The sequence below is a fragment of the Pipra filicauda genome, unplaced genomic scaffold (assembly GCF_003945595.2).
Source record: "Pipra filicauda isolate LSUMZ 115617 unplaced genomic scaffold, ASM394559v2 scaffold121_size3267253_pilon, whole genome shotgun sequence".
Taxonomy (NCBI): Eukaryota; Metazoa; Chordata; class Aves; order Passeriformes; family Pipridae; genus Pipra; species Pipra filicauda.
This window is the reverse complement of record NW_024103674.1, coordinates 1934511-2181096: the sequence shown is the minus strand read 5'-3', so window position 1 is coordinate 2181096 and position 246586 is coordinate 1934511. Positions and strand designations below refer to the sequence as shown.

At 48.9% G+C, this 246586-nt stretch overlaps 5 protein-coding genes across 21 annotated transcripts; 1 reads left to right on the top strand and 4 right to left on the bottom strand.

Moving 5' to 3' along the window:
• Window positions 1–12201: 12201 nt before the first annotated feature.
• ASS1 (argininosuccinate synthase 1) lies at window positions 12202–38639 on the bottom strand. Of its 3 annotated transcripts, XM_027739365.2 has the most exons (16): window positions 36816–37617; window positions 36453–36506; window positions 36083–36194; window positions 35579–35647; window positions 35125–35313; window positions 32674–32730; window positions 32171–32245; window positions 29195–29265; window positions 28797–28827; window positions 25050–25140; window positions 23146–23230; window positions 22047–22111; window positions 17940–18071; window positions 14615–14771; window positions 13023–13088; window positions 12202–12515 (listed from the first exon to the last, which is right to left on the bottom strand). In XM_027739365.2, exons 1-16 carry the CDS (start codon window positions 37034–37036, stop codon window positions 12461–12463), a joined length of 1530 nt encoding a protein of 509 aa, XP_027595166.2. In that variant the 5' UTR covers window positions 37037–37617; the 3' UTR covers window positions 12202–12460. The 3 variants fall into 3 exon arrangements, with proteins under 3 accessions (XP_027595166.2, XP_027595171.1, XP_039244044.1); XM_027739370.2 differs by lacking the exons at window positions 36453–36506; window positions 36816–37617 and adding an exon at window positions 38601–38639; XM_039388110.1 differs by lacking the exon at window positions 36816–37617 and having other exon boundaries at window positions 36453–36545.
• Window positions 38640–40019: 1380 nt separating this feature from the next.
• On the bottom strand, window positions 40020–74198 carry HMCN2 (hemicentin 2). The gene is made up of 79 exons (XM_027739328.2): window positions 73964–74198; window positions 72955–73025; window positions 71885–72043; window positions 71544–71666; window positions 70871–71042; window positions 70435–70541; window positions 70105–70225; window positions 69746–70009; window positions 69436–69580; window positions 69056–69177; window positions 68694–68966; window positions 68449–68590; window positions 67712–67839; window positions 67396–67509; window positions 67118–67267; window positions 66287–66481; window positions 65983–66078; window positions 65511–65635; window positions 65094–65238; window positions 64890–65002; window positions 64482–64638; window positions 64139–64301; window positions 63413–63540; window positions 63163–63271; window positions 62721–62890; window positions 62156–62251; window positions 61870–62046; window positions 58983–59102; window positions 58656–58817; window positions 58154–58435; window positions 57431–57598; window positions 57153–57266; window positions 56872–56958; window positions 56178–56369; window positions 55595–55768; window positions 55112–55225; window positions 54716–54858; window positions 54399–54549; window positions 53963–54181; window positions 53631–53744; window positions 53352–53539; window positions 53082–53178; window positions 52652–52813; window positions 52145–52258; window positions 51896–52027; window positions 51276–51419; window positions 51016–51175; window positions 50570–50694; window positions 50303–50486; window positions 50021–50118; window positions 49434–49706; window positions 49145–49335; window positions 48989–49070; window positions 48601–48737; window positions 48337–48478; window positions 47993–48140; window positions 47602–47729; window positions 47318–47474; window positions 47088–47209; window positions 46685–46849; window positions 46490–46597; window positions 46264–46398; window positions 45875–46009; window positions 45562–45752; window positions 45025–45238; window positions 44725–44859; window positions 44462–44652; window positions 44303–44384; window positions 43887–44156; window positions 42972–43121; window positions 42630–42767; window positions 42346–42467; window positions 42011–42248; window positions 41827–41889; window positions 41604–41732; window positions 41164–41484; window positions 40841–40948; window positions 40457–40583; window positions 40020–40362 (listed from the first exon to the last, which is right to left on the bottom strand). The coding sequence occupies exons 1-79, from the start codon at window positions 74196–74198 to the stop codon at window positions 40020–40022; spliced, it is 12189 nt and encodes a 4062-aa protein (XP_027595129.2).
• Window positions 74199–76556: 2358 nt separating this feature from the next.
• On the bottom strand, window positions 76557–97896 carry NCS1 (neuronal calcium sensor 1). The gene is made up of 8 exons (XM_027739329.2): window positions 97571–97896; window positions 84835–84859; window positions 83194–83332; window positions 82631–82709; window positions 82429–82517; window positions 82037–82114; window positions 81520–81636; window positions 76557–80838 (listed from the first exon to the last, which is right to left on the bottom strand). The coding sequence occupies exons 1-7, from the start codon at window positions 97632–97634 to the stop codon at window positions 81538–81540; spliced, it is 573 nt and encodes a 190-aa protein (XP_027595130.1). The 5' UTR covers window positions 97635–97896; the 3' UTR covers window positions 76557–80838; window positions 81520–81537.
• A 9011-nt stretch (window positions 97897–106907) lies between these two features.
• Window positions 106908–150055, bottom strand: GPR107 (G protein-coupled receptor 107). Of its 2 annotated transcripts, none has more exons than XM_039388103.1 (18): window positions 148972–150055; window positions 139977–140099; window positions 139132–139182; window positions 138794–138882; window positions 137966–138132; window positions 136218–136252; window positions 135943–135999; window positions 135024–135134; window positions 133554–133687; window positions 132586–132661; window positions 131537–131610; window positions 130843–130960; window positions 129744–129874; window positions 127839–127882; window positions 120450–120499; window positions 119627–119710; window positions 118694–118818; window positions 106908–112446 (listed from the first exon to the last, which is right to left on the bottom strand). In XM_039388103.1, the coding sequence occupies exons 2-18, from the start codon at window positions 140040–140042 to the stop codon at window positions 112350–112352; spliced, it is 1509 nt and encodes a 502-aa protein (XP_039244037.1). In that variant the 5' UTR covers window positions 140043–140099; window positions 148972–150055; the 3' UTR covers window positions 106908–112349. The 2 variants fall into 2 exon arrangements, with proteins under 2 accessions (XP_039244037.1, XP_027585691.1); XM_027729890.2 differs by lacking the exon at window positions 148972–150055 and adding an exon at window positions 144468–144594.
• Window positions 150056–151650: 1595 nt separating this feature from the next.
• FNBP1 (formin binding protein 1) lies at window positions 151651–245713 on the top strand. 14 transcript variants are annotated; one of them, XM_039388045.1, is made up of 21 exons: window positions 151652–151808; window positions 182483–182598; window positions 186982–187038; window positions 189103–189147; window positions 189516–189663; window positions 202025–202087; window positions 202917–203021; window positions 215951–216079; window positions 217841–217987; window positions 222829–223026; window positions 224007–224033; window positions 224436–224618; window positions 230226–230312; window positions 233502–233516; window positions 233666–233701; window positions 237474–237583; window positions 239939–240071; window positions 241030–241151; window positions 241568–241704; window positions 242072–242230; window positions 244345–245713. In XM_039388045.1, exons 1-21 carry the CDS (start codon window positions 151785–151787, stop codon window positions 244377–244379), a joined length of 2076 nt encoding a protein of 691 aa, XP_039243979.1. In that variant the 5' UTR covers window positions 151652–151784; the 3' UTR covers window positions 244380–245713. The 14 variants fall into 14 exon arrangements, with proteins under 14 accessions (XP_039243983.1, XP_039243979.1, XP_039243984.1 ...); XM_039388049.1 differs by lacking the exon at window positions 189103–189147 and having other exon boundaries at window positions 151651–151808; window positions 241565–241704; XM_039388050.1 differs by lacking the exons at window positions 189103–189147; window positions 224007–224033 and having other exon boundaries at window positions 241565–241704.
• Window positions 245714–246586: the final 873 nt, after the last annotated feature.

Here is a 246586-nt window from a genome sequence, read left to right as displayed (position 1 = left end):
ATCGCTGCCCGTTCCATCCCATCCCTATTACTGCCGTCCCATTCCTGCCCGTTCCATCCTGTACCTGTCCCTTCCATCCCATCCCTGCCCCTTCCACCCCATCCCTGCCTGTAACATCCCATCCCTGCCTGTTCCAACCCATTCCTGCCTGTTCTATCCCATTCCTCCACCTGCTCTTACAACCCTGTCCTGCCTGTGCCATCCTGTCCCTCCGTGCCTGTGCCATCCCATGCCAGGCTGTACCACCCCTTCCATCCCGGCTGTGGTGTTGCAGAGGTGCCCCACCAGAGCCACCTTTTAACCCCTCCATGGAAACACATCACCCACAGCGTCTGTTCCCTGCCTGGCTTGGCCCATATGTTTGAGGACTGTGTTCCTGACCCACAGGGCTGTGGTTGGGCACTGCCGTGGTATTGGTGACACTTTTCACAAAGCTCCTGGACATGGAGTGTCCGTGTGCTCCGGGGAGCTCTGCCAAGCACTGGAGCTCCCAGAGGTGCCCACGCATCCCCATGGAGCCCCCAGGTCTGGTTCAGCACCCAGTCATATCCCTCCCACTGCAGCAGAGCAGCAGGAGACTCCAGGATGATGCAAGGACCAGTTAGTCCAGGATTAATGCAAAAAACATGCAAAACTTGTTCCTTGAGCAGGACCCTGTGCAGCCCTTCCTGCTGCTTTTTGGAGATGTCCTCCTTGAATGATACCTCCCCGATTCCAGTCTGCAACCAGCTCCTGGTCTGGTTTACACACTGAACCTGGAATAGTCCAAGGTTCCCTGATCCCAGACCCCATTTCCCAAAGCCCTCAATATGAAATTCAAAACCCAAGTGATGTCCCACATAGCGCTGCTTCCTCCTCAGCTGGTTCTTGTTCTTTCCAGTTTCATGCATCTCATTTGTGCCTACACAAGTAGGCAGGAATTGCTGAGGCTGATGGAATTATCTGGTGGCTTTCCAAGAGCAGGGAACGTGCTTCTTCACTGGGATGCACAGTCTGCTGCCAGTCACCTCCGTTGCACTGGCTGATCTCCAGCCTTTCCTCCTTTCTGATGTTGGGATCATTTTCTTAAGCAAAAAGTCCATTTACTTTAGGAGAAAGGGACAGAGACCATGGGGGAAGGATTTTAACCATAGAATCATAGAATCACAGACTGGTTTGGGTTGGGAGGGACCTCAAAGATCTTATTCCAACCCTGATTCAACCTCTCTGCCTCGGGCAGGGACACCTTTCACTGGACCAGGTTGCTCAGAGCTCCATCCAGTCCGGCCTAAAAGGACCTGTATCACCTCAGCCATTCCAGCATCTTCCAGCCATGGCAGAGGCACCTTCTCCAGCCATGCCTCCAGCTTTGCTTCTTCCTCTCTTGCAAAAAGAAAGCACAAAGACTTTGCTGGATTCAGGGACTTTTTCCCTTCCTAACCCCGGCTGGGAAGACCCAACATGTTCAGCACCAGCCTCTCCCCAGCTACCCCTTTCACCCAAGCAGGTCCTGGGTGGAGGGATCACCCTGACAGCCCCACTCAGCTCTCAGGGGTGCCCCGTTCTCAGCAGGATTCACCCCATGACTCTCTGGCTAATGCCAACCTCAAAGTGGCTGCAGAGGTGACCAAGCCTGAATCCTAAAGCCCCCAGTGCTTCTCCTGGCAGGGAGGAGCTGGAACATTCCCTGCCAGACCCAGAGCTGAATTTTGGCAGCCTCAAGCCCTAGAAAGAGATGGGGGAAACTCAATGCCAGGCAGGACTAGGATAGAGGCTGCTGGGAGGGTGACAACCAGCCCCGGTGCTGGACGGGCAGGGATGGCTGGGAGGGAGCCTGCGAGGAGAAGACATCAGGCAGCAGTCGAAAAGAAGGAAATTACAGGCCTTAAACACTTCTAGAAACAAATTTCTGATGTAAATCTTCCTTTTGAGGAATAAAAAAACAGGGGGAGGGGGGGAAAGCAAGCAAGGAGCGATTCTACGCCTCCATCACCCGCCTCCCCCCCCGGCCCAAGACACGCACACACCTTCACACACACACGCGCTGAAATTAGTTGTGACAGCTGAAATTCTCCACTCCTCGGACGCCGTTTGACAGGGTACTTAAAAAAGGAGGGAGAAAAAAAAACCAAGGGGAAGAAGAAGAAAAGGGAAAGTGGTTTGGTGTCGCACGGGGGAGGCGGAGGGGGGTGATGTGGTGGGGGGTTTCAAGTGATACAAGACGCATAATTCAGGCTTCTTGGATTGCAAAAGCTCCTCTTACCTAAAGGGCCTGCTGCCTTTATTTTTATCCAAATGGCTCAATTACTGCAAAGCCCCACAGAGAAAATTATGGATGTTTGCCTCTATTTTTCTCCTCTTGTCTCGACAACTGTAGATATTTTGTTTTCCTTCTTTCCATCTTTTTTTTTTCTTTTTTTCTTTTTTCTCCCTCTTGGTGGTGGTGGTTGCAGGGGGTAGAAGGTGGCTGGGAGTGAGATGAGGTATGGATAGGGAGATGTAGGGGACCTGGGGCGAGGGATGGGGCACTGGCATGTGATGGCTTTGCCACCATCACACAACTTAGTCCTCTCTCCGTCTCCCTCGTGTCACCTCCCACCTTTGGCTGCTCACATCTCTTTCATCCCCACATCCCCCACTCTTCTCCCTTCCTCCAGCCCTCTCTCCCTCTCTTCTCCCCCACCTTCCTCCTCTCCTTCCCCCTGCTCTCCTCCCCATCACCCCCTCCCTGTGCCTCTCAAAGCCACCATAATAGCAGCTTGTTTGGCACTTCAGTTGGTCTCAATGAGAAAATTCCCCTCTCTCCCTCTTTTTGCCTTCGTTATTTCCAAACCCTGCAATAGCTCCTTTGCTCAGGGCTGCGGGAAGTGCCCATTTTTCAACATTTTTCTTTGGCTTATGTTTGTCATCCTCTGAATTACCGCACCGGGGAGTCCAGTCAGCCCGACACCGGGCCCTGCTATTCACGCCTCTCCTGCTCCTTGAGATCATGTAGGCAGAAATTAGTTATTTATTTCGAGCACCACTGCAATGCACTTCCCCACACAAGTGTTTGTTTTGATCTCCTGCTGGAAAAGGAGGCTCCACAGGGAGTGCTGGTGCGGCGGCAGCGCTGAGTCCGGTGGGAGGCTCGGTGAGGGTAGGGCAGGGTGGGGGAAGACCCAGGGGTTCCTGGGAAAGCTGTGAGCATGGATACTCCCACCATGCTGAGCTGCTTCCCTGAGGCTGCTCCTCGAGCTGATGCTCTCTGCAGGTCCTGAGAGTTTCCAGGTGATCTTGTCCCATCAGGAAACCTGGTTGTCCGTAGTTTTACCTCTAGGTCAGATCTGAGACTATGTGGAGCCAGGGGAGCATCCCACCCCAAGGTGGCCATGACAGTACCAGGAAGTGCTACCCAGGAGCCTCTGCCAAATGCTGCAAGGTTGGGCAGATTTGGTGGCTGGAGGAAGAAACCCTGCTCCAGCACAGCCCACAGCCACTGGACACAGTCCCCAGCCCCATTAACCAACTGCTGTCCTGCCCACCCCACTTCACAGAGCAAGGCCAGCCCTGCACAGGCAGCCTGGCTTTAGGGCAGACCAGGAAACATTCACCAGCTCAGAGATAGTCCCAGTCGATGGGACATGAGAAGGACACTGCCTGTCCTTGGAGGTTGGGATCCACCTCCCCCTTCCCTGTGCCAAGGTCAGGAGCCAGCGAGTCCCATGACAGAGCCCAGTGGTGCCATTGCAGACCAGGTTGGCATCACTGTGGCTCCATGACCAAGGTGTTGCCAACACTCCAGAGCCCTTCTCCCTGTGGAGATGCCACAGGCAGGCACAGGCAGCACTGGCACTGGCAGGCTTCAGGGAAGGGGCCCAGCGAGCTGCAGCTTTAAAGAAAGAAGAGGAGCAGCAGGAGGAAGAAAATGCAAAATTGGCCCAGTGGGTAGACCTGCTATTTAAGTGCAGTTGAGAAAGGAACGGGAGGAATTACAGGAGAAATGATAGTGCCCTGACAGCTGCCATTTCCCACCGCCAGTCTCCCCTAATGGAGTCCTAATGTAGTGGTGGGCTCTTCGCTGACAGCCCACCCTGAGACAGGGCTTGTCTTTGTGCTGGTGACAGATGGGACAGTCCAGCAACAAACCTGTAATCCTCTGATTTCTGCCTGCACTGGCTCAGCTTAACCCCTTCTTCCCCCAACACCCGCTCGCTGCCCAGGTGTGTGGCTGGTGCGGGGTCTGACCTGCCCCCATCATCCCATAGCAGTGTCCAGGTCTGGCAGCTACACAAGGCAGTGGGAATGGCAGGCAGCTGCCTGCAGCTCCCTCCAATTCACTTGGCTGCTGCTGTCTGGGGCAGCGGGGCAGGGGTCCAGCCTGGTCACTGAGCCTGAGCAGGCGGCAGCACGGCTCCTGTGGGTCTCTGGGACCCTGCTCTGCCCCTGTGACAATGAACTGGGCAGGTGAGTGTGGGCAGGTGAGTGCAGGCAGGTGTGCTTGGCAGCACGGTGCCTGCCAGGAGGGCTCTGGGCTGCCTGCCCAGCACAGCGCCCACCGAGAGCCTCCCGCTACCACTGGCTGCCAGTTCTGGCACTGAACCTCCTTGCCTGCCTCAAATTAGCCCCAAACAAGGGTGTGATTAGGCAGTTTTAAGATAAAAGGTGTGACAGCTCCCCCCGCCTCCGGACCAAGCTGCAGAGACTACACACAGCTCCAGTCCTGTTCCCCAGCAAGCTGGGGGTGGCAGCAGGAAAAGCTGACGGAGTTTTTCTGCAGAAAAATAAACACTGCTACTCCATGCACCAGTCTGTGTCCTGGGGGGGAAGGCTGGGTGTGCTGCGGGACCCTCTGAGCAGAAGGGTGAGCAGAGGGATGCTCTTGCCCCTGGGACGCAGAGGGGGAGATTACCCACCTTCTGATCTCTTCTCCCACATCCCAAAGGGCCCAAAGCCCTCCTTGTGAGGGCTTTTTGGATGCTTCTCCATTAGGCAAAGGTCCAAGCCCCTCTGCCCCCTTCACAGCATGAAGCATCTCTCACTTGCACGCTATCTGCCCTCCATGGGCAACTGAGTCTCCATTCCCTCTGGTGAAACCCATTGGCACCCTTCTAAGCTGCAAGGGAACTCTCTCCCATTAGCACGGGGCAGCCAGCCCTTCCCAGCCTTCAGGCACAGAGCCATCACCCCAGGATCACAGCCACCAAGCCTGGTGGGGTCCCAGCACACATCTCCTTCCCACCCTCAGCTCCCATCCCAAGGCAGCTGCCTGCCTGCTTTCCTTCCTCAGAAGGAATTAGCAGGTAGGACAGAGAGCTCCAGGCAGCTCTGCTGGGTCCATCTGCTCATCCATCCTGCTGCAAAGTGGGGCCTGAGCAGATCCCCACTCCTGGCTCTGTGAGCATCCTCTCCATCTGATCCAGACCTACCCAAGGCCGTGGTGAATAGAAACATCCTCATCCCGCATCCCTGCCCCACCACACCCTGGAGAGCAGTTGAGACCCCCTGGGGCTGATCCTGGTGGATGGTGAGGGTTCCCATCACCCTCTGGTCGCTGGGGAGCCGTGGCAGCGTTAGACCCTCCTCGGCAGGAAAGCGCAATGCGGCGCGCGCGGGTCCTCGGCACAATTAGCCAACAAGTGGCTGTTTTGTGAGGGATTGTTGCTGATGTGTTTTAAGTGGCTTTCTGAGTGGAAAATGTGAGGCGCTGGAGAGGCCAGCAGACAAAGAGGGGGATGCATTAGGTTTTATTGGTCTGCTTCACACACATCTGACATCACTCCACGGAGCAAGTTCTGCCTGGCTTTAGGGAAAATGAAAAATAAAGCAAGAAAAAGGGGCCGAGGGTACAGGGGCGGGGGGAGCGGCAGCGATTCAAGCAGGCAAGTGGGGGCTTAATAGCTGGAGACACTGGAGCAAACTGTGTCAACCAGATGGGACCCGGGTGCCGCGGGAGGAGAGGGGAATTAGCCAACCCACGCTTTGTTCCCGCAGAAAGCGCGGCCCTCTCCCCCCAGGAGCTGCCTACATGTGATATAATACAGCCCCTTTCAGCCGCTAAGCTGGCCAAGGACAAAAGTCACCGATAAATAGCGAGAGGGCGAGGCTGAAAGCAAAGGCAGAGTTGCCAAGAGCCTCAGCTTTCTCCTCAGGCTGCCCATGCTGACGGGCATCTGCCCTGGCCACCGGTGCAGGGACCTGTGGGTATGGTGTTGGAGGGGCTGGGGGTGATGCTGTGGGACAGGAGGGGTTTTTTTTGGAGGCATGGTGCCTTCAGCAGGGGTGATGCAGCCTGTGTGGTGGCATTGGAGGTTTGTCCACGTGTTCCTTTCCTTGATTCCCTTAGCCAAGCCATGAAAGCGAGAGCCTTCGTGCCTTGGGCATCCCTCAGCATGTGTCAAGAAGGGCTGGAGACTGTTGTACTAGAGAGGTCTCTCACTGCTTGGGCTTATTAAGTCCATGTTCATTCTTTGTTGTTTTTTCCAGGCTCCTATGAAAACACACCCCACACACCAAATAAAAGAGTTCAGAATCCCTCACCCAGGCCCAAATGCTGGGAGTCAGAAGCAAACCCCACCAAAGTAGCCCCATGCCTGTTGCTTGAAGGCTGAAGCCATCCCAGCTCCTCAGGTGTTGGACTCAAAGATATCCTGGTCATTGCGCCCCAGTGCAGAGCCTGAGACTCACACACTGCAAGGAGGAGACCCCAGACACCCCCATTCCGAGCTGGCACCATTGATTTGGGGTCTCCCTCCCCTCCCAAATCCTGGCAAGGACACAGCCCAGCCAAGCACTAAACCAGCCACGGGGCTGTGCAAACAGGCAGGACCCGCCCATCCTTTAATTCCCTGGAGGGATCTTCATTGCTTCTGCAGAAATATTGATCCAGATAAACCAGGGAGGCACATTAGGTGCCCCGGGGAGGGTCAGGGGATCAGCGGCTCAGCTGGCTGCCCACTGCCCTGCGCCCGCAGGGTCTGGCTCTGCAGGATCAGGACGGGCAAGGGGAGCACCGAGGGCCTTGGGAAGCCCCTTACGCCACTGAGGGGGCCAGGGCCAAAGTGCTTTAGCCAAGGGGAGGTAAAACAAATCGATGAGGGGCCGCCGTGACACGCTGACCCGGCGCTGAGCCACGGCTTTAACGCGTGACAGTAAATCTGGGCGGGGGGCTCAGAGGCAGATGGCTGGAGGGGGGAGGCGAGACAGGGTTCTTACTGGTGGCACAAGGGAAGGGCAAGAGCTCCCAGACTGAGCAGAGGCCAGCAGAGCCACTGGGGAAGGACAAGGAGTTGGCAGAGGGGAGCTTGGACACTGACATGGGGATGGGTGATGCCTCTGCATGACCAGGATACCCCTCATAGCCGAGGATCACTCCCAAGTGGTCCCTTCCTACTGCTGCACGTGCCTTGGTTCGGCCCAGAGAGCTGTTGGGTGCCAGAGCAGAGACACCCCAAGGCTTTCTCCAAATCCATTTCCATCCAGCTGAGGGAAAGCACCCCCTCTGAATGGAGGTCTCAGTTTCCAGCCCTCAACTCCTCACTCCCACCTCCCATCTCACCCCCTGCCGAAGGAGAGGGCAGGAAGGCACCAACGGCTGTGGATCCGGTTACCTGCGGCCAACAAAACCTACCTGTCCCTTCCCAGCCACTTCCCCCGCCCCCTCTCCAGGGGAGACAGACCAGAAGGACCCCCTGGCCCTCCCTGAGCATCGCTGGGTCGCTGCCCGCCGTGATCGAGTGACCAGATGGACGGTGGGCTCACACCGCAGCCTCCTCTGTGGGTCCCTTGTCCCCCCCTGAGCCGGCTGAGCTTTGACGCTCTGTCCCCCCGGGGCAGCCTTTGTCAGGGGTGTGCAGAAGGGCCCCTGTGTCCCTCTGATCCCTGCCGGCCCCACGGCAGCGCGTCCCCGGCCGGAGCATAAAGCTGGCTTTCAGGGACCCGGCGTTGGGAAACTCCCGGGGAAGAAGCAAGGGAGCTTCTTGTTAAAAGAGGAGACAAAGCCACCTTGTTAAGGGGTTTACAAAGGCGACCATCTCCCCCCTTGCCTGGGAAGCTCACGACCGGCGACTCCCAACCTCACCGGGGGGATGGCTTTCCCTTTGGAAAGATTGGGAACATTTAATAACCGTGCTGTGCCGCAGCCCTCTGACCCATGTGCAGGGCCCAGGGCACCTTCCCCACTCCCAGGAACTGCTTGGAGCCACATCTCCAGAGGAAAATGGGAACCAAATGCTCACTATGGGGAATCCCGAGGTTTTCCTGTGGGTGCACCATTGCTACCAGTGTCCCTGCTGAGGGGACAACGTCCTTGGTGCCTTGGCCCAGGGACAACCACCTGCACGAAATGACATGATACTGGGTAGCAAAAGAGGAGTTTCTGCCCCACCTGTGGGAGAGGTGGGCTGGGGTCTCCTCCCACACACCACACAGGTGGGAATTGGGACCCCAGGAAGGGATGTGAGGGGGACACAGTCCCATAGGGTATAACCACACAAGACCTCCCTGCTTTCTTCCTGCAAAACATCATTCCTTCTCCTTGCATGGACCCAGTGATCCACTTCTTTGCCCAACAAAATAAAGTTTAAGCAAAAACCCAGCAGCCCCACAGCTGCTTTGTCCCTCTGGGAATTTTCTTTGAAGACCCATCTATTCTTACCATCTTTTGCAGGAAAAATCCCTGCCCCAAACAAGGTTAGCACAATCTTTGGCTCGGCTCTTGTGCATCTGAGTCTCTGATGGTGACTCAGCCTCTGATGGGCCCCTCCAGGTCCCTGGGCTCCTCATTTTACAGCCCACATCTGGGGGCTGCACACACCCTGGCCACGTCTGAGCCCCTGGGTTGCCCAAACCTGTGCACTGTTCTGAGTTGTTCTTGGCAATCCACACTAAAATCCATGTGCATATTAAACCTTAAACCAGGCAATTACATCTACCTCCACCTCCAGATATATGGGAACATTGATTTTGCCATAGGGATGCAGCAGCCAGAGCTGGCTGGGCAGCTTCAAAAACCAGGACCACCTGGGCCCAGAGCCCATCTGAATGTGACAGACAGCTGGGCAGGGGAATGGGAGACCTGGCTCTGCTAGCAATCCCTAGGGATGGGCAAAACAGGACAAGTTCCAGGTGGGGAACCCCACCAGGCAGCAAAAGCATTGCCAGAGGAGCCAAATTAACAACAAGGAGCTGTCACCCCTGCTTTTCCCTGGGGCATGTGCCTGCTTCCCACCCGCGCTTGCAGGTGGCACTTTGGGAGTCCACATCCCTCCTGGCATCATCCCCACATCCTCCTCCTCCTCTCTCTGGGGAAATGCCACCTGTGGAGGACACACCACCTTCTCTGAGCCAGCAAACATGAGCTGTGTGGTGCCACCTGGGGTGCCAGTCCTTCACTGGGAAGCCCTGGACATGGCTCTATACCCCGCAGGGCCAGGCTGGAGGCAACTCTCCCTCCCTGGGACAGCAGTAAATTGGACTGCTGCAGCTTTAAAGAAGAGTGTGTGCTCCTGGGCTGGCTGCAGGGCTGGTGGCAGCGGGGAGAGCTGGAGGACACCTGCGGAGATCCTGTACAGCTGGGGAAGATTAGCCTTTTCCACTAGACAAGACCCATTACCATGTTCCAATATACCATCACTTCCGCTAGGAGAGCCTGCAGATGAGATATCGATTGCGGTGACCCCGGACAAGCCCTTCCCCAGAGCCTGGGAGAGTGGCAGAGCGGCCCCAAGGCATGGCCTGCTGTGCAAAGAGGGGGTGCAGCCTCCCAGGGGCATCCTCAGGAACCCCCAGACCCAGGGCACCAAGGGGCTGCCTGGAGCTTGGATGATGTGTGGGGGAACGTGCAGAAGAGCTTCGAAGTACAGCAGCGACCCAAGTCTCTTCCCAGGGTCCCTCTGGGCTCTTCCCAGGGCAGCTCTGCCCCAGGAATGGGGAGCCCCCAGCCCATGTTCGCTGCCCTTACACAGCCAGGTGGGCATTGCAGAAACAAGCCTGTCACTGTGAAAGCCCAAAATGCCTCTGCTGGGGCGTTCCAGGTGGTTCAGGAGCTGCTCACACTGTGCCAGCTCCAGCCCCCGGAATACCTTCCTGAGACACACAAGGGGTGGGTGGAAGGACTGTGGGAAACTGCAAAGGGGACAGTGAGAAACCACCAAATCATGGGAACTGGAAAGGTTGATAGCAATTAAAGTAGTAAACTAATTAAACGTGTGGTACGTGGCTCACAGCGCCCTATCACTGCAGTCCCTGGTGCTGCACCAAGGGAAAGGGCAGGCACGTGGTGGGTCTCATCTGTCCTGTGACTCCATGATTTTGGGGAGGATTTTTCCTTCTGCAAGACTCACGCTGGGTTGGACTTGGCTTTTTGAATACACTGAGCTCTGCCTGACCTGCACGATCCGCTTGCAGCCCAGCTGGAAGCAGCAGCTGGAAGCCAACACATGCTGCTCCTCCAAGGCTGACCACAGTCACATCCACCACTGCCTCAGAGAGCAGCCCTGTGCTTCCTGAGGAGCTGGAGCTGCCGTGGCACACAACATCCTCTACCCGCAGCCAAAAACTTCACTGGACACCCCAGCAGGTGCAGCAAGAACACCCTCGGATCTGCGCTCCAAAGGACTGTGGCGCTGGAATACTGGAGGATATTCAAGTTAAATGGCTTTTTCCAGGTGATAATTTAAGCACCCAGGGGAGAGGTGGCCCAACTGAGCCCTCCCAGAGAACATCCAGCATTTCTCAAGGTTTGGGACACAAGAAACTTCTGCTGAAACACTTTTTTTTGTTGTTGCTGTTTTGTTTGGGGTTTTTTTCCCTCCCAAAAAAATATCAGCTCCTCATTGCACTGAATCCTTTCAAACTCCAGTTTTTCAGTGGAGAACTCTGCCATGGACAAGAATGGGCACAGGAGGGAATGCTCACAGCTCACAGGGCTACACGTTGTCCCACAGGCCAGCACAGCATCTGTCCCTGGCACGAAGTACAGAAGCTGCTCTGCTCCCATTGTTTTGTGGATGATGCCACCAGGAGATGGTTCCTGATGAGGTTCCAAGCCCTTTTCCCCATTTGGGAGAGGGCTGGTGTGGGAGGAATAAAGCTGGTTCAACACTGAGCACCACACTGGGGTGGCTGTTCAGCACAACCCACAGGATCCCCACGTGCATCTGCACCTTCAGCATAGACTTGCTGCTGAAAGCAATGAGATGGAGGGAATGGGGCACCCCTGCACAGCCTCCCCCCTTCCCTGCAGCACACGGGGGTCAGACAGGCTCCACCAGCCCAGAAAACCATTTCTCTCCCCTCTCCTGACAGCCCTCCACTGCTTTCTCCTCCAAAGATGGTCGCTGCCAGTAATAGCAGGGAAAGTCACATCCAAGCTGGGAAAATAACATGTTATTTTCCCAGCTGTGATGTCAGAGCTTGTCACACTTGCTGGCTCTGCAGCAGGGAGGGCAGGGCACGCCTGGACGTCCCCAAATGGCCACTGGGCCTGGTTGTCCCCTGGGGGCTGCGAAAAATGTGCCCCTTTTTGGTGGCAGCTCTGCTTTTGCTTCCCTAATGCGTCGGAAAGCAGCACATCCCTGCTGCTGGAATGTGGCTGCCCAGAGCCCCACAGTCCTGTCAGGCACTGCAGGACACAGCACGGTGGGTGCATTGCTCCCAGTCCCAGAGGGCATCTCTGCTCCTGTCCCGGGGGCACCCACTGTGGGGACACCCCAAACCGGCTCCTTCCCCACCCTCAGCAGTGTGGACCAGCAACACATCCTGGGTGTTTGCATGAGCTAGAAAATCCAGTCCTTTCCTTTCCCCTTTCTTTTCACCACAGTTTTGGGTTTCCCTCACTGAGCCATCCCTGCATCTCAGCCAAGTGCTGCATCCTGAGCATCGGGAACAGAAGGACCCACAACCCCTCAGGCACCATGGGAGATGAACCCAGCCCGGAGCGAGCATTCCTTTCCTCCTCACCTCTTGCCAACACCATCAAAGGATATTTCCCCATTTTTGCCTTTCCTAGATCTGCTCTTAGAACTCACAGCCAAAAGGGTCAAATCCCCTTAATCCATCCCTGTCCTCCAGCTCACCCCTCCATCCCAGCATCGCGCGGGGCAACGTCCCCCTCTCCCCACCTTCACCACAAGGTACCACCAACCCCCCCACGTCCTTCGCAGGCACTTAATTCATTACCAACTTCACAAAGCCGGGCCGGGGGAAGCGCCGGGCCAGAGGAGCAAACAAACGAGGCAGGAATAAAGCCCGGCTCTCAGTGCCGGACCCGCGCGTGGCTGGCTGGGGGTTTATTTCTTTCCCCACTTCTCCTCCGATGGACCAAACCCTTTTTCCCCCCCCCTCCCGACTGCATTTCACTTGCCGCCCCATAACAAAGCCGTCACCTCCGCCGCGGCTCCGCTCCGGAGAGACGAGTTACAATTACAAATTGCCACCACAATTAGTGCTACTTCTTAGAGAAATTAGAAAGGGGAGAGGAAGGCTCGCGTGCGATTGATTGCTATTCATCCTGCTTTACGGTGACCTTGCTCTGGAGACGATGATATTCCTTCAGCCTGGAAACCGGGATTTAAAAAAAAAAAAAAATTAATTGTAAATTAACAGTAATAACACACATTTCCTTTCAATTAATTTAAGCAGAATGAGGGGGCGTGAAGAGCAGGCGTTTGTTAAGGCCTGTACAGTTTAATTATTTTTTTCCCCCCACGAGATAATGTAATTAATTTATCTTAGAGGAGTAGGGGGACATCGAGGATGGGGGAGAACAAAGCAGTTAACAGGGAATGGAAAAATTAAGAGCCCATTATGTAAATGCAGCGTGTTTTACAGCCCTAGAGTTGGGGGGGGTGTCTGAGAAATAAGTAAAATAGCGAGGCTGGCTGTGCTGGGGAAGGCTGTAATTAAGCAGGGCTGGTGCTGGGGGAGGCTGGTGGCACCCCACTGCTCAGGGGGAGCTCGGGAGGGGGCTTGGTGCACCCCCAGAGCCTGAATGGGGAAGGGGAAAGATGCTGGGGGCTTCCCCAACACACACATTGAGGAGGGTCCCTCTCTGCCCCACAGACCTCAGTGAGTTGATGTTGATGAAGCCGGTGGCGTCGGCGGGCTCGTAGTCCCCTTGCACGTTCATGCTGTGGAGAGAAAGGCACAGTGGGATGGGATTCCTGAGGGGAAGCAGGGCTGCCCTTTGGGAAGGGAGAATTATGGGTGACCCCTGAGCTGGCTGCTCCCACAGGCTGATGCTGCTGCTGCCCCTCATCCACTGCAGGTGGGTGTGGGGGGCTTGGGGCAGGGTCCCAGCCAGCCCTGGGGAAGGGGCACATGGCTCAGGAGCAGCAGAGCCATAGGGCCACCCTGGTGGCCATTCCCAGGTTCCCCAGGCCCTACTAGAGACACAGCCCCAAATTCTGTATGCAGTCCTTCATGTACCTCGTCACCCTTCCTCCTTGTGCTCTGGCACCAAGCAGGGATGCTCGCCCTGTCCCAGAGCAGTGCCCCAGGTATGCCTGTCCCGTGGCAGGCAGGGCATTGCCCTGGAAAGGGAATGGAATCCTGGGCAGGAGGCACTGCCCTGGGCATGGAACAGGGTCCCGGGCAGGGACATCCCCAGCACCAAAGTGAGGTTTATGGCTGTGGCAGCCGGTGCCTTGGTGCAACACCAAGCACATCTCCCTCCCCAGAGCAGCAGCCGCCCACTGAATCCCAACTCCAGTGGTCTCCTACATCCCCAAAACACACGGCTCATTTCCCAGAAACTGCAAACCTGAAAGAAGGAAGTGGAGGGAAATAAAGAAGAAAAAAAAAAAAAAGAGTTTACAACGATTTTACCTCCCCTGACGGGCTACAGAAAAACCTCTGTGCTTTTATTTTTGCTCATTCGAGTGGTTCTGACCTGCTCTATAATTACGTTACTTTCTACCTACTGTGCAGAGGCATTTCCACACAGCTCTGCCTCTCACAGCTTTCTCTCGGGTTCCTGTGACGCCGTCACTCAAAGGCTTTCAAACCAGCGATGTAGAAATCAAAAAGAAAAGGAAAATGGTTGGAGACACAGGGAGAATAAGTGCCCCTGCTTTTCTCTCCCTCTCTCTTTTTCCTCTGTCCCACCCCCCTCCATCCTCCCTTTTTTTTTCCCTCTTTTTTTTTTTTTATATTTTTTTTTAATACTTTATTCATTTAATCTCTCCAAGTGAGAGTGCGAAGCATAATGAAGGGTTGGGATGGATTATTAGGAGCTGTTGATTTTGAGGGGGAGGGAAAGGGGGGAAAAAAAGCCGGAGAAGAGAAAGAGAGAAGATAATTTGACATTTACTCCGACTGATCTAAACTCATTCGGGTGTATTTATGGCTTATAAAGTGTTTAGAGAGATTGAAAGGGGTTGAGGGAGGGCTGAGGGGGGAGCGAGCGAGCGAGAGAGAAAACAACACGGAGAAAAGGGAAAAGCCAGAGGGGGAAAAAATTAATATTGACTTAAAAACATGGCTCGTGCTTCGGTTGGATGCTGGGCCCAGAGGATGGTGCCACTGGGAATGGGATGGGATGTGACGGGATGGGATGCGACAGGATGGGATGCAACAAGGCAGGATGCGACAGGATGGGACGGGATTCTCGCTGCCACCACCCCTGCCCACCCTGGGCCCCCCAAGCCCCACTCACCTCACCAGCTCCTCGTTGTACAGCGACCGTGGGGACTCCCTGCCCAAGATGTAGACCTGGCCCTTGAAGACAGACAGACGGACGGTGCCCACCACGGGCTCCTGCGAGCGCCTGATGCAGTGCCGGAGGAACTCGCACTCGGGGCTGTGCCAGAACCCTGCGGGCAGGAGGCAGGGTCAGAGTGGGAATGGGGCAGGCTGGAGTGCCCTGCGGTGCCCACGGTGGTCCCCAGGCTAAGTCCTGCGAGGCAGACCCTGGGTAATTTCCACAGGAAGGGATGAGAGAGGGCAATGCTGAGCTGGGACATCCACGTTCAGCTCTGAGAGAGAGAACCTCATGTGTGTCCCTTCCCTTTGGCAGCCCTTGGGATCCCACTGGGAGAGGAGGCTGGTGGAGAAGAGGCCACGGGACCATTCTCCTTCCATCAGGGGTTGATCACGGAAATTAAGAGATTTGTTAAGTAGGTATGAAACCATCACTCGAAATCTACCATCTTGGGAGGGTCAGGTGGAGACAGCAGCCCTCTGACACTCCCCCAAGCCCTCTGAGTCCAGACAGCGAGTGCACCACGGCCCCCCAAAACACATCCTGTGGGCGCAGCCATTGGCATGGCCAGCCAGTGCATGGAGGGGCTGTGGTCCTGCCTGCCAACCCCCATGCCCCTTCTGTCTCTAAGCGGGGTAATTAGCCGGGAAGCCCTTGGAGACCTGGAACAAAGCCTGGGAGATGTAGAAGGAGATAGAGGTGGAGAGAGAAAGAGCCCATTCACAGCCCTCCGGTCACCCCCAGGTTTTATCTCTCCCATCTCACTCCCTGCTCGAACACCGGTGCCCTCTCACCTTTCCCTTCCCAGCTGGGCTCCGGGGCCGAAGCCATTAAAGAAACAAACAATTTCTTTTGTTGTTTGGCCTCGCCAGCCCCCAAGTGGGGCCATATCCTGCAGCCTCCTCCCTGGGGTCTGTGTGGCCCCGCTCCAAGACACAGCACCCCTGCAGCCCCTCACCCCTGAAACCACCTCCCTGAACAGATTGCCCTCAGCTGCCCCACCACAGCACGGCCAAGGGGCTTGGGGACCCCCTTCCCTGCAACCGGCACTGCCACATCGGCAGGAACTCCAGCTCCAGGCAAATAAACCCCTGTTTTTGGTAACCCCCCCTCCAGGTACAACTCTTCTAATATCGGGATTGATGCAGGGCTGCTGCATCCCTGTAAAAATAAACCCCAGACACATTAAAATAATAACCAGCTGCTTAAATCCTGACTCTGACAGCTCCAGGTGGGAGGAAGCATCCCCCCTGTCCTTACCCCCCCCACCGCAGACACTGGAAGCGATCCCCCCTTAATGACCTTCCCACCATCCTGCCCTAATCACCACGTGGGCAGGGGGACAATGGCATTTCCGCACCTGGATGTACCTGCCGGGATGGAACCATCTTCAAAGCCACCCCTCCACAATGGGATCAATGGGAACAGGCGGAAGATAAACACTAATTCCCCTAAAAACATGGACTGGCTGCAATAATGAAGCGTTAAAGGAAGGTGAGCTCGAAAGCCTGGCCTCCGGCATGGGGATCCAGGGGTGCTGTTGGGGTTGTTCCTTGGATTTGGGATTGGCTGCCAGGGAAGTCTAGGACCGTGCTGGAAATCCCTAAGGATTCAGCATTTGGAGCAAGGGAAACAGCAGCCTTTGCCTGGCAGAGGTAGGGAGGGAGAAGCAAAACCACGATCCCCTGAGTGGCTCTTTAACCTGGTGGCTGCACAACTGAGTGGTTAGAAATAAACAAACAGGTTTATGCCTGAACTTAAAAAAAAATAGTCAAAATAAAGGCAGCCCAGGTCAAAGTCTAACAAAAATGGCCAGAGACAGGAGTGGCATCAGAGTGTAAATGAGGCTGTGATCTAAGGGAAAGGTAACCAAGACTTCTGCAGCCCCTGCGGGGCCCTAAAATATAATTTAAGGAGCAAAGGGGCTCAGATATTAAATGCCAGTTGCTGAGGAAGATGCAGGAAGGAATGTCCTTAGAGGGGAAGGTGACAAGCACGGGCACCAGAAAGTGCAGGGGAAACAGCCTGACCCAGTCCTGGCTGCATCTGCTGCTGCCCAAAGCCCAAGCTCCCAGTCAGGTTATTTACAGGGGATCTTCCCATGAAAGATCCCATGGGAATCATCCCAGCCCCTTGCAGTTAGAAACACCTGAGAAGCGATGGGAGGAGGAACTGAGAGCCTAAGAAATCAGGACCTATGAAAGTGTTGTTTGGATGGGGGCAGGAATCTCTCCATTGTGGGGTCTCCAGGGATGTCAGTTCTGAGCTGAGCACCCAGGTGTGGGCAGTAGGGGTTTGAGTCCACTTATGGCATTTTGGGCTAATCCCACTTCCTTCAGTTTAGCACCAGTGTCTGGGTTGGGGTGAATCCAGAGATCAATCCCCAGGGCAGTGATGATTCCCTTCCCAGGGTGCCATTCCCAGCCCTGGCAGCCTCCCGGCCCAGCGAGCTGTTCTCTGCAGCACAAGGGGGGCTGAGCTGAGGCCCCTCAAACTCAACCCACGAGCTGGAGCTGCAGCTGCTCCACAGGAGGGAGGACATGGGGCTTCATTTCTGTCCCTCACTGCTGGGGTGAGCCAGTGTCCCCTCATCCCTTCAGGCTCCCAGCCCTCTCCAGGCAGTGCCGTCCTGGTCCAGACTGGGAGCCCCTCCTGCAGCCCCAACCCGCAGTGCCCCTGTGTGGGCTGTGCATCACACAGCACAGCCCGGACCCTCCATCCTGCAGCCCCCAGCACCTCGAGGGGCCCCTGTGCCACACCCTCCTGCCAGGGCACGGGAAGAAGTCTCTGGCTTCAAATCCCATGGCAGGGATGGCCATGCTGGGAGCTTGGGTGCCCCATACCCCAGAGTGTTTGAGTCCTTTTGGGGTGAGAGCAGGCAGAGATGGAACGGGTTGGAGGTGAGAGCTGGGGAAAGGGGGGGAAAGGGGGACAAAGGGATGGTGAACTTCATCCCATGAGACATTCAAATGTGTTTGTTGGGACGAAGTGGTGGCACTGGGCTGGGAGAGATGTCGGGAGCATCACCTCATGGAAGACAGCATTGCCTCCCAAAGGCAGGCACGGAGCTCCCTCGGCAGGAAAGCAGGCAGAGTGTGAGACTGAGCTCAGCCCAAACCCATCTCTTCCCCCAGTGAGTAGCCTCAAAATCCACACCCGAATTTTACAACCCTGAGCGCACGCACTGGTGGGACCTGCAACCTCCGGCAGCACCAAAGGAGGAGGAGGAAGGCTGGGAGGAGGCTGCAGTGGCAGGTCCAGGCTGAAGGACCATACATACCGTTGTACACCAGCTCGGAGAATTTCAAGGCGAGCCCCTGCTTGATTTTCCGCACTTCCCGGTCCATGGTGAAGGCCTCGATATCTAAATGCGCGTGGTATAGGATCGTTCCCGCTGGGGTCTCATAGATACCTACCCATTTTTCCAGGCAGGGGGAAAAGCAGAAAAAGAGAGAGAAACGAATGAGACCCAAACTGTCAGCAAATGACAAAAAATAATGACTTGGCTGACAGAAGGAGCCGTGGTCGAGCGCATTCAGCCTCAGCTCGCTGTAAAATGCATCTGTCATTATATTCATGCTGGGGCCGAGACAGTCCACTCCGCACCTTGCGGAGAAAATTTCTAGATTCCCCTCTTTGAAGAGGCACTCTGACGAGGCTAAATGACAGGGTTTGGGAACCGATCCCCCCCACCCATCCGTGCCCAACGGTCTGCGGCTGAAAACCTGTAATTAGCGGAACGACGCGGGGCACAGGCACGGGGAGCGCGGGGCCTGAAGTACCCTCCTCTCCCCTCGGCTGGTGAGAAAGAGCCCCACACGTCCGCTGGGAAGCAATGAGGCTACCTGGGGGCTGGGAGGGAAACCTCCGCTGGGACTGGCAGGGCCCCCCCAGTCCCTTCCTGCTCCCCCCCCCCCCCTTTCCCCTCAATGCACAAGGCCTGGGGATGGAGGATGCTTAATTGTTTCAGAAAGCTGCTCCTTTGTTCCAGCTGTTCAGGGCTTGTTTTCTGCATAATGTGGTTACTTGGAGTTTAAATAGGGGTGCGGCCATACAGTGCTCCCGTCCTGGTCAGATGTGGGTGGAAAGGTGGTGGGGGAAACACTGAGTTGGTCCAGCAGGGAACACGTGTTGGGAAAGGCTGCAACCTGTCCATGGCCAGGGCTGTTCCATAAGTGTGTCCTTGCCTCCTGTCTGCCTGTGGGGATGGTCCCTTCCCAACACCAGGCAGCTGCTATGGCATGGGAATGGGAATGGCAGAGGGTTTTGCTGACACACAAAGAAACTCTGTAAGAAAGCATCCCCAGTGAAGGGGATGTGTCCTCAACCAGCTCCAGCCCTGAGAGAGGGTGAGGGGAACCCCCATGGCAAAAAACCTCACCAGGCTCTGCTCTTTCAGTGCCCTGGAGAGTGGCACAGGCACATGACCCATCTCAGAGTGGCCACAGTCCCACAGACACAATAGGAGCCCTCTCTGCATGGCAACCCAAGCCATTTCCATCAAACCCCATCCCAAACAGTGTCCATGACTCCAGCATCCTACAGGCACAGAACGTGATCCCACTGTCCCAAAGGAGAGCCAATCCCTCCTCTCCAGCCACTCCAGTGATGTTGCAGCCTAGTCCTGACAGGGCTGTGGGAGCAGACAGCCAAGTTAACACCAAACCCCAGCTGTCCTATGGTGGTGGCACAGGAGCACAGAGCTCTATGTCCCCTCCAGCCCCTGACCATGGAGTGGAGCCCACCACTAACACAATTAATACTCCCTCTTTTCCCCTTAGGAGGTGTTAAAGCCAATTTGAGCTGATGATTTGTGTATGTGCCTTGACCTCCACATTCTGCCCATCTGTGGGTCCTAGAGGATGGGGGACCAGAGCGTGTCAGCCAGGGCAGAGGGGAGGGCAAGCTGACAGCCACGCTCCAGCCTCGCCGCTGCCGAGGAGATAAGAGACACCTTCAAAGTGACACTCGCAGCATCTCCAAGTGTCTGTTTTCATCTCCCCGTGTTTACAGGAAAAAGACAGAGGTGTCAGCACTGCAGCCCAGTGATGCTTCAATCACCCCATAATTACTGCTGGGGAAGGGGGGACTGGAGCTGTGGAAGGGGGGGGGACATGGAGGGGGGCAGCCAAGGAGACAGCTGCTGCTGCTTAAAATTTTCTAATTTGTAACCTTGGCTGTCACTTCACCTCCATCCAAGCAATTTTGCTGTGCTGAGTGCAGGCTGTCACTCCCGACGTCATTCATGGGACAGGAGGGGATGCAGTGACTTCCCCAGGGAGAATGCTGCCCTTGGGAAAATGCTGCCCAAATTTCTACCCCTGGTCCAGGGCCGAGGCCAAGCTTGGCCTGATAAGTGTTCATTGCAGGGAAGGGGTTTTCCACTTTCCTGCTCCATCTGCTCAGTGCATCAACTGGAGGAAAGGGAAAAGGAAGGAGAGAGCCAAGGGGAGGAAAAGCCCCAGCCGAAGGCAGCACTCAGCTTTTGGCAGCGACCATCCCCTCCTTCCCACTTCCTCCCCACTGATTTCATTTACTTCACTTAATTAGCCCCCCTTCGGAGTTAAAAAGATAATTTGATAATGAGGATGTGAAAAGGCGGGAGAGGCAGGGCCGTGCTCCCACAGCAGCCCAGAGCCCCCGGCAGAGCTGTGCCCCCCCCCAGCCGGCTGCAGCTCCACACCCTGGCACCCCATAATTAGCCACCTCCTCCCACTAAAACAAATATGGCAAAACCGAGTTAATAGGGCTTAAAAGGCTGGTGCGGGTGCGTGCCACGTGCCCCTCGCCCATTAGGCCTTAACGAAGTTCAATTAGGAGCTTAGTAAAAAAAATCAATGCAAATGAATTTTTCTCCTCTCCGACTCCTCGGGTCTGGGAGATGAGGGAGAGGAGGCACCTTCACTGCCACCTGCACAGCATGGAGGGATCAGTTCCTGCTGTTGACTGTGCCTCAGTTTCCTCATCAGAGCCGGGGTCCCCGTGCTGCCCCAGGGAACCTGCAGAACCCTGAGTAAGCGGGGTCACCTCACACCACTGGGATTTGAGGGATCATCTCCTCCAAACCCAGCTGCCATCTCCTGCACCACTGACCCTAAGCCCATTTGGGGTCCAAAATACTCCTGGCAGTGAGGAGGTGGGGTCACCTCGAGCTGCCCTGCACCCCAAAACCCCCCAGGGTGGGACAGGTACCCACAGCACCCTCCTGTTCCAGCCCCTTCACGTCCCAGCTCTCCATCTCTCCCACAGGGCATCTGTTGGTTCAGATTTCTCAGGGGTATTTCTTAATCCCAAGAAGCAAAACCAGGGGCAGGATCCTGCTCAAAGCAAGTGGGGGACCCCCTCAAGGTCTTGTCCCCACAGGAAGCCCACCCCAAGGTCTCATCCCCACGGTGCACACCCTGCTGTCCCCACAACGCCCGGTCCTGCCGCGTCCGCCGGCGCACAAACACCACAGCGATCGCTCAGCAATGTCATGCAGCAGACAGACGTGACAGTTAAATGGGGTTTAGAGAAATTATTAAATGCTGGAAGGGTCACTAGAGCGTGTCAGTGGCTCTTAAAAAAAAAATAAAATAGATTTTGACAAATTACTCAGCATCCTGAATGCAAATGCGCCGGCTGGCGTGCGCGGGCCAGGGCTTTTCCTTCCTTCTTTCGGTTTTAATTTGATTATTCAAACCCAGATCAAATGATTTGGGGTTTTGTTTCTTGCCTTTTGCGGTGGATGCTCTTGTGAAGGGCCCTGTGGCGGGGAGGGAGAACTTGGGCTGAGTCTAACCAAAATATTTGCTCTTGCCCTGCACAGAGGGCAAGTTTAAAGAAAGGGAGCATCTAATTAGGTATTAACAAGATTTAAAATAAAGACTGGGGACAAGGAGATGGGAAATGAAGCTGAGCCACCTCGTTACTTAGTTCTGCACAGGGCAGCTTGCTGCCTCCAGAGGTTTCCAATGGAATTGATCCCAATGGATGATCAATACTAAGAGTCACGGCCTCCAAAATGTGTAGATAAATCAAAGAACTGGATTTAAAAAAACCCTCAGTGACTTACATCAGCCTCCTGTGTTTTGTACCGGTATTACAGAGCCTGGCACCCTTCAGGAGCATCCTCCCACCAAACCCACAGCCTGGTGTTTTTCCCCCTGGAGATGGGTCTCTCCTGGTGGCACTGGGACCGCAGGGCTGGCACAAACAGCGGCACCGGCAGCGAGCGGGCAGCTGCCATCATTAGAGTGCAACGAAAAGTCTCTGTCACAGGGAAATCTCCATCAAAAGCTGATGGGGAGGGAAAGGTCAAGGGCTGCTGGGGTGACCTGAGCCATGCCCCCCCAGGGTTTTCCTTTTTTTTGCTGTTTTTAGGGCAGGGATGGCCCCGCAGGCTCACCTCTGGACTTCATCCCAACGAAGCGGTTCTCCACGATGTCGATGCGCCCGACCCCGTGCTTGCCCCTGCGAGGAGAAGGGAAGTTGCAGCAGCCCCATCCCCACAGTGGGACACAGGCAGCTGTGAGAGGTGGATCAGAGGGGGACAAACCCCAAATGGCAGCATGATCAGCTCCTGAGCAGCACTGGTGACCATCGGTAGTGACCTGGGGCCAGCAGCACCACAGGCAGCCGTGGCACTTGGGCCACTGGAAAATAAACCAGGCAAGGAGACAGGACATGCCACAGCTCTATTCTCAACAGCCAAAGTAATTTTAAAACCACTTAATTACATTTAAAAAATTAACTACATGGAAAAGTTCATTCCCATTCACCACCAGGGGGATAAAGGCAGGGGCATGGAGGAGGATTGAGGTGGCCAGATGGCACTTAGGAAGAGCAGGTGCCCTCATGGGTGCTGCTGTATTTTTGGGCAAACCCCCAGGGATGGTTCTGTGCCAGTGGCATCGGAAACAGGGCAGGGGGTGGCACAGGGCAGGAAACCCCAAAGGAGCTGCTGCTGTGGAGGCAGGGAGAGGACAGCGCTGTGGACCCAAACAGCACATCTCCATGCCCTCAAAAAGCCAACTCTCCACCCAAAAGGCACACTGAGCCCCCTTGGGCAGGCAGGGAGAAGGTGAGATGTGGGAGCTGGGGGTCTGGGACTGAGCTGGGACCATTGGCAAAGGGGTGCCCTGCAGGCAGGGGGTGCCCCGGGGGCTCAGCCTCTATAGTGGGCAGGGCAGCCCTCACCCAGTGTGCAGCTGGGGCACATGGAAAACACAGAGGGGGTTCAGAGGACTTTTTAATCCTCCTCATGCACCGAAAGCAACACCCTGGGGCATTTATTCCCCTGTGTTCCTGGCCCTGGTGCCCAGCTCTGCTTGCTGGCATTTAGGGACAACTAGGACCCAGCTGGTACCATCCCATGCTCACACTGCTGACCACTGTCCCTGGGCTCATCAGGACGTGCCTGCTGTGAGCATCCTGTTTCCACCCCACCCTGGGTACCCTGGGGGTCTGCCCTTGTCCCTGCTGCCAAGGGACAGGGTGGCACTCACGCGATGTCGTTCAGGTACACGAAGAGCTCCAGGGCCGAGGAACGAGTGGCTCCATCCCCAATGTTGGTGACCTTCACTGGGACACCTGCGGAGGCGGGGAGCGAGGACAGGCAGGATCAGCTGGTGTCAGGATCCCCCCGGAACATCATCCCACGGGCGTTAAATAGATGTGACAGATATGAACTCTAAATAACTTCTTAAAAAGGCATATCCAAGCTGGTGCGAGGGGGAGGCGAGGGGAGGGGGGACCCACCTCGGGAGAGAGGCGAAATAAATAAATAAAAAAAGGCCATAAAAACGTCACCCCTCCCTTTTCCCCTCTCTTTTCCCTCTCTCTTTTTTAGGGCCTGTGAAATTGCAACCAGGCCCTTAACTAATTGAATTTCACGCTCCGCAATTGTCTTACAGCGCAGCACCTTCTGTCCCACCAGCCCCTGCCGGGGAGGGGGGACACGGTGACAAATGCGTGCCCCCCCCCTCCCTCGCCAGCACGGGGGGCGTCTGGGGGGGGAGCCCCACACCGGGGCACGGCTGCTCGCACACGCACGCACACGCACCCCGCGGCGGGGTGCTCCCCGCCATGAATTAATTATTGCACCTTTTCTTCCCCCCCCTCTTTTTTTTTTTCCCCCCTTAATTTTTTTTTTAAGGGCGCCGGGCAGGGGCAAAGCCAGGAGAGAGGGGAGGGGGGGAAATGCTGAATAGAAAGAGGCATTTTTCTTTAGCGGTGTGAAATGAGCAATAAATGTATTAGGAAGCTGACAAGGGGGCTGCGGGGCCCACAAAGAAAAGCGGTGCGGAGTTGGAGGCTAATCCCCCCTCCATCTGCCCTCCTCATTACCATTTAACGCACTATCAGTTGCCAATCAGCCTCAATGCCTCCCTTTCTAGTCTTTATTATATAGGCGCCCGCAAGAGCCCGGTCTAGTGACGGGGGCTGTCAGCTCCCCACCACTGCCCCCCTCCCTCTAAACCCCCTATTTTCCAGGGGTTTATAAACTCAGTTGTAAATTGCTATTAAATGTAACTCGCGGCAATAATGAACCTTAAGCTGCTTCTCGGCGCGGGCCCCCCCACCCCGCGCCCTCCCCTCGCCCCGGCTCTTTCTCTTCGCATCCTCCGCCGGGGTATTGGCCCGGGTCCGCCCGGCGAAGAGCCGACGTTGTCGGGGCCGTTGTTGGTGAAAGCTGCTTAGCCTTTGAAATAGTTAATAATTAGATTAAAACTTCAAATAAATTAACTAGGGGCTGAATGGGCTGCTGGAAGGAGGAGGGGGGGCTGCTCCTTGCAGGGGGATCGTTATAATGGAGCAGGGATGCTGGCGGCGGGGAGGGGGTGCCCCCTCCCAGCGGGGCTTCCCCCCCAGCCTGGGCTGGGCTCGCTGCTGCTGCCAGAATGGATGGTGGCACGGGGATGGCCGTGGCTGCTGTAAGTGGGAGATGCTGCCCAGTGTCCCCTCTCTGGTGAAGGCTCCGGGGCTGGGCCCTGCCATTCATCCCAGGAATGTGATGGGGTGTCCCTGTCTCCTTCGTTTAACATTGATAGTACCAAAGGCCAATCCTGTTGGAGCATCTCCTCGACTGTGACACTGAACAGGGTCACCTGTGTGTTCCCAGGACCACCTGTGGGCCAACCTGCAGGAGAGAGACCCTGTGCCCACTACACCTCGATGGCTGTAGAGGGGACTCAGAGGGGTGCCAGCAACCCTGGGATCTAACCAGATCCTCTGCACAGAGCCCCAGTGTGCTGCAAGCACCATCCTCATCCCTGATGCCATGAGTTCAGCCATGTGCCCCCACTCTGGAGATGCTTCTAGCTGCCAGGGAACCCTGGTCCTGGCTGGGAAGTTGGGTTTGTCTTTGGGGGACCAAGGCACAAGGCTCTGGCAGCAAGGAGGCTCTTACCCCGCTCAAACTTGATCTCCAGCACATCTGGGTTGTCAGGAGAGGTGGCCGGATCACGGGTCTTCGTGTAGAGCCCGGGGGGAGCCTGATTCTGTGAGGAGAGGGAGAGAAGTGGGAGAGTCAGTGGCATTGCCATGGCCTACACTGCTGGCATTCCCAGCCCCAGACTGCATCCCACCATCCCCCCGGTGCATCCCACGTCCCACAGTGAATCCCCCCTCCCCGGGGTGCATCCCCCATCCCAAAAGCGTACCCCACCATCCCAAAGCGCAGGACCAGGGCGGCACATCACCGGCGCTTACCGGGGCCCCGGGGAACAAAGGGGTTGGAAGAATCAGCCAATTTTTCCCCTCAACTTGATCTCATCTTTTCCTCCAACGCCCCCACAGCTGGAGGCGGGATGGCTGCGGAGAAGCAAGTCAGGCAGGGAAAAGCGGGACGCTGGCAGCGAGCGGCGGGGCGGGCGGGTGCCCGCGTGTCCCCGCACCTCGGCCGGGGACCGAAAAAACTAATGAGGAGCCCTGACCCCAGCAGGTGCTCCAGGCGCCACCGGCTCTTTCATGCTGCTCCCGGGGTTAATACACACGGGGGAAAATAGAGCGGCGAAGCAAAAACCCATTTCAGAGCACATCAACCTTTATGTATATTGTTTTTTGTGAGATTTATAGGAAAGAGGCATCTTATCTCCATCAGAGCCAGGCCAGCGGAGGCTCGGGCGCCGACGGTGAATTGCCGCAATTGAAGTGCGTGCCAGAAGAAAGGGGGGGGAGAAATACAATAAAAAAGAGCTCTCCGTCCCAGAGAGCAAATGCTTTGCAATTTCACGTGCCCCCCCTCGGCACTCGCCCATGATGTGACTGCACTTGCTGACCCCAAAATACTTTCAGATCGGCGTTTGCAAACTCCTGTCTTCAAAGGGACTCCCCACCCAGCCACAGCTCGGGGAGGTGGAGGGGAAACTGAGGCAAAGAGCACCCAGGGCATGTGCAGCGTGCTGGAAAGGCAGGAAGCATTTTAAAAGGTGGCAAACTGGTATTTGCCCACTAGACCCAGCTGGCGAGAGCTGGAGCTCTGGGAATCCCTGGGCAATGGGGCCCTGTCTGCATCCACCCACCCACTGCTTGGCTCACATGCCCTCTCTTCCTCCTCTCGTTTTTAAAGTACGGCTCTTCTCCTGCTTCACTTCATAGAATACTTTGGGATAGAAAGGACCTTTCAAGATCCCTTTTTCTCCCTTCTCTTCCTTTCCAGCAAGGTAAAAAAAGACAAGGTATAAAGCAAGTCAGGGAAAAGAACCCCCCAAAATCCAACCAAGTGGTTGCTTTAAAAAAAAAAAAAAAACAAAAAAAAAAGCTTTTTAGAAGGAAAATTAATTTCTCTACAGAAGTTTTCATCTAAAACTTTCAAAGACGGGCAGTAAGAATTTTAGTGAAAACTTCCATTTATTTTTCTCCAAACATATTTATATTTGCTGGAGCACTGCCAGCACCTGAGGGAAGCCTACCCGAACTGCAAACATCCCCTTTTCACCAGGGGTACTCCCCTTGCCTCACCCCAAGCCCTGGGGTGCACATCCCAACAGCATCCACAGCCGAATCCCAGGAATACAGACATAACTACCCAAGCATACGCTGCAGCAAAACTCCCCTCAGTTCCCATTTTATGCCATTTTTGCCCCTTTCCCTTGTTTTAAGGGAGAGGCGCTGGCAGGCAGGCGCATCTCCCTGTGCCCCTGCACACAGATTACACGGGCTGTGGATTTCAATTTTACATCGTCTGGCCTTTCCTAGCCCTGATCACACTTATTAACTAGATGAACCTGCGAGAGATGATGAAAAACTTTGAGTTCAAAAGGAAAAGATGGAGGAAGGGGGAGAAGAAATACCGGAAAGTATTAAAAACTCTTTACTAAACATTGGAAGTCAAAGTCAGGTAGTTTCCAATTTTCCGAGCCAACTATGAAAACCCCTATTAAATAAAATAACTAAATAGAAATAAAAGTGACATTTGGCTTGCATTCCATCATTACGGTGTGAGTCTGTCCTCTTTTTATTCTCTCTCCTAAAAGCACAGTTCAAATGACAAATAGTTTGTTGCAGTGTATCAATGCCTTCTATTTATCCCTCCCCGCAGGGGGGCTAGTCCTGCAATGTCATCTTTAAAGGGGAGAGAAAAAAAATAAAAAGGGGGGGAAAAAAGGAAAAAAAAAAAAGGAAGAGTGTGTGGAAAGGGAGAGAGGGAGGGGGGAAGAAAGAAGCAAGAAAAACGGGGCAAGAAGAGAAGAAATTGGAAGCAAATGGTCCATGAAGTAAACCATGATGCAGAGCTATCGATGCCGCAAATGGTTTATTCATCCGGCTGATATTGTTGTGCCCGGGACTGAATGAACTCTTTCAGAGTGCCATATGAAGTTAAAGCAAGTAAATTTCTATCTTTCTCCGCATTAGCTGCCTCATTGCCCTTCAATCGGGCCTCACAGAGGCAGAAAATAGCTCAACCATCTGCTTTCAAATCCCTGCGTTTGGCAGGTCCCGGGGGTTTGGGGAGGGGAGCCCGCCGTGCCTGGCACCTCGGATCCTGCCACAGCCACCAGGTGCCCGGCACTGCTTCCCGGGCCGGGGAGGGGACACTGGTGACACCGCGCTCAGGGAAGTCACCTCCCAGCGCTGTCGGAGGGTGAGACGCCCAAGTGGAGGATGCTCGGGGACGGGGTCAGGGCACTGGTCAGCCCCGTTTTTCCAAGCTGGCTGTGGGAAGGAAGCGGGCTTGGCAGAGCCTGGGGACTGAGGGTCTTCCGCTAGAGAAGAGGAGAGGTGCTGGGTGCGGAGGGATGGGTCAGGAGGGGCGCGGGTCAGTGCCTTGCCAGCTCCAGCTAGAGGCACGAACACCCATCCCGGTGCCAAGCGCTCCCCTGGAGGAGAGGAGGCTCCACGGGAACCCGGTTTTGCAAAGCCTGACTCACAGACACCCCTCTGGAAGGCACCAAAGGGGGAGCGGGACCCCCTCTCCACCTTCCCCTTCCTTCCCCCGCCGGAGGCACGCGTCAGCCCAGCTGCGGGGAGCCGGCTGCGGGCGCCGAGCTCCGGCGGCTCCTCTCCCTCTCCTCCTGCCTCCCCCTCCTTCTCCCCGGGTTGTCTAATTAGCGCTGATGGATAGTTTAAGTAGCCGCCGAGCGCGGTGACCCGCTGGAGCATGAACAGCGCCGGCAGGGCCAGCGGGCGGCCGGACCACGAGCACTGCTCGGAGCGGCCGGAGGTGTTGCTGCGCTCCCAGCAGCACCTGGCAGCAGTTCCCAGCACCACCGCCGGGCTCGTGGCCACGTTGGGAGTCAGAACTGGTGGCCCCATGGATGCCCTCACTGTTTCCAACACCTCACCCATCCAAGGGCAGGTTTTACCCCACAGAGAGAGGGGATGGGAAAGCGAGGAGGGCTGGGCGAGCTGCAGGGGCCAGCCCGAACCTCCGTCACCAGCTCCGACTCTCCCACCAGCACCTCATCTGTCTAATTGCTCCTTTATTGCCGCCCCGCGACATTGTCCCCTCCAGTGTCACCCTGAAACGGTCCCTTCCCCTATTCATGCCGGCGGCAATTAACGTGCCGGGGGAGGCGGAGGGGCCGGGGCGGGCGGCGGAGCCTCCCCGCACACACGGACGGCCCCGCCGTGAAATTTCCAATTAGGCTGCAAACACACGAGACGCCCCCGGCCCCGTGGCTGCCACGCTGGCCGGGTGGCCGTGATCGATTACCTTGGGGTTCTCCAGGATCCCGGCTTCGTAGCTGCAGCAGGCAGGGAAGGAGGGAGAAGTCACTGTAGCACCTGCAAACTGCAACCCCAAACCCCACCGGGACGACAGCCCCACTCCCACCACCCCATGGATGGAAGTAAATACATGTTATGGATCTCCAGGGCATTTTAGCAGTAACCCTGCAAGGAGAACCAGGCTTGGGAGAGCCCAGGAGATGGATGCTGCCACATGGGACATGGACAACTGGGCAGAAAGCGAGGCTGGAGGTTTGGGGGTCACCCATGGTGAACAGGTCTGGGATGATGGAGGTGTGAAGGGCCACGAAGGATGGAGGGGATAGGGGCCCCAGACCCTGTGTCATCACCCCACAGAAGCTCCCCACCTTCCCGGCCTCTCACCTGATGTGCATGAGGTTCTCATCCATGCTCCAGGGTGTCTGGGGTGTCACAGGCACCGGGATCCCGTGTTTCTGCCAAGAGAATGAGAGTGGGGGTAAGACAGCCTGTAGGGAATGCCAGCCCCCACTGGCACCATTTCCCACCAGGATCAGCCCCAAAAGCTCAAAGGCACAACCCATCATCACCAACAAGGCAGCACAGAGCAAGCTGCACACCCGTGTCCTAACCCCAGGCAGCATCGGCTCCCACCACAAGGGCCACCTCGATGAGGACATCAGGGACACAGTGTGGATGGGAGGACAAGGGCTGCCCCAGACCTGCCACAGGCTGAGAAGGGACCCCAGAGCACCCCATGAACCCCAGCAATGGGGACACCAGCATGGACATTGTGTTTTTCCTAGGTCCAGGTCCAAGATGGTGCAACATTCTCAGGCACATGGTGGGACAACGGGTTGTCCTGTGAAGGCCATGAGTTGGATTCCATGATCCCTGTGGGTCCCTTTCAACTCAGGATGTTCCATGATTCTCCCAGCTGGGCTGCTTAGCAAGGGGAGGCGACGAGGACACAAATCCCCAAATCCACAGGATGCTCTGGAGGACTGATGCTCTGCCATGAGGGGACAGCAACACAAACACGTGGCAAAGCAGGTGTGGAGGTGTCCCCCCCGAGCCTGGGCACCTCGAGCCCACCATGCCAGGGGACAGGCGGCCCCACACCGGCTGCCTCCCCGGCACAACGCGCTGCTCCGAGCCCGGCTCCCTAACAAGGTCACTGGTGTGCTCAATTATCCACTGACATTTCAATGGGGGAAATTGCCTGTGAAGACGAGGTGAATACGCAGGGGAATTAGCAGGAGAGGTGACGGCAGCAGGCTGACAACTGGAGCCAGCGGGGACGTGTCCCACCCTGCTGGCATGAGGAGATGGGATGTGCCGGCTGTGGGATGGCCACAGGGAGACAGGGGTGGAGATGGCAGCTCTGGGCTCCCACTGTGCCCTGATGTGTCTGTGTTCTGGCACGTCAGTGTCATCACAGCAGGGACATCAGCCAAGGGCTTGGCCAGGGACGGAGGAGCAGGGGCTGAGCAGAGGCTCCTTGTTTGCCGGGAAGAGGGGAAGGAAATGCTTGTGGTTGTTTCATCATAGTCCTCAATCCATCACCCGAGATGGGAACAAGGTTCTGAAATACCTCCTAAGGCTGCAGAGGGGCCAACTTGGCTCTGGTCCTGGGGGGACGTTGCCTCACGTCTTGATTTGGTGGTCCCACACCACAATTCCAGTGTGGGACCCCCCGGGACTCCCTAATGTCCAGATCCGATCTAAACCCTCCCTGGCACAACATGAGGCCATTTCTTCTTGTCCTATCACTTGTTATTTGGAAGAGGAGACAGACCATTGGCACACTTATCTCACTTGAGATATACAAATGTATCTTTCCGACCTGAATAATGAGCCACCAGCCCCAGCTGATTTATTTTCTCAGCCAGCCCTCTCTGCCCTCTGCCTCCTCCTGGCAGCCCATGCTCCCCAGCCCATCCTCACTCCATTTCAAAGAGGATCCTCCAAGTCCAGACCCACGTACCAACATTTACTGAGCCCAGGCAGCCTTGGCTGAAGCCAAAGGTGCCACAACCAAAGAATCTTGTTCTCAGGCTCTGTCCCACCTGGCTCTGCCTGTGACCATGGCTCATCCTGGAGCAGCACCCACGAGAGCTTCCCCCTTCTCATTAAGTTATTTCAGCCTCAGCTGGTTGTGGGGATGAAGCAGCTGCTGGCACAGGTTGCTGCCAGAGCAAAGCTGGCTCTAGCCCCTGGGCAGCAAATCCATGGCAAGAGCTGTGCTGCAGTGACACAGATCCTCCCTTTCCCCGGTACTAATGGAGCCCCAAATATCATTCCTCAAGCACCAAGGTAAGCACATCCAGGTGCTCAAAGGACCTGGCCACACGTCTCCCTCTCCTGAGCATGAAAAAGAAGAGAAATCCCCCTTTTTTTGTTTAAACTAAACATAACCAGAGACTGAGAAGTACTAGGAACCCTCACCCCATGACCTTTCCTCTTGGAACTGGGCCCCAATCCATTTCGTTTCCCTTTCACCCTCCCCCTTCCAAACAAACAAAAAAAACCCCCCCACAACCAAAACAAAACCCCCCAAACCCAAAACACGTGTTCCATTTTCCATATAATAAAACCGCGGCGCTCTTAATAACTCCCCTACTTGACAATTTGTTTGGCAACATATGGAAAGCTCTCGTAAACTCGCCCCTTCATAATACAGCGGCAGATGGCAAACACAATCCTCAACACGCCACCCTCTCCTGGCGGCCCTAATGGGCTCAGAGGGCTCCTCACCCCACGGCCACATCCCTCCAGCTCCACACCTCGCCTTCCCAGAGATTACCCAGGCAGCTTCCACGGCAGCTATTTAAAAACTGAAGCAATTTTCTGGTTTATGCACAGAGCTGCCTTTTCCCTTTTGATTGATTGAGCCGAGTTGTCAAGCATTTCCGTGAAGTCGCTTAAAAAAGAAAGGTACCCTGGTGGGCACATAAAAACCTGATGCAAAACTTCTAATATGTTTTATTGTAACTTGTACTTCAAAAAGGAAGGGACAACAAAGGTGAATGTGTTTGCTTTGTCTGCCGCTCAAGTCAGGGAACTGGGACCCGTTTCCTTGGAAAGCAGGTTACCATTAATAGCCAGGTAATTATGGGGCTTTTAAAAAGGGAGGATGAAAAAAAAAATAGAGGCTGGGGGGGGAAAAACCCCACCCAGAAGGCTCCAGTGTGGTGCTGGAGGGATGTTGTGCAGGGCTTGCTGCTGTCACCTGCCAAGCCATGATGAGCATCCCGTGGCCATCCCAAGCTTCCTGGGGCCACACTGAGCATCCCACAGCTACCCTGAGCTTTCCACAGCCACCCTGAGCATCTTGTGGCCTCCCCAAGCACCCCATGGCCACACCACACCAGCTCCTACCTTGGCATAATCCATCAGCTCCCGGCGCCCAGGGAAGCGCTGGTAGAACTCGGGCAGCCTCCACGGTGCAACAACCTGGTGGGAGGGCAGGAGCATGAGGTGAGAAGCCCCCAGCCCTCTTGTAGCCCCTGGGCCCCCTTTGCCCCTCGGAGACAGGACCCACAGGGTGTTGGTCCCCCAGATGAAATTTAATCTCCCAGCACAAGGGTGGAGTAACCCAGACCCCTGGCCCTAACCAGGCACTGGATGCAGGGGGGAAACAGGCAGCATCGATTATCCAGCAGCTGCCTTGATACTGTTTCCTCTGTGGCCTCATGGTGTTTGGGGTAAAAATAGGTCAATTAAGGATCATTACAGCCCCCTCAAATACCAAAATGTAGCTTTGTGCAGCTGGTAGCTTGTTAAAGTGAGGCATGGCCCCTTGCCTCGGTGTTAAAACAGAATTCCCCACCAGCTGGGGAGAGGCCAGGAGCCCGGTGGTAGGATGATTTTCGGTGCCTTACCTTGATTTTGGGACACAGAGCATAGCAGGTGAGCTCAAACCGAACCTGGTCATTGCCCTGAAAAGTGAATGGGAGATGCTGAGGAGTCACCCCTCACTAGGGCGGGCTGGGAAGTGGGTGCCCCCCACCCTGATCCCAGTGAGGGGGGACAAGATCTCATTCCTGGACCAGCTCACACAGGGCCATACAGCATTCTCGGGAGAGGAATGTTGCCTGACAGGGACACAGGTTTGGATTTGGTGAAAGAAACAGCAAAATTAGCAGGAAATCTTAAAAAAAAAAAAAATAGGCAGGAACATTAAAAGTGCAGATGACAAGTCGGCTCTGCTACAGCCCCAGGGCTTCATCCAGGGAACTGAGAGGCTCAGGAGCTGCTGGGCAAGCACATGTGTGGCAGTGCACACGTGTGGTGGTGCACATGTGTGTAACAACACACACATGCAGCCTCTGAGGTGCTGCTTGGCTTCAGTCACAGCTCCCCTTGCGACACTGAAGACCCCAGGCACAGTGGGCAAGGATCCTCTGTCCCATGGGGTCTCTCCTGGTCCCTCTCCATGGCTTGTTTTAACCCCAAACCACCTTTCCTGGAGCTCCTGCTAGCTGGGCATTCAAAATCCCTGTGCAGCTCATTCACCAGGCTCCAAGGGAGACAGGCTGACCACAGACTCACCCAAGCCGTGCTCTGCCCTGGGCTGACACTCCTGAAAGCTGAACCAACAGAAAGCCAGATTCAGGTATTTTTCCCCCAAAGGCATCAAAGGAGGACACATGGAGAGAGAGGGCAAGGTGGGAGGAAAGACGGTGGTGAGCAGGAGGATTCAGTAGCTCATAATTAATTAGCTCTGAACCTCCCTTTACCATAATTGGCCCTTGCTGATGAGGTACCACTAACGAGCCCAGGTAACCGGGAAGGGGTGAGGAGAGAGGCTGGGAGTTATTAGCACCTCCAAGGGCATAGCACTCGCCAAAGCCTATTTTCCACCTGCACCAAGGAGCAAACAGAACCCCCCTTCCCTCCTATCGGCCCTGGCCTGAAGGATACATTTACAACCGGCCTGGGAATTCCCTAAGGACTATTACACTCAGGCGAGTACGTCCACCAAAGTACTCATTTCCCTTACAGGCCCAAAACACGTCCATCTGCTCCGGCAGCGGGGACACCCCAGATGGTCCCATTTAAGACGCCGCAGCCGGGTCGAGTTACCCACGGTCGGTCCCTGCCCGTGCCCGCAGCTTAATGGCTTGGGAAGCAGGAGCCACCGAAGGTGTCCCAGCCAGCGGGGACGGCTGGTGGCACCCGGGAGCAGAGGGGACGTCATCTCGTTGTGGGTGTGCGACTCCACGGCACCGTTTAGTGGGGGCTTCCGAGAGGGGGCTGCTGGGGATGGGTGAGATGGACGGGAAAGGGGTGCAGGGACCCCACCGCAGGAGGAGAGAGAATTATTTCGGTCATAAAGCCCCCCGAGCTGCCCCTCTGCCCCATCTCCTGGGTGCTGGCACGAACCTCGACAGCCTCCCGGCTGCACCTAACATCCCCCTCCTAAGCAAGGTCCTCTGCCATAGCTGGGGACCCCCAAACCCAGCCGCCCCAAACTCACTGTGACCCCTCGAGGGGGTCACGTCGCCTTGCCCCTAGGCCACGATGGGCACGGGCTGCGCTTTGGGTCCCCGTGGGAAGGGAGGAGGAGGTACTGGGCAGGACCTGGGTTCACCCACTGAGCCCTCACCTGCGCCTGGTGTCCCCGCCCGGGCTGGGCAGCGTGTGGGCAGCGGCTGGAGGTGCCCACGTGGGATGGCCCACGGTCACGGCTCGCAGGTTCCACGCCCCCGCCACGCTCCCCGCGGGGGATTCCCCCTCTCCGGGGCAGGGACTGGCCCCGAGCATCTCCTTTCTACGGTCTCTGGCTGCCTCTAGCGGCAAAGTGTCGTCCCTGCGTCGGCGGAGACAGCGGGGATGGGGACAGGGACCGAGACAACCGGGATAAAGACAGGAATAGGGACAGGGACCGGGAGAGCCAAGGATGGGGACAAGGATGGGGACAGAGACCAGGACAAATTGGGATGGAGACAGGGACCGGGACAGCCAGAGCTGAGGACAGGAATGTGAACAGGGACCGGGACAGGGACTGGGACAGTCACATGTATCCCAGGATGCCCCTAAACACCATGGAGGGTGCTGGCTCAGTCCCAGCTGGCTCCTGGCCTGGACAGCCCCAGTCTGTAGCAGCATTTTCAAGCTGCTGCCGAAAACAGGGCGTTCGGCTCTGACCCCAGCCTTCCTGATAGGGAGAGGGAACTGAAATCGGGCACAGAAATCCCAGAAGCGAGAAGGAAGTGTTGAAACACGGCTGAGTTTTGCACGGCCCTGCAGAGCACCTACAAAACACGCCGTGCACCCAGAGAGCTTGGCCAAGGGACCAATCCCTGCCCTGTGCCCCTGTCCTCCCTCACCTTGCCCGTGGCCCCGTGGGCGACGTGCTGGGCTCCCTCTCTCTGGGCGATCTCCACCTGCCTGCGGGCGATGCAGGGCCGGGCCAGCGCCGTGCCCAGCAGGTACCGGTCCTCGTAGAGCGCGTTGGCCTGCACTGCCGGCCAGATGAACTCCTCCACAAACTCCCTGCTGATATCCTCGATGTACACCTGCAGGCACAGAGGGAGCGTCCTGGTGGGAGGGCGGCTAAGGGGAGAACCCGCTCCTCTTAGGGATTTGGGGACAGTGCAATGAAAGGTCCCTTTGTGTACCCTTTCCTAGATGCTGCTAAAGGGCTTTGGTGCAAAAGCTCTGGAAAAGGGATTTCTCACTGGTGCTGTCCCTCCTCCCAGCAATGGGATATGTGAGACCCCAACAGCCCCACACCAGGGAGCAGGGGGAGCTCAGAGCCCCCAGAGGGAGGGACACCGTTACCTTCTTGGCCCCCAGTGCCAGCGCTTTCTTTCGTGCTGCTTCAAAATCTTCCTTCTGCCCAATGTTGGCCTGGAAAGGAGGAAAAAGTACCAAGATTGAATGTGAAAGGAGACCACAAAACCCGAGTGCAAGCCCAGTCTGGCACAGGGCATCACGCATGGCATAACAGAGCCCGTGCTGGCTGGGCTTGAGGCCACCCAGGGTGGGCAGGAGGGGGGTTCCCCCCTGAGATGTCCATGCACCCCTCTGCCAAGCCCTAATCTACTGCCCTCATTAGCAGAGGGTCATTATCTGGCAGAAACAGGCTGTGCCACACAATCAACTCAACAGATTAACATCCAGGCTGGACAATGGTTAACCAGTGAGACCAGGACCACCACTATGGCCACACATACACCAAGAGCCCTGTCACCCACCCGGGTCCCCAGATTGCAGCTCAGCACTCCCTCCACCCCCAGCCCCCAGGGACAGGGTTCCTGTGATGGGGTTTGGAACAGAGCTCACCAGGTAGGCGATAACATCGTAACCTTGCTCCTTCAGCCACACCAGGATGCAGGAGGTGTCGAGGCCCCCGCTGTAGGCGAGGACCACCGTGCCCTTGGACTGAGCCATAGTGCTGACAAAGCAAAGGAAAAGGGGTTCAGGATGCCCTCAGCCCCTGTTGCAGCCATCAGGAAGGATCAGTTGAACCAAGAGCCCTCCTGAGGCTGCAGGGAGCAAAGGGAGGGCTGGGAGCAGGAGGAAAAGTCACAGCAGCATGGCCACATCCAGGCTGCAGCTCCCAGCCAGGGAGGACACCCTGCCTGAGCACCAGCCAGTGCACCCGATGGTGGCTGGGCAATGGGAGGATGCCATGACACCCATGAGAGCTTACCTTTTCTCCATGCTGACAACCCTGCAGCAGCCTGCCCCACGCTCTGCAAGCACCCTGGAATGCCAGGGGGCTGGAACTCAGGCGCAGGCGCCCAGCTGTGGTGAAGGCACAGCTCAATGCCTTGCTCGGGCACGACCCAGCACATCTCAGGCCTCTGCAGAGAGCCACCCACCACCTCAGCCTCAAGTGCCCTGTGGCACTGCTGGGCGTGACATGGTTGCAGGGCTGGGGGGTTTGGAACTGTCCCCCAGAGCCCAGCCCAGCCCCAAGTCTAATTAATGCTTATGGTGCATTTGTCCCGATTACGCTGCCCGTGTTTTCTGCCAGCACGAAACACCTACGTGGGGATTTGTTGCCCCTCACCCTCCAGACAAGGGTATCAAGGATCTGAGACAACAGCAGGAGATGGTGGAAGAGGCCTGTAGCTCAGGTGGAGGGATGGAGATTCCAAGCAGGAAGGGGCTCCGTGGCCCCAGGGCCAGGCTGTGAATCCCAGGGCCCCAGGAGGAGGCGATGCCAGCTGACCCTTGGCCGGGGGAGGCAGACGGCGGAGCCAACCAATTCCTGTCCTGAGCAACTTTCATGCTGCTGCCGCTGCCAAGTCAGCACAATCCTGCTCCTGCAGGCAGGGAAGGCGCCCTGCTGGGCTGCTCCTGGCTGTCGCACCGGGAACCTCTTCCAGAGTGATGTGGTTATGCCGGGGTGTGCCCCAGCACCCGCATCCTGCCAGCATCCCACGGGCATGGCTTGGAGCTACTCAAGAGCAGGATCTGCCCGGCCACCACCAGGTTCGTGCTGAGGAGCAGAGGGGGTCTGGCAGCCCCACAACCTGCATCCAGCTCCCTGAGCCTGCCCGTGCCCGTCGGGCTGCCACACAGGCAGCACCCAATGCCCAGGCTTGAGCAACCGGCATTTCCCTGCTCGTGGGGCCCCGTGGCTGTGCCGAGCTGGGTCCCTGCCCAGGGAAGTTCAGCCGTCCCTTCCTCGCTGGGGCATTTACAGGAAGGCAGTCGCAGTTCCCAGAAGGGCCCAGCCCAAGCGGCTCCTTTCGAAACTAATTCCTCCCTTTACCCCCGAACTCATCCCTGCTGTGGCCACCAGCATCGCTGTGGTGGTTGCCAGCCTGACTAAGCACCTCTGAGACCGGGCACGGGCACGCTCGCTCCACAAGTGGCCCAGCAGGGTTTAGGGAAACACCTCCAACTTTTGCCTGCTCAGACACGTCCCCACTGCCTACAAAATGCCCGGGGGCACTTTGCCCTGGAGACGCATACTGCATCCCAGAAAGGGTGTGGGGCCACCAGCATTCCCTGCTCTGGAAACGGGGCTCGTGCCAAGCCCGCCTGCCCAGGAAGGGAGAGCCCCGAAGCTTCAGTGTTAGGTGGCAATAAATCAGAGCAAACAAAGCTCAGTGAAGGGGAACGCGGCGGGACTTTCTCAGCCCTTATTATTATTCCGTAGCAATTTCCGTGTGAGTTGGGGCAGGGTTTGGCTTTTACCAGAGAGAACTCTGGCTGCCCTGCTCCAAAGGAACACTGGGCTTTCGGTTTTAAAAACAAGGAAAAATAAATATATAAAAAACGGAGGAGAACAAAAAGCTTGAAACTTTGGTAAAGAAAGGAACTGTCTTTGCCAGCTGGGCTGGAAGAACTGCCGGGATGCTGCCTGCGGGCTGGGATGGGGCAGGGAGAAGGGCAGGGGCAGGCAGGAGGGGCAGGAACAGGCTTCCCAGGGTTTCGTGAAGCAGAGGCATGCAGGGATGTGCTCAAGGGTGCGGGGGTTTGTCTCAGCATCGCTCCTCCACCTTGTGCAGGTCCCATCCTGCCTCCCAAAATCCCCAGCACAGAGTGGGGAGGGCACGAGGTGGTGCCAGCTGAGGTCCCAGCTGCCCTCCCTTGGGGTGGGTGAGGGGACTCTCAGAGAAATGGGATTCACTTGGAAACCCCACACCCCAAACTGAGCTAGGAGGGGCTTGACTGCAGCCTGCACAGTGCTGGGAAGGGGCTGGCACCCCACTGCCCTGCTCCAGCACCCAGGGGTGAGGGACACCCGTGGGTGGGTGGAAATGGGACAGACGGGGTGAGGGAACACATTTCCCGAGGCAAAGGCCCCCTTTTCCTCTCCCTCCCATCCCATGCCTGCACTCACCCACTCCCGGTGTCCGGCTGCCCTCTGCACTCTGGTCCGGTGCCTGGAGCATCCTCCTCCTCCTCCTCCTCCTCCTCCTCCTTTATAACCGGGCCTGGGCAGGCGGAGCCGCCGCAGGACAGTCCCCCCGTGGGCACCGGTCCCCGAGAGAGGCCCTGTGCTCCGCCTGCCCGCGGGATACCCGGCAGAACAGGAGGAGGCAGCTGCCCCCCGGCCGCGATGGAGTGGGTGCCCAGTCCCAGCCCTTGTATGGCTGCTCTGGGTGCTGCCTTCCATGTCCCCCCAATCTTGACCTTGTCAGCAGCCTTCCCTGGAGGGCCCCAGGAGTTGGAAAATAGGGGGCAGAGGGGAGCCAATGCTCTGCAACCATCTGGCTTCCCTCCCTGGACTAGCAAGACTTATTTGAACTACTATTGGATTTACCTGAAGCTTTATCAGGAGATGCAGGAGCCTGAGTGGGCAGGAGGAGATGGGGCAGGAGGAACAGAACAAAACCACTTTTCCCCCTTGCACATACCCAGGACACCCCAGACCAACAACAGACCTGGTCTTGAGGGACAGGAAAGCCCCATCCCAAAGGACAGAGACTTTTGGGGGAAATGTCAGTGGCCACACACAGGTGCAGCAAGAGTGGGCTCCAGTGATGGGACCACAGCACCCTCACCTGGGTGCACTGCCACCATCCCACACCACGGATTAGGGCTGAAACAGTGTTTTGGGAACAGTCTCTACCTTCACTACATGCAAAGAGGCCACATCCTGCTCCTGCTGACCAAGGGACCAGATGCTGGGGCAGGATTGGACCTTCAGGGACTGGACAATGTCTGGATGTGGCAATCTCCCTTCTATGGTCCAAGGCCAGGCAGAGAGGTGTCCAAAGCCCCAGGAATTCTGGGCGGCTGCTGGGGCAGCCCCATCCCACATGCTGAAGGAAGCTGCTTTCTTAAGGCATGGGTTGATGTTTAACCACAAAACACCATTATAAATCAGTAAGTGTGCACAGAAACCAAGTGGATTTAAAAAAATTCCAAACCCAACTATTTCAATTTAATACATGGTTAATGCCAGGGTGCCCTGTGCCCTCCCCAGGCCGGGGGATCCCTCCCTGCACCCCTGGCCAGTTCATCCTCCCACCCCCACATCTGGGAGCTGATCACAGCCAAGGCCATCCAGAGCTGTGTTTGCTCTGGGATTTGGGACCTGATTGCAAGAGGCTGGTGGGATATCTTGTCCCTCCAGGGACCCTGCTGAGTCAGAGATCGCCAGCAGGTGGAGGGAACACGACTGAAGGGTGAGGGGGTGTCTGGGAGAGAGGGGAGAGGTGCAAGCTCAGCGCTCCCTGAGCCACGTGCCCCACCCGTGCGGTGGGGAGGGACAGGAGGAGATATGACCTGCGCCCCCTCCTGTCCCTTGGCTGTGTCAGTAGGGGTAGGGAGAGACAGAGATGATGAGGAGGAAGATGCTGGGTGCCCTCTGCCCACCCGGGGCCAGCGCCTGCACCTTGAGGCGGTGGGTGCCGGGGTCCCGCAGAGGGCGCAGGGTGGAGATGATGCCGCGGCCCCGCTCGGTGCGGAGGGCGAAGGGGCTGCCGGGGTCCTGCTCCAGCAGCGTGAAAACGGGGCGGTGGCGGAGGGCGGAGCCTGGGGTGAGGTGCACCACGTCCCGGCGGGCAGCGATGCCCAGGGGCAGGGTGAGCAGCTCGTACCGCAGCGTGGGGGGGCCGGCCGGGCCGCAGGACGGGGCACAGCGACCCACGCACAGCCTGCAGGGGAGATGGGGGAACGCATGGGTCACCTGGGTCCACGGTGACACGAGGAGCATGGAATGGACACCCCGAGCCCCACAGCACGACTCACCCTGGGCTGGAGCCTCTCCGGTACCCGGCTGGGCACGGCACATCAACGCACTGGGCACCTCCACGGGTGTTGAAGCACATCTGGCTCGAGTCACACTGGATTGTGCCCTCTGCACACTCATCCGTGTCTGCAGGGAGAGAGGGAACAAGTCTGAGGGTACTGGGTACCCACAGCTGAGGTGGAGGTTCAAACCCCGACCCCCACACCTTCCCACCCCTTCCCCGGGCTCTCAGACACTGGGGGAGCAGGACAAAAACTCAGGCTCTGCGGGGTGCTGAGCCTGGAAACAACCCTCCCATAGAAGGAGAAAGACTTGCAGCCCCAGAAAGATGACACCCAGGGCACTATGGGGACTGGACATCCCCCTGGCACCCCCACACTGACCATGGCAGGTCTTCCCATTGGACAGCAGCTGGTAGCCAGGGGGGCACAGGCAGTGGTAGCTGCCCGGGCTGTTCCTGCACTCGTGCTTTGACTGGCACTCGTCGAGGTCTGTGGGGTGAGAGAGATGAAGGAGAAGCATCAGCCCCCTCTGTTGCCCACTGCCCTGGGACAGTCTGACTCTCACCTCCCTTTCCCAGCACAGCCAAGACCACAGGGTGCAAACGAAGTGTGGGGGACAGGGCAGCAGTGGGCACAGGAGTTACTTTTTGGGGACAAAGCGGCCTCTGAACAATCTGCAACAGCCTTCCCTGACACACACTCACCAGTGCAGGTGCCATTCCTCTTGACATAGCCTGTAGGGCAGGGGGGGCCACGGGCACCCGTCCCTGCGTCCTTGGCCACGCGACGCAGGGCGAGCTGCGTGTAGAAGGATCGTCCCCACGGGTGGCTCCTCGGCCCCAGCCAGCGCAGGGGGGTGTCCCGGGACGTGCTGCCCACTGTGTCCCCTCCATCCGTCCCTGCTGTGCCACACTGTCCACCCGGCAGCAGGATCCTGCCAGGGGGGCACAGGCACTCGTAGGAGCCCCGAAGGTTCCGACACTCAAAGGCACACGGTGGGGGAAACTGCAGGCACTCATTGATGTCTGGAAGAGGAAAGAGATGATGAGCTGCAGCTGGATGGGGAAATTGAGGCTGTAGCAGGGCAGGGGTGCGACCATGGCACTGTGGCCAAGTATGTGTCCCCTGAGAGCCCAGCCCATACCCAGGCACGGCCAGCCAACGCCCAGCGCGCGGTAGCCGGGAGGGCAGGGGCAGCGGTAGCTCCCTGCAGTGTTCTGGCAGAGCTGGTTGTAGCGGCAGGCGTGGGACCCCTCGGTGCATTCATCGACATCTGGGCAGCAGAGAGAGGACAGGGTTGGGGGGATGGGGAAGTGGAACCAGGTGCCCTTCGCCATCCTCATGCCCCCCTCGGGAAGGGTCCGTACCAACGCAGTACAGCTGCCCAGGGTCCAGGATGAATCCCAGTGGGCACTGGTCTCCATCAGCCCCTGGGATTGAGCAAAGAGAATGAGAAGGGACATGTCACTGCAGGGACATGGTGTTTGCACCCTCACAGACACTGAGGGATCCCGGTGTCTCCATCCTCATCCTTGGGACTCCCCTCATTACCTGCATCAAGCGAGGCACGGAGCTGGAAGTGGAGCTGCTCTGTGGTTGGGTCATAGGAGGCAGTGATGGCTCTGGCCCGGAGGTGCTGCACCCAGGGGAGCTGTGGGCCCACAGCGGGGTCGTACACGATGGTGTGATTGCAGCGGGCATGGAGGATGTGCCCATCCCGCAGGAAGCTCTGCACTGAACCCCCAGAGAGCTGCCCTGTGCCCGTCTGCACATAGCGCTCGCTGAAGTCCTGGGGAGAGGCAGGGAGAGGGGTCAGGCCATGGACCATCCCCATGCTCCCAGCACAAGAGTCGTGGCCCCACAGGGAGAACGGGCAGCGCCGGCACCTGCAGCAGCACCGCGGCCTCGCCGATGGTGTCCGGCACGGAGCCGCTGACCACACTGTCCAGCCGCAGAGCACCAGTGGCATCCACGCCCCGGGCGAGGTGGGTGACCCGCAGGAGCTCCCCTGCCAGGGGGGAGCGGTGAGCAGCAGCCCATGGCACCCCCAAACACAGCTCCACCTCTGGCTGAGGGGCTCAGCCTGGAGATGGTGCTTGGGGAAATGGAGTCCGAGTTCCCCCAGGAGCTGACCAGGCTCCCCCTGCCTGGGGCTGCTGGAATCTCTAACCTGTGGCAAACTCCAGCTGTGACTCATGCTGGAAGGTTCCCTGGGTGAGCAGGAACCCACTTCGGGTCGCCCCATCAGTGTGTGCCAAGGACCAGTAAATGGGGGCAATGATGGTGACCAGCGTCCGCATCAGTGGTCCTGGAGATGGGAGAGAAAACACGTCACCAGGGAGCCAGCACCCTCCTGAGGGGGCACCCAGCCTGCCCCACTCCTCCATGCCCACATGGCACAGATTTGGGTGCTGCTTTTGGGGGAAGAAGGAAATAAAAATCCTTCCCCCAGTTTTGACACCTGACACAGGTCAAAACCCTCCCAAGGGTGAGGGCAGAGGTGACCACTCACCTGCAGTGGGTGGGATGCTCCCGATGCTGCTCCGGATGGTGGTGGTGCCGGACTGTGGGTCATCCACCATGCTGGCATCGAGGGGGGAGACACCAAACTTGTGGGCATTGATGACACCAACCAGGCGGCCCCGTACTTGGTGCAGCTCCCCTGGGGCAAAAGAGATGGGGTCAGGCAGCAGCACTGGGGCTGCGCTCCCACGGGAGAGCGGGGTGCTTCACTGATTCTCCTCTCACTAATTTCCTTGTCAAGAAAATCTTGTTTTCTGGAGGTGAAAGCTGGAGCAAGGCAGGCAGTGTCCCTGCATGACTGCAAGAACAGTCCCCAGAGACCCCCTGGCTCCGGGCAGCAGTGCCACATTGACAAGGGATGCTGTGAGTGTGCCTGTGTCTTATCACACCAACATGCACTGACATCCCCAAACCCTGCTCTGTATCAACATCATGGTCCTGGCAGTGGCCCCAAGCTTTTATTTGCTTCTCCAGCATGCCTGGCAGCAAAATGCCAGCAGCCACGCAGGGGCACACAGGGCAGCTGGAGTTTCCTCTATCCATCCAGGCTCTCTGCTCCTAAGGGGTAGCAGGAGAGGATGTGCCTGTGCATTTAGAGAGCCCCTGGGAGATGGGAATTTAATCACGGGCAGCAAATGCAGGAAAGCTGAGGAGAGGCGAGTGTGGGTTGGCACATGGTTGCTGCTTGGGTGAGGGTCTGTTTGGGCTCAGACCTTCAGCTGAGCAGTGGAAGAGAGGAGAGGGCAAACCAGAGCATGAATCACAGGGTTTAGAGCAAGCCAGAAAAGGCAATATCCCTCCAAAGCACCATGCTGGAGGTCTTACCCCAGGGTGTAACAGTACTGTGGGCAGCCCCAGCCCCCCGAGCCAGCCAGAAGCCCCCGAGCCCAGGGCAGACACTCACCTTGGACATCCAGGGAGCTGTGGGCAATGGCAGAACCCAGGGCATTGCGAGCGAGGCAGGAGTATCTGCCGGCATCACGGTGGGCAACAGCAGGCAGGAGCAGGGTGGCATTGGGCAGGACACGGGCATAAGGACCCTCGGAAAGCGGCTCCCCATCCCGCTGCCACTCCACAGAGGGTGTGGGTTCCCCTGACATGATGCAGTGCAGCAGCACACGCTGCCCAGCACGTGCTGTCACCACTCCTGGTGTCACTGTCACCATGGGGGCACCTGGGCAGGGAAAGGGATGCAGGCAGTGCTGCAGCATTCCAGCGGTTCTGGGACTGCTCCCCAGGGGTCAGGGATGGTTGGGGGGCTGAGGGGTGGCATGGTTTGCAGTCCCTTAAAAAGAGGGTGCAGAGGTGGGTAGCACTCACTCTGCAGGACCAGGGTGATGACCTTTGCTGCTGTGCCCGCACCATTCTCCGCCACACACCGGTAGTGCCCCGCATCAGTGCTCTAGCAGGACCAACAGCGTTAGCACAATGCCATGAAAGCTCCCCAAAATGCACCAGCACCCTGAAGGCCCCACTCACCCCCACGGCCTGGATGGCCAGGGAGCCGTTCTGCAGCTGGCGCAGGCGCCCACTGGCCACCACCGGCACCCCATCCTTGCTCCAGCGGATGAGGGGCTCAGGGTGACCCTGAGCATCGCAGTCGAGGAGGGCATCACCTCCTGGGTGCTCCACCTGGTACGTGCTGGGGTCCCCCTGTATGATGGGTGCCTCTGGGAAAGGGAGAGAGAGGTGGCAGAGGAGGGGGGCTGACTGGGCACCCCAGTTTCCCTGCCGGCACCTACCTCTGACAGAGACAAAGGCGGTGGCCCTGATGGCACCGGCGCTGTTCTCGGCGTGGCACACGTAGGTCCCGCTGTCAGCACGGGTGGCTGCCTCCCGCCGCAGGGTGCTCCTGCCACTCTGCCCCGACACACCATCTGCGGGGTGCAAACCCCCAAAAAATTGTAGTTGGGGACCAGCTGGTTACAACCCCGCACAGCCAGACACGCCGGCACCCCAGGGGCCCTGAAAGGTGGAACGAGGACTAGGATGGCACCAGGATCATGTCCTCCCCCCAAGCACAGCACCCTCTGCCCAGGTACCAGTGATGAGCTGCCCGTTGGCCGTCCAGGAGAGGCGGGGCTGGGGGCTGCCCACGGCAGCACACACCAGGTCCAGCCTCTCGCCCCAGTTCAGGGTGATGTCTGTGGGCAGGAGGGTGAAGGTGGGCAGGGTGTGGATGAAGAGGGAGAGCTGTCGGACTGCCCTCCCAGCCGAGTTCACTGCAATGCAGGAGTAGCTCCCAGCATCCCCTTCCTGCACCGGGAAAGAGGAGGATGAGAGGGGTCAGCTTGAGTCTGGAGTCCAGGTGCAGCCCTGGCTCACTGTGTTACGGCTTTGCTGGTTGTTGTGCACCTAAAAAGCCACTGCTTGGCCACAACCATTTTTTCCAGCCCACATTAGCAAACCCACACTACCCTGACCCTCCAGCCTCTGTGTCAAAGGACTGCACAGGGCTCTCTCTACCAAATATATTTTGGTAGATGTATCCAGGGCTTGTTTTTCAGCAGCAAAAGACACTTGTTCCTCGGCTCTCTGACTTGACAGCTGGCTCAGTGACAGGAGGGGACGGTGCTCACCTGGACATCCCGGAGCAGCAGCTCCCCGGAGGGCAGGACAGTGGCCTTCCCCCCGCCACCCCGCACCAGGGCTCCCTCCCGGCTCCAGGACACACGAGGCTCGGGGACACCACGGGCAGCACAGGGCAGCAGCACCTCCAGCCCCTCCAGGACAACCAGCTCCAGCGGGCCGGCCGCGATGACGGGGGGCACTGGATGGGGCAGGAGGGAAGGGACTTGCTCGCACCTCAACAGCCACGTTTTGGTGTGAGGTGCTGGGGCAGGGGCTGAGCAGAGGAGGGGACAAGCACTGGGGCCCCGATTGCTGCTGTACCTTGCACGATCAGCCTGGTCCTCCCCGCAGCGGTGCCCGAGGGGTTGCGAGCCACGCACAGGTAGGTGCCTGCATCCTCTGGGGCTGCTCGGAGGAGACGCAGCCGCCCATTGGGGAGCACCTTCAGGCCAGGCCCTGTGGGGAAGGGCAGGAATGAAGGGCAGGATAGGGACTGCTTCCCCCACAGAAGTGCCTCTTCCCAGGGAGTCTCCATGGAACAGCTCCAGCAGCCAACACACCCACCTGGGGCAGCAGCTGGGAGCCAGGAGAACCCACACACAGTGACACCTCCCCACCCTGCTAGAATGCCTACAACTCCCCAGCACCCAAATATTCCCCCAGGAAAAGGCTGTGTGGGCTCTGCTATCCTCCAGCAGGCTCCTGCTCACCTCCGGCAACGCCAACACCATCCTTCTGCCAGGTGACCTCCGGCCGGGGGACACCTCTGGCCTCACAGGACAGCACCACGCTGGTGTTGACCATCACCATCACCATGCCGGGCAGGGGCTTCAAAGTAGGGGGCTCTGCAAGCAGCAGGGAAATGCTGCCCACTGGGGCTACCCTGGGCAGAGAGTGCAGGGCCCCCAGAAGTGGGACCCCGGGAGCTGTGCGTACCATGCACCGTGAGCCACAGGTGCTTTCGGGCTGTGCCGGCAGCGCTCCGAGCCGTGCAGGTGTAGTGGCCAGTGTGTGCAGGCAGCGCCTGCCTGATCTCCAGGGCTCCTGGAAGACAGTGGGCAGAGGGGAGGCAGCAGGAGGGCTGGCAGGGACCCACTGTCCCACTGGGGCTGTGCTGCCCCGTGCCCGTACCTCTGGGTAGGACGCGGTAGCCCCCTCCTCTGCTGCCCAGCTGAGCCCCGTCCTTGCTCCATGACACCGTGGGCGGGGGCACACCAAAGGTGTAGCAGGTGAGGACCACAGGGGACAGCCGGGTGACAACCACATCCGTGAGGTCATCAGCGATGGTGGGGGGCACTGGAGAGGGGAAGGAGGGAAGGGAGGGAGGTGAGCAGGGATGCATGGTAAATGCTGAAGGGGATTCTGTCCCTGTGCACATGGACACAGCTATTTCCTCTCTTGCCTGCCCTCATGCCCAGTCCTCAAGAGGGAATCCAACCCCGGGGGGGCTGCAGCACACTCACATCATGCCCGAGGTGGTGACAAATCCTGGGAAAGCCACTCTCAGCAAGACCCCCAGCCCCCAGAACCTCACCGTGGACAGACACGAGGAAGACCTTGCGTGCCTCTCCAGCCGTGTTGGTGGCGATGCACTCGAACCTCCCCTCATCCCGGGGACCAGGGCTGGTGATGAGCAGAGATCCCAAGGACTGCAAACTGTGCAGGCAGAGCACACAGAGTCACTTCTGTCCCACGGGGAGCAGTGAGAGGGGGTAAACCCCACCTTACAGAGGGACCCTTCAGTGGGCGAGGTGCCCAGTGTACCTGTAGGTGCCAGGTGGGCGGTGTAGGTTCAGGGGGCGACCGTCCTTCTCCCACCTGATGTGGGGCTCAGGGGACCCCCAGGAGTCACAGCCCAGCGTGGCTGGCTGCTGAGCCAGCAGGGTGAGGTTGGAGGGCCCAGGGGCGATGGTGGGAGGGACTGCAGGAGGGCATGGTGGTGATAAGCAGAGGACAGCAGCACATCATTGCACTGATGAGAGCAGCCCAGCAGTGGTGGGTTGCAAGGGGGTGAGCCTAGGAGGGATCCATCTGGCTCTCCAGCTTACCCAGGACATGGAGGTTCAGGCCTTGGCGGTCAGAGCCAGCAGGGCTGGATGCCATGCAGAGGTAATGGCCTGAATCCTGGACCTGGACGGGGTTGATTTGCAGGGAACTTCCTGGCAGGAGCTGCAGCCTGAGGAGGGAGAGCAAGGAAGCCCTGTGGGGGCTCTGCATGGCTGGGCTGCACCACACAGTGACCAGTCGATGGGAAGGTGACAAGTGCCACTGCAGTCATATGCAGCTCGTGCCCAGTGAGCTGGTGTGGGGACAGAGCACAACTCTTCACAGCGTGACAGTGCTGCCTCTGCTCCAGGCACACCAAATGACATATTGATGTGGAGGGTGGCACTATCTGAGTACCAGTTCTTGGTGTCACCAACCTGCAGAGCCTCATACCTGTCACTCCCAGGAAGGGGCAGGAGCTGGCCGTCCTTCCGCCACGTCACCCGGGGCATGGGCCACCCCTCTGCCTGGCACAGCAGCACAGCTGAGCTGTTCAGCAGGGCTCTCACCTCCTCAGGGCCTGGCTGGATCTCAGGGGCCACTGTGGCAGCATCACAGAAAGTGGGGGACAGGGCTCAGGGATGGAGGATGCCAGCCCAGAGCAGCACTGGAGGCTGGGCATAGTCCAGCCCCATCGTCCAACTGCAAGACACTCCATAATATTCCACATCCCTGATTCAACAGGGAAGGAGCTGGCACTCAGGGTCAGCCAAGGCCAGTGGAAGGGCAGCACTCACCATGGACCTGCACCCGAAGGCGCAGGCTGGTGTCCCCCATGGTGTTGGTGGCCCTGCAGCTGTACTCCCCACCGTCCACTGCCCGCACAGCCCGGATCTGCAGGAAGCGTCCCTCGGCCAGGACCTGCCTGTGGGAATCCTCCTAAACCCCCAGGAGCTCCTATCAGCAGCTTTCCCTGCACCAGCCCCTGCCAGCGCCTCAGAGCTGGTGCAGGTTCATCCCAGTCCCTGCCCGTGCACCATCCCTGGTCCCGTCACAGGTACCTGCACTGGGGAGCCCTCCCGGTGCCACTCAATGTGGGGGGGTGGCTCAGCATCCTCTGGGCACTCCAGGATGAGCTGCCCCCCTGCTGCAGCCGTGATGATGGGGATCTCCCCAGCACTCTCAGTGCTGGGTGGTGCTGTGGGACACACGTCAGGGAGTCAGAGGATGTGCAATGTGTGTTGGACACCTCCATACTTGTCCCTGTAAGTCATGCACAGGCCGCTACTCTGCAGGACCATCATCCTGTGCTCCAGATCCTTCTTTAGAGGTTTTTTACAGCCCCCACCAATCCCAAAGAGGAATGCAGGGATGCTACAGCTCTCTGGTCCCCCAGAGCTTGGACCATCCTGCAGCACCCTCCTCACTGCACTGCTGGGGCCACACTACCTTGGATGCTGAGGTGGAAGCTCCTGCTGTCCTCCCCAGCAGGGCTAGTGGCCAGGCAGGTGTACAAGCCAGAGTCAGCCACCTACACAGCCAGGAGAGGGAAAAATTGAGGCACAAAAGAAAATGCAGGTGGGGAGAAGAAAGAGGAGCTCCCACCTCAGCGCTCTCCACACGGAGGGTGCTCTCATTCCCCGACATGAGCCAGGGCCCTGCCAGCAGCCGTCCGTCCTTCTCCCAGGTGACAGTGGGCATGGGGACACCCGTGACCACACATGTCAGCTCCAGTGGGGTGCCCACAGTGAGGGACATCTCAGTGGGGTGGGATGCAGCCTCGACACGGGGTGGCTCTGCAAGGCACGTGGCAAGGCAGGAGGACTCATCCCCTCATTGCTCCCAAAAAATTGGCTAAGCTGCCCTTCCCAAGTCCCGGGGGGATGACACGCACCCATCACCAGGAGGTGAAAGGTTTTGCTGGCCTCTCCCACCTCGTTCACCACCAGGCAGGAGTACACCCCTGTGTCAGATGGCCCCACGGCTGCCAGGCTCAGCTGTGGGCCACCAGGCACCTGGTCTCTGTGCTGCCCCAGGGGCTCTCCATCCTTCAGCCAGGTCACTGCTGGTGCTGGGGACCCGGTGGCTTTGCAGGAGAAAGTGACATCAGAGCCCTCAGCCACCATCTGCTCCTCTCTGCTCTCAGGGCTCTCCAGGACAGGGGGCACTGGGGAGGGAAGGATTTCCTTTAGGGGGGGTTGTGGGAGTAAAGTTGGATCCCCAGGCACTGGAGATGGGTTTGGCAGTTCCCTGGTGTCCTGTGAGCACCCAAAGGTTGCTCACCCTCCCTGCAGGGTGTTCTGGGACTGCTTTCAGGCTGGTCCTGCCTTGCTCCATCCCCTCCAAACCCAGGCCAGCAGCTAAGGGATGGCTCAGGACCCTGTTTGGGAGTGGACTACAATGCACAACATGTGCTCTGCCAGCAAAATCAGTGCCTGGGTGCCCCCCACTCTGCTCTCCCCAAGCCCATCTGTCCCATACCTCGTATCTCCAGGACGAAGCTGCGATCGGCCACCCCTGCCCGGCTGGAGACAACGCAGGTGTAGAGCCCGGCGTCGGAGACCTGTGCCTGGAAGATCCTAGACCATGGAGTGGGGCAGAGGAGTGGGGAGGAGACATCAGCTCTGGGTGACCCCCTGCTCCCCAAGGTCTCCGCGCTGACACTCAGTCACCTCGGGGTGCAGCCACGGCCATCCCCGCACGCAAACTTGAGTACCAGCCCCAAAGCCTGCGGCTGAGCATCACTCCAGGGTCACTTCTCACCTGAGGACGTGCCCGGCCGACAGCAGAGTGACGCGAGGGGACAGGCGGAGGGGCAGCCCGTCCTTCAGCCAGCTCACGTGCAGCGGAGGGGACCCCCGTGCCCGGCACTCCAGTGTTACCACTGCGGACAGGGCTCCGCGGACCACCTCCGGGTCATCGGCACCTCTCTCGATGGTGGGAGGGACTGGGCGGGGGGACAGAGGGGATGCTGGGGCTGTCGGGGGCGGGTTGCCCTGGCACTGCCCCGCGGGTCCCAGCCCTGCTCACCCAGCACGCTCAGCGTGTGCAGCCGCGTGTCTTCGCCCGCGCTGTTTCGGGCCAGGCACGTGTACGCCCCCGAGTCGGCAGCTTGGAGCCCCTCAAGGAGCAGGGAGCTGCCATCCGGGGACATCCTGTGTGGGAAGGACAGGGCAGTGACCTGTGTGCCCATCCCTAACGTGCCCGCGGGGCAGAGGTGCTCTGTGCTTGGTCGCAGCCCAGGCATCAACTGGGACCATGCCAGGGTGACAGTGACCATCCTGGACACCCACGATGGTGTTGTCTCAGCAGCTCTCAGCAAAGAGCTGGCATGAGCATGTCGCAGATCAAGCAATGGGAAAAAGCAGCAGAGCTCAGCCTGCCTTGCATGGCAATTTTGCACGTGGGGAAACTGAGGCACAGACAGGGTTGTGCCGTGGTCAGCTCCTGGGGTGGTCCTCCCCTCCCAAACTCACCGGACATGTGAGGGGGGCTGCAGCTCCAGGGGTTGCCCATCCTTCAACCAGGAGATCTGGGGGGTGGGCTGTCCCTGGGCCCGGCACTCCAGCCTGACCCCGCTGCCCTCCGGCACGCTGTGCTCACTGGGGAGCCCTGCACTGATGATCTGAGGGGCCACTGCACCGAGAAGAGGGGGATGCTGAGGGAGAGGAGGGGGAGGAAGGCTCCACTCCAAAGGAGAGCCCACGGACACCTGGCTGCCTTGGGGAAGCCCTACCTCGCACCAGCACCACGAAGTCCTTGCGTGTCTCAGCCCCTGGACCCCGGGCCAGGCAGGTGTATCTGCCCTGGTGGAAGGGCTGGAGGGGGCTGAGCTGGAGCTGGGCCCCCCCAGACACCAAGCCCTGCTCTGGGCTACTCTCTGCAAGGAGACAGGTGAAGAGGGCTGAGCACTGCTCCTCCACTGAACCATCCTCAGGCTCATTGTTGCGCTACCCCCTTCCCACCCCCGGGATCCAGGTCTGGGGACACTGTTAAAGCACAGCAGAGATTTTGCAGTTTGCACTGCTGGAGCTTTACAGGAGAAAAGAGCCACTGGTTTCAGGGCAAACCCCTGTCCCAGCAGGTACCCCAAGGGCTGGTACCCAGAGAACTCACACCCACATCCCCCTCCATCAAGGTTCATACCCACACCCCATTGCTTCAAGCCTCAGGAATGAATCTGAGGTCTCCTAAAAGCCCTCAGGGAAAACACCAACTCTTTCATACTCTGCCCCCTCCCTATGAGCTCCTGAGGGTCTCTTGCAGCAGGGTTGGAAGTGGGGAAACTGAGGCAGGACTGATTCAGGGGAACAGGCTGGGGATGGCAGCCCAGCACGGTGTGCCCCGCACACATACCCAGGGGGCTCCCATCCTTCAGCCAGGTGACAGTGGGCACAGCCACCCCAGTGACTTGGCAGGTCAGGACGAGGGGGGTCCCCACGTCAGCTTCAAGTGTCTCCTTCTGCAGGTCCTGGATGCCTGGGGGCTCTGAGACAGAGGAGCAGGGATGGGAATGTGACCAGGAGTACAAAGACCAGGGTTCACTCCTGGTTCCTCGGTGTGTGCTCTGAGAGGCAGAGCTCCTGGCTGAGCCCTCACACTCACCATGGACGTTGAGGATGAAGCGCTTCTCATCCTGGCCAGCCACGTTCAGTGCCACACACGTGTATGTGCCTGAGCTGGAAAGCTTCAGGGGATGGATCTGCAGCACCCGTGAGTCTGGAAGAAGTCGAAAGCAGGGAGTCAGGTCAGGCTGGAGCAGGACCAGGTCTGGGCCACCCCACCAGCAAACTGACTGGGCCCCCAGCAGTTGGCCAAGCTCCGTGTAAGAGGAGTCTGGCCATCAAAGTCTTTCTTTCAAGTCTGAGGCTTCACTGTGCACAGAAAGGAAGGGAGCTGAGCTCCTGGGGGGTGGCAACACAGAGTTTTCAGGATGCAGCCTTTAGAGCCCAGAGGAGACAATTTGGCAGCATGTGGTTACTGTGTGGTATGGCCAAAATCTGAGCTCAAGTCCCACAGGCAGCACCCAGAAAGGGGGTTTAGGGAAGTTAGAGCCCAAGGCTGTGCCAAGCCCCAGGGCACAGGCTATCAACCTTGCTCATCCCACCATACCTGGGCTGACAGTCACCCCCTCACTGAGCCACAGGACGTGGCCATCCTTGTACCAGGCGATCTCTGCAGCCGGGTAGGATCGGACATCGCACACCAGTGAGACGCTGCCATTGACGATGCCATCAACGCTTTTGGGGTTTGTGTCCACAATCCAGGGAGCTTCTGCTCCAGCGCATCCCAAAAGACAGTGCCATAGGGGAACCATCACCACGGAGGCTGAGTTCTCCCCAGGAGAACACATGCACAGAGCGTCTCTCGCCTGCCCAGAGCATGTGGCACCTCGACCTCTGTGCACAGGGTGAGCGTGACAAGCACGAGGGGACAGAGGCAGCCATGCAGTTCCAGAGCCACGGGAGATTCCAGCTGGTGGAGGAGGAGGAGGAGCCAGAGGGGGGTAAATCAGTGACCCAGAGAAGGGGAGATGCCTTACCCTGCACAGTGAGGGCGAAGTGCTTCTCAACTGACCCAGCCGGATTCTCAGCCACACACGTGTATCTGCCAGTGTCACCCACCTCCACTGCAGCCACCTGCAAAGGGGGAGCCCCCACACTGAGGGCTGCCCTGAGCCAGGGAGCTGTTGGGGCTCCCATGGGGACCAAGCTCCTGGTGAGACCAGGGCAGCCTCCGTTGGAAGGAAAAAGTGCCCCATCCCCTCACGTGTCCCTCCCTGGCACAGCCACCTACCCAAGGGGACACCGACCTGAAGGACCGTGCCACCCTCGAGGATCTGGTGCCGTGGGCCAGTCACAATGGGGACATCATTCCAGAGCCAGGACACTGCAGGCTCCGGGTGCCCGGTAGCTTCACACTTGAAGTGGACAGTGCCATTGACGGTGGCCATCACCTCCTCAGGCAGATCCTCTGTGCCACCCCGGATGGCTGGGGCAGCTGGAAGCAGGCGGTTATGGGGCTGTCGTGTGCCTCCATCCGATATCCCCCCGGCCCTGTACTCACTCAGCACCTCCAGCCCTGTACTCACTCAGCACCTCCAGCTCGTAGTGCAGGCGGTCCCGTCCCGCGGCGTTGGCCGCCTCGCAGGTGTACGTGCCCGCGTCCTCCTCCCTCACCGCCGGCAGCTGCAGCACCCGGCCCCCTGCAGCACAGGGACAGGGGCACGTCCGTGGGCTGTCCCCTCCAACCACTCCATGCACAGACCCCTAATGCAGCCTCAGCAGGTCCCACAGGTGCTGTGCACGCTGGCGGGAGCAAGGGGACAAGATCCAACCTCTGCCATGCTATGGATGCTCTCAACCCGCACAGCTGCTGCAGGACTGCCCCCCAAACCCCATAGTGGGGGTCTGTGCCCATTACCTAACAGCATCAGCACCCCCGGGCCAGGGGAGAGGGGCTCCCCATCCTTGTACCAGGTGAGCTGGGGGGATGGGATGGCGCTGGTGTCGCAGTAGAGCGCGGTGGGCTGGTCAAGGACAGCCTGCCGGTGCTCTGTCACCTCCCCATCCTCGTCTTCCTCCCGGTAGAAGATCTCAAGAGCTTCTCTGGGGCTTGTTTGCTGCTGGAAGAGCGGAGGCACTGCAGGGACAGGCTGTGGTCAGCTGTGGGGAACAGGGACTCACACCCCCAGGTGCAACCAGAGCACCTACCCGGGCCTGACTAGGACCAAGGAGATGTTTTCCATCAGGCATAAACTGCTCATCCTGCTGTGCTCCCACATGGAACCCCACCAAGGACCCCTTCTCTTGCTGAGACACCCACTGCTCTGGGTGCAGGCTCTCCACCCAGGGCTCACCTTGGACATGCACAATGAAGTCCCTGTCGTCTTCGCCCACAGCGTTGGTGGCCACACAGGTGTAATGCCCCGAATCTGAGGCACTGGCTGGTTTGATCTGAAGGACCTGCCCCTCACTGAGGATCTGGAGGTGTCCAGTGCTTTCCAGGAGCTACACGGAGACCCCAGACCCAGGGCAGGGGAGAAACAGAAGGGCAGGAGGAGAATTAGACCCCCAGGAGCAGAACAGAGCCTAGACAGCCATATCTTCCCACTCCATCCACCTGGGACAGTCCCCAAATCCAGAAGTTCCTCCCTGGTCACAGTTAGGACCTCACCTGCTTGTTCTTGTACCACCGGATGGTTGGCTCAGGCACAGCCCAGGTCTCACACTCCAGCATCACTGTGCTGTTGACCTTGGTTTTCACCTCTTTCACAGCAAATTCCCCCGAAGGGTCATCTCTGGAGATCCAAGGAGGAACTAGTGGGGAAATACAACAGAGCTGGGATGAGAGAAGAGCCCCCAGCACCCTTGCTCTGCCCTAATCAGTGATAGGCAGCACCTCAGGGCAGTGCTGACACCCAAAGATGGACCCTTGGTAAGTGATGTCCCTCAGGTGTCTGTACTGGGACCAGGGGAAGGAAGGGAAAGGAAGAGAAAGGAATAAGCACTGGCTTGGTTGCAGTACTGGGGTCACTGCAAGAATTAGGAAGAACATGGAGAGCTCCCTCACCCAGGACCTTCACGTTGTAGTTCTTCACAGCCTCCCCGTCTTCGCTGGCCACGATGCAGCTGTACGTGCCTGCATCCTCCTCCTGGGCATTCAGGATCTGCAGCCCATGGCCACCTGGGAAAGGGGGTCTCCTGAGAGGGTCGCTGCTCACAGCCCCAGCTGTCTATCCCCGATGCAGCACCTGAAGGCATCTCAAGGGACCTGCTGATCACCCGCAAGCCTGGCTCGAGGGGGTCTAATGCCAGGTGCCAGGTTTATAAAAACCAGCACTAAGGAGGCTCTAGCTATTACCAGAGGATGCAGCACAGGGAAGAGCAGCCTCTACCTGATGGTCTGAGCCCCTTGGGTCCTGCAGGATGATGACTCACCATCCCACTGCCCTGGAGCAAAGCCAGACCAAGAAAAGGCCTCGCTCCCACTCCCCCAGACATGCAGTAAGGGGTTACTGCACTCGTGCAAAGCCAGTGGACACCAGCACAGTACCAGGGAGCAGGAGGACATTTCTAGATGCTTTGAGAGGAACCTCGTCCTTGAGCCAGGTGATGTTGGGAGATGGGTATGGCAGAGCCTCGCAGACCAGGGAGATGGGGTTGTTGATGATCACTGTGACTTCTTCTGCAGCAGCATCGTGGGCATCTTGAGCAAAGGTAGGAGTGGCTGCAGAGACAGGTTTGTGTGACAGATCAGCATTAGCACCCACATAGGCTTCCCAGTGCTTCATCCTCCCTGACCAGAGAGCATGATCCAAGGTCAGGGAGTTGGATTTGGTCACAGCATGTGCCACCTTTAGACTCTGCCTTGTCCTGCTGCCCTCCAAAAACATGAGGGACACAGAAGACACATTCCCCCTTCCAAAAGTCACCATCAGAGATGGATCCTACACTAGGTGGACACTTTAGTTCCTCCAAGAGATCTCACAAGGGCTTTGGGACAGGTCCAGGACCTCATGCCAAGCTGCTGGCTGCAGGACTAAGGGATCCTCACCACCTACCTGGGACAGGCCATTAAAAACCCTTTAAGTCTGCTCACACCTGAGGCTCTGCCTCCATCCAAAGGGATCTCATACCCAAAACATCCAGCAGGTAGTGCTTGGTCTGGTTTGCCACAGAGTTGGAGGCCACGCAGGAGTAGCGGCCGGCGTGAGCCAGGGAGGCTCTGGGGATGTGGAGCACGGAGCCGTCGGGGGACATGGAGAAGGTGTCCCCACTGGGAAGAGGGTGGTTGTCTTTCAGCCAGGTGATCTTAGGTTGCGGGTTTCCTGTGTGGGGTGGAAAGCAGGTTTTGGCCTTTGTGTAAAGCTTTTCCATGTGTGAGCACACCCTGACCAGGGTCACTGCACCAGAGCTTTTCTGGAAAGCAGGGACATCAGCCCAAATCAAAATTATCATGATCTGGATCAGGTTTTTAGAGGCAGCTGGATGAGCCAGCAAGAAGAAAGAGAACTGTCCTGAGTGGGAGGTGATTAATTATTCCCGTTACTAAAGGGAGAATCAGATGAGAGGAATTTTAGTACCATTTGGGAAAGATTGGAGCTTACACTGTGGAACAAGCTCCTCACGTGGGCGTCCCCACCCTCTAGTGCTTCCCAGAAAGCCCAACTGCAGAGCCAGGAACTGTCCCAAAAAAGCTCTTCAGACAATTTCTTAAGTCTTCGACTGGAGTCATCTGTTTGTTCCACATCCCAAAGGGAAACTCAGGTCTGTTCCTGAGCCCCATCTCTCACCTGCTCATGCCACCTCCCCTCCCCACTTGATGCTCACCTGCAGCCAGGCAGGACCAGGTGACAGGCTGACCCTCTGGCACTTTGATTGTCTCTTCTTCACCTGCATTCTCGATGTGGGGAGGAACTAGGAACACAAGCCACCAGGGACCTCAGCAGCTGGCCAGCATCGCTGAGCCTCTGAGCTCACATCCTAAGACACAAAGGGCTCAAGCACTGTAGCTCCCAGCATGTCCAGTCGTAACTCATGCCTGTTCCTGCAAGGGTGGAGCTCTGAAATCCCACCAGGAATCCTGCAGCAGACAGAAGACCCCTCCTTACCCAGGACCTCCACGTAGAAATGCCTCCTGGCCTCCCCAGCTATGTTACTGGCCAGGCAGGAATAGTGGCCACCATCCTGTGCTCCGGCATGGGTGAGCCTCAGCAGCCAGCCCCCTGGAAACACAGAGCACAGAGGTCTAAGGGCCCTGATCCAGGCACCAACACATCCCAGCAGAGCTCCTGTAGGACTGGAGCTCCACCATGAGTTTAAACTCATCAGTGTTGGGGTAAAAGCACTTCCAAAAGCACTCATCTCTCACAGCATCCAGATCCCTGACCTGAAAGCACATGCATGTTCTCGCTGGGGGTGACAGGAGAGCCATCCCAGAACCAGGTGACTGTGGGCTGGGGAACACCAGTGGCCTCACAAGTCAGTGTCAGGGATTCTTGCAGTGAGACGGTGACATTGGTTGTCAATCCTGATCCTTGAAGGAACTCAGGAGGAACTGGGGATGCAGAAAGGAGGGACATCCATTGTCAAAGCACACAAGACATCAGAGGAAAGCAAAGTGAGTGAACTTGGCTTTTCCCCACCTTCCTGGTTTGTAGAGTTTGAGGACACAAACCCAGAAGGACCATTAGCATCAACTGGAGGTGCCGACTTCAAAGGTGTTATGGGACAGTTGACCCACAGCAAGAATGTGCCACTTAGCTGCACACCTGAGCCCAGGCTTACAGTGTGACACCAAGCTGGCCACACGCCCTGAGCCACCTCAGGCCTTATATAGCTCAAGTTCAGCTCATGGGGTTTCCCAAGTCTTAGGTAGGACTTTATAAAGAGTGGGATGATCTGCTGTGTTGACTATGGAAAGAAATGCCTGCCTAAAGGACACAGTTCTACAGCTATTCCTGGAGCATAACCCTGCCAAGACCTTCTGTGTGCTTGGTTGTCCAGGATCTGCTCCACTCCACATCAGGTTGCTCCATGTGGGACATCACCACCCTCCTGATCTCGCCTGCACACACCCCCCCCAGCCAGCAGCCCCATCCCACATCCTTACCGTGCACCACAACATCAAACTCCCTCTGCTCCTGCCCCTCTTCGTTGGCCACCAGACAAGTGTAGCGTCCCGTGTGGGTCACCTCTGCCCTGGGGATGTGCAGCCGCCTCCCTTGCTCCGTGAGCAGGAGCCCGTCCCCACCAGCCACGGGCTGCCCGTCCTTCACCCACATCACGGAGGGCGGTGGCATCCCCATGGCCTCGCACTCCAGAACTGTCTGACCACCCTCGATGACAGAAACCTTCCTTGGGACGTTGCTCCTGCCCTGGACCCTCGGCAGTGCTGTGGGTAGAGGGACACAGGGGGGAGGTGACGCTGTAGCAACTCCCGTGGCCGTGCACAAGCGGAGGGGCAAAGCCAGCCCAGGTAACAGCATCCCTTCCAAAATACCCAAGGCACCAGGCAATAGATTTTAGGTCCATCTGGACCTTGCACTGAGAGAGGTGACAACACCTTCAGCCACCCCCACGAGTCCTCCATGTCTCTGGGCCCCCCAGCTCACCGTGCACCTCCAGGCGATGCTCCTTGCTGCTGCTGCCGGCGGCGTTACGGCACTCACAGGTGTAAGTCCCCTCGTCCACCAGCTGTACCTTCTCCATGTACAACACACTCCCTCCCATGGACACCAGCTTTGGGCTCCCAGGCTGGGTGGAGAGGGGCTCACCTGCCCGGGAAAGGGGAGAGCAGCCTCCTGTCAGGCTCCCAGCAGGGCCAGTTCCCACCCAGAAGCTGGATGCTGCTCAGCATAAAGCACTCCGTGCTCCAAGGAGACCAACATCTGGGTCAACACATGCGTGGGGAGGGATGAGACTGAGAAGCAGTGCCCTACCATCCTTCTGCCAGCTCAGGCTGGGGAAGGGGATCCCATGGCACTCGCAGGCCAGCCTGACAGACTGCCCCTCCAGCACGGACACAGGCTCAGGCTCTGCTGAGGAGAAGGACGGAGGCGCTGCAGGGATGAGAGGAGCAGCTCATTGATGGCACCAGACAAGAAGAGAAGGGCAGCTCCTCACTGGAGCTCCATCCTGCTGGATACACACCACCTGCAGCTCTGCTGGTGCCACTCAAAAACCAGGGGGACTCCCCTGCCCTGGCTCCACGTGGAAACAATAATCTTGTCTCTCCAGCCAAGTGAGCAATGCTTTTGACTGCACGTGGCCCACAGCAGAGGATGACCAAGCATCCCACGCCAGGCACACAAGAGGCCAAGGTCAGGTTGGCCAGACACAGCCTTATTAAGTAGCCCTGCTCGCTGGGAGGGTTACCCAACTCTTTCCATTATTCGGATGCTGTTCTCAGTTGCTTATAAATACAGCTGGCTGGAAAACAGTAACTCCTTCCCATGAGGGATATCAGTTTGTAGAACAAAAACCCCAACACCCAGAAACCCCTGAAAAACAAAAACAGCAGAACCCAAACAATCCACCCGAGCCAGGACGGCAGACGTGCAAACATTTCCCTGGGAAGGGATCGCAGGAACAAGCCCAGACCAGGAGAACTGGATTTTCTCCACTCCCTGGCTACCTGCCCTCAGGACTTCCACCAACTGGCCTAGAGTATCCCTGAGAAAAGCCAGACCCTGGCTCAGGCCCTGGCATTGTGGACATGCTGAGTGGTCTGGTAGGCTGCAAAGATGCTCAGATCAAGTGAGAAAAAGTGGCCAGTGGCCGTCTTGGCAGCAGCCCTGGAGCCAGCACTGGCATCCCCCCTGACTTGGCCAGGGGGACAGAAGGGGAATGGTACCTACAGTGACCACCGTACTGATGTAGTGCAAAGAAAGGACAGGAAAGTCCTGGCAACAGCAAGGAAATCCTTTAGTCTGCTGCCCAAATTTCTAAAAGACACCACTTCTGCTTCATCACTGAAATCTCCCCCCAAGGCTCAGGCAAACATTATCTTTTTTCCCCCCTCTCACCCCAGCTTGGTGGGGGTTCCCTGACACCTCCAGGTGTGTCATTTTGCTGAGTGTTAATATTTTGGTCAGGTGTTTTCCAAACAAGGATCAATATGTCCTCAGGGACATATTTTAAATATGAAAATGGAATAGCATACAGTCTACCCTTTATATACACACACTATATATATATATTTACATCCCTGATGGGGTGTTTCAGTCACAGTGGCCCTTACCCCACACGTGGAGGTTGTAGTGTCTCTCAGGGTGGCCGGACACCTGGCACGTGTACCTGCCCACATCCTGCACGGTGGCTTGCCCAATCTGCCCAGACAAGGAGAGACACTAAGCAGACACACAAGCAGAGCTGGACCCACACAGCCTCTCCACAGCAGGATTTTGTGCCAGCAGAAGGCGTGGGGATGGAACCAGCATGAAGGGTGGGAATGGTGCTGAGCCATGGGCTGGAACATCCCTTCACTCTGCACTCACTCTCTTGCGAGGGTGAGGAAGAGGAGACAGGTGCTTTCACAGCCCCATTTCCCCTGCCATCCCCTGCAGTATCCCCAGACATCACCTGGAGCACAGTCCCCTCTGCAGACAGCTGCACACCCGGCTTTGGTGTGAGCAAACTCCCGTCCTTCAGCCAGCGGGACCCCTGAGCAGGGACCCCGGGGGTCACACACTGCAGGGTCACAGGCTGGCTGACGATGACAGTGACGTTCTCCTCCTCACCCGGGGTGGTGGGGGGCACTGGAAACCAGATCAACAGGGCAACACCTTTCCCAAGCCATCCACTTTGAGATCCTCCCCAGCCCTGTGAGCTTGCCAGGGGACAGCAGAGCAGCCCCACAGTCCTAAGAATCACCTCCAACCCACATCGGTGGGAAGGGGCTGGGATGCACAGGGGTACTTACACTGCACCTCAAGGGTGATCTCATGTCTGTCCTCCCCCACAGCACTGCTGGCTACACACGTGTACGTTCCTGAGTCCTGGAGACGGGCAGTGGGCAGGGACAGCACGTGCCCACCAGAGAGGATCTGTGCTTCCCCAAGACACAGACAGCCCAGATGAGCACAGAACCAGAGAAACTCATAGGCAGCTGGGCTGCATGCTGCCTTACAGGGATGTGGGAATGGGCATAAGCCTGCCTTGAACCCATTCTCAAAACATTCTGGGGCCCCTCTGCCCGATCCTGCCCTGCATGGTAGGAAAGCTCAGTGCAGGGCTGAGCAGGTCTATGCCCCTATGGACCAAACATGGGGCAGGTCTGGGTGACATTGCACCTGCTCAGCTCCAGCAGTTGTTTTTCTAAAAGCCAGACAAGAAAAAAGAGCACCTTCCTGGAGGGACATCTCCAATGAGTCCCTCTCCATCAGGATTTGTCTCACCTTTGGGCCACCCATTGCCTCGCTGGGCACTGGGTTGCCATCCTTCAGCCACAGCAGCATCGGAGCTGGGGTCCCTATGGCATCACATTCCAGTGTCACCGGCTCGTTCAGCAGCACCGTGAGGGGGCTGGGGCCAGCTGTGATCTGCGGGGGCACTGGGGGACAGAGAAATGTCACCAGGCACAGCAGGACACAAAAGGGACAGGGTGGGCAGGAGACACCGTGAGGGAGATCAGGCAACACCCATCCAGAGGGTCATGGTTTCCTACGGCATTGCTTGGGATGAACGCAGGGGATTGCGTGGTTGGAATTGCGAATGCTAAACCCACCTTCCAGGGATATGTCCCAAGGGCTGGGACAGCCCCACTGGTTTCGTGCCCACGTGAGGGATTCCATGGGGGGAAGCACCCCTCTCTCAGTGTGCACTCACCAGTGACCTGCAGGCTGTACCAGAGCTCAGCCACTCCGGCCACGTTGGAGGCCACGCAGCGGTACCTGCCGGCATCGGAGAGCCGGGCACGCTGGAACTCCAGGCGCTTCCCATCCCTGGACAGGGTCTGTCCCGGTCCAGCCAAGAGCTCCTCATGCCCCTTGTACCACGTGATATCTGGAGGGAGCCAAGCTGTGAGGTGCAATACTGCTGTCCCTCTCACCCAGGGGACCCAGGGAAAGCCCCAGGGATGCAGGAGCAAGAGCAAGGAAGATGATTGACTCACGAGGAGCAGGCAGCCCCGAGGCCAGGCACTCCAGGGATGCTGTGCCGTTCTCTGGGACAGCCAGGTCCACCGGGCTGGGCTCAATGTTTGGAGGCACTGCAACCCAGCACACACCATCATCAGCTCTGCATGGCCCAGGCTGTCTGCAGCCACCACAGGGCAGGGCTGGGCAGCGCAGCTGGGCTCACTGCTGCTCCCCAAGCCAGCCAGCAGGTTAGTTCCCCACCCCAATGAGACATTCATCCTCCCCCTCTCTGCTCCCTGCCTGGTTTCTCACCCAGCACCGTCACCGTGACATCCTCCTGATGGAGGTGGGAAGGAAAAATGGGGCTGGGGAAGACCCTCCCCCTGGAAGCACCCACCAAGGATGGATGCTATGCTTTACTGGGGTGTCAGTGGCCATCAGCTCTCAGCCTCATCGACAAAGGACAAGAACCCAATACATCAGGATAATGACTCTACAACTACCAAAAAGCATGGCCAAGAACACCCAGCCCTTTGGCCAGCCATGTTCTCCCAGACACATGGGATGGATATTGGGTCTTGCCCCAGGTGCTGTGCTTACCATGTACCAAAACCTGCACCTCCGCCTGGGCCACCCCTGCCCAGTTGCTGCCCTGGCAGACGTAGAGCCCTTCGTGACCCAGCCCCACACGGGCGATCAGCAGAGTCCCACCGTCCTCAGACACCACCACATTGTCCTGCTCGCCCAGAGGGTGCCCATCCTTCAGCCACCTGTGGGGAAGGGGACAGGCAGCAAGTCCTTGGTCTGTCCTGCCACCACCCACCCCCCATCCCTGCACACCAACGGGGTGAACTGTGGGTTGCTGGCAGCAAGGACTGTCTCCTGGTCACCTGGATTTGGGTTGGCAGTGCCCAGATCGTTAGGCAGAGAATACCAGAGGCAAGGAGAAGGAATGGATGCCTCCTAAGGGACACCCCAAGCCAGAGGTCACTATCACACATCCTGGGATGACAGGCAGGACGCACCCCTCTGCAGTACTCACTGGATCTGGGGTGGAGGGGTGCCCATGGCGTGACAGCGAATCCCCAGGGAGGTGTTGGCAACTGCTGTCAGGTGACTTTCCCCATCGCCGATCCACAGCTGGGGCGGAGCTGGGGGGAAAGGGGACCTCAGGCTGGGACCACCCTCAGGCACTGGCATGGGGATGTGGGAGCAGCCAAGGGCTTGGAGGGTGCAGGACCCCAGTGGTACATTAAGCCCTTGGGAGGAGTATTTTAAGCAGGGATGTGAACCTTGGACGTGCAGGCTGTAGATGAGCGAGGTGTTCCCCGCGGTGTTGGTGGCTGTGCAGGTGTAGAGCCCGGTGTCTGTCACCTGGGGCTCAGCCAGACGAAGGGACCCCGAAGGGAGGACACTGTATCTTGGGGGAGAGGGAAAAGAAATGCTGGATAGGAGGAACAGCCACATCATCCATCACCTACCCCCAGGCAAGAGCTAAGGGCTGAGAGCTCACTGTTGCCTCGAGACAGCCAAGAGAAGATCCCCAGGGCTACCTCCCATTCAAGAAGGGTGGCAGTGCTGCCCATGGGGGCAAATCCCCTTTGCTTAGCCCCTGCATGAGATCAGCACGAGGCAGCACATGAGCCCAGGGGGATGAAGGGGAATGGGGGTCCCCAGGGAGCACAGCCCCTGCAGCTGGAGCTGGCCACGCTCTTGCTCCCAGCCCTGCCTGTGCTCCACAGACATAACATCATCTCAGCCCACGGCTGCAGATTCCTCCTCGTGTGCACCCATCAATCACCCACCACGTGAGCACAACCCAGCTGAGATGTGGGGAGCAGCACAGGCCAACCACAGGAAACCAGACATGAACAACAAGGCACCACAGTCCCTCAAGAAGAGCAAACCCAAGATGCCTTCCCTGCTTCCCCATCCCACAGGTACAGGGAAAGACGTGCTTAACCCCAAGAGCCAGGCCCATGAGTTTAGGGGCCCCCAGCACCCACAACCCTCCTTACCTCGTGGTGGCAAGAGGCAGCGGCTGGGACTGTCGGCTCCACACCACCAAGGGAGGGGGGTATCCTTGAACCTCGCAGGGCAGGGTGGTCTCCTGCCCCAGGACAGCCAGGACGGTGACAGGGTCTGGCCCCTGTGATCCATTCACACTGATCCTGGGCTTGGCTGGATGGAGAGGGAGCACAGCTGGTGCAGGGACACCTCAGGTGCCCCACAGCCCTCATCGCTTCTCTTCCCATCCTGCAAACCCATCTGGAACCTGGATAGGTGCTCCAAGGAAGCCATGAGTGTTCCCAGGTCATGCTCTCCCAGCCAGTCCCCTCTGGAGCAGTCCTGGGCACTCACTGCTGATGGAGAGCTGCATCTCCTGGCTGGAGAACCCTGCGGCGTTGGTAGCTGTGCAGAAGTAGGTCCCAGCGTCCCCAGGGGAGGGTGAAGGGATCAGGAGGGTCCCATCAGGGTCAAGGTGGTATTGTGGACTCAGCGAAATGGGCTCTGTGCCCTGCAGAGGGAAGGGAAGGGAGGAAGACAGCAAAGACTGTCCCATGAGCTGAGCACCCAAAGGGCAAGAAGAGGGCTCTGGACCTATCAGAGCAAGCCATGTCCTGGTCCCAGTTTCCCAGGATGCCTGGTGCCAACTCTCCAGGCACCCACAGCCACACTAGAGAGCTACACTACCCTCAAACACAGCACCCAGGGTGACCCAAAGCTGGCTGGCAGAGGGACAGCAGCCTGCCTGTCCCTGTCACCTACCTTGGCCCAGGTGACTGTAGGGGGGGGCACACCAGTGGCATTGCACCGCAGGGTGACAGCCTCTCCCTCAGTGGCAGTGACAAGGACAGGGCCAAGCTCAATGCTGGGAGGAACTGGGAAGGAAGAGAAGCACCTCACCCTGCATGGCCAGGGCCAGATCTCCCCAGAGAGCGGTGCTCAGACACCCAGCACCCTGTCACTCACCGTGGATGACGAGGGACACGTCCTGCCTGTGTGAGCCGAGGGCGTTGGTCACCTCACAGGTGTACCTCCCTGCATCCCCCTGGGATGCCTGGTCCATGTGCAGGCTCCCATCAGCCTGGATGGAGTAGTGGTCACTTGGGGCTACCTGGGCACATGCAGAGAGCAGGATAGTCAAGGAGTCAAACACCACCTTATCGCTGTGCCTTTAGGACACATCTAGAAACTGATCCTTGAGCAACAGAACATCCTGGTGTGGTGATAAAGCCATGTTACCCTCCCAACACAAACGCTCCCCTGGCATCTTTCACCAGCAGCTTCAGCCTGGCAGGTTGTGACACCCATCCTGCAGCAAAGCCCCTGTTGCAGGGCAGCTGCCCACTCACCCACCCACCACCCCAGCAGGCATGGAAACCTCACCGTTTGTCCATCCTTCAGCCAGCGGCGGGCTGGGAATGGCCTCCCAGCCAGGATCACACAGGGCAGTGACACAGGCTGGCCTGGGAGCGCGTGGACCACAGGGGATGCAAGAGCTATTTCTGGGGCTGCTTGAAAGAGGGGAAAGGGAAACAATATTAATTGGTGATAAACTGGCCAGGAACACCCAGGAGAGCGGATCTGGATCACCTTTTTTCCAGGGTCCAGATCCTGGCTCTGCACAAGGCAGACGTTTATTTCCCCCAAGAATTTGGGGATATTCGCTGCAGTTTGGGTTCAAGCACATGTCAGTGCATTAAGTCAAAGAGATACAAGGGCATTACCCAAACCCTGCCCTGGGGTTTGTTGAGCATTCCCAACGGCCAGCTCAGGAGCAGACATGGCTGCTTCAGTCTGCCACTCACTGCCAGCACAGCCAGGATTGATACACCAACCAAAGCATGGAAAAGCAAACCGTGTCCGGTGACTGTGAGCTTGACCTCCGCTTGGATTTGCCCAAACTCGTTCTGGGCTTCACAGATGTAGATGGCTTGGTCATCCAGCGAGGCACCTGGGGCACAGTGGGGACAAGCCTGAGCCTGGTGGGGCTGGAGAGCCCTGAGCGAGCTCCGGGATGGGCGACACCACCCTCCCCTTCCCTCCCACCACCTCCAAAGGAGGACAGACTCGGTGGCACTGGAGGCTTGCAGGCTGTTGCAGCACAGCTAAAGTTGCACAAATTAAAAATACAAATAAACATGTGCATGCTCAGCTCTTACTGTTGATGAGGAGCTTGGCAGCCTCCAGCTGGCTGGAATCACCTCGTGGTCCCTGCCAGCCCTCCACAGGCTTCCCGTCCTGCCGGGACCAGGTGACGCGTGGCGGGGGAGATCCCTCGGCGTGGCACAGCAGGGTCACACTTTCCCCAGCTGTGACCTCCATGTCACCCAGGGGCTCGGGAAAGTGAGGGGCAGCTGGAGGAGAGAGCAGTGGAAAATGGGCTCAGGTAGGTCCAGCATCCCAGCTTCCCACTCTGAGCACAGCCAAGCCTGGAGAAGGGGTGGGACTGCAAAACCCATGAGCCAAGTGCCCTCACAAGTTACGAGACAGACTTAAAGCATTTGGGGCTTTTCCAAAGCTGTCAGAGCCACTGCAGTTTCTCTCCCTTCCAGTTACACTCAGCAAAACCTCTTGCACTTTTCCATCTTTGACTGCTTTTATCCCTACTGCCCGCAGCTCAGAGCCTTCCCTCCTCCTCCCCATGCTCTTCCATCTCTTCTCCCTGTGGTGGAAAGCCCTGAGCAACAGTCAGGGTACCTTGATTTTCAGACACAGAGAAGTCAGGCCCTACCTGACTAATGCCACCGATTGCACTTTGCATCCCCAGCTGGGTCCCAAGCCATCACGTCCCCATACAGTAACAACTGCACTGGCTTCTGTCACTTGCTGAAACTCTTCCATCCTCCCAACTCTTAGAAATCCTGCCAGACTTCTGCCTGCTTGTACCGAGCACTAACACCCCCCTGCTGGGAAATCCAGGACGCGGCAGCAAGAAGAGACTTGGGAAGCAGCAAGTGGGAGCTGAACTCAACAGGAGGGCAGAGGCTTACAGCCCACGTCCAGCTGGGTGCTGTCGAAGGTGACGCCGGCCTCGCTGAGAGCCTCGCAGATGAACTGCCCCGCGTCCTCCTCCCGCACCTCCTGCAGCCTCAGGATGGCACGCTGGGTGCCGGCTGGGAACGTCGCCATCGCCTGCTCACCTGCCCAGAGACCCCCACATCAGCACCCACATCAGCACCCCGAGTGCCCCTGTGGGTCCCTCCCAGTGCCGGGCCAGGGGACCCCAGTGCGTGGAGGGGATCTGCTCCCCAGCTCCTCCCAGTCTCACCTTTGTACCACACTATGTGGGGTGGGGGTGCCCCCGAAACCCAGCACTCCAGGGTCACGTCTTCTCCCACTAGCACCTTCAGGCTGGGTGTCACTGCCAGGATGGCGGGAGGCTCTGTGCCACGGGGAGAGATGGCTTCGGTCTCCAGCCATGGAGCCCTGGGACATCCTCCATCACACACAGCCCCATTCCAGCTGTGCTGCTCCCCAACACCCTCCATCACACACAGCCCCATTCCAGCTGTGCTGCTCCCCAACACCCTCCATCACACACAGCCCCATCCCCAGTGTGCTGCTGGCCAGCAGGGAGCAGGTACCAGTGAACTCCAGGGTGATGACTTGCTCATCCCAGCCCAGTGTGCTGCCAGCATAGCAGCTGTAATTCCCTGCATCCTCTGGGACAGCAGCCTTGATGTGCAGGGTACCCTCAGCATCCCTAAAAACCCTGTGGCAAACAGGGAGAGAGAGGGAGAAATGAACCCTGTGAAAGCAGAGATGATGGAAGATGTGTTGATATAAATGAGTGGGCTTCAGGCCATCCTGCACACATGGCGAGCGCTGGGCATGTGATGGATGTGGGTCAGCACTTAGAACAAGATCTATCAGCTGCTGCAGGGAAAGACTTTGCTTTGAACCAGGAAAAAGCACTGAGAACTGGGCTTTTTCATCTCCTGAATCAAAAAGCCTTCCCGAAAGTCCACTCCAGAACTCACAGCCTGACACAGGCAGGAGGTGGAAGGCAAAAGCAGAAGAAATTAAGAGGAACTACAAGGAATGTTTTGAGACTTGAGCACACACCGGGTGTGCAAAGGACTGCGAGTCCCCTTGGTGGGGACAGTGACCTGGATAAGGCAGGACAGCTTAAAAATAAATATATGAAGTTAAGGCCAGCAGCATGCCAAGCATCTCAGGTGCATGGGATACTGCAATACCTCCCTCTTTGTGGAGCTATGGTAGCCCCAAGCCACTGTCCCTCAGCCCATACATCCCTGGAAGGGAAGCATCATCCCCACGGGACAGGGAGGATGGAGGCACCCAGGTCCCCACAGGTTACCTCTCGTCCTGCTCCAGTGCCCAGCCCCAGCGCTTCCAGGTGGTGTGGGGCGGGGGGTGGCCCCCGGCCGTGCAGTTCAGATGCAGCTCCTGGCCCCTCCTGAAACGCTGGGGGCTGGGGCCCACCTTCACCCACGGCGCCTCTGCACGGGGTGGGAGCAGGGCTCAGCCCCTGGGTGCCATTCACTACCCACCCATGGGGCAAAATATCACCTGGGCCAGCGTCCCACAGGGGGCAAAGCCTACCCTGGATGAAGAGCCAGAGGGAGGCGGTGGCAGTGCCGTGGGCGTTCCGTGCCATGCACTCGTACAGGCCCCCGTCCCCCGGCCGCACGCGGCTGATCTCCAGAGAGCGGTTCTGCAGCAGCCGGGTCCGGCCATCCCCTGGCTGAGCTGACTTCCCATCCCAGCTCCACGTCAGGTTGTAGGGCACATCCCCCAGAACCAGGCAGGACATGACCACGTCTTGGCCCGGCGAAGCCGTGATGTTGTCTGGGGCGATGAGACGCGGTGGCGGCTCTGCAAACACGGGACACCAGGGTGAAAGGAGCCTGTGCCCAGCCACAGACACAGAGAGGGCACCAAGGCTTGGCACAAGCAGCCCCCACCTGACACAGAGACGTAGGCACGAGCCCGTGTCACCCCGACCTTGCTCGTGGCCGTGCACTCGTAAAACCCTTCATCACTCTTGGACACTGCAGGGATCAGCCAGCTGATGTTCCCTGAACGCCTACAAAAAGGGAGAGATGAAAAGGTGGGGCAACCCCATACTTTGGGACTGCCATGCCACCATCCCAATCCTAATCCATCCGAGTCAGGCAAAGGGGCACACCCACACTGCCTGCAGACATGTCCCTCAGAATTTTCCTTTTGAGATGCTCAGACCTTGCAGGCAACATAGAGCATCCCCCTGGCCCACACAGCTCAGGGGCTGTTCCTGCCCATGTGGGTCCCTCATGGAGCTCATGGGGCCATACCAAATGCTCACCTGAAGAGCTGCTCTTCCCTGAGCTGCACCCTGCCTCGGCTGAGCTTCAGGCGGAAAGGGATCTCACTCCGTGCAGAGCAGGAGATCAGCTGTGGCTCACGGTTGTAAGCTTGGATCTTACTGGAGATGTCCACTTTGGGCAGACCTGGAAGCGTTTGGGGATATGCAGACATGTAACACCCCTCAGGAGCTCACTGGGAGCTGCCCTGTGAAGCAGAATAAAAAATACCCAGGGAGAAATCAAAGCAGAGGCAGTGTTGGAACCTCTGGTCCCCGCTCAGCACCTGTGGGGAGCGTGTGTTCCACTCACCAGGGACCACACTGGTGTAGGTGACCCCAGAGAGGCGGTGCAGGGGGTGGCCCTGGGCATCTTCACCCTTCACCTTCAGCAGAAAGTCACCTGGGGGGACACGGAGAGGTGAACCCACCCAGAGCTGCCCCGAGGAGGAGTTGGAGAGGGGCCACATGGGCAGTGAGAGCAGGGCATGGCCAGAGGTGTTGAAGAGCTCGATCTCCTGCAAGCGCCCAGGCGGCCTCAGACCGGTGCAGTTCACCACCACGGAGATGGGCAGACCTGGAAAGCAGGGAGGGGAAAAAGCAACCAACCACACTCCTGGCTGCAAGATGCCCAGGTGCAGCACCCAGCCCCCTGGGCAGCACCAGCCTCACCCTGCACCGGCTGCTCTCCAGGCTGGCTGGCGTCAAATTCCGGCTGGGAGGAGAAGCTGGCTTGGAAATTAATGTTGCTGATGCCCGTGATCCTCAGTGAGTGGCGGCCACTGCTCCGGGTCTGGAAGCAGATTGAGAGGCACGTGCTGAGGGCAGGGAAAGGGAGAGGTGATGGGAAGGGAGGAGGTGGCAGCTGGCCCCTTCCAGCCTGCTCGCATGTCCTCTGCCTGTCTGGAGATGGACGGGGAAAGCTGACACCTGGAAAAGTCTGGCCAGCTAAATATCCATCAGGGAAAGGCAGAGGATGTGCAGGGTCTGCCACCAGCCTACCGTGACCAACCACGTCCCTGGCTCATAGGGCTCCACAGCCACCACCATGGCTGAGTTGGGGATGCTGAGAAGTTCCTTCAGACCTTGGCCTGTCTCCAGGACCTTTCCTGCAACAGTAAGGGAACCTCTGGGTTGGGCAACTCAAATCCATCCCCTGGTCCCTGCAGCAGCCAGAAGCCCGCTCCCTAGGGGCTCAGGGTAGTGCAGAGCCCACCACAGCTCACAGCCAGGACAGCAGGGAAAACCCTCTTAAAGCCAAAGGCAAAGCCATCCCTGGAGCAGATGTTGTAAACAGCAATCCCTTGTTGTTTACTGAGGGTTTTTATTTGAGTTTTCAGGGCAGGGTTTGATGAACCCCTTTCTGCTTGTCCTGACCTGAGGTCTCTCTGGAAGGCAAAGCATCACCCCCTGTCATCACTTTCCCCTGTGCTCCTACCTGCTGGATCCCAGACCTTGATCCCTGGGGCAGGGCCGCTCAGGGAGATGGTGACCTCCCTCAGGCTGGGGTCAAAGGGGACAGGCCACGTGTGCTCCCCGCCGTCCTCATGGTCCGTGGACAACAGGTGGACCTTGGAAGCCTGGATGGCCTCCTCCACCCACTTCAACACCTGGAGGCACGTGGGGGAGAATTAACCTGGATCCCCCCTCACTGACAGGCACAACCATTTTGGGGTCATGTCGGGAGCAGGGCTGTGTTGCACCCATCTCAGGCACAGCTGCAAAACAGCACCCAGGCAAGGGAGCAGCCCCTGTGGGGTCCATCTGGTGCCAGCACAAGGGGACTCAGGGACAGGTGGGCTGGAGGTACTGGCCCTGGTTGAGTCCCCCTTGTAATTTAGTGTAGTTGTTATTGCCAGGAGTGCCTCAGCCTCAGCCCCAGGCAGACACTTTCCTTCCTCAGGGGCTGGAAGATCAGTTCATCCCAAGGATTCCACAGGCAGCCTTCTCCAGCCCCCACCCCAGCTTCAGACTGAAGTGGGGCTCCCAGAGCAATCTGGAGGTGCCTTGGGCACAAGGATTCACCACAGGCAGAACACAAGAGCTCAGCTAGCTGGGCTGGACCACACGCCCTTCAGCCACTCCGTGTGGGAGCAGGGATCCCCACTCACCTCTGTCACCTGCTGCTTGTCCAGGTGGAAGATCTGCCCGGAGCTGGTGGCAGCGATGCGCTCGTACACGCGGTACCCGGGGTGGCTCCTGTCCCCGCAGTCCCCCGTCAGCACGAACACCACCTGCCACAGCAACAACGGTCCCTGTGGCATCCCTCACAACCACCAGCCCAGGGAGGGGACACAGCCAGCATCCACCAGCATCCCAGTACATTGAGTCACCCAGGGAATGGAAAATCCCCCTCACTACCAGGCGGCACAGCAGGGGTTGTCACTGTGTTTCACTGATGTGCTGCTGCAGTGTCCCCCCAAGCAGGAGCCTGGTGGACAGCACCTCTCACCTGGGTCTGCTTGTGCTGCAGCAGCCTCAGCAGCTCCTCCTGCTGCTCGTAGTCCTTAGCCCGAGCGTCGGAGAAGACGTAGACAAAGGAGCCAGGATGTGAGATCTCCACAGCCAGCCTGATGGCTCCCACGCTCATCTCCGGGCAATCCCCTCCACCCTGTGGCACACAAGGGACGTGGCACAGCCACCCAGTGCTTAGTCCTCCCCTGCTGGGCTCCTGGCAGGATCCCACCCAACGTCTGCTCACGGGAGGAACTACACCAGTTCCCTGGAGTCAGCCCAAAGCAGCGTGATGGAACTGCAGGGACACGCAGGATTACATGGACCCATCCCTCTCTCAGCTTCACTGGTGTTTAAAACACCAGCTGGGGGACCCAGGCTCACAGAAGCCACTGGTTTCCCACAAAGACCTTTATCAGGAACATTTGTGCCCACCCAGCCCCTCACCTGCCCTGGCAGCAGAACCAGCCACCCCAGGGAAGTGCAGGGGCACAGTAAGGACCAGCTCCCACTTCCCCAGGGCTTGGCACCCCAAAGGGCTGGGAAACCACTTGCAGCCACAGTGTTACACCTCCTGCCAAACCAGCTGCATCTGAAGGGAAAAGCCACAGGGATTTAGCAATGCACAGGAGGCAGAGCAGGAATGGGGATGGATAAAGCAGGATTAAACTCCTGGGGAGAATTTCATCTGGCAGAAAACAGATGAAATCACTTTAAAAAAATATTTAAAAATTCATTTTTCAAGCAGTGCTTCTAAGAGAATAGATTTTTTGCTTCCACAGAGAGTCTGTGCAAACTCTCCTGGGGAGACCATCTCCCTTCGGGACAAGAGCTGTGAACTGGGAATGCAAGACCCTGGGGAACAGCACTGGTGTTACCCACACTCTCTGCTTCCACCCCAGTGTGAGCAGCCCCCTGGCAGCCTGGCTCAGCCCTGAGACCCCACCACTCTCCCCAGGGGATGCAGAGATTGCTCCTGGAACCCACCACCACGAAAAGCCAGGCTCCCCGCCAAGTGCCACGGGCCAGAGCCAGGCCTGGCACAGCCGTGGGGCTGAGGATGCCTACCTGGACGTGAAGCTCCCGCAGGCGCTGCTGGAAGAGCTGGGGGTCCGTGGTGAGGGTGGCAGGTCCCACCTCTGCAAACACACCAACACCACCCTCAGCACCAGCCTCCTCCTGTGCCACCTGCACTGCCAGTGCTCCCGAGCACCCACCCCGGCTCAAACACTTGTGAGACTCAGGGTTCAGCATCTACCCTGGCTTGGCACCAGGTGAGAAATGGATTTGGGCAGACCAGCCATGTGCCCGTACTGTGACCATTTGGGTGGACCATTCCCGTGCCTGGGAATTTCTCCCAGCACAACAGGTGATCCCAGCAAGGGTGAGCTGCAAACCCAGCACCCTTTTCTGCTGAGGGAGGCTCCCAAAAAAACAGTGCAGAAACCCATTCACGGCCTCTGCCTCCTTCCTTGTCTGGCTCCAGTGGTTTTCATTCAGTCCAGTGTTTCTGCTGAAAATAAAGCCTGGGTTCTGCTCTCCTTGTAGGAGGTTGGGGCTCTTTTGATGAACAGTTGTTCTTTTATGGGTGTGCACAAAAAAGCCCAAGGCAAAGACAGGGACAGAAAGAAATTATTCTGGTGGGGCAGTGAATTGCCAAAACCTCTCAGGGAGTGGTGCTTTTATTGACATGCCCTGGAAGCACATCATGGACTTGTACAGAAATACCCCCACCACAATTAGACCAGGGAGATTGGAATAGGATGGAAGTGGAAGAGCAACCCACCAGTGGGTGCCAGCATCCCTGGGAATAATGCAGTGGAAACAGCTCACCCTGTGCCCATAGAGTGGCATGGGAACAGAAGCCCTAGCCCAGCTCCATGCCCTCGACCTGCAGCTCATCTTGTACTGCCATCCCCACCACAGCAACCACCAAGGCATTAAAAACACAGAGAAGGGATCGTACAAGCACTTGGGAAGTGCACACTTCAGCCCCAAACCCAGCCAGAGCCACACCCCAGCTCCCCACAGCCCCATCCCCGGCAGGACACGTGTCCTCACCCTGTCCCAGACGTACCTGGGTCGTGGAAGGGGACCAGAGCGTAGTTGCTGATGGGCTTCGTGCTCCTGCTGAGCGTCCGCTCCAGGATGCGGGAGGCTCCGTCCATCACCTGCACCAGGTCGTCGTACATGGAGCCAGTGACATCAAAGACGAAGGCAAGAGTGGCCCACCCTGTGCTGGGGGGGCTCTCAGCAAGACTGGGGGTCAGCAGCAGCCAGAGACCCACGAACACCCCTCCGTGGGGTGGCATTGTGGGGGAGACCCTCAGGTGCCAGGGACACCCCTTCAGTCCTTGTCCTGGTCCTTCCCACAGACCCCCCCGGGCACTGTCCCCGCACTGGGGAGGGACACGGCGTGGAAGGGGCCACACGCGGCGGGGACGGAGCCGGGACCCCGGTCAGGGAACGCCCAGCCGCCCGCAGCTGCGGACCTGCTCCTCCAGCGTTCAACTTCTGGGAGGGAGGAAAAACCGGACTTTTGGAGCCAGCGACGCGGCAGGGAGGTGGGTGGGAGCTGGAGGATGTCAGGATGGGGATGCAGGGATTGGGAAGCGGATCCTACAGCCCATAGGATTGTCAGAAACACTGGCCAGGCCCCCTGACCCCCCCCCCCCCCCGGCTCAGAGAGACCCCGCTCTGCCGGGGGAGGCGAGGGTTAGGGCAGGACATGGGGGCTGGCAGCTGAGCACCTGTGGGGAAACCCTGCCAAACCCCCAGCAGGGGGGAAGAGACAGCTGCGAAAGGGACGCCAAGGAAGCAAATTCCCCCTGTGCGAGGCAAAGGGCCCCCCTGGAATGGGGGTCCGCAACGCGGCTGGGGGGTCAAGGGACTCTGGAGGGGCTCACCAGCGCAGCTGCCCCAGGAACAGGGAGCAAACAGCCACTCAAAGTACAGACAAAGCCGGAGCCAGGACATGGGCTGGGACAGGCAGCCTTGGCCGGGACAGGCAGCCCTTGGCCGGGAGCGCTGGCTGAGCGTGCAGAGAGTTTCCTGGCTCCCCTCGAAGTGGAGTGCTGAGCTCATGGCTGCTCTGCTCTTGCTCAACTCCCCCGCAGCGGGACCCAGGGAGCAGCCACAGCCAAGAGCCGGCTCCAGGTGTGCACCAAGGGCTGAGCACCTCCTGCACCCCCAGCACCTCACCAGCACCAGCCCTGCTCCCCCCAGACACAGGGGTTGGGGGACGTCGGGGGTTACCCATCTCATGACCCCCACACAGGACAGTGGGACTATCCAGTGCATCCCTCTGCCCCATGAGTCCCTGCAGACTCGGGCTCAGCCCAGCCTCATGGTGGGCAAGGATGCCCTTTTGCAGCAGGGTAGATGGCACCTCTGCCCCGTGGGGCTGTCTGGTGGCCTGTCCCCCTCCTGTCCCACAACCAGGGCTGTAGCCTGGCTTGCAGAAAGCCCCTTGTCTCCCTCAGGCTTCACACACCCAGCCCCAAACATTCACTGCAAGTTGGGGGGAGTCCCCCACCCCACAGTGCCACCAAACCTACCTTAGAGCATCCCCAGTCACCAACCTGCAGCCCAGTTCCTTCATGCACCCTGGCAGGGAGCACCTCTCACCAACACTGCTAGCACAAAGGAACCCCAACAGCTTCTCCCCATCAACAAATTAATCCCAGCCAGCCCTTCCCACACTCACCAGTGCTCCCACTCCCAGGAGCACCTGTGCTAGCTGGGCTTTAACCCTTTCCTTGCTGGGGGTTAAGGCACAGCCTCTGAGCAAGCACCGTGGTTTGGAGCCTGTGCCCACCCTCGCCCACTCCCTGGCACAGGGGAGAAATCCCTGGCTGCCTCCACCATGGGCTGGCACAAGGCACCTCTGGACAAAATCCCCTGTGCAAACACAGCCCCCTTGTTCAGACCATTAGGGCATCCCCTCTGGCCTCCTGAAAACAATTAGTCAGCCTCGTTAGGAGAGCAAACACAACAGAGATGGGCTGGCAGGGAGGCCTTGCAGTGCTGGTTTCCAGAAGACTTGGCAGCTCAGAATGGCACACGGGATCCCACCGCACGTGAAAAGCCCAGTCCAGGCTGGGAGCCCCCCTGGGAGCCCCGCCAGTGGCAGGGGGGGCTGCCGAGGGGCACCTCCGGTCTGGGACAAGGGGCACAGCGATGGGATATTCACATCCAGCTTCCTCTGCAGCCACTGTGTGCCAAAAGCGACCCGACAGCTCCCAGCCTGCTGCCTCGATGAGGAAGAGACAGGGGTGGCACCAGTGGGCACCCGGCTGCAAGTGTGGGAAAGAAAACAGGAAGAAGGGATGCAGACACTGTGGCAGGATGGGACCTGGCAGAGGGAAACCTGTGTCTGGGTAAAAGGAGGTGGAAAGAGAAGTGATACCCAGATGAAGGGCCACTGACATGCCTGAAGCTGAGACCTCCCAGCTCATCACAGGTGTGGGCACAGTGCCTGGTCACAGGGCTCAGAGCATCCCTATTTACAGCTGTGCTGGTTTACCCCCTGGCCCTGCTCACTGCTGGTGTCACCACAGCCCCGTGCTCCAGGTACTGAATGGTTGTACCCCCCAGCCCAGCTCCCAGCCCTTCTGGGTGCCCAGGGGCTGCCATGACCCTCCACCCCAGCACATCACAAACCACAGCCATTTTGTTACTGTCATTAAGCTTTTATTTCCACTGTCACAAAGTTCCTGGGTTTCGTTTTGTTTTCTTTTTGTTTTTAAACTGTTTCTTTTGCTTGGTTTGCTCTTGAATTCATCTCAAGACAAGGCAGCGGGGCATGCAAGCCGAGACACCGGCACGGACGCACACACAGGCTTCATCTTCACAAACAAGGCTCTTTGCTGGAGCTGCTGCTTCTCAGCCCAGGGCTCAGCCACCCCCCAGGCAGGGGTCCCACTGGTGGGGCTGGGGTCCCACCCACAGGACACGGCACCCAGCCCAGAGGTGGCCACAGGAGCAGAGAGAGAAGGGAAGGATGGCTTTCCTGCAGGGCCGGCAACTGAGACCCCAAAACTGTTGTACCCCAAACTGTGCACTGAGACCAGGGCCATCAGCTCCCTCCTTTGTCCCTAGCTCTCACTCCTGCCCCAGGAGGGGCCAGATCCCTCCCCTCCAATGCCCTCGGGAAGGAGGGGTGGCTGATGCCCTCACTAAATGCCCCAAATCTCCTCCTTGGAGATGATAGGGGACAGCGAGCTGGCTGTGGGTCACCCCCCCATCCCATCCAAATCCCCCCTGACCCTAAGTACATGGGAAGAGGGCAGCTCTGCCAGTGATTTCAGCTGCCCCCATGCCATGCCTGGCCCTGCTTTGAAGCCAGTCCCAGACCCCAAGAAGCTTCCACCCCCTGGGTCACCTGCATCCCTGCCCGCTGAGGAGCAGTGGCTCTGAGATGGGGGTCCCACGACCTCAGCCCCCCCATCCCACGAGGATGCAGTGTCCTGATGGCACAGGGAGCACCAACAGGCACCTGCTTCTGCGCACGCGGGTGAGATGCAACTGGTACCTGGCATAAACAGGGTCTGGGGTTCCCCATAATCAAACACCCCATTTCACCAACCCAGAGGAGAGCGCTCCTGGGGGCTGCAAGATCTCGTTATAAATAACATTAATTAACAGGCTGCTCCAGAGGAAAAACCCTTTGCTTCTCTCTCTCTTGGGTCCTGGTTTGTGAGGAGAGGGAGGGGGGAATCTGCCCCCAGAGCCTTCTCCCACATCCTTGCTCCTGGGGGAAACAGCTCAGCCCAGCCCAGCCCCAGAGCTCAAGGAAAGACGGGTACAAAGCAGCAACAGTCAGCACATGGACAGAAAAATGAAAAGAAAGTACAGACATGGCATTTCATGGGGCAACACCGACAGGGACAAATGAGAAGGGAGGACACGCTGCAGTCACCGGGGCGGGACCTGAGCCTCTGCCTGGCTGTGCTTCGGGTCCCCTTCCCATCGCCAGGGCTCTGTTTTGGACAGACACCAGGAACACGAGCAGGAACAGAAACAAACCAGGGCTTGTCGGCCGTTTGCTTTTTGTCATGGGCAGGTGCAAAAGAGAGACTGGACTTAATTATTCGTTGATGTGAACTCCACCCCAGCGGTTCGTGCACCGCTCCCGGTGTTCCACACGTGCCTGATGTTTGGTGGGTCCTGCCAAGCCCTCATGGCCGCAGCCATGAGCTATATCCAGCACTCATGCTTGCCAGGGCACAGGCGTTGAACCACTTTCCAGAGGGGGATGGCTCACCCCGGCCATTTCACTGATGGGGAAACTGAGGCACGAGAAGCTTAAGGCCAACATTCCCAAGCACAAGATGCTCCAAGCCTTATTTTCAGCAGTACTGGGATGCTGCAGATTCTGGTGGTGTTCAGGAGGAGTTGGGGGCCCTCGGTGCTCACCAAAGGGAGACTGGAAGCAACCTAGCCAGGGTCCCAAATCCACAGCAGCAGGGGCGGATTCTGGAGCCAAAAGACTGCTCGGGGACACTCAGCATGACGAGCACCCTGGCAGGGTTGACTCCCCGGGGAGCACTGATGGAGCTCAACTCATGACAGGTCCTCTGAAAATTGAAAGCTTTTCAGGGTAAAGTGTCAAAGCAAATGAGGTTTGGCTTTGCCCGGGAGCTGTGTCAAACGTCACGGGGTCCTTCATTTGTCAGTGGAGGCGATTACAGCAGTGTCACATTCATTGGGAACATCCACTGGCACCGGGAAGGGACCCGTCAGGCAGATGAGCATTCAACAAGTTGGAGGCACTGCAAAGGTCTACCCCAGAGAGTTGCATTTTGGCCACAAAGCATCAAGGAAAAGGAGTTTCCATGGGAGGCAGCGAAGTGACACCCTCCATGACTCCCACACAATAAAACATGGGCACCCTCGGGGGCAGGAACTGCAGAAGAGGCAGAAATATTGCACGTGGATTTGAGGTTGGTCTCCTTGGGGACGGGGAAAGGTGTTTTTTTTATGGGCATCAGAAAGTACCATAAGCACATGGCCCTGAAACTCGGGAGCAGGGCTGCACAGCAAAGGACCAGCATCCCTTGGCTGGGGCGTCTGTCCCTGCCATGCCAGGAGGATTCAGGGAACACCGAGGCACTGCCTTTTCTGCTGCATCATGAGACACCTGTGAGGCTGCCCTCCACATCCAGCTGTCACCTCCCACTGCCATGGGGACAGTCCCCCAGCTAGGCTTGGCCACAGGAGCTGCAGACATTCTGGGATACGGCTGGGCAGAAAGATGCTGCCACCATCAGCTGGACCGGGGGTGGAAGGGTGAGCCCCCCAGGGTTGGCTTTAGGGGTCCCACAGGCAGCTTGCACTTTGCTCCCAAGGGGATGCACATCTCTCCTTCCCTGGGGCAGGGGCCAAGGCAGGTGGAAACTGAGCTGTGGCAGCACCCACCCAATGCTCATTCTCCAGCAGAGATGCCAACTGTGTCCCACAGTGTGTGTGCCAGTGGGGCTGAGCTGAGGGCACATCCTGGAGTGGTGGTGGGTGACAGAGAGGCCATACAAGCACGTCTCATGGCCGGGGCGCTGCAGCCCCACATTTGTGTGTCCCATATCCGGGTGCATATTCCTACCCCTCTGTGACATGGCCCCAGCTGGGAGGGAGGGAAGGAGCAAGTCGGAGCAATGCACCCCCTCTGCTCCACCAGCCCCACTGGCACATGGGCTGATTCACAGCCATCACCAAACAGACCTTCCCACCATTTGCAAAGCAGAAAATAGCAAAGGAACCTGTTTAAATGCAAAACCCAGCTCTGGGCTCCATTAATACTTTTTCATGCAGTGAGAAAATGGAAATAAAGGAAGGAAATAGGGACGCTCTGGTGCCCAGTGGTTTCCTCGCCCTTCCTGACTGAGAGATGGAGCAGCTCAGTCTGCTGGGCTGAGCAAGTCCTCACTGAGCTCCCAAAGGGAAGGGTTAACAGAAAAATGCAGGCAACAGGGAACAGGAAGAGGAAAAGAAGCTACAGCATCCCCTCCAAAGAGCAGCCAGCCCACGGAGCTTGGGATATTGGGGGGTGGTGGGAGGAGAAGGGGGAAGGCAGATTTTTGGCTTCATTGTTATTGCAGGCTCCCGGGTCCCCGCAATAGTGTACGAGCACGTAAACCTTACAAATCCTCACCTGGGTGGGTGGACACACACACACACACACATACACACACACACACACACATACACACACACACACACACACACGAGAGACGAAACACAGCAGCAACATTTACAACAAATAAATAAGGATATCGATCGCCGAGACAGGCATATAAAAAAAAAAAGCCTCACTTTTTTTTTCCACCAAAGGGGGGAAAAAAAAAAAAAAAAGAACCAAACCAGAAAAGCACAATACTGTCTCACCAAAAAAAAAATTAAAAAAAATAATAATAATATAATATATACTCCTAGTGAGCCGGGCCGGGCTGCCAGCGGCATCGTGGGTGACGCCAGGACTCTGTTCCCCATCGCTGTCGGTGCCTCGGCTCCCCGGCTGCCCCGCACAGGCAGCACCCCGGGGTGTGCAGCCCCCCGGTACCTTTGGGCTCCGTCTCCAGCCGGCTGGTTCCCAGGAGAGGACCGCGCCGGCACATCCGCAGTCCCGTCCAAAAACGTAGGAAAAGGGGAGCAAAAGGGGAGCGAGGAGGCCGGGGGGGGGAGCTCTGCCTTCGGCGACGCTCGACCCGTTCCCCCGGCCCTGAAGTCTTGGGCGTTCGCTGCCGCTCAGACCAGGGTCTGGCGCGGGGTTTTTTTTTTTTTGGAAAAAGCAGAAGTTGGCGAATGGCAGCGGCTGGTTCAGAGTGCAGAGAGGGGGAGTGAGCTCGCGCTGCGAGGGCATCCTTTGCTCGCGGAACAGAAAGGAAGGCCGAGAGGGACAGGCAAGCTTCGCGCGGCGGTGGTCGGATGGCACGGAGAGCGTCTTCCCCCAGGCATCTGCAGGAGAGGGCGGAGAGAAGGGAAACGGGGTGAGAAGGATGGGCAGAAATCCCCGTGGCCACCTCTCGAGACAGCAGCGCAGCTGGAAAGGCAAAGCGGGAAACACAAGGGAGATTTTGAAGAGCTCAGAACTCCAGTGAGGTTAAAAAACACCTCACCCCCCATGGCTGGACGCTGACTGGACTGGGATGAACAAAATCACCCCATGAGACACCTCTATGTGGCCCCATGGGGTACATAAAGGTCCATGGTGTGCTCTGCCCAGCATTTGTGGGATGCTGTGAACCACAGAGTCTCCAACGCCGCCAGCTCCAGAGCATAATATGATAAGATATAATATAAATAAAACATTTAATTTAATATCTTTCTGGAGCATCCCCGTGCCCCCAGCATGCCAGCTGCCTCCCTGCCTCCTCTGCAGCCAAATCTGTTGGTGAGAGCATGAGCTGTGCCACGGGCAAACGCTGCCATCCCCATGGGATGTGGTCTGGGGGTGCTCTGTGGGATGGGAGGGACTGGGAGAAACCCATCAGAATGGGGCAAACATCCCCCCCTTCTGGATCTGAGGGGGATGCCCATGTTTTGATGCTTCAGCAGAGGAGAATCAGCCAGGGAAGATGAGAAGGGCACCAGGGAGGTGGGACATGGGGCACCCCCGGCCCCCCGCCCCGCACTCACCGCCGCTTGGCCCCGGGACTATACGAGCCCGTCATAGAGGGAGAGCGCCTGCACGATGGAGGGGTCGGCCTTGGAGCCCTCCTGAAATTCCTGCAGCGTCAGCTTCCCATCTGCATTCTGGAAAAACAATCCTGTTAGAGCACCACTTTGGCCCAGCTGAGTGACCTCGGCACCGAGCACCCCGGCAGCACCCACACCATCCCACACAGCCACCCCGGTCCTCCCCACTGCCGCAGCCTCGGCTTCCCCATCGAGCCACCCACACCTGCAGCCAGGGAGGAGTGCCATGGATGGGGTAGTGCCACGGATGGGGCAGTGCCACCTTGGGGACCCTGAAATGGATACAGGGATCTCTGGAGGATGTGGGGGGGGGGGGTCTGACAGTGATCCTGGTGGCAGCTGAGACCTTGTATTGATGAGGGAAGGAGGCACCTGCAAGAGCCGAGATGCAGGAAAGGGGCCCAAAGCACCTCCTCAATCCCTTGGCCCCAGGGAAAAAGCCCTCAATCATCCTCACCTTGTCCATCATGGCAAAAATCCGATCCACCCTCTTCTCCGGTGTGTTCTCCTCCTCAGGAAGCTCCACTGTGTTTCCCTGCAGCAGCAGGACAGGGCCCGGTCACGCACCCACCTGTGCCCTGCCTGGAAGGGGTCCCCAGGCAAGGACACGAGTTTTGTCCCCCCAACACCCCTGACATCAGGACAGAGTGCAAGGGGAGGGTGTTGGCACCAGAACCACACACAGCAGTCAGACCCAGACCCTGTCCTGGCCACGATGGCCAAAATCCCCCATCGAAAAAAGCCAAGGAAGGAACTGGAGGTGTTTCCGCATTCCCAGAGAGCCAAGCTCCAGCCCAGCAGGGACCCCCAGAGGCTGCTCAACCCACTCACCCCCCACACCCCACTTACCACCATCTGATAAATCGCATCCACAATGTCCAGCATCTCGTTCCTCGTGATGTACCCGTCGTTGTCCAAGTCGTACAGCTTGAACGCCCCTGCAAGCCAGAGCAACACCGAGGTGCTGGGACCGCAGCCTGTCACCCCCACGTGACATCCCCCAGCGCCCTCGTGGGGCTGAGCCCACCGGCATCCCATGGGGAGCACTTACACCTCAGTTTCTCGTCCAGCGTCCCCCGGGAGGTGACTGACAGCGCCTGGATGAACTCCGAAAACTCGATTCTCCCGTCCTGGGGAAAGGAAGGAGGGGGTGAGGGTGCTGCTGCCACCCCTGTCCAGCAAAGCCCTCCCTGCCCACATGTGCCCTCCGAGGGGGCACATCCAAGGAGGCAACGGGGAGGGAGGAGCGATGTACATCTGTCTCCAGCAGCGTGATCCGGCCGCTGGTGCCCGGCCCGCCAGCGAGCATCCCTGCAGGAGCAGCTCTGGAATGTGGGGGCACTGCAAGGCTGGGCTTTTGTCAGCAGCACCAAAACATCGCGTTTCTCCTCTCTTGCTTTGCCACTTCATCGCCTTTCCCCACGTGACTCCCCTCGACTAAAATAAGCGCGGGGGCTCACTCGCTCCAGCTGCGCCGCTTCGATTTCACGCCCCAGGAAGCACTGGAATATTTTGCTCCTCCGGTGCTGCACAGCCGTGCTCCAAACCCATCCCACCACCACCACAGACACAGCCCTGACTCCCCTGGACTGCGCCCCCGGATCCCACACTTACTTTGTTCTCATCAAAGACATTGAAAACAAAGGTGGCGAATTTGGTCGGGTCGCCAAAGGGGAAGAACTGCTTGTAGATCTTCTGGAAGCCAGCGGCATCGAGCTGCCCACTGGGACAGTCCTTGATAAAGCCCTTATACCTGTGGAGGGAGGACAGAGCATGGGCACCAGGAGGATCTCCCCGCTGAGCCCTGGGAAGCTGGGATGAGGCTCTTCCCAGTGCTGCAGTGGGCTGGAGCTGGGAAGGTCCCCAGGTGCTCCCTGTGTCACTCCCATCACCCACTCGCAGCCTCCCAGCCCTGTGGGATGAGATCCCTGCGGGCACCACAGCAAGGACGGCAGTGGGGACAAGCAGAGAGTGGCACCGGTGACACCGAGCAGTGCCCACTGCTCCAACCTGCTGCCAGCCCACAAGTGGCAACAGAGCCACAACCAGGCTTGTGTTGAACGGTGCCCAGGAGCTGGGAGGGGACAGGGACCCCCTGCCCAGAGAGGATTGACAGCAACCCCGTGTTGCAGCCATGCTCTGGTGAAAAACAATGGCACAATGGCAGCTGAGGTTCTGTGAGAGTGTTTGGGCACCAGACCAGGCTCCCCAAGGAAGTGGTCATGGCACTGAGCCTGCCAGAAGTCAAGAAGCATTTGGACAATGCTCTCAGGCACATGGTGGGATTCTTGGGATATGCAGGAGCTGGACTTTGATGATCCTTGTGTGTCCCTTCCAACTCAGGATATGATTTTTGCACAACTCCAACTGAAGGCTGCTCAGGGGAACTGGGGGGGCACGGCGGGGTTACTGTGTCCTCAGGTGGCATCTCCAAAACCCATCAATGCTTAAACACCTCAAAAAGCCCTTGGTCCCAGCTCTGGGGACCTGGGTGCTGTGAAGTGCCACCCTGGAGGGTGTGGCACCTGTGGGTGCAGGGAGCATGCAGGGAGCACATGGGGACCACGTGGGGTACGTGAATATTATGCAACACATCGCCCAGATCTGTCAGGCTCCCGTGGCAGCGGGACGAGGGCTGGAGGAGGAGGGGAAGGGGGTGGCGAGGTGGGAAACCGAAGTGCCAGTGACATCTTTTCCACGCTGCTGCAGCTATGACTCATCGGGTGGGGGGAAGGATGAGAGAAAGAGATAAAGAAAGCAAACCTCGACTGGTGGGATAGGGAGATGAAAGGGAAGCGGTGGCTTTTCTAGGGCGCTGTGTTCGGTGGGGCGCAGGGGATGGGGTGAGAGCATGCTGCCGGCAGGAAACCATGGATCTTACCCCTGCCAGCCTCTGTGGGCCCTGCTGCAAATGGGGACCTGCTGGGACAGCACCAGCCTCCTGCAGCCAAGGCCTTGGCCACCAGCTGGACAGTCCCCATGTCCCCATGCCACCCATATGGGGAGGGAAGGGCCAAGAGCTGCAGCAGTCAAGCCTCACCAGGCATGAGGTGTGCAAGGAAAAAAACTCTATTTTCTTTTCTCTGTACCTTTTTTGAACCCTCTTTTTCCTATGAGGCAACACCTGCACCCTGCCCATGCCTCCTGCACCCCCCACCTCTGCCCAGCCAGCAGGGTGGCTGAGTGCCATCAGCTCCCCTCCCCTCGCCCACATCCCCAAACCCCTGCCAGCTCACCACCACAGAGGACACTCACCACTGCTGCACCTCCTTCTCTGTGACTGTAAGAGAAAATAGGAGAAAAGAGGAAAAAAAGAGACAGGAATTTAGTGCTTTTGCTGTGACAGCTGTTCCTCTGCTCTTCTGCCAGTGACTTCCCAGGGGGATGCCTTGGGGCTCCCATCGGTGACTTCCCTGGGAGGATGTTCTGAGGCTCCCATCAGTGAATTCCCAGGGAGGATGTCCCAGGGCTCCCATCAGTGAATTCCCAGGGAGGATGCCCCAGGGCTCCCATCAGTCAATTCCCTAAGGAATACCCCGGGGTTCACTTTTTCCACATGCTGCCATGTGTTCCCCACATGCCAGTGGCTGCTTTTGAGGCACAGCCTGGGCCACCCCAGGTGGTCAGCGGGGCCAAGGCTGCAGGTGCTGGGGACACTCCAGCCCTGAAACTAGGGAGCTCCTCAAAATATTTTGGTCCCTGCCAGGAGAGTGCAGCACCATCACTGCAAGATACTGTGGACCATGCAGGGACAGTACTGGCCCTGCCCTCCCACCTCCCCAGAGCTAAAACATCCCTGGAAACATCTGCCAAAACATCTGCTTGGAGTTAGCTCAGGGAAGGAACATGCCTGGCCCTGACATACTGAACATGGGCATGGGCAAAGCCCCAGAGCTGGCATCCCCCCAGGTACCAGCTGCCTCTGACCCACTTGGAGAAACATCATCAGACCCATCCCAGGGCCCTGGGAAGCTTCACCAGGCTCTGGAGAAACCCAAACAATGTACAAGTTAGAAAACAGCAAACACTGGCAATCCTGAGTGCCCCCAGCCCAGGGACAGCTGCTGGGATGGCAAATGTCCTCAGCAGAGGAAAGGCTCTGATGGGATGCGGGATGCCAGGGCAGGGGCCTGGCACCCGTCCCTGCTTGTCCCACTGCAGGAGCAGTGCCTGGCCGGAATGCCAGCAGGGAGCCCCGTGCCAGGGGGTGGGCACAGGGGGGAACAACCTCATTAGTCATTTCTTTTGCATCGTGCATCTAACTAATGATAGAAAAGCCACAGGTCTGAAAGGCGCGGGGATAATGAGGCGAGCGGAGATGTCAATGTGCAAACGGCTGATAAAAATAGAGACCCAGGACACATCAACAGATGCCAATTACCTTGGATGGCAAAAAAAAAAAAAAAAATAAAAAAAAGAAAGCAATTTTCCATCAGGAAGATTTGTAACGTGCCTGGCAGAAGGTGCAGAGCGCAGATGGGAGGGCCCCCCTCGCCACGTGCCGGGTGCTGGCTCCAGCATCCCTGTGGGCAGGAATTTCTGTGCCCAAGGCTGTCCCCATGCATTGGGGGTCCCTCCATCCCAGCTCAGGGGTTGCTGGAGGGACAGAGCCTGCAGTTCTCCCAGGAAGGGCTACCCCAGCCTCCCCAGGGAGTTGGCACAGGGCAGCAGCACCCGCAGTACCACCATGGGGTGTCTGGGCAGCCACACCCCACAAGAGGTGGGGCAGGCACAGGGATGCTTGGCACCTGGGATGAAGGACACCAAGGGCTTTGGTTGCACCGCAGGAGGGATTTGGAGAGTTGTTTGTTTTGGCAGAAGAGCAGACAGGGGAAAGGACAGAGGTCTCCTATCAGAAGGGAGCCAGAAAGGATATGCTGCATCCAGCAGCTGAGCTGGGATGGGTTAAAACAACAGTCATGCCAGTCCCAAGGGATTTCCCCATCCCCAAAAAAGGGTTGCATGGAAGCATCCTTCCAAAAGAGAGATGCTGAGTGACATCTCTTACAGAAATGGGCTTCTCTGCACACATTCCCTACAGGCATCGACACACTGGCCACGACCCCCACCTCGAGAATCCCCAGGCATCAGCTCCGCAGCCCCAGTCAAGCCCAAGCGGGCACCACGAAGGGCAGGTGGAAGGAGGAGGAGGAGGGTGAGCAGCAGGACTTCGGGCAGCCCTTGGGGCAGGTGAAAGGAGCCAAAGCAGCAGCCTGAGGCTGCAGTCAGGGCTCGGCTCAGCTCCTCCAGGCAGATCGCCTTCTGCTCTCTCTTGTTCAACTGCGTTTCCCCCAACGTGCTATTTTGGGCCCGGGAGCTGCCTTTCAACTCCAGCAGGAAACAATTAAGAAATTTGTGCTTTTTTTAGTGCAGGAGAAATGCTGGTAATGATACGCTCGGGTTGAGGCGGGAGGGAGGGATGGAGCCAGCTCCCCTCGTGCCGCAGGAGGGATGTGTGATGCTCCCAGGAGAGGCTTTTCCGACGGAGGAAACCACTCAGGTGCCAGCCTGAAAATCAGCACGGGGCTCCCGAGGAGGGATTTGTTAATGTGCATCCTGGAATGGAGCCACGCAGAGCCCCATCCCTCCTCCAGCACACAGGCACCAGTGCCTGTCCTCCAGGTGCGGAGGAAGCTGTGGGGTTTGCCCTGGGGTGGGAGCACAGCCTCATCTCCCAGCCCTTGGAAAACCACCCACCTCTGGGAGCACCCCTCCAAATCTGCCACCAAAGCTCCCCTCTCCACAGGGGTAGAGTGTTCCCAGTGCAGGGAAACACCCCAGCCCTGATCCAGCGTGGCTGTGGCCAGGTGAGCGGGGCCTGAGCTGTACCTGCCTCCCTGTGTCTGCTGCTACGGATCTGGGACAGATGATGACTTCATGATTGTCCCTTCCCAGCCACTCCGACCTCGCCGGGTGTGACAGCCAGCGGCACCGATTAGGGATGCTAATGCCCAGCCCGGCAGCTGGACCTGCAGACAGGGAAGCCCTGGGGGACACACCAGTGAGTGTGTGACTGAGTCACCTGTCCTGAGGCTGCGAACAGGGGACACATAGAGAGGCAGGGCTGTCCCTCCACTCACCCGGATCCACGCTCTGCAGCTCCCCGGCACGCAGAGCCCAGCCAAGCTCACAGAAAGTACCCGTGTGGCAGCGGCGGCTGCTGCATTTCCCTCCCCCGGCATCGATTACGGCGCGATGCTGAGCCGATACACATCAATCTGCAGCGATATAAACCTCAGCCAGGCGTGCCCCCGGCGCACAAGGACAAGGGGGTGACCCCCAGCAGCCCCACTGCAGCATCAGAGCGGAGCAGAGCCGAGCTCCGGCTAAGCCGGGACTGAGCTGGGCTCAGCTGCCGTGCCGTGCTCCAGGGACCGCCGCTCCCGCAGCCGCTGTGGGGAGGGCTATAAATAGCACACGTAGCAGCTTGTTAGTAGCAGCGTGCCCCGGGATCCTTGGGGATGAAAGGCGCTAAATAAAGGCAGAGTATTAGCATTCGTTATGAACCGCAACGCTGGAAGAGGCATCGCCGAGCCGGGAGCCCCGGGCTGCGCGCCGCAGACGCCGGCCCCGTAGGAACATCACGGCACGGCAGCAGCGACAGCACATCAGTGACAGCACATCGCTGTTCTGCTGCTCCTAGCAAAGAACAGGGAATCGCCGAGCGAGGGGTTCACACCGCAGGCAGGACAGGCAGTGGGGACAGGGACAGGCAGTGGGGACAGGCACCCAGAGCAGCTCAGGAGCTGCCCCGCACGGCCAAACTGCGGCCACGGGCCCTCGCTGCCCTTGGCAGCACTGGTCGGTCCGCTCCTGCTCCCGCCTCAGCTGGCAGGAGGGTTTTGGCCGCACATCTCACAGAGCACAGAGGGGCAGAGCCTCCAAGCAGCCCCTGGCACCCTCCTCCCAGCTACCGGTACCCAAACCCCCCCAACCCTCTCCCCCCACCTCTCCATCAATCCCAGCGGCACAGGCAAGGACTGACAGCTCCGTCACCACCCGCCCTTCTCGTGCCCCCTCTCCTCCCACCACCCAGCTGCCACTGCAGCAAGAATCAGCTCTGGTTAATCAGTGCTGAAGCCTGTTAATTTGTGTTTTCCAGGCAGCGAGGAGAGGAGGGACCTGGGACTGCAAATCCCCATCCGTGTCCCTGCTGCAGGGGAGCTCACTGCTCGCTGGACCGTGGCAGGACCGGGGCAGCAGGAAGGACAGGAGGTGGCCAAATTCAAAATGCTTCAGGGACCCCTGGCCACGGTGGGATTCATGAGGTGACATGATGTTCCAGCCCCGCGGGGGCAATGGCCACCACCACCTTATCAGGAAACCAGTTAATTATTTCCAGCCATAAAGTGGCTTCCCTCACTGCCACAGGGCACTCCAGCTCTGCCGGGTCATGAGCTCTGCTGCCAACCCACAGCCGACTGGTCCAGCACCACCCACTGAGTCATGGCAGGGTCTGCTTCTCTTTCACAGGGTCCTCACAGGTTCCTGGGCATCCCAGTCTGGGGGAGCCAGCTCATCACCCTAAGCTGGGCTCCCACTGGGTTTGAGGCTGCCGAAACCTGCCGTGGATGCTCAACACAGCCCCAAGATAATGGGAAATTGGGCACCCACATGTGTGCAGTGGGTGCTCCTGCATGAGCAAAGTGTGTGCTCAGGCATGAAGGACTGGGGCAGTTAGGCCTGCACTAACTGGGCACCCACAGCTGAGCCAGATGGTCACTCATGCAAAAATACACCGGGAGATCATGCATGGACTAATTGGACACTCATGCATAAATTATGTGGGTGCTTCTAGGTGAACTAATTGGGTGCTCATGCATGAACTGCCGGGGTGCTGAGGCGTGAGTGAAAGGGGCTCTCATGCACGAGCCAGCTGGGGGCTCATGCATCAATTTTTTGTGGTATTCATGAATTTCTGGGGCGCTCATGCACGGATTAATTGAGCAGTCACGCGTCAACTCGCTGGGCACTCCTGCGTGAACTAATTGGGCACTCATGTGTAAATTAGTGTAATTAGTAGATAACACACTTGTGCACGTACTAATTGGGCACTCAGGTGTGAGTGGATCAGGTGCTCATGCATAAATTAATTGGACACTCAGGCATGAACTGGTTGGAGGCACATGCACCAATTAACTGGGCACTCATGCATCAGCCACCAGGGCGCTCATGCACGGAGAAGCGTGCGATCCAGCATGAATTAACTGGGCAGCCATGCATAAATCAACCGGGTGCTCACATGTAAATTAATTGTGCGCTCATCTGTGTATTAATTGGGTGCTCATGCGTGAACTTATTGGGCACGGATGAGGAAATGACTGGGGTGCTCATGCGTGCGCTAATCGGTCCCTCATGCGTAAAATACCAGGGTGCTCCAGGGTGAGCCCCGCACACCCTGCAATTTATGCCCAACACACTCCGCCCCTTGCCTCTGGGAAACACATATTTAAGAATTTTCTGAATATAACTCTGATACAAACCCCACTTTCAACATCATCACAATGTTAATATTGACCAATTACGAGCTACGAGCTCCCTCCCGCCCGGCTCGGCAGCGTGTGCGTGCGCTCGCTCCGATTTCACTCCAGCCCCTGGGAGACAGATTCGGGCTCAGCATCACAGTCTGAACAAACACCACTGTAGAAGTCCCCTCAGAGTGACCACTGGGCTTGGTACAGCAGGTACTCTGGGCAGACTTCACACCTGCAAACACTGACCCAGGCTGAACTCCATAACAATGTCCTGGTTAACCATTACAGAGCAGACAGTCCCGTGCCCTGTGTCAGGGCTCAGCTCCAGCTCTAGGGCCATCACATTGCCCAGGCTGGGCTTTGCTCCTGCTTCTGGGTGGCACAGGGACAGCTCTGGGAAAGAGGCATTAAACCCTGGCACCAGAAAACAATCACGGCAGGAACCTGCCCGATGACATTTTCTTTTGCTCCCAGAGATGACCAGCTGCACCTTGCCCAAACCACCCCATCTCAGCCCCGTGCTCATCCCTGTTCCCAGACACATCACCCACGGGCTGGAGTGTCCTCATGCAGGTATCCATCTCTCCAACATCCCAAAGGGAGGTGGGAGCAGCCCCACTGCGTTGTCACCCACGCAGCTGGAGCTGCCTACCTGTTGGAGCAGGACATCCCCATCCCAGCTCGCCAAATTTGACTTCTCTCCCCATCAGACACACACATTGCCAGCACCGTGGCGGGTTCAGGAGCCCAACAGTGTTATTGGTGTCATTTGTCACAGAGACACGGAGCGAAACGCGGGAGCGCTGCCTGTGCGTTTGGCACTTCCTCACCATTAGTGCTCTGTCTTGCTCCCAGACTGGATAAACAGGTCCATGAACAGTTCTGTTCTCATCTCCCCCGGGGCCGGTACCAACAGGAAAGCCAATATGCAGTTGAAATCCTTTTTAGACTTTATTAAATATTTAAGGGCCCGACATTAGGCTTTGGAAATTGGGTTCAGGGAAAAAGCAGCAGTTGCTCTTTGCAGCAAAGGCAGCAGAGGAAGGGCAAAGGATGGTGCCTTCATTTGGAAATTAATGAATCAGATTGGAGCACCCCCACAGCAGGAACTGGTGCCTGTGATAGGTCCATCCCAGGCTGGATTTAATCCCGGCTTCCTCATGAGCCAGTGCAGCAATGCCCTGGTGGAGCTGAGCATCCCCAGTACTGCTGGGAACAGGCATGGAACAGGCATGGAACTGCCCAGCTGCTTCCTGCCCCCTGCTCAATCCATCCCTTGGCCACAGGGATTTCAGCATGGCCTTGCACTCCAGTGTGCTGTCCCAAACCCACAGAGTGATTCCTGCCCCAGGCAGAGGAGAAAACTCCCCTCTGGAGGGGAAGGGAAGCCTCTTCAGCCCAGTCATTGCTCCCTGCTTTCAGGAAAGTCAGAAGGATTCTCATGGCAAAGCCTCACTGACAGCAGGGCCATCTCTGCCACCCTTCTGGTCTCTATTGCAGGAACCAGAGCTCACCGAGGGGTAACACCAACATCCAGAGCAGCTCCATGTGGTCCGGCCATCGATCAGAAGATGCTGGAGAAATACAGGTGGCTGAAGCAGTGTACAAAGCACAGGCTTTCAGTTGGAAAGCAAAAACATGCCTTGAAGAGAGAACGTGCCGGAGCTGTGAGGAGAGAGCCCTGTGCTGGCACCACCAGGCTGAGGAACCCACAGCAATGGAGATGAGAGCGACACACCCTGTCCTGGGCTGAGCACCCCATGGCCACCCCTGCCCAGGGCACGAACCCTGGCTCCCCTTGCCATCCAGCTCCCAGGAGAACAAGGAGGGGAGAGAGAATCAAAGCAACCCCACAGATGTCACCCCGATAACAGAGCGAGCGCATCCGCAGGCTCCTCCCTGAAGCAGCCGCTTCCTTTGATGCCTTCAGAGCTTCTTGTTTCACAACCTTAATTATAGCGGCAGCAGCAAAGGTCAGGAGAGTGGTTAAGCAGATCCATTAACATGTCAGGGGATAAATGAAATGTGATTCTTCTGATGCCGGAGCAGCAGCGGCGCGAGCGCGGCCGGCGGGGACGGCTGCTCCGCTCTGCCGCAGAGGGAACCCTCGGGGCCCTCGGTCACGTCCCCACCTTCCCACCCCAGCACTGCAAGCAACTCCCAGGGACCGCAGGGACTCCTCAAAATTTGCTTTTGACACCCCAAAACTACTTTGCTTTTATCGACCTACGGGATCCCAGGTCCACGCGCACATGGGGTGCCCAGTCGTGAGATTCACTGGGATCAGGTCGGGGTCTCCTTGGGGAAGGGGCTGGAGATGGCTCCAGACTGTCACAGCCCTCTGAAGGCAGCACAGCAGGTCCCCAGCAAACTTGCAGTGAACATGAACCACAACAACCACCTTCACAGCTCTGGGTTACATGTGGCTGCAGTAAAAACAGAGCAAAACCAAATGCCAGCCCCTGGGCATCCCTCTGGCATATCCTGCCCATCGTCCTGCCTTGGGACCCCAAGCCCTGTCCAACCTGGCCTTGAACACTTCCAGGGATGGGGCAGCCACAGCTCTTCTGGGCAACCTGTGCCAGGGCCTCACCATCCTCACCATCAGGAATTTCTTCCCAATATCCAACCTAACCCTGCCCTCTCTCAGTCTGAAGCCATTCCCCTTTGCCCTGTCACTCCATCCCCTGTTAAAAGTCACCCATCACTGTGAATATTCCCCCCAGCATTGCCACTGAGGGATAACGGGTCCATAGCCACGTGGCCAGCTCACCCCACTTTCTGCTGGATGAGCAACAGGCGGGATTTCAACACAAACCAACCTGGCAGAGAAACCCAGTGCCTGGGGCCAAACACTTTGGAGGCTAAAAATAAACCAGCAGCAGTGGGGAGCTACTGAGGTCCCTCCCCTGCTCCTGCCCACCACCCCAGCAGCACATTTCCCTGGCACAGGGGCGGCACGACGGAGTAAAGCCCCAGCCTGGTTCCCCCAGCAAGGAACCGAGTGATTTTCCTGGCTGAAAACTGCTGCTATCGTAGAATTTCCTTTCCCACAGAATTTCACCCACCACCACGTACCCCCGTAACTACAAATCAATATGTTTATCATTTGCTCTTAAACTAATGCCCATTAATTCCCTGCATTACTGTCGAGCAACAGAGCCAATTTTGTGGCTTATTGTAAAAGAGCAGAAAATGATGATGCCGGAGTGAGTTTAAAAATCCACAAAATAGATCACAGTGGGTGGGACATGGTTCCTGGGAAAAGAGCATCTTCCTCTCCCCGCACCCACTCTGCAGCCTGGGTGCCGTTTTGGCACCCTTGCCGTGGCTCCCACGCCTTCACTGGAGTCCCACCGTGGCCTTCAGAGCACCAGGACCATCCCCCTGATCCCAACCCAGCCCCAGCAGTGATGCTGCTGCACCGACAGGGCTCCGAGCGTGACAGATTGCTCAGCTATTGCAGCTGGCATCAAAAATAATACAGTGTTAGTTCTGCACATGGGCAGTGCAAAGGGAACTCTGAAAGCCAATCTTCCCCAAAAATATTAAAAAAAAAAAAAAGGGCTAACATGCTTTTCTGAAACAGCCTCACATTGTTAAGTCTGCTTCATGATTTCAAGGGTTGCCAGTGCTGTGGCTGGGCTGGCCTGGGAGCGCTGCTGCAAGAAGGGACACTCGGCTCTGTATTTCTCTCCCAATTTCTCTCCCAGGAGTCCATGTCAAGCCATTTCCACCCAGGACACATGCTGTGCACCCACATGTGCACTTTACACACTTTATGCAGGCTGCAGCCATACCCCAGGACCTTCATAAATCTCCAGCTTAGCAGAACCCTCTGAATGGCCCCACAAGGCTCTTAAGCACAATCCCAAGTCCCACCGTGGCCCTCAGCTCTGAGCACTTGGCCCAAGCTAAGCTCAGGTTTAAATCCCTGTAGAAGAGGGGTTGTCAGATGTGATCCAGGGAGGATGGTGGTTCCTTCAAGTCTCAGGAGTTACCACCTCGAGGGACACAACACAAAACTGCATCTCTGAGCTACCCCGACGAGGCATGAGGAAGATTAATAAATTAATTATTATAAAGCACTTTGAGGGCTTTTGGATGAAAGGATGCATAGAAGTACAAAGAATTGCATAATTTATTATTCAGTATTATTCTCACTAGGCATTGGCTTCTCCTGCATGCTCCTGTGTGGCACCAACCTGGCCTCTGAGGAGGGTTAAATCCTCACCCCTCAGCCTGGCTCTCCCCACCAGCGCTGCTCCAGCACCTGGCAGATGGGTGAGCTTGGCACTGCCAGGTATTCCTGAGCACTCAGGTGCCTGGGGATGCAGAAGTGCACATGGTGATGGGTCCAAACCAACAGAACCTGGGCAGCCAGCACTTCAAAGAAGCCCTCAGATGTCCTTCTCTGCCTTTAGGTGTCCAAGTGCCATTAAAATCTGGCCCCCAGCACTGTAAGTCAGGAGCAGAGTGGGGAGAGGAGCCAAGAGACAAGGTTTCCAGGCTCCTGCCTTTCCATGTCCGGTTCCCAGCAGGGCCTGGGACAACCTGCTCTGCATACACGCAGTAAAACATTTCTCACCGCTCACAGAGGCCGCTGACGGCAGCTCTGCAGCATCCTCGGCTCAGCCACCTTGCCTACAATTGTCCTGGCACATGAAACATCCCAGACTTCTCTCCTGGCTGTTCCCACCACCTGCTTGTCCCAGGATTGCTATGACCAGTGAAACACCATAAATAGGAGATGGAAGTCCCAGAGGGGAGAGGGGACACAGGAAGCCACCAGGCACTGGAATACCACTGAGGAGACACCGGCACGGACCGCAGTGTCCCGTGGATGAGATAAATGTGCAGAAAAGCTGCATGGGGTGGGGAGAGAGGGGGTGACATCTCCCCATCCCTCTGATCCTGCAGAACCGAGAAGGGGCTTTTTGTTACTTGCTTCATTTTGTGTGGAAATCACACAAACAGAAAATGATGCAATGGGAGGAAATCCCAGCGTGGGAGAAGCCCTTCACATACCACAGCCACGGCTCACGCTGCCACGGGAACCTCCCTGGGATAAAAGCGGGTCCCCATCATTACCTGCCAGTTTCAGGCTCCCAGAGACATCTGCCCAGATGTGCTGTAGCAGCAGCAGAAACAGCACCATGCACGAGGGAGGGATGGCACCTGCTCAGTAACATGGCAGCCAGAACACGGGATGGGCACCACAGGCCAGGGTTGCTCTTAGGATGGTCACCAGCGTCTGACAGAAAGGTGCCGAAATAACACCGTGCTGTGGAGCAAAACCTTTCCCAAGCAGGCCCCCAGAAATTCTTGAATATTCCATGGATTTGTGGGTATGATTATCCCCTGCTCCAGCTGTTCCAACAGCCACAGCACGGGGGTCTGATCGGTCCCTCCCGCCGTACTCAGCACAGCCCTGCCCTCCTACCTGCCTCTCCTCTGCCTGGATTCCCCAAAACACAGAAGGAAATTAATATCTTTCCAATCTCCCAAGGTCTGAAGATAAATCAGAGGCTCTCAGCCGTGCCTGGGAGGGCCCTGTGAAGTGCTTTGCCAGACAAGGGAATGCACGCTCGCCTTGACAGCTGTTGAAAAGGGGCAGAAACACTCAGCAAAAGTAATTAATCCCAGAGACGAGAGGTGGAATGAGCAGAGATCAACAAACAGAGCCTGGAATTAGCGACGGCTCTCCCTGACAGGCACCACACCACCAGCCACACGCTGCTGGAGCACGTTGGGATGCTGCACCAGGCTCTGGCCATGCCAAGAGCCATGTGCTGCCTCGTGGTATGGCTGCCAGGTGCTGCTGCCTCACCTGCACAGGTACATGGGTCTGTTGCACCTTGGCAAAGAGGCAGTGAGAGGTCCAGAGCAGGCAGGCAAACCCACAGGCAGGCTGGGAACTCACCAAGGGAGAGATGGGAGAACCATAATCTTTCTTGGAAAGGGTGCAGTGGAAAGAGGAGGGCACCCGAAAGAGAGGAGCAGAAAGTTGGGAATGAAGTGATGCAAAAGGCAGTGACTCTCTGCTGGCCTCATCCAGAGAAGAAACATCCCTGTGCCTACAGATGATGGTTTCACCAGCACCGTGTTTGGGTGCAGGTAAGACAAGGGACATCACTGCCCATGTGCCCCACATCGACTGCACCTTCCTGGCCCAGAGAGGAGCCACCCCAAGGGTGCAGAAAGCCCAGCACGCAGGAGACCACCAGCAGACGAGGCTGTGCTGGGGTTGGCTGTCCCCAGATCCCTCTCCACCAGAGATCAGATCATCACAGTGGCTGCAATTGCAGCACAGCAATAACTGTACCTGGCCCGGTGTGGCTGCACTTGCTGTGGGTGACAGCTGCAGTGAGGACACCAAAACCCAGGGCTCAGCTCCAGCTCCAGCTCCAGACAGGGGCTGTGCCCAGCCAGCACTGCCTCTTTCTCACTATTTCTTCTCCCTGAGCACTTTGAGGAAGCCCAGCTGGGGTACCCCAACCATCACACCCTCTCTGGCTATGAGGACATGCCCCCACCGCAATCTGCCCTCCTCCTGCCTGCTCTGCCACGGCAGAGAGCAACCCCGCGTGTAGGGTTGTGCAATGCACCAGTATTGCCTCTTCTCCATATGGGAGAACTTGCTGCATCCTAATCTATTGCCTTTTTGGGTAAGCGCTGCCGTGGGACTGCAGCAATGACAGCGGGGAGAGCTCGCAGGTCTGCTGCACGTTAAGGGAATATCTGCGACCTGCAAGCGGGGAGGCAAACTTGAGCCACCAAAGCCTTTGTTTCCTTTGTGCATCCTTCAGGAAAAAAAACCTCCCGATTTTGCTAAAACTGGACGGCTCAGGCACCAGCCACGTTAATAAGATTAACGTGGAGGTCCAGACGGGAAAGCCACTCGCTTAGAAAATCAGGTTATTAAACCGACACTGAGCTACTCAGAAAAATACCGAACTCACCGGTGTAGGTCTCTTCAGAGCGCAATAACAAAGGGAGCCCCTCCAACTAACGCACCCAAACTTTGGAAGCCACCCAGACGCTCAGCTCCCCGCTCCGGGAGCTGCTGCCTGGCTCCGAGGAGGACAATCCCCGCGGCGGGCCCTGGGTACCGGGGGCCGGGCAGCCCGGGGGAAGGATGTCGGGGAATGGGCGGGGGGCCGGCGAGCGAGAGCGCGATGCTCCGGTGGGCGCCGCGGGCGGGCAGGATGCGGCCCTGGCCCCGCCGTTCCCGGAGGCTCAGAAATAGGCCACGGAGGATGGTTTTTTGTAAGAAAACGGCGCGTTCCCCTGGCTCGCTGCCCCTCTCCGTGTCTCCGCTGCCTTATGGGTTTTTTCCTCCTCCCAAGCCAATCCCTGAATTCTTCCAACAAAGCCCGGCCGAGCCTGCGCCCTCCCCGGGAGCGGCCCCGCAGGAGCCGCCGCTTCGCCGCGGCACCGACCCGGGGGGAGCGGCGGCACCGCGGACCTCCCCGCACCCCCGGCATCCCCCCGGCGAGCCCCCCGGGGGCACTCACAGTACGTTTTCCTGGTCAGCTCCTCCACAACTTCAGGCTTCAACTTGCTGTTGGATTTGCCCATGGTGGCGGCAGCGCCTCTGAGCCCGCCGCCTCCCGGCCTCGCTGCGGGGCTCGGAGCGGCGGAGCCGCTGCCTCGGCGGGGCTCCCGGCCCGGCTACATCCCGCGGGGGGCGGCGGCGCGGCCGGCGGAGAGGGCGGCGGAGAGGGGTCTTTGTTGGCGGGGCTCGGCCGCAGAGCCGCCCTGCGTGTGCGTGTCCGTGTGCGTGTCCGTGTGCGTGTCCCCGGCTACAACGCGCCCTCCCCGCCCTCCGCCGCCGGGCGCGGAGCGGCCGCGGGGGCGCGGAGGGGCGGGTGGGGGGCGGCGCGCCCCGCCCCGCGCTGCGGGAGCGGGATGGGGAGCGCGATGGGGCGGGGGGGAGAGGAAGGAATTCCGGCGCGGCCCCGCCGCTCCCCATGGAGGGAGGGGGATTCCAGAGCGGCCCCCGCCGCCGCGATCCCCCCCCCCCCGCCCCGAGCCGCTCCGCAGGGATCAGCGGGAACAGCCGGAGAGAAGGACTGGGGGGGCGCTGGGGGTCGGGGCGCTGCCCCGGGGGGGGGGGGGGGATGGGCAGCTGAGGGGTGAGGAGAGAGGGGATCCGGGAGCTGGCGGTGGGAACGCGGAGGATGGAGCGAGGCTGAGCTCGGAGCGCGGGGGTGACCTTGGTGGGACAGCAATACCTCCAGCTGTAGAAGCACCTTCCAACCCCTTCGTGCCCCAGCTGAAGAGGGGTCTGCTCATGACTTGGAGGAATTGGATCCTTGTGGGTCCCTTCCAGCTCAGGATATTCAGGCTGAGAGAACTGTGGGTGTTCAGACTGTGGAAGAGGAGGCTCTGGGAAGACCTTAGAACCCCTTTCAGTGAATAAAGGGGCTACAAGAGAGTTGGAGAGGGACTTTGGACAAAGGCGTGGAATGACAGGACAAGGAGGAATGGCTTCAAACTGAAAGAAGGCAGGTCTAGATTAGATATTAGGAAGAAATTCTTCCCTGTGAGGCACTGGCACAGGTTGCCCAGAGAAACTGTGGTTGCCCCAGCCCTGGAAGTGTTCAAGGCCAGGTTAGATGGGGCTCTGAACAACCTGGTGTAGTGGAAGGTGTCCCTGCCCATGACAGGGGTGTTGGAAGGAGGTTAAGATCCTTTCCAAGCCAAACCATTCTGTGACTCTACAGTCTGTGACTCTCAGCCCAGGGCTCCTGTGAGCCTTCACTCACTCTCTGCAACGTGCATATAGAGAGACCAAATTCAATGGCTTCAAAAAGCCCACAGATTCAACCTACAGCAGGTTTGTGGTGCAACCAGGAAACCATACAAGTGCTAAAAGCCGTGGCACCCAGCTTTTCCACCACCTCAAACCCATGCAGGGCTTTATGCCTCCACAAAAGCTCTCTGTGTCTGTGCAGTCATTAGCTGTACCGATGCACACGATAAATACAGTTTTCTTCCCGCCTGTGTTGCAATGAGGGCCCTGCTGGAGCTGCCCAGGCATGCCTGGACTGCTGTGGTAGCAGCCAAGGAGGGGGAAAATCTGTGCCTGGATACAGTAAAACCTGTCTGCAAGGCTGCAGAGAGCCCAACACAACACTTACTGAGGGCATTTGCAGAGGGGACAGGGAAGTGCAGCTGACACAGCGCTGCTCTCCCCACCTTTATTGTTTTTAACCAGCCAAATGTTGCCTGACACTCACTTCTCCAGGGATACGTTCCCCAAGTGGATGTTTCTGAAACACCTCCTCTGCTGTTCCCCAGCCTCACACAAACGAGCTCGTTATGGCAGAAGGGTATAAAAACACCATCACCGTGTCCCAGCAGTGGCACACCCTGGGGGCGAGCTGGAGGGACAGCACTGAGCAATGGGGGACTGGCAACACGTGGCAGCGGGAGCTCTGTGAGGCTCCTGCCTCCCCTCCAACCCCCTCCCAGCCACTTCTAACATTTGCAGAGCTTTTAGGGACAAAGGCCTGCCCGTGACTCTGGCACAGGCCTCAGCAGATTCCAGTTTGTGCTGCAAAACGCCCTGTGCAGCCCCTTCTTTGCTGCCCATCAGCAAAACACCGCATTTTGCAGTGTTTCCCTTCCTCTGTGGTCCCCGGGCTGTAACTGTGTCGCAGCAGGCGTGTCCTGATGTGTGCAGAGCACAACCTGTCCTGCTCCCAACTCGGGGGACCAGCGAGGTCCCAAACCTTCCCTGCACAGCACAGGCATTTTAGCACAAGCTCTGCTGCTGCAAAACTGATGTTAAAGGGATTTAATTCTATTTAAAACTCTACCCTGCCTCCACCACGGGGACTGCTGAGGAGAGAGCTCAGATCACACAGAGGAGAGAGAAAAGTAATCGGAAACTGTGCAAGCCAGTCACTTTCGCTTCCTAATTATTAGCTTTAACCCTATTATTGTTTAAATAACAACACCAGTGGCATTTTCTGGGATAAAGTGACATTTCTACAGCCAGAGAAACACAGCCCTAGCCCGGAAAGACTCCTGGGGCTGATGGGATTGAAATCTAAACAGTGACGGGGCACAAGACAATCACGTCCAGCTGAGTGTGGTCAGTGTGCCGGGGAAGGAGTCGGGTTGTTTGCTCAGAGAGAAAAAATACAGGGCCAGTTCTTGAGGGAACTTTTGCTTTATAAATCCCCCTGGCTCTCTCTTCCAAGGCAGACCTCGGGCAGTGCTCGCATCCCCTCACCACCAGTGGCTGCAGGACGAGCTCAGAGCCTGCCCAGCCCTGCCCCGGGCTGGCTTTTTGATTAGGCAACAGCGTGTGCCGCTCGCGGTGCACCCGCTGTCTGCTCACCGGATTGCAACGCGCTGCCATGGAAATGATCATCCCCTGGGCGATATTTGCTGTCGCTGCTGCGGTCAGAGCGGGGTCCTGCTAAAAGGGAAGCTTTTACCTCTTCTGCCACGCCAGCGCTGGAGGTTGGGATGGGATCTGAGGATGCTCCACGCACTGACTGTAAAAGCTGGGAGCTGCGTGGGCTGCGCAGCCGAGTGTGTGTCTGCAGGAAGCTTTTCCTTCCTTGGGTATTTACTTGAAAATGTTTAATAAAACCCCCGAGTTCTTTTCCCCCCAGGACACAGCAAAGTCTGTCAGGCTCAGCCACGCAGCCTTTTGTTCCACGTGGGCTCAACCACACCACACACATTTAATCAGCATCCTCAGACGCCATCACGGGGGTTTTCCCCAACGCATCCTTCCTGATTTAATTGTCAGGATTGCAGTTGCCTCGTGGGAATAGCACTGCATCCAAGCAGCGAGGTGCATTTCCCCGACTGAGTGTTCTTACTCTCTGTGCTTCATCGCAAAAGGTTGTTTTTTTCCTCCTTCATCCCCCTCACTGCTGTGCTGTGACCTGAAAAATCAGTGGTGTAACACAGCCCAAGCACAGGGCTGTCTGAACCCCACCCTGGGCATGGCTGGAGCCGGTTGTGGGGCAGCAAATTGGGGATGGAGTAAGTAGTATCCAGGCTCAGCCCCTCCCCTGCCTTTCTCCTCCACTTCCCAGGGCTGGATGAGGCTCCACACAGGGTCTACTCAGGCTTCAGACTTCACCAACCCCCTTTTTCCTGCTGCATCACTAAACCCCACACATCCATCCACCCATCACTGTCATCTCTGTGGCCATCTCTGTCACCCCCAGACCTGTCAGCTTGTGAACATCCCCCTTCCACATCCACCCACCCAAAATCAGATGAAGAAGATGCTCCAAAACCAACAGACCACAGGAGTGAGGAATCTGTGACTGCAGACACCAACAGCAAAGGCAAACAGCTTTTGCCTGGCAGTGAACTCACAAATCAGAGCACACACAGCCTGTACTTTGTGCTTTCTTTTTGTGGAAAAGCCAAGTTTTGCTAAGAGCTTTCTTGTGCCAAAGCAGGGAGTGGGTCAGCAGGGGAGTGGTGAAGCCTCAGAGCCTGGGATGGGGAAAGAACATACACACACAGAAGATTAATTATAACAACTGCAAAAATAGTTGCTATTTTAAGGTTAATGCTTGAGTGATCTGACTCAGTCAGAAAAAGAGCCAAAGGAATTATTGGCATCAGTGCTGGCTGCTCCACCAGACAAGCCGTGGTCACCGCTGGCACTGAGAGCCACCAAAATAGCTGCTTTTTGAGAGGATTTGAAAAAAAAAATGCCAGCAGAGTGAGTTCAACATCCTGGTGCAACAACCACAAACACAGGAACACATCAGCTAGTTCTGGGGACATCCTCAGCTTCCCAGGCATCACCCTCATCTCAGATTACAGCAGTTTTACATATGGGTATGATCTAAAGACTCGGAGCAGCTTTAAATGGTGCTCCTCAGCTTCCAGCTCACCAGCCAGGGTGTTCCTGAAGCTCCTTTAAGCTTGACAAGATGGGAGTGAGCTGCTCTTGCTTTGCCCTTGGTATCACTGCGGGTCACAGCAAGTGCCCAGCGCTGGCATTTACCACTGCAACTGCTTTGATAGCTGAGCCATATATAGGACTAAATAAGAAAGCCCTCAAAAATCAAGATTTGTAGCCCAAAACGCTCTGAGACTTGAACTGTACCAGCCCTACTGGCTATGACCACTATAAATTAGCTTCATATTGCACAGCATTTTAGTGTCAATACATTGCATGGCTCCAGAGAAACGCAACAGACACAAAACATACCATGTTTTTGGGTAAATGGCAGCAGGAATGGTGCCCTGCAGGCTCTTTCCCCAGGAAACTGGAATTGTAGATGTTGAAACGATGGCCAAATGCAGAGGAAAGTCTGGAAATCACAACTGTGCCAAGGCTGCACATACAGCTGTCGCTCAAGACAGGCAGCCGAGGCACTGAGCGTTACAATTTGCTACACTATTAATTTCTCCGTTAAATTGTAGTATATTTTTTAAAGCCTGTATTCTCATTACAGCCTCTGGGGCTGTAATTGTTATGCTAATGTAGGAACCTGGGAAGGGTGGCTGTGGTGAACTCATCGGCTGCTCTCCCCTTGCCTGCAGTGTGCAGGCAGCTCTTGGCTGAGATAAAGCCGAGCAGGAGGAGGTTTTGTGCTCTCCCTTCCATCTTCCTTCGTGGCACATCACAAATCACAGCTGGCAACTGGGGGAACCACCTTCTGGTTCTGCTCCTGCCACGCTCGTCCTGCAGTGCAGGGACGGGAGAGCTCAGCCCGGGCACCTTGAGCCTCCAGCCAAGGTTTGAGACCAGACACGGGCAGCGCATTTGTTCAGGGACTGAAAATAAAAGGCTCCTCGTAGCGACAACCAAGCGAGCGCTGCGCGGTTGTGTCTGTGTGAGATAAGATCACAGTCGCAGAGGCAGCAGCAGCGTTTTTGCAGCAAAGGCGCCCCGCAGCATCCACCAGCACCTTCGGGGCTGGCAGAGAGGTAGGAGAGGCTGTGAGCACACACTGTGCAGGTGACCTGAGCACTGCTCACCAGTTCTGCCCAGCTTCAGCTGGGGTTTTTAATAAAAAACACACATTTCTGAGGGAAGCGCCCCTAAAACTGAAAGACTGATGTTTAGAGCAGAACAAAGCTTTTTTTAAAAAAAAAATATATAGATCTATACATATATATACAAATAAGAATTTTCAAAATGAAGGGAAGGCATGTGGCTTCCAGGTCTCTGATCCTTGTCTGGATCTTTGCTCCGAAGGCAGCTCAGTGTCCACTCGGTGCTGAGCTGTGAACCACACAAGGGAATGGTTGTGGTGGTGGGTTTCACACCACGAGCCAGACAGAAATCAGCCTCTGATTACTCATGAGTCATATACTGGCTCATCAGCCTCTCGGTGAGTGGGGTTTGTCTGCTGTGGACATGGCTGGGGAGGCCAGGGCAGCAGCTGGGGCTGGTGCTGCTGACCTGCTCTGCTTTTAAGACAGGACACAACCTTCTTAAGCAAGCTTTGTAAGCCAACTGTCAGCAATGATGTCTGCCCACCCAAATCCTACCCTGCAATCGGTAAATCTTAAAAAAAAAAAAACAAAACCAAAACCAAACACAAACCCAACAAAAACACACCAATCCCCCCCCCAAAATATTCAAACATCCGAAAAATCGACCTGATCGACCTGTACCTATTTTTCAAATTCTGTTGCTGTTAAAAAGGTTGAATTGTTGCCTCCCACAAGGCTGCTCTGATTCATGGCAACACACGGGCATTGTGTGCTTGGTAAATCCCAGCAGATATTTCCGCTCAGTTTTTGCAGCAACAGTTAAAAAACCCCTGACTGCCTCGGAATACAGATTAGGGCACGCACGAACCAGCTTCAATTTAACATAGTACTTTTAAACGTTCCTCCTGTGGAGCAGCCGGGCTCACTCAAGGCATCTACAAGGTTTAATGGTAAAGCAGATGAACCCCCAAACCGGGAATTATGCATGCAATGTACTTCACACAGAGATAAGCAAATGGAAAACGGCTGAGCCAGGCATTTCATCCAGCTCACAGCTGATGAGGGGTCGTTCCCTGCAGTGTATTTAGCAATGATTTGTCCGGTCTAGTGTTGATTATCTAAACCAACACAGAACTGCCTCCATTTCTCCAGGGAGATTGTTTGCAGCCAAACTCACTGGCGAAAGGTTTTCCTCTGCCTTCGTTCCATCTCACCTCTCCCCAGCTCAGCTCTCAGCCACGCTAATTAATTCCCCGTTTCCATGGGTTCCCCCCTTGCAGCCATTTTGTACCGTGCTACTTCTTCTTGGCTGTCTTTAATCATCACTTAGTCAGGCTTACAGCTTTAATTCTTGTAATCTTCTGCCATTGCCCAATTCTCTCCTCTCAGTCACTGCAGCTGCTCTTTGTAGCCCCTCCAATTTGGCTACCACCTCCTGGTATGAGAGCCATCTCAAAATGAACAAGTCTGGCTTTCCCCAGAGATTCAGATCAATACCTTCACAGCTGTGCTGGGTGGAAGATTCCTTCTGACTTCACAGAGCTCCCACAGAACAAAGATCCCGAGCAGCTCAGGGAAGAGGCACCTGGACCACTGACAATGACCAACAGTAAGTGGTGGGAGACAATATGCCAATGGGATATCCGTGGGATATTGTGCCACCCTACCAAAATGACACAGGACTTGAGACATACAGAAGATCTGCACCCCCTCAGGGACAAAAAGAACCCACAAACTCAACTTATTAATATACTTACCCAGGCCACAGGAGACCTGTGTTGATAACTGCTCCTCTCATCGAGGATGTTCCTGCCAAGCTTGGCACAACCATCCCAAGAGGGAGCAGTTAATGGAATTTTAAGCCATCCCTTCCATTTTGATCCTCACTTATTCCACCTGCCACCCCTGTAACAGCCTCACCTCACACGCCTGTTTATTTTTTTTCAGGAATACAAGAGCCATCTCATGTATTGTGTCTCAGCCACCCCAGTGAAAATATTCCACGGGAGACAAGAGTCACGACAAAGCAGTGTCACCCCCAGTTACACCACTTATCCATGGATGAGAGGGGAGAAAAGAGAGGGATGACATGCATTTGTTACTACTTAAGACACACAAAAGCCCTTGCCTCCTAACTGAGGACCCCAATATCAGGATCAGCTGTGCCAATACAAGCTGTGTTATTACCTCTGCTGTACAAAGCAATTTGGTTTTTATTGACCACTCGCTATACAGGGCACTACAACACACTCCTCTCATTAGAGCCTGTCAGTCAGAAGGCAAAGGAAAGCAAAAGCAGGATTGAAAGAGAAGGCAGCCCTTTGCAGTCATGAAGATAACCTTGCTCGAGCAAAAGCACTGACAGCAGGCAGCCAGGACTGCAACAAGGAGCTGTAAATGATCAAGACAGCTGGGAATTCAGACACTGGAAGAAAAACCTTAAAGCAGGTAGAACAATTTACCTCCCCCGGGCAGGAAAACACCTACAAAACTGCATCCAAACGCAGCACATCGAGGGAAGCTTTGTTAGGGCTTTGGTTCTGTTTATTCTCCCCCCTGTGTAAGTCTGCCAGACAACCTCTGCTTGCAATAGACCTCAAATACCAGGAGCTCTTCTTTTTGTCTCCTTGGAGAAGACGGTCAGAAATCAAATTTTCCCCAGATAACTTAATTTGGTCTCCTCCTCAAGTGAGAGTTCCCACAATTTAGTCCCACTTTATGCACCCCACCCCAAACATTTCACCTTTCCTCACAGCTGAGAGATGTTCTGGCCTGGTGCAGCCAATTCCGCCGGAGCAGTTTGTTCTCAGAGCAGGGATGAGTTTGGCTGCTGTCAGGGAATGTTTTAAGGCCAAACACACAACAGACAGAACATGCAGAGGATGTTCAGTTTGGAGAAACCTGCATGACATAGATACAGGTCACCCCAGTGCAACAACCAGCCACCAGCTCCATCACAAAGTTTGTTTTAACCCACAGCAGGGTATTAGTGAATCCAAAGCCTAAGTACTTATTATAGTTTAGTTCCCTGGTAAAACACCACCCACCCAGAGGCTCGAGGCAAGGCAGAACTGGCTGCCTGGGAGGTGCAGGGTAGAGAACACAGAGTCTACACACAGGCTATTTCTGGCATTACCCCTCGATGGCAGGATGACAACTATAGGCTGAACTGTAGGAAACATCTTGAGGACTTGGATTTCGTGATGAAGGACATATGCTTTTGAGGGATGGGGGATTATCAGGAAGAACACTTCACAGGAATACTTTGCCCTCCTCATCCCTGCCAACCCAACCACTTTGCAGAACCAAAATGCACGGTTAGATCCCTACACCTCAAGAAGAGCACAACTATGTAAGTCCCGAATAACTGCCAGTCCAGCCTAAAGCAAAAAGGCCAAGGACTTGCCCCTTTGAGATAATGTGGTCAGATCCACAAAAGATATTACTTTAAAAATAGGTTTTTACCCTTAATTTGTACCTGGTCACCAAGGCTCAAAGCACCAGCTCCTTGTCTGCCCTTGCACAGCGAGGTGACATCAAGCCCTGTGGAATAAGGAGCTCCTGCTTTCCTGCCTGCCGGAGACTGCAGGAGACACAGGGATGTGAGGAATGCTTCTGTTTGAGACTCAGTCCACAAACTACTACTCAAGTTCAGCTTCCAAACCTAAATGAGCAGGTACAAGCAGAGCTTAGTACGCAGAGGTCTTCCAGCTCAAGAAAAGGCACCTCAGTGGGTCACTGACAGGAAAGCTTTTCCCATAGAAAAAATTTTCCTCCCAAGATTTTTGCCCTGTATCCACGATGCAGATGTTAAGGGCTGGAAATGAAGCTGGGCAAGGGGAAAAGCAGACTTTGGAATCAGTGGGTCAGCGTGGCTACTGGCAGTTCAGAAGCAGAAAATGAGATGCATTAAACTTCTTTCTGGTCAATCTTTATTTTACACATTTGCATCACAGCAGGGAAACCAAGTTACACAGACTGCCCTGACTTGTCTCTACTTTGCTTCTCTTCCAATACTGTTTGCTGTTCTTTTAATAAAGTTTAAAAAAATACTGAAAAAAAAATCCATTTTTACATCTGAACAGGAACTGAGGAATAGGATATTTACAGGTCACCAAAACCCCTGGAATTGGACCTTGCTGTACACAGGAAAGTATTTTTCAGTTCTTCTGGAGGTCATTTACTAAATGAATTCAAAGCTACATTGTACAAGGTGCCCTAAAGCTGCTTAATGACACAAGAGGATCTAGAATTAATTATTAATAGTTACTAAAGGCAAGGGAAGCTATTTAGACCCATACTCTGTTTTGACAGAGCTGGTACCAGCCCCACGCTCCAGTATCCTGGCTACAGGACGAAGTGCTTCTGATGACATGGAGGTCAAGCTCTACTTTATTACACAGAGAGCAGAACATCAAATGAAATCCCACAGGGAGATATTTATTCAGAATTGTCCTTTCTCCAGGATTGCTGCAGTCAAAACATAAATGGGTTCTTGAGCCAGTCAACCTACAAGGAGTGACTCTTTTCTCAGCCACTTTCTTCCAGGACCATCACTCTACACCTATACAGAGTATCAGTATTGTCCTAAATCCTGTTCCAGCCACTCGTGAGTACGTGTCATGTGCAGTTCTTACAGGATCATTGCTTGATCCAAGCAAGAAACTACACAGAGGAAATACACAGCTTCCCAATATTGCTAGTGATTAGTAAGCCCAAGACAGCACTGCACCCAGCAGCTACAAAAAAAAAAAAAAAGCCACATTAATCCAATTTAGAACAACATTTTCCAGCAAATTGACCCCAGGGAACACAAAGTAAGATTGGTTAAGTGCCTCTGGGAGCACCACCTCAGCTTTCATGAAACATGGAGGTTACTGGCATTACACACAAGGTCACAGGTTTCAGACAGTGAGTCCCATCAAATTCAAACATCACTGTAACTCCCACTCCTGCAGACCACAGCTCCACACTCTTTGTACACAGCTGAAAAACGGGGACATGCTGAATGAGTGGAGGTCATAACACAGAATCCATAAAACACATCTGCTTTAAAGTGACAGCAGTCTGTCAGCTGGCATGGCAGCTCAAATTGAAGGAGACAAACCTAGCAAAGGCAGACTGAAGCAAGGAGGATTTCCTTCCCTTTCCTTAATAGCTAAGCAACTCCAGTTCTCAGAGCTCAACAGAGCATACAAATACCCAGTATTTGCTTCAAAGTGGGCAGTTTTCAACTAGACAACAAAAAAACCCCCCTCCTTTCTTGTCAATCTCATTGTCAATGGCCAGATTGCATTTCTCTTCTCTAAAAGGAGCATGCTGTAAGGAAAAAAGACTTAACGTACTAAAAATCTTCCACTGGACTTCCACCAGATGTGCAAGCTGGAGTACTTAGGACACACCCTTCCACGACCAGGAGTGTTAGAGTGCTCAAGGATACACAGTGGATGCACACTCATGCCACAGAGAGTCCACTCAGCTTAGAAAAATACATCTTCCACACTACTTGCTCCAAGACAAAATACTGCAATGCAGCAAATTTTTTACAACATGCTCCCAGGGTATGGCAGCATGGAAATCCAGGGACAGGGCACTCAGCTGGAGAGAAACACTGAACAATGCACTGCACAGATCATGACACGCCGAGTTAGATGACAACATGAAAGAGCATCTTAATAGGACAGCATGTGGCTTCTTCAGCTCAAACTGCTCCACTCCGAGCAAGCAGCAGCAGTGTTCCAGATGACCCCATTATGTCTTGTTTTCCTTTAGTAAGTCTCTTGATGAACCATCAAGGAAAACATTTTTCCAGCCTGAGGAATGCAAGAGTCTGGCAGTTGCACTGCAAGGCTCCCTCTGGAAGACACCCTGAACAGTGACAGCAGGAGGGAGGAGTGCAGCAGTGGCATGTGCATGTCATCATCAACAGGGATTTATTGGGGCATAACCTGCATTACAACTGAAGACTGAACCAATCTCATTTCTGTCTGCAGAGGGTGCTGAGTGCTCCACTGCAGCAACATATGGGAAAGCATTCCAACCATTTATTCCGAATTGCACCAGACCTGCTGTCCCTGTACTGCTGCGTCCTGTCAGCGTGATTGCTTCAGTTCCCCACTTCAGCAAAAGGCAGAGACAGGAAAGTAAGGCTGTATCCCAAAGCAATCTGCAATCCACAGCAGTTCCTCCAGCTTCCCTGTGAAAGACAGAGCTTCCTACACCAGATCAGCAGCTGTCAGCACGTGAAAGGCAGGCACTGATTATCCTGCCTGGGGAGCTCCGAGCTGCCGCTCTCCACTCACCCTGGAGTCGTGCAGTGCCAGTCATGCAGCTGGGGGTTTGCCTGGGAGGAAGGGGAGGGAGCAGCCCTCTCTTTGATGCTTTGCACTGCAGCACAGTAAGTGAGAGAAGCACAGCTGCATCCTCTTCCATATTCCACCATCCCACCGTCCAATCTATCACATACCCCTGCAAGACACTTCCTGACCTGCTCCAAGGAATTCCACCAGAGAAAGTGGAAATTCACTGCAGCCATTTCCAAAGAGAGGGTTTTTTGGTTTTTTGACTTGTACATGACATTGATTTTTCTTCCTAATGCCCAGGTTTGACCAGTTCCTGCTGCTTGGCATCCTGCACTAAGCACCAGCTGAAGCTGGTTGTAGAGCTGACTGCTGAAACTCCGGGCTGAACTTGGAAAAAGCTCTTCCAAAAAAAAATACTTCCGGAATACTGCTGTGACTTTTCATGCCAAGACAAAAAGAAATGACCCATTTTTTAGCCTTTGACTAGCAAGCCAGGGACTTGGCAGATAAACCTACACCAGATGCAACTTCAGCAAAAAAAGTGCATATAAAAAAAGAGAAACCTGAGACTAAGGTAACAGCACTTGCCAAATTGTCAGCTCCACTGATGCTGAGGTATGGAATAGGCAGCTGTTTGGAACCAGCTCTGCACTCACTGGGATCTCAGCACAGCCCTCATGTTTTTGGGTGAAATGTCACAGCCATCAGAATTTCACATCTCATTCACAAAAGGAATTAACATGTTCTAGAGCAGCATCATGTCCAGATAACACTGTTACTGCACTTTATCCTTATCCCTTACATACCTCTCAGTCCCAACAGACTAAGCCTCCAGTGGGCTTCTCTGAACAAAGTGTACAGGCTGTCTGAGCAGCCCTTTGGATGCAGTGAGTGACAATTCCACAGGGACAGAGTAACTCTGCAGAGAGAGAGAGAGAGGATGAGTTTTCCAGGTATTGTATTTAAGTGTATGATGAGCTGGGTCTGCCTGTGTTTATGGTCCAATTTCTCACACCTCACTACTTAATATGCAGATTTATTCTTACCGAAGGTCTAAAAGGCCCATAGATCACCAAACAGCCTCTCTAGTGGTGTAGGATCTGTTCCCACTAAAACTGTCTCACTGCAAGGCAATGACAGCAAAAGTCAAACTATCACTGCTGTGATTACTGTAAAGTTATGGCTGAGGAGAAAAACAGAAGAAGACTGCACCCAGAGAACAGGGCTATTGTCATGCTTTATCTGAAGAGAAAGCAGTTCCAGGTATGGAGCAGGCAGATTTGTTCCTACCATCTCCATGGTGCATAGAACCAACATCTGGGAAAAGTGGCAACTGGAGAAAGTGAAGCTGCTCCTCAAACAGCGAGTCTTGGTACAGATTGCTCACCAAGAGCAATGCAACCCCTGCTCAAAAGTGAGGAAGTGGTTCAAGATTCTAAAAGAAATCCTCCTTCTAAGCTTGAAGAATAAAATTACCCAGTGGCTGGCAGTCCTCTAATCAGCTGTGCCCCAGAGATGTAGTCCCTTCAAAAAAGCAATTCCTAAATGAGTCCATAAGCAATGCTGGCACTTCAAAGCTGTGATGATGCCAATCCCTGTCAGTCTGGCAGAAGGACTTGGCTCAACAGCACCACATTTCAACACCTCTACATCAATATTAAGGCTTCAGTGGGTCACTGAGCTATACTTGATTTATTTTTCTGAAAGCTTATCCTCATTACATCAATGAACCACTTCCATCCTCCCCCGAATTAACAACCATTCTCACTCCTGCACCTATGACAGCAGCTGCCTCACTGACCATAGCAGGGACTACAGAGAAAATCCATGTGGCATTTGCAACATGTCTGTAAAGACTCCACTGACAGTCAAGACTTCCATATTCCCCTGCATCAAGGTTCTGGTCATCTTCTTTCCCGACAAAAACCATCTAGGGCTGGGAGCTGCAGTTGCCTGGTTTTGGTGGCAATACCATTTTGACCAGTTCAGCTTGTCTCAAACAGCAGTGCCATTAATTCCTACATGGCCAGACAGGTACAAGTAGCCACCCAGAGAGGTCAGGTAACTCAGGATAATGGTGAACCAGAGATTTATACTGCAGTAAATTGGCTAGACAGATTTCCACTGGAGAGTCTGGTAGTGTTTATACTAAGTCAGAAAGGAGAGACTTCTGAAATACCTTGAAAATATTTTATCAAGCAGACCAAGGTGCTCTGGGTCACAGCTTGAAAGTAAATGTTTAGGATAGCATGGCAGACCCCTAAAAAGCAAGCATCATTCTTACACCTCTTATGTACTTCTTGTCAGGTGGGGGTGAGTCAAGAGCAACTCCATGAACATTAATTCTTATTGCACTATGGGCTCAGTGCTTTAATGGAGAACAGTCACTTGTTTCCTGTACAGTAACACATCTAAAAACCTGGCACGTTCAGGTGGATACCTGCATGGATAAAATAAGATACTTATCAACTTTCCCACTGGTGTGAGCAGTGCCAGAAGTCACCTCATCCAATACCCAATCAGTCTCTCAAATAACTGCAGTTGCTCCTACTCATGTTTTGCAACGTTTTGTCTAAGTCAAAAGGAGTGTTTATAAAAAGAAAAAAAAAATACTTACATCTCTTATCTTCTTTTCCCACGCTTTGTAACTCCTGGCATACATGTTACATAGTGTGTGTATATATATATATATGCACATTATATAAAATATATACTTTACATACACACTGAAGGTCTCTCTTCACATTAGCATTAGACATTCTGAAGAATGCAACTGCAAACAATTCAGGATGCAGAACCGATCCAGAAAGGGGGGGAAAGAAAAGAATAAGCTACCCAAAATCCCTAGGAAAGCTTCACACTCCTTGCAGGTACCAGGAGATCCCATTTTCTTATGATCAAAGGAATAGTTATGTTTCTGCACTGCTTTCCTCCCCCCAGACACACCCCACTCTGCCATTTCAGTGGTGGGAAGTGCAAGTTGCTCCCTTTCCACTGAGAGTAATATTAATAAATTAAAACAGTTCCTCTGAAAGTGCTGCCTTAGTCCAGTCCATCATGCCGTGCTTTCCCACTCGCCCTGGGGCTCTGCTGAACCATTCACCACTTTCTTGACCTTCTTCATGCCCTCCATTACTCCTGAAGTTGTCACCCTGGAAGGGAAGGGAGAGACATCAGCAATCAGACCTTGAACTGTAACATCCATTTCACCAACAGCCCATACTCATCCTCCTGTGCCTGTCAAATCACACTTCTCACATGTCTCTTTACCCAGACCGAGCAGTTTCCATGTTTGGAACTCTCCTGTTGCTCCCATTTTGCAGCCAGGTATCACCTTGGCCACAACACTGATGGGTGTTGGGAGCAAGGCCACTGTCCTTGAGCACCTCAAGGCCCTCCCCATCTATCATTAAACTGAGCCAGCAAAGAGTATTTACTCATACTTGAAAGAAGATAGCAGGGGTGGTTAAAGAGTTAAAACCAGGTCTTTATTTGCTAAATTTGAGCAGTTTGCTTAAAAAACCATTTTGCTATACAGCTGAACACCCTTAGTTCTGTCCATTAAAGACTTTCTTCTGCATTTGCAACGCTCCTAATAGGTACAACATAATACACAAATGCACATGCAGTGGACAGTGCCCCAAATGAACCTTATTAGCTTAATGCACACCAAAATTACTCAATGAGCAGCAACAAAACAGAGGCGAGAGGTCATCCTTTTTATACCACCCAAGTCTGGATTTGTCATGACAATCTGACCATTGAGCTACAAAGCCTCATAATACCATTCAAACATTAGGCAGACTGAACTGTTTATCCAGGCAGAACAGCACCACTCCTCTCAGAACTGCCTTGGCTCTCCAGCAGCTCTTCAGCCCAGCAGCTCCTCTGCTGCTACACAAAACAGGCCATTAGGATGCACAACACATTTCCTTTATTCTTTTCCACAATGTGATTCTCATTCCATGCAGGCATTTTTTCCTCTCCTCCACCCCCCCTCCCCCAGATGTGCTACAAAGGTTATTTTGGATGCTGAAAGTAAGAGTGCCAACAGCTCAATGCATTCCCAAGGGATGCCTGGAAGCATACACAGAACTGTCCTGTTCAAAGCTGCTGCTGTCTGTCTGTGTGTGCTTTCACCTGCTGTTTACCGTGTGAGAATGCTTTATTTGATCAGAGCTGCTAACAACATCTTCACAGCATCACCCCAAGAGCAGTCATCCTCAGATACTCTTCTGATAATGCCCTTAGTTCCACATTAGATACCAGCTTCTGTTCATGTACTGTAAAAATAATTCACTCAGACTGCTGCCACTCTCTAGCAGTGGCAGTACTGGGTTCACTTTAGAGTGGGCCTAGATGAGCTTGTGCATAACAGGAAAGAGTCACAAGAGTACAGATAAAATAAGTTTAGTCCCTATTAAAATGAAAAATAAAAGTATAGAGAAACATAAGCAGATTGCTTAAAGGAGAAAGATGGAATTTAATAACAAACATTTCCTAGAAGAGATCAAACTTATCAGCACAGAAATGTGTAGATCTCTGAAGTTATCCCTGCAGACAGAGGTTTCCCCACAGTCATAAAGCAAAAAATCTGGAGAAATATAAGCTAGACAAAAGCAAAGTAGATGGATAACTAATTGGAAAAGCATGTATTGAGACGTACTTAATGGTTTCCTGTCAAAAATGTAAGAACATTGAGTGTGGTTCCAGAGAGGCCTGTCCTGGGTTCACTTCTATTCAGTATTTTCAGTAATTGCCTGGGTAATGGAATAGAGAACTTGCTTATTAAATCTGCACAAGACACTAAGAGCTGCATATTGGAGAACAGGACTAGAATGCAGAAAATCAAAGTGATAGTCTGAAAAACATGGAAGGATGCAGCAAGACAGCTAGGAAGTTTACTCTTCAGAAACAATCAACTTTGTAATTACAGAGTTAGGAGTAAGTATCCATTCAAGGAAGAGCCAAAGATTACCACGGACTACAAACACAAATGAACATCTAATATGCTGCAGCAATGCAGCAGCAGACATACTGGGATATATATAAAGAGGTGTTTTACACATACATGACATTGAAGGAGTCCTTACACTTGACTCACAGCTAGGAAGATCCCCCCTGGCACACAGCCTAGATTTCAGCACTGCACTCCACCACCATCCCAACCCCACTGCACACCAAGGTGATGACAGAAGCAAGGAGATGTTACAGCTATGAGGGAATGATCCACTTCCCACATTCATGAGACAAACAGCTACATATTGAAACTGCAGCCAGCTTCAGGACAAGCCACGTCCTTTGTTACCAGAGAGGCCATTTGCTGTGTCCTGCACAATAACAGCAAAGAGCTGGGAGAGATTTCAGTGTGGACTCTCCAACAGCAAAGGCTAAAGCCAATCTCAAGAGCACCGTTCTTGCCTCGTGACAAGTGCATGAAGTAGCTGTGAGTCCTCCTTTTTTCTCACATTGCCAATTCCTCTCCCTCTCAAAATCAGTCCAGCCAACATGTTTTAGTGCCCAATAAAATAAGGGTAGCAGCACTAAGACCAAGCACACTGCAATCCCCATTATTGTCCTCAGAGCAGTCTCAGCACTTCAGTTCTGACCTGCAATATGGCAGGGAAATATCTCTTACCTGCTCCCTCCTGAACTGCACTTCTAGCCCACAAATTAGCAGCAGTTAAAATGCAACAAATCCTTCTCACTAAACCATCTCTCTCCAGAGAGCGTTTTTGTGCCTGTCAGGCATTTACAAATGAGTCACAAAGGTTGTTCCCCAAACACTCCATTGTACAGTGCTGAAGAAATGTCATGTGTTTTATTTTTCTCCTGCATTGCATCCAAGGTATCAAGGAATGACTAAACATCCAGAAGTGTCTCCAGCCCTCCACACTGGTGGATCTCAGCTGTCTTGTCTCCTGTTTGTTTTGTTTTATAGCCCAACAAGAAGCACTGCAATACTGGCAGCAGCCAGCCCTTACAAGCTATTGCAAACTGGGGTGAAAACTGATCAGCCATGGAACAAAAAAGCTGATCTCTGCAAGGGAAAGATGTGCTAGGTGAAGAAAATCACTGCTAATGGAGAGCATCATGAATCAGTCTGCCATGAAGCACAACCTGAGAGAAAGCAGAGAAAGGCAACCAACCAGGACGTCGAGTCTCAGCACAGAATTGGCTGCCTCACGATGCTGTGAGAAACTCCAGATCCCAAGGCAGATCAGTGTTACCACAACAGTTCACTGTGTTGAGGCTGTTTTGGGTGTTAAGGAAAAGCAAAGTCTCCTCACACTGAGTAAGATGGATTTACAGACTTGAGAACAAAACCATTAATGGTTTCTTCTCCTGCAATTCCTCCTCCAGTGGAAATATCTTGATGCCATGTTTTTGTATGAACATTCTCAACCAAGATCTGTAGAAGAGCATTTTGGTACCCAAATCTAAAGCAAACTTAATGAGCCAATGAAATAAAAAAATAATAAAAAAAACCCTAACACCAAAACTCCTTTCCCCCCCCCCCTTCTTCACCCCCATCTAATCTACTGTACTGTTTATATTTTTGTGTTCATGCCCCAGAAATGGCATTAGGACTGGAAGCCTGACAGCCCTTTCTGCCAAGTGTGGCTGCACCTTTTCAAGCAGGGAACTTTAATCTAACAAACTGTCAGTGACGAGCCCATGTCCTGACAGAACAGGCTCGAGAGGCTGCCCAGCACAGAATACACAGAAAGGCTCTTTGCTCCTGATGAATAGCTACTGACCCTGCTTGAAAAAGAACAGACTGGTTCTAAGCTCAGGTCTAGCCACACTCTCCTCCCCACCAGGACAACTTCTATTGAGCCTGGAATAACTGAAGAGAAGGTCCTGTAATGTCTGTGGATTCTTTCTCCAATACAGAGGTGTGTTAGTTGAAAAGACTTATTACAAGTCACCTTTGCTATTCTTGATTTATATTTTAATCTTGAGAGTTACAAGAACTTACAGAGACAAGAGTTGTGCCTTATGTTGCTTCTGTCACAGACACCTAATCTGTGGATTTTTCTTGATAGATTGCAGATTTCCAGTGTCCTTAACAGTATTTACATTTATTGCAAGATCAAGCTTTGTATAGTTTGCACTGCATGAAAACAGACACAAGCTAGAGAGCTGCTCTTAAAATGTCCTTTTTTTCTGCTGGAAGAAAAGCAGGCCTGGAAAACAGGCTTGACCTCACAGCTTTCCTCTCTGCTGGCTCATAGAAATGTTGAGTCTAAAGAAACGGAATGCTTCTGTTTTAGAGTAGTTGATTTTAACAAAAAACCTCTGGGAGAAGAAAATAACCATAAAACCTGGCAGTAAGACATAGCAGAACACCATGAAGTCTGCAGGCTTTTACCTTCTGCCATAGCCTCTGAAGACAAGTGGGTATTTATCACATAAAAGGCAAAACACTCGTGCAATGGTTAGTCAGGACACTGTCAGGCACTTAGTCACCTGCTCAAATAATCTGTGATTTTCCCCTGCTCCCCCCAGAAGCAACACTTAAAATTTATAAATGCAAAAATAGGACTAGCAAGACCCAAGTCAACAAGAAATTTAATACACTTTCAATGCAGTTCTTCACCTGTCACAGAATGTGTATAAACTCTGCTTCTCAAATAAGTGCAAACTTAACCTCCCTGATGGAGGTGGGGAAGGCAGAACCAGACACAGATTATACCCTGCCAAGTGCCCAAATGGAGTAAAACTTCTGGTGAATCAGATGAGAAAAATTCGAGCAAGGCTAAAGGGAACAACCCACAAGGCACAACAATGGAAACTCTCAAGGCAAAGAGCAAAACCCCTTACTAGGAAAAGGCTCACAAGGAATTCTGATCCTCGGGTTTCTAGTAACTCTATTTCACTGAATTAGTTCATTAAAATTTCTCCAGCTTATTTCTGTCAGATTCTCCTAAATTTAGCAACTTCTCCAATTGATTGAAATCACTGTATTTGAAAGGTGTCCTATTATTAGCCCTAAAAAAAAAAACCAAACAAAACAACAAACCCACAAGAAAAAAATCATTAAGCACATAATGCAAAGTTGAAATTCACTCCAACAGGCAACAAAGAAAAAAGCCCGTTTCGGTACAATCACAAATTCTGCCACATCTTCCAGTTCAGACAGTGCCTTCCTGATGTCAATGTTTATTTACCAGCTGCCAAGCTGAAATCAGTTTCTTAGATAACCATTTTAACACCTATAAGTGACAGTGATTTTAAGGTCACTACCCACTAGTTGGATTCCACTTGAAAAAATGACAGATTTTCTAGACCCAAAGCAAAAATAGCTAAGCATTAAAAAAAGATCTTTGTTACTAGCGATATTTCTGAGAAGTTCAACTCCTTAAGATTACATTTGAGGTTGGATTCTATGATTCAAACCTCCTTGTAGCAATTTCCCAGTAAGATCCATTTCTTTCTGAGCTAACTAGGAGAGTAAACACATTCTGACTTTTTTTTGTTTCTGTATTAAAAATTGGAGAGTTCATTTATTTCACCCAAGATCAGGTAAAGGAGATTTACCAAATTGGAAAAACTCTTAGGAATAGGCTTGTGAGCCTGCACATGAATAGCAATTATGCATGAAATGTATAACTACTAAAGGATTAGGTTGGCTCTGCTCCTATTAAGGCAGCAGAGTCTGTGGCAGTTATAGCTGTACCCAACACTCCTGGCAGGCTGAATTTCTTAGGGCAGTTTCTGTCATAAATTCAGAAATGCCACTCATTTTCTAAGTCCTCAGAAAATCACTGCAAAGCAAATGACAGGGACTTAGGCTGAGCCCTACTTTATCATTTCTCCAGACTTGCTCAGGAGCAATTCCTGAAGCATTTGTGGTGCCTCATGGTTTAGCAGCAAGGAAGAGAACAGGGAAAAGTATCAGCAAAAATCCATCTCCTTGGCTCAGTGTTGCTTTAGATAAATTTTTGCAAAGCTACAGGCTGAATGCCAAGGCACCATGGTCATTTATGTTCTGCAGACTGGCAGGTCATTTTTGTTGTTGGTTTGGTTGTGGGTTTTTTTTGCTTAAATATGAAGCATTGATGACAACCTGCAAGGCTTGTTCATGTTCAGTGACATAAATTCAACTCAGAAGCTTTATTACTTGATATATTTTCATGGGCATCTTTTTGCCCCATGAAAAGCTTTACCAGCTTATTCCCCACTACTGCAATAGCCAGGTCAGAGGCTCCTATGCATAAATACAAATCTCTTCACACACACCAAACAGACACCTCATCTTTAAGCATGTGGGCAGACACTAATCTTTTTCAGAGAAGGATTTAGAGAGATTAAAGTAAACTGGCTTTAAACGTTACTTTTCTCAAATCAAGTGAAGAGGTAAAAAAAAAAAAAGGAAGGGAAGGGGGTTCTTACACAGCTTCCATCTCCAGGTCATCCTCATCATCTTGAGAAAGCTGTAGATAAGGGTTGTCTGACGCTGGACGGAACTTGTACCCAGTGAGGACAAAGAACACGAGTGTGGCCATTTCATCCAGCAGCTGCAAGGGAAAACACAAGGCTGAAGTTCAGTCCTGTGATGCTCTGTGGTCACACAACATTTCTCCTCATTCATAAGGTTCAAGGTTTAATGGCCAAGGAGCCTGTGCCATAGCAGAAATAAAGCAATCCCTGCCCTGGTATCATTAATCCCAGGCTAAAGGCTGTCAAGCCCTTTGTTCTTTCAGCTTTCCCCGTCACTTTAAATACAGTTACAGTTCTATCCATCAATCCAGAGCTTTCAAAGAACTATGGCAAGACTTGGCTTTTAAATGAGGGGGGGAAAATCATCCCTAAGTTATTTGGTATTTTCAACAGTTAATGTATTCCAAGGACTCCCTGCACAGTTACTTGGATTATATGTTAAGAAACCAAGTATTTAAAAGCCACTAGGCAATAAAGCCTGTAGATGGAAGAGCAAAAGCCTAATTCTCTGGCTCCCTGGGGCCTCAATTACACAGGGCAAACCTGACAAATTTTTTTTTTCCTCCTTTGTATGTTCTTGATTAATTTCCTTCAGAGATCTTTAAATTGAAAGACTAAAAAAAAAAATCAATAATGCAATTACTTTCAGACATCTCATGTATAATCCAGCAGGCTCACTGGACAAACATAAGACTAAAAATATATTCCTTCACCTTAAGCATAACATTGATAAAAATCAGAAGACAGGGTGCAGCACTGTGCTTTGAGATGTTCTACTATAACATGAGGACCAATTTATGGATTTTTTTGGTGCAGTTATATTTAAAGAATAATAGAGGAAAAAAAAGCCAAGGAATGGATGTATTTTCCCTTGCTGGCAAATACCTGGTACAGCCATTTCCACTGGAATGGAACAGCAATCTTTATGAGAATGGCAATGATCCGTGTGAAGTAAATGTAACACACAATCTGGGAAGGAAAAGAAGAAAGCGTGATGAGAACAATAGCACCGTCCTTACAGAACCTTTTTGTCCCAGAGAAAGAGCTCAAGCAATTCCCAAACAACTCCTTATGTCAGACTGGTCTTATTATGCTCCTTGATAAACATGGAAGATATAGGCTGAGGGCTCTACTGCTTGTTCAACATCCAAGTAACTCCAGCTGTTGGTAACACGCTCACGTTACAGCAGGAAATGCTTTAAGTATTACGATTTCATACAACTTGAAGAATCACGACTGTAATTTATCACTCTTACCACTTATAAGAGCCTGAAATGAGGCTGTTGGAAATCATTAAGAAGCCTGTGTTCTCCTGGGAGATATACCCATGGCTCCCACTGACTTCATCACAAAATGCACACATGCATCTCAAGGCACCATTTGGTCCCAAGTTTAATTTTTAGCAAGTTTACAGTATGTTATTCAAGCCCATCAATTCAACTGGCAGCTCAAGCTGTCTCCAGAGGAAATCAGGAAGCATTACAAATAGCTGGAATCAATTTAAAGATAGACAGAAGGATGCAACCATTAGGAAAAAAAGGGAAGTTGCTTTTAGGATTGTAAGCCAGTTGACCAAGATGCCAAAGCACAGAGCTAGGAGCACCTCTACCACGTCCACCAGGTGTGGTAGCTTCCAACAAGTATTCCATTTAAGGGTTTGAACAGCTTCCAAGTGCTCTGCATGCCTGTGTACAGGTGTTTTACTCACCATAACATAGTAATGTCTGAAGAGCTTCAGCTTTGCTAGGTTAATGGCAGCTATCAAGAGAACACAGAAGTCCATCAGAAAATTGTTAAAATGAGACAGTTAATTTTTATGCTTGTCTGCAGGGTAGACAAGTGGTCAAAACCAGGACTCAATTAATCCCAGGCTAGAAGGGTTTGTCTCACACCCCACTGGGTGCTCCAAGGAGTGCCAGACTGGAGTGTCCACACACTGGACAACTGTCAGGCTGGGGTGAGTTCTCTCTTAAAAAGGGAACTCAGATTGCTTTTACACTAATTTTTATGTGCACACACTCTGCAATATAGAGCCTTCCTCTACCTGTGTACAGCCAAGTAGATACAGTCACCTCACTCCTGCCAGAAGGGCCACCACACCACCTGACACCACCTCCTAGAAAATTCCTGTCTTTTCTAGAGTCCTTGCTGACCTGAGCAACTTTGGGGTAATCACAGCTCTGGGAACCACTGCATCTTGTTGAACTGCAGCACAGGCATTTTAACATCTAAGCAGGATGTTCGTGGCTCTGTCACAGCTTACAAGTGAGACGGGAAATCATCCTAAACAGTTATTAAACGCATGTGTTTCAGTCACAAGCCGTGCAAGCCAAGGCCCCGGGCGAACCTCCGTGGGTTGGACAGATCCCATCAGCTGCAGGAGCACAGCAGACGCTCATGTGAACGAGCTGAGGTCAACAACAGATGGAACAGCTGTCAACTCTGGTTTGAGAGTCAGGTCTTATACGTGCAGCAGGATTATGAACACAGACTCCTGATGCTTTTGTGACAACATGAGAGGCAAAGAGCCCAAGATATGTTGACAGCATACAGAGGTGCAGCTTAGAGCCGATGATACAAGCTGCCAGTTAAAAAATGTTGCCACATATTTACTGATAGTCCCTCCAAGCCCTCATAATGTATTTATCAGATGTGGAAGTGCAATACATTGTGCTTAAGTTCACCTGCACCTCCTCACAGAATTCACCCCCAGCACAGAGTTACAAAAGGCTGCATATATTTGCACATAAGGTCTTCCAGGTTCACAAGAGAGCAAAATATAGTATTACACATGAGGAGGAGAAGGGCTAATAGCTCCCAAAGAAATGCTTCACTTCCTGTGACAAAAACAAAGCAGCTTTTCTTAAAGAAAGGCAACATCAAATGCACTGCTTCAAATAAACTCCTGTTCAAATAAACTACAGCAACTACAATGAAGTCAGGCAACATTCTGTTATAAAGTTAATTTGTATAATCTAGAGATCAAGAGTCCCTTTCCAGCTTATATTTAGTGTTCCATGAGAACCACTGAAAGCTACAGACACCCTGAGACAAACACAAACCCTCCTCCAGCAGAAACACTCCAAGAGCAGCACTTGACTAACACAAGGCATGATGACCTGATGTTAAAAGCTTTTCCCAACAGAGTTGGTGAAAGATTAAAATGTGTAAATATGCATTAAATCACGAAGCAGGGAAGCAATATTGTCCTATTTAAAGGAGAGCTGCATTAAGTGTGACCATGAAGATCTTGTGATTTCCCACACACCGGTTTGCACACAGAAGGATCTATTTTGAACTCAACGCATCCAACTTCAGGAACTGCCACCAACTGGTGCACTGACAGACCATGAGAATTACCAGGCTTTGTAGCTCAAGGAACACCAACTCAACAGCTGTGATTCAAACTGCCAGTCCATCAGTGCTTTACAGTCAACAACAGCGAGCTGGGGAGTCATTTCTGTTGGATTCATGCAGTGCAGAGGATGAAAGGACAGCAAAGACAAAGATCTGGCTGCCAACTGAGGTGTCACAGTGCCACCTCTCCCAGTTGATAAAGCACAGCTCAAGATCTCACCTACTCATCATGCTAATCAATACCAAGGAGTCATAAGCTGGTATATCCACCCATCCAGAATGACTGAGTATAGGAAAGAAGGGTGAAGGAAGGAAAAAAGGCAACCACCACCAAGCAGAAAGGCAAAAAAGTCACCTGTGGAAGTTGGCTTGCTGATTTATTAGAACCAGGTGCTCTCTTCTAGCTGCCTCAACAGCAGAAATACTTCTCTCCACTATCAGATACTCAAGTCAGTATTAATGCATGTCTACAAAATTCTTCCAGTTTTTTTTAAACAACTCAAAAGTTACAGGACACACTGTTCTGGAGAAAATCTCAAATCATCATTGCTTGGCATCAGCAGCCTATGAATTGCTTCTTCACAGGCTGAACGTGCTCCAAGCAGTCATATTTGAGTCTTGCTGTCCTGGACACTTAAAGACTTCTGTTCACCTCAGCCTGGCAGCCCGGGCACTGACAGCAGCACTTGCAGGGAGTGAGGCTTGGCCAGCAGCTGTCACTTACAACTTGAATCACTTGCAGCCCCAGCCTGTAAAGCTGTGATAACACAGCAACAGACACAGCAGGCAGCAAAGGTTGGGGAAATTTATGTTTCGAGTATGATAACCATTGTGCAAAGAACAGTACTTAACTGCAGAGAAAGGAAAAAAATAAAATTAAAAAGACTTTCTACCCATGGTTTTACAAATTAATTCATACCTGTGTTCCATCTCTTTCATAGAGTAATTAAAAAGATGAAAGCCATCCTTCCAAGAAAGACTTATAACATCTATACCTTGCTTCCCTCAGTTTTCCCTCTCTATCACCATTTACTTTAACAGCTTGTGTCTGCAATAGCCTGATCTGCATCAACCAAAACACAGCACACGCCAGTATTTTGATAAGCAGTCTCTTTTTCAGATTGCCCCTGTGCTAATTTCCAATGCTGACACTGCCTGTAAGATGGAAAAAGGAAAGTTGGACCATCCACTGCAGCCCTGCACACCACACCACAGTTTTTTGATGAACACATCTGACCTTTTCAGAATACATATGTACTAACAATCCCAGGACTGCAGCTGAGGGCACAAGGAGCTCGAGCCCAGACAATACAGTACAAAAGGCAAACTATAATGCAGCAAGAGAACACACTCAAGTACAGCTGAGAATATCTCTACAATGCTTTACTTGCTCTTGCTCACTCTGGTGCATTTGAGATGTGATCTGTGCCATTATCGAATTGCAAATGGAAGTTTTCTATTCTCCCCAGTGGTGCAGCCCACATGTAGATCCAGACCTCAAAAAAGCAAGCCTGAGAAGTGTGGTTCTACAGTCTCCAGAGCACTCTGCTTAAAAGCACTCCTGAAAGAGGAGGTCAGATAGACACAGCAACACCCAGTGTCACGCACGAGAAGGTGGCACAGACTGGTTCATCTTGAATATCCCAGAATACATCAGCCATTTGGCACAAAAGGTCTCCACCAGGGTCAGATGAAAGTCCAAAGTACAGGATAAGCAATGTATCTCCAACATGCAGCTACTACATCAACCCTGGACAGCACCTGGAAGTGGTGCTGAGCTGAGCCAAGCAGAGGCTGCTCTGCACCACACAGGACCAGGCTCTTTGTTCACAGCATTTTCATGGCACAGCAGCAGGAAGACACTGAATACTGCAAGTGGTTTTTCCTGCCATGGGGGCAACCATGAGAGCACCAATCATTATTTGCCCACTGCACAGAACACAGGGAATGTTGCCTGGGAGCTACACACTGCAATCTATTTCCCCTAATTCTGCTGCCAACCATGACATGCTGCAGTGCCCCAGGAAAACAGCAAACCATGATTTGACTGTGCCGTGTCACATTCTCCTCACAGTCACACACAGAGGTACCAGCAGAACGAACTGCAGCAATGTTTTCAACCCCCATTCCTCCCTCAAACAACAGATGACATGATGACTAGAGTGGGTTATGAGACTTAAGAGGTCCAGTGACCAAGAACTTGGCATTTCAAACAAAATAATATATAAATAATATATATACTCCCTCTCTTTTCTCATGATGCCTGTAAACAAGGTGGTGGCAGTGGAGCAGCTTTGCAGCCTGAAGGATTCTAGGTCAGTTTGCAAGGCTGATTTCCTTAAATCTACATGTCTGCAAAGACATTTGCAATGCAGATCTAGAAATGGACAGAGAGCACAGGCTCCCATCTGAAGGAAGATATAGTGACAGATCAAAGAGGTGGAGCTGAGCACTTGCTTAAGTCTGAAGGTGGCGATTTTTAAAGGGGAGGAAAAAAAGCTTCTAAAAATGGGATGTTTACACCCACTGCTGTGCAAGATAAGAAGCCTGTGTAGGTCAGACTTACTGCTTTAAAGATCACCTTCAAGGGAAAAAAGCAAAAAACCAAGCAGCTCAAACTGAGCTGTATCACTCTGCCATGTCTACTCTTCACTATCAATCCACAGCATCTGTATATGTCAGGTCTTCCTGGATAATGATGGCTTTAGACCCATTCCTCTAGCTTTTGTACTTCAGAATAACTTAAAATAAAAATAATCTGGTTTAAGTGACTATCAGCTAGTAACTCCAAATCACTGCCGCTTATAACAAGCCTTTTTATTAATTGTACATTGCTAAAACAAAGGCCTATGGCAAGCACAGCCCTGAGACTAAAGGGCTGGTAAATCCAACCAGCCTTCTGCTTCATTCCGAGTCCAGTCACATCGCAGTCACGGCTGCACTTGACCCATGGCAGTGCTCCCTAATAAACAGGGGGAAAAGCAGCTGGAAGAGAACAAGACAAACAGTCAGGAAACACCACCAAGATACCAAGCCATGAAGTCCTGGATTTGTTAGTTCTAACAGATGCAAAGAAGCAAAAATAATTTCCCTTAGGCCTCTCTCACTGGTAAGAAGGTCACCAGAAGACTCAATGCCAGGAAAAACAACTAGTGAATGTATAGTATGTAATTCCCCAATACACCTAATAAGTTAAGGAAGCTACAGGGAAAACAGCCTTTGACTAGACAATAAATCCCAGCAGGAAACAGCCAGTCCAACAAGGACTGTCTGCACAAGATCTTGTTCTAACCACAGGACAGGCAGTGCAGCACTTAAACTGCATGAGAGGATCCAGTAATTTTTACTACTTCAGGAGAAAACTACCTTCAACGGCAAGAAAAAAATGCTGGTGATTTGAGAGTTTGTGCTGGTTCTATTCTTCATATGAGAAGCTGAGATACCAAGGAGCACCTCTGCAGAACAGGGCCTCCAAGGGAAGCCTCCAGAGTAAAGAGCATTTGGTTCTAGTAAAGACTATTCATTGATAAGCCTAGCATGAATGATTTTACATTTTACAGTGCAACCAAATCACTTTTGGTTTTCTCAACAAGACACACTAACAGCATGACATCATTAGGTCACATTCTGCTTCTGGCATCACATTGCCATCCACTTGCTCCCCGTGGGCTCCTATCAACAGCCTCTAAATAGTCAAAACAGATTGTGTTTCACAAGTGATTCCCAGCACTGTGGCTCTCCTGGCCACAATCTGCTGTCAGCCTATGCAATGTTTCCCCTGAAAATATTTTCCTTAGATATTGTTTTATTATTAGTGTAGCATAACACAGTTGCTAAGTCCCTCTCAGCACACAGTTCACAGTTACTGAACTCGCAGGATCTGCACAACCAGATGGCAACACCAGCAGATAAAGCTGGTAACAGCAGTAGGTGATCCACAAGCAACATCCATGATTTAAAGAGCATCATTACCCATGGAGAACAACACAATACAGAGGACTAAAACAGCCCTTAAGGGCTACTCTGCATAGCACTGACTGACTGTAAAGAGACAGCCATTTCCTCTCAAATTAACATTTTCTTTTACACACCACAGTGCATCCTTCAGAACTGCTTGGGTTTACTCAGATCTGGGTTCCACCGGTTACGAAGGACAGTGGACAGGTCCAGCCTTGACGCTGAACATCTTTGCTGTTGGCCACCTCTCCTTCACTCAGGATACTTGAAGCTAAGTAAACTCCATAGCACCATCTTGTGATAAGAACCAAGGTAGGCACGGGGAGATCACCTGGGGCCACACAGATCTGGAATCGGTGTCTCGGTTACACGCACTAACTGCTGTGTGCTCAGTGCCAGGACAGTCAGATCCACTGCCACCCAGGGAAGAACCAGGCCTGACATATGTGAAGTCCTCCATTCAGAAGAGACTGCTTCAAGGAGTATTTAAATTTTAGCACTTTTTAACAGTAAGAGCATAAATACACCAGAACATATGCTCGGTGGACAACATATAACAAATTCATCAGTGAATGTCACTGGACCCAAGTGAACACATTGATAATAAATCTACCAAAAGCATTCACGTTACATTATTAAAACTGACCTTTTTTTACATTTGTTTCTATTAGAAATTAATAATTTTCCACCTTTAAGTTTGGAGGGGGTTTTTTTGTGTGTTTATATGGTTGTTATTTGGTTGGTTTTTTTAAACAGCTCGGAACATAAAAAAACCCCAAATTCATTGTAAGTATGGCTTCAATTTAACAGATGGCAAAAAAAAAACCCCAAAACCCTAATCTGTGGTCTGAACAGGGCTGAGTTCAGTACCCAGCCTTATACTTCACCTACAGAGATAATCAGCAGTGAAATGCAAGAGTGGCAGTGAAAACCAAGGAAATGGCTGGAAGAAGTATCCAGACCTGGGAATACATGTCCAGAAAGGAAAGACAAGAGTTAAAGGATAAGACTGGGTTAAAAAGCTGTTGCCAACAAATGACCTTCTACAAATGAAGCTTCCAAGAAGAATAAGTCGTCAAATGACAGAAGATTGAAATGGCTGCCTGCTTCCAAGGAGATCAGAGTATGCTCCATAGCTTGTATCTGAGGAACTAATTCAGAAGTGAGCAGATAAGGCAGGAAAAGCACACACTACAGCAGCTGTACTTGGGTTGGCCTTCCATCCATCACCTCATTTTCACTGCTACAATAAACATCACTCCACTTCCCACTAGCAGCCCTTGGAGCTGCTGTACAAACATGGACAAGTCAAGAACTGTGCTACACTGAATGCCAAGTTAGGTTTTGTTTCATAATGAGGTTTGTTTCCCTCTCTTCTGCCAGGAACAGAGTTCTGCAGAGATTGAAATAAGGGGGTCTAGTTAGACTAATAGTCAGCAATTCTGGAATTCGTTTCTAGTTCTGCTTCTGAACATTCAAGTGAGAAAAAAAATGGCAAATCTGTCAAGATGATTTGCTCTAGATGTCATGTTTAGCTCAAGCACAGAGAGCTGTGCAGGCAGCAGAGAAGGAGTTACACATAGCAGTTCTGATAGTCAAAGCAATACATGAAAAAGGTCATTTTCCAAAAGCTATTCCCACGAGCCCACTGAGGAAAAGCAGAGTGACACTAAAATAATTTAGATTTATAGTTTTAGTTTACATATTTTAAATTAGCATCACATGTTTGAAATTCTGGCATTATGACATGAGGCATAAAGCAGAAAAAAAAAAGATTACTTGCCTTTCCCATCTGTTGCTGAAGCCTCTTGTAAATGTCTTATTGACCTGAAAAATAAAAATAAAGAATAGATTAGTTATAAGTTTTACACTCTCTTTCTACTGTAGTCCTCTAGATCACTGACAAGTTTTGTTAGCTCTTTATGGCTGGGGTGTGATCAGAATTAACTGTGCTTGGCACTGCACGCACTTCACCCTCATGCCCCCAGCTCAGGCAGTTAGCTCAAGTATCTCTGTTTCCTTGGGATTAAGAAAGCAGATTGCTAAAGCCCACTTCAGCCTACAGAAAGGTTTGTGGGAGGGAGGGAGGGAGCAGAGTGAGAAACTGGGGCATTTTCCAGCATAATGCTTTCCACTTGTAAAATTAAGCTGAGCCACTCTTCAGAGAGCTGCCAAGCATTTGGCATCTTACTGCTCTTTTAAGCTCTTTTCATTTAAATAGTTGATTGCAGCTTACACATCTACATAGGCAACTTATGTAACAGAAACTACCCTGCAGGAATGTAAATCCAGGGGCCAAGTCTTAGTCACCTTGCTCACATGAATCATCTCACCAGCTGCAGTGACACTACGCAGACGAAAAAGGGGCAGGATTTTATGTCAGGGGCTTCACTGCCAGTTTATGTTGGCACCCTGGCAATGCAGGAACACTGGCTGCACATTTTAAACAGTCATAGGACAGGTCACCTGAATGCATTTCTTCTTCAAATACAGTTCCTTTATGGAAAGTGAATTTTGCACCAGCCTATCACTAGGTTGGACATGTGGATTTCAGCACTAGGCAGCAAGAACTGCAACTGTAGAAGTCACTTCTATCATAGGAAATCAGTCTGACTACAAGTAAAGTTATTATCCCTGCAATTTTATTTGCCATACCCAAATATCTCAATCTCAGAGCTGCAGCATTTTGACTGGAGAGGAGGAAAGGACAAGTGAGTAGGGCAAATTTCTTGGAATACATTTCCCATTCTTGGCAGAAGGCCACCAGGACTGTGTAGGGCTCTGCCTTTCCACACAATACAATCAGAAAGGGAAGGACAGCTGAAACCCACCATCACAAGTCAAGTTGAAGCTTATTTCCACCTACTGAGCAACAGAGTTATCTAAAAAATTAGAGTAACACCATCAGGAGAGATGACCTGTTACCAGACATTTGTATACATTCTACATACATTTTGCATTTCAGAAAAAAATAGAGATACTGAAGAAAAAAGAAGAATATTCTGTGTTTACTAACCAAGGAGACAGAAGCTTCTCCATATCTTCCTTTAAACCCAGCTGTTTATCCAATTAAGACAAAATGCATTTAGAAGATAAATGTTCTAGCTAACTGGCAAGAAGCAACAATAGTGTTTATCTGAATTATCTGTGTTTTGGTCGGGTTTTATATAACCAACATTATTCCTTGCCAAGTAGAGTGGAAGGAAGGGCGGGGAAATGCTCCCTGTGGGATTATTTCTTCTCAACAGTCAAATAAACATGCAGCTACTCTGCTTGAAGGCAGCCCTGATCTTAGACAACAGTATTGTCTTAAAATTTAGCAGTCTAGTTTCTAATCTCAGTCAGTGAAGCAAAATCCCATTTTTCAATTTAGAGAATCAACACTTGTGCAAAATTCCAAGTTTCAAAAGCACTTACAGCCTGCACTGTGCTGGTCACATTTACATCACTACCCACCTTACCTTACCCCCACTAACATCCCCAAAAACAGTGTCTTCCACAACACCAGACTGAAGTGTCAAAGCTTATAAAGTTTAAAGAAAGACAACAGAATGCTTGACTCCACAGGACCACTGACTCCTTTTGCTTTGCAGTACCTGGAGCTCTAACGAGCTGTCAGTGCCCATTAATTCAGAAACAGCTCAAGCCACCAGGGCTCTGCAACCACACAACACATACAGCAACTCACCATACCACTGGAAACAGGATGGCTCCACAGCACAGCAAGTCTACCAGGAAAAGGATTTCTTTCCACAGGCCATATTCAGTCGTGCCCTCCTCTGTGGACTCTATGATGATGTACGCCACGTTCGCCAGCACCTGCACCACGAGACACGTTCCAGGGCTTCAGAAACCTCCCAAGGAGACACCAGATGTGTCTTGCCAGTTCAGCAAAAGCCCATTCAGTAACATCAATACTTTTTCTGCAGCTCTACATCAAGAAGTCACACGTTCAGCAACATCTTCACAAGGTTTTACAGAAATAAAACTGATGGGGACTTATTCCTGCTGACGTTCAGAAAATAGTTCTTTTGTTATATACTGTGCTGAATCTACTGATTTATATATCAGTAGAGAAAAAGAGAGCAAAATCTGATTGTTTTTATATATAGAAGCAGGACTCTGCAGAAGCACATACAGACAATAGTTTAAGCACATAATTCTAAATTAAGCCAATAATTCAGACAGGTCATCGACCATTTTTTGTACTCCACACCTGAGCTCTGTAAGAGCCTCAAACACTAATTCTATACTTCTGGTTTGGAGCTGGGTAAGGGATTTCATCAGGAAAGGCCAAAAAACTGTTCTATCTACAAAAAACAGAAGTGCTGCTCTCCTGTGTACTTCAGTTCCTGGACTAGGAGACTGATTACTTTGAACACACTGGGAATGTTTCCCTCAGACCCACCAGGCCTACAAGTCTTGGTTTTCTCATTTTTATTTCCAGAAGTCACTCAGGAAACATTTCAGAAGTAACAGCTTTCATTTAATTTCTCTGCATTGTAGTTTAGTACTGTTAGCCAGCCCAAATTTTGTCCAAGCATGAATACAGCCACTTGTTCATTTGCTGAAACTATTTGATCAGCATTACCTCATGCTCAATATAGAGGGAAAAATAGGGAATACTACAGAAGTAACTTCTAGCCCAGGAAATTCCAGCTCAACTTATACTGTAACCAACACAAGCAGTAAATATGTGATACTATGTGAAGTTTGCACAGCCTTTTCCCGTCTGCAAAAGCAGTTCTCCCAGAATACAGGAAATATCGACGCCCCTCAGTCCTCACCTGAAGTGGGATGACAATCATGAAAATTTTTTTGTCTTTATCTGACAGGATGTGTTTAATGAAAGCCCAGCCTGTGCCAATGAGGGCGATAGTGATGAACAGAAGGGCACCCTTCAGCCTGCAAGAGAAACACACACTGCAGTGAGAGACTTTATCACACTTCCTCTTCTGCCCAGGTTCTCTCCCACAGCCAGCAAAGCCACAAACCCAAACAAATGCTTTGCTATTCATAATTTTGGCAAGCACTTATCCATCCCACAATAGTGAAGCAGATGTACTTGCCTACAACTGTGTACCACAGAGCAGTATTAGGCTTCATTCACAATTGTCATTAAATGCAATCTTTTCCTGGGGGAGTCATCCATTCACCACCGTGAACAGCAGCAAACACAGGCAGCTGTGCCCTCTTACCATTCACACCAAGAGCAAATTAGATACTTGAATATTAGTGTGAACAAAGGAAAGCAAAGCATTTGTTATCCTTTTACTCCTCCACCCACAGAAGTGCCAATCCTCTGCAGCTGCCCTCTGTAAGTGGAGCTTTCCCCTTCACTCAGGGCTGATTGCTGATTCTTTGGTAGTGTGGCCTGAATGAGAAGACAACAATTTCCCAGTTTGCTCAGGAGGGAAGCAGCCCCACAGGCAATTCATTCTATTGTCTGAATCTATCACATCCATCTTCTGACATACTTACAGGTGAGTGATGTAATAAACAACAGCCCAGCCCTCAATGGGAAATCCCTGAGAAGAGATGTAGTGATAGTCGATCTGGAAGCAGAAAATACAGCACTTTACAAGCTGCTCTTCAGCACCCTACCCTCTGTAAAACAGATCTGCCTGACAACCACTTCAAGTTTCATTCTCCAACCAGTGTGTGCAAACCCAGCTCTGTCACATTCAGAGATCACTCCCTCCCAACACATTCTAGTTTTGTTTAGCAACGAGATTATTTCCACTTGCTGTATTTCTTAATAGTTAGTGGATGTATCTCGTACAATCTGCATCCTTCCCACACACTCCCATGCTTAGCTATAGTGAATCAACTGCATTTGGAACCCATTTATTCATTCATTGTTCAAGTTCAGTTGCATTCCCTGAACTAGAGGCTTTCTAGTTTCACTGGAAGCCAAATTCACTTCATTAGACTCCAAAAATATTTGTAGCAGCTATTTTGCCACGAACATGAAGGTGAAGATCATGGCTGGCATAAACACTGAAGGATTAAATGCTTGCCACTACCTTTGTTTATGAGATCTTTCCAGTGGAAAGGCAAAGTCAATACATTTCCAACACTTTATCTATTGAAAGTCTTAAAGCTGATAAGGTGAGGTCTGTTACCATACACCATATTACTTCACCTACAGTAGTGCCCTTGAATTTTACAAACATTCATCAAGGTTTCTATTTATTAACATTCACAGCAAGCCATGCAGCTGAGGCAGCAGCAGAGCTCAAGCTTCCAGGCCAGCCTCAGATGGCCAAAACATCAGAAATTGTGGAGCTCATTAAACCCTCAACCCTTGCTGCTTCAACACTTCAGGCCATGATCTCAGTTGTATTTAAAGTCAGAATTTGCTGATGAAAACTGAATCACTTCCACCAAAGAGCTGCAGCTCATTTCCAATGCTTCAGCATGAAGGACAGTTCTCCCTCCTCTCCGAAGCAGATTTCTCTAACAGCATGCCCTGGATTCCATGTTTCTACTTTCCCAGGTGAACAACAACAGCAGAGACATCCACGTACCGCATGGAAGACCAAGGACAGAGATTTTGTGAAAGGAAGGGCTGCCATGAGCCAGTGAATCTTAAAAACATCATTTCTGGGAAGAAAGAAAAGAAGGAGGAGCATCAATTAAAGAAAGAATCATCAGTAAAAGAAGATATTTCTTTAAAGCCTTTAAGTGTCAAACAGTCACCCCCCAGGCTGAGCTGACCATTAGTGCAAAAGGATTCCCTTGAATACTGCAGTTTCTGCAACATCCCGAACAATGTTTCAACTACATGTTCTAAACCCCTGATTTTTATACTTGGGTTAATTAAAAATAGCAATTAATACACATATCCTGCATATATAATCTCAATTGTTAGATAATTTGCTAAACATACTTCAAATGTGTATCACTCCACCCTTCAGCCCAAGTCCCTGCACCACATCACCAGGTGAACCCCTGAATACCAAATCATCTGATCACCAAGTGAACTTCAAACTACCAACAAAGAGGTTACCAAGTGAACTTCAGGCTAACTTAGAGGAAAAGCCAAACAGAACCACAGGTGCTGCTGGCTTCCTTTGCTATGTTATAACTATTAAGCAGCAGGGGTTTCAATTCAGAATTCCTATAACTTTCAACAGCAATCAACATGTTTATGGCTCTCTACTGCCATAAGTAGCCATTTCCCATATGAAAGAAGTGATCAAAATTTTCTTATTTATTGTCAAGTAGTGTTCTCCTTTAGACATGAACTAGAGGAATTTCCTATTTTTTGTCATAATATGGTTTAATATGTACACTGCATGAAGAATTTTTAACATGAGAGTTTACTTCATAACAACAGTCTGCAACAACAATACTGACAGAAGCAGTTTTCAAATATAAACTGTGTGTATTAAGCACACAATATTGAATTAGGCATTATAAGAGGAGGAATAAAAGATAAAAATCAAACAAGGTAGGCCCCTACTTGTCACTGACACCCAACTAACCTGCTTACCTGCGTTTACGAAGTATGTGGATCCATACAGTCCCAGACAGGAAAAAGAACATAGCCATGGAAATGTAAAGTTTTGGCAGTGGGATTTCACCTGCTGAGAGGTAGCTTTCAGGATTCTTTTCCGTAATTTCTATCTGAATATTAAAGGTGTGTTATGGGCACAGTTGAAAAAAGACATTTTTTTTTAAAGCACTGAGTTCACAATTACAGTTCACAATCAAATTCACCCGTTTAAAATGAGCTTTTCTGAAGCAGCAACTGTTATGAGACTCAAAGAAAAAAAAAGTCAAACCCAACTCTTTATCCTCAAGACTCTCAAAACATTTTGCAAAATTACTCCCACAAGAATAATCTCCTTGAAAAACAACTTTTCAGTTATGCAACATAACTGAGAAAGGCAAAGTAATTTTCCTAAAGAATAGTTGTTCCCTCTCCCAAACTTCACAGCTTGCCCACCTTTGATTCAGAAACAGTATCTACAATAAGCTGCCAGCCTGTTACCCTGTGACTGAGAAAATAGAAGCATTATTTAGCATCCAATTTATGCCCCCAAGTGGCTTGATTATATGTACAAGGACTTCAATAAAATAATGCATTAGGACTAGTTTGCAGTACTGAAACTCTAAGTACATCCAAGCAGGTCAGTTAACCAGGTTTTCTTCTCTTTCCAATTTCTTCAGCGGATCAAACAGCAATTAAAAAAGTTGGTCTTCTAAACATACAACTTCAGCAGCAGATTTAAAGTAGCCCAGTCTGAGTTAAGTCAGGGCTGCTAAGTTTTATCACCCACAGGCTCCCTTGCAATAGCATCAACACTACCATGTAAAAAGCAGTTCAGGGGTCTGATCTGGCTGAGTTACCTCAGTCAGTGAGAGGATTCATAACAGACTGGCTCATTTTACACCAGCATGAGCACAGGAAAGAGAAAAAAAGGGGAAAACCAAAGATGTGATAATGCCCAAACAAACACAGGACCAAACCCTTGGATATCAAGAGAGATGAGACATTTGTTAGAACATATTGCCTTTAAAATATGCATTTAACACCATAAAAACACATCTTTAATTAGGCCAGAACAAGCAATGACACTGAATTCACAAATACCAACAATTCAGATTGCAGCAAGAGCCTTAATACGTGCAACAATGTAAAGAAAAAAGTGAGCTTGAGTGCAGCAAGACACAAACAGCTGTTTTAGCTCCCATCCCATTACAGCATCTAGTCACAAGAGCTGTGTACACTGAACCCAGCCCACAGTCACTCTTCAGATTTTCCAACATTTCTACGAAACTAGTATTTTAATTATTTTTACGGTAGTTGCTTCCTTCAGAAATGCTTCTGCAGAGATTGAATCACTTCCCACCCCATATGTACACTCGTGCAGTGTGGGCTCAGTTACACTCAGGAGTTGAAAGCTGCACCTTTCAGTCTAAGTGAATGAGTTCATTCTACTTTAGAAGCCATACTCACATCCAGACTGAATCGCAGCTGATCATTAGCTGGCCCCTTCTCGCCAACACACTTATGGAAATATAGGCTGTAGAGCCCCTCTTGGCTATCAGAGCTGATGTTAAAAAAGAACTGCAATTAAAGAATAGGAAAGTCAGCATTCTTCTCATTCACAAGAGGGTTGCCCTGGTAAGAAGCCATCTCTACTGAAGCATGAAAGAATTCAGTCATTTGGGGTCACTTGGTTCCTTTCAGCAAACATGCTGTTCTAGGGGATATCAGCATATCTGGAAATTTCAACAGAATTCCAGATGCAAAATCATTGCACCCATCTTGGATTATGCACTCTTGGCTTTCCAAGCCTTTTAACTATCAGTGTTTAACTCAATTCACAGAGAAGAGATAACAAAAACTGTCATATATTTAACATGGTGAAGCATAAATTTTTGATAATACATGCCCTGAAGCATAAGGAGCTTTTCTGTTCCTCCCCCAACTATGCAAATTGTGATAGCTCTGGAAATGAGATTTGTGTCAGATAACAGAATTTAAAGTGTGTTGGTTTATAGCAACCAACCATCACAAGAGAACCAGGCTGCTGAAACAAAGCATTAATCTGGTTTCATACAGAATATCTTCCCCTTGAATCAGTCAGGTCACAGCAGTTTGTTATTAGCAATTTGGATGCACTAGTGGCATCACAGTGAACTTTAATATGCTGAGGCTCGCAGACTGTGATATTTAGAACAGCATCACACCAAAACCAGTTTAATAGCAGCTCCCACACAAAGAGATTTCCATCACTGATTCTTAGCTCAGTAAGTTTTTGAGTGGACTCTTGTTATCAGAGAGACATCTACACCAGACTTGTACTTTCCAAAGTAGTACAGTGGAGGAACTGTCTGCACACATTAAGTTTAGACCCTGACAGACGCCCTACCTGAAATGAATAAGTTCCTCCGTCGTTGTGAACAGGATGTTCTTGTTCTATAATAGGCTGGGAAAAGGAAAAGAGACCTTTAGATTTTTTTAAGCAGGTAACCAACACATTTGGCTACATCCACCAGACAATGAAAATTGCATTCTGTATATTTACAGTGGAGGCTGAGAGCAACAGCAAATACTCTCCACTTTCAGGCCGTGTTTACACTGCTGATTATACTGGAATATTCCCCCAGATTTCTTTCTGAAAGAGAAGTGCAGACAGCTTCTTACCTTGGAGGATGTTGTACTGCGTTTGGACTTCTTATCTAGAGATAAAATATTAATGGTACATTTAGAGTGCTTGCATTTAGACATCCTCACCTTTTGCACATTGTCAATACCTTACTCACATCTTCCTGCACTTGTCAGTGTGGCAGTTTCCTAGATAATCATTAACAGAGAGTCTTTCCCAGTCTCTCCTTACTCTCACAGAACTCTTCCCACAGCTGGCATTCATTCTGAATGCATCCTCAGATGCTAGGATAGGCTTCTCTACTATTACACCTTCCACAAAAGCCTACCCCAGAAACCCTTCCAACCCCTCCCATGCCAGTGCTGCAGGAGGCAGGTGACCAATACCAGACGTAGGTACAGCCATGACTTTTAATATTAAGACTGAGTACTGTTTATCTCACTGACTAATCTCAACCTGGACATGGCCTGACAAACATGTGGAAGTCCTAATTAACCCTAGGGAAGGAAAAACTTCCTAGCTTTGCATTAGGTACGGTCCCAGTAAAAAACCAAAGTTACTAAAAGCAGAGGTGACCTGCCAAGCCAGTATCTGTTCTGAACTCAAGAAACCTGAGTTGATAGGAGCCTTCAGTAGAGCATCATGTCGAGTTCACAGTTTCACTCTACTCCTATAAGAAGCTTTTCCAACATCCCATTCTACGAGGAAGCAAAAGTTCAAGACTTAAGCTTTGCTTTTGGCTCCCACACCTCAGTGCACTGCCCATGTGCATGCTACACCTTTTAACACCAGAAAAAGCAAAACTACAGCTGTCAGATCAATTATCTTCAGTGCCATCCATCCTCAGTTCTTGACTCCTTAGAACAGCTGTGCAAACTTTTGAATGGCATCAAAGCTTGTGAACATGACAGGCCAAGACAGACTCAGACTATTTCAGATCAGACTGCTCAACAGTCTGATCTGAAGCCTAAACTCTGCCAGGAAGGGATAACAGGAGCTAATCCCATTCAAGATGAGATTATAAAATTGTTTTGTCTGCTGGTGTGGATGCCAGACAAAGATTTGTGCCTCCAAGAAAAGATTACTAGTACAGTTACTTCTCCCTCCCCTAAGTGATAGACTAGATCTCAACTCTTTAGAGACATACAGACTTGTACAAATATTGGTTGGAAGGGACCTCTGGAGATATTTAATCCAACTTCTGACTAAAGCATGCCTGGTGTCAATACTGTATCACATTGGCCCTAGTTTTGTTTAGTCAAGTGTTTAAAACCTCAAAAGATAAAGGTTTACAATCTACACAAGTGATCTGCTACAGTGCTGGAATACCCACCACGGGAAGGTATTTTATTTATTTTCCCTCCTGAGACACTCAAGACTTAAGGGGAAACAGAAACTGGTTGCAATGTGTGCCACTACTAAATATGGCTTGAAATCATTGTCCTCCTAACCTTCCTTCAACTAGTTGGTGGTGGCCATAAAATTCCCCTCTTTAGCCTTCTTTTTGCCAGATAAAAGACAACCAAGTTGTCAAACCCTCCTTAAAGGCACTGAAGGTCTCCAATACTCACATTATCTCTCTGCTGGATCAACGGGACTGGTAAACACAAATCACTGAGCAGGAAGACTCCAGCCCAAAAAGCAGCTTTGTGCACAAATCTACACAAGATGTGCACTAAGTTCCAGCCCAAGGGGACCCCAAAACATGACCACAACACAGTGTTGGATGCACAGCAATGAGGAATGAACAGAGAGAGCACACACAAGTCAGGTTTAGTTGTCTTACCTTGGCCATCTGTATTTTTATTGGTCTTTGGAGGGGTTTTACCAGAATCACTGCTTGGTTCAGAAGTTTTTAGTGGTTTGGTACTTAAGGCAGTAACATTTTCCTCAGATATGAATGAAATTTTAGGTAACAAAGAAGCAGCTTCTGCAGAGAACTGTACTTTCACACTAAAAAGAAAAAACCAAGAGGTTTTATTACAAATTGAAAGTAAACCAACATTTATAAAGAAGCTATTTGTCACAGCCTGCACATAAAAAATAAAGGAAAATCAACCTTTCTTGACTTGAATTTTGTAGACAGAGAACAGGCAAGAACCAGATGGTGACTTACAGCAATGTGGCACTGAACTGTGGGAAAAGTCACACTTTACATCAAATACAACAACAGTAGAAGAAAATTAAGTTCTTCAGCTTTGGTAACCAGAGTCTCCTTAGAAACTATGCTTCCACACAAACAGTTCAGATATTCTTGCAAGAGAAAGCAACCCACCCCCAAAGATCCTTCTACAAAATAGATAATTCAAGACAATAAAATGGCACATTCAGTGCAAGAGCTGCAAAAGTGACCCAAGGCTTCATTCCTTCAGCACAATTAAGGTAGGTTGCTGTCACCTGATGTTCCCCTTCCCCTCCAACATGCAGCAAGAATTCTTGGACCATTTTACACTGCAGATTTCTTACTTTTACTCTCAAGTAACCCCTTAAAAAAAAAAAAAAAAAGCAAATTACATGTGCAGCAGCTTTCCAAGCCCTTAAAAAAAATCTCAAGGGTTACATTATCTTCAACTAAAGACGTAACTTTAAAATGTTGTGTACACTATTTACTCACACTTTGCTTTCGATTTCCAGAAGTAAAATTACAACAGAGACATCTGGCTCTGGTGTCTTTCTCAAGATACAGTAATCCACTTCTTCATCCTGGTAACAAGAGCAAAGCACCTCTGAAGCACCCTCTGGTTTATAAGAAATGGGACATGTTCCCCCCTCCAGGTAGAGGTCACCAGCCTTAGCTCAGCAAGTTGTAAAACCAAATTATCCTTCACATCCTGCTCATGCCTAAAGTCCTCCCCCCACCCCTTTTTTTTATTTCTTCCAACCATTTTCAGAGCATGGTAGACTATGAGATGTCCCAGCTTAGAAGAGCAAGTTCACTTGTCTTACTCTTACCAGGTAAGTGGAGAACCCGTCGTTCCTTGTTCGATCCAAACTGAACCCCACCTAGGAGACAATTGAGAACAATCTGTCAAACCATTACTGAAAGAGTCAAAGACACTGCTTTCTAAATAAATCAACCTACATTTAAGGCAGAATCCAAGTATTTTTTTCATCATCTAACCAGACATAAAAAACTTTTCAAATATAATAAACTTGCTGCCTCATCCACACCCACCAAGAAAAAAAAAATATATTGATTCAAAATCAAACTACATCTAGAGTACCTTGTGTCCCTGAACCTTTTAACTTATTTCAATACTGTTCCAGGTGTTTTTGCTTGACAAAAACATTTAACACCTTTAGCAATAAGGAAGCTGAACTGTGCAGAAGAGTAAGAACTCAGACCTGTTTTAGAACCTAGCATTTCAGTCTCTCCATTAAAATCCCTAATACATCAAGTAATGTTAGAGTTCTCTAAAAATAAGACTGTCACTGTTCTGGAAACCTACTGACACAATGACCACATGATGAATTGCAATGCAACAGGACACAACGTGAGAAAAGCTCACATCAGAGGACTGCTTAGGAAGTTGGTGTTCAACATAAGTTATAGATGTGTGCATCGAGTTCAGCAGAAGATCTAATAAGTTAAAAGTTCATCCTTAAAGCAGAATGGAGAGTGCTCAAGGATAAATCTCAATATACATATCCCCACCCATGGCTCACAGAGGGGAGCAAAACCAACAGCACCAGAGCACCCCCAGTTTGGATCTGACACCTCAGACAACCCAAGGTCTCCAGTGCAAGGGGGATTTCACAGGAGGTTTCCCACAGTCCCTGGACCCCAAGGAACTTACTGATAAACCCTTCATGTCATAGCCCCTTGGTTGCTTCAGGGAAAGGTTGCTGACATTGACTATCATGAAACCATCCTTGAAGAAGCCAAAGGTATTCAGGTGCACTTTCTGCCTCACATCATCCTGTAAGAAAGGAAAGCAAGTTTACAAATCACATGCAAAATCATCTGCAGCTGCAGTCAAAGGGAAAGCAGTGTGACAGATTGACACTTGTGTAGTTAGATGTTTCACCTGAATATTCAAAGAGCTAATTTCCTTAGGATACCTTCAGATATTTCACTGGAATGGATCAACTTTTCCAATATCCTGAAAAGTAAAAACTTAAACATGTCTCTGCTAACTGCCTGGCTATACTACTGGGAAATATGCAAGTGAAAAGTCTGGAAGAATTTAAACATCTAATTAAACAACATATAGCTACTAAAAAAACTCCAAAGAGGCTGCAGATACATCAACACAGCTATTGTTTGAACACTGACTAATGTAACTGCAACAGACTGAAGAGGCATTAGGTGACTTTAGGGATCTGACCTCACCCAGAGCTGGGTTTTGGCCAAGTGTTTAGAAAATGCATTGTCACCCCATCAGATCATCTATGCTAGGCAGGGTCAATGTTTGGACAGTCAAGCACCTCACACAATGGCAAACTACGTGTATGGTGTGGATGAGAAAGTTTCTTAAGTAGTCCTTTTCCTCCAAATAATTTTTAGCATAAAATAAAAATAATTTAAAAATTTGAGTGGAATAAATATCAAAACTAGAATTACTTGGGTTAGTTTCTCTAGCAGGAAAATTCCAACATCATCCTCTGCTCCCAGTCTTAGCTGCAGAATAATTTCCTTCCTCTCAGTCTGGCAAGGAAAGTGCAGCTATTGATCCCTTGCCTTGCTCAGCTGATAAAGGTTCAAGTACAATGAGCTTTAAGGATCTCACAAGAAAAGCAGTCAACATCACACACAGCTGCCACATCAGATGACAAAAGGTCATATCCCAGTTTCTTTGCATTCATAACTCAATAAACAGGTCTGCAGCTGCACCCTCAAACTTACTGGGTCATTAATTGGAAGAAAAGCAGAAACAAAGCAACAGAAATTAAAAAGCAAGTTGAAAATGTAATTTAGTGACAACTTGTCAAGTGTTTTAAAAATTAAAAAATTGTTTCTTCCTCCTGCTTCTTCTAGGAAAAGATAATCACATTGCAGAGTCCTCTAACAAGAGAAGTCAGCTGCTAAAGGCTGACAAACTGTTCTGGAGAAGGTCCTGGAAGACTGAGGTAGGAACTGTACAAGTACAAAAAGTTCCCTCTTCCTCTACCCCAGTATTGATTCTGACATCTCTGCATAAAACATTCCTGATGCATAAATCTCACTCACTGTGATAGCAGGACACTAATCCTGACACAGCTAACCTGTAATCCAGCTGTAATAAGATCACCCTAACAGAATCAAGTTAACCTGGCAAATAACCAGATGGTTCCCTAAATGCTCAGAAGAGGAAAAAAAAAAAGTTAAGTGACACATGACTGCCAGCAGATGCTTTGTTCAACAGAGCATTAAGCTCTGCTGGTTTTGGGTTCTAGGTCACTGACAGTGCTTGAAAACAAGAGCTCACCTGGTTCCTCTAACACTGCTTTTGATGTAATTTCCCAGTCAGAACAGAAAATTAATACTGGCTCTTTACAGAGCACAGCACGTGTATTTAACCACATCTGGGCACAGAAACATTTGCCTGGGTGATTATGTGAGGGATAAAGTGTCATCCAGCCACAAGGTGTTTTGCACCTTGCAGACATGAACAGCTTCTTAATCCAGAGCACTTGCAAGAGCTGTTCAGTTCAATTTAAGTGTATTTACTTAGTTTACTGATATGCTCCCCCTCCCCCAGATAATTAATATCCAACACACATCACTTTCCTCCCTGGTTTTATCTCAGCTTTGAGTGCTTAGAGTTTACAGATTTAGTTCACAAATCCCTCAGCTTTACATGATCCCACACACAAACACACTGTCACCAGTTGCCACCAAGCAACAGCAAGAGCATCTCCTGCTCCACATATTGACAGCTTAAAGACACTGGCTTACCAATAATGGTCTCACCTCTCCCGGGAGGTTTAAGGGGTTGAAAGAACCCAGGTTTTATTTATAATCACTCTACTGACCTCAGAAATATTTAAGTTCACAACAAAGGTGTGAACCCACACAAGTGAATACTCCAGCATCCAAGTTGTTAAACACTGTGTTGCCAGCTGGAAGGTTTCTCTTGCAATCTGTAGCTTGGTTACTCACTAACATTAAACTTAACTCGGTGTCAGACAAAGCCTTGCTCAGACCAACTCCCTCATTCTCTGGGACAATTTGCATCATGCAAAACAAAAGGCTTCAATGTTCTGGCATTTAACTGTTAAGACAACAACAACAACAAATTAATTTTTGGTCAAGAGAAACATTCCAACTACCAGCTACTTCTGGAATCGTCGTAAAATTGTTTCTGTCAGTCTTCCACACCATCCAGTTTTTGTAGGGTTTTTTTGTTAGGTTACTAATGAGGGTTTTTTTTCATGTCTCATTAAACTAATTAGGCTGACAACAATTGCTGCTAAGGAAGAGAGTCTCCTCTGTCAAGGTTAGTCTAACAGCAATATTCAAGCAAATCACTTCTCTAACTCAAAAGAAATAAACTAGTTTGTATATTTTTATAAAAATAGTTATTTTTAGAACAGGAAACTGCACAGACTGTTGCTTTTTTTTTTTTCTGACAACAAAACAGCTTCACCTTAGCACGTTAATTACAAAGACACAAGAAAGAAGCTGTTCTAACTTAAGCAATAACAGCTTGTTTGAGGAAACCTAGTATCACACACTCCCACAAAGCTGAGGCCTTTAGCCTGGCACAGTGTCAAGGCACACTCACAAGTAAGGAAAGAGCCAGTGGTAAAAACACCAGAAAGGAGACCTCACCGTGAAAGGGCTCAGTTGTTGGAGCCTGATGTTTACATAAAGGCTGTAAAGAGGGGGATGAAGCAGAAAGGGAGAGACTGTGCTCTAACAATAAAGCTCATGTTTATACAGGGGGTGGATAAAGGCATTAACTCACTTCTACTCCTCACAGCACTTGGTGGGTCAGTGTTGCAACTTGCACAGAACACCTGCAAAACTAAAAGCACACCCCACTCTGGTGGGAAAAAACCAGCAAACAGGGCTTAGTAATTGATCCAGGCAGTGAAGAGACACCCTAACACAGACCTGAAGCCAAAGGTTTGCTGCTGAGAACATTTGCTCGAGGCAAGTTTGAAAGTTTTCTACATAAGGGTAAAGGATCCCCCTGGGAGAAACCCCTCAGCACTCAACCATTTGTCACAAATTCCTCAAAACAATAATGTAACCAGCACAAAGCTCCTGATTCACTGCATTAGGGAGAAGTTCACTTTTCCTGAAGCAGAACAATACTCATGTGGTTGCACTTTAAGCAACTACATAGCCTGAACATCCCCCAGCACTCACTGTAACCCAAACGCTGAAGGGGAATTCCTGCAAAGTTCTGACACACTCTCTAAACTGGTACAAGAGCGCAGCAACACATTTACCACTTTATTTAGCGCTTCCAACCTTTCTACTGGCAAAATATTGCAAGTTGTTGACAAACAAAATTATCATTCTGAAGCCTTACAGAGCCTTCGTGAGTTACACAGAAGTCCTTAAAAGCACCATCCCAATTTCACAGTTCCTTTGTCGTGGAAAACGTGTGCAGCTTTCCAGGCAAAGCACCACTGGAGCTGCACATGTTCACTGTGACCTCCAGAACTTCCCATCCAAGGCCCTGAATAACCAGTTCTTCTCAAATACAGTCACAGCACCACATGAGGCTCTTCCGAAGCACACCCAGCAGTGCGTGGAACCAAACACAAAGCTGCCAGCAGCAGTTTCCCCTGCCTTTGCTAATCGCTTGAGTAGTGCAAAGCAGCTACACCTGGAAGGGCAGTAAGGCAGCCAAACACCCTTTAAAGTCGAGTGGCCGGTGACCAGGACAGGAAGGCAAAACTTAGTTAAGAGGAAATTCAATGGCAAACCCCTTTCAGAAGCCTCCCCCTCTCTCTTATCACACCCAGCCTTCTGCCTCGCTTTTAACAGAACGCGAAGCAGCTACACCTTCAAAACACTGCAGTTCCAAGGCCTCTTCACACGCTTTACCCCGGGCTGAAAAAGCAGGGACGGGGCTGTGGGGACACGGGGCACAGGGGGCGGGAGAGTAACGGCAAAAGCAGAACACAGCCGGGCCCAGTCGGGCTGAGGCGCAGGGGGAAACCCCAGGGCGAAGCGAATAGGAAGAAGGGTCAGGGCCGTCAACGGGACGACGCTGAAGACGTGGGCAGACCGGTCCGAGGCGTCGGGAGGCGCGCAGGGCAGGGCCGGGCCGCGCTCACCGCACCCCTTTGAGGGAACCCAGCGCGGCCGGGAGAAGAACCAGCGGGGCCGGAGGCGGCGCGGACCTTACTTTGAGGGTGAGGTGGTGGACGCGGGCGCTGGCGGGGCTGACACGGAGCAGGAACAGGAGGAGCAGCAGCAGCGGGAGCGGCCCCGGAGCGGCCCCAGCGCCGCGGGCCGCCATATTTGTTCCAGCGTCAGCGTCCCCGGCCCGCGCCGCTTCCGGGTCAGGGCGGATCACGTGACGAGGGAGCGTCATGTGACACCCGCCTTCCCACGCCCCCCCCCGCCCCCGTGAGGGACGTTCCCTGTCGGGGATCACTGGAATGGTTTGGGGTGGGTGGGTCCTTAAGGATCGCTGCTCGCTCTGCCGGCAGCTGCTCTGCTACACGTTCAAAGCATCATTTAGACTATCCCACTCCCCCGTGTGTAGGAATTGGAAGACCCGCTGGGTCTTGTATGGTTGGAATTGAGGCATTCGGGTGTCCAGAAAACCCTGTAAAATGGTACGGTTTTCCAGCGGTTTTCCAGCGGTTTTCCAGCGGTTTTCCAGCGGTTTCCCTATGACTGGGATAGATAAGCACCCTTGCTCTTTTTTTGTTGTAATTTCCCACCTGGAAGATGGAAATGATACACAGAGGTGTCAGAACTATAAATATGTGAAAGATGAACACAAGTTGGTCAGGCAAATCACAGACTGGTTTGGTTTGGAAGGGACCTTAAAAATCATCTCATTCCACGCCCTGCCATAGGCAGGGACACCTTCCACTAGCCCAGGTTACTCCAAGCCCTGTCCAACCTGGCCTTGGACGCTTCCAGGGATGGGGCAGCCACAGCTTCTCTGGGCAACCTGTGCCAGGGCCTCACCACCCTCACAGGGAAGAATTCCTTCCATATATCAAACCTAAATTTCCCTTCTTTCTGTTTGAAGCCATTCCTCCTTTTCCTACTGTGACCGCAAAGTGTCCTTGCAGTCCATAAATTCTGCATTCCTTGTGTCAAATTTCAGCAATATCTCTCTTTCTCCTGGGCTTTGTTCATTGAAGCATGTCAAGGTTGGTGTAGCAAAACATAAGGTTCCAGTAATTTTCCCAAACTGTGTTCCCACAATAGCAGCTTATGACAAACCTTGTTAAATGCTGGCTACAGTGGAAAATCACACTGCTTGTGATTAATTAAAACAATTAATTAGACAAGTTATTAGGAAAGTTATTAGGAAAGTTACATCATTTCCAACACCAGCACTCCAGCTGCTGATGAGCAGTCCCCCTTCAGCTTCTCTAGAGCTGGGATTAGACTATTGATTTTTAATATTACCTAAAAAAAAGTAACAAAGAAAAGGATTTCTGCTTCCTTACAGGAATAGTTTTGCAGCTATTCAAACATTTAAACTAGCAGCTGTAGTCCCACTTAAAAATGAAACAACAAGCAGGTTGGACCTGCTTTCCATAACTTTTCTTGCTCAAACCAAGGGTAACACAAGAAGCTGAGTGAACAAGAATAGCAGAAATTAAAATGTCTTTTTGGTTAACACATTGCTAAAAAAAAAATAATTGAAGGACTATGGAATGGGAAGCAATGAATGTAAACAAATGTAGTTCTTCAGTGGGGAGCCCTGTGCTGTCAGCTCCTGGAATTCAGACATTCTGATTTTCCCTTTCAGTGTATGAAGTAACAACAGTGCAAGTTCTGTTGCCTAGACATAGAAAAACAATTGGACTGGACCAGGTGAATAGCAAAATGCAAATAAGGGTGAAAAGGCAGAGAAAAATAAACAGCCTTGACCTTTATTTTATCAAGATTATGTCCCATCTTTATTTAGAGAAGTGATTCAGATGTTACCGTACATTTCTTCTTGCAATTTCACTTCCCCCTTTTATATTCTTAGATAATAAAATAAACACAGAAATTTTGCCATCGGCCAACGAAACCTGGACTGGTACCAGAAAATATCTGGAAGCAGGAAAAGAATCTGTTTTTCTAGTAATATTCCTTCTCTGGGCAGTACATGTGGGTGCCACTAGATGTCCTGGCAGCATCAGCCCTTCCGCTGCACGGAGCTGCACCAGACAGATTGTAAGAAACGTATGGAACTACAAACATCAGATAATTTATTCTAAAAAACTCTGATCCAGATATTTTCTTGGAATTAGTTCTGAGGGGTTTTTTTTATGCTGTAATGATTACAATTCCTGCGCACGGACCACGTGGGAAACCTGGAGAGTTTTGACTCCTAAGAAACAGCTGCTTTGCAACCACAGCTGTGGCACAGGGTGTTCCACTCCTAAGTATCAGGCACACTTTGACGGCTTCAGTGGTCAAAGAGCACGTGGCATTTCCCTGTAGTTCCGGATATTGATTCATCTGAAGAGCCTTTTTTAGTCTGAGGATTATTCCTTGGAGAAATCGGGGATTTTTATGCCACAGACTAGAAACTGTCTGAAGATCTTTATTTTTTTCAATGTTTCTGCAACTATTAGGATATTGTAGTAACTAAGTTCTCCACTTACCTACACTAAATGATCCTGAAAATAGAATTTATAACATGCTTACTTTCTTTATGTATTCAATTCTCTAAGAATTTTTGTGTTAAAAGATGCCTATACCTAAATTTACATCTCTATCAATATGCAAACCAGCTGCTGTCCATCACGTAACAGAAACTCTCATCACTATATTGATATGTTTTCATTGTGGCTTCCAGACAAGATTCCTATGCTCTAAAAGTACTGTTCCAGCACAGAGGTTATTCTTAGCCTGGCTATCTTTTTCTTTACTCTGTCATTTTAAGCAAACAAAAAAAAAAATCTAATTAGAACCCTTCACAGATTTTGTTAATTTTTTTTTTCGTGTATCATGGCCAACTATTGAGATTGGTACAAGTATGGAGTGGGGAGATGAGCAAGATAAACCAGACACAGGGCAGGAGCCACTCAGTCCCTGGGCAAGGAGAGAAGAGCAGACCCGGGGCTGGAGCTGGAAACAGCCAAAATCCAGGTCATCTGCTGAGTTCACAGCCATGAGACAGGGGCAAGGCTGAGCTGAGAAGTCAATCTGCAGTTTGGGTGATGGTAATTGAGGTCAGTCACAGCCTAACAATGTGCATCCACGGGGATGAGGCAGGTCTGCAAAAAGGCCAAATGTGGAGCCAGGCTCCACATCAGCAGGGTTTATAACCAGGTATAGGCTGAGATGGAGTCAGGACCCCCTGAAAAATGGGGCAAAACAGCTAGGCTTTTGGACCAGAGCTTAAATGGAGCTCCTGGGTGCATGGGCAGAGGCCCCAGGCCAGGGCCATTACGCTTTATTACGGTTTATCAGGTCTTAATCAGTCATCCCCTCTGGGGACTGATGGGTCATTAAAGAGCACCCAGGTCCCAAGCTGTGTGTCTGAATGACCTGTGCAGTGTTGTAAGAGCAGAAAGGAAACAGCTGTGATGGTGATGGCCTCAAGGAAAGGTGTGTCCTCTTCCTTTCCTGGTGCTGTTTCAGTCCTAGTGTATGAGAGGTTACGAGCAGCATCCACGTTCCTTATCTTGGACACGGATGATATGGGTAGAGTTATAAAATCAAAGGGAAGCAGCTGTATGGGTGATAACTGGGAGGAAAGGTAGGTCTTCTTCCTGCTCTACCCTGGAAGCTGGAAGTGCTTGTACTTGCTCTGAAAGTTGTGATTTTTCTTTCTTTGCATAAGTAAACAAACACAGAGAAAAGGGTTTAGATTGAACTGTAGTTTAGGGATTTATTTTATCTCCTTTATGTAGTTTCTCAATCATTTAGCAGCTAATCTGGCAATTTTCAAGTGGGATTGAGGTTTTCTAAACAAAATCTTGGCTTTCTAAAAGGGGAATTACCTCTGCTTGGAATTATGAGCTGAATTTGGGAGTGTTCTGAATCATAACAACAGGAGGGGTAAACACAGAGAATTTACAGGAATAGGCCCATATCTGGAAAACAGATCTGCATGGTCTTGTTCTCAGCGTGGCTGAGGGAAAACTCCTACCAGCTTCTGTGTTGCTCAGATATGGATTATGCAAACTGAATAAATAAGGGCTAGGTATGCAACTTATAAATGTCATTTTGAGTTATTTTTTGAGACTGAGAACTACTGAGCTTTCCAGCATCTACTTCAGCATAAAGGGCTCTTAAAGCTCCTGTCATTTCTAATTACATTAGTAATTAGGGACTAGCCAAGCTGCAGGCCCTGTTGTTTTGGGCACTGTACAACTGAAAGTAATAATGTAAGTGGCAGTCCCTGCCTTGGAGAGTTTCAGGCTAAACAATAAAGTCAGTCAAAGAAAGTCCTGTTCTAGAAGCATCTAGAATTTTATTTAGTTTTTGTCTTGAGCCTCTGTCCACACAAATTTTGCTATCTTGTCATAGTTTTTTGCATGGCTTATTCAAATGTACCATCATAATACAAAACTTGTATTTCTGGCCTTTATCTTTCTGGAACTGGTGGAGCATTTCTATCTCTTGGTGTGGACAGGTTTCCCTGCCCGTGCTGGTGTAACAGGTTTGCCTTGTTCCCCTCCCAGCTCTTTGTGCAAAAGGAAATTCCACAGCAACCTTACCTCAGATGATACCAGCGCTGCTTTCTGTTTCTGTACATTCTTTTCCTACAAGTATTTATGGGTTAAGCTCTCAAAAAGTGTCGATGCAACTGTGCTGTCTGGTTTTGCAATGTGTCCTGGATGAATGTAGGGCTAAGGACGGTGGATCTGAGTCTGTGGAAGTACAGGCCCCTGGAAGACTGTGGTTGTGCTTCAGGCAGCAGGGCAGGCTTGGATATTTAAATATGTTGGCAGTAGAAAGAAGAAGTACTCTAAAATGAGTTGAACAGCATGTCTTTTAGCTGTTGTGAAGTCAGTCCTTCAAAGTAATAATTTCTAATGATGAACAAAAGCGTTGCCAGTTCTGTCTCTCTTCAAAAACAGCTGTGTGAGGAGCAGCATTCTACTCCCATGTTCAAATCAATGGAACTCGGATAAAAATAAACGCAATTCTGTTATTAACATAACATTTGTCTTCATTGTTGTTCTAAATGTTGGAATTGCTTAATATGTTTTTCTTTTTCATGGAGGGTAATAGCCAAGCATCAGTGGAAGAAGTGCATTAATCCAGAGGAGATAATGCTTGTTGTAGCAGCTGGTCAATTTTTATCTTCTCACATCAAAAGCATCCCCACCCTCTATGAGCAGAAGCCTTTTTCCTCAGGTGAATAAATATCCTCCCCTTTTTTTCTCCCCATGTAAGTCTCTCATGAGTTGATGCAACAATAAATATATCAGTCTCAAGCTCTTTTTTACATTTGTTGTGGCGCAAAAGCAGAAATGCAAAATGAGATTAAGTGACACAGCTCAAATAAATGACACAGAGGAAGAGGAGCACAAAATAAATATTTCTCTGGCAAGGAAATGAGCCATTTTCTACAAGGCCTGTGTAATTGCTACAATAACCCACATTTATGCAAAGGCAGATAATTTGGTTATTTTCCTTGCTTGCTTGTTGAGTGTGTTGGTGACAGATGGTGGATTTAATATTCCCGGATTTGGGTTATTTTGGGGGTGGGGGGGTGTATACACTGCTTAGCTGAGGTAGAAGTCAGCTCTTGCAGTCAGTTCACAGAATCAATTAGGTTGGGAAAGGCCTCTGAGATGATCGAGTCCAACCTTTGACCAATCACCACCATGTCAACTAGACCAGGGCACTGAGTGCCACATCCAGCAGTTCCTTGAACACCTCCAGGGATGGGGACGCCGCCACCTCCCTGGATAGCCTGTTCTGGTGTTCAATCACTTTTTCTATGAGGAAATTCCTCCTAATGCCCAACCTGAACCTTGCCTGACACAGCTTAAAGGGTTCTAAGTTTTAAGGGTGTGGATTCCCTTCTTCTCTAGGGCACTTGCCTCCTTTACAAATGATCAAAACAGGAACATTTGATTCAAAACCAGCCCCACCTGGCTTGGGAGGAGGGTGGTAAGAGGTGGGGAAGTGGCACCTGAGGGTGGGTGGGGTTGGAATCACCACCTCTTAGTTTGGTGAGTACCTTCAGTAGTGAGTTCAGTTTTGGGCTCCTCACTATGAAAAGGACATTGAGGTGCTGGAGTATGTCCAGCAAAGAGCAACAAGGCTCATGAAAGGTCTAGAATGGCTGAGAGAGCTGGATTTCTTTCTTCTCAAGAAGAGGAGAAGGGGCCGCACTCTGGGGGTACCTCATTGCTCTCTACAACTATCTGAGAGTAGGTTGTAGTGAGGTGGGGGCCAGTGTCTTCTACCTGCGGTGAGAGGACCAGAGGAAACGGCCTTAGGCTGAGACAGGGGAGATTCAAATTAGAGGTGGTCAAGAAGCCCTGGAACAGGCTCCCCAGGGCAGTGGTCACCTCCCAAACCCTGTCTGAGTTCGAGAAGCGTTTGGACAACGCTCTCAGGCACATGGTGGGATTCTTAGGGTATCCTGTGCAGGGCCATGAGTTGCACTCGATGACCCTTCCAACTCAGGATGTTCTGTGATTACTGTGACTAGAGGAAATGGCCTTAAGCTGAGACAGGGGCGATTGAGATCAGATATTAGAAAAGAGTTTTTTCACTGTTCAGGTGGTCAAGCATTAGAATGGGTCGCCCAGGAAGGTGGTGGAGTCACCATCCCTGGAGGTGTTGGGTGTGGTGCTGGGTGATGTGATTTAGGGGTTGCAGTTGGTAATGCTGGGTGGACAGTTGGACTCGATGACCTTAAAGGTCTCTTTCCATCTTGCTGAGTCTATGATTCGATGACTGTGCGAGCAGGGCTGCCCTGTGGGCAGGGAGTGCCAGCTCCTTGGTGACCGGAGACTGAGGGGACACCTCATTGCAGTTACAGCTTCCTGGTGAGGGGAAGAGAAAGGGCAGGCGCTGATCTCTGCTCTGTGGCGACCAGTGACAGGACCCGAGGGAACGGCCTCAAGTGTCAGGGGAGGTTTAGGCTGGATATTAGAAAGCGGTTCTTCCCCCAGAGGGTGGTCGGGAGCTGGAACGGGCTCACAGCACCAAGGCGGACAGAGCTCCGGGAGCATTTGGACGGCGCTCTGGGGCACAGGGCGCGACTCTTGAGGCTGGTGCTGTGGGGGGCTGAGGGCCGGGCTGGCCGCTCCCGGCGGGTCCCCCCAGCCCGGCGCGCTCTGGGACTCACCGAGTGGATTCCGCCGCCCGAGGCGGGGCCGCGCCTGCGCAGCGCCCGAGCTGTCACTCGCCCCCCCCCGCCCGCCCCGCGCGGCGCCGCTCGGGCCATTTTGCGGCGCGATGAGGCGGGAGCGGCGGTGAGAGCAGCGCCCGTCCCGCCCCGCACGGCCCCTCCGAACGGCGAGGAAGCGCAGCCAGGGCACGGCGAGACCCCTCCCCCGGCGGAGCCATGAGCTGGGGCACGGAGCTGTGGGTGAGTGAGTGAATGAGTGCGGGGGGAGCGCGGCTGCGCTGCCGCCCCCGGCTCATAACGGTCCGTGCGGGGCTGGTGCGGGGGTCGGGTCCGTGCCCAGCGCTGCGCCCTCCCGGCGCTCCCCCCCGGCCCGCCCCGCTCCGCGAAGTTTTAACGCGCGGCCACCGCAAGGGAAAAATCCCAGCGGGGATTCGGGACTCCTATGTATTTATTTATTTATTTTTGCTGGAGAAATTAAATAATAATAATAATAATTTAGAAGAAAAAAGCTCCGCGGCACAAAAAAAAAAAAAAAGCGGCGGCGGGTGCGGAGCGGAGGGAGGCTCGCCCCGGGGTGGGTTTTGTGTGTGGCTGCTGCGGGAGGCTCCGAGGTGGGTCTGTAACAGGGGGTCCGGTTTCAGGAGAGGGAGCTGCAGGGAAGACAAGCCAGATGATAAAAATTTCCTGCCCCTGCTCTTAGGGGGCTTCTCTGCCGCGGACGGAGGTTTTTACGAGAAGACTTTTTTTGTGTTGAGTGTAAATAAGCAGGTTCTAAAGGTGCGGAGGGTTTCGGTGTATAAAGCTCCTTGATGTTTTTGAAGGGAACCTGGAAAGTAGAAATGCATTTGGTTTGCCGGTGGAGCGTTAATGGAAAATATCAAAACTGTTAAAAGGAACGAGAAGTGGGTAATAGCGATTCGAAATGGTCCCTCGCTAATCGGAGGAAAGAAGGGAGGGCAGATAAAAGAAGTGTGGGAAGGCAGAAGAGCTGTTACACATATTCAGTCACAAAGAGGACATGGTGCAGCCATGTTTGATGGTGGAGCATGGAGCAAACCTGCTGGCTCTGGGAGGGCTGGTACCCGGGCACGGGAGCCCGGGCACCGGGCTGGCCCCTTAATGGTGGGACGCGAAACATCTTGGGACAAATCCGTGCTCGGGAGGAGGGGGAAGAGGAAAACGGAAACGGCGTTTTGAATGGAGAAGTCAAGAACGAGTGGCAGAGGGTCATCTGGATTGCAAAGCACTGCAGGATTCGCTCCTGTAGTCATCTGTTCGTGGCTGGTAACCGGTGCGAGTTGAGATGAAACCATATCTGAGCTTTTAAACTGTCTCTGTGTAGAAATGGTTATTTTAGACGTGCTAATTGCTGTCCTTTCTGGATGCATTCCTAGCCCGTTCTGGAAGGCAGTTCAGCATCCCGATTTGCTGTGACATTGGAGTCGTGTTGTAGCCAAATCTGGTTAGAACTAGACAGTAAATTAGGGAGCAAATGCTGACTGGGAGAGGTTGTTGTGGTATGTTTTTATATGCTATAGAAAGAAAGGTGATACATACTGCTGAAAGAGTGTAGTGATGCTATATTGATTCATCACTGTATAAACAGCTCTGCTGCGTGGAAGTGTTTCTGGGGAAATCTGCAGTTGCCTCCTTTTTCTACATCTTGGATGCTTTGGGAGGGGAAATAGTTTGAGTGTGATTAGAGTAAGAGGCAAAATAACAATTTTGACATGGGAAAATGAATTCTGAATTCTCAAAAGGAACTTAATTTTTTTTCCCATTCTTCAAAGTTTCCAAGTGATACTGATTTGTTTGTGCACAAGAACAGTAGTAGAGAGTAGTGTTGATAAATAGTTGTTTTTGTTTATGCAATATTTGCAGGTGTGTGCACGCAGTCATGTATTTGTCTTCTGCAGCAGTTACAAACTGTTTTTGTAACATCTTTTCCTCTGAAAATTTTGTTTGTGAAATTGGCTTATTCAGCATCAAAGTATCGTGCCTCGAGTCTTCAGTGTAGCACTCTGAGAAGTGTAGCAGGTTACTGAGGAAAAGGGCTGGAACAACGGATTAAATTAATCTAGATACAAATTTGGCAGGAGTTGGTCCCTTTTAAATTGGGCAGAGCTTTGAAAACACTGACGGTTTCCAGCGCTCTGGGTATTTAGGCCAAAACAGTGATTTCTCACTCTGCATTCTCCATTTCACGGGCAAAGGAAACCACACAAACAACCTGTATTTAATATATGCCACCTTCTTCTGTTGATGATGGCATGTTGTTTTTAAACAAAATTAAATTTCCATTTACCTCAGAACTTAGTCTTTGTTTTAAGTAGCCACGGAATGGGTTTTTAGGAGCAGGTGTTGTAAGCAGCAAATTCCTGTTCTACATGTGACTGGTATATGGATTGAAGGACTGGAAGTTGAGGCAATAACAAGTGTTTTCAACTGTCGTTTAGAAATTTGCTAGAAAGACCAGCGATGTTTGCTCAGGCTTGACTTGCACCCTCTATCTCTGATCTACCAGGCTGCTTGTGTGTTCGTGATTCACCTCTTTAAATGTAGCAAAGGAGAAGTAAAATCGAGCTTGCTTTTTAGAGCATGTAGAACGCTAATGTGCATGGAGTTATGTAGAATTTCTGTTCGTTCCTGCAGGGGGAAAAAAGCTGGTTGCAGAAAGCCTCATACTTCAGAAGCAATAAAATCCCTTTGGCAATGTGGAAGTTATTCCCAAAACAGGCTTTTAGCCTGTGATGTCAATGTATCTCTCTGCCTCTGGGTTGCAAATCCTATTGCAAAGTTCTTCTTGATAGTTCATTCCATTCTGGACTTTGAGTTACATCTCAAGATTGTCCCTGTGAGTGTCAATGGACCCATAACCAGAATTATTAGAGATAATAATGCAGCATTTATATCCTGTATGAGGTGGAATGCTTGGGATAATGAGATCATTTGGGGCCTCCCTGCAATCCAGTGTTACAGAACAGAACCTGAAGGTCTCCTGTAACCCTGTGTGAGTTCCCTGTGTGCAGGGCTGCTCTGTGCAGTTTGTCCATCCACCCAAGCCCTGCAGAATTCTTTCTACCTGTTACTTCAGACGTTCAGGACCTGAGGAGGAAACGATGGGTGAAGGACAGAATAGCTCTGAACTGTTTTATTTTTCACCCTGGTTGAAGAGGAGTGCATTTAGGGCTAACAAATAGGAGGGTATAGTACGTACTTATTTCATGTCTGATTCTTGAAATTGGCAATGTTTTCTAAATACTAATTTAAATAATAATGATTTTTAATGTAAATGGTAAGTAAAGATTATATGTACCAGTATGCAGACCTGACTTGTACCTTCAGTAGCTACACTTTGGGGTCAATTGGCTGTAAAAGCACATTTGCATCTCCTTCACCCTTTTTTCTCTCTTGGCTAGTGGGAAAGAACACGGAGCATGGCATACACAGCCATTGTGAAGGGTGCTTTAGCCAGTAAAATCATAGTGTGTGCCACACTTCCCACCCCTGCCCTTTGGTGTGGTATGAAGCCCTTGAAACAAGTGGAATTACATTGCAAACTGAGCTGAAACTAACCTTGGCATTTGGGTGTTTGTCTTCTGAGTGGAAAAGGCTGTGGCTTCATAGTTGGAATATTGAAAGGAATGAACCTCGTTGATGATGAGTTTTGGTACAGGATATAGTTTGGGGGAACTCTGTGTAAATCTGTGGTTAAATGGTCTGGGAAAAACTCTGCCTTTTCTGAATACTGTCACAGCATGGCAAGTGCAAGTGGTCAAGGGGTTAAATGTGGAAAGTTTTACCATTTTGTTATGAATGTTTCAGTATGAATGTTTCAGAGGTGCACATGCTGTGGGTTTGTTGTTGTTTTTTTTTTTTTTCCACATTCAGTGTAAAGTTTAAAAAAAGCTTGGGGAGGAAGGTGATTTAATCAAAATTTTCTTTGACCTTTGTGAAAGCTGGGTGGCTGCTAACAGCTGCCACTGTCCTTTCAGCCTAGGAGAAGGTGGATATTCAGTATTTGCAAAGGATTTAATTTGCTGCCCTCATGCAAAGGGGCTCTGTGGGCCAACTCCTCACGGAACTGATACCTTGGAGACCACACCTTTTGCTTGTAGAGTTCCAGTATGCTTTAGTATGCAAAAACATGGATTGTGCATATGGTTGGTTTTGCCTTTTAAAGTTCATTCCACGTAGGTGCAACTCTGAGAACCTGAAGGCCCCACTTGCTCTCTGTAACTGCTCAATTGTTTCCTCTCTCAGGACTCCTGTCCCTATTTCATCAGCAGAATTTGTGTTTAAACAGCTGTAATCTTGCATTTCTGCAATTTGCTTGAATGCAGCGTTTTTCTTCAATGGGATTTGCAATGTATGGCTGTTGCATATAGTGGTGACTCACATTTGGAAACAGTCTGGAGCACCTGGGTGGCTTTGACCTTGGTGACATTAGGTAGTAGTGCTGCCTGGGCACAGCAGTCAAATGTCATCTTAAACGGAGGCCTTGTTTTTCCTCAGCTTGTCCTTTCTAAGAGGATCTGCGGAGCTGGGTCTAAGGTTTGATGTATTGATTCTCGAGCCAACATCTAGTTTTATTGTATGCACCACTGGTTGATTGCATACAATAGAAATGGGGGGTGTGTCATCCCACCCATCCCGTTCTCACACCTCCCACAGCCCTCGCCCGCCCAATTCTTCGATTTTGGGTGTTAACTGTTAGTCTCCAACTAAGGAAAAGGAGATGGTGTCTGATGGGAGAAGGACACGAGTCTTTAGTCTTGCATGATAAGTCACAGGTTAACTCTGATGAGCTGAGAGTTTCCATTATAGGCCGAACCCTCACAGGTGGGTGGATGAATTGTTGGCAGCTTAGACAGTCTTCTCCTGTGGTGATGGCAAATGCTTTTCTGAAACGTGTATTTTGTTGTAAATTGGCTGTGAATTGTTGCAACTTATTTGATGTCGTTCAGACAACTCCTAGAGGCGGAGCTGTGTATCCCTGACCTTTTTTTCTTTGTGTTTCACAGAATCTTGGTTTCTGTTTAGTTAAAACTTTTGTGTATTTCAAAGCGTCTGAAATTTCACTCACGAAAAAAAAAAGCTCCCAGAGCAAGGCAACCTAAAAGCAAATACGGTGAGAGGCTGGAGGAAAACAGGCTAAAGTCAGTAATAAATGCATTATATTTATAATTTTGGCTTGGTTATCCTAAAGCTCTCAGTAACAGTTGTACACAGAGTGCTGGAGATGGGCACTTCAAAGCAAAATACACTTTTTATTACTTACATAGTACTGATTTGGTGTTCTGTGTAGTTACTTGGACAGTTTTGAGGTAGCAAAACTGTCTGACATTAATATCTCCTTATTTCACGGTGGCTCACTCACTGTTTTAAGTGGTGAGTAAGTATATGCAGATTAGTGAGTGAGGAATAATTTACAGGAGCTGAATCATTACACGGTATCTGCATTGTGCAGCTCACACCTTCGTGTGTTTGCCCAGCGCGGGATGAGATTTCAGGCTGCTGCAGCCTCTTTTTCTGTGCACAGTAAAGTTACTGCTGCCATATTCCTTTTTGTGAGCTTAAAGAGATAATTTTTAAACTTCAGGATGATGTGTGGTGTGGGGGCTCCTCTGCTACTCGCAGGAACTGGTTGGTTGGAGAATGGGGTTATGTGTGAGGTCCCTTAGCACCTGCAGGCACCAGGAGTAGAAGGACTCTCTTCTGGTACCTAAAGGAGTTGCTGGGTCTTAAATGTTTGAACGTGTGAGTAATCTCATTTACAATTCTGCTTTGCTTTAAGAAAGAGGTTTTCTACAATATTGTCTCCAACCTGTTCTTGTGTTTCCTACCTATTCATTAAAAAAATGGGGGGATTTACGGTCTTTCAGCGTGAGTCAAGGCTGCAGAATACATGTTTTCCCTTTCAGCCGCAGGCTCTTCCCAGTCGTATTGTGGCTGCTCGAGATCCCCCGCTTCCTCCAACCATATGGGGAGGCAGTCAAACATGAGACGATGTTTTTCTGGACTCCTTGCAGCTCATTAGTGTTACTCATGTTGTGAAACATTCTTTTACAGCAGAATTTCAAAAGCTGTAAAACATTCTTCTAAAGCAGAATTTCAAAAGCCGAATTCCACATGAAGAGTAGGAGCCACTGCTGCACTGTAACTTAATAACCTGCTTCTCATTATTGCCTTTGATTGCTGGACAGGTAACCTGCTAATGAATTTTTGGAAATTCGCTTTCATCCTGTTTGAAATAATGTTGCTGAGATTGGTTATACATTGAATCCAATCCAGCTGTCAAAATCCAATGCTTTGTTGAGTTTCCTTAGTGTTTTTGTAAATATTTTAAAATAACTTCCCCCTTCAATATAATCATACACTTCAAATGAAACTTTTCTTCCTCCTTCCACCCCTACAAACACTGCTTTTCTATTAATTTTTTTGCTTTAACCAGTGAGCTGGTGAGTGTTAAAACACTGTTCTCTCTTAGCATGTCGCCGTCTTTGTTATTCTGCTCAATCAATGGCCTTGACTCTAAAATACAAAACAGTGGAAAAGTACTATATATGTTGGGTGTATGTACAGGATATGATGTTTTTACTTTTTCTAAAGCAGGTGTGGTGGAATAGTTTGGATCCTTTTGGAATTTAACATGATTGTCTTGTCTCCGTGTTGTCCGGCGACAAATTTATTCACGTGATCAATAATTCCTTTTGGTTCCATTTATTAAGAATAGTTTGTTGGCATAATTAAATAAAATGTTTCTTTTTCCATCTAAAATTTGAAAATACTGGAGATGGGGGTTTCTAGATTACTTACAGCAGAGTTGAAGTGCAAGAATGAAATGCTGCTTGCCTGGTGTTCATTGCTGATCACTGAAGCAGATCATGTTGTAAAGCACGTCAAGAAGCAGTTCTGTTGCAATGTTGTCCTTAATTTATTGGAGGAAGAGTCAACCTAATTGGGAAAACACCCAGAAGAACAACAACAATCCCCTAGCTGCCCTCTGAAACCCAGTAAAGCAATAAAACTTAAAATGGAGTCGCTTGGGAACTAATGCCTGGTTTACAAGGATGGTCCCCAATGAGCTACCAATTCACCCAGATAGTCCTTAATCCTGAGGAAATCCCATAGTGGATTATTCTTGCTGTAGCTGAAATAAAATAGATTTCTTCCATTAAATATGTGTCACTTGGCCATCTCTTATTGGGTGTTTTTCAAGTGCTTCTATTTGGTACCTAAAGAGTTTTTATAAAGCAATTCCTTCAGTTCTGCCCTTGCAGTGGGGCAGGCACGAGTGCTGCTGGCACCATTCACGTGTCTGAAGGGGAAGGGTAGTTTGTAGTGTTTAGACTTACTCCTCTGGGAACAGCAGGTACAATTCCTCTCATAAATTATTCATTTTATAGTTCAAACATTTTACTTTCATTGCTCTGAGCCTGTGGATGTGCAGATAAAGGAGTACTACCTATGTGACAGGAGAAGGATCATCTTGCAGAGATCCTGAGAATATGGTTTTTCCTAAATGCACTCCTGGAGATTTTGCTCCAATTAACACTAAGAAATTGCTTATTGGGTGCCTTGGACAGTTTTCTCTGTCTCAGCCTCTGAGCTGGGAGCTCTTCTTGTTGGGAAGGTATTTAACACTTCAAGTCATCTATTTTCTGCTGCTTACATTTTTTTCCACATTAGTGTGCTCAGGCTGCAGTTTTCTCCTTTCTGCACCCACCTCTTGCTTTTTGTGTTTCAGATAAATCAGGATTATTCAGTTGTTACCAGGGCCAGCGTACTGCACATGCTAAACACGATGCCTCTTGGGTTTTGGAAAGCTACTGTGCTTCCATTCACTGGAGCAAGGGTTTAAAATTTGGCAGACAAAAGCTGTTGAACAGGGTGCTGTTCTTGGGAAAATATTCCCAACTGTAAGTCTTTGGAAAAACACCACTTTGCATGTGCTCAGAGGAGATATTATTGACAAAGTCTTCATGGGCGCTGGCTACGTTTTGGCCTCGGAGGGGTTTTTGTGGGACGAGGTGATGAGGTCACCCACGGAATAATTGCAGATGGCTCAGTCTGGTCCTTGCAGGAGAGCAGCCAGACATCCCATGCCATGGCTGCCCAAGGCCAGGGTGGAGCTGGGCAGCCTCTCCTGCTCTCAGGCTCCTTTGCTGGCAGAGGAAGAAGCCGGCTGGAGGACAGCCCTGGAAGAGTGGGATCTGTGTTAGGGAAGAATAGTGGAAGAAAGCAGAGTGACAGCTGGGAGGGAGAGGGGATGGAAAGCATGGCTGCACCAGTGCTAAAGGTCCTCCTGACCACCTGTGTACTTTCTTAATGGTAGCAAACCGGTTCTTGTGTTGTTGCAGACTGGTTCTTCTCTTGTTACACTCACCTGAGGGTGAGCGACGTGCTGTGGTCAGAGAGGAAACTGCCTCATTCAGGAGACTGAAGGTGGGGAAGAAAGAGCAGAAGATCACGCTGAGATCTGGTTACAGGCAATTGGATCTGCTTGTCTAGGAACTGCTCCTGTGATTGAAGTGCCAGGAATGATGGAGATAGGGTCATTTGAGGAGAGGTATTTGAAGCTGGCAGTTCTGACAGGGGGAGAATCAGGGTGAGCTGAGCAAAGGAAGCAGCAGAAATGAGCTCAGGAGGAGAAAATGAATTTAAACAAAGAAAACAAGGAACCAGTCAGTAACAAGGAAACAGCCTGAATAAAGAGCTTGTGGGGAGAGCAGGGTTGGGCTCTGGGTAGGATGGGTGGGATTGTGACTTGCTGTCAGACAGGCCATGCAATGGGATTAGTGCATTAGGAACGACGAGTCAAGAGTTTGATGGGATCAGGAGAAAGTATAGTGGGTGTACAAGGGGAAGGAAGAAGCATGGAGGAAAGGATGAAGATTAGATAAGAAGCAAAGCAGAAAAGTAATGAATAGACCCAGCAGTCCTCTTTTACCTGCTTGGCTGTGTAGCATTGCTATTTTATGTGGCTTTTTCCATGTAACCTTTAAGTAGAGTTGACGTACTGGTTTCAGTGTGTGTACGTTGATTTCTGTGGTTTCGTTTTGCATCTTTACTCACTGTGGAGGAATATTTGACCACATCCCCCAAATGAGAGCTTTATCCAGAAGTGTGTGCACTGCTGTTTTTCATCCACTCGTTCTGTGCAGAAAGCCTTGAGGAATTGTTTAGCAAATAAGCCTAAAATGTGTTTAGATAATATTTTTTTCACTCTGCATTATGCTCTCTTATGCAGAGAGAAATGCTTTAACACTTTTATCTTGTATTTACAAAAAGAAGAAAAATGATTGGCATGAAGCAGTGAGTGAATGGAAGAGTGTTTTCTCAAACAAAAGTTAAATGGGGAAGGGAAATATTTCTTGTGCTCTTGAGGGATGTTGATCTGTCAAATGTGGGTCTTACAGGAGTAGCATTAATTAATTAGTGTGTAACTAAGGTTTTGCTGTAGTAAAAGAAAAACTGGCAGTGGATGGACTGGGAGAGCTGTGATAGAACCCTAAATAAATATTTTTTCACCCGTCTTGTCTGTCTCTCCCAAATATAACAGTCTGAGATCCTTTTGCTCGTGTGTAGTCACTGGAAAAGCCTAAAAATAAAGGGTGAAAGAAAAGGGTTGTATGTGCTGGTCAAGAGCCTTTATTTCCTTACAAGTCTTTGGAGTTGTGAAACACCTGGGTTTCACAGAGGATGCTGTTGGCATGTGTTCATAACTTAACATGCAAAAGCTCAAAAACTGTGTAGCACAGCTTTGCTTCGGTTTTTGGTGTGCAAAAAACCCCTCCTAAGCAAACATTTCTGTCGTGTCTGTGTTGGTTAGGGGGTTTCTTTGCTGCTTTGCTCAAAGATGCCATCAGCTGACCTGCTCCATCCTCCCAAGGGACAGCCAGCCAAGGCATCCAGCACTCCCAGGTTATTGTTGCATGCTTTACCTGAAACCTAAAAGTGAACCAGCTGGCTCTTTAGGTGGTGAGAATGCATCTCACATGACATGTGTGACTCGGTTCCTATTTAAGTCAGTGCCCTGGGGATTTACAGCCTTATTTTTGGAATAGGGGGGCTAGCTACTTTCCAGCTCTATTTAAAGATAAAATAAAGTTTATCTGGCTGTGTGGGTGCATGTGGCTTTCTGAGATGCAGTGGAGTAGCCCAGAAAACTGCCCTGGAAGGGTGGCAGGGTGCATCCATGCCTGATAAAGCACAATTTGAACTGTGAGCATCTCCCCACCTCCTCTTCCAGATAAATGTGGGCTTCTTTTTCATTTCTGCATTGTGGCTCTTGCTCTGATTCCTGTCTGCGTCATCCTTATACCTGTATTATGTATGAAACTGCTGAAAGCTCTTTTTCCAGAGGTTCAGTATGATTGACATGAAGCTATCTCGAAATAGGAAAGCTGTAATTGTTGGAAGACGAAAATTTTTACAAGAAATGTGGTATTGTGAAACACATGCACCTAATTTAGGCATCTTTGGAGACTGGGTCTGCATAGTTGTCACTCTTTGAGAATACTTAGTCTTGAACACAAAGCTCAGTATCATAATGCCAGCATTTAATGGTTGAGGGAGTGTGTTGAATTGTTCCACTAACAAAAGCCTTTGCTGAGCTAAACAATACAAATATAAATATTTCATTTGGTTATTAGCAGCTGAGTTGAAGTGCTTGATGGTTGGGAACAGCATGACAAAGTAGTGCACTCCATTCACACAAAGGTCAGAAGACATTTTACATGATATTTATGGGTTCCATGCATACAATTATAGGCATTTGTATTGAATGTTGAATCTGTTGTTGGCTCAGTGTAGTCATCTTCTGTGGTTTTGCTTGTGGGTTAATCCCTGGGAACCAAAAAAAAAAAAGAGGAATAGTGACAGAGGAGTCAAAAGCTGGAATCCACACTTGCAGAGTTGAACTAGTAAAAAATGTCTAAATAATGGAAATTCAGAAACCCTTTTACAATTAGAATGTAAGAATTAAGTGCTTTTTTCTTTCTTCATGATCCATGAGTGTACAGTGGTGGTTGGGAGTTGCTGGTCAGTGGAGCAGTGTTGATTTCCCTCTGGGGGCAAGGCATCCATCCAACCTTCTCAACAGGGGGTGGGATTGATTCCTTAATCGGAACAGCAACAATCCATCCTGAAGCTTCCTCAAGGTATTAGGGCTAAATGAAACAGTCTGGGACAAGTGTGTAAGCCCTAATGCACTTCAAGAGGCTTTCCTGAACAGGAGAATTTTGAAAATAATCAGAAGATGAACCCAAAAGTAACAGGGGAAAAAAAAGCCACAGGCACAAATCACCCTTAAAAAAGGGGCTGTGATACATTTGCTTTGTGTGGTGCAGTGCTTAATGCTCAGATTCTCTTAGGGAAGAAAAGATGCATGAACTATAGCTCTATTCATGGCATTGTATTTAGAATTTGTTTTTCTCTCCTTTGTGTATGTGTTCCATAGATGTTCCAAAAATAGATAGATATTAAATTAGTGGAATTAGGCACCTTAAAGCCAGGAAATGCACAGTTTTTTTAACAACACTCACTACTGAGGAAATATGGGTTCTTACACGTATTGTATTATGTCTTAATTTTGCAAAATGTTAAGATTGTGTTTACTTGTGTGCATTTGCAGAGTCCACAATGCTGCATGAATTTCTTGGGGATAAAAACGTCACGGTTACATTCAGTTTTTCTGGAATTTTACTTTTCTTTTACTTTCATTACCTTGGAAGAGGAATGAAGCATGATGACTGAGCCTCAGTCTGTACATTAAGTGCTGTGCTCACAGGCAAGAGTTAACTATAATGTGTCAGTAGCCTTGTTGGATGTGCTTACTGATTGTTATGGATGTGCAGAAGTACTCAAAAAATAAGTGAGGTAGACCAGATGATGCCTCTTCAGTCTCATTCTTAGTTCTCAGCCACTTTGTCTTGGTCCATCTCACTCTGCAGCCCAAGTCAGGTAAGCAGTAATTTTCTTTTTCCAGAATATTGGAATCCTTTACATGTATATCCAGAAGGCCTGAGGACTTCAGAAAAGCTGGAATGTTTTAGGGTGACTCTTTTCTGAACGTCCCCGGTGGAAATTGGCAGGTGGGGTCCTCTTAAACCTCTGGCTTCAGAGATGCTCTACCATAACACAAACTTCATTGGTCCTGGTGGCTCATGGTCCACCAGTCTGAGCCATGAATTAGCAGCCAAAACTCTGTTATTTGGGGAGATGGATTTAAACTTCAGGGTTTGTGAAAAACAAACCCTTTATTTTTCCCTTCCTTGGCTGGGAGCAGTTTCGAGTCAACCTTTGGGACCAGAGTTGTAGCTTCCAAAAACTATTTTAAGTGGAAGGTATTGTCATTGGAACAGCTGTAGAGCCCTGAATGACCTTGTTGTCCTTGCTGTGGGAGGGGATGTTCTTGTCAATTCGTGAGAAATTCTTTCTTTCTCTCCCTCCCTCCCCTCTGTGTACGAAGGTAAACACACATTTGTTTTCCTCTTCCCCTCTCTGAATCAGCCTGGTTCAGAGGCCAAACTTGCTTTCCCTGCTTGGCAGATAAAAACATCTAATAGATTCAAGTCAATATCCTCTTTCATATTTTTTAGATGATTCAACTGCTCACGAAGCAACTGGTCTATCCCTGCATTATAAAATAGTTGGGGAGTCGTGGGACGTTCAGGGAACTGAGCCCAGAAGCTCCAGTTGCTGTGTGAAGATCAGTAGCTCAGATCCATCCAAGTCAAAGGTTGGACAGAAGGTTCCTGTTTGTTCTTCAAACAAAAGCATTTCTTGTGTGTTTGAGTGCTCTTTAATCCAAGAGACAGAGCTGCAGCCTCATAATGGATGAAAGCTGGAGTAAGCAAAGCCTAGATATGAGGGAGAGGGGGAAAAGGGAGAAGAGGAAGGCTGGCACATTGTTATTTTTAATAATGGGACTGGTAAAACTTGTGTCAGAAGGAGCAGCTGAGTGCTGAGATTGGAGTCTCCAGGTCCACCATAAGCTCTGGGGGTCCCTGGTGGTGCTGTGGCAGTGGTGGCCTGGCACTGCTGCAGGAGTCACCTGCCAGCTGTGGGTGTTCCCTCTCCCGGGGTTCCTGCAGATCCCGTGTGTGTCACAGGTCCTGCAGGGAGGTTTAATCTGGGTGACAGCTCTGCATTGCTTGTCATGCTCCTGTGGATGCTTACAGGAGTGACTGAGTCGTTTTGGGTATGGGAGATGCTCTTATTTCTTGACGTTGCTTCCTGGGTAAATGTTTCAGGGCATGACCATTCTGAAGGTTTATTTTCATTGTTCCTTTTGTCTCTAAGGCAGTTCCGTTTACCTAAGAATTGTATTTAAGTCCAGATTTGGAAGATATTTATCCAATATTTTGCATTCCCATTAGAAACAAAATAAAACAAGGACTGTTCTTTTTATCTTCATGTCCCAAGATAAAATGTTAATTACTGTTGTATAAATGAGACACTCTGTTATCTTAGTGTCTGCGTTTCAAAATATTTGATTTAAAGTTTGCAAACAATGTCATTTTCTTCAGCTTAGAAAAGTGCAATGGAATAGAATTACAAAGATGACAAGAAAGTAAATATATGAAAAGCTTTGGGGATTTTATCTGTAGTTAAATTTATTATTTTTACTTAAATTACAGTCTTTTAATTTTAGAGAAAGGGTAAACTCATGAGATTTGTTTTTACCTCGCCACCACTATCACTTCTAATATGAAGCCCTTAGGACAAGCTTTGTCTGGCAAAGCACTTGCACTGGTGTAAAATGTTGCTTAAACTATTTATTAATGCATCTGATTTTAAAAATTGCTTGTATTTTGTACCATTGTTCAACTAAAACACGTTTTATAAGACTGAACTGTGTTCTTGAGCCCTTTGTGAGTGATTTGAATGATTCCAGTGCAGACAAGAGCAGAAGCTGTGGGCTTTTTGTTTATGCATCCACTACATCTCTCTGCATTATGATCTTGGGCTTTTTTTTTTGAGGTTAATAAGACATTTAGATCACAGTGCTCAGTTCAGTAATGCTGACTCTGCTCCCTGAACATCTGTCACTGTGTTTGCTTCAGTGCCCGTGCAAGGCAGGGTGATGTTCAGAACCTTTGGTCTCATGGCAGGCACGTGTTTTTCTGAAGCATTTGTTGCAATATGTCCCGATAAGAAATTCTTCTCCAATACATACAGATGCCTTACACCCTTAGTCTTGAGCTCTGGTAAAGTAAATCTTCTCTTTTCTGATATTCTGCAGCATTTTGTTGGTTTTTTTTTTTTAACATCACGTTATTTTCCACTGTCCCCCCCCGCTGTGTCCTGCTTCCCGTGAGTAGATTATTTATTCTTAAAAACAGTTTGTTTTTGCCTCTCTTGCATTACTCATGAGATTTACTCACATCACCAAGTACTTTAGGCTTTGCAAGGTTTGTTTCCAGAGCTGCTGACTGAAGTGCTGTGTGATAACCTCTTGCAGACTTGAGTCAGGAGGTGTCGTGTTGAACAAGGGACTGTGTCCTGTAGGTCACTTGAAGATACCAAGTGCCATAAAACCAGCAAATAACTTACTCTGAGAGACCCAGAGCACTGGGAGGAGATTTGCTGATAGTGACTTGGTAATTTAATAAAATGGCAGGACTTAGGGGGGAAAAAAAAAAAGTGTTTTGAGGTGATGAGTTTTCCCAGCTGCATTTGGTCTGATGAACTGTAATATCCAAAGCCAGACATCTCTTCCACAAAAATAAGAACTTGCCCCTTAATATGTTCCACTTTGGAGGATATTGTCTAATAGTATTTCATTCCAGTAAGAAATGAATTGGAAGTGCATCTAGCAAGACTTCTGAGGAATGCCTCTGTGTCATTTACATAATGCCAATCCTTGTAGCACTTGGGCTTTCATTTAATAAGTGCATTGCTTAAGGTATTGCACTGCTCCAGAAGTCACACTTTTTTTTAATTTAAATTTTTGTTTATTTCATGAAGCTTGAGGTGATTGTCAGCATTTGTTGCTGGAGATCCCACCCTCCTTGTGCTAGGTAGGTACTACACAATCCAGGCACTGATGGCCCATCTTGCAAATTGTGTAATATGAATTAAAGACAAGCAAGATTGGAAGGATGAAGCACAAGTCACACAAGGATGTAAAAATTGCACACAGCTCTCAAACCTCTCCCTTCTCATGACTCTTCTGGTCTGAGCTAAAACATAGTAATTTCTTTTGTGCCCACATTTGTTATGAAAGTTCTTACATGTGAAATTGTAACTACTTAATAGTTACTGTACTCTGGGACAAACTTAAAAGTAAAATAGAGATCATCAATTCTATTGTATCTTCTTACTTTGCAAATCAATATAGTATGCTGATAGACACCCAAAATAAATTGCACTAGAATTACAGTGTTCCCTGGATGCTATGAAAAGTCTGTGTGTATGACAGGCACATTTCAAAGAATTGGTTTTTTCAGTGTGCTAATTAATTCCCTTCAAATAAATAGTCATGCAAGAAAATGAAATACAACATCAATATTTAATGGTATCTGCTTAAAACTCTCCCGGTCTAGACTTCTGAAGTTGTGTGTGGGTGATATTCACACATCCCTGATAAAGGGAGGGTGGAATGTGTGTGTTTTCATTTAAGGAGTGAATTACTCCTTAAAATTGGAATTATGAGGTGCCCTACGTGGTCTTGCTCAAAAATAATGTAGAAGCAACTTCATCTCTCTGTGGAGGCCGTTGCTGTGTGAATCCTCTGGACGCTCCCAGAAGGGGAGATTGTTTCCTGAATGGAGCGAGCTGGTCTCCACCTTGCAGGCTCATCCAGTTGAAGCAAGTGTGCTAAAGTAATTTTGAAAGTGGGCTGTAATTTCTCTCTTGCTGCAGGAAACAGTGAGCCCAAGTGACCGACATCTTACTCTGCACATCACACTGTTTCCTGTTCCTCTGCTGAGCAGAGCAGTGACGAGCTGACCTAAATTTATGGTTCTCTTGCGAGATGTCAGTCAGCTCTCTTGAGCTGTTTGCTGCAGTATTTTCATCTGTGAACTCTATTTGTTATTATTGTGGTGTTATCAGCTGCTGATGTTAAAGGGAGAATTGTTCTTCCTTTAGAGAAGTGAATTTGTAATCGATTTCCATGCAGTTTGTGGGCAAGGTTTATTCCACACACAGGTGCAGAGTTGGGGAATCCGTTACTTTCTGGGCAAACACTTGTTAAATTTCTTCCCACAATAGTGATAGAGAAGAGCAGTACTCTGCTTTGCCATCCTCTTTTTATACTTCATGGTTTGTTATTGCTGTGTTAGGAAAACACAAGTAAGCATTCCCTCTGTTTATTTGTTTGTGGTGGTGTGGTAGCCTTCTACTTGATCTTGCAGGAACGTGAGAAGAGGGGAAATCAGGATCACATATCTTTAGTTTCAGACGCAAAATTCCACCCCACGTGCTCTGTGTGCAGCACACTTGTCTATGCCATAGTCTTAATAAAGCAGTGAATTGAGAAATATTCCTCTAAAACACGCTATGTCACCACGGTGACCCAAACTTAACCAGGATCTCTCCGTTATGAAGATTTTAATAACATTTAACCATGGTTTGTGTTAGTCCTTTGACTAAGAACATCACACTGCATGTGGTGTGGTGGTCTTGGTTTTGTTTGTCTTCGAGACACAAGAATTCCTTTTTATTGCTGTCCCAGTAATCAGTCCAAAGTCCAGCAAGTGGCTTTGCTCTTGAAAAACTGTAGCACCCTTTCAGGAAATATCTGCGGCGCCTCAGATTTTTTCAGCCTGCCAACACATTCAGAACACAGGACAAGCAGCTTAAGATCTGAATGAGATTGTTCACCAAATGAGTTGGTGCAGCATATTAATTTGCTAGTGCTTCTAAATGCCTGCAGTGTTACGAGAGCCTGCAATGGCACTAAAATACCAGGAGCTTTGTTGGCTCTAAACTCCTTAAAAGAGAGTTTGAAATTCTTGTCTGCTTGCCGTAGCCTTACCAGCTTTATAAAGAATTTGGAGATCTGTGTTTGAAAAAGGTTGTGCGTCCTGGGCTTAGCAAAGTTAGTAAGAGCTTTTTCTGGTGGCATTAGTTGTCTTGGAGTTGAATTGTGCTCTAGGTTTTCCTGTATAGCTCATTATATGAGCCTCCTATTAGTGCTTTCATCTAGATGCCAGTGGATACATTTATTGCGTGTTTTGATATGTGTTTAATCTCAATGGAGGGTCAAGGATTTATATTGAAAAAATATTTGCCTTTGCAGTTAGGTAAACTAACATAAAGTGGTTTTAATGAGGCTGGATGCAGTCAACCTGATTTTATGTGTATTTTCGGTTTCATTTTGAGTTTCTAAGTTAGTATTTAAGTGCCAGAGTAGAACTGATATGAACGAAACCATTTTTCTTTTTTTTTTTTGTCTTTTGTAGTGAGCCAACACCCTCCTCCCCCAAAACCTGTATTCTGCCTGGCAGTTGTTGGAGAGGGATATAAATTGCTTTTTAAAAGTACAAAAAAATTAAAAACTTTAGAAGTCTATTTTCAAGGTCTTAAAATAGATGCTTTTATTTCGAGATTGAACCCAAACACTTTAATGAGAGCTGCCTAGATGGGAAATGCAAATAATATTACCTGCTGCAGGTAATAACATCCATCCAAGGTTTATGAACTGATTCACTGTTCAGAACTGGGAATTGAATAAAAGGCTGTTGCAGCTGCATGGAATGAAATTTTAAAAAAACGAAATCAAACATTCAGTGCTGTCCCTCGTTTCACTGATCCTGGATTTAGGTGAATATGGCAGAAGCAAGTGGTCAGACTGGTGTGACATATGTGTGGTTTTTAATCTTGGCTCCAATAAGCACTGGTTTAAATTGTGTAGTGCTTTTCTTCACAACTGTGTCTAAAAACTGGATATAAAGGAGATTCTTTCCTGCTGCAATTCCCATCAGGATTGTAAAGATGTGTTTCTTCATGCGTCGGGAAGGCTTGAAATATATGTCATGGTACCATCGTTGTTATAACATGACTTATAACATGGGGTTTTTTTGGAACTCAAGGACTTGAGATTGCTGTCACAAGAAAACTAGATTAGCTCCTTTGCTCAGCTGGACTCGCCTGTCCAGCTCAGGAGGAGAATATCCTTGCTGAGGGAAGCAGTCCTCACTTAAAGGATCAGAGGAAGCTGCTCTTGCTTAGTATGGTGAAGTGCCATTTATTCCTGATGCTTGTGTTTTTTTTCCAAGTCATATTGGTCAAAAGAGAGTGTAATTGTTGATTTATTTCCATAAAATATTCTGTCTGTTTGACTTCGAGAGGCCAGAGGCTGTGTAGGGAGCCAGGCCAGAAGGTTTGGACAGTCAGCAGCTGCCCTACTTTCTAGAAACTGTAATTTTAGGTTGTCTTGGCTGGCACAGCATGGTCAGCACACTGAACTTGAGCTTTGTCCGTTGGGGCTGGGAGTGTGGCCACCCTGAGCATCCTTGTGGGACAGCCAGCAAACCACCGTGTCTCGCTCGCTGGGCTGTGGTTCCCCACGTGTCTCTGACTTCTGGGAGCTGCTCCCAGTTTTGGATCTGTTGGAGTACAGGCAGCACTTTGCACAACAGGGTTGCTGTTAGATCTGGGGAGCCTTTGCTGCTGCTGAAACCTCCTTCAAATGTTCTCGGCTCAGGTGCTTGGGCAGCTAAAACTGATGGATGAGAGAGAGAACTGTGTTATAAAACTCCGGTTCTCTGATTGCCACGAGTGTCGTTTACAGGGTAGGAAATGCTGATTTCTTATGTTTTACAAGGCTTGGTGACGTGTGATCTCTCTATTCTTGTGGGAATGTTTGGTTAGTGTGATGGAGTTAAATTTGCCTCTTTCTCTTCAGATGAAGTGTCCTGTGAAGAATGTCAAGTATCCTTGAGTGAGCAGCCTGGATGACTCCATGTGCTGCTCTATTGACTCTGCAAACCTGAAAAGTGTGTGGGAGAACTTTCTCTTGTAGTAATTTAATTGATGTTTGTTTGGTAATTTGCCTCAGATTAAATTATTTATTGTCACTACTGAACAAATGCTTTGTGTGCTTCTGGTGGGTCAGCGCTTTGCACAATATTTTCCCTTCTTTATTCCACCTACTTTGATGCATTCATTTGTTTTTGCTGTGATATTGAGAACTGAGAGAGGCTTCTGTTGGAAGGAAAGGCAGAGCAGAGTGGAGTTTGAGAGGCTTTACACAGTGATTATTTAGTTAAGGGAAATGCAATTACTTTTCCTCAGATTTAAACTTTGATGTAACACGAGTTCACACTATAATTAATGGGAGTTGTTACCTGAGGAGAAACTTCATAGAAATGGCCTCAAACTGAGCATGTGAGAACATGAGTATATGCTCTCTTCCTCCAAAGGAGAAGAAACTGAAGTTATTGGAGAATCCTCATTTGTGGATGGCAATACATGCTTTGGTGCACAGGTGGATGATTCTGATAAGGATGTTAGAGGAGTGTCTTGATTTCTTGCCATTTTCACAGTGGTGTGAAAGTTGGGTCTTATTGTAATAAAAAAACCTCTATGTGACAGACCCTAATAGATGGATTTAAGGAATAGAGTCTCTACAGCTTTTCTTCAGCTCTTTGCTTATTTCCTATTTCTGGCCTAGTTCCAGAATTAATCCATTTTTTGACAGTCTTGCTTGACTCCACAGAGTGGAGTGTATGAGTGGGTAATTCTGAATTATGAATTGCACTTTGAAGAGAGTTTTTAACAAATGTTGATGTGACCAACTTTGTGTTGTTTGCAGGCATTTGAAATGTTATGTACCCAGACACTGTTGTTCAACCTATTGGTTTAGATTCCTGAGCCACATATATCTCTGAGAATCCTCTTGTTTTGGAAACTTCACTATTTCTCAAACCAGAGCAAAAGCACCTAATCTAATTTCTGGGTTAAAAATGGAATGCAATGGCAGATAGAAATACTTAAGGCGTAGCAGTAATCTTTATTTGGTCCTGAGTGTGAAGTGGCCCTTGAAAAATCTAGGACTGTGTTTGTCATGTCATGGTATTTAAGGTATTAAATGCTTTTTGAATCTCATCTGCAAAGAAGTTTTTCAGCTGTTTGTTCCATTTAATTTGGAAACAAGAGGAGGGAACAGTCAGTTCAGATTTTCAGCTTTTCATTTGAACTTTAGGGAAGGGCTTTGGACACTCTGAAGTGTGGAGGGGTATTTTTTATCCCTAGTTATTGCCATTACTCCAATGACTCCAGGAGGCAGCCTCAAGTGAAGCAGAATTAATAATTTTTACCACATTTTTCTTTTCCAAGTGTCTGCATAAACACCCCACAAGGACACTATGCCTGCCCTGGGGTTTGGTCAGTTCTGGGAGCTTCACAGCCAGAGGAGGAGGAGAAAAGGATATCAGGAGTAAAGGCTGTTCTGTTTAATAAATAAATACATCTTTGCCTCAGCATCTGTATAGAAAAGAGCTTTGCATACCTACTCAGTTCTACACCCAACAGATGATTTATTTAGTGGAGATTAGAAGATGAGTTTTTCTGTTGAGAATACCAGGCATACCTGGCAAGATTTCTACTGTTTTGGTTTTTTTTAAGTGTAACCCATTTGGGCTAACTTTGACAGAAAGATGAAGGACTCTTACTCTGCAAAGTTTAACAATGTCACTGATTTTTTTTGAAGTGGTTATATAAAAATAACCAAATTAATCCCCCCCAAACCGAACAACCCCCCCCCCCAAAAAACAAACAACCAAACAACCAAAACCAACAAAACCTTACCCAAATATTACTTCTCCAAAGAATTCAACAGAATGGGATTGAAATGCAGGATTTTCTAAACTCCAGCTGTGTGCTCAGAGCTGTATCATATTCACAAAGGATTGATATTAATGACAAAATCATGTGCTTTGAAGATACATAGAACAACTTGGATATTCTACGTGGTGAAGCCACTGTGGCATTGGTTTGCAAAGAAGTTGGGCAAAAAGCTAATTTCTCCAGTATATGTTCCCACAGACTGCTACAGTTTGAAGTACTGTTCTTGTGGATAAGATTCTGCTTTTGTAATTCAGTATGGTTTTGGATCAGAGGGCAGAACTGTCTTTTTTTGTGTGTGTTCTTTTCAAGGCATCAGCAGGCTTGTTTGTTTTTCTATTGTAGTTATCCATGCAATAAGCAGGAACATCTATGGCTCGTTTTTAATAATTAGTTCACAGCTGCCCAAAGGGGAAACTGTGGGCAAGAGCTCTTGTTGATCTTTGTTTTAACAGCTGGTATTATTAAGGGAGAGCTTCACAGACTGAGGAAAAAAAAAAAAAAAAGAGGATGAAAATCAGTCAAGAGTTAATCCAAGTTGTAGCCAGACACCAAAAGATTTACTGGGAATTAGTTCTAAAATTGCATTTGTTCAAATAATTTCGGAAGGAACGAATGGGTGTGTATTAAATCGGGGAAGTGGGATGGTGCTGGGGAACAGTGAAAAATTGCAACATTTGTCAACTGAAAAACCTTCCTGGAACAACAGCAGCGTATATTTAGCATTGTTACCATGCTGCAACTCCTGGGGGAGGCAGCTGGGGTCTGGAGCTCTGCTGAGGCTCATGATTTATACCCTCCCAGCAAGCAGAGCCCTCCACACCAGGATCTGCTCATTCTCAAAGCCCTTGTTTATAACACACGGAGCAGAGAATCCCTGTGGGTCCTTTCAGTCTGCAGCTCTGGATACTGTCAGCAAAAACCAAACCCTTGTGCCATTCCTGTTCCCCCAGGATGAGCAGAAGGATGAGGTTAGCATTGCTTTGTTTTGTTCCTTTTTATTTTTTTCCTTCAAATGAGTTTCCTTGGTATAATTAATGCTAATGGTAGACGTGCATCATCTCTCTGGCCCCAGTAGATTTTAGTAGTTATGAGCCTTTGCTTAGCTAATGAGTCTGGATTTTAAGGCCCAGATTCTGCTGTTAATCCCCATACCTAGCAGGAATAAGTTCACTTAAATAAGTTGCACTGCACTGGTATCACCAAAAGAAACAGCATGTGCATGTTTGTCTTCAGTTTAAATAACTGAACAAGTACATAAAAAGGTTGAAATGCACTCAGTCCTTCCATAAAAATACTCTGGCCTTACATTTGGCATTAGTTGGGATTTCTCTCTTATTATCTTGTTCTTTAAGAGCTTTCTTATATCCTGGGTTGTAATTTGCACATTATAATGTATTTTGAAACAAAACCGTGTCTTGTTCTGGGGTTTCTTGCATGTATTTTATAAGCAGAATTGTATGTTTGAAAAAGAAATGTTCCTTTCTGAATGGGCTGCTCATGACAGATGGTTCTCATTGTGGCATAGTCATGCAGTGCCTCAAACCTCAAAATGTATAAACTTATTTGAAGGAAATGAATCGTTGCTGTGGCCTGGCCATCCATGAAAAGTGTCTTTGGACATTGCAAACAGTGGGGTTTGAGCCTTGCCTTTTCCTTATTCAAAGAAAACTATAAAATGCATTTTCAGGAGCCTGAAATTGTGATGCCTCTAAGGAGAACATTTCCTCTTTCAGGAGATTTAACACGATTTCTAGGTGGGTTTCCCACTGATAACAGCAGGTGATGCCTCAGTGTGGCCTTTTCAGGCGATTGTTTGAAGAAAACCAAAATAGCACCTATATAATGCTCCACACTAGATGGACTTCTGTCCATGCTGTCCAGGGCATGTAACCTACATAATTTCTCATCAAAAATTCCCTTGTTCCAAGAAAACCAGGCTTCCCATTAGCTTTTTGCCTGCAAGAGGACCATCTTATTGTCTCTATCCAGTATTCTTTGGCTCAGTTGCTGTTTCTCTTAATTACCTGTTGTTCATCAGCTCTGTCCTGCTGCAGTTGAGCTCTCACATCCTCCTGCCTTCCCCCTTGGCAGAATTAATGGCTCCTCTCTTGTTGCCTTACCTCTTTCAGCATCTTTTTAAGCTGCTGCAGTACCAGTAACCACATCCTCTCTCGTATGGAACATCCCCTCTCTCACCTTCCTTCCTGGCTGCTGTGGTAACACCGTTACTTGCTCTGTTGCCATTGAGGGACCACAAGTTCTGCTTTACCACATCCTCTGCAGGATACAACAGGCTTAGGGGGAGGAGAAGGCTTGGTTTGACACCAGGATGGCAGAGGTGGAGGGTTTGGGGCTCCAATTGGTTTGGGCTCTGGTGAGGAAGGCTCTCCTGTAATGATAAGAGCAGCCCTTGGAGCCAAGACCAGGCGGTTTCTTGCAGGATCACCTGCTCCTGGAGCTCGTGGCCTCAGTAACTCAGAGGCTTCTGGCTGCTGCAGAAAGGAGCAGTTTCAGTTCGTGGTTTAAGCTGTCAGCAGAGAGAAGGAGACATTTAGTGTGTGTGTGAACGCCTTGGCAGCTGGTGACAGCAGTTGTACTCACAGGGCAGTGCCCTCCTGTGAACCACGTGCCCAGTTTTGCAAGGCTTCCATAATAGGTGTTAAAGTGGGTCACCACTGCCAGCATGTGGCTGTGCTCCCAGTGGCCTCTCCAGCAGGCAGAGGTGTCCAAGTGCTGACCTGTTGCTCGGTGCTGCTGTCCAGGGAGCTGCTCTCCCTCCCATCCCTGCTTTGGGAGCTCGGTGTTGGGTTTGTGCTGTTTGCTGTCGTGAGCTCTGTAACTACCACTGTGTTTTAAGGTCTGGTGTTGTACATCTCCTGTACAACTAGGCCATAAGCTACACCAGTACGAAGACAAGCTCAGCCTTTCATGAGTGGGGGATGTATCTAGGCAGCTCTGCTGCAGGTGGGTCTTTTTTTTAGGTGTTACAATGGAATTGGTTCCCCGTCAACTCTGGAGATCTGGTTGTGCTCCCAGGACTGGGCAGGAATATTCATGTTGCTCTCCAGGTTCTGGCCTCTGCACCAAGTGCTCATAGCTTTTCTCAGGAGTGCTTCTTGTTTAAGCCAGGTTTCCATCAAGGTAGGGCCGAGGCACGGCCGAAACCTGCTCGTGGGACAGCACTTGGGCTTAATTAGCAGCAGGGGTCACTTGAGTTTGTGGAAGGTGGTTTTTGGGGTGGGGATGAGTGTGGTTGGTCTCAGGAGCAATTATAAGGGTTGCTCCTTGTTGCTGCCCTTTGCTGTGCAAAGGGCCTTGCTATTATATTGGGGCAACAGTATTTTAAATCCAAATTAAAATTGGCATAAATATTAGAACTTATTTTCCTTTACAGCTTCAGCAAAATGCTGAAGAGTAAACATTTCAAGGCTGAAATATAGCCCAGAAACTCCTTAATTCATAGTGTCTACTGGAACAAGCAGGACAATTAGAGGCGAGTTTATCTAGCAACATAAAAGGTATTTTAAGGTAAAACATAGTCTGTTTCCACTCTTGATTGCTTTCGGGGAATTCCCCCTCATGCAAGTTTGAAATACACTCAGTTCCCTAATGATGCAGCAAAGGATCTTATTTTTGTTTCTGTGTTCTAACTAGATTGAGTTCTGAGGTGACTAGAAGAGATAGAATAGTTAACCTTTAGAGCTTTATGGAGAAATTAATTTAGGAGATGGCGATGAAAGGAAGATGGAGATGTGCAAGGAAGATGCTGGGTTTTTTCCCTGGGCTATTTATTATTCTTCTCAAGCAGAATTATGCCTGTTTAGGGATCTTGGTGAAAGGTCAGGGAGAATTTATTTAATATTTAAAGGGTAAAATGAAATTATGCATGTGGACAGAGAAGTGATCTGCATGAGAAGTGCATGTGATCGTAAGAGAACCGGATACCCGGGGGAATGGAAGGGTAGATTGAGAAAACAACCAGCAAAACCACAGCTTTGTGTGAGTCTAAAGCAGGCAGAGATGGTCTCCCTGCCCCATCGGTCTGTCCTCCATGGTGCTGTCAGTGCTCCTTGTCTGTGCTGCCCCAAGGGAAAGGTCAGTGTCCTGTGCTCCGTGTAAAACAGGGATGTTGGTTTAGTGTCATTAACCGAGGATTTCACTGACTGTTGCTGACAAGTATTGTGGGGGAAGTTGATTCTCATCAGTAGTGGCTGACTCAACAGATGCTGAATTGCTTTGGTATTTTCTGCTCATCTCTGTTTTCTGGAAGGCTCTTGCAGTGGTAGCCTATATTTTATGCGTTTTCTTTCATTATTAATTTGCCTGGAGACTGTTAACATTTGCATATAGCTTTATTGTAGGTCCCTGAGGATCTGTGATCTGAATTCCCGTGTATTCTGCTGCACTGTAGTGCCATATGGGACCTACCCGAGCCTAGGCAGCTCTCATCATCTTGTTAATTATTTTTATAATTTGAAGTTGTTAAACCATGGAGTCTAAAAATGCAATTTAGAATTTGAACACTGTAATGTATTCTTGATCTTCACTTTAATTCCTTTTTGCTTATGAAAATGAATGAGAGTCTTTAAAAAAAAGGGGGGGAGATGTTGGAGGAGGTATGAACCAGAGGTAGAAATTAGTGTTTAATTCCCATATTCCTGCTTCTATTTCTAAGGACAGTGGATAAACAACTAATTTTGTGAATTGAACTCTCTGAGAAGGAGGCAGTAGAAAGTCTTCAAATATTCTTGATGCTTAAGAATCATAGGTCATTTTTTATGTTGCTGGCTTAGAATTATGCTAAATATAAAGGAGTATGCTAAATATAAAGGGTTTGCTTTTCTGTTATTAGCATCTGAATTTTCAGCACACTCTTTCTTCACTCCTTGTCTGTATTAACACTCCTCTTAATTTCACACTCCTGCCCTGCTACGTGTGAAAGCAGCAGAAAGGGTGACAGTGACAGTTCAGCCCGGACACTGGTACAGTAAACACTTCCAACTCAGCCTAATCTGGGCAGGCTTGACAGGATGATTAAAATTGCAGAATTAATTGGTAAATTCTCCCAGAATCTACTGTTTTGTTCACACTTGAAGCCAAGTAGGAACCCCGGGCCTTGTGACCTGGCTGTGTGGTGGAGCTGGGCCAGGTGAGCGTGTCTGGCTGCAGAGAGACTGAGGCTGTAGCTCAAGAGAAGAGTGATGATGTCCCCTTTATTTCAGTCACTGTTGATGCTGAAGCTCCTTGGTGGCAAATTAAGGTCCATCACTGGATCTGAACGCCCTGTGTTGAACTATTTTGCAATAGATGGAAGCGCTCTAGAAAGGGGAAGGAATCTCTGACTGAGCTGATCATCAAAGACCACATGAATAACACTTTATTGCTCAATAATTGGTTGTACTCCATGTTATATGGTTTAGAAATGGGAAGAGGGCTTTTGTTTTTCTTAATGACTAAGTTTCCTCTTCCCAAAATACTTTGCCTTGCTGGGGAATGTGACTTCAGGAGAGCAGTTGAGATGTGAGGGGATTTGACAGCTTAAAGTAACCATTAAAATGAAGCAAAGCAAATAGGCAGCACTATTTCCATTTTAAGCATTGTCAGGGTAACAAGCATGCAGCCGAATTTCAGAAGGAATGCATGGATGTGAGGTTATTTGGGCAGCAGTAAAAGTACTGGGAGAGAATTAATGGAAACAGAAATGAAGTTAGAAACACTCTTTGCCTTGGGGTTAAAATATTCAAAGCATTCTGGGTACTTGGATGTCAAATTCCCACTCAAGTTAATGACTAAAGTTCTGCTTTCCTCTGTTGAGCTTCAGTTTTTGTGTGTGTGCTCAAGCATGTGTTGAGCTCTGAAAAACTAGGAAGATGCTCTTTGTTTGAAGCAGCTCGTAGCAGAGGCTCTGCTTTCCCACCTGTGTGAGTCAGGGGGGTCAGCTCCTGTATTCCAGCTCCTCCATCACCTGGGGAAGTGTTTGGACTGGCACAGGTTGCTGGCATTGGGAAGCAGGTGGAATCTGATGAAGGGGGGATAAGTTACAGCTGTACAAGTAGTTTAATTACGTGCACATCTTGATTGTCAATTAGAAGTCTGTTCTTTTTAGTAAGCTGATATCACAGTAAGTACAGGGACCTGAAATTGGGAGGAGATGAGATTTGGCAGGTTGGAAGGACATAGTAATATGAAAGTAGTGGGGGGAGCCTGCTGTGATACACAACACACTGTCAGTGCAGTATTTTGCTCAGAGTGTTCTTAGGTGTGAACCAGTCTCTGAGCCAAAAGAAAGTAGTGAATGCTTCTAGAAAATGTTTTGGTGTTTCCTTTTCGGAGAAAACAGGTGCAGTGTGACCTTTTGTTTCCCCCTCACTGTGGTCTGGAGGGAGCATTTTTACTGAACATTGCATCATGCTTCTTGCCTTGTTTTCTTTCTTTTCTCGAATGCTAAAGCCCTGTGGAATTTATTGTCTTCTAATGTTCTCCCTAACTGGAAGGGTGAGGAGGCTGCAAAAAATGAACAGAGGAGAGTTTTATGTTGAAACAGGAAGCTGAAACAGCAGCTCATGGAGGCACCTGAGCCCTCTTCCAGCTGATGGCTGAACCTGCAAACCTGCAGTAACTAAAACCTTCAGCTGCTAAACCATCACTGGCAGGGCTGGTGCACTTTGTGCTGAAACCACTTGCTGTTCTCCTTAGACTCCAGAATAATTGAGATTTTTTTTAACTCTTCAGTTTCCATGTGATAATGCATTTTGGTATTGAACCTTGTAGAAAGTAGATAAATTTTTAAGAAGTCTTTTCACTATTGATTATTTGAAGGCATGATATGGTTGTTAACTACTCTCAAAAAAATCTTCTTTTTAGAGATCCTGTGTTTGCATTGATTGCTTGTCTCCCTGGACTTTGGGATTCCATGAATTAAAGGTTATGCTGTATGATCAACACATTTTTGTGTACTCTGTCATCTGTGTGATTCATTAGCTGTAGCTCAGAGCCTTTGCCTACCTTCAGGCTGCTGAGCACATCCATGGAATCAGGGGGACTGTCTGTGTGGGGTCCCTCTGGCTGCGTTGTCCTTCCTTTGGAGTTTCATGCTCAAAAGTGTTGCCAATTTTACTGACTTTTTTCCCTCCTCGAGGAACACAGCAAAGAGAAGGAATAATGGAATGCATGACCCCAGAGTAACACAGTGTTTTGGGGCGTTGGCTGCTGAGTGAAATGGCACTTGGGCCAACACTGTTCCATGCCCGGAAAAGAACAGAAAGTCTTCTCTTTAGCAAATCTGCAGAGAGCAAAACTTCCCCTTGCCTTGTGGAGCTCAGGGTTTGTACTTTTATCTTGTTGAGGTTCTTCTTCTTAAAGCTTGGCATGGGGCAAATGTCTCAGCTCACGTTATAAATAGAAATTTAGCATCTTCCCCTGGTTGGTCTCTCTGGCAGTGGCACCACGGTGTGTTCCCCTTACAGTGCTCCTCAGGGAGTTGTCTTTTGCCAAACTTGACATTGCAAGGCCTCTGAAACAGTCCAGCAGGTCCCTCTGTGGGATAACAGCCCACACTGAGGCACTTACCTGGAGGCATTTTTGGATCTTTATTCAAACTCTGATCTAAATGATGCTCTGAGAATTGATTCAGGGTGGTGATGGTGGGAGGTTTGGACAAGCCACCACCAAGGTTGCCTTTTCAGGGTGAACCTGCTCCATCTTCCTGTGCAGTCAGCAGTCTGGATTACCTTGAAGGGCAGGATTTCCTTGAAAGGCATTCCTTCTGGTGGGAAACCTTGACCTTTCCTCTTTGGATGGGGTTACAGTAGGATAAGAAGTTAGTTCCTTAGTACAAGTCTGATAAATCTGATGATGGTGGTTAATTTGCTTACAGGGATTAGGGAGTGAATTTCCCTCCCTGAGTTTTCCCTTCTCAAAGTCAGGAGTGTGTGAATGCATCTAAACTTGTGAGTAATGGACTGGCCTGGGGGGTATTTATTTTATATGCATGTATTTATGTTAAATAATGTAAATTGTGGAGGAGTAGGGTGTGGGAGAGCTGGAAGACCTCTTTATCAGAAACCTTAAAGAGGCCATGTTTGCCCTGCTCTCCTGACACTGGTGCAATCCCAGAGCTGGAGAGGTTGTAGTATGTTTGAAGCAGCAGAAGGTGCCTCGTTGTGCTGTATTGTACCCCAGGCAACACATTGTGTTCCTGCCTGATTTGAGGAGAGATCCATCATATTACCCATGACTTTGTCTTCTCCCCAGCTGTGAAATTGTCTGAAATAAAGATTTGTATATACACAAATATGCACTGGTTTGGTCAATGTCTTCCCTTTCTGCAGAATACATACATCCTCTTTCTGAGTGACTGATGTTACATTGGTTCAAGGGGATTTATGTAGCTGCAAGTCAGGCTTTTATTCTGTGTATTTACATTTTTTTTCTTCAGTCACACTTAACCATTTTGTCATAGTTCCTGGAGTGCAAGGCTCAGAAGTTCTTTAAGATTTTTGTAACTTTATACTATTGCCCTTTTGCTGTTCTGCCACGAGTGCCTCTTTAATTGACTAAAACAGACATAATTTAAACTGAAGCTTGGTCTGGCTTGGCTGACTTGGTTTGAAATAGTACCTTATGCTAAACCAGAGCAAATACACAGATACACAAACCCTGTGTGTCCTATTCCATGGGTATTTACCTGCTGCTTTAACTTGCTTCTTGGTAGGGTTTTGCAGATTTCCTCTAATATGGTTTCTGTTTCTCCAATTCAAATTAGTTAAAGCAGTTTTATTAGCAGGTTTATTTTTCTTTATTAGCTCCTGTGTTCAATGCTGGCAGAATCTCTCCTGCCACCAGTGTGTAACACTGTCACTGCCAAATGTGCCACAGAGCAGAAAGTGGTGTTTGATTAAAGCAGCATAATCAAAAACTAAGGCTTTGTTGTAGCATTCTGTTATTTTTCTGCTCTGTGTGTCTAAGGAAATGGGCTTTTATCGCTCTGATAAGTCAATGATACCTCTGCAAACTGAGTCACAAAGCCAAAATTTTGCAGAGAAGCATCACTTGTGTCAGAACCTTTTGGTAAATCTACCTTTGTGCTGCGGATGTACAAACTTACTCTCTATGTTCCCTTTAAACCATAGTGGAACCTGATGCCTAATAAATAGGCTGATATTGAAGCCCTTGTTTATTTTACACTGTTTCTGTCAGGATAAGTATTCAGGATCACAGTTTGAAATTATATTTCAAATCTTGTAGAAACATTAACTTCTACAAAACTGTGTGGAATGGATGACTGTGGAATTTGAGTGTTGTTGAAGTAGGCAAATTTTGAAAAATGAGGTAATTATAGGTTCAATCTGAAGATAGTAATAAACTGTCTCGGATAACTAATTTGGATTTAGAGTTGCTTAATTTCTCTTGGCATTTGCAAATCCCAGACTGACTTGTGAAACCTTCTTGATTTTATTGAAAACATGTGTGACTGTTTTGGAGGGCAACAATATTTGAAGAACAAAGTAGCATCTGTGTATAAATGGAGGTAGACGAGAAAACTTACTGAAAACATAGCTAGTGTCATTTTTTGGGGGCATCATTTGTTAGCATGTGTTCTGTTTTAGAACAAAAACTATAGGGGAATTAAAGTCTGTTTTGTAAAAGGATTATTAGCTTTCTAAATTATATTTTAAATTCATAACACCAACAAAGCTCAAGTCTATATTTCTCAGACTAAGATAAGAATTATTAATTGAAAGTAGACCTCAAATTCATGGAAGTGCTTTAATTCTTCAGAGTAAAATAAAATACCACCAAGAGTATCTATTTCTTATCCTTTGCCTAAGTATGTCTTTATATTAGAAGATGGTATTTAGTAGAAATGCCAGGATTTCTGGAATGAAACCTATTCAGAAATGAGGAAGGAAGAATGATACTGAATGGATCTCATGTTAAAATACAGATTTCCATTGATTTAAAAACCCGTGTAGCTACAAAATATGTCTAACTGTGGTAATGGAAAATATTATTAACACTTTCTGTATGGCAATACCTTGTGTATTATTTTTAGTTATCTATGTTCAATGAGACTAAACTATTTTTTTTTTTTTTATGATTCATTGCAGGACCAGTTTGACAACTTAGAAAAACACACGCAGTGGGGTATTGATGTTCTGGAAAAGTACATCAAGTTTGTAAAAGAAAGAACAGAGATTGAACTCAGCTATGCAAAGCAGCTTAGGTAAGTTGATATGTAAAGTTCTGGACTTAGAGTTGCATCTGTTCAGAGCCTGTAATCAACTCTTAAGTTTGCTGTGACAGTGGTGATTTGGTTTATAATAATGGCTTTCAGAGAATAGCTTTGATTTAGAGATTGGAAAGCAAAAGTTCATTTAAGATACTATTTTATTATCTCTGCTCTGCAGAAAGAAGGGTTATTTAGGTGACTGCATAGCACACTGGGGCTTACTCACGATTTATGCATGATTAATGGCTCAGGCTTTGAGGCAGCATTGTAATATTTTCCATGAAATTAGGGCTGCTGTGTGTAAATGCTGAAGGGTTTAAGAATTCAGGAGAACAATGATCACTTGTTAGGCGAAGTTTAGGTTTTCTTTTACTCAGACAGGCGTAGGAGAAACTGCAGGTCAGAAAGTCAGACCCAGCCCTTGCAAGATTTGTCTCTGGAGTTAACCAGGTTGCAGCCTGAGATTTGAATTACAGCCTTGTAATCTTGCCATAGGTCTTGTGAGGTGTCTCCTAAACAGAGCAGAGATCTTTGTGAATTTATCTCAAATAATTCCTGCAAAGTACTTTCTACATGTCTGGTTCGACCATCAGGTTGTCGATAGAGACGAGTGTGTGTGAACCAGACAGAAAACCTATTCCTTGAGGTCAGATCCAGTGTAAATGGGGAAGGGGTGCTAAGAACCCTCCCACAGGGAGCAGATTTTACCCTGCTTTTCCCAGCAAGGTAATAAAAACTGAGAGGTGATCAGGGTTTAGAAGGGACAACAACACACAGGCAAGTCCTGCTGCTGCTGAGGGGCTGTGGGGCAACACTGTTGGTAGCCACTGCTTTTAGTGATAAACTGGGAAGTGGTGGAGCTAACTGGGGAGGAGAGAGCAGGAATAATTCTTCCTAACACCTCCAGTAAATCCACAACTTTTTTTTTTTTTTTTTAATTAATTTCCATGATGATAATACATATTAGAACTCCTTCCATCTTCTCAGCGTTTAGAGAGATGGGGATCCGAGCTTTCAGTTTGTCTGCGTAGATCTAAAGCACACTGTCTATTTGAAAGAAAAAAAAAATCACCCAGAATTTGCTGGTGTTCAAGTGGGTTAGAGATGCACAATGGCCTGTGATTTATGTGGAGCTGGTAGTTGATAAATCCCTGCCTTGATGGGGATGTGCTCTCCCAGGGGAGCGCCACGAGGCTTCCCCAGGGTTTCTGTTATAGACAGGCAGGAAATAGAAGATGACTCGTGCAGGAACAAATTGCTCACATCCTATGGAGATGAGCAGAGATTGAATTACACAGGCAAAATGAGCTGGAAGAAAAGAGAGTGTGAGTGGACTGGGAAACCCCAGCAGAGTATCTGTGTGAGCTGGCCTGTCTTATGAACAATCTCCTGCCAGACTCACTGGGTTTCTTAGGACGACAAATTTCAGGTGTAAAGAGCATCGTTATGAAAATGAACACACAAACAAAATGTTAAAGGAAAGTGAAAGATGGTTTTACCTGTCACCATGTAGAAACTACGAGTTCCTGAGTTTTATATCTTATTCTGTCCTAGACTTCCAAAACAAGCCTGGTCTGTTTGTTTCTTGCCTCTTTGTATTTTTATGGTTTGAGGACAAATACATCTGTCCCTGAGGAGCTCTTAAACACAGGGCTGCTTGGAGGCATCTGAGAAGTTAGAGGTATAAAAGAAAAAAACAAGAATGTAGACTTGTCAAATATTGAGGTAAAACAGTGCTGGACATTAAGAAAGAATAATAAATCATGCATCTGCTTTTATTTAATAAGTCTCCTTGAGCCTGGTGCAAACCTTTCTTGTACCACATCCATTTGATGCAGAAGGGCTGCAGCACATCACTGCATGTCATAATATGCAGAAGATACTATTAAAAAGGAACAAGTTAACTCAGGCTACTCATGTGTATTGAACTCAAAATTTTATTTATAGTGTAAGGGAAGCTGCTGAAATTTATTTTCTTCTCTGAAACTTGTGTTTTCTGCTCAGTCCCTGGGCTCCCTAAATAGTTGTTTTTCCTCTTTGACTGTCTACATCTCAGCCTGGTCATCTATTAAAGTTTAATTGGCTTTTATTTAAAAGTGCTCCTTTGCTTCCTCTTTATAATCCTGCAAATATGGATGTAATTGATGTGCTGGATGCTGTGCTCTGAGTGCTGGGGTGCTGTATCCTTGTCCTCCTTCCCGAGTCACCACTTCCCTTACAGCACACACAGCTGAAGCATCACAAAGGATGTCAAAACCCTTGCCTAATGTGATGATGGATACACAGCCTGGAGGAAGATGTGTTGGAAAAAATGCTTAAGGTATCAGGATAATCTGAGAATCTGATGGGTGACAAATGTGAGAGAGAGAGAGAAAGATGTCAGACAAGTTGAAATAAGGGAGCAGAGAAACAAGCCGGAAAGGCAGGAAAAAAATGATGTAGAGTGAAAGGCAAATAGAAACACTCATGGAGACAGGTGCAAAGGGTAGCACAGAATCTTTCCAGAACTGGTGTTTTACTGCTGCTCTTTGTTATTATGTGTTAGTTCCCTCTTTAGTCACTGTTGGCACTGAACTTCTCACTGCTTCATGAGCTTGAACATGGGAAGTGCTGGAGTGTGGGTCATGACACTGCACTGTTGCTGAACTTTTGCAATACTTCTGGATTCAGAATAATTTTTGGGTTTTTTGCTGTGTATCGTGGTTAAAATCCTACATTTATTTTTGATTTTAGAAAAGGGGGAAAAAACTCAAATATATAGACTCTATTTAGGTGTTGTATAAAAGTGCATAGGAAATAATGAAGTGTTTAACCCAGATGCTAATCCTTGTTAAGTGGTGGTGGGTTTTTTTCCATGAAAGCAGACTAGATTTTTTTTTTCCCTCAGCTCTGTAGCATTTCTGCACCTTTAAAGATCCACAAGAAGCCAGTAGCTGTGTATGTCAGAGTTAATTGGGCAGTGTGACAGTGCAGGGAGATGGAGTAGTGACTGTGTGTGAAAATGCCTTATTAGTGCATGTTTCCTTGTGGTTTTTCCTTTCCTCTTCCAGCAGGTGCATGGAGGGAGGCATTCCTGTGGTATGCAAAGGGTGATGTAAGATTTACTGTCATCATGCAGGACAGTTTGCAGAATTCTTCCCATGCTGGTGGTGTTTGGTGGAAGCTGCTGCCTGCAGAACTAGAGAAAAGTTTATTTTCTCAGAGCATGATCTGTGAGAGAAGGCAGAGACTGGAAGGGAGATCCTCATTTGGATCCCTTCCAGTTGGGATACTTAAATTTTGAGGAACACATGTTTGTCTGTGCGAATCTGCCAGGGTTCTGGCTACTCCTCTGTTTGGGCAGATGCTCCTTAATTCCTCAAGGAGAACAAAAGGAATAAGAAATGTGAGATGAGAGGCCCTGCTGTCTCCCACTCATCAGTAAAACCAGCATCAACAGGGAATGGGTTACACCTCTGAAAAAGCAGTTTCTTTACAACTAATTGTGTTCTGGGAGGCCTCCAAAGAGTTTGGAATGGATAAGTCATTGAAACATGGTCCTCCTTCAGACAATGATTCCACCAATGCTCCTTGTATTCTGCTTTTAATTGTTGAAACAACCTTGTAAAGCTGAAACAAATGGCTTCCCTTTCACAATAGGGTGCGAGGCTGCCAGGAGGAACATTGTAGTAGGGCTGAGTTTAGGACACGGGAGCACTGAAAAGGCTTTAAAATTGCTGAGTAAGATTTGTCAGCTCTCTGGTGAGCACTGGTTGAAGGGTGCAGGGGGTTGTGTTGTGCTGCAGTGCAATATGGATGGTAAAGCTGAGCTGTGAGCATCAGCAAGGTGAGGGTCAGGTGGGCAGCACTCCTTCATGAAACCCTGGATTTGCTGCTGCTGAGGGGTTTGCAGGGCAATGAAAACCATGTAATCACAGTCAGATGTGCTAACAGTGATGTTCAGGTTTCTCATTCAAGCTACAGTCACTTGAAGGGCATATTGGTATTTTAAAATTAAATCATTAACTGGCTGTGGGGTAATGAGATGCAATCATCTGTGCTAATTGGGATAATCAAATTTCACACTTCCCCCAGCATTAGTTGATAATCATAAAATGATCCCCCTTTTGCCATCTCAGTGCAGCTTCCCACAGCTTTATGAAGGTTCTTCATTTCCTTCTAATCATCCTGCTAAAGGCAGGCAAACCTGGGGCACTGTGAACCCATTCTTTGGGTGTTGCTATGACACAATCAAAGCCTGATGTCATTCGTACTTCTGGAAAGGTGTCAGGTCACTGCAGATAAAAACTGAAGTCCCCACAGAATGCAAAGCTTACCCAGTAAATTTTAAGGGATAGTTTAAAATTTAATTTTATGTATCTGTATTTTTGATTTTAGGAATCTTTCAAAGAAATACCAACCCAAAAAGAACTCCAAAGAAGAGGAGGAATACAGGTATGGTCATGATCCACTGCTGGGTGAGCATGTTGATGGAGGAAGGGGAGAAGTTTGGGTCATCAATTAAGATTTGGCTTGTGAGGCAAAGATTTTAAAGTCAAATGTAAAAAATATAGAAGTCATAGATGCAGAAACAGCCTTATGTGGTAGATACTAAGGGGTGGATCTTCAGAGTGTGGATTTGGTCTGTAACTACTCAGTTCCCTTTAGATGTTACAGTTTCTGGATGCCTGGTTTGGGGTTTTTGTTTCATTTTTTGTTAATGTGCCTTAAAAACTTTAAGCCAGACTGATCCTGGCTCTTTGAAGTGAACGTCCAAATTCATATCTGCTTTCAGCAGGAACAGAAACAGTTGTTAATTTTAGCATGAAACTTTAGCAGTCTCCCTAAGCATTAAATTACTCGAACGGGCTGACAACACAGATTAGTAACTTACTAAAGGGATAATGTTCTAACACCACGGTGGTGCAGCAGGCTTGCAGAGCAGGGTGAAGGATATAGTTTTTACTCCCAGTATCCTGGGATGGATGGACACAGGACGTGCTGCTGTTGAAGGGTGTTGCTCAGCCTCACCTGTCCGCTGTTGAGTCACCTGATAGACTGTGTTGTTAAGGACACTCCTGCCCTTGATGAAAATAAAGACATTTCTTTAAGGAGAACTTTCTAGAAGACGACCTTCCCAACAGAGAGGCTGTAAGCCAGAGTGAGAACCTTTTTCCTTGGAGCACTGTGGCTCTGGGGTTTCTCAACCTCGGAGTGTTGTAATGCAGCTTTGAAGGAGGGCACGGCAGGGTCTGACCCTCAGCCTTGGATTGCAGGAGGCTGCTCTGCCTCTGGAGAGCCCAGCAGGAGCCTCAAACCCTTGACCTTGAAATTTGAAACATTTCAAATTACTTTGGATATAGATCCAACTGGATGATTATATTAATTTAGATTTTTGGGTCAGACCCCCAAGCTGCTCTGTATGGGGCTACTCCAGTGTCTTGTTTAAGAGAGATAACAGACTTTTTATTTGCTTTTTAATTTGTTTTTAGTAACATTGTTTGGGAATCAGTTAATTTATGCCGTTGTTTCCTGAGATATTGGTATTTACACAAGGAAGCTTATGTTACCAGCACAGTGGCTGCTTTGGTCTGTACCCAGGATTAGGGATAAATCTGCCTTTGGACAGCTCTACCATAAATGGGTATTTTGAGTTTACTACAATGTTTTTTGACACATCTTTCATAGCTGGAGAAGAATATTGGAGCTAAATGATTCTATGTGATGTGGCACAGAGGATCCTGTGTGTCCTTTGCCCTTTGTAAATATAGTGTTCACCTCAGTGTAGTTTCTCCATGTCTCAAAACAATGTCTGGGGATTTGTCATGTGACCTTTGGGAGCCTCAGACGCTGCTTTGAGACAGCCTGGCTAAAAATTATCCATTTTCAAGCTTATTGTCAGTCTGTAGTTCTGTGGATTTGATCCTCCTTTTTGTTTTGCAACTGGGATTTCTCTCATTTCACAGCTTGACTGTGAATGTTGTTGCTTGTACTGGACTTTATTTTAAGTCTCTTTTTTAAGTTTATTCTGGATTTTTTTTTCCCTGATGCCTTTTTCATTTCTCCTTGTACCACTCCTCTTTATGTTCTCTAAATATCTCCTCTTTGATTTTTCACCTTTAGGTGATGTTATCAGTGCAGGCCACTACTATATAATAATAATAATAATAATAATAATAATAATAATAAAAATAGCTTTTCTGGAATGTACCAGTGTCTTGCTGCTGGGCACAGCCAGCTGGGGTATTTAAATGCAGCTCTGTTGGCACTGGGCTGAATATACCAGTGACATAATCTGCTGTTTCTTGTGTGCACAGATGTTTGTTTCTTCCTTTTAATAATACATGGAATGCTGTATAGGACATTATTTTATATTAAAAACAAACCTTGTAATGGAAGGTACTAAAAATATGGGTTGACAATGAATACCTGGTTAGTAAACTCACTGCTTCTTTGAAAACTTTATAAAGTGTAGCTGATTTAAATTTAATTTACACTATGAAAAACTTTCTCTTCTAGGCTATGCTGGCCAAAATTTTGCTTGCTTAGACAGGATTTTGCCAGGTAGGATATACTGATGACTCTGTGCACTGAACTGTAGGACTTGAAAGAGTATAACTAGAAATGTTTGGTGAATAGAGATTAGAATGCTCAAGTCCCAGAGCTGTGCTGATAAAGAACCTGGCACTCTAAAGTGGTGATATTTTAAGAGCCAGTGTCAAACTGTCTAAATCGAGATAGATTTATCAGACAACTGTCAGTGTGTGGGATAGGCTTCCTTTGGAGAAATTCCTTCCAGAGAATCCGTGCTAATTCACATTCAGTCTCACGTAGCCACACTGAATGCTTAGGGGGGATCCCACCTCCCTTTGCAGTGTGTCTGTGTGAAAAGGGAGGGACTAAAAGTAAAAATGCATTTTTGTCCTTTGCAGGTACACATCAACTAGAGCCTTCCTAGCCACTTTAAATGAAATGAATGACTATGCTGGACAGCACGAGGTCATCTCAGAGAACATGACCTCTCTTATCACTGGGGAGTTAACACGCTATGTGCAGGAGCTGAAACAAGAGAGGAAATCGGTAATTGATCCTTTTTTATTTATTATTCACATCTAATTGCTGTTTGAGACAGATAATTAGTGGTAGTGGAGTTCAATGGTAAGTAAAATTTATTTGTAGATAATAAACATGAGCTTTGCTGGTGAACCAAGGGCTGAAGAAGTGGGTTATGTGCCCGGGCCAAGTCACTGAACCATTGGAATCGAATGTTATAAAATCAGACAGCAATGCCTTGAGGAGAATCCCTGCTAAATAAGGTCAGAGGCCCATCTGTGCTTAAGGCTCAGTTAGCCAAAAGCTTGCTCAGGGAAGAGGCCAGTAGCACTGTGTAAAGCCTGAAATAATATAGTAGGAACTGTACTACTGAGGCTGCTTGAAAGAATTATTTGGGTTTTGGTTCATATTTTCCTGCTTCTCAGCCAGATCTGGTCAACAGGGTGTTGTAAAAAATTGCTCTAATGAGAAATATAGAATCTGTCTTGTTTGATGAGGATGGGGAATCTGGTTTTCAACCTGTTGTCCTTCAAGACTGGTAGAATTAGCAGCTTTATGTTAGTGCTCTATTTTAACTAGTGCTTTAGGAACTTATTTGCCTGCTACAGTGAATGTTCAAAGCTGATTAATTTACACATCACCAGCTCTGAAAGGCAGATAGTTGAGATGTGATTTCCTTCCTTACCTTGAACTCTTTTATCCCCTGGATATGTGGGCATAAAATAGTGATTCTAAGCATTTTTGTTACAAGTACTCATAGCACAGGTATACAATGACTAAGCAAACTGCAAAGGGAGTATCAGGGCATTACATTTCATTTCCAAACTGTTGGTCTATTCTAGAAAGTGCAAAAATACTCCTGCAGAACTTGTGCATTTATAAATAGTCCCACTAAACATCAAGCATGTGTTGAAGTGTTGTGCAGGACCAGAGCCCTGGAAATCACTATCTTTGCCTAAGTATAGTATTAGGATGATAAATCTGTCAACAGAGGAAAAGAATATTATATAGACATACCTTTAATTTGCAGAATGGTGTGTAATCTTTCAGGGATGTAATATTTTGGCAGCAGCAAGGGAGGATGTTTCACATATAGCTGCGATGAGAATGTTTTCTCAGCCACTCTGTGACCTTGTATTCAGCATGGATCTGTACAATAAGCAAAGCAAAAAAACCAGCATTCTAGTGTGGCATTTTCCTGTCATTTCTAATGTTTTTACCTAATTCTTCAATTATATGGGCACATAAATTGATTGGAATATCTGTTAGACATTTTGAGTATGATGAAAGAGGACTTGCAATATTTCTTGTGAAGAATTTGAGCAGTAACTGTTGCTCTTCTGTTTTGTTTGTAAACTTCTGTAGTAAGTATGGCTCATATAAGTAATGGGTGAATGACAAGAAAATTATTTTAATATTGGTTGAGTGATAACAGCATGGGAACAGCAAAACCCAACTGATGGTGTATTTACCTGCTGTTGCTGATAATTATTGGCCTTTAACAGAAAACAGTTGTCAGTCGTGGCTGTTTTGTTCTTGCAACATGAATAGAAGCTGTTTGGATTAGGAATCCTTGTCTGATTCCTGTAGATTATCATTTATGAGCAAATGGTGTTGAAAAGGAAACTGCTCCCGCCCTCAGGCATTTTTCATACACGGCCTCTCACTTTATTCTGTAAAAGCATCAATCATGCTGGGATCTGCAGGAGGGGAAGGTGGTTGTTGTGTAAATATCACAGAGGGCGGCTGCTTTGGCAGAACCTTTTATGATATCAATTGATGAATGACTTGGTATTTCCAGAAATTTTGCTGGCAAGAGTTCTCGTGCTCCCTGCTTGTTCTGCCATCAGCTGTTGTGCTACAGGTTCATAGAATCATTTGGATCAGCCCACTCCTGGGGCTAGGACCATATGCAGGAGTTGGGAGACCCACATTCTTGTCCACCGAGTCTTGTATAATTTGAATGAAGTCATTCAAGTGTCCAAATACCTGTAAAATGGTACAAATTTCCGGTGATTTCCGTATGACTGAGATGGATAAGCACCCTTGCTCTTTTTGTTGTAATTTCCCACCTGGAAGATGGAAATGATAGAGATGTCAGAATTATAAATGTGTGAAATACGAACTCAAGTTCAGCAGAAAGTGGTCAGGCAAATCACAGACTGGTTTGGGTTGGAAGGAACCTTAAAAATTATCTTGTTCCAACCCCCTGCCATGGGCAGGGACACCTTCCACTATCCCAGGTTACTCCAAGCCCTGTCCAACCTGGCCTTGGACACTTCCAGGGATGGGGCATTCACAGCTTCTCTGGGCAACCTGTGCCAGGGCCTCACCCCCCTCACAGGGAAGAATTTCTCCCTGATATCTGTAAAAACATCTGACTTTAAAGCTTCTGTTTCCAAAGGAAACCCTTTTGATACACAACATTTGGAGTCATGGGAGATGAGGGTGGGTGGTGATCTTTAAACACACAGGGGCTGGTGCCTGCCTGCACTGCCCTGTTTTCATGCTCATTTAGCTCTGTTGGTTCAAGTGGAATCACACCAGCAGATGATCAGGATCACACAATAATAAATCACACTTCTTGGGTTTTCCTTGACAAGTACAGGGCCCTGGCCTGTAAGCAGTGCAGAACCTGCTACTGTATCAAGCCTTACATTGGTTTTATGCTGGATAAAATTCATTTGGCATGCAAATGCTGTGAAAGGTGCATTTGATGGCTGCCTATTGTGTCTTTTCCATAGAGGGTAGGTGCTAGTGGTGAAAATAAGGGAAGAAGCAGCTAATGAAAACCAGGCAGGACAGTCTGCAGGTTGGACAAGGGGATGACTTGCAAATTCACAGTGGTTTGGTGCTGTTCTTCAGAAGACATACCTCCTCTTTCTTCTGGTCTGATTTGGAGCTTTGGAGAGTTCTGGGTTATCTTTATGTTTTTACAGATCATGTACTTTGTTGCATGATGGCTTTTGATTGTCAGAAAAATCGAGCAACTAGTCTTTTTGTGAAATTCTAATTTCTTCAGCAATAAAGGTTCAGTCAATGCATTAGACTATATCATGTTATGCATTCCCCTTCCATAGGGTAGCTCTCATTGGTGTTGTCACTGTACCAGGCGAGTTGTTTTGCCCTCCCAGTCACTGAAGTCCCCCTGTGTGTGTGAGAATGTGAGAAGGAGAAATCCTTATGCTGTTTCAGTTCTTCCCAGCTGCCTAGTGAAGTGAAACTCTTTGTAGTGCAGTTCCTCACTTCAGCTTCTTGTATTCTCTTGATCTTACTGTGTCCATGCTCTCATGTGAGTAATTCTCACACTCAGCCAGGGCCCTGCTGCTTAAAAGCTCAAATTTCAGTTCTGTTATACGTGGAGATTATACCCCATCCATCTTTCTTTTGAGGTTGCTGAGGGCAGATGCCTCTGACTGAATTCTCCTTTGCTGTTGGAAGACCTTCATCAGCAAGCCACACAAATGAGATGGGAATCATCTCAGAGTGGTTCAGGGAAAGAACATACTTCTGCAGTCATCCTTCATGCCACCCCAATTTCACCAAAACCTTATTTTTGGGGTAGCTCTGGAAGGTGCCAAGTTTGAGCTGGAGGCACTGCAGTATCAGAATTGGGTCTTAATCTTGTTCATCTGCGACAAAAGAAAAGGTGGTGAGCTCAGTAATGTCAAAGAGGAGCGTTTGGACTTTATTTCCCAAGCATTTCCAGGTTGGAAATACACTCAGTTCTTCTCCCACCAGTTGGGTCTGTTGCTGTGTGTGATATTTGCTCACAAGCACACCGGTTATTCTCCATATGAGACAAAGATTAGCAGCATATTGATTCTTTAGGTGAGGCAACCTGCTTCTCCACATGCTGGGCCTGCCAAGGTGTACTCAACATACTTTGTTCTGTTAAAAAAAAATAAAAATCTAGACACTAGGGGTTTTTCTACCGTCTTTTTGGGTGACACCTAAAAGGACTTCTGAGCAAGCATACGGCCCAAGTGTTGAGAATTTGTTTGTTGGCTTTCTTTTTTTCCTTAATGCTTCGCAGGAGATAACTTGGTTTATATATTCTCTGAACTGTTGTTGAGGAAACCCCTCAATGCTGCAGTTTGGATAGAAATCCAAGAATTATTTCCTCGGGCAATTCTGATTTTAGATCTGTGGTCACAAACTAGGTCTGACTCATGGCCTCCTGGCAGCTGCTGCTCTCTGTAGCCATTGCTCATGTCAGCCTTGCTAAAAATGTATTTGGGAGTCATGAACTATCCCTCTTATTACTGCTGCTGCTCTCACCTCTACCTCCACCTCCCCTTGGGGCTGGGCTGACTCCGTACAATCAAGCATGAAAGTCAGATGGAAGCCAAGAGCTTTGCTGCAGACTGAACTGGTGCAGCACCGGGATTCTGTGGTTGGGAGAGAATTTACCTGCTGTCAATACATTCCATTTTGTGTGGGGATAGAAGGGAAGCAGGGAATGAATGCATCCTTATGGGTACCATGGGGGCAAAACCGGTCTGGTTCTTTCTGGTGGAGCGTGTTCACCCTCCCCGTGTCCGTTCAGACAGGGATGTCAGAGAACTTTCTGTTTCTTGTAGCCCCTCAGGTGTTGATGAAAAGTAAATAATTGGAGGAATTCTGTCACGTTCGTTCACCCTGAATAGTGCCCTGTTCTGCAAATGGTGCTGTGGTTTTCCACAGGATTTCTCCCTGCCTGGTGCACCCTGCAAGGATGGCAGCACACGGCCCTGTCAAGGGCACAATGGATTTTTCCCTGTTGCATTCGGGATGTGCCTCAAGGTCTGTGTGTGCTGGGAGCACAGCTGTGCTTTGTGCTGCAGAGGTACAAGGGGAGACAATGCTGCCCCCCAGAAATGACAAATTAAGGACCAAGTGGGGGTGGGAAGAGGAGAAGAGAGACAGTGAAAGGAAGTGATTTGCCAAACTTCAAATTTCAGGTGGATGTGATTTTAAGCTGAGCTTTACCTACTTCTTGTTCTGGGACCAACCCACTTCCAGCTCACTGCCCCATGAAGGGAGTTAGAAGTCTTAGTTTTAATCTAAATATAAGGGTATTTATGTGAGACTTTGTTGTGCTCAGTAAATACACTGCACAATACTCCTGCTCCACATATTCATCCTCTTTCTTGCAAGGTGTTTCAACTGTATTCCATTAAGTTTAATTGTGCCAGCAGAGTGTTAGGTAGTAGCTAGGAAAAAAAATGAAAGAATGCGGAAAATTGTTTAGGAAAGATCATAATAAATTCTGTATATTACTGTGAAGTGGTTTTTGATTTCCATCAAACTGTGGTACAAATGTCACGAAACTCTGTTCAATATTGGTATGTATCATGTAATTGTGCTCTGAAGGGTTGGTCTGTGATGGAAAAAACAACTGCTTATTACAAGAGTTTCCAAAATGTTTTTGTGTGGGAAACTAATACTAATATGCCATCCAGCCAAAAGGTATAATGTGAACTTTGGATTTAGTGAGGTTAAAGTTGAGACCACTGAACTTAATATCGTGATCTTCCAAATTTTAAATGGGTACATTGAACTATGAAGTGATAGTTCAAATAAATAAGTTGGCTTCTGTTTACCACATGAAGGATTCAGATTGGGAAATAAAACATGTTTACTAACAAATGTAGTTCCATCTTCTGTGAATTAGCCTGAATATTGCACTGTGGATCCAGAGCCTGTTAGAGGGACAAGATGAGATGCCATTTCCTGCTCAGTGCATGACTGTGAGATGCCTGAGGGTGAGGGAGGTTGAGCATGGCCATGGATGTGCTTAACTTCCCTTTGTGCTCTGTCTGTGCAGCCACAGAGATTGGCCTAAAATGAAAGAGCAACAATAAAGCCACATGATCAGTGCACTTGTTAACTGTGGAGAAGGGTGTTCACCCAAGGCCTGAGGCACGAGAGACGTGTGGGCAAGTTCACATTCAATATTTCATGTATCTGAGGCAGGTCTTGATACTTGTTTGTAGGTGTACATGTACATGAAGGTGATATGGAAATAGCTGAAAGGGTGCAGCTATTTAAAGAAGTTAGAAGTGTTTCTTTGCCTCTTGAGACATTAACTTGTACATCTAGTTTTAGTGTATGGGAGTGTCACAGAGCATTTCTATGGAGGGACATATTGAAATGACATCTCTTAATTGTGGATCAGTGGAAGAGAAGCTTTGTGACAAGACTGGGAATGAGAAGAGGTGGAACCTAGAGTAGTGCGTTCCTTTATTCTCACTGAAGGATTTAAAAACACAAACATCTCTTTTCATACCAGTTTTTAATAGTAATGTTCGACTTCCCTTTGAAAAGCCCAAGTTTTGCTCCTCTAGAGGACTTTGGCATAGCTGGGCTTTTGAGGACAGGGTGTATCCCACTCCAATCCATCCCTGGGGGCTTATGATCTCCAAACAACCTGTCACACCTGTGTGCTCACTGAATCCAGGCCTTCTGGCTCTGCTGCTGTGAAGGCAGATGGTTCAGCAGGACCTCTCAGATTGTTGGCCAGTGTAGCAGAGTGTTCCCAGGGATCCCTGTAGCTTTGCTCCCATGGAGCTGTCCTGGAGACTGCAGGAGTGCAGTGCTGCTCTGCTCAGTTACAGTTCCCAACATAAGGACCTGATCTGTCATATGCAGCATGATATGACAAGTTACCAAAATATTACTGCCACCTCTTCGAGGTTTATGCTGATCACCACAGAGTCACAGAATGGTTTGGGTTGGAAGGGACCTTAAAGATCATCTCGTTCCAGCCCCCTTGCCATGGGCAGGGACACCTTCCACAGGTTGCTCCAAGCCCCATCCATCATTCTGTTGATCAGATTCTCTTGATCATCACTCCTGATAGGCAGGAGCAGCTACTTCTGCTTGTCTTGTGCAGCTGATCTTTGTCTGAAGCCTGAGAAACTTTGGTCTTAGTGGTTCCTAACTGGAATTCATTTGGAATGCACCGCTTTAGGTGGAGACACTTCAGTCAAATTAACATCAGCCTTGAACAGATATTTGTATAACCTGTTCCAGGCTTGACTGAGTTGGTGGGTACATGCTGAGAACAACGTTCCTGTGGAAGGCTGCAAAGGAGAACAGGGTTATGCCCTGATATTAAGAAGCAGCACTGATGAACCTGTGTAAAATAGTCATGACTTTCATGTCAACTTTCACACGACTGTCTTATGCTACTCTTACTACAGCTCAGAGTGATAAGACCTCAAGAACATGTTGCTATTCCTGGAGACAAAGATTTCTTCTGAGGAGACTGTTTCCTGTCTTTGCAGCCAGGGAAGGGAAAAAACATTTGACAAGGCTTTTTGCAAATGTTGCTGCGAAAATTGAGGAAAAAGTAATGTTCTCTTATTTCCGTCTCTGGTGTACTTTAATCAGTAGTCATTATTTTGGGAATCATTTGTAACAAAAATAGAGATAAGAATTTGAATTGGAGGATGAAGTACTGTATTTATATTGACTATCAGTTTGAGCTGGGAGTGTTGGTTACAGAAGTCAAAGGTAGCTGGTTTTTCAGTGGATTATATTATCTAGTGTGTAAACAGAAGAAGAGAATGAAGCAGCCTTGTCATATATGTTTTTTTTTTTAAATTCTTGAGTAGTATTTTGTCAAAGGAACTATACACCATATATATTATAAATTATATATATATAATTATAATATATAAATTATTATGATTATTTTTTCTGATTATTTATAATATAAACAGACTGTAGATGTACAAATCTTAAGTTTAACTTAATTAATGTAATTAACTCCTGTCTATTTAAGAACACAAGGCTGTCTTGTTACAGCCTTTCTTAAAATGTTTCATATGATCAGGTTAGGCACAGCCTAAGCAGCCCTGTTGGCATGCTTGATAATCTACATGTTTCAGGCAATTCTTTCATTTAAAACTGCCCAGGAATTCCTCAGCAAAATTATTGGACTGTGTCCTCCTTCATAAGATGCTTTTAACTGTAGCTTTTCTCCTGCTCCACTCAAAAGGTCAGAAAGAAGATAAGATGCATCTTCTAACAAGCTTTTGTTGTCTGCTTGAGCTGTGGGGCTGTGTAAACCCTCGTGCATACCAAGGAAGTTGTGCAAAAATATCCTGCTGCTCCTAATTGTCGTGGTGTTGGCAGGAACAGGCGCTGCATTGTCGGTCCCTCGCTCGCTGCTCCCGGGGTTTTGATCAACACCAGTGAAATCTGAGCCCAACAAAAGTCAATGAGAGGTTTGTCTTTGATTGTGCAGCAGCCAGGATTGGTCCCCAGCTGTTACAGGCACAGGCAGCATCCTAATGAGGAGAGCACAGCGATCCCTGTGGATTTACAAAGGAAAAAACTCATGCATACTGTGTGTTTTAATGTGCATTTCCTGCTCTTCCTGGAACTCTCCTTCCCCTATTACAGCTGAGTATTCCCTGAGCTTGGAGTTTTTCGAATATACCAAATGCTTTTAAAAAAGTTAAGTTAATCCACAGTGTTCACATAAGCAACTTAATACTCTGACAAAAATATCTCGAGTCTTAATAGGAGAATTTCAGGAAGAATTTCTTCACTGGAAGTGTTGTCAAGCATTGGAATAGGTTGCCCAGGGAGGTGGTGGAGTCACCATCCCTGGAGGTGTTTAAAGAAAGACTGGCCATGACACTGAGTGCTGTGGAGTAGCTGACAGGGTGGAAATCAGTCAAAGATTGGACTCGATGATCTTGGAGCTCTTTTCCAAACTGATTCTGCAGTTTGGTGAACTCTCATGAGATCACCTAAAAACTGCATTATTGGGTGTTACCCTATGAACTGGAATAGATGGAGATGTCCAGTTAAAGCCTGGCCATCGTGGGTTGTTCAGAGCACTCTGTGACATCCTGACTGAGCTGGGCTGGAACAAAGGGGAAAAGGACAGTCGTGGTCATGTATGGTTTGAGTCTGGGCAGTGCTGCTGAGTTCTGAGCCATTTGGTAGGTCTGATATTTGGGTAAAATATTTTTCAGGGAAATCTTAAAGTTGGCACAGTGCTTGCTTGCCTAAGACTGCAAAGTATAGATTAAAAAGTGACTTAAGGAGGTTGGGTAATGAACACTAATAAACCCAAACCTTTCACTTTACTGTGTTTTTTGACACGTGCTTCGAATGCTGTGGATATGGGTGAAAAATCTGGAGGAAATCATGGTGTGTGAACCACCAACATCCTGCTGCTGCAAATGTTACTGGCTCACTTGAAGTGTGATTCATTAATTCAGGGTCTTGCTCATAATCTGATTTTTTTTTTTAAATAGAAGGGTGCAGTAGTTTGGGTGTTCGGTTTTGGAGAAAAAAATCCAATATTCTGTATTGCATCAACTACTCTAATTTCATCATTGTGTGCTGTGTAAATGTGTGTTACCAGGAATGATAGTTTTCCATATGATTTGCTTAAACATTTGTCATGTTTCCATCTGCTAAATGACCTCTTGTAAAATAACCAATTATCGTTTAAAAAACTAATTTAAATTAGAACTTGTAACTTGAAACCTGAGCAAGGAGTAGTTACCTCAGAGTTGTTTTTGTTGGGTTTGGGGGTGGGGAGGTGAAGGTAAAGGACATTTGCTGTTTAAGAGGATTGTAAAGGAAACGAGTTTGCGGAAGTTGAAGATAGTGCAGGGTTTGAGGAAACTGGAGACTTCCTGTATGACTTTGAGCAGATCACTTAACCATGCTGCCTCAGTTTCTTACCCATAAAATAGGAGGTGTGTGTGAAGAAATATAGATTCTCTTAGTTGCTGTATATAAAAAAATGAGGTTTTGGATGGCAGGAATCATAAAAAAAAAAAGATTTGTGAAAGCAGAAGTGCTTTAGCTCTCATAGCAAGGGTATGTATGGGATAACACAACAAGAATTGGGGCTTACAAGTATATTTAGAAAATGGTTGAACTCAAAAAGGCACTATTGCACTGAAATCTCCAAAATGTGAAGCACTTGTATTTATCAGACTGTCACTCAGCATCAGGTCCTCTGTTTCACTATTTAATAATCCTCAGTAAAACCCATGTTACATTTCAGTGCTCCATTTGTGCAAAAGAGCTTCTTAAAAAAAAAAAGAAAACGTAGTAAAATCTGAATGAGATGCAGTCATACTACCTGTACTTCCAGCAGCTTGTAGATTTTATTTTACAGAGAAGGCAAATTTGGAAATAACAGGGATGGCTTGTTAAAATGACATTATTTAACTACAAAGGTTTAAAAATACAAGCTCAGGGCAGTCCTGTTATCTGATAGGCTTTGTTTCCAAGTTCATCCTTCAGCTCCTCTCTACAATTGTTTTCTGTTAAGTGAACCTGGCATGTTGTTTTCCTGAGGTTTATGGGTCATTGACAGTATTGGGTTTCACACAGACCAGCTGTTCTCAAATCAGGTCCCTTCCTACACCAGCAAAGTCAGAGCCAGCAAAGCAGGGAGCACACAGGCAGAGGTTGGTGGAGGCAGGAAAGGCAGCACGAAGACAGCAGAGTCATTTTACTTCCAGCTTCACTGTTAAGACTTTCATGAATTCCATGCTCATTAGCAAAACGTTGAAAAATGTAGTGTTAAATTACAGCTGTTCCTTGGGACTGTTTTTGTTGCTCCTTGGGACTGTTTTCCTAAACTCTAATTACAAAAGCAAGCCTGAAACAAGGAGAGTTTCAAAGCCCCTGGCAGGAAAGATGAAGCATCTGTCACATGCAGAGTTGAAAGGAATTGGGGATCTACAAAAGGAACCGAAATCAACTTGGAGCCTTTCCCCTCTGCCCCAGCACTTTTACAGTGGTGTCTGGGGTTTTTTCATGTCATGATGTGGTGAGGGAGTGTTTGGAGAAGCCTGGCAGGGATCTGAACTGCACCAGGACCACCAGGGTTGGTGGCAGAAGGTCTCTCTGTGGCCATGGCAGTGCCAGGCTGTCGACTGTGCTCCCTTCCATGGCACGTGCCAGGATTAAAAGCATTTCTGACACTGCCTCTCTTGTTTGCTGTGAGAATTTCCAGGTATCAGACACACAAAGCTATAGAATGCTCCTGTGTTCAACCTTAGGTGAGCATCCCTCCTTAGCAGCCAGTGTTTGGGACTCCAGGTAACAGCATCCAGAGCACTCAGAGTAGCCAAGATGTTCTTCTGTTCTCACAAACAAGTTGAAGGTGGTTGATGTGATTTTTAGGGTAATACAAGTTTATTGGACATGGCACGATAGAGAATTGTAGTTTTGGGGCTTTTTATTGTCATGTCTGATGGAGCCAGAACAGCAGCTCTGAAATGTCCATCACACACTTGCTCCAGAGACCTGCCCCTGACACAGGAAAATACCAGTTGCTGTAGTGGGAGATGCAGATTTGTGAGGAAGGGGAGTACCCTGTTCCAGCAGCGAGTTGGGGGCTGCATTAACATTCCTGTCTAGAGCTGGATCATTGGCTGGTACAACAATCCTGAGTGAATTTCTTGTCCTGAGGAAAAGCCAGGCATATGGAAGAACAGGTTGCCCAGAGAAGCTGTAGCTGCCCCATCCCTGGAAGTGTTCAAAGCCAGGTTGGATGGGGCTTGGAGCAACCTGGTCTAGTGGAAGGTGTCCCTGCCCATGGCAGGGGGTTGGAACAAGGTGGTCTTTGAGGTCTCTTCCAACCCAAACCATTCTGTGATTCTGTAGAGGGGGTAATATCTAACACACGTTAGATAATTTGATCAAAATCATTGTGTAAGGTCGAAGAACTGTTATTTAAACCAACTGCAGTTAAGAGCCTTATTTCACAAGGCACGCTAGGAGAGAAGTTCCTTGTCATTTGGCTGATATCTAATATTTAAAACTTCTGTCACACCTCAGTGTGTGCACACGCCCTCGCCCTCAGTGTGATGGAGAGGAGGGTTTCTGGGGGGACCCACAGAACCAATTCCTCTCAAGAGGAATGAGCAGCTGGCCTTGCACACACAGCCAGTAACTATGAAGAAGAGGTTTTTTTGTTGAGTCTGAATGAAAATCAGGACAAACATCAGTTGTTAGAATGTGCCAATCAAGGGCTTCTTGGTAAATTCCATGTAGAGAGAAATTTTAATTTAGAGCTAGTGTTCAGTCTGTCACCAAAGAGACACTCTTCAGATAGAAGTGCTTCAGATCTCATGATACGGGAAACCAATAATTATGAGATACAGTGAACAATACAAGGTAGAATTGCTAAAGGGATTAATTAGCCTTAGTCGAACTAACCACTATAATTGATGCAAATATCCATCTGCAGCCTGCTGAGACATTAGATAGTCATCATACACCTGCTCAATTCAGCAGCCTTGCAGAACACAGCTGTCAGAATGATTTCTGGCTGGGTTTTTTTTTTCTTGAGCGTACTTGACGGTTTGTTCTTTTGTTGTTCAAAACCGTTTTCTTTTTCTCTTTTTCTAAACAGCACTTCCATGATGGCAGAAAGGCACAACAACACATTGAAACTTGCTGGAAACAACTCGAAGCAGTAAGTGGCAACTTCCTCAGATGTGACATTAAGACATTTTTCTGTTGTTTTCATAGAGATGGTTCCAGATATCATATTTGGAAAGAGAAGGGTGTAGGGATAAAAGATGTATAGATGGGATTTTTAAAACTCTACTGACTTAAACACACATGAAAAAGTCTGTTTTAATAGTACATTTGGCTTTCTGTGGGATCTATATCTATCATGAGTAGTATTTCATTTGATATGACTTGAAAAGTGTGCTAAGCATTGCTGGAACTGCAGAGTCCCTAAGGATCCTGTTTAGATATTCCACTGAAAGCTGAACAGCTTAATAATGTGTGAATAAATTGAACAGGACCATCTCCTGAGTGAGGTGCTGCTTCTCAAAAGTGAATACATTGGAATTGTCGTTCATGTGATGAATGAAAAGTGAGACTGTAAATACAGGAGAGGATAGAGAAAGGGGGCATCAGTAGCCAAAAGTACTTCTTGCACATTTATGAATGTCAGTAACTCCTGTGTACATTATAAAAATGAAGGAGTTAAGTTTTGGAAGAAGGATTTCTTCTACAAGAGCAGAAGAGATGCTAACAGGGAAAAATACATATGGAAATATGAGTGGTGTTGGTAGCATCAAGCAACCTGAATAATGGAACAAAAAAATGTGTCTCTGGTAATTTCATTTTTTGGAGTTCTTTAATATGGAATTGTATTTCAGAGTGAACAAGCGAGTCCCAAAATCTGACAGTTGTTACCACAGGTTGGTTTAGGGACAGGTATTGATTTTAGGTAGATTTTGGTGTCTTGTTTCCTTCCTGCAATGAAGGCCTTTGTTTTTCCTTGTCAGAGTAAGAGGCGGTTTGAACGTGACTGCAAAGAGGCTGATCGAGCACAGCAGTATTTTGAGAAAATGGATGCTGACATCAACGTGACAAAAGCAGATGTAGAAAAGGTAAGCTGAGGGTGGAGAGACTGTTTGTAAACAGGGCTGGGATAGGTTTAGTTCCTCGATCCCAATGGGAGGATAAACCCTCTGAGGCTTAATGCCTTACTTGAGTCGGGCTGTACATTAATTAAAAACAGGGGGATCTCTGCAGAAACCTTTATTTGCAAAAAAATTCTAAACAGATGCAGTCAGTTTTCTTCAGTAGGTGATATCTGAGTTTAACACAGCTGACATGGCTCTATAAAGGAGTTTATGCAAACTCAGTTTTAACTAACACCCTGGATTCTGTGACAGTCAGGCTTGTGAGGGCTCCCTGAGGGCTGCTTGCAGTTTCCACACATTTTTGTTTCCCCTGTGATCCAGGTAGAACTCAACTTCCTGCCCTTTGAGCTGCACTTTGAAGATGTTCTGATGTCATTGGATGTGATGAAGTATTCCCAGAATTCTTCTCATGGTCCTGAGTTTAGAGCAGGACAGCTCTCCATGTGATGCAGAATTCTGGAATCCATTATTGTCACAGATGGCACAAGGCCTTTATTTTCATTTCTCAGTTGCTGTCTGGTTGCAGAGTCATTTGTGGCTTTTTTACATTGATCCCCATTCAGTGAAGCTTTTGAACTGAGCTTAATTTTAAACATCCAGTCCTGCTCCAGCATGTCTGTCTGGAAATATTTTCTCTTTAATTTGATTCAAAATTGGATGTGTGGAAGGATGCTTAAAGTTTAAAAAGTTTAGAGGATGCTTAAAGTGTAAATTTTACTGATCCAAGTCCAGTACCTGTAACTTAAAGGAGCAATGGAGATGGAAGGAAGTGTCTTTAAATTGCTTCTCTTTTTGGAGTTACACGTCTGCTCAGAAGCAGATCAGAAACACCAGATTACAATGTGTAAGGATAGTTTTGTCTTCCCTGAGTTTGAGTCAGGTAGGCAGAAAATACCCAGAATATTTGAAAAAGTTTGTTTCTTAAAAAAAGCAACCAACCAAACAAAAAAACCCACAACAACAAAAAAAACCCCATAACCAAAGAGAACAGAAAAAGAAAAAGCTGAAGCTTAAAATATACTAAACATCTCGTTGCAGGGACAGGAAAGGAAAGTGAATTATAGGTAAGAAATCTTTTCTAGTCCAAGGTGGTCCTTGTAAAATGTAGGTTTTGCTCCTCCAGAGGTCTGCTTCATTCTACTCTGAGTTGTTTCAGTCCTGTGAAGATATCAAATAGACATTTTCCTTTACATCTGTGGGATCTAAATATCTTTCTAGTATGCTGAGCATCAGGAGACTGCGTGGCAAATAGCATCAAGGATGCTATTAGAAATGAGGACAGTACATGAAAAACAAGCTCAGAAAATTTGCCCCAAGTGCTGTTGCACATCAAAGGACAAAATACCTCTGTGGTCTTGTAATTTGCTTGGCTCTTATTTGTAAATTCACCGTGTAGATTTGATCCTTTGTTGCCTCCTGGATTTGCCAGGGCACTTGACAGATGAATGCATGTACAGATTGTTAAGGATGTAGCACCACATGTGGGTTTTTATAACAGAGGGGGATCATCTCTGCTTTATCTGTATAAAGTGATTTTATGATACTTCTTTCACAGATAAAATTAGGGCTTGCCCTAGATTTTTTCCAAAGCTGAGGCCATGTCAGAGGGGTACAAAGACATGACTTACTGTTTGAAGTAGAGGGCTGACACTCCTTAGTTCTACATCCCTTTCCAAGGCTGGCCTTTTCTGATCAGAGTGAAAGGTGGCATATTGGTCATATATCAATCTGAGAGTGTTAGGTAAATTCTGGGAAGCAGTCCCTACCCTGCTGCTTTTTCCTTGTCAAGTGAAACAGAGAGGCTTCCCTTCTAAATTTCTCTAGCTTTTAAATGTATGAATTTGTAAATTATTTATTGCAAAATGAGACTCAGTGGTATCTTGAAAGGAAAAAAATCTGTTAGTTATGCGTGTTGGCAGCTCTCAGGAGAAGGCATTACTCCACTTTCCAGGCAGTCAACAGAGTAGATGGAGAAGGAAAAGGTTATCAAAATGAGTGGAACGTGAAATAATATTACTGAACAGAGAGAACAGTGTTTTCCAAGTGCATGTGTTAAACTGGGTTCATCCATGTCAGGCTGTGAATAATGCCCTTTCTTTGCTCCCCTCTGCCCGTGTGACTGGGACGGCTCTTGCATAACTCCCAGTGCAGAATGGGATATTGTTCAACCAGTGCTGCTCTCACCGACTTCTCCAGGGGATGCAGGAACTGCTCAGCTCCAAATGAAGCCATAGGATGGCTTCCCTCCTCCTCCTATTGCAGCAGTTCTCATTTCTCTTTCCCCTTATGGCTTGGCTGCTGCACTCCTACTCCCAAAAGCTCCCAGAAATCCATCTGGGCCAGGAGAGCAGGAGTTTGGCTGTGTCACAGCCAATGCTCTTTGCTTTGGCAGAACAAGGTGCTCCTCAAGCAGTGGGATCATTTGCCCTCATTTCTTCCTCTTGAGATTGACACCTTGGCTACTTCACCTTGTACCTGCAAATATGAGCAGGCACACGAGCTATTTTTTGCATCATGCATTATAGAGTGGATGGCATTAATGGAATTAAAACTCTGCAGTGATCACAATGACACATGTAACTAGAAGACAATACAGCTGCAGTTCCCTAATGCTAAGCTGTATGGGGCTCTGAAATGCTCACATCTCTTCATCTTTCAGTCATTGTAACCTTTGACAACTGCAGCAGGAAATCCTGTGCCAGAGCTGCCAGCCACCAGCATTTATCCCTTGCCTAAAGGACAACTCTTGTATTACAATTTACTAGCATTAAGTAACCAGAATAGTGGCAGAGAAACAAGTGAAGAGTTACTTTCCTCCTTATTTCTCCAGGACAGTTTAGCAAAGGGCCTCAAGTGGGTGCTTTGAGGCAGGGCTGGATGTGCAGTCTGATCATGTAACCTGGGTCTACACTCCTTCTGTGGGATCAGCTCAGGCTCGATATGCAGAGATAACATCCCTTCTGTGGCCAGGATGGGCTCCATCATCTTGCCAGCCAGCAGCCTGGTAGCTGATCTGAGAGAGAGAAGAGTGTTTGGCTTTGTTTCCTCCCAGCTCCTTTTTTGGTGGCAGGAACACGGAGCAGAAGCTGTGTTCAGTCTCTGCAATGGGCACGGTCTTTATGCAGGAATCAAGTGTGTGGAGTAGGGCATCAGATCTCCCTTCCCTGTTTGCACTGAGCCTCTAAATCACCAGCAGCCAAAGAGATGTTTGTGTGCACACAAAGTGCAGTTTAACACCAAGGTTTGGTCAGTTCAGTGTAGCAAAGTCAGGGCAGGAAGCTCACTGCCTGGGAAAATATCCTTATAAATATCCTTGTAAATAAATGGTGCAACGTGCTGATGCTGATTCCGGGAAGCCTGGTAGGTATCACTGAAAGCTTTATTTCATTTGGATCGCTGTGGGATGTGTGCTTTAGAGCAGTTCTCTTTTGAAAACCACAGTGGAGCTGCTTCAATTTTTTGACCATTTGGGGAAATGGTCTCTGTCGTGCAGAGCCACTGTACATATAAGGCAGAACTCTATTGTTTCTGCCTCCTCTTCGGAGCTGCAATCACTAAAAAGCTGACATCTTTATGGGATAACATGGTACCCAGTGGTGCCTTTGCAGACTTCTTGTAATAAAATTTTAAAATTAGCTGGCTTCTTTAGAGGTTTGTTTGGGTTTTTTTAAGGTATGCTTTGCAGAATCTGATTTTAAAGAGGAAGTGGCTGAAGCCAACCGTGAGAAGGGTTTGTCTTTTGATTTGCTCAGCAGTTGAGGGGAGGAGAGTGGTTTGAGGTACTTGGTGTCATGCAGGATCTGTCCCTTTGCTGAAGAGTCATAAGTTGGCTGTAGGTAATAATCTGAGATACTGAGGAGTTTTAAATGTATTTGCCTTTGTTTCTGGTTTGTTTTTGAAGTGGAGAAACTGAGGGAAATAGAAGTGATCTCAAGCTTATTGAAATCTCTAGGAGCTTTCCCCAGTGCTCTCCAACTTTCAGATCAGGTTATGTCTGCAGTATCCAAGGTGTTTGGAGTCCCAGAATAGCTTAAGATTTGCATAAAGCCTTAAAATATAGTATCACCATGACATTAGTTTTCTACTCTGTAAGTGTAACTGCAGAGAGATGCTGAGGTTTCGTTTCCTCTTTTCTTGTGCCACGTTACCTGGGTACTCACCATGAATTTCAGTGCAAGGTACAGAGTCTACCTCTCTCCTTAGCCACAGGAGACACATCCACTTAGCATGGCCTGGGGTAGCCATGAGCTGAATCACTGTCAAATTCCTACTGAATATATGTTCCTGAAAACTGGAATATGCTGATGTTCCTGGCTCTGCCACTGCAGTGATGTTGTCAGGTGGTAACTGCTTTTCCACCTTGTGGCTGCCGTGCTGTGGGACACAAACCTCTTCACTGGGAATTTACACATCCTTACAGCGAGGGGTGCACTGAGCTATTTTTGTTTGGGCTCTGGAGAAATCTGTGGTGGGTATTTCAGTATGTCCTGCACTCAGTTTGCACGCTTTGTCAGGACAGCAGTTGAGTCACAGCAGGGCCGGATGCCACGTGAATCGCTGACACCACAGACCAACCTGAGGGACATCTCCAGCTCAGGGCTCTGCTGTGGCCACGGGTGTCACTGAGGTTTACTCAGTCAAGTCTGTCAGCAGTAAACTGCAGCATAACCCGAGGCTGTGGGCATCTGCTTTCTGCAGACCTTAACTACTTAATTGGCCTAATTTTCAGGAGGTGCTAAGTCATCTGCTCTGTGATAGTGGGACTTAATATCCCCTCCCTCTCCTGTGCACATCCAGGCACCCACTGGCACGGTGAACTTACCAGCATTTTAGAAAATGTGGTGCCATGCAAAGGTGGCGAAGATTTACAACATTTGTGTCATTAATGTGGCAAATACTCAGTGCAGTGAGTAGTCCCAGAGGCTTTGCTTTTCCTGTTCCCTGCTGTGAGCTGCACCTCTGCACAGGTGAGGTGTGCAAGGCTCAGTCCTGAGGATGGTGCAGGAGGGCCTGGCCTGTGCATTTCTGATTTGAGAGTGAGACACTGTATAAGATTTTTCTGTGTTCTCTGCATGGGGATGACTTTTATATATGTTGAGTAGATTTCTGCTTCCCATTTGCTCCACAGATGAAGCTGGCTAAAGCTACTGTGTCTTTGCTTGTGGAGTGGCTCAGATTTCCCATCAGTTCAAGTGCAGTCTTTGCTTGGTAACGTGATTTAAGCCATTAGATTCACGCTAACGTTACTTCCCTAGGTTGTGCAGACCCCAATATCCTTCCTGAACTGCTTCCTTCCTAATGGATGATGTAGTGTGTGAACACAGGGAGTCCCTCAGGACAGCAGTTTGCATTTCTGGAAGAGTAAGCCTTGTTTACAACCTGCCATCTGTGACTCTCTGGGCACAGCAGCTGTTTCCCTTTTGGAATCATGACTAATTTAAGAGTGTCGATTTCTACTCAATAGAGAATTAATGACTCCAGCAGGACTGGATGGAGAACTTAATAAATATCCATATGTGTCCCATACATGCACTGTGTGTGGTGTTAAGAGATCAAAGAGCAGATCATCAGTCAGTTTTAGTGCAAGATAAGGAAATCCAACTGAACTTATATTTCCCCTTAGCAGTGCTGCTCTGCAGCAATGCTCTACATGGCAATTTGACTGAGTTTTGTGACAATACAACTCTTTTGGGAGGTGAATTGCTAAAGGGAGGGGAGACTTAAGACTTAGGGATAAGCAGCAGTTTCAATCAGAATTGCAATATAACTGGCATTCTTAGCTAATGCAAAGCAATTAGTTTATACTGTACCATTGGAAATCTTGTTTATAGCCATCCTTTTTCTGTCAAAACATTAGAACAGATCTTTTCAGCTTTGTAGGAACTAAAGCCTCAGAATTTAGCCAGTGTAGTTTGCCAGCTCTTTAGTTTCAGTGAATCATAGAATACCAGGTTGGAAGGGACCTCGAGGATCATCTGGTCCAACCTTCCTTGGCAAAAGCCTGGTCTAGACAAGATGGCCCAGCACCCTTTTCAGCTGAATTGTAAAAGTGTCCCACGGTGGGGAATCCACCACTTCCCTGGGGACATTATTCCAATAGCTCATTTTTCTCACTGTGAGAAATTGTTCTCTGGTGTCCAGTGGGGATCTCCCCAGGGGTAACTTGTACCCTTTACCCCTCATCTTTTCCATGTGACTCCTTGTAAAAAGGGAGTCTCCATCTTCTCTGCAACCACCCTTTAAATGCTGGAACATAAAGTACCCTAAGCCTTCTCTTCTTGAGGCTGAACAAACCCATGTCTTTCAGCCTTTCCTCACATGGCAGCTTCCCAGTCCTTGGATCGTCTTTGTGCCCCTTCTGGACCCCCTCCGGTCTGTCCACATTTTTTTTGGTATAATAGAGACCAAAACTGAACCCAGTATTCCAGGTGTGGCCTGACAGATGCTGAGGTGAGGAAGTGTTGAGAACACTTGCCTTTTCACCTCTCCAAGAGACAACTTCGTGTATTGTACCCGTAAAGTTGGTCTTCAAGGCTGGCAGATTCATCCTGGTAACGTTCTTCAACCCTGACTGTCTGTTCTGCATTGGCTGTGTTTGTAAATTCTTTCTTGGAGAGAGATGACTAGAGCTGTGCCCAGTATTCCAAGTATGAGCGAAGTAATCTATTATACAGTCCTGAAATTTCCATTATTTATATTCAAGAAATAATTTCCACTATTTGTATTCAATGCTCAGATTTATACACCGCAGGATTTAATTGCTTATGTAGTACAACTAAACAGACCTCCAGAAATCATTTAAACATTGTTGGCTCCAAATACATCTTTTCTTGTTCTCTCCTCCCTCAAATCCACATAACCTTCCACCCACAGAGACTCTCCTTCTTTTGTATTAAACCAGACCTGCTAGATATCCTTGTGGAACTGCATTTCTCCGAGCTGTGTGGCAAATTCCTGGGTGTTAGCAGGGATTTGCAGTTTGGTGACCCAGGGAGTTTGGATATTTAGTATTCGTGACATGAGAATGGCAGTGCAAAGAGACAAACTTTTAGATTGAAGGCACAGTTATTCCCCAGGGCCTTGGAGCAGTGTGCTGAGAGGTGCTTCTCTGGCACATGGCACGGTGGCATGTGCTGCTCTTCTTAATTAATTTCATCCATCTTAATTGTTAGGGCTTCACTGGGGCTGTGTTCCTTTGGGATTTCTCCTGTTTGTGTGAGTTTCTGAATTCTGGCAGAATTATGTGCAGTGCAACTGCACTAGATAACCATTCCTGAGATGTGGTGATGAAGATTTTCTGTCCCCTTTCAGTGGTTTGCTCATTTGTGTATTATATTCAGCCAAAGGATTTCAGGGATCCACAGAGACTCAGATTTTTTCCCCACATCCCCTAGTGTAAAAAGAAAGGATTTTCCCCTTTGTTTCTTTCCCTGGCTGTTATTTTGCACCCCTATTCTGCTTTTCTTTCTTTTTTTTTTTTTTTTTCTGCTTTCAGGAAAGCAAACTTCAAATCCTTTTTCTGCTTGCCAGTTCAGAGAGACCCAACTGGTTATTGTAAAATAGTAAACAGTGCAGCTTGATTTGGAGGCTATGTAAATCCAGGCCTGCAGTCCTGGCCCTGTTTTGAAGGCTGTGGCAGGATGCCCACTGTTATTAATGATTCTGCAAACGCTGCCAGTGCTGCTGCTCCCAAGAGGCTCCCTGATGGTGCCTGGTGGTCACAGAGAGGCTGTGGAGGGAGGACCAGAGCCTGAGGCTGAAAAATCTGTGAGCAATTGAAAGCATTCCTGAAATTGGTGAAGTGTTTCTGAGTCTGCCTTTATCATTAAGTTATTTTGAAGGGCTTGGGTAGTTGAGAGGTGGGGGCAGGGGTGATTTTTGGGTTGTTTTTTTCTTATGTTTGCATTTTAGTTTGATCTTGGATTTGCCAAAGACAGATCTATCTTGGCAGGCAGTGGCCTGGCAGTGAAGCATCTCACATGCTGTCTGGGTTTGAAAGAAAAGAGGGGGGGGCAGAATGGGAGAAAAGAAAGAAGAAATAAAGTGACACCAGCGTTTTGACTGGAAACTCTGCCATTCTGGACAAGAGCGACTGCTGAGAAGTTGAACTGTTCCACTTAGTGTGGACCAGCTGAATAGCAGCCAAGGTTTTTTTCTGCCCTTTTCAGTTATTCATATCACTCCCACCATAACAGCCCCGAGGAGCTGCATTTTTTGTCTGTGTAAACCCAGAAGACAGTGTGTCTATTGACCCTCTTGCTGTTTCTGGAATGTGTCTTTAGAAAATTGTTCTCAGCAAAATCTCCTCATTCTTTTCTGCATTGGAGACTAAAACGACAGAAAGTGGACCTGGTTTTAAAAAAATTCTCCTACACTATATCACCAGTTGCATTTCATATCAAACAGGGTTTTGGGGGGAGAAGGTATGTGTAACACTATGCAAGGATTTGGATTTTAATTCTTTTTGGAAGCAGCATGTAACATGTAGGAGCTTGAAAATGCTTTCTCACACCTTCAGGGTTGGCAGTGCCCATCATAAAGATGTCCATATTCCCTTTCTCTGTTAAATTTTCCTACTCCAAGGCATAAAGTATTAGGATTGATTTAATTCAGATCGATATATAAAGCTTTACTAGCACTGCACGTTTGCAAGGGCTGTGGAGACATTCCCGTGTCTGTAATTCTTTGATCTCATTCTGCTCTTTGGTGATTGCTGAAGTTTCATCATATTGCTAAACTGCAGGGGGTTTCACACAGGTGATGAGCAGGTTCAGACTAAATATATCTCTCAAACACAGGTTACTTCAGAGTAAAAGTGTTGCTAATTTCTTATTTCTGGTTTTAAAGGGGAAACAAATACTTCCGTAAGTACTTCAGTCATGAAAAATTTTAGAGCATCAGTGTCCCACCCTGGCATCTGCTTCTCTGGTGTCTCTGGGCTTCTGGTAGAGTCATTTAAACAGCTGTAATTAACTTTTGATGATGTTTGAAAGTCTGGTTTTTGCAACTCAGTGGTTAGGTAGAAAATTCTGCAGGAAATGTGGTTAAAATAATCTTGAGTAAATATCTCTGTGTTCTTCCTGCTACCTTAAGAGATAGATGCCATAGTGGGTGTTGCAGGCTCATGTAGCTATTGAGTTTAGTGTTGTTTTTCACCTAAGGTGGGTGCTGTTGAGACCTGGGTGTTGTTTTTGTTTTTTTTTTAAACACTAAAGACAGACACAGTTCTACTGATTTTTAAAAATCAACCCTTTGAAAATTATTACTGCTCTGCAGTTCACTACTGCCCTGCCTTCTCCCCCATCATCTAGTAAAACTGTCTCTAAAGAAAAGATAAAAGATTGGTTTTGATTATATTTAATGGCAGTTTTGTATAGGTTCTGGGAGAGGAGGTCACACATAATAAGCCTTTCCTGCTGCTAGTGAGATTTTACCTAGTTCAGTCTATCAGAGCTGTGCTTCCTTTACCCACAGTGTTCTCTGAGTTACAGAAAACACCCCCCTGGTGTGACTGTGTTTAAATCTGATTGCCATGGCAGTGGGAGCCTGAAGCTTAAGCTGTATGCTCAGTGCAAGGTTAGTGGTGCTGCAGGTACTGGGCTGTCATTCATTTTTGGGAGCATTTTATAAGCATTGACATATGTGACCTTATAGTTCTGTTGCTGCCATGTGAGTCCAGAGAAGAACTGCCTTAACAAAACCAGACTTTGGAGAGAAAGGGACACGTTTATACACTGTGCATGTTTATTTGGGGACAAAAAGATGTTATAAAGGGTTGTTTGGGGTTGGGGGTGTGCAAAATCTGTGTGTCTTTTTCAGCATCAGGCATTTGAAAGCAGATTGCTGCTGTTCTCCCCACAAATCTCTCAGGTTTACATATGCTTTTTGCTTTTTGGTGTTGCTGAAAGGTGACCTCATTCTTTCTTTCTTTCTTTGAAGAAGGGAGGGGATTTTTTGTTGCATTCAGAGTGTACCTTGCCTTGAATCTCTTACAAACTGAGCAATCTGGCAGTTTGTAGGAAATCTGGATTGTGCTTTCACATGTGGTGCTGGAAATGTGAGCTCTTGCTCAGTCATCCCTGCCCAGTTAAGGACAGGGATGTGTTAACTGAAAGCTGCATCACAGTATCATTCTCTTATATCCAAAGTCATGGTCTGGTTTTCCAGAGCCCAATTATTCCAAAGCCTTTCCTTCTGGAAATACTGTTCAGAGAAAATATTTTAACATTAACTCTAGGAAGCCCCCCAAAAAACCTCCTTTGAAGCTGTTTGCATGCACAAGTGAGCAGTAAAGAAGGCAAAACTTTATTTTCTGTAAAGCTCAACTATAAATTACTCCTGAAATAGCTCCTGTGAGTGTCTGCAGCTCCAGGCTACTGCATCCATTACTCTGAATGTGAAACTTAACATCAACTCATTTTTATCACTCAGTGCTTCAGCAGAGTGCAGGAGCCTATAAAATGTAATTCTGTTGATAATGGAAGTGATGATGTTAGAGTAAGTGACATACTCAAATGAAGTAATACAAAAATTCTAGATTTTTTTTTTTTTTATATTCTTATTTTAAGATCCAAATACCTCATTGGAAAAATATTTAAGCTGTTTAAAGCTTGCCAAATGCATTAAATGGCCAGGAGAAACAAAACATCACTAGGGCTCTCACAGAAAAATTCTTGGTTTTGGAATGCACCCAATTTTATTTACTCATCTGCTTCCCCCTCTTATTTGGGGCCAGTTAAGATCATTTTGAAAACTGGTTGTCTGCTCCTGTATACATTTAGCTCAGAGTTACTTTGTCATGCACAGCCATTGAGTTTGCTCACCAAAATGAACTCTGGCTTAATGCTTGCTGGATCTGCCTGGAAATGTATAATAATGGATTTCTTGTTTTTCTGCTTCAACAATAGAGTCAAGGGACAAATTCCGGAGTTGCACTGTTTAAAATTATAAAAAAAAAAGAGAGAGAGACAGCTGTATGAGTGGGAGCAGGGCTGGTGTAAAGTCAGCTCGGACAATGGGTTTGCTCTTAGGTAGATGAGGAGAATGGGCCTCACAAATGGATATTGATCTGCAGCAGCTGGGATGTGAGGAAGGGGTTGGGAGACAAGCCTGCACCACTCTTCCAGCTGTCCCACCCTTCCATGGCTGACTTTGTTTTCCTGGTAAATTTGTGTTTGTAGTACAAGGCTACGTTGTTTTCCACTCACATTTAATGTAGCTGTGTATGAGTGCGTGGATGATAAAGTTTAATAAGCTTTAAAGCTCTTGGGCAGGGAAATGATTGATGTGGCTTCTTGGAATCTGATTGCAGCAGGTAATTATGCTGAAGTTACACACTCATCCTTTGCAGGAGTTAGTGGACACTTAAATCTCCTGGGACACAAGCAAAGTTGAAAGTCTGCCTTCTATTGGATTCATTTATTTGGTTACAGTCACATTCTTTTCCATCTGATGCTACTGTTTCATTCCTGTGATGCACTTAGTGCCCAGTATCTCCTCATTCTGCTTGAATTATTTCTGTAGAAGGAATGTGAAGGGGATCTGGGAAATTCCTACAATTGACTGCAAAAGCAATAGCTGGATTGAGGTGAAGTAAATTATTAGGTGAGATGTGCGAGCTTGACAAATTGAGATTTGAAACCCTCTGGCAGAATTTGTTGCCTTCCATTTATGATTACTACAATGTTCCATGATTTGGTATTTCATGGATTTATTGTCAGGAAACTACTGTCTGCTTGGAACAGTTCAAAGAATAACCCTGATCTGAACTGGTTTTAATGGGAGCCCACTTGAAATGTGCTAAAATTCTTTGCTGCGTTGTGTTCCCTGAAACATTCCAAAGTGCTTTAAGTAATTTTTAAATTTAAATTTTAAATTTAAATTTGATGTTGAATTTTTAAATAACCCCCTTGTCTTAAGGGGTGATTCAGCAACTGAGCAGCAGAGCTCTGGCCAGGTGAGGGGGAGCTTCAGTGACAGGAGCAGGACAGGCAGTGAAGGCACAGGGATGTAGGAAGGGAAGAGAAGGAAGAGTTGCTGTATGAAGGCCACTGGCAAGGAAGGAAAAGGCATCTAAACCAAACAAATGGGACAGGGAGTAAGGGAATAATATTGGGCAGTGAAGCAGATGACAGAAGGCCTTGGAAAGCAGAACTGTAAGGGGAAGAATCTGAAAATATAAAAGGGTCACTCAGGGACAGATTATTCTAGGGAAAGAAGTGAGATTAATTGCCCAGTGCTCTGCTGTGTTGGGCAGCAAAACAAATCATCTGTGTGGGTAAAAATAGGAAGGGAGTCGTGTCTCAGCTGCTGCTCAGGCTCCCCTCTCCTCGTGAGCTTCATGCCAGAGCTGTTGGAGGGAGTGTGGGTAAAGGACTCTGCACAATACACAGAGTTAAGATGTTTTGTCATGATTATGTTGCCTAAGGCATGGGAAATGAGACAAAACTGTGCTGGGTTTTTTCCTCACTTCCCTTTCCCCAGAAAATACTGCTCAGCAACAGGGAAGCAGTTCATTAGAGGAAAGTAGGTGCCAACCAACAGGGCATATGTGGAGCAAGAAGAGTGTCCACAAGTGTGCTGAGAAGGTGCCTGTCCAGAAGGTGCCTGTCCAGTGGACAAGCTTGGTTTTGGTGTTTTACGTGTGTGTGCCAAAGGTTGTTCATGGAATGCAAAATGGTTCATGGATTGGTAACACAAGAAAGGAACAGCAGCACTGCCCAGGCTGCAGCTTGTGCTTGGTGAGATGAACTCCATCACAAAATATGATAAACCAAAAGCTGGAGTGTTCTGAGTCCTGTATCCTGATGTTCCTGGATAGTAAGATGAAGAGAACAACAAATGCAATTTCTTTCCATGTAGTAAATTATAAATTTCTTTGGGTATTTCTTCAGGCAAGACAGCAAGCCCAGCTGCGACATCAGATGGCAGAAGACAGCAAAGCAGAATATTCTTCCACCCTACAGAAGTTCAACAGTGAGCAGCACGAGCATTACTACACACACATACCAAACATCTTCCAGGTAAGGGACACTGGCACAGATCTAGAGTAGCTCAGAGTTCTGTGATAAGAACTGAGGGTCATGTTGCACGTCACCTCAATCCCTGACTTTTACTTTTTGCTAACTTTTTTGGTCATTCTTAGCAAATTTTACGTGCAATCTGACACCTCAAGAGACGGTAGGATAAATTATCCCAGTTTCTTAGACTAGATATCAAGGGATCAGTAATATATGAGGAAGGTGACATTGAGCTGTCATGACAGATTACGATGGCCTTTGGAATCCTCACAGTCTGGCTCTGTTCAACTCTTGTGCCTGTGCAGCTGGGAATGAGAACATCATTTGCATTGTTGGGGCAGGAGTCAGCTGGGCATCATTGCATCTCACAGCCCTTTATAACCTGTGCTCAAATCAGGCCTCACAGATGTTTAAATGTAAAGCACAGTAATTCTGCAGTAGTGAATGCCAAACGGTTTAGTGCTGATTATGTCTTAAAGTGCCTAAAGAAAAGACTGTAGAGGAAGAATAAAAAAGCCATCACATTTATTCTGACTGGAGAGCCGAGTTTGTGCTCAGCTGAACGAATGGGGATTAATGTAGTAGAACAGAAGTTCGAAGTGACTGTTCCACTGTAATGGGTCATAAGCATCAGAAGTGGAACATACAACCTTTTTAAGGGAGGAAATGTCACATGCTTGTCATCAGATGAGAAATAGCTGATATTTGCGTAGCAAACACGCACTTTCCTACCCACTGCTGAAACTTCTGAGCTAAATGGGCACCTCTTTTGCCCTGTGGTGTTTCAAACCAATGCCTTGAGATAAGTTATTCCTGGGATCAAATATAACATTTTTTTGCAACGCATTTGTGTTCAGTGGAGGAGCTGGTAAGCACTCTGATGTGTAGGGGGGCACGTTAAAGTCCTGCAGATGTGCCCTTCTCCCTATCAGTGCCCCAGTAAGCTCTAGTGATTTCTTTTAGATTTTGAAATAAGTTTGGGGTTTTTTTTTGTAAAGAATTGTTGTTGCTTGTGGATCAGTCAAGGCAGTGGGGATTTTTAAGCTGATGATGTTCCATAGGATTCCTGCAGTCCAGTGTGAAACAGCCTGTTCCTGCTCATGCCCTTCTGTATCCTGTTTTGTCAGAATGATGCCACATCCAGTTTCCCTTGTTGTAAATGAGAGGCCTGTGGAATAGATGCTGAAGATCTTGGCACTGAATCCACTGAGCAATGAGGAGCATATGTTGGGAAGCCCTGGTGTGAACAACACATGATGTATTGTGCATCAATACATGATGGATTGCATTGTGAACTATACACCATGTATAGGACTGCTTGTAAACCAAAAAATTACCTTCTAGGGAAATGGAGAAGGGGAGACATCAAGATTTTTTATTTCCATGGATTCTGCAGTGGAATGAAAATAAGATCTTTCAGAACATGCAGAGAAAATGAATTTATTGTTGCAGAAATTCTCTTAAAGCCCTTAGGAGCCAATCCTTACAAGTCTAAAGCTGGGGTTTTGGCAAATCAGCAGTTTTTAACATAAAAAGTTAATTGCTAAATTCCCAGTAATAGTAAAAGTGATTACTTTCAGAATGGCATTTTGATGTTTGAGGGAACAGCATCACTTGGTGCCTTCCTGAGAACAGCTGTCCTAGTTTGTCCTGAAGAATATATTTAAACCAGAAGTTTTAAAGCAGCTGATGTAGGCTGGGGAGGAAAACTGGGTGAAACTGTGAAGTTATGATGTTTGATCTGAATGGAATGTAACATTTTAGAAAATCCAAGAGATGGAGGAGAGGCGGATCGTGAGGATAGGTGAGTCCATGAAAACCTTCGCAGAGGTCGACCGCCAAGTGATCCCCATCATTGGGAAGTGTCTGGATGAGATAACAAAGGCTGCAGAATCAGTGGATCACAAGAATGTAAGTGTTGCATTGTTTGCATTGTCGACTGTCATCTTTAGTATTGATCTCATATATGTGGAGAATTAAATCCTGTGTCCAGGCTGCAGCACCAGAGCTCTGCAGTCGTAGAACTAAACCAAAGCACAGCTTCGTGTCCCAAGCTGCTTTGTCTGAGGCAGGATGTGCTCAGATTATTCCCCAAATCTACTTAACAACCAGAAATGCCTCTACTGCCATGCTTGTTATTTTTAAATTTTATTCTTTTAGGAACATTCTCTTCTTTTGCTAGGATAATCACTTTTTGAAGTATTGTAATTGAAAAATAGGCTTCTGCATAGAATAAGATAATGTTGGATAATTTCAAATACTTAATAATCAGCAATTCTTGTAAAGGTTGTTTCTATGTCTCATAGTCAGAAAACAATGTTTCAGATATGTCTTCATTCCAACTAGTTTTATAATAATGAAAATCTTTAAAGTATTGGCTACATAAACTATTGCAAACAACTCTGGTGAAATCTTCCTGTAAAATCTTTCTTTGCAGATTTGAGGTTTGCTGGCAACCTGTAAACCTTGCTTTCTGAACATCATTGTAGGATGCAAAGAAGCTTTTCTGATAAAAAGGCTGATAAAGAGCTCAACTGAGCTTCCTGATATTCAGTGACCACAGGGGCAGATGTGTTTTCTGTTTTGTGTGCAGAATGATCTGCTCCCTCCCTACACGAAGTCTCTGTTCTTTCAGCCCTGCTCATGGATCCCATTATAGTGCTTCAAATACAGCATATGTCTTGCTGGCTGTTTGAATTTCCCATACATGTTTTTCACTGGCATCTTTTCTGAGCTGCTCAGTACCCAGAGCCTGGGGCCTGCCATGAATTGGCAGCATAAGCCTGAAGCTGAAGTTCTGAAATGAATCCTCTCCTCTCTGTTCAGCAATGGCTCTCACAAAGAGCAGCACAGGAGACCAAGGAATCTGAAAATTACTCCCTCAGTGGGAAAACAGGGAACTGGGGCACAGATTTCTGTGTTAGAACAGCATATCCTGCTTGAGGTACAGCTTTTGGTGCTGCATGGTGAAATCATGAGGTCTTAGCAAAACACACAGCTGGGTGTCTGAATCAGGGTGAATTTTATATTCAAGTCAGTCTCTGTTGCACAGAGCATGGATAACTAAACTTACCAGGATCCTCCTGTAAACACCGTGCTGACAAAAATGTGTTTAGCCAAACTACTTATATCTGGACAATGACAAAGGGTTTAGCACGTTCTAAGTCCATTAATGGTTCTTTTTTCTTTAAAGTCATCAGGGATTTTATCATCTCTAGAGTAGTAGTTTCTACCTTCTTGACTCTGATGAAAGTGTTGTGCTGGTTCCTGGCCTTCTGTGGCAATGCAGCTCCTGCCACTGTGTCCAGGTGGCCGTAGGTGCACATGGGAACAATTTAAAAGCTGTATTTTCTTTATTTCCAGGTAATGTACTGCATTTGCCACTAGTGCAGAGTCTTACCACAGACCTTTACCATCTCACCCCTTAGCATTTCAAGAAGTTTGGGCTCTCTTAAACTGACATCAAGAGAATTTCTCCTTTTCCTCCAAATATTACAGTTGAAGTAAAGTCTCCTTTAATCCCCAAGCTTAAAAAGCTTTGGATAGGAAAGTCCACTTGGTGTGTGCTGTGGTCAACCTTGATCATGAGGTCAGATTCCAGGAGAGTTGACTGCAGGGACAGCTGGTGATAATAGAGCAGCACAATGGTGAGCAAACCCAGGAGCCTGCTGAGCAGGAAGAGCTCTGTGAGGAGCTCTGAGCCCACACAGACATGTGCTTCCCAGCTGGGAGCAGATCCCCAGGATCTGGTAATCATAAACAGAAGTACAGTGTCACCAAGCTTGAAGTGTGTAAGGTCAGACTCTATGAACCTGCCAAAAGGCAGCGATGCATTTGGAGTTTGTATTTAGCTCTTGGTATCTTCTGGCTTTATGTCGCTTTTTTCTGCCCCATTATCACATGCAGTTACTGAAGAAAGGGATAATGGAACTGAAAGCTGCTCTTTTTGTGGTAACTTCACTTCAGAAACCAGGGCTTTAAATGGAATAACACAACTAAGATATAAAATGTACTGGTCAGAAAAATTAGAGCACATAATTCTACTAGAATTTACCTTGTGTACCACACTGTGTGTTGACTCTTGCTGATTTTGGAACCTGCAAGTTCTGCAGCTTTTTTTTTTTGCTGTCAGTAAAATATTACCTGCTGATGGTAAGGTGTTGCTGTTTCATTTTGGTTTTCTTTTTTTTAAACAGCAGAACCTTGGACTTCATGTAGATATCTCAGAGCTTTTTGATAATCAATTTTCAGTTTTGGGTAGGTTTGTTAAAAACTTTGGTCCATGAAGGTGGTTCCTATGGGATCTGTGAACCACCATGATTTTTAGCATCAGAATTTTGTAGTACAATAGTAAGGCAGGACATATTTCTAAAGTGACTTTGGAACTGCTAACAGGCTTCCTTTCCATGACCAGCTCCGTGTTCTCTCTCTCTGTGGATGCTGGCAGGATTCTGGAACATCCCTTCTCTTCCAGGGCCTCTATTTTATTGGGTAGTGTAAATAACCAGAGTGGCATATTGGGTCAGATTTAATACTGTCTGTGTAATATTTAAGCTGCAGAGAATAAAGTTCTGCCTCATGCCCACTCTGCACAGGAGCAACTCTTTCAGGCTCAGTTACTAAATGTGTAACCATGTAAATAGGATTATTTTATGCCCTCATTGAAGTGTGCAGAATTCCTGACAATAGCAATAGAAACTGTCTGGAATTAGCTGGGAATCCTGGTCGGCTGTAACCATGTTTCTAATAGTTTTTAATGTTTTCTTCTTTTCATTTCCCTTTTCTAACCACTTGAGCAACACAAAGGTCGTGTTGCAAGGGTGAGCTGTGGTGACTGCCAGGTGAACCTGTGCAGAACCCGATTCAGAAGGCTCTAGCAGCAGATAAAACTAATTTGTTATGGACTTTGGAGTTCCTGTTATGACATTATCTCTGTGATATATGGAGCATGCTGGTTATTTTTAGCTCCATTGTAGTGGAAGGATGTTTTGACTAAATGGAAAGAACGCTGTAAAATTAAGGGGAAAAAATGAAAAGCATTGTGCATAGAATAAAATACCAGTGGAGTATTTAATATAACACTGTGTAGTCTCTTAGAATCATAGAATGGTTTGAGTTGGAAGGGACCATAAAGATCACCCAGTTCCACCCCCTGCCATGGGCAGGGACACCTTCCACTATCCCAGGTGACTCCAAGCCCTGTCCAACCTGGCCTTGGACACTTCCAGGGATGGGGCAGCCAGAACTTCTCTAGGCAACCTGTGCCAGGGCCTCACCACCCTCACAGGCAAGAATTTCTTCCTAATCTCTAATCTAAACCTACTCTTTTCAGTTTGAGGCCCACTAGAGTTCTCCTGAAAGTATTTTACCTACAGACATACACAGAACCTGTGAAATGCCTTCAAAGCAACCAGTTCATCTGTTTATGTGATCTCCTCTCTAGAGACTGATAAGATATTTGTGTTCTGAGGCACAGCTTGTCTAATGATCTTAGAAGAAAGCTGTTAGAGTATGACAAAAATCTCCTTTCCTAAAAAAACAAGTAAATGGGAAGTATGTAAAAATATTTTTTCCCCTGAGTCCACTGGACTTAAATGCATTTGGCAAGCTGAGGTCTGAATTTGAACTTATGTATAATTAATTGTGTTTGTAGACCTGAGTAGGAAAAGTGCTATGTATTGGTTTTGCTTTGATTTGTTTATTTCTTTTCCCTCTGTCAAAAGAAACAAAAGAGCAACAAACTGTACACAGTCTACAGTCAGTGTGGCTGACTTATATCCCTCCTAACAGTGCCATGAGGGAAGGTGGCTTCAGTGACCTTAAATCTTTATTACAAGTCACTTACCTGTTTGGGTACTGAGGTGTGATTGCTTTTCTAGTCAGTACAGTTAATAAGCTCTTGGTGCTTTTCACCAGTAGACATGAAAAGGCCTTTAGAAGATGTTTGTACCAGAATTTTTAGGGTTTGTGTTGGGAATAAAAACCTTGCTGGCTGTGGTCAGATTCAGGAGTTGGGCAGCTCAGTGGGAGTTTGGAGTGAGAAGACCTGAGTTTACTCTTCCTAAGCATCATCTTTAGTTGCCTTCAGTGAACCTACACTTTAATGATAGTTATGTATTATTTATTTTCCTAAATAGACCATAGTCCTCTACTTTTTATCTGTTGGTGTTTTGAGTAACAACTCTGTGATCTCTCTGCAAGATGGACTGGAGTTTCATAACAGCAATAATAGACTATTTAAGACTAAAGCTCACTTTATTTATGGAAATAAAGACTTATTTCCTTAGAATGATTGTTTATTTAGAGATTTATAATGAAACTTAAATTGTGACCATTTATGTTCCCACTTGTAACACATTCTGACAGATACAGGTTGGAGACTTTTGTTCTGTGTGGGGTAGTTGTTGTGTTCTTAACTGCATTTATCACTTTAGTATCTGGGAGTATTGAACATTACACCTCAGAGGTCCTTGTTTTGGTGGGATACTGTGCTGTGCCTGGCTGGGGGTTTTTTTGAAAGCACATCATGGGAATGAAAATAGAGCCAAGAAAAATACCCTGGTCTTGGAGCAGAAGGTGGAGAGACTGGTATTGATCCTGGGCTCTGGGTGGGTGTTCACTCCCGGGAATGAGCCTGCTTGGTTCCCACAAGGATGAACTTTCTTGTCCTTGCTCTGTTTTAATGTGCCACCAATTTGATGACAGCCCTCACCTGAGGTATTTACACTTGTGTTGGATCTGTCCCATTCCAGGACTCTCAGATGGTAATAGAAGCCTTTAAATCAGGGTTTGAGCCTCCGGGAGACATCGAATTTGAGGATTTCACGCAGCCCATGAAGAGAACTGTCTCAGAATCCAGCCTTTCCAACTCCAGAGGGGATGGCAAGTCAGAGCCGAAGTTTGGTGGCAAATCCAAGGGCAAGTTATGGCCATTCATCAAGAAAAATAAGGTACTGATTTGCAAACTTGAGCGTGGTGCTAGTATGTGTTTTGTCAATAACCTCTGTCTTGTCTGGTAATCCTGGCAAGTACAATTTTTTTTTTTTAAAGAGAATTTTAGATTCGGAAAATTAATAACTGATGTCTTAATAATGGCGTTCTGTTGTAGTCTTTGGTTACTTAAAATTTCTTTATATCTTTACTTTTTTTTCTTGTATAATTTCTTTAATTATGTTGCAAGTTTTTAAAATTAATTTAACTTAAGTTGTCACGTCTCTGCCATGGTCCATTTCTGTTCCTAACTCCGAGAAGGAATCGTAAACCACTTACCTAGTGCCATGTGTGCCAACTAACATTGTTACTTGTGGGAAGCTTTGATGTGGCGTTACTGTTTTTGACACTCCTAAAACTCTCCTTGGCTTTTCATTTGCGTTTCCAGTCTGTGCACTGGGGTGAGCAGGTGGGGGGCTGGGAACAGGGAATTGCTGGGATTCCATCCTGAGGCACAACTAATGGAGCATAACTAACTGAGCAGTTGACTTTCTAAAAAAAAAAGACCATATTAACTTATGTATCCATTAAACCTTTTTCATTCCACTGTCATATTTTACACCATAATGCATGGCAGCGTTTATCTGGGGTTACCAGAACGTGTCAGGCTGACTGGACTGAATCAGTTTTCAGTAACACTGATGGAAGCCCAGAGTAGCTTCTTTGTTTTAACCTCACCCTTGCTCTGACCCTCTTCCAAACTACTTCTAATTAAAGTAAAAAAAAAAATCTACCAGTTCACAGTGGGTCGTTCCAGTAGTGCTGGTATGAGAAAAAACTCAGCTCTCTGGTGCTTACATCAGTGTAGCCAGAAAAAAAAAACCACACCCAGGACTACCTCTTGAGCAAATTCATAGAATAACTTGTAGAAGTGAAGTGTGATGCACAGGGCTGAGGTATGATTTGGAAGCAGGAAGGAATGTGGTTTGTTGTTTTCCAGATAATAGAAACGCTACTGGGCACTAAGGTACCTTCCTTATCTGATCCATTTAAATTCAGGTATTTGAAAGCTCTATCCATATGCATTATTCTGAGCTGTCCACAGAGCAGAACAGGGCAATTTATGGGGATAGCAGCTGCATGGAAGAGTCTGCATGAGCTTCCTTCAAAATACTTTTGTGTTACTCTTCTGTTGCATCACTTACTAAAACTTTCATTTATCACACTCTTCATTTAACACAACTCTTAACTACTGCTTTCTCCCCTCTTCTGAACCATGGCCTTTAATATTTAATTATTTAATTGGGTTTGGTTTTTTTTTTTCCTCTGAATTTCAAATATTGGTTTTGATGCTTATTTTCGTTTTGTGTTTTTTTTTATCTTTTTATTTTGGTTTTTATTCTGTCACTTCTCCATCTCTTATACGTAGCTTATGTCCCTTTTAACATCCCCCCATCAGCCCCCTCCTCCTCCCCCTGCCTCTGCCTCACCCTCTGCTGTTCCCAACGGCCCCCAGTCTCCCAAGCAGCAAAAGGAACCCCTCTCCCATCGCTTCAACGAGTTCATGACCTCCAAACCCAAAATCCACTGCTTCAGGAGCCTAAAGCGCGGGGTAAGTTCTCCTCTGGATACCTCTCTCTCTCTCTCTCTCTCTCTCTCTCTCTCTCTTTCTCTCTTTCTTTTCTTTCTTTCTTGCGCTTTTATTGCACGTTCTGTTATGTAAAAACTCGTTTTGTTTTGTGAATGGTTCCGTTGTGTTTTATCATAACATGCAGACAAATCCAGGGATTCCCAACCTATAAAGCCATTTGTAGTCAAACACACACACCCTCCCCTGCAGTGAAACCACAAAAAGTCCATTTGCTGATGGAAATTACCCGTTTGGGTTTCTCTGGGGGGAGGAGGAGGGATTGTCCAAAGTGTGGAAGGAGGAGCTGAAGGTTAGGTAATGCACAGGTAGAAGTCAAAGTTATTAGTTTTTGTCTCTGCAGGGTGGTTTCAGCTCAATGCCTGTGTCAGAAGGAGAGGAGTAAATTAGGAGGGATTCTAGAAAATAAATGTTGTGATTTCAGTTGGTGCAAGTTCAGGAATTTCTCTGAAATGATCTGACACTTTTTCTGGAGCAGTGGGAACTTCTGTTCCAGACACTTGGCCTCAGCTCCTGCTTCAGGTGCTGCAGTGTCAGTTTGTGTAGTGACTCTGAATGTTGACACAAGAAACAGTGATTTATGGAAGGTGAATGATGCTGGTGGCAATAAAATTGTTTCTGTGATCCATGTGTTCTCTAAACCAGCTGCTGTATTGGGAAGGACTGGGGGACACAGACCAAAGAGACCTCAGTTACAGTTGGCTCTAAATATTTGAGGCTGACACTTCTCAAGGGGCCTTAACTGCATCCTGTAGCATGACTTTTCAAGGAGATTTGGATAAGGTTTGATTTGATTCCTGTAGAGAGCTGAAGTAATCAAGCTTCCCACCAAGTTTATCATGTCTGCCTTTGGGCCTCCTTCAGCAGGTGGTTTGGGTTAAGCAGTTTTTAAAGTATCCATAGAAAAATTAAAATCCTGCAGTGCTCTTTTACTTTTTTTCTAATTGGTTTGAAGTGGAGTTTTTTTTCCCACAGTTCTTATTCTTGACACTTTAAGTGTCGATGAAATATCTTTGCAAAAATACCAGGTTGAGAAACTCTTTGGAATAGCCAGTAATAGCTGCTGTTCCTGCAAACTTTAGAGGGAAGACATTGCCTGAGAGTTTGCTAAACTTTGTGATGAAGCATAGCAAAACCAGGGGGAAAAAAAGAACCCTGCTTGGACCTTGCAGCCTTCCCTACAAACATTAGCATGCAGAATTTTACATTAGGACATCTTTTTCTGGGCATTTTCCATGAAGATTTTGTTGGTTTCTGGACAGATTTTCACTTCCCAGTGCTACGATGGACAGTTCAAAATCATATTTTGTGTGCAGAAGATTTATCAGTGCAGTACCCAAGCTCCAAACCACAGGTGGGAGGTTCTGAGGGATCAGGGTTTGGGTTTTCCCTGCCAGCAGCTGGAGTGCAGTGTGCTGATGCTGGTTTAAGCATTGTGTGGTGGAAAGCAGCTCAAAACCTCCGTGGCTGATTTGGGGATTCACCTGGGTCTAGGTCACACTTGATCAACATTTTTTGACACATCTCCACTGTTCAAGGGCAGTGTCCCTGTCTCCTTTGCTGCTGATGAGTAGGAAACATGGCCTGAGTTTTCCCAGGTCAACTGTTCTGTTCCTCCTCCTGACAGCAGCTGTGGTTATATTCATAAACTGATGCTGTAGTGTTTGTGTTGAGATAAGCCCTCTCCTTGGTGGTCTTCATAAGCAGAGAATAAAATGACAGGTCCCTGAGATAAAATTTTCCATTTTTCAAACAAAAATAGGAGTTTATCTTCCCAGAACCTTGCACGTGGCAGAGTTTGGCTGAAAAACTGCTGGTATAGCATGGCTTTGCCTCCAAGGTGAAGGTCCTTAGAATTATTTCCTCCTACAAAAACTACAGGAAGGAGACACAAGTGTTCAGTATTTTAAATGTTTTTTAGAGCAGACTGTTACAGCAAGGAAGTGACTACTTTAAAAAAACCCAAATTCTGCTCCAGGGACTGCACTGACATTTAGGATTGGGGACTGGAGCTGTATAAAAGCAGAGATGATTTCAGTGGGGAACTTCGGTGGTTAGTTACAAAGAACTGGGAACAGTGCTGTAAACAATACACTGTCTTGTGTGGTTACAGACAATATAGTCAAAAAAGATGTTTTACACAGACTTTCAGTTCTTTGCTAGGAAATTGCCATTTCATGGGACACTCAGAACCCAGAAAACCCCACTTCTGAGGCGTTTTGCTGGGGAAGTGGGAAGTTTCTAAGCTGTCCAAAGGCACGGTCTGCACATGTCCCTCCTTTTCTCAGTTGCAGTTTGGCTCAGAGCACCTTTTCTCAGTGGTTTTTACAGGAGGAGACAGTCTTTCAATTCTGGTTGTGCAGCAGCAGAGCTGTGCTGGGTGGTGGCACCAGTGCACGGGTGGGCAGCTGGAGCCATCCTTGTACTGGGCAGTGCTGGGAGAAGTCAGGGGGTGTGTTACAATATAATGCTCCAGTAGTGCCATTCACAGAACAGAATATTTCAAATAGTGCTGGATGTTTCCTACTTGATTTAAAAATACTGGTTAGTAGTTCCATGGGCACGTCACAAGTTTCTATTTCAAACTTACAAGTTCTTGGTGTGCATTTGGCCATATAAGCAATTATGACTAATTGCTTTTAATATTTCCTGAAGAAAGACCATTATTTTATGTATTGACTGTCTGAGAAATCCAAGCAAGCCTTACAAATTCTGCATACCATACTCTTTTAAGTGCTTTGTGTCAAAGATGAAATAGTGAGAACAATGTCCCATAGTCTTCTCTGGAATCCCTCAAATTTCTGCTGACACATTCACTGAGAATGTGCAAGGAAGGGCTATTGCTAAATCTTCATTTAAACCTTTCACTGTGTTCTTTTTCTGTTTCGTTTCCTTCCCTTCTCAGCTACCAGGATGTTTGTATGTAAATACTTTTCCTGCCTGATTCATGCTGTGGATTTAGGGGCCAATATTCAGATCATCATCTCTTTTTTTCCCAGAGGGATGGATTCAGGCCACTTGGTTCATCCAGAGATATGGAGGAGAAGGAGAGGCTGCAAACCTCTGGCAGCTTGCTCTGTCTCATTTGAAACCTTTTCAGATTCCCATTTTATAGGTCCTTGGTGATTTGTAATATACAAATGGTCAGACTAGTAGATCATCAAAGTGCCATATCACCTTCAAAAATGAAGTAATTCTAACCAGGCAAAAAGGAAATGAAGAACCACCCACAAATCCTTTTAATTTGTCAGGTGAAAAACGAGTGGTTGGTATTTGTTTCAGTTGATAGGACCCCCTGTTATATTCAGCACAGCCAGAAAATAATATTAATTCTGCTTTAGGCTTATGAAGTTTAACAAGATTTCCTTTTCTCGTCCTTTTCCATCCCCCTGTCAAATCCAAAAGCATCTGAATTTTGCCCAGGAGCATGAGCAGTAATGTCAGGAATACTGGATTTTGATGTTACCAGAGAAGGGAGGAGGATGGAGGGTGAAACTCTCCTCTACACAGAAGGACATTCCATCTGTACAGAAGCACATCAGGGAAGCAGCTTTTGGAAGGTTGTGCAGGGAGCAGCAGGACAGCACAGGGTAACGGGAGCTTGGACTCTGAATCATTTCATTTGCTCTGAATCTTCTCTCTGCACTGCTGGGTTTGTTCCTTGGCAGAATTCCACTCCAGACACCTTCAGGGAAGGCCACAAGGCTCTCCAAGTGTTCTTTTAGAGAATTCAACCAAATTTGCCAAGCAGGTCCTTCCTGGCTTTGTTGATAACCTGAGCTCTCCACTCCTGCAAAGCCGAGTGACAGTGTTTATTCCAAAGGAAACAGGATCATACTCCTTCTTTTCTGCACTGACTTAAGGGATAAGGGAAAAAAAAAGTAACTACTTGACGTGAACAAGTCCTAAGACCTTTACCAGGATAAATTCCAGCACATTGTAATTGATCCTTGAAACATAACACGTGAATGGATTCCCATACGACTCCTCCCTGAAATCTGTGAGATCAGGACGTGTCTGGGAGGCAGTGTGTTTTAGCCATTTCCTTTTGAATTTTTGGTTTAGCATCTTATGTTGCATTTGGAAAGAGGAATTACAAAGCTAAAGTGGCAAAGTCACTGGTGACTGTTAAAATGAATTACATAATTAGCTATGATATGTCCTGTGCCCAGTGCCCAGTCTGGTTTTAATTTTGCTTCCAAACCAAAAATCCAATGAATCTTGTTTTCATGGAAGGAAACAGATGCCTGAGCAATTCACAACAGATGCAAGGTTAATGTGGAGGCGCCAATACCAGTATCAGTGGTCGCTGCCAATGTGAAATCCTAGTCTGTTAAAAAAAAAATAAATGAAATATTTAGGTGCTGACTCTTGGCGGTGTCTATGGTTTTCTAATCACATTTTTGTATTTGCCTCAAAGCTTTTTCTTTAAACCCCAACAGCAGATATGTCCATTATAGAGAATACCATAAAACTGTTAGAGCACTTATTATGGATCAGAACTAGGAGAAGGGGAAAATCTCTCTTACACAGTTTTTGTGAGCATTGTTTCTAATAGCTCCTTAAAAAGACACTATAAAAGTAACACTTCAAATCAACTTTGCCTCTTTAGGGAAGTTAAAGCCAGAAGCGTACAAAGAATGAGGAACCACTTACATAACTCATAATTTCATTTGTGCTTGCTCTGCTTTTTCTAATTCCATTTTGAGGACAAAGGAAACTCGGTATTCTGCTGGTTGATACTAATTTTGTGTTCTTTTGTTTTATTGCTGCAGCGGCAGTAACATCAGCACCTTTTCTTAAAGAGCAATACTCCGAACTAACACCATCCAGGGGTAGAACTTACACCTCTGAATTGCTCCCTGTGCAATGCCTTGCCTTTTCTCTCCTGCCTCGGAGCCTGGGATGGGACCGGGCAGAGAGAATGGTCTGGGAGCTGGGAGAGATTTTGCTGCCATGACCCAAGTTTCAGCCTCCAGACGGTTCCCTAAAGCACACGGAGGAACTTTTGTGGTTTCCTTCTTAGTGGAAGTTGTTGACTTCATTACAATGTGATTTTATTTCCATTGCACCAGTGGATGTTCTCCCTCCTTGTCTCCTCTGACACACTGTGCAGTCCTGTCCCTCGACACCGAGCTGTCGCTCTGCCTGAGTGATCAGTGCTTTGTTGTTCTGTGAGCATGCAGAAACAGCAAACCAACCACCCCCTCTCCAACCTGCCCTGTTCCCTGCCCTGGGAATACTTGTTATTCTAACGTAAGTGTCTCTTGTCTGTGCCAGGACCGGGGTTTTTTGGCGGGTGGGGTCATTACAGCCATGCTTTATTCTAGCACAGAGAGAGATGTTTTCTGACCTCAGTATTTAAGCAAGCATTTAAAACCACAGTATTTTCTGATCTCTGTGAGCATGCTGAACTCTTAATATTCACCTGGCTTCTGGGAAGCTCCCACTCTGCACTTTGAGGCTAGTTAAACACTGAGCTGTCTTTTGCTGTAGAAGCAGTAAAAACACAGAGGTGCCGCGCTCGTCACCGGTGTAACCAATGTGTGTTTTCTCTTGCTGACTCACCAGCAGACACAGTCTTTGTATATTCACAAAGAACTCATGAAGAGGACTTTAGGGACCCCCACGTGTGCCATTGAGGCTAGGGAATATGTTGTAAGTCTGTGTATGGTGTGATCAGCCCATACCGTCGCTGCACAGTCGCTAACCCCACTTACAACGCCGTTCGAGTGTGCTGTGGGAATGTGCCTTGTCAAAGATCCAAGGAAAATTTGGTGGGAGACAAGTTGCAGCTTACTGTGTGATGTGCAGGAAAGACATGTCCGCTAGCCCTGGAAATGCTGAAATTGGCCCAATTGAAGTAGCTGGACCTGTGAAATTCGGAGTGTTACAAAACAGGTTCCACGCACTTAGTCTAAATTATTTAATGAACGAAGTCTGGAGCGTCACGAGCCAACCCCTGTGTGGTGGCACATTCTGTGCCTTGGTGGTGGAGCACTCCCTAGAGCTTTTGGGAGCTTCCCTGAACTGTCTGTGATGATGACAGTTCATGGAATCAAGACACAGGACCTCTAAATCTGATACTTGGATAAAGCAGAGTATGGGGGGATGGTTACACGGCCACGATAAAGAAAAAAAAAAAGGAAATTCCCTCCTGGTTGTGTGGAAGTCCAGTGATTGATTGCAACCCTGTTTTCTGTAAGTGAGGTTAGTGTCCGTGACTGTCCAATAACACATGGACCTGCTGGCTTTCATGCTCTCTCATGTGTTATTGAAGCTTGTGGCTCTTAGACTCTTCATTTTTTTCCCTGCAAGACTAAGCTAGACTTGGTTTAGATTGACAGCTTGAAACAAATTTGCTCATTTCAAGGAAATGTAACTTATTTGATCATTTGGGTGGAAAATGCCCCTGTTCTCCCAGGAGCTGTGAGCACGTTTCTAGCTGTGAAAACCCAACAGAATGGGCAAAAGTAGTTGCGTAGTGTTTAATGCAGATTTATTTTCAATCTGCTTATGTTTGTTTCTAGAAACCGAATCACTGTCACATAAAATTACCAATGCATTTCAGAAATGGAAAACTGTGAATACGACTTATTTCAGCATTTCATTGTTTCCAGTCTATGATCTGCTTTATTTATACTGGTTATAACAATCCCTGATGTACTATTTGGAAATGCTATTAATAAATTCTCTATTTTTTTTGTCGTACTTAACAGCATAAGAATTGGGCATACAGTGTCTGTAATCCCTTTAAAATTGGCTGAATTTAGAGCAAAAGAATAGTCTTGATGCAGATGATTCTCCGCAGTATTTAGTGCCTTTAGAGTGAGTAGTGTTTAGCCACTAGCGCATGTAGCAAACATTTGTGCCTTCTTAGAGTGCTTCATAGGTAAATATTTATTCTGCACCATGAGTCTTGTCTGTATATATGTACAAGAATCTCAGTTTGTGCTGATCATGTCTATGCTAAAGTTCACAGGAGTGCTAAAGCAATGATGCAAACACAAGCTGCCTATGCTGAATTTCTTCAGATCATTCTTTCTCCTTCCTCTATGATTATTCTCTCAAAATGGATTGGTTTTGTTTGCTTCTTTTTTAATGACCTCTTTAGCTCAGAGAGTGAATTTCTTCATGGCACTGTGATTATTATCATGTGTTTGTTTCCTAATGGACTGGACTGCAGAGGGAAGTCTCACTGGTGCCTTGTCCCTGAACGATCAGTTCACATGCAGCATTCCACTGTTATTTCAAGGCCATTTATTTTCCTTAAATGACTGGCATGTCTTGCTATACAAATCCTGGTGACTAATGGGAATTGGGTTTTTTTGAAAAAAAAAAAAAAAAAGTTTATTTCCTAAATTGTGTTGTCAAACACATCACAGGTGTGGAGCCACTCGTTATTTTAATTTCAATCCTAATGAACTGTGGTTTTGCTCAAAATGGAGCATGTGTTTGAGAGCACCATTCCCAGGAGCTGTTGGTAGTAAAGTGACTGAGAACTTGAATGGAAAGAGGTTCTGAAGTCTGACAGCACAGATTCTTGCCTGCAGTGAGGTGTTTTCCAGCTTTTACATTTCAGCTGTTGTACGGAGCGTGTGCGTTTATGCACTGACAAGTTGGTTGGGTATTTTGAGCATTTCACAACTGTCCCCAAAGGGCTGGTAGGGCAACTCAGTGCTGATAGCTGGAGGAGGAGGAGGAGGCTGGGTGGAGTTTGGATTCTCCCTTTCTATCTGGCTTTAGATCTTGAGCAGCAGCTCACTCTGCTCCTTGGCACTGAGCACTGGAGCACTGTTAGTGTCCCTGTCTCTTGGAAAACCTTCCGAACTGCAGCTGTTGTAATGTCTTGCAACACTAGAGGAGGTTCTGGTAATTCTGGTGGTGGGGTGCCCAGTCACAGTTGTTCACCTGGGAATTTCTGGGGCCCTGCAGCCCTGCCCAGAGCTGTGTGTGCAGGTGATGCTGGGCAGAGACACACCTCGCTGTGCGTGGGCTCTGTGGGCACACGCTGCTTTTAGTCTCGCTTCCCCAGAGTAACTAAAAGATAATGTTTTGGCTCTGCCCCAGGAAATGTGGTAACTTTAAGGAATTAGATCATGTATATCATTTAAGGAGCTTGAATAATGTCTTACCACGCTGTCATAGAATCAAATTGGCGTCAAGAGAATAGATTGGTTTTTTTCCTCCTCCTTGGGCCTGACCTTGTCTGACCATGGCCGAAGTACGTTTGAGTCTGAGTATTTGTTTTTGAATTGTTCAGGAATGTGAAATGACTTTCCATGCCTGCCCAGACAGTGCTGTGCAGTCAACAGGGACATTTCAGGGATGTTGTCCTCTGGCCATAGCCAGAGAGCTGGGCACTCTCTGGAGTGCTGCTGGAGCCAGTGCTGTTCCTCACCTCCCCACCGAGGTTTGGCTCAGGTGTCACCCCCTCTCTAAAGCCCTCCTGTGAAGTGGCTGATGCATTTCGGCACGTGTTTGATCTAAAGTGACCCACGTACGTTTGCAAGCTCTGATTTTTGACCACATCAGTGATGTTACTCTAAAGAGAAAGCCCACTGTTGTTGTTGTCGTAGCCGCTGTCAGTCAGTCCAGTGCCAAAGCACCTGTGTCCAGGTACAGCACTTCCCACTCCTGTTCCTGGCGAGGAAATGGCAGCTGCCTGAGCCCATCTTGTGAACTTTTGCACAGATCTCTTAGTGTTACCCATTTTGCCTTCCAACAGCAAGGGGATTATGTGTCATTTTATTGTAACATCAGTTTGAAAAAGTTCCTCTTCTACTGATGCACTGTTGTTTTTTCTCTCTCTCCCCCCACCCTGTATCTCTCCAATTTTACATGAAGCTTTCTCTCAAGCTGGTAAGCACATTTACAGCATGCCTGTCCTGTGTTTTAATCACAATTTCCTGTGTGTGTTTGAATGTGCACTGTGCCACATGTGACATGACACTGAAATTAACTGTTAAATCTGTTTCTTCTTTGTGTTTGCTTTTTTTGGCATTTATCAGATAACTCTGAATACACAGGTCTGGAGTCTAATAGAGGTGATCAGAACTCAGTCTTCTAATAAGCTGCTAAAAATTAACTCTAATAAATAGTTTAGTTTTCACTTTTATAATCCAGGGCTATGAAAATGTAGAAAAGCACTATCGAGTAATTCTGCTACTGTATAAGAATAAATTAAAATGTTAAAAGAAGAAAAAAAAAAAAAAAGGTCTCTGAGCTTGCTGGACCTTTTCCAGAGAGCAGTGCATGTCTTTCTGTGTAAAGTAGCTGCAAAGTTTGCTTTCCATGTCCAGGTATTACTGGAAATCTGCACCATAATCACCTACATTTTACAGCCCTATGTAGTCCTTCAGAATAACCAATAATGATATTAATTAAAATTCTGTAAACCTTAACCAACAAGGTTAACTCAATCTGATTTGAATTCGCAAATGGAGAGAGATGCATTTATGTGAATCCTAAATTCCACCTTGGATGCAGCTGGGAAGGTTTCTTGAACTATGGTAAGATGTTACTGAGTTGGAAAGGGAAGGGGTGATCAGACCTGGGAAAGCAAATTACGTGCTGAACTTCATACACAAGGTACTGTTTTGCTTGAGACACTCCACACCTTGATATGTTTCTGACAGCTTGTCTGCATTCCTTTGCCTTGGAGAGCCCTGTCACAAGGAGAATGCAGCTGGTTTGCTGACCCACCTTGTACAAGCATGTGAGAGCCACAGTGACTGATGGCAGTTTTGGAGAGCCTCGGGATCCACAGGAGCACCTTTACTACGTTAGCTTCAGAGTTCTCTTATTCCTCACCAGTTAGATCCTTTGGGTGCTCTTTCCCTTCCCTGTGAGGGTGGGGAGGCCCTGGCACAGGTTGCCCAGAGAAGCTGTGGCTGCCCCATCCCTGGAAGTGTCCAAGGGCAGGTTGGAGGGGCTTGGAGTAACCTGGGCTAGTGGAAGGTGTCCCTGCCATGGCAGGGGGTGGAATGAGATCAGGCTTAAGGTCCCTTCCAACCCAAACCATTCCATGATTCTACACATATCTTGTTCTTGGGTACATCACTGTGGGCCTGTTCTGCTCATGGAAACACGAGGGCCATGAGCTGCCTGGAGTGGCTTTGGAAGTTTCTGGTCCTACTGCTGCTCTGGCAACACAATGACTTGCTTGGGCTCCTTTAGCAATGTTGCTTCTCCCTGAGGACCTATGGTAGGTCTGAGGAATGGTGGAAGTGTCTGGGATACTTGCAAATCTTCTTTTGGCTGTTGCCAAGCCACTGTCCTGGGTGTCCAGTGCATTTATACCATGGATTTCCACTAGTTTTCCTGGTCACAGTGTGTTGTGTAGCTGAGCTAAGCCTCTGTAGGAATAAAACCTCCCCAAACGGCTGACCTGGCCTTTCCCCAAGAATGGCACAAATTGGAAAGATGTGCAGAGAGGGCTGAGACCCATGTACACCTCAGGTGGAGGAAAGTGGCTTTGTTGTAATCTCCTCTTAGTCCTAACGTGGCCTCCTTTTTCACAGTCCTTCATATTGGGACAGTTTGCATCCTAAATCCCAGTATCTTTATGCAAGGAAACCTTGTGAGCTCCAGCTCTGCTGGTCCTGTGACAGCACATCAGAAACAGCACAGCTTTCCCCTCCACCTCACTGCTGCAGCATTTTTAATGTCCACAACTTGAGAGATAGCCCAGGTGTGTTTTCACTTTGGAGCATGAAATGTGCCCAGCATGTGCAAAAACTGCTCCTTGAACTCTCCCTTTTGGAGCAGGAACTGCAGCTTCTGATGGAAATTACTGAGCATGGAATAAAGTCAGAGTGGGATCTGACTCCCAGTCTCAGATGTGCAGCTCCATGGAACACTCGTGCTTTGGTCTGAAGCATTGGGAACAAAGCTATTTAGTCCAGCCTAGAGCTTTTTGAATGAAGTTGAAGAATCAAAAACAAGATATCAAAAAGAAGGTGCTTTTCCAAATTTGCTTGGCTACATCTGTTGCGTTCCCCTAATGTATAAATGGGGATATTTTCAAGAGTATCTGTCTCTTCTGCTTAGAACTGAGGAGATTATATCAGATATGTCATCTAGTCTTTCCTATAACTGCTTGTTTACAAAGCTGCCTCCAGATGCTTTGCCTTAAAAAGATGTCTATTGCTTTAGTGTAGATTATCCATAAAACAGATTGAATCACTCTCACATCTAATGTGATGTGGGAATTACTGTCAAGCAAAATATTAACACTGAAGAATAAATTAAGATAGGTCTCTCCTCTACCAGGCACAACAAGTGATGTAAGCACTGCTGGGGCTCCATGTGGTAAAGTTTAGGAATCAGCACAACTTTTTTAGTCATTTGCCTTAAATTTGCTTTCTCATTGTCTCATGAGTGGAATTTTAGGTATTATTACACAGTTGATCAAGGTTTAATTAGACATATGTGCTGTCTTTGACAATCAGTGCAGCAGCAGTTTCATCAGGCCGGTTCTGTTGCTTTGGAATGGCCAGTCCAGAGGAGAAGGTGACCTGTCCCTGCTGTCCTCCAGCCCTCAGACACCCACACGCTTTCTTTCTGAACAGCTTGTTCTGCAGCTGCAGAAGAAAGAGTGTGGTGTCTCAGCACATTCAGTGCAGAGCCAAGAGTCTAATGGGCAGTTTTTGTGGCAGTGTGTCCACTAAATCACACTCCTAAGAGAGAAATTTGGTGTTTTAGTAAGACTGATGTCCCAAACCTGCTCACAAGCTGGTGGACCACTGAATTTGGTTACTCAGCTTTGTGTTTTTACCCTTCTTTCTCCCATAAACCAGTATTCCCCCCTTAGAAACAGGACATGGAATGAGCAGAAACCAAAACAAGTAAAACTTGCCCAAATTCAATATTATGTATAAGAACCTCAGTCCCTTATGGTGCAACTAATTAGTATTGATGCATGTTCCCTATAGCCCACCCAAACTGTCCCCCTTGCCTTCTGGCAAGACAAAAATAGATGTGACTGTGAAGAAAATAGTGTGGATGTATTTTATGTGTCATCTATCTGCTATATCAAATTGAGGCAATCAAGAGGAGACATAGCAGTTTGAAGGCAGAGAAGGGGGTTTCAAGCAGAATCACACAAAGGTAACACTGTGGTCTTCACGGTTTTTTTCCCTTCGGTTATGATTTCAAACTGATTGGTTCTGTGGCTTTGATATAACTCCTGATTTTTATGCTAGTACAAGGGAGAGAGGAAAAACTGAGAGGCTTTGGCATGGAAGGTGGATCCTGGAAAGTAAGCAGCATGTTTTTTAAATTGCAGAATCCAGTGGGAAGTGCTTCTATTTGCTTGGTGTGTTCAGGAGGGCCCTGACATAAATTAACTGTGTTGGAGCAGCACTCAGGCAGCAGTCAGTGGTGCACAGGAGAAGTGTGACTGTGACACAGGAGTAAAAGCCAGGAACTCCTTTTATGGGAATGCTGTCTGTAGCAGGGTGAAGGAAGGCAGGAAAGATCAGCTTTCTATGAGAAGGGAACTATGTTAAATAAAATCTGATGATAATGTAGATAAAAATAGTTTCTCAGCTTTGCTGTTGAATTCTGGAATTCTCCAGTTGATTAGCCACTGCTATGGAAGCAGGATGTGGTCCTGGGATCATTTCTAGGGCATCCAGATTCCTGACCATTCAGGGACTGATAACACAGTACAAATGGTAACAATGCTTCAGACCATTGTGACTTTTGCACAGGTTTTTGTGAGCTGTTTTAAAAATGCAATCCCAAAGGATTCTTTCAGACTCTGATTATTAATTTTTTTCCTTATTCCCCCCCCCTCCATTCCACTCTGTGCAGGGAGCAGGACCCGAAGACTTCAGCAATCTCCCACCTGAGCAAAGAAGAAAGAAGCTTCAGCAAAAGGTGGATGAACTAAACAGGGACATTCAGAAGGAGTTGGATCAAAGGTGAGTCAAAGCTCTGGAATGAAAAATGAAATAGGTAATCTCATGTAGAACAGAAACAACTATGATATAAGAAAGAGCAAATAAGAAGCTCAGATTTTGAAAGCAGTGATTTGATTATGGCTGATGTAGGTCAGAGCTGGGGCAAAAGCTGCCTTTCTGGTTGTTCCGTTCTTCCTCCTCAGTGTAGTGCATATCCTGCCTTTGGAATGATTAAAAGAGAAGATCTTGGCATAGGGATGGGAATGATAGAAGTCCAACAACTGGAGATAGCTTTTCCTTCTTCCTGAATTTGCTTTCTTGGGCTTTTGAAGAGGAAAAGGCAAAGGTCCCTGTTGGATACACTGAGGTTGTTTCTTGATGTGAGCTGTTGATGGGGGTGTTTTTAGTGAAGAGCAGGAGATAAATACAAGGTACAAGCATTGACCTCCCAGCACTGAGCAGAGCCCCTGTGTCTGATGGACAAGGTAGATCCCAACAAGAGAGGCTGTTCTAGCATTATAACATCATCCAGAGTGCTGATTCTTTGGTGTGTGCCTCAAGTCTCTCTGTAGCTTAGATTTCCTGGAAGCAGGAAGATAATGACTCCTGTGCTTTTGTGAATGCTTTTTCTACAAGGCTGCATTTAACATTCTGGTTGAGAATAAGGCTATTTTAGTTACCCACTTTTAATAGATTCTGGCAGCCTGTATTTGTACTTTGTGTTTGTTCACATTCTGCAGTTGCATTAAAGATTCAGCATGTTTTGTTTGCAAGAGAAGGAACTTTTCTTCCCTGAAGGATTTCAAGACTAGTCTATCCCTAAATACTGCTTTGCATTTGCACAGTTGTGCTGTTATCTTGCTTTCAAGAACCTGTTTATTTTGCCTACTAACCCAAAAATTCTTCTTTGTGTTTTATATCATGACTAAGAAAAAAACACTGCATGTGGTTATATGATTTCTCATTACTTTGGTTTTTTCCCTCTGTGGTAACTTTGATTTGTCTGTACAGAATTTTTTCCTGCTCTGTATTGATCCCAACATTAAAATCAGGTATGGAATCAGAGCAGAGTGTTAGTTAAAATAAAGATAGTTTATGACTGAGGAAATAGCAGCATCAGTTAAATAAGAGTTAAACAAATAGTAATAACTGTGACTCATATGTTTGCAACATTGTCCCTTAAGGCTTCAAGCACAGAGCAGTCCCACTTCCTTGCCACCCACACTTTTTCCCAGTTTCCACACACACAAAGCAAAGCCAGGCACAGGATTGCAATTGTCAAGAGTTTGGTGGGAAACTCTAAAATATAAAGAGTGTTAACTTGAGTCGTGGGACTCGCATTAACCTTTCTCCCCCCAGCTAATGCCTAGAGAAAAACTGAATAGTTGCATCAGGAATACAGGAAATCAGCTCATAATTCCATCTTTCAGCTCTGAAATGTCCATCATCAGGCAGATAACTCTTCTGTGAGCTGAGCCTCAGTGTGGCTCAGGTCAGAGGGAGCTCACCGCTGTCAGTGCGAGCTCTGCAGGCACTGAGGGAGCTCATCAAGGCATGTCCTGCATCAATCCTGCTTTTATGGCACCAAATCCGTCATAGCAGGACTGAAAATTACCATCTCAGAACCCCTGGGCTCTTGGCACTGGGGCTGATATGGAACAGCCCCCAGAAGGAGCTGAGGGAAGATACCCTCAGCAGGATGCAGGGTTGCATTTTCTAGCCTGAAGTCGCTGCGCTGTGACAAACACAAACCATCTGGACTCAGCTTCGTTTTAAGCAGTGTGAAATAAATAAATATCTTACAAATTATTGGGGTTGCTAAAGACAAACTGCAACAGGCAGGGTGAGAATTTCTGGTTTGCACTCCATTTCTGTTACTGATTCATCCGTGTATACATCTTTGCCCCAGTTTCTCAACTGGAGGTCAGTCTGTGATGGATAATAATGATGCAACTGTTTGTCTCTGCCCCAAAAAGTGGAATGATATTCATTTAGAAAGTTAGAGATGTCATTCACTCCAATGGTTGTGAGATTATATTTTTTTTTATCATTATAGTTTTCCCCAGGGTTAGCAAGTAGATATTGTAGCACAACAATACCAGGCTAAAAATCAATACCAAAGATCTTCTCACACTGTAGGTAAATCACTGTTTTTCACCTCTGACAGTGTATATTCTCTTCTGGTGAGTGATTTTACTGGGGTTTTTTAATGGCAAAAACCCCATTTGTATGTTCTCAGTTCCCTTTGTAACAGCTTAGGTTGAACCCCAGAGTGAAGAAGAAGCAGTTTGTTATCCTTTCATGTGCCCTCATTTAGAGAAAGGCATTTGCCCCCAGCTGCACTAACACGTGTTTTATTTTTCTTCTGCCTCTCAGAGATGCCTTAACGAAGATGAAAGACGTGTATATCAAGAACCCCCAGATGGGAGATGCAGCGAGTGTGGACCACAGATTATCAGAGCTGGCACAGAACATTGAAAAGCTACGACTAGAAGTTCAGAAGTTTGAGGTATGAGAAGAGACACTGTAGTAAAAAGCAGCTCAGCAAATGCTCAGGTCTGAGTAGGTTGCTTCATGGCTTTTCCTGATGTATTGATGCACTTTCTTGCTGAGAGTGTGAAAGTGCTGCTTGAGCACTTGCATTAGTCAGGATCTTTGATCCGATTTGTGTAACATAAACATGCACCATCTCCTGTGACTCTCAGCCCACAGTTTAATTTGCCACAGAAAACAGATTGTGCTAAGTGGAGGTGAAAAGAAAATGTAGTGCTCTCATGAATGCCCAGAGGGGTTCAGATGCTTATTTAATTAATTAAATAAATTGAAGCATCATGTTACAGACATCTGTGGAAAATCAGAGTGACACAAATGCAAAGCACCATTTAGAGACTGACAGCAAGACCGAAGCCATCAGATGAAATACGTTTTAAGGAATAGTCTGCCATGAACAGGAAGCCTCCTTAGTGATATAAAATCTCAAGAGCTGAATGGGAGTGTTTGAAATATATGAAGCCCATTATAATTACATGAGAAGGATTATAGGGCTGAGAAGACTTCACTCTTTATTTTTCAGTTAGTGCATAAACAGATACAGCCCATTAATTTTTGATGTTTCTTACAGTTGTGGCTTTACTATCCGTTGCTCTTGCTCGTTTGAAATCAGTGGCTCTTTGATTCTCCTCAGCTTTGGTTCTCGTGCATTCAGCAGTCCCAGAGGTTGCTGTGTCTCTGGTGTTATGGAGATTACTCAAAGCTGCCACCCATCTTTTTACTCGACAGTGACTAGAGCAGCAGCATCTCCTGGCAGCTGCTGTTAACTGATTCCCTTGGCTTAGGGTGTTTTCAGCACCCGGCGTCAAAAAAAATACTTAAGGAAATGTGAATATGTTTACCAACATAGTTTTGGATCTGTGGTGTGAGTGCCAGCTGTGACACAGCAGAGCTGAAGGGCTGTCTGTCCCCGGCAGGGCTGGCTGGCGGAGGTGGAGGGCCGGCTGCCCGCGCGGAACGAGCAGCCCCGGCGCCAGAGCGGGATGTACGAGCCCCAGAACCCGTCAGCAGTGAACAGCTGTGCCCAGGACCGGGAGAGGTACAGTATCTGTGCAGGGTGGGCAGCTGGACCCGCTGCCCTCGGCTTAGTGATCAGCAGAACTGCGGCTCTGCAGTGCTGGGGAACCCGTCCTGTCGGCAGGCCCACCGCAGGCACTCCGGAGCGTTTTGCATCCTCGTTTTATCCTATCCCAGCTCCAGGAGCTGCGATTCTGAACGTGTTTCTGAACTGTGTGGTAGCCCCCACACTCACCGCTCTGAAGGCGAGCGAGACAGTGCGTTTTTTACGGCTTTTAATGGTAAAAGTGATGTGTCCCACCCACCTGGTGTCACAGCCAGTTCTGAGCTGCTCCAGCCACAGTTGCTCCCCTTGCCTGATGTGCCTGGTAACCGAGTGGCTCTCTGTGCTCCTGAGGTTGGTTGCTATAGTTGCTCTGTTTTTCCTCTCTTGAGCAGCCCCGATGGCAGTTACACAGAAGAGCAGAGTCAGGAGACTGAGATGAAAGTACCTGCAACGGACTTTGATGATGAATTTGATGATGAAGAACCACTACCCACCATAGGAACATGTAAAGCACTCTATACATTTGAAGGTATCACTCCAACTTTACCTTCATTTCACTGACTGGTTTTTTTCTAATTCATATACCGAGAACAAGTGGGAAACCTTCGTTTAAGCCCTGCAGTGCAAAGGGCAAGCGAGGCTCTGGTGTGATTCTGTTTGCACTAAGTGATTTGTCTCCTGTCACACAGGGACTTTGCAAGAAGAACCAAAACTCTGGTGTCAGGATTACATGTATCTGGTTTTTTTGTGTTCACACTGTTGACTCCAGAATCCCACGCTCCTGTTTTTGCTGCCAGCGATGCAGCAAAGGTCGTGTCCACACGTCATCACCCCAAAGTGCTTCTGGTTCCCACTGTGCAGGACACCCTAAAATCCCTGTTAACTGTGTCTTTCAGGTCAGAATGAAGGAACAATTTCTGTAGCAGAAGGAGAGATGCTCTATGTAATAGAAGAAGACAAAGGTGACGGGTGGACGCGGATCCGAAGGAACGAAGATGAGGAGGGCTATGTCCCCACGTCTTATGTTGAAGTCTATTTGGACAAAAATGCCAAAGGTGCTATGACCTATATTTAATACTATTATTTTTATTTTGTTTGCTTTCACAGAGGTAATCCAACCCTGAAGCTGCTCTGTGTTGCAGATACAGAGCCTTTTAAAAGTCTGTACAATGCCACCGAGTGCATTATTCCGTACGTGGACTAATTGTGGCTTTCTGTACTGCAAAACGTGCTTTTATTGCTCAGAGAAAGGTAGTGTGGGGGCCTGTGAAACCAGGGGGGAAATGCAGCCTTTCCTGGACAGTGTTTGCTCAACTGTCACTGCCATTGCATGCCCAACTTAGTGCAGGAAGCACAGAGCCATTTGGGATAGTACAGGCTCTCCTCAGATATCCAGGTGGCATCTCAGACACATTCACGAGTCAGCTGTTTGTCCCAAACTTGTTCAGTGGAACTTTATGTAGGAAATATTTAAACTGCTGGTTTGTGTCTGTGTGGGAGCTTTTCAGAGCCTGTTGTGTCCTGGGGACCTTCTGGATTGAAGCCTGGTCGTTGTTTAGTGTGTGAGGTAGGGGAAGGAGAGGTCTTGCCAAAACCTCTGTGGTCCTTGACAAATGGGTAAAACATTAAGAAAGCTCCTCTGTTCTTTCCCACCTTGCTACATTTCAGATGTATTTGCTGTTTCAGATGACCATAACTAATGGTTTGATCTTTTGCTCACACAAGATCAATGGAGACATTCAGAGTTTGGACTCTGCAAGCTGCTGTTTGTTGCTTTTAATTCCTCCCAAAGAGGTGTGCTGAGTAAGGAAGCAGTGCTGCTGGGCAGTCCTGGCTGGAATAAATGCCAGCACTGAACACCTGGTAATGGGATACACCGAGAAATCAAAAGATTTTAGTCCTGTTTGAAATCAGGATGTGTTAGAACTTCACTGTTAAATAATTTGTGTTCATTCAGTCACTTAATCCTTCAGATTATTGTTGTGTTTCCTAGACCTTAGAGTTCTTGGTGTGAAACAAGCTGCCTCATCCAAGCCAAAACAACACTGAACAGTTTTCATTGGGATTTAGGGACACAAGGAAGAGAGGAGTGGAACTGTGTGTAAATCAACACTATAACTTGAGCAGTTCACAGTGTTGGATTCAGTGTTAAATCAGTGCAGTGCCTTGTCTGCTGCAGGTGAAAATCTGGGCCTTGTTTTATTTTACCATAATGCAGGAGTTTTGTGTTTGTGTTGGCAAATTACAGGGTCAGTTGAGTTGCAGAGGAGTGCAAAAAACCTTCCACTAGACTGAAAATGCAGTCAGTGCTGGGGGTGAAGGCTGGGACAGCTGCAGCCACTTCTGTAGCCGGGATGGAGGTTTCCTGGATAATTTAAAGTTTTTCCATTACTTTTACTGGACTTCAGGAACAAAATCAAATGTATCTGTGAATATCTAATATATAGGAACTATAATGTTTACCTCTTTTATTTCTCAATTCTCCGCTTCAAAAGAAAAGATAAAAGAGAGCTTTTCAAAGAGTGCAGCATAAAGATTTGGGGGAAATGTTACTGTGTTTAAAAGACTAAGTCTGTTGCAAGCTGCAAATTTCTCATTTGATTTTTAGTGTATTGGTAGAAGTGACTTGATTCAGTCCTTGAAATGGAAGCGATGACATTCCAGAAAGTAACACTGTAAATACTAAAGCATTTGCAAAGTTCAGTAATTCCTTCCTCTTTTTTTGGAGAGAAGCTTGAGCAGCTGATACTAATAAAGGCTGGCTGCTCACAGCAGCTCTGAGTACACCTGTGACTCCCCCAGCCAGTAGAATGAGCCCTGGCTCAGGAGTACCTGCCCAGCCAGGTTGTTCCTGTGCTGTGAGCCAGAGGCAGCTCTGCCTGAGAAATCCCACTGCTAAAGCTTTGTGAAAAGCTGCTTTTTCAGGCAGCTGAGGCCTGTGCTGTCAGGGCTCTGCTGCAGAACTGAGCTGAGCAGGACAGGTAAGTCATGTGCTGCAGGTGCCCTCCTGATCACAGCCTTCAAGGAGCCCAGCTGGGTCTGTGTGCCCCTGCAAATACCTGTGTGAGGGCTGTTGGTGACATTTACAGAGGGTGTTGGCAGAGCCTGTCACAAAAAGAACAGTAATGTCTATCTTCTTTTGCCTTTTTTTTTTTTTTTCTTTTTCCAGATGTGTACAAACCACTTCAGAAAATCTCTGAGTAGGTTTGCATAGGCCTGTCCACCCTTTATTCTCCTGGTTTGCTGCTACGGTTGTTTTAAGAGCTGTGTTTGAGAAGGTTTTCTTTAGAAGAGATGAATGCACATGTCATATCTCCATCAATGAAAGACTCTGTTAGGTTCCAGGTTCTGCTCCGTTGTCAGGTCGCCTCCGAAATGTCAGGAAAGCGCTGGCCCCACCGTGTCCATTTAGTGCAAACAGCATTTGTTTTGTCCTTCCCGGTAGAAATGAGAGCTGCAGGGTTCCTTCTCGTTGGGATTCACCCAGGAAACTGTTCTGTGCACACACGGGTGTAGCATCTTGCAGGGCTTTTCTGCACCTGTCGGGTGTCTGGTGCTGAGAACTGTCAAATGCAGGAACCAGTCACCCGAGACTGACCATCCTGTGTCACTGACTGTGGTACCTCATCACCTTCTTGGGAACAAAACTGTCTTTCACTGAGGGATGTTGTGAAATCGTGTGATACACACACAAAAAAAAAAATCCTGCATGGAATAACCAGCTTTGTATAAACTCTGCATTGCACCCAACAAAAACGCCACGTTCCCCTTCCAGCAGAAAGCCTGGATGTTTGGGTGCCATGCAAGGAATAAGGGCTGGTTTGTGAAGTTAAACTTCTCGATAGGAAACTGTTTTGGAGCCGTGGGCTGATGAGCATTTTGGCTCCTTGGCCTCTGTGGGTCTGTTCCCCCTCCCCTCTGATATCAGTGAATCCTCGTGGGCAGCTCTGGGTTCCCAGTGCTGCAGCTCTGCTGTTTGCTGTAACCATCGTGCAGAGCCTTGGCTTATAGAAATAAATAGGTAAAAGTTAACCACGCTGATGCACTTTTTATCTAGGATATATCTGATTATTTAATGCTTGCCAAATCACCTAGGAATCGGTAATTATAAACTGGACTGTGGCTTTCTAAAATCCTTTTGTTAAATACGTGCCCTTAGTTCTCCCAGTATAAAAAAAAAAAAATGTATATAACATAACTTAAAAACTAAAGTTACTTGAATTTGAATTGTTTTTATCCTTTTATATGTGTAAAAATATAAATGGTTTTATAGGCTGTTCTTCTGCTTAACCCAGCTGTTGTTTTGGTAACTACTTGGTCCCTCTTACATGGAAAAGTGTTTTTGGTTACTCAGCTGCCTGCACCTGGTTGGACTCGCATAGAAACTGCTGTTGTGTGTTAAGGTTTGTTAAATCTGGCCAGTGTGGTTGTCTCATTTCCTTTCTTATTTTTTAAAGAATCATCATCTGTCAGGAATCTCTTTGTAGCTTGATGTACCATGGTGTCTTCTTCTAATAAACATTATATTTTCTCATTCCTGTGAGGTTTTGGTTTTTGGGTTTTTTTACTAGTAAGTGGCGATAATTAGTGGCAAAAAATAGTGAAGTTTAACTTTACTAAGGGACAGCAAATGGCCCAGAGCTGCTTCCCACACTCAGTACCAATGCAATTCCTGTTCAGGAAAAATATTCTGTTGTGGCTCTTTGAAAACTGTTTTGTGCTGTCATTTGGAGGGGCTTTATGGAAGTGGGTGCTCTCTGAAATGTGAGGGAAGTTTGGACTCATCCTGTATTTCCTTGGATACAGCAGTTTGGGCCAAATCATACTCCTGGACTGTGGCTTCACTTGGCCAAAGGAAAAACTTGCCCTCAGCCAGCAGACTGTGGGAACAGGGATGGGCAGAGGATGGGTTTGGAGGCTTAGGCTGGGTCACTGACCTGTGTATTCCTGGGCTTCCCTTGGCAGTGAAAGGTCTCTGCAGCCTGTGGTGGAAAGGAGAGCTCTGAATTCTTCTGCAAACTCCTTGTGTTTTAGTTTGCTGTTGTTTGGTAGCATTGATGGTCTCTGGAGCTGTCACTTGAACAGATGCAATGCTGCTTTGCAGACTGAGAATTAAAAAGCTGTTTGTTTTCTCAGTGGCACAAAGTAGGTGCTGGCAGGGTCCTGCTCCTGAGGAGGAGAGCAGTGTCCCAGTGATGCTCATCCCCAGGCTGGAGGGGAGGGCTGAGGGTGAAGGATTGCTGTTTGAGTTGGGAGCCTTCCTTAACCCCCTGTAACCCAGTAGATGCTTGATGCTCTATTTCCTTTAACCTCCTGCAGGCAGTGCTGCTCTTAAGGGATCCCATTTTCCCCAACCTCTTTCTAATCCAGTCTCTTTCTTTTTGTCTTTCTTATGTTTTAGATTCCTAAAG

Bases quoted from the DNA above. Each gene is read 5' to 3' on its own strand.
- ASS1 (XM_027739365.2), bottom strand. From the start codon at position 37,036: ATGAAAGTTGCTCAGGACAGGAATTGGTTGGCTCCGCCGTCTGCCTCC. The intron at 29,266-32,170 runs GTAGGAGCTGGT...TTCTCTTGGCAG, and splicing joins AGCTGATGGATTATGCCAAG to AAACACGGGATCCCGGTGCC. The intron at 28,828-29,194 runs GTGAGAGGCCGG...TGCCTGCTGCAG, and splicing joins GAGAACCTCATGCACATCAG to CTACGAAGCCGGGATCCTGG.
- HMCN2 (XM_027739328.2), bottom strand. From the start codon at position 74,198: ATGCCACCCCACGGAGGGGTGTTCGTGGGTCTCTGGCTGCTGCTGACC. The intron at 67,268-67,395 runs GTGAGACTGGGA...GTCTCTGGGCAG, and splicing joins CCACATAGTGTGGTACAAAG to GTGAGCAGGCGATGGCGACG. The intron at 44,860-45,024 runs GTACCTGGGCAG...TGCACCCCGCAG, and splicing joins CAACGGGCAGCTCATCACTG to ATGGTGTGTCGGGGCAGAGT.
- NCS1 (XM_027739329.2), bottom strand. From the start codon at position 97,634: ATGGGCAAATCCAACAGCAAGTTGAAGCCTGAAGTTGTGGAGGAGCTG. The intron at 82,518-82,630 runs GTAAGTGCTCCC...TCTGGCTTGCAG, and splicing joins GCTGGACGAGAAACTGAGGT to GGGCGTTCAAGCTGTACGAC. The intron at 81,637-82,036 runs GTGAGGATGATT...TTGTTTTTCCAG, and splicing joins TTTTTGCCATGATGGACAAG to AATGCAGATGGGAAGCTGAC.
- GPR107 (XM_027729890.2), bottom strand. From the start codon at position 144,581: ATGGCGGCCCGCGGCGCTGGGGCCGCTCCGGGGCCGCTCCCGCTGCTG. The intron at 133,688-135,023 runs GTGAGTATGGCT...TTTAATATTCAG, and splicing joins AGCTGCGATTCAGTCTGGAT to ATAGAAATTACGGAAAAGAA. The intron at 112,447-118,693 runs GTAAGAACCCCC...CTTCCCTTCCAG, and splicing joins GACCTGGAGATGGAAGCTGT to GGTGACAACTTCAGGAGTAA.
- FNBP1 (XM_039388045.1), top strand. From the start codon at position 151,785: ATGAGCTGGGGCACGGAGCTGTGG. The intron at 189,148-189,515 runs GTAGGATATACT...TGTCCTTTGCAG, and splicing joins CTTAGACAGGATTTTGCCAG to GTACACATCAACTAGAGCCT. The intron at 203,022-215,950 runs GTAAGCTGAGGG...GTATTTCTTCAG, and splicing joins CAAAAGCAGATGTAGAAAAG to GCAAGACAGCAAGCCCAGCT.